The 274,461-nt window shown below is 41.1% G+C and overlaps 1 protein-coding gene across 1 annotated transcript; it reads right to left on the reverse strand.

The window, feature by feature from the left end:
- Window positions 1-81,957: 81,957 nt before the first annotated feature.
- Window positions 81,958-199,272, reverse strand: trpc6a (transient receptor potential cation channel, subfamily C, member 6a). Its single transcript, XM_052026117.1, has 13 exons — window positions 199,171-199,272; window positions 139,128-139,893; window positions 127,128-127,313; window positions 125,077-125,241; window positions 123,787-124,003; window positions 113,521-113,751; window positions 106,024-106,288; window positions 101,175-101,370; window positions 94,304-94,507; window positions 92,591-92,602; window positions 91,428-91,511; window positions 85,049-85,124; window positions 81,958-82,252 (listed from the first exon to the last, which is right to left on the reverse strand). The coding sequence occupies exons 1-13, from the start codon at window positions 199,221-199,223 to the stop codon at window positions 82,128-82,130; spliced, it is 2,580 nt and encodes an 859-aa protein (XP_051882077.1). The 5' UTR covers window positions 199,224-199,272; the 3' UTR covers window positions 81,958-82,127.
- Between the last annotated feature and the right edge of the window lie 75,189 nt (window positions 199,273-274,461).

Raw genomic sequence — 274,461 nt, forward strand, 5'->3', positions numbered from 1 at the left:
TCTGCCCTTCAGAATAGCAAAAGAGAATTCAAGACAAGAGATTGTGATGGGAAATATTGATATTTTTGGTATAAGCTGTGGTTAAATGTATTGACCACAGGAAAATGCAACCTCTTTGGAAAGACAGATATCCTTAGGAAAATCATCTTTAGCAGACAAAGCCAACTAAGGTCCCAGAATAATAATGCCTCAAAAGAAAATGCTGGTGAATGGTTGGCATGGGAACAAGAAACAACAATAGCTTGGATGCTTAATAATTTAGAATTGTTTCTTAGAGCTACTGAAGCATTGAAACAGGCCACTGTATCCATGAGGGCCATCAAGCAGTCATCTACATTCATCCCATTTTTCTGTTCACATCCACATGAATTTCCATTGATCCTCCTGCCACCCACACAAATCAGGGGTAACTTAGACTGGCCAATTAACCTATCAACCAGAACATCTTTGGGATATGGGAGGAAACCAGAGCATCTGGGGGCAGGAAACTCATAAGGTCACAGGGAGAACATGCAAACTCCACACATATAGCATCAGAGTTCAGGACTGAACCCAGGTTGTAAAACTATGAGGCATCTGCACCAGCTGTTGTGCTGCCATGTCACCATCCATATCTTGGTCTTTACTGAAAGTGGGGTTGATTACAAGAGTTGACTTGTCATGTGGTAACAAGGAGAATATGCAAACTACATATGGACAGTAACCAAATCAGGACTGAACCTAGGTTGCTGGAGCTGTGAGGCAGCAGTGCTGACCACTGTGCCTCTGTGCTGCCCTTCTTGTACCTTGATAGTTTGCACAAGGTACAAGCTCTTTCCACTTTCAGATCACTTCTGTTCTAGGTTTTAACCACATGGCCACCATTGAAGCCATGGTCTTTAAAAAGCATCTCAATAAACTCTGATATGAGTTTCCAGTGATACACACTTTATTAAAATAATAGGCAAAGAACGGACTTGAAGCATTTGGAGAACCAGTATTTTTGCAGCAGGTGTTAGGCTCTGAGTAGCAGAGATTTTTTTTTACATCTACTGCAGTAACCTGGATATAAATATTTTTTCACACATACACATTGGATTTATCTCTGGTACAATGGTATGTGGAGCAGGAAAATGAGAACAGGAAAGTTTTGTGCCAAGTTCCTACCTTTTAAATACTGCAGGAAATTTGCTTATTCATTTCCTAGCAGAGATCATGACCACCACCCTTGCCCCATAGTTTCTGTATGATGGTACAACATCTGAAAGAAATTGGATGGGTTCCCTGCCTCAGTGCCACAGTACAACATATTACACAGAGAAACAGAAGAGGGGGACTATGTGAAGCAGTTGCAGGAAGCTTGCGCTGAGGGAGTCTGAGGGTTTACACTTGGCCTGTCATAAGAGCTTTGGCGTCTTCTAGCTACCAGCCACCAACTCCATTTATGCAGCTATGGAGCCCGCTTTGCATCTATATATCCTATGTGTATACGTCCTAGGAAAGGATGTACTTGCCATAGAAGAAAAGCAGTAACAATTCGTGAGACTGGTTCCAAGAACGATGGGTTTGCTGTTTGAGAAGAGAGTAGACTGAGGCAGTATTCTCTTGAGTTTAGGAGGATGAGAAGAGATTTCATTGAAACATACAACATTTGCAAAGGGCTTGACAAGCTAGATGCAGGGAGGATGCATCTTCTGGTTGACAAGTCTACAAACAAGGGTACAGTTTGTGAATAAGGGCTTAGGACTGAGATTAGGAAAATATTTTTCACTCAGAGGGTGGTGAACCTATGAAATTCTCTATCCCAGACAGCTGTGAAAGCCGTCACTTTATATTCATTTAAAAAGAGATCAATAGATTTTGGGGCATTAGGGAATCAAGGAATATGGGGATAAGGCTGGGAAATGGCATCAAGGGTACAAGATCAGCCTTGGTCTTGAAGAATGGCAGAGCGGGCTCAAAGGCTGAGTGGCCTACTCCAGTTCCTATTTCTTAGTTCTTGTGTTATAATAAGCCTGATCCTTGGAAAACATCTAGGATTAGTTTGGATGCAGTGGAGGACTGAAGTCTTGCCCAGGGTTATCTAATAGAGCAAACCATGTAAGGAAAAATCCATCTTGGATGGTGACATTCTTTATCTCACCATCTAAAGGAGCTGTCTGGCCAAAAGTCCTCCCTTCAAGAGCTCTGCTCTTATTTAATTATTTATAAACGATGGTAGATAATTCCAAAAAATATTGACTGAGGTCCCGTAGACTTAAGTAACCAAAATATATATTTGAACCCTTCATGCAACGTTCATGTTAGAATCAAAGAGGTTAACTCCTCACTTGAATAGTTGCAAACAACCATTTGTTCAGTGACAACTACATTCATATCTTTTGTCTACAGAGCTGTTGTTATCCTTCATAGAATTAAAAAAAAATTAAACTACACCTCAAACAATTTCTTTATGTTTTCTTTCAGCCCACTGACTGGGACATATATCCACAGACATGCAGAATTGAATTTATAAAACTACCTGTCCAATTCTTAACAGAACAAGCATGCTCTGGACTGTGTCAGCATAGAGAGAACATAAATCCATATTGCTGCATTTTGCTTGGAAAAGAAAACAGAAAATGCTGAAAATATTAATCAAGTCAGGCTGCAGCTGTGGAGAAAAAGAAAATTAATATTTCAGGTCAATGTCCTTTTATGAGAATCCACAGAAATTGTTGCTCCTCTTGAGATTTTTTAGGATAAAGACTAAGTTAACAAACTAAGTGAGAGGGAGCTGGACAGGTTGGGACAGTCCATACCATGCAAAAGGGAAGGAGATTTATAGTTAACACACATATGGTCAAAGTGATTTCCCGCCCTAGGAGGACTGAAGACAATTTACTCAGTCTTATTTTATCTTTGGACCAGAACTTTTCTGTGTTTTGGCACTCCCAGGTGATCACATGTCTGAGAAAAGGCAGGGGATCAGTGTTGTGTAGAGATGGTTATGAGGTGTCTTGACTTAGTCCCCAGTCATTTATAAATGTGGGATCAGCTTGGTGGATTAGCTGGTCTTTTTATATCTGTCATATTTGTAGGTTAGCATATAAATTGGAATGTCATTGAGGAATATGGTGAATATGGGGAAATGAGATCAGAAAGGGTGGTTTTGTTGGGTAATGGCTTTACATTTTGCCACAAATTATTATGTCATAAAGTTTTAACAAATCAGGTTTTAAAAACTGTGTAACCTGTAAACCAAAAAAAGTAATGTAAAATTTTATGTGATTAGTTTACAACTTTATTTTCAACCATAAATAATTATAACATAAAGACTCTCTTACCCTTTTTAATCTGTTGCTAAGTATTAAAACTGAATGCCCTAAATCTTGTCAGTGGAATTGTATCTCTGCAACATTTGCAAAATGGGCATATAAAAATTTATGGGTATGACAAGAACCCAAATGTTATAGTCTTAGACATGTAATTTATATTATGTAAATGAAGTTAGACCCCACGATATAAAAGGGCAGAGGGAGAAATCATTGCCAAAACTCTTCAGTATCATGCATCAGTGCTTCTTAGGATCTTAGATCTGATCCTGTTCACTTAAAACACAAAATAAAACACTTGTGATTAGGACAAAGGCATGAGAAAATGGAACTGATGCAAAATCTTATTCTCAAGAGCTGGAAGACATTTTCCAGCAACTTTTAAAAAACGTATCCATCATTAACTAATTAAAATTCGGATCAAGGATTTTATATCCTAAGGCATTTTAAACTTATATTGAGAAAAAGAGGATAACTAAGGAGAGGGTAGGTTTACTTAAGGATAAAGGAGGGAAGAGTAGGTATTAAATGAGTATTTTGTGTCGGTACTTACCAAGGAGAAGGATTTGGAGGACAGTGAATGCAGACTGGGGCATGCTAATGTGCTGGGACATTTTGAGATTAAGGAGGAGATAGTGCTCGGTCTTCTGAAAAGCATTAGGGTAGATAAGTCCTCAGGGCCTGATGGCATATATCCCAGAATATTGAAATAAACAACTGAGGAGATTGCTGGGGCTTTGACAAAGATCTTTGTGTCCTCACTAGCAACAAGGCCCAGAGGACTGGAGAGTAGCAAATGTTATGCCTTTGTTCAAGAAAGGAAATAGGGATAATCCAGGAAATTATAGGCAGGTGAGCCTCACATCAGTGGTTGGGAAGCTATTGGAGAGGATACTGATGGATAGGATTTATGCACATTTGGAAAGGCATGGCCTGCTGAGGGACAGTCAGCATGGCTTTGTGCGGGGCAGGTCATGTCTTACAAACCTGAATGAGTTTTTTTGAGGCGACAAAGGATCTTGATAAGCATAAGGCAGTGGATGTTATCTACATGGATTTTAGTAAGGCATTTAACAAGGTCCCTCATGGCAGGTTGATTCAGAAGATAAAGAGGCATGGGTGCCAGGGTAAATTGCAAGTTCGGATTCGGAACTGGCTTGCTCATAGAAGACAGAGAGTAGGGATAGAAGGCTGTTATTCTGGCTGGAGGTCTATGACCAGTGGTGTTCCACAAGGACCAGTGCTGGGACTTCTCTTGTTTGCGATATATATCAATGATTTGGATGAAAATGTAGATGGAGGGATTAACAAATTTACAGATCACACCAAGATTGGTGGAGTTGTGGACAGTGTAAAGGACTATCAAAGAATACAGCTGGATATAGATCAATTACAGATATGGGCAGAGAAGTGGCAGATGGAGTTTAATCTGGGCAAGAGTGAGGTGTTGCACTTTGGGAGGTCAAATGAAAGGAGAAAGTATACAGTTAATAGTAGGTCACTTAATAGCATTGAGGAATCTTGGGGTCCAAGTCCATCATTCACTGAAAATGGCTACACAAGTAGATAAGGTGGTAAAGAAGGTGCATGGCATGCTTGCCTTCATTGGTAGGGGTGTTGAGTATAAGAGTAAGGAAGTCATGCTGCAGCTATATAAAACTTTAGTCAGACCACACTTGGAGTATTGTGTGCAGTTCTGGTCACCTCATTATAGGAAGGATGTGGAGACCACAGAAAGGGTGCAGAAGAGATTTACCAGGATACTGCCTGGATTAGAGGGTATAACTTATAAGGAAACATTGAACAAACTTGGGTTGTTCTCTCTAGAGCGCAGGAGGCTGAGGGGAGACCTGATAGAGGTTTTTAAAATTATGAGAGGCATAGATAGAGTAGACAGTCAGAATCTTTTCCCCAGGGTAGGGATGTCAAACACCAGAGGACATGCTTTTAAGGTTTGGGGGGGGGGAGGAGTTTAAAGGCGTTGTGAGGGGCAAGTTTTTCTTTTACACAGAGAGCGGTAGGTGCCTGGAATAGGTCACCAGGGATAGTAGTGGAAGCAGGCAGTTTGGTGGAGTTTAAGAGTCTTTTAGATAGACGCATGGATATGAAAGGAATGGAGGAATATGGATGATACACAGAAGGAGGGCATTTAGTATAAATTGACCTCAAGATCAGTACAAGGTCATGGGCAGAATAGCCTGTCCAGTGCTGTACTGTTCTATGTTCTTTGATCTAAAACCTGACTTAAACTTGCACTGAATAAGTTATCTTAAGACACGTATTAAATAACAACAACAACTCAGGTGGAGTAGCCACAGAAAAAAAAAGAGGAAAAATGTGTAGTTACAAAATGGAGCTTGAAAGAACAAAGAGAGATTGCAGAAAATCCTTTGTTAAAAGCTAGTACCAAGTAATGTGACAGAATGACTGGTGTAGTTAGTCTTATGTACTATGATTACAAGATTTTGTGGTCAGAGGCAAAATGATGTCACTTGATGCCTAAGGAATGACTGAAGAAAATCTACCCACCCCTAAATCTATTACCCATCCCAAAATATATCTGCCCAGCCCAAAATCATCTGCACACTCCAAAATTCCATCCACCCACTCCAAAATTCCATCCACCCACTCCAAAAACAATCTCTGCACCTCAACACCATTATAACCCCTTGCAATGATTGGTATCTTTACCTTGCACAATCAGAATGTCTTGTAATTGGTACACAGTCCCCATCCCCCCTCCATGCTTCATAAATGGAGTCTGACATGATCAGAGACCACCCCAAGCCCATTATCTGTCACCACTGCCCCATACCTACACCTGCTAATCCAGCTGAGCCTCAGTCCTCTCCTCCCTCTTTCACCATTCTGTTAGATTGTGCTGATCTCATTTAACCACCTTTGTCCCACATCTCTTGACATCTCTACCTAATGAGAATCTACCAATCCCTACTTGAAAACTAGTTGTGTCGATATCAATGGCCTACCTTGTAGGGGAAAGTTTCAAAATTCCTCCACATTTTGCATGAGAAGATTATTTTGGAGGTTCCACTTCTGGAAGGAATATCAAGTTGTTGAGAGTGGTTGAGGCCTATCAGTGGCAACTTAAGTGGTGGGACTTAAAGACAACAAAAAAAATAATTCAAGTGTAAAATCTTAAGATAGTATTTTGAATTATTTTTTTAAGTGTCAGTCTACATTTGGGGAGTAATAATTCCTGGTTATGGATATGAAAAGTTGTTGGATGAAGAATGTCACATAGATTTTTTGAGTAATTTAAAGGAACCTGCTGAATAGCTGTGCAAGAACAGGTCCTAGAAACTGGATTGAATAGTGCCTTTCCTTTCTGAAGGACAGGTCCCCATTTGTGTCCAATTTTGGTTCTGAATTGCAATCATAACATTATGACTTGCCTTGTGCTTTTTGCCACAGTAAATTGCAGGGTTCTGTCACACAGCCACCAGATTTAGACAGAGTACATAACAGTGACCTCAATCCCTGTATGATGCTGATTTGACACCTCCCAAACAGAGCTGCTGTTGCATACCTCAAGTGCAGGGTAGGTCTCAAATAGGAAACCAGGACTACCAAAGGTTAGGACCTTACTGTGGACTCTTTTTTTCAGGTACTGATTGCCAGTAGACCTCATTGCACTCAATGAGACTGCAGACCACTGATTTTGTGAGCACAATGTCAGGATAGGTAATTATTGATGACATTAAGGGAGTTTTAGTAGTGGTTTCACTGGGCATCCAGCACAGCAGAGGAGGCCAGAGGGTGAAAGGGAAAGTGCCTCTGGCCAAGAGGGTTTACCACAAGGAAGTGGCATAACTATCTCCACATGTCTGAGGGAAGATGCATCAGTACGTCAAGGTTTCTTCCGCCAGTTTAACCTTCCATCCGCTTCAGCCACTCTCTGTGCTTAGATCCCTCAGTCTGTGTTAGTGGCCCTGACCTGTCTAATTTCCAGTTGAAAAGCCTGCAGCAACTGGTGTGTACCACAGTAGGGAGCGCACCATTGCGTTGGTAACATGATGTCATGAAGAATCATGAAGTGACATGAAGTATTAGCGGACATATTTAACCTCTCCCTGCTTCAATCTCAGGTTCCCACCTGTTTTAAGAAGACGACCATCATCCCAGTACTGAAGAAGAGCAAGGTAACGTGCCTCAATGACTACCGACCAGTGGCTCTGACATCCACCACCATGAAGTACTTTGAGAGGTTGGTCATGGCACGCATCAACTTTAGCCTACCAGACAACCTGGACCCATTGCAATTCACCTATTGCTGAAATAGGTCTACAGCGGATGCCATCTCCCTGGCCCTACACTCAGCTATGGAGCATCTGGACAGTAAAGACACCTACGTGAGTCTATTGTTTATTGACTACAGCTCTGCCTTGAATACAATAATCCCAAGTAAGCTTGTCGCCAAACTCCAAGACCTAGGACTCAACACCTCCTTCTGTAACTGGATCCTTGGCTTCCTAACAAACAGACCACAATCAGTGAGGATAGGCAGCAATACCTCCGGCACAATTATTCTCAACACTGGTATCCCACAAGGCTGTGTCCTCAGCCCTCTACTCTACTCCCTATACACTTATGACTGTGTGGCCAGATTCTGCTCTAACTCCATCTACAAGTTTGCAGATGATACCACCGTTGTAGGCCGTATCTCAAATAGTGATGAGTCGGAGTACAGGAAGGAGATAGAGAGCTTAGTGGAATGGTGTCATGATAACAACCTTTCTCTCAATGTCAACAAAACAAAAGAGCTGGTCATTGACTTCAGGAAAGGGGGCAGTGTACATGCACCTGTCTACATTAATGGTGCTGAGGTCGAGAGGGTTGAGAGCTTCAAGTTCCTGGGAGTGAACATCAGCAACAGGCTGTCCTGGTCAAATCACGTAGAAGCCACGGCCAAGAAAGCTCACCAGCACCTCTACTTCCTCAGGAGGCTAAAGAAATTTGGTTTGTCCCCTTTGACTCTCACCAACTTTTACCGATGCACCATAGAAAGCATCCTATCTGGATGTATCATGGCTTGGTACAGCAACTGCTTTGCCCAGGACCGCAAGAAACTGCAGAGTTGTGGACACAGCCCAGCGCATTACGGACACCAGCCTCCCCTCCTTGGACTCCGTCTTTACCACTCGTTGGCTTGGTGAAGCAGCCAGCATAATCAAAAACCCCACCCACCCGGGACATCCTCTCTTCTCTCCTCTTCCATTGGGTAGAAGATACAGATGCCTGAGGGCACTGTTGTGAGAAAGGTTCTTTTGGTATCTTAAAGATAAAGGTCTGGACACACAGTCTTTGTAATTTAAAAATGGTTTATTAACAAAGACAAACGCAGGACAGAATGAATGGGAACAGATGCACACTCTCAAGCATGAGATTATGAATGTGGAGGGAAATCGCGACAGAGGGTGAGGTTCACACACACACACACACACACACACAAAATAACTGGGTACAAATGATCAAGGAATAAACTATACAATGTTTGGACACCCTGATTCTGGACAAACATTGGCTCTTTGGTCTCGGGAGTCCTTAACTAACTGTCCTGAAGTAGTGCACAGCTTACCTCAACATCCTCGGACACAGAAAAAGAGAAAGAAAAACCAAACATGCCGCACTTTTATGCTGCTGGGGGGCTGGGTAGCCCAGCAAGGACAGAGGTGTTTTAAACAGGCCAATAGTAGATGTGTCCAGGAACAAAGGTGCTCGCACAGACCAATCTGAGTGGTCCAGCAAGACAAAGGTGTTTACCTAATGGGGCGGAGCCGGACCCCTAATTGACAGTGGTATAGCTTTCGACCTGATAGGCAATGCTATCATCCGACCATGGGGGTCAGTAGTGTTGTCACTGTCATCTGACCCCTGGCCTTTCATACTACAGGCACGTACCACCAGACTTAAGGACAGCTTCTACCCCACTGTGATAAGACTATTGAACGGTTCCCTTATACAATGAGATGGACTATGACCTCACGATCTACCTTGTTGTGACGTTGCACCTTATTGCACTGCACTTTCTCTGTAGCTGTGACACTTTATTCTGTACTGTTATTGTTCTTACCTGTACTACATCAATGCACTCTGTACTGACTCAATGTAACTGCACTGTGTAATGAATTGGCCTGTACGATCGGTTTGTTAGACAAGCTTTTCACTGTACCTCGGTACAAGTGACAGTAATAAACCAATACCAATACCAATGGAAGCACTCTATTCAAGGAGAGCGAATTTGCCTCATTTTTCAGGAGCCAGCTGCATCTGTGAGGGAACATGGATTGATCTGCATGGTAGACTGCCTGAGCATTCAGGACCCAATAGATTGCACTCAGGTGCAGGTTCAGTCTTCACAGAGGAAAGCCCAATTTGTTTTAACACAAAAAGGACTATCGCTCCAAGAACGTGCGGCCAATGTTCCGAAAGACCCTTACCATAATTCCTGCATTATGAGAATGCCTGGCTTAGGGTGTGAACTGGTAGAGAGGAAGAAGAACTATTTGTTGTGTTCTTGGACTGGCATGATTGAAGATAGCGAAACTTAATCCAACCTGCTTTCAAGCATGTTATAATGGTGACCTATTAAATGATATACTCATCCAACAATTGCTCCAGTTCAGCAACCATCCTACCTGGGGTTGGTTATTTGGCCAACACATTACTTTCTTCCAGTCCATTCTTTCACTCTTGTCTTTTATATTTTATATCCTTACATCCTAACTGTTGACAAAGGCTGCTTGTAGAGTGAACTAACTTTTCAGGCTCTTTCTAAGTTTTTGCTTCTTATACCACAGCATTTTCCCTTTAATTTGACTAATCCCATTAAATTTCACTTCATTCCCACCACTAATATGGTCTACAGATGCATCCAAGCCAGATGTGGTGACCTGGATAATCATGTTAAAAAGTTTAACCTAGAAGATCATTCCTTGTAAAGTGCCACTGACCATCTAGAATTCGCTTCCACCAGGATCTTATTAAATAGTGGAGCAGGCAGAAGGGGCCAAATGGCCTAATCCTGTTTCTATTTCTTATGTTCTAATTTCAGCTTTCTGCCCTAAATTAGTATCAAATCTCAACTCCTCTTAACTTACTTGTCAAGATGACCGCAAAACCAGTTGTTTCCATCAACAAAGATTTAATTTATGGGTAAAGAGAAATGGCTGTGTCATTTTATTCCCATCCAGTTATCTGCTGAAATAGAACTAGTACAAACTTTCTCTTAGTGAGCAACTCAGAAAGTATCAATTATTAAGTGACAGCCATAGCCTTTAAAAATGCAAGGCTATAGATTCTTTTCATGCAAATTACTTGCTTGAAGCTTGAAGCTGTCATTTGGTAAACCAGGCAGCAAAACCAGCATTAGTACTTGGAGATGACAAAAATGCACGCTTAACAAAACCTCAGATAACAACTATAAGGACTAGATTTTCACCTGTCAATGTGATTGTTGGGTATGAGTGCTGAAGAATGCGTCAGTACTGAATTTTCCAATTGCAGGTGCATTTTATCCATAACAGTCAAATGGCTGTTAATTAAAATGTACTTGTGGCTGCAGTTACGAGCCAGTAATAATCAAACTGATTAATAAACTCAATCTAATTTTAAGATACATATTCAATTTAATTTTGCCTTCATTTTGTTGTGATATCATATTTCTGTACTGGTGTCTGACATGATAGACACACAAGGAACAGAAAATGGTACAGTGGCAGAAATAATGTTCATGCCATTGCTGTAACTTCTTGTTGTTGGTGCTTGGGATAAGGGGGTATTAAAAATCCAATCTACTGTTTAAAAGAAAATCAACCATATGGTCAAAAATTCTTGTTAAATGGCCTCTTTTAAATAGAAGAGTTAATATATGAAATGTTTTAGATACTTGTAAGGTAACATCATTGACATAAATGTAGTACTTTGGTAAGAGGAAAATGGTAGTTACTGGGTCTTACAACTTTCTCAAAAGATCACAAGCAGGCTCAGTACAGAGTGGAGCAGCACAACCTTACAAAGGGTGTAGATGTGTTAACAAGGCTAACTTTGCCAAGCATGTGAGAAGAGGAGCAGTGCAGCAAGGTCAGGGAGATCGAGGTCTGAGCATATTTAATTATTAAGTCAGGTGCATGTGTAATGCGAGCAACAAAGCTACCTGTGTCAGAGCATTTACCTCCCAAGGAATCCAGAGATGAAGCAATAAATACTAAAGACTTGGGAGGCATATTGTGGTCTCAGATGTTATGCTTCACTATGCTGAGTACATTAAATTCAACACTGAATGTGATGGAAAAAAGAAAGGTTCTGGTTCCATTGTTTTCAACTCCGAGTGAGTCCCATCTCCAAAGAGGGTTAATAACAATAGAATCAAATCTTCTACAAGTACTTCTTCCAACTAAATTACCAATCAAATCCATTTAAACGCCTGTTACCAATCTCTTGTTCATCAATGGAAAACAAGATTATTGTCGTCCAGATGGTGTCATCTGTACAGGATTCTACCAATAAGTAGCGCATAGGGCACCCTTTATATTAACAGGATCATGGATTACACTTTCATTGAAGTCATTGGAAGAAGGGACTTACATTATCAGATTTCTATTTAAAGTGAAAAAAGATTCCTCTTTAATCTACTCACTTGCAGCTTCTCTGTGTTTATATAAGAGTCTGCCTTTAGATTCTTCTTACTGAAATGTCTAATGTCACATTTTCCCCACACTAAACTCCATTTGTCACAGTTCTGCCCACACACTAAATTCTTTAAACTACACTCAGACTACTGAATTAGGAGATTATCACTGACCAGGCAGAATGGTTATATAGAAGTTCTGTCACTGTAGTTCCACCATACAGCAGCACCACACCTTGTGTTCCTGTGGTGACCATATTGCACAATACAGAACACAATGCATTCCCTTGTGTTCTGTACAATACTGCCTCCAGAGCTCTCTACTTCACTATGGATAAATGATGTGCTAATAGAAGGTGGAGGTTTGCAGGACTCCCAACAGCCTATTGATGGTTCCTTTGCCCATCAAAGGTCAGGTTTTGCAGACCTAGCTCAAATACTTTGTGTTGATGGCTGAGACTGAGTCCTTGATATGTTACCAGCTTGACAGGGAAATCAGCCATTTTTTTTAAATACATAAGCTGGCAAAGGAGCTTATTGTTTCTCTGTTTATACAGAAAGATCTGGAAATTGATGAAAGATCAAAGTGATCCAGCTTGTAGATGGGGGTGGGGAGGAAATGGCTAAATGATGATGTGGGATCTGGTGGAGTTTGACATGTGATGGTGGGGCTCTGGTGGGGTCCGAGATATGATGGTAGGACTTTGGCGGAGTCTGAGAGATGATGGTGGGGCTCTAGTTAAGTTGGACTGATGATGGTGAGTATGCTGGTGAAGTCAGAAAGTCATACAACACAGAAACAAGCCCTGCAGCCCAACCAGTCCATGCCGACCAAGATCCCCATCTAAACTAGTCCCATTTGCCCGCATTTGGTCGATATCCCTCTAAAAATTTCCTGTCCATGTACCTGTCCAAGTGCCTTTTAAATGTTGTTAGTGTACCTCCTTCTCTGGCAGCTTGTTTTCTATATACCACTGGGTGAAAAAGTAAACAGAGGGGAGGACAGATGATGGCGATAAACTGGTGGTCTTGGACTAGAAGATGGCAGGGGATGGAGAGGACCGAGTAGGTCAGACACATCACAATAACAGTCATTGGTCAACCTTCAAAAAGGAGACACCCAATCTGAAACAGTAGTTCAGTTATGATGCTGCAATAATGTTGACAATTAATTGTTGATAATTGTACTTGATTATACTGAAAGAATGAATTAGAGTTGTTGTTGGACATCAGATGATCCTGTTATATAATCGATATCCAGAATGACCCAAGAGTTAAATGTGCCTAATCTCAGTGAGTAGCTGGATTGATATTAATGAACGGCATTTAGGGCTCATATCAGGTATTGAAGTAAACACTGAAACAAATATAAATTACACTTTGTTAATCCTATTTCAACCTTTCTTTTCCACCTTAAGACAATTAATAGAGGTATTCTTAATCAAGGATCAAGGGGATAGCATTCTGCCTGGGAGGTGGTGGGATTAGGGTTGCTCTGGGGTGATCAGGGGCTTTTCAGGGAGGGTCAAAGCCAGTGGCTCAAGGATGAAGGAAATTGTTTACTTAACTAGCAGAGCCCCTATCCTGTGCCATGCTGGGAAGACCATGTTGTCAAGGAAGTGCCCAAAGATGGACAATCCTGGGGCAATGAGGTCCAAGTTCCCCCACAATGCACATGGGGAATAATAGCATTATGCATAATTCCATCCCCTCCCCCCCCCCACCCCACCACACCCCACTGCCTCATTGAATTTTTGAATTGACAGAAAATATCCAGGACTAGAGATTATTGTGCTTCAACTGGTGACAAAAATCAACGTTCAGTTGTATACCACTGAGGGAAAAAAAAGAGTATGCAAATGCATTTCCACACAGTTAGTGATAAATCTTCTAAATTTGTTCAGTTTTTAAGAAGTTATATCTGACGGTAAAACTCTTCTCACATCATTATATTACAAATTTGTTGTAAGGAGTAATTCAATTCACAGAATAATTTAATGGACAGCTCATCTTCCCTTCCAATGTGGCTGCAGCTACTTCACATTCTTTATTTACTTGATACTTAATTCCAGAAATTGTCTACTGCAATTAAGGTTGGTTTATTCCTGTCTAAGTGTAACAAATACTTTTTTTCTTTTCTAAAATAGAAGCTTTTTTTGAATAACATATTGTGTTAGTCACTGCAATTATCTGGTAAAATACATTACTATAAAAATGTTGCAGTGACTCATTTTCAGACATAACAAATACAACTTTCAAAAGTAGTCATTCTCACATCTTTAAAGTTTTTTTATACATCTTTTTCATCATTGCAGAGTGCTTACAAAATAAAGGCATATGTTGTCTTAATAGCATAAAGTGTACAGGATAGTATATAGAACATTTAATAGACTGAGGTATTGAATGAGTGTAATTAAATGATTTAGATCCTGAATGACCCTGGAGACTAATGCCGGGGACTGGCTCTGTCATTAATTTCCACTGATGTGATTGCCCATTATATCAGTACCTGATTGGTTTTGGTTGATTGAGAGTTAACTGTCTGGGTAGAGTACAGTGGTTTCATGCTATTAGTGCAGAGACTTTGTCGGGGCTTTAATGACATATTGGACAGCCTTAGGTTTATAAACAGAGTTCAAATTTCATAGAATCTCTCATGGTTCAAGATTAGGAACCATCATTTTCTCACATTGGGCTTTATTTCCTGCATTTACAACGAATTGTTGGACACAAAAGGTCCTTCTGTAATCTCATGGCGAAATGCAGCAATTGGTTACGTGAAGACGTGAAGAAGGGAAGTCAAGAACTTGTCCAACTTGGACTGGGAATGGGCAAGCTGGCACTGGAGTGAGATCCAGAAAGCAATAGGGCAGTTGTGTCTTGAATTTTTATTTGAACATCACTTATCTGCTCTCACAAGCAATGTGTGATGTTACACCTTTGGGAATGATTCAAAAGTATAAAAGAGTGTGCTTCTCATCAGTATCTCCAGTGTTTTGCTGTGACTCCAGAATTCCACTTGCTGTGGCTTTAGAGTTATTCTTAATTTATTTTTGTTGTAATTTATTACAGGTTGAGAATTCCAAGTTGTTTTTGCTGTTATTTTATTGCATGGTGCATACTATTTAAAGTTCCATTCTGTCTGGTGTTGTTTGAAAGATGGTGTTTCCTGGGGTGTTATCCTTTGCATTTATCCCAAATAGGCAGCGTGACTTGGTGCAGGCTTGTACTGAGGTTGGAGGAGGAGCTGTTAGACCTGCTGCCTCAGTTTTCTCTGAGTTCCAGGGTATCCATTTACATATGTGGAACAAAAAGCTAATGGCAGACCTTGGATCTGGAACCCTCCCACCCAAGTGAGTGGAGCTAAAGCAAATTAAACACAAGTAAATGTGTTAACTTGTATTGTGTGACGTATTGGGCTTATTGCCTGGAGGGCTTCTCTTCACTAAGACCTGTCACTATGTTCCTAAATATGCCTCACATCTCAACCATAGGTTCCATACAAAAGGAAAATACTGCAGCTGGTGGAAATCTGAAAGAAAAGCAGAAAATGCCGGACATTTCCATTGTTGGGCCAATCACATTAACAGCCTAGCACATTGCTTTCAAGTGCATGATGACCTGGGCAGTTGTACTGGACTTCTGGAGTGCTGTGTCTGAGCTGCACACGGACTGGTGCTGCAGACTGAAAGAGGTCTAGGACCATTCAGCCTTGGGGACTCAATATTCAAATCAACACTTTTAGGTACTGTAACTCACTTTTTCTGTTTCTATAAGATCTGACTGGTTCCACTATAAGGGTACTCCATCTGCAATATCAACTAATTTAGTCTCTCTCCATAGACACTCCTGGGTATTTCCAGCATTCTCCTTCGGTTCTGCATCAGCTCTAACCTGTATTTTACATTCTCTCTCCCTCTCCCTCATTAATCTGTTAATCAGATGGTACATTGGTTTACTGAGGTACAGTGAAAAACTTGGTTTGCATACTGTCCATGCAGATCAATTTGTTACAACAGTGCATTGAGGTAGTACGAAGTAAAACAATCACAGAATGCAGAATAAAGTGTAACAGCTACAGAGGAAGTGCAGTGCAGGTAGACAATAAGATGACAAGTCATAACGAGATGAATTGTGAGATCAGGAATCCATCTTATCATACTAGGGAACCATTCAATAGTCTTGTAACAGCTGGATAGAAGCTGTCCTTGAGCCTGGTGGTAAGTGCTTTCAGGCTTTTGCATCTTTTGCCCAATGGGAGGAAGGAGAGGGGAGAAGAGAGAATATCCAGGGTGGGTGGGATCTTTGATTATGCTGGCTGCTTTACCGAGGTAGTGAGAAGTATAGACGGAGTCCACGGAGGGGAGGCTGGTTTCCATGATGTGCTGAGCTGTGTCCACAACTCTCTGCAGTTTCTTGTGGTCATGGGCAGAGCAGATGGCTCCATAGACGTGAGATTTATGGGGTGACTTCACCCCATCCCTGCCATCTTTTCTGCAACATAAATTAAATGTTTTCTCTCCTTCCCAATCTTGACGAAAGGTCTTCGACCTGAAACACTAACTCAGTTTTTCCTTCCCCAGGTGCTGCTTGACCTGTTGAGTGCTTCAACATTTTCTGTTTTTAATCTCAGATTTCTAGTATCTGCAATTTTATTGATTGCCACTTTATTCAGACCTTACTGCATTTTGAGTTAAACACTTCTTAAAGAAAAACGTCTCGCTTCCTCAGTAAATAATACATAATGTGGCATGGTGATCCATCAAATGGAGCCAGCACTTCCAGGTCTAAACTCTAGAGGCAATATATTATGATTTCTCAATTAAGGCAGCCATATAGGGTACTGGCTTCAGGTTTACTAAACTAGGCAGAGAAGAATTTACAGTGTAAATATGTATATCAGATGAGATTATGATCAAAATCAACTGCAATCTCCTCCATAGTCTGCCAACACTGCAACCTCCTGCTCCAAAATAATGAACGGATATTTGGCAGAAACGCTGAAAGATTGACAAATGCTGAAAGATTGACAACAGCTTCAGAACCAGATCCTAACAGAACCCACCATCCACAAGAAGAGGGCGCTTAGTGTATGACATGAGAAAAAAGTCAAATTTTAGATTAACCTTCTGCACCCCCCAAAGGAAATAAAGTTTCTGTTGACAGGTGCAATTGCACAGTAAAAACATCAAGGTTTGCCACAGACTACTAATACAGTCTGAATTGCCTAAAACACGTGGCCATGTGCATGTGGTTTTATTGTATAAGGGTCATAGATTGTGTTTGAAACCAAGGGCCATCAGTGTAAATGTATTAACAGGAGACAAAATGAAATTGACTGTCAGTTACACAGATTGGGCAGCAGTGTTTAGCAATGAGATGGAACATGAAACAAAATATTTTCTAGTTTTCCTTGGTGCAACTCAATTAAGTTCCCCCTTAGTGCTTTTTGTACTGTTTCCTTCTCATCTTTATTCTCTGCCCCTTTCCTTTTCCTCCTCTGCCTCATCTTCCTTCTACGTTCCCTGCATCAAGCTCAGTTAAAACTGTTGGTGCTCCAAGACTCTTAATAGCTTAGATCCAGGCTTCCACAAGGCCTGTCCCTAGAAGGCCAATGGTCTTTTAGTGTTTGCTTTGTCACTTTCTGTTAGCCGGGATACTTAAATATTTCTAATTCTATGCTCATATTGGGATATTTTCCTATGTGGGATACAGTTAGTTTCAAATGCCTAGTCTGCCATAATTGTGGTAAAGCATTTCTGAGAACTTGAAAGAATTTGCACTGAAAGCATTGACAGGGGAGTATCTAGAGACAGAAAGTATAATGCAACCAGTTAATGTGATTCTACCAGTTTCATTCACTTCTAAATAGTCTGACAAATTTCTTCAAAGGGGTAATGGAAAGGGGAAATAAGGGAATCATTGCATGTTATACAATTGGATTTTCAAAAGGCTCTTTGATAAGGTGTCCCTCAGTAGGCTCAAGACAAAATTTAGGGCCTGAGAAGTCAGGTGCCAATAACAGAAAGAAGTGGATAACACATGGAAAGACCAAAGGGAAATTGTTCGTATTTGAAGAAGATAGAAAGCTATGTTGCTGGGACTACTGACCCGAAACGTTGACAATTCCTTTCTGCTCTTCAACCCACTGAGTTCCTCCAGAAGATTGTTTATTGCTACTGATATTCATTATTTACACTCTTGATCTGGATTTGGAACTAAGTAATTTAATATGAAAGTTGGCAGGTAACCCCATCTGGAGGGGATAGCTAATACTGAGGAAGAATGCAACATGGTTCAAAAAGAGATAAGCACATTTGTAGACTGGGCAGATAAGTGGAAAATGACCAAGGATAGTTGTAGTGTGTCTAACTTTAGAAGGAGAAACAGAAACATGACCTATATTATAGTAATAAAAAAATGAGGAAGGAAAGCTAAAGCATCTAGAAACATAGCTGAACATATCTTTGAAAATACAGGTCAACAAAGCAATATAACAATGCTAAGAAATCCTTGGGATTTATTTCTAGGGATATAGTTTGACATGTTAAACTTGAATTGGATCCAGTGTAGATCATTACTATGAATAGTTCAATCTGTAATATAAAAAAAGACAGAAGCACAGGGGAAAGTGTGAAATGGGTGTCACAGGGACTGATGCTGGGACTCTTTTTTGCAATTTATGTAAATGACTCATGACTTTTATGAAGGCTCTAAAGCTCTTTTGTTAAGTTTGCTGAGGACCCAACAAAGGTAGGAAAATAAGCTGTGAAGAAAACATAAGGAAGCTACAAAGAGAGGTCGGTATATTAAGTAGGTGGGTGATGATCTGGTAAATGGAGGGAGATATATAGTTGTTCATCTTGATGGAAAAAAAGAATTATACTACCTAAATTGTGTAATGTTGCAGAACTCTGAGGTGTAGAAGGGATTTGGGTGTCCGAGTGCATCATGTGCAGAAGGCCCATTAGCAGGCTCAGCAAATAATTAGGAATGCTAACAGAATTTTTTCCTTTATTGCCAGGATAATTAATTACAAAAATAGGGAAGTTATGCTTCAGTTATAAGTATAAGACCATAAGATATAGGAGCAAAATTAGACCATTCAGCCCATTGAGTCTGTTCAGCCATTCAATCATGGCTGATTGTTTTTAAACCCCATTCTCCCACCTTCTCCCTGTAACCCTTAACCCCCTTACCAATCAGGAACCTATCAATCTCTGCCTTAAATATACCCAATGATTTGGCCTCCACAGCCCTCTGTGGCAAGAAATTCCACAGATTCACCACCTCCTGGATGAAGAAATTCCTCCTCATCTCAGTTCTAAAGGGATGTCCCTTTATTCTGTGCCTTTGGATCCTAGACTGTCCCACTAATGGAACCATCCTCTCCACATCTACTCTATCCAGGCCTTTCAGTATCTGGTAGGTTTCAATGAGAACCCCCTCACCCTTCTGAACTCCATTGAGTACAGGCCCAGAGACATCAAACGTTCTTCATATGTTAAGCCTTTCATTCCTGGGATCATTCTTGTGAACCTTCAGGTCCAGCGCATCTTTCCTTTGATATGAGGCCCAAAATTGCTCCCAGTATTCCAAATGTGGTCTGACCAATGCCCTATGAAGCCTCAGCAGTACATCTTTGCTTTTATATTCTAGTCCTCACGAAATGAATGCTAACATTGGATTTACCTTCTTTATTACCAACTTAACCTGCAACCTTTTGGATATTTGTGACCACATCAGGAGCAGTATTGGTCTCCTGATTTAGAGAAGAATATAAATGACTGGAAGCATGAATGAAGGTTTACTGGACTGATTGTTGCATTACGAGGAATGGTTGGACAGACTGGGCTTGTGTCCACTGGAGTTTAGAAGAGTGAGTCACAACTTGAATGAAACATAAGATCCTGAGGGTTCTTGACAGGGTGGATGTAGAGAGGATATCTCCTCTCATGGGAGAAACTAGAATATTGGGCCATTGTTTAAAAATAAAGGATTGCATAATCAAAATAGAGACTCCTGACCTTATGAGAAACAAAACCATTTCACCTCTTTTCTGTCTTAAATAGGGAGCACTTATCTTGAGATACTGGCCCCCAGTTCTAGATTTCCCACAATGGTATATATGCACCCTGTCAGGACTCTTCAGGTATTCTATATTTTATTTGGTGGGGATCTTACTTATTTATGTTTTTTATTGCCATAAGATTTAATTGCTAACAAAATATTTTATTATTTCAGATACTTGTGTTGATGTATTTTTAAGTGTTTAGATTAGTGTTAAGTGGAATTCTTGAGCTGTGGAATGCAATCAGAATTTTTACATTGAAGTTAATAGGAACTGAATTTTCAATTTATTAATTTTTACTTCACAAAATGTTTTCCTGAGACTTAATCCCTTTGGAACACAAGAAATCTAACTTCTTTCTGAGCTGCAACATTTGAGGAGCCCTTGAATGTAGAGGATGCATCTTGTTCTGAGCTCCTTGCATCTCATGCATTCATCGACACACTCTGCAAAGGGACTTCTCTGGATATTTGAACTCCTCGGTGAGTAAACATGTCCCACACTAGCAATGAGGACAGGATGGAAAAGAATCATAGCCATCGTAGGTGAAAAAGTATTCTGTGTTAGTAGCGTGATTCAAGAACATTCATGATCAACTGCACCAAGCTGAGATGTAGATGTGAGCAAAAGAAAAAAAAAGTAGTACACAAATAATTTATTGCAATTAAAACACTAACTTCATAACTGATGGACTAGTAGAGAGTACAAAATGACAAGTCAGGACTGGAATCTTGAAGGCTCCATCAATATATGTGTTGAAAGGGTGGATATGTTCTTCCTGTTAAATAACATTATCAAGGTCTAAGACAAGGGGCGAAGATGCCTGTAACAAGGCTATCCATGAATAGAAGAAAGTTATATTATCAGCAGGAATAGGATCAGACACTAATGCAATGCAGGCAAATCTACCCGCTCCCCTTAAGACAATCAATATCCCATTAACAAAATAGGAGAAAAGTCACAAAACCACTTCAACCCATACCTCAACGATCATGGAAAGTTATAAGCTCTGGACCTGCAATCAGATGTCAGGGCAGATGACAGGTAAACTCAACTGTTCTGGAATAACTGTTGCAGCATTGTAACTTTGGCTCACTTTTGTACTGCATATTGAGAAATTGGTTTGTCTATGTACTTCTAAACAAACACATCTGATCCAAGTTACTAAACAAGCAAGATCTAACATTTGAATGGATATACAGGATAGCCACATCTCTGGACACGACTTTTAGTGATACAATGGAGTTTCAGACAGGGCAGCATGTTAATGTAAGTGCAGTGTATGGATCAACAGCAGGAAAATTGGCAGGAGCTCCAGACTGAGCATGTGGCATATAAAATAGCTTTGGCAGGAAATCCTACTCTTGTTGCAATGAGAACCACTCTGCTGAAGGCTGTTGGTTTAGAGCTACAAAATTCTTTAATTGTCATAAAATAAGGGCACATAACATCTGAATGCAAAGCCAGACAGAATGTAGTGAATCAGATTAGTGGCAGTGAAGCAGAGTCCCAGTGGAGGGGAAATAAATACATAAGAAAACCATGGAAAGTGTATTGAGATAACTGAGCAATGCAATTTGAATACAATATACACACGAGCAGTGAAAATTAAACAACAGTGAATTTAGGATTAAAGTAAGGATCAATAATCAAGACATCAAAAGGAATATTGACAGAGCCACAGCCACAGTCTAGAAGAGTCACCTATTAACCAGAAGCATTTTAAAATTAAAAACATACTCTGATGAGACTTTGAGAATAATAGGATAAATTGAATGTGTGCTCCACTATAATGGGAAGAAGACAGTGCTACTAACAATATTAATTAACTATATTAACAGAATTATCTTGCTAGGAAGAGATTGGATAAAGGAGTCGATCATGGATTTATAAAGAATATTTCATGCAAATACCTCACACAATCAGGTTTCAGCAAGCTTTAAGGATCCTTACACAGGCACTGAGGTGCATAAATTTCATCGATATACATAAAACAGATACCAAGTACTAACGAGTGTCATGTGCATTACAAGTAACAGTAGAAGAGTGAAGCATAATTGAGTGGCATGCGGTAATGTTGAAAGTGGCACAAAGTGAATAGGCAATATCCATTGTAGTGGATGCCAGGATGAACAAAGCTGTAGCAATGACAAAGTGACCCCAATTAGAGCAGTGGAGATGAGCAAAACCTTGTGTATACATCCCAACCTTTGCAGGGAGGGTTGGCATACAGAAAGTTATTTGATAAAACTTGACCTCTCGCATTCATATGCCAAGCTTGACGTGGATGATGAAAACAAGCATTCCTTGACAATAAACACCCACAAATTTATCAAACAACTGTTGGACTAAAATTAGCGCCAAGTATATTCTAAGAACCCATGGATAAAATGCAATGGATTCAATGTTGTCTGTGCAGTCAGGATGAGAATCTAATTACAGCAATAAGAGGTAGAGAACCTCCAAATATTCGAGGAAGAGTTTGCAAGACTGCATCAGCATAAAAGAGTCATAGAGTTGTACGCAAAGAACTGGGCCCTTCATACCACCACGTCTATGCCAACCTTTTTGCACACCTACAATGATCCCATTTTCCCACATTCGGTCCATTTCCTTCTGTCTTGCCTGCTTTGAGACAGTGGACTGGTCCATATTCAAAGACTCAGCTGCCAGCCTTGATGAGTATGCCACCACCATCACAGACTTTATCAGCAAGTGTGTGGAAGACTGTGTACCAAAGAAAACAATACAGGTGTTCCCAAACAGGAAACCATGGATGAACCGGGAGATCCACTCCCTACTGAAGGAGAGGACTGCTGCACACAGATCTGGTGATCCTGATCTGTACAGGAGATCGAGGTATGACCTTCGAAAAGCTATCAAGGATGCCAAGAGACAATACCAACTCAAAATAGAGTCCCTGACCAGCCGCCAGTTATGGCAGGGCTTACATGCCATAATAGGCTACAAGACAAAGTCGGGCTGCATAGCTAACAACAGTGCGTCCATTCCTGATGAACTTAATGCATTCTATGTGCGTTTTGAACAAAATGGAAGTGGATTGTCACCATCCACCCTGACAGCCACCAACCCAGCTGAACCTGTGATCACAGTGGAGGACATAAGATCAGTCTTCTGGAGAGTGAACACGAGGAAAGCACCTGGCCCAGATGGTGTTCCGGGCCACGTGCTCAGATCTTGTGCTGATCAGCTGGCAGAAGTATTTGCGGACATATGCAACCTCTCCCTGCTTCGGTCTCAGGTTCCCTGCTGTTTTAAGAAGACCAATATCATACCAGTACCAAAGAAAAGCAAAGTAACATGCCTCAATGACTACCGACCAGTGGCTCTGACATCCACCATCATGAAGTGCTTTGAGAGGCTGGTCTTGGCTCACATCAACTCCAGCCTACCAGACAACCTGGACCCATTGCAATTCACCTATCGCCGAAACAGGTCTACAGCGGATGCCATCTCCCTGGCCCTACACTCAGCTATGGAGCATCTGGACAGTAAAGACACCTACATGAGACTATTGTTTATTGACTACAGCTCTGCCTTCAATACAATAATCCCAAGTAAGCTTGTCACCAAACTCCAAGACCTAGGACTCAACACCTCCCTCTGTAACTGGATCCTTGACTTTCTAACAAACAGACCGCAATCAGTGGGGATAGGCAGCAATACCTCCAGCACAATTATTCTCAACACTGGTGCCCCACAAGGCTGCATCCTCAGCCCTCTACTCTATTCCCTATACACTCATGACTGTGTGGCCAGATTCTGCTCTAACTCCATCTACAAGTTTGCAGATGATACCACCGTTGTAGGCCGTATCTCAAACAGCGATGAGTCGGAGTACAGGAAGGAGGTAGAGAGCTTAGTGGAATGGTGTCATGATAACAACCTTTCTCTCAATGTCAACAAAACAAAAGAGCTGGTCATTGACTTCAGGAAAGGGTGCGATGTACATGCACCTGTCTACATTAATGGTGCTGAGGTCGAGAGGGTTGAGAGCTTCAAGTTCCTGGGAGTGAACATCACCAACAGGGTGTCCTGGTCAAATCACGTAGATGCCACGGCCAAGAAAGCTCACCAGCGCCTCTACTTCCTCAGGAGGTTAAAGAAATTTGGTTTGTCCCCTTTGACTCTCACCAACTTTTACCGATGCACCATAGAAAGCATCCTATCTGGATGTATCATGGCTTGGTACAGCAACTGCTTTTCCCAGGACCACAAGAAACTGCAGAGAGCTGTGGACACAGCCCAGCGCATTACGGACATCAGCCTCCCCTCCTTGGACTCTGTCTTTACCTCTCGTTGTCTTGGTGAAGCAGCCAGCATAATCAAAGACCCCACTCACCCGGGACATTCTCTCTTCTCTCCTCTTCCATCGGGTAGAAGATACAGGTGCTGAGGGCACGTACCACCAAACTTAAGGACAGCTTCTACCCCACTGTGATAAGACTATTGAACGGTTCCTTTATACAATGAGATGGACTATGACCTCACGATCTACCTTGTTGTGACCTTGCACCTTATTGCACTGCACTTTCTCTGTAGCTGTGACTCTTTATTCTGTACTGTTACTGTTTTTACCTGTATTACATCAATGCACTTTGGACTAACTCAATGTAACTGCACTATGTAATGAATTGACCTGTACGATCGGTTTGTAAGACAAGCTTTTCACTGTACCTCGGTACACGTGACAATAATAAACCAATACCAATACCTTAAGTGCCTGTCTAAGGGTCTCTTAAACGTAGTTTTTGTATCTGATTCCACCACCTCCTCTGGCAGCGAGCTCCAGATATCAGGCACTCTCTGCATAAAAAAAAACTTTCCCTCCAAATCCCCTTTAAAATGCCTTCCTCTCTCTGTAAACCTATGCCCTCTTGATTTGATACCCCTGCAGTGGGAAAAAGAACCTATCTACCCTATCTATGCCTCTCATAATTTGATATACCTCTATCAGGTCACCCCTCAGCCTCCTTCACTCCATGAAAACAAACCCAGCTTCACCATTTTCTCCCCATAACTAAAGTTCTCCAATCCAGGCTATAATCTGGTGAGTCTCCTCTTCACTTGCTCCAGTGCAACCACATTCTTCCTATAGTGTAGTAATCAGAACTGCTCACAATCCACCAATATGGTCTAACCAGTATTTTGTAAAGTTGCAACATAATATCCCAACTTTTATATTCTGTGTCCTGACCTATGAAGGCAAGCATGCTATACGCCTTCCTCAGCACCCTATTGACCTGTCAAGCTTAAACAGAGTAAATGTGCCTTCATCCAAAATGAGTTAATTTATTGAATTCTGTGAGAAGATGAAAATGGGCTGGCAATCAGTAAAAGAGGAAACTAACATCTCGTCAAAGGCAGGAAACCCAAAAATATTGAGACACAAGAGATTGCAGATGCTGGAATCTGGAGCAAAAATCAAGATGCTGAAGGAACTCAGTGGGTCAGGCATCATCTATGGAGGGAAATGGACAGTCAATGTTTCAGGTTGAGACACTTCAATGGACTCAAAGATAGAGGGGAGATTGCATAAAGAGGTGAGGAGAAGGAGTGGAGCAGGAACTAGCAAGCGATAGGTGGATCCAGGTGAGGAGGGTTGATAGGCAGATGGAGGAGGGGAGAATGGAAATAGTGCCAAAAGATGGGAGGTGATAGGAAGAAGCAACAAAGGGCTAAAGATGAAGGAATCCGATAGGAACCAAGTGAGGGAGGTGGGGAGGGCAGCTGGAACAGTGGGGGAGGGGAACCAGTGGGAGGAGCGTGTGGGTAGATGGGCAGATGGAGTGGGTCAAGGAGGGGAAAGAAACAGGGCGATGGGGGCTGGGGTGAGTGTAGGAAGAACTGAGTAGATCTCAAAAAATAATAATGAGCTCAGTTTGTTTCTAACTATGATTCAGTACCACTCCAGGTTCCTACCTGGGCTTGCCACATTGTTGACACCACTTCAGTAACCACTAAAGAAAGACAAATCATGGTTCTGGAGCCAGGGTCAGTAAAAATGCTGTACAAAAGGAACCCCAACAGTATATTGTTTTCAGTTCACTAAATGTGTCTTCAATCTAGCTTGTAATACTTCTAGCCACAAGGTTGGAGCAGGGTTTCGTCACATCACAGAAGGTGGAAATGAGAGGCCTATTGCATACACACCCGGCACAATAACCAAAAATGCAAAGGATTCTGTGCAAGCAGATAAGGAGGCATTGGTGATTAAATTCAGAGTGACAAGGTTTCACCAATTCTTGCTGGGAAAACCATTTAAGTTTGTTACTGATCACAAACCTGGGAAATCCACTATTCTCACAATGGCTGGATCCCAGATCCAGAGGTGGGCCACACTAATCTCTCAGTGTGACCCCAACATAAAATACAGACCATCAGATCAAAATGCAATGGTGGATGCCTTGTTGAGACTAGCTTTTGAAGAAACCAGGGAAAACATTGGGAACAAAATTTTTACTCTCTATGAGGTGTTCGATGATTTCCCTGTCTTTTCTCCATTTTCCTACCTTTGGTCTACCACTATTGGCACCTGTGAAGAGGTTCTTGACTTCACTCATTGGCCATACCGGGACTGATCTGACAAGGATGACCAGGAGACACAGGAGTTAATTAACCACAGACACAGTCTGTTCTTGGAAATGGAAACTCCACTTTGGCTTAAGGGAAAGAAATTGCTCTTCCAGAATCTGAAGGCGAAGGTCTAACAGAAGACCTAAAGATGATGGGTGGAAAGAGCACAGAAACCCAGAAACCCACCAATAACATTAACATGCATGAATCTTCATTGTTGTCAAGACTGTCTATGATCCATATGGACAGGAACAGTTCAGTTTATCAAAGACAGAGAGAAACTCACAGCCACTGGAAGGAGGACATCAAAAGAACTCTCCAAACCAAAAGAGGCTGCAGAGGGTTATAGACTCAGCCAGCTCTGTCACAGGCACAACCATCTTTGCCATAGAGGACATGTTCAAGAGGCGGTGCCTCCAGAAGGCAGCATCTATCATTAAGGACCCTCACCTTCCAGGACACGCCCTCTTCTCATTACTACCATCAGGGAGGAAGTGCAGGAGCCTGAAGACCCACACTCAATGTTTCAGGAACAGCTTTTTCCCTCTGACATCAGATTTCTGAACGGTCCATGAACCCATGAACTCTACCTTGTTATTCTTCTTTTGCACTATTCATCCTTTTTGTAACTCATGGTAAGTTTTATGTCTTGCACGGTACTGCTGCCGCAAAACAACAAATTTCATGTCAGTGATTATAAACCTGATTCTGATTCTGAACTTGACATTGTCCTTGAAATGCGTCTTTGACTCCATCCTACAGCAAACTGTACAGTCTTGCTACCACTTCAGACTAACAAGAGACAAAGAGGCCTAATGTCAGCTGAAAATCAACAAGGTTTTGAGAGGTGTCATTATTCCTGCTGAGGTTCGAAGGCTTGGCAGAGAGGGACTTCAGTCCCATTCACAGCCTCACCTCCCATATCTGCGACATGCAGGTGACTTCAGAGATGCCATAATCATGACTATCTTCAAGAAAGGAGTCAAATCCGATCGCAGTAAGTAGGGAGAGGTCTCCCTGTTATTCTGCCACGAGGAATGTTATTGCTGGGCTCCCCTTCAACTGTCTGTTGCAGAAGAGTTGATTCCAAAATGACAGTGTGAATTTCATTTATCAGGAGGCCCAGTGGACATGATCTTCATCATGCAACAACTCAGGATGCAACAACTCAGTCACTACACACAGTCTTTTTTTGACTTTACCAACAGCTTTGACTACTAGTTGAGAGGGACTGTGGACTATCCTAAAATTTGGTTGCCCTCACTATATTATCTCCATCTTATGTCTGCTGCATAATGGTATGCAAGCCCTGATCTTAATCATCAGCCCACAATGGAACCAGTCACAGTGCAGATCATTGTCAAGCAAGCCTGTGCTATCACCACAAGCCATTTTGTTTATTCCTTCTCACCTGACCTCCAATAAGCTTCCTGCTGGAGAGGAGCTAAACTGCAGCACAACTGGGAAACTGTTCAACCTATGTCACCTCCACTCCATAACCAAGGTCACTCTGTCCTCAGTTCCTGAGATGTAATAAACAGATGGCAATTGTGTTTGTGCACATTTGCAGGCCAAGCTCTGAGTCATTGTGATCTTCCTCATTGAAGCAGGCAAGAGAATGGACTTTACACTAAACATCTGTAAAACAAAGGTCCTCTACCAACCTACCGCTGCTGCATGACACCATCCCCTGCCAATAAAGGTCTATGCTGAGACTGGAGAAAACAAAAGGTATTTTCCATAACTCAAGAGCCACCTGTCTACAAAATCAGATACAAATGATAACATTTGCCACCGTCTTCAGTGCACCAGGACAGCACGTTGGCTGTCTGAGAAAAAGGATGTTCAAAGATTAAGATCTCAAATCCTGCTTATGATCAGCCAAGCAGCAGTGAAGCTTGCCCTTGTGTATACTGGGGAGGTGTGGACTATCTACAGCAGGTACCTTAAGGCTCAGGAGAAGTGCCACCATCACTGCCTCCACAATGTGTTCCAAGTCCACTGGCAGGATAAGTTAACCAACATCAGCACTCTCTCCCAGGCTAACATCTCCAGCATCGAAGTTCAAATTATACTCAGCCAGCTCTAAAGGATAGGCCACGTTGTTTGCATGCCAAACACCAGACTCCCAAAAGTGCCACTATTTCCAGCTCCGTCACAGCTAAACATTACCAGTGGACAGAAAAAGCAATTCAAAGATGTTCTCAAAACCTCTTTGAAAAAGTGTAACATCCCCACAGACATGTGGGAATCCCCGGCCCATGGCTGCTCAAAGTGGAGAAGTATTCAGGATGACACTGAGTGCCTCGAGTTCCTTTGCCAGGAGCACATAAAAGCCCAGCGTAAATGGCAGAAGGGATGCACCACTTCCCAAACTGCCCACCTCCCTTGTCAGCCACTTCAGAACTCATAAAAGCAAGTGACCCATGGAAGCAAGTCATCCTCAACCACAAGGGACTGCTTACAAGATGAAGAAGAAGAAGAAGAAGCCAAAGGGTCTTTTAGTAGAGATGGATGACAAAATCCTGTCCATACTTTGCCCCTTCTCTGATTTACACTTAGGTTGATTGAAGCGTTGTCTTTGGCCCTATCACAAATTACAGACCCTCTATCACAAAGACTAAATACTTGCACCTCTAGCATTAACCTCTGGCTGATCTTGTGGTCTGGTTTTACATGATTTTAGTCAGAGCTTGCACAGTAGCACATAAGCATGTGATGGAAAGCTCTTGAGTAGCAATGGCAATTAAGACATTAGTTCTTAGATGCTGCACCATGGGCTACATCTACAATTGTGCTGATGAAGTTGCATAATCCTTCTATGCTGGGAAGGATGGGCTCCAAGCTCAGCAAAAAAACCCTGTGTTAAATTAATGCTGAACTTCTGTGTGCTGCTTATTCATAAACACTGGGCTTTTGCCAGGTTTCTCAAAGTGTAGGCCATCCTCCTATTAACATTCCCATTCATTCCTTGTAACTGAATCCATGTTGAAATTTGCCCTCTGATAAGTTGGCAGCTGAGTTATCCCTGACACTTCCCTATTCTGCCCCTTTAGCCTGTGCTTCCATGGATTGGTCCCTGACCTATTCTTACGTCAGAGTCTCCTCAGCGGAGCCGATATATTCTTCATTTTTTCTGGCACAGACATAACCAGCCAAATGGCCACCTTCTGTGCTGTAAACTTTCTCTAATTCAATGCTGTCTGAAGTGTAGATGAAATGTCCCTAATTTGCCAAAAGGACCATGAACTCAGAAGTTACAGTCCATGTTTCTGCTTTCCCTAGAGACAGATTGTAAGAGCCTGCATATTCCCATGAATAGCCATCTTTTCAGGTTCATGCACTTGAATCTGCATCCTGTGCCTCCGAAGTGACTGGTAGGTTCCAACCTGTGTTCACTGGGAAGGTAATCGACTCTCATCACTCCTTACTTGATTGGCTCTCCAGCATTCTGTGAATCACTCCATGCCACTGCACTCCTTGTTTCCCTAAGTGAGATTATTTGCACTAGCGCACAAAGCAAAAAATGAGTCATGCAAAAGGTGTGATCAAGGCATTGTGGGAAAGGAACACAGCCCTCAACATTAGTGCAGGGAATAATAACTTCACATCATGTTCATTCTCTGCTCTTTATTATTGTCCTTATCTTCTCCTCGCTCAAATATATTCCTTCTCTTTTCTTCATCATGATTATTTTTATCTATTGTCCCTTCCCTCCTATTCCTTTGGTCAATTTACCAGAACAACAAGCACAAGGCAGGAGTGGGGTTCATAGCTCTTTTGGGACTGAAACGACAGAAGTTGCGGGTTGGTGACCCTTTCCTCCATCTCTAAAACTATAATTCCTGAACTGGAAACAAACCCTGGACTGTCCTGCTTTGTGAACCTTGGTCATGTTTACCCCACCAGCATGAAACAAGCCCATCCAGATTAACATGTTCAAAGATTATTTTGAACAAATCCAAATGTGGTGGATACATGTTTGTTACTTATGTGTTATAAACCTTATTGACAGCTAGACCACAGTGATTCAGTGAAGAAAGTAGTCAGTTAAATTAAAACATATGTCAATAAATGGCCTAATCACTCTATTTCCTTCCTTGAGTTAGTGTAAAGCAGACTTTCTTTTTGATTTCTGTGGTGATCATTCATTAGCATTTTGTTCAGTTCATAGTCTATTTTAAAATTTCATTTAAAAGTTCCATTGGTTCTTCACAGGATTATGGGATATAAACCTTGGTCAATTATTATGTCAAAAGCTACCCTTATAATACAGACATCTGACCCTTTGTTTTTTTTAAATTAAATGTGTTCCTCCTGCAGGTCTGGCTACAAAGCCTGTGGATACTGCTATTCTTTTTCAGATTTCTTCCCATACGTATTCAGCCATCTGATGTGCCTTGTTCTCAGTCTCCCTGAAGTTCCTTTGGGTCAATCTCACCAAAAGTGTGCACTCTTCCTCCTTTTTTCTTTGTAATGCCATTGTCTCTTACCTCTATGACTGTGCCAGATTCTCTACTGCAGAGCAACTTTTAATTTGGCAAATAACATACAACAGAATCATACACTGCAGCTGCTGACAGTGAATTTAGTAAGCCAAATATTTTCCTACGTTCCTATATAGATTTGGCTATATAAAGGCACAAACAAACTGCCAAGCACTCTGAGCTCATTCTTCTTGTTTTACATGGGAACTGCAGTGAAGATTTGCCAATCAGTATGAAAGTTAGTTGACTTCTTGACAAATTCAGGTCTGCAGAGCATTATTGGGCATATTAACACATGCCTGGCACTATTCTACAAAAAGATTCTCAGCACCAGTAAGTTGGCACTAGAAAGAGCCAAGTAAACCAAGTTTGACCCTCTAATATTTATATCTTCTCCCAGATTATGTAAAGAGGAGCATGGCTATTTCTTGTGCGACTAACCTTTGTTTTGGAAGAGTTTTGGGCAGCATGACACAGATTTCATTAGCAATGTAACAAAATTAAAGAAACCTCAACTCCCCAGCAGTCGTACTGATCAGCTTTCTAGCACCAACTTTGGATGTGGTTACTCTGATTATAAGTTTTTATGTATCACTATAATATTTATATATTGGAGTATCTCCCATTGCAGCTATTGCAAACAGTACTCCATAGTTAGATTTTTATTTAATAGTAATAGATTTTAGCTTTTTGAAAACATTTATTCAGCAAGCAAACAGCTGGTATTGGATGGTTTTTGGTAAGTTTAGCTACTATCTCTGGCTCTTGTTGACAACCTTCTGTCTTCCATAAAGTGTGCAATTGGGAATGGAGGATTGAATACTTTTCACTGGCTCTGATGCCAATACTTTTGCAGACAAATTAACTAATTAATTTTATTGTTGGATAAGACTCAGTTCATCCATACAATGACTTTAGGTCCTCGAACACAACATTGACTAATTGCTTTGCTCTCAGAAGACAGTGGAACTTAATAACAAAGCCTTTTTAATCTCTTCTAATCAAGAAAACATCTTTGTCTTCCATTGGCGTGAGTTGCCGTGTCTGTTCAATTGTCGACATACTCACAGGCAGGAAGGATGCACTGGAGTATAAGGATTTGTGGTGCAATGGTAGCAACACTTGCAGAGCAATAAAAACAATTCAACTGCTACTTTCTGTTCAGCAGGGCTGATTTTTTTTCTTACTATCACCCTGCTTTTACAAATGAGACAGCATTGTGCAGCAAAATAAAAATATTGCTGATTTACCCAGTGCTGTGAAGACAGACTTTGTGGCAACACATAAGGGTCTCTGTTTATGTAACACCACAGTGACAGCTACAATGTAATTTTGGTGTTAGGGCATGACGAATATTGAATGTATGTCAGGAGGTGCCACTTGTAACACATTAGAAGAACAATGAGGTTACATTGGAAGGGCTGCTGTTCTTGGAGCCTGAAAGGATGACAGGAGATTTGATAGAGATGTACAGTGTCATGATGGGTTTATGTTAGGTAAATCGGGCAATTACTGGATTATTTGATTGTTTGATGAACAGAAGACACAAGGCGATGTGAGGATAAACTTCTTTATACAGAATGTGGTTATGATCTGGAATTCACTCCCCATATGAATGGTGGATTTAGGTCTTAATAGGGATTTTTATTTGTTCACTCACAAGAAGTAGGCAATACTGACCTTCATTGCCCATTTTTAATTGCCTCAGAGCTGAGGAAGCAGTTCAGAGTCAGCACATTGATGGATCTGGAATGATGATCTTTATCATTTGAACATCTACTCTGAACATCTGGCATGCTTTATTAATCCTACCCTGTAATTTTATACTTATAACATGCAGATCATTCCAATAACAAATATTATGTACTGACAGCATCAATACAGTGACATAATACAATGATAGATTCAGGATCAGTAGTTGTGTTGCAGTATGCAGATGACACCTGCGTTTCCATACATACAGAGACCAAATTCCAAGCCACTGTTGATGATTTCACTGAAGCATTTGAGAAGATTTGCCTCACACTCAACATCAACAAGACAAAGATCTAGCAACCTGCCTCTGTTGCACCAAACTTCAAGGTGAGAAACATGGACTATTTCCCATATCTCCAAGGTTACCTCTTGGCAAAGGCAGATATTGATGATGAAATTCACAGCTGCCTTCAATGCACAACCTTTGGACAACTGAGGAAATGGGTATCTGAAAATCAAGACCTCAGACCTGGCACATAATTCATGGTCTACTGGGCAGCAGTGATCTTTACCTTCCTATATGCTACTTACAGTAACATCTTAAGAAACTGAAAATATTTCACCAATGCTGTCTCCACAAAATCCCCCAAATTCACTGTAATGATCAGCAAACCAATGTCATTGCTCTTTCCCAAACCAGCGCCTCCATTATTGAATCCCTAGTTACACTCAGTCAGCTACATTGGGCAGGTCAGACTCCCAAATCAGACGTTCGATTCCAACCTCTATCATGGAAGAGAATCACAGGTGGAGAGTGGAAAAGTCTCCTTAAAAAATGCAACGTTCCCACTGACATTCTGGGAATCTCTGACCTATGACTGCTCAAAGTGGAGAAGGAGAATTCAGGATGGTATTGAGAAACCTCACGCATCTGGAACACATAGAGGCCCTACATAAGCAACAGAAAGAATGGACCAGCTCACAGACTGCACACCCACTGGCCCCATCAGTCACCTCCTGCACCATCTTTGGAAGAGCCTCCTGCTCCCACTTTGGCCTCATTAGCCATGTTAAATCCCACAAAACCACACTGGAAGTAAGTTGTCCTCAACCTCAAGGGACTACCTATTGTACATTAATTTAAAGATCCTCACAAGTTATGGTAAATATAAATAAACAATGGTGGGACAGTGCTACACTTCAAAGAATGTTATGTTTTTTAAACAGCCCTCAGTTGTTGTCCAGATGCCTGAGGTTTCTCAATACCATCCTGAATTCTCCTTCTCCACTTTGAGCAGTCATAGGTCAGAGATTCCCAGAATGTCAGTGGGAACGTTGCATTTTTTAAGGAGACTTTTCCACTCTCCACCTGTGATTCTCTTCCATGATAGAGGTTGGAATCGAACGTCTGATTTGGGAGTCTGACCTGCCCAATGTAGCTGACTGAGTGTAACTAGGGATTCAATAATGGAGGCGCTGGTTTGGGAAAGAGCAATGACATTGGTTTGCTGATCATTACAGTGAATTTGGGGGATTTTGTGGAGACAGCATTGGTGGAATATTTTCAGTTAAGTTAAGTTGTGAATTTAACAGTTCACAACTTAACATTTCAAAAAGAAATTCATTCCCAGTCTCTAGTGCTAAATGTGTAGCAAGGTAGTGATTGTGTGTTGAACCGTGTTTGCGAACGTTGGTTCAAATGACTTCAAATCAAGTTTCAGACTGGAATACAAGGCATGATGATTTAACACTTGTGACCAAGAATGAATTTATAATCCTCGGTCTTTTACAATAAAGAGAATACAGTTCAAAAAGACCATCAAACTCAGGCAAAAGGTCCAGTTCTTTCAACAAATGATTTACAATGCTCTTTATTATGAACTCTGGTCATTCTCCTGTCTCCCAGGCAGCAATAAACTTGAGGTTAAATCATCAAAAATGTGAATCTGTGAATCTCTTACCAGCTCCTCTCCTGAATCCTTTTCCATGTGAAACCACAGAACATTAATCTGTACCCACAGTTCAGCACAAAGACTAATCTGTGAGGAATCTGATTTCTGTCCTTATAAAATTAAATGATTGATCACCACAACATTCATTATTTTGGCTACATATCTATTGCTGGGAGGAGGGAGGGGGTGGAATTCCCCTTTCTTAGTCTTAGTTGTGGTTGATAATCCATAGCACTAATTTGTTCTTGCAGACAAGGTCTGACTTCCTTGTGTTTCCCTTTTTTGGACATTACTGGCCAGGAATGGTAGATGTATAATTGTGAAGATGTTTCTCAAAATACTTAGCCCCAGACTACTTGCAATGATAGCTCTTTGTACTGTTAGTATGTGGAAGGAATTGCTGCACATAATAAAATAGTCTTTGAATGTCACACATGGTCTTCAACATTTCATCAAAATTGATAACCTTTCTGCCAGGAAGTAATTGTAAGTCTCCATAATTAAACAAAATATTGTTCTGCTTCTTTAAATTTACATACCTGTCCTTCAAATAGAAAATGAGCTGGATTCTTGGAAAGAGATGCTTTGAGTATAAGCTTGCCTGGTTAGATTCAATGTTACACCTGAATTTCTTTGTAAAATACAGCTAGGTATAATGTTAGTTAATTTCTGCTTGAAAGAAACCACAATTACATTGGAACCCAGGAAATGAACATAAATCCACATCTAATGCCACTTTAGGGTGAAGTAGTGAGTTTATTCATTAATGTTTTGGATATATTTTGATGCACAGAAAATAACCTTATTACAGCTTTATAATTAAATTTAACTTAATTAAATTAATGAAGCATTCTTACAAATATTACGTGTATCCAATACTACTTTGAAATACTACCCATGAAGGTCAATGCTACATATAGTTTACCTAATTGCTTATTCCCAATGCTATTGTGTTACGTTTCATGCAGCTTTGACCTCACACATAACCTTGTAACACTAATTGACGCATGTACTGATATTATAACAGAGTGCAGTTGTGGAACAAACTGCTCCTTCAAATAACGTTGCTTTTGTTACTCCTTTGGATTGCACGTTTCAAAGTTGTATACACCCTCACAATCTTGCCCATGAGGATATTACATTGCAAGTACCAAATCTTTCCAAAACCTCACATATATTACAAGATGATCATTTGCAACATTTCACATGCAAGTTCTGTTTTCAACAAGTAGTTCAAACAGACAAAGAAATTTAAATGCTGTGGTTTTCCACTTTATAACCTCAAATAAAAACTATTCAAAGTGCTGCATTCAAGTGTTGGCTCCCTATTAAAGGGAAATAAGAACTTGCATAGATATACCAAATCTAATCATTTCAGAACATCTATTTCACAGTGCAGTATGTTAGAAAAATGGTCACCATTTAAAAAATAAAACTATCACTCAGTTTATGCACAGAAAGTTTGCATACCTAATGATCAGATAACTGCCTTAGCTGTCCAGGTTAGAAAATAAACTTTGGCCTTAACATCAGAACTCTGCTGTTTTCTTTTTATGAATAATGTCAGAAAATCTCTTGCATACAACGAAGAAGATAGTGAGGCTTTCAGCTCACATCACTTCTGGAAGATTGCACTTTCAACATGCAGCATTGAAATATTGGTCTAAATTATATTCTCATTGTTCAGGAGTAAAGTATAAAACTACAGTTGTCTAGCATAGAGTAAGCCACTGGTTAGATCCATAAACTTAAGTTTGGGACCAGAGGAGCAGGAGAAGCACAGGAGTAAGTCATTTGGCCATTCAATGCCATTATATAACTTACTACCTTTCTTTCACCTCCAATTTCCACAATACCCTTTGCCAGCCAAATTGTTTTCAATCAGATATTTCAAGCAGAGATCTATTCCATTTTGAGGAAGAAATTTTCATATTTCTACCACTTTTAGCATGAAGAAGTATTCACTTACTTCTCTCCTAAATGTCCTGGCTCTCATTTAAACATTTCTTCCTCCTGAATGTCTTGCATTTATGGAAAGTTTATGACCCCTTTTTCCAGAATCTCCCACCAATAGGAAAAGGTTTTATCTATCAATCCAATCAACTCCTTGAAGGATCTTAAGGACCTCAATCAAATCCTTCTATATTTCAAGGAATACAAGACTAATTTATGTAAACTCAGCTCCATTCTAACCCTAGGATCTAGTGAACCTAAAATGCACGCCTTCTGAGACCACCATCTTGTTCCTGAATTTTAGGATCCAATGTGGCTTAACCTGGCTTTACCTGGTAGCAGCAAAACCTGTTTCTCTTTGTATTCTAGTGCACTAGATAAAGTGTTAACATTCCAATAGCCTTTTTGATATTTTTACCTGACCTTAATATTTAAGTACACAAGGACTCTTAAACATCTTTGGCCCTTCATTCTTCCTAGCATTTCAGTACATAAAAAGGTTGCTTGTTTCCATCTCTCTTTCATCTATTTACCTCATACTTAACCCTGTTGAAATCCATTTGCCACAGGTTTGAATTTCACTTTTCCATTCAGATCTATCAGTGGTTGTATCTGCACTAAGAATTATGCCAATATTCTTCATATTATTGGCAAACTTAGATTTTTGACTGTTTGTTGTGTTATCCATATATTATTAATAATTATAGTACATATTTGACATCCCAGCACATTGATGACTCTTTTTTTTCTACCATTAATGGCATGTTGACGTTGCTAGCCTGATTAGCAATTATTGTCCATCCTAAGATGCTCTTTAGTGGTTTGTGGGGAGTGATTTTCTTGAACCATTGTAGTCCTTCTGGTGAAGTTTCTCCTTCAATGTTGATAGACAGGAGTTCCATGATGTCAGCCCAGTAACAATGAAGAGACAGCAATATATCATCAAAAAGGATGGTTTGTGACTTGAATTCACCTCCTTCCAATTTGAGTGCATATCCTTAGCCCTCCTCAGTATAGCCTAAGTAATCCCTCAAAAAGGTCGATAATTTGCCACTTGCCTTCAAGTGAATGAACTTTTACTTTAGTTATAAGTCTCAACTTTGGAATTTAATAAACTATATCCATTGGCATTTCCTTTCCTCTCTACTACCAGAATTCTTAAAAAGAAGTTAAGTTATATTCATTAGAGGTAAGCAGTCTCAAATCAATGTTGACAACATGTAATCTGCTTCCATTTCTCTGATGCCAGTCACTCTGAAGTTAACAGTCCCTGTTCCAAACTTTCTCTGGGTCCACTCTATAACTCTTCCTCTGTTGCATTGATGACTGCACTGGAGCTGCTTCTTGCACCTGTGCAGAACTCATCAATTTTATCACCTCCACCACTAACTTCCATCCTGCTCTCTAATTCAAGTGAACCATTTCTGACACTTCCCTCCTTTTTCTAGATCTCACTGTCTCCATCTCAGGAGACAAACTATTCACTGATATTTTCTATAAACCCACTGACTCCCACATCTACTTAGACTACACCTCTTCCCACCCTGTCTCTTGTAAGGATGCCATTCCTTTCTCCCAGTTTCTCTGTCTCCAACAGATCTTCTCTCAAGATGAGGCTTTCTGTTCCAGGACCTCTGAAATGTCCTCCTTTTTCAGGAAGCGTGGCTTCCCTTCTGCTGTGGTCGATGAAGTCCGATCTCACATCTCCTCTGTTTCTTGTACTTCTGCTCTCACCCACCTCCTCCCAGACAGAACAAAGAGAGAGTTCCCCTGGTCCTTACCTCTCACCCTATGAGCCTCCGCATCCAGCATATCATCCTTCGTCATTTCCACCAGCTGCAACATTACCCCACCACCAGCCAAATCTTCGTCTCCCCACCCCTTTCTGCCTTCCGCAGGGACAACTCCCTCCATGACACCCTGGTCCGTTCATCCCTCCACACCCATCCGTCCCTTACCCATCGCACTTTCCCCTGCCCTTGCAGTAGATGTAACACTTGTCCTTACAGCTCCTCCCTCACTACCACCCAGGGACCTAAAGCGTCCTTCCAGGTGATGCAAAGGTTTATGTGTACCTCCTCCAACCTTGTCTGCTGCATTCAGTGCTCTCAATGTGGTCACTTCTCCATCGGTGAGGCCAAGTGCGGACTCGGTGGCTGTTGCGCAGAACACCCACACTCAGTCCGCAATGGCCATCCTGAGCTCCCAGCTGCAGACCATTTCAACTCCCCTTCACATTCCCACACTAACCTGTCCATCGTTGGCCTTCTCTACTACCAGAGTGAAGCCCAATGCAAACCTTGTATTCGCCTGGGTACTCTGCAACACAATGGCATGAATATTGAGTTTTTCTATTTTAGATAACCACCCCTTTTCCCTACCCACTTCCCTCTCCTTCAGATCGTCTGGTCCTCCCATTTTTGTCCATCTTCCCATCCTCCCCCCAGCTCCCCTTCACCCATCTTCATTCCCTTCCCCCTCCTGGTTCCATCCACCCACTTCACACACAGGTTCCCCCCCTCCCCACCTCCCATCCCGTTCCAACTGTCGTTCAATTCTCCCCTAATGGTTCCCATTCTCACCTCCTTTACTTATCCGAATCCAGCTCCGGGAGCGCTTTGTGTTCCTGCTTCTCTCCCTCCAGCAGCCATCTCTCATCCTCACACTCCCCTCCCCCCACCTTCCTCCTCCTGTTGTTTGTCCTCTCTCTCTTTGTCTGCCTCCATCTATCATTCATCTGCCACAGTCTTCCAACTCCACCGCCGCTCACCTCTCCTACCTGGCACTACCTGCCTGTCACCTCACACCACTCCTCAGTCCACCAATCACCTCGGACTCATTTCTTGCCATTCCCCTTCTCCTCTCTACACCGGCCAACTCACCTCTCCACTCTCAGTCCTGATGCAGGGTTTTGACCCGAAACGCCGACAATTTCTTTCCTCCCACCGATGCTGCTCGACCCGCTGAGTTTCTCCAGCACATTGTTTGTTGCTCTGAACTTAATTATGGATTCCATTATCTTTCTACACAATAGATGTTAAAAGTTGTCTGCTTCAGTGCTTCATCTTTCTGTAAGATGGAGTTGCATTGCAATTTTCCACTCTACTGAGACAATAGATTGAATCAAGAGAGCTTTGGAAGGCGAAGTCTAAATCATTTCATGGGAGGCATTTTATATAGGGGTGTGGGGGTGGAATCTTGATGTGGAGAGTCTGACAGAAGTACTCTTACTTCGTTTGGTCCACAAGTAGATTTTTAAAGGCATTTATTTATTGAAAATCGAAAAACTCTTTGCCTTACCTCAGCTTTCAAGTTTTCTGAGGCCTCAGAAACCTGGCTCTCCAGTGTAAAATCTGCGAAGCAGGTTCAATCAGGAATGCCAATTCATTGACACACTTAAATTGGCAATCACGTCCTGGGAACACTTTTAAATGTTTCTCATTTAACCCTAATCCATTACTAAAACTTTCACATCAATAATTGTTACATTTCTCTTTTAGACTTAAACCATTGAAAATAGTCACATTATTATCACTCTTCAATATATAGAGTCAGAGTTACAGAGCACAGAAACAGTGCCTTTGGCCTACCAAGTTCATTATCAAGCACCCATCCACACTAATCCTTTACTAATTCCATTTTTTTTTCTCCTCCATATCGCTTTCAACAACCCCCAGATTCTACCAATCACCTACACACTAGGGGCAGTTTACAGAGGCCAATTAATCTACCAACTCGCACATCTTTGGAATGTATGAGGAAACTCAAGAACTGGGAGGAAATGAATGCAGTCACAGAGAATGTGTATACTCCACACAGCAGCAATGGAGTTCAGGACTGAACCCAGGTCGCTGGAGCTGGCAGGCAGCAACTCCACGAGCTTCGCCGCAATGCCATCACACCATGTTCCATTAATTTTAGATCATACCAAGTAATCCTGCCTTCTGATTGGTTCTAGAATAAAACACTTCTGGAAACTACCCTGAATGCTCTCAAGATATTTACTGACTTGAGCTACTTTGCTTTTCCCAAATTATAAGGAAATTAAAATTTTCCATTTAACCAGCTCTGCTTTTATCACAAACCTTTCCAAACTGTGAATTAATGCAAGATGTGAATTATGGTGACTTAATGCTTAATAAAGAGGCACTTGAGCAAGTTATCTCATATTCCTCTATTCTAATCACACGAACACTGTTGGTCAGTTTCCTTTCCGATGTTCTACCTTACCAATGTTGATATAGGTTGGATTACGCTTGACCCTGTGTGACATCCCTACCTCCCGTGTGATCCCTGCAGCCACACTAACTTCCTTCAGCTTCCTTTCCGCAGCCCATCCGTGAGGCAGAGTCTGCAGTGAATGGTGACCTGTCAAAAGCATGTTGCTCTATTTTTAAGGTTCTCTGATATTCAAAGGCATTCAAAACAATTAAATGGATTTATGTAATTAAAAAATTGCAAAATAAACTTTAAAACTTTAAAAAATAACTTTAAAATAGTGGTATAATGGATTCAGTTAAAGAATATTGTAATATCATTAAAAACATAAATATAAAGGGAAATCGTGAAAAGTAAACAGAAAACACAACTTTTATTTACCATTTTAATGAAGGTCGATTGGCCAATTCAAATGAATAAGGTTGTTGCTTGTATGGCAGTCATTAACTGACGTAAGGCTTAAGGCCAGATGCAAAGTGCATTCAATCTCACAGTTTGGTACAACCCAGCATTGATTGATATTGGTGAATCTTGTGGCAGAGAAAGTCAGATGTGGCTGCTTCTGACCTCCGGGCTATTTCTGGCTTCCACATCAGAGTGCCCTGAAGCCAAAAATATTCTGAACATTGTGGGGCAGATGGGTGGCAGTTCCCCATGGAAGCATCTGCCACTTCAGTGCTTGATCTGGCCCATGAGCTTCATGATCAGTAGGCCAGCCTCTCAGTTATCCTATGAGTTTCCTACTTAGAGACGACATGAGAGACAGGCAGAGGTTTCAATTCAGAGCTAGGAACGTAGTGCAAAAGATAATAAATTATAGCAATGGGGAGGGACGTGTTATTCAGATACTACACAATGATCACTGTAGCACAGGAGGCAATCTCATGTGAATAAAAAAATCTATTTTCCTTTGTTGAAATTTCAGTAGCAAGGATCATGAAGCAAAACTGAGAAATGGAACAGAGTTTAGGAATAATTTTTGTTCATGGAGTGTGATTGAAACAGAGAAACATTTACCAGAGGCAGTGGTTGAAATTACTCCACAATTTAAGGGAATAGTCAGGAGGTAATGATGCACAGTGACACCTCTACACTGACTACATTTCACTTCTCTGTGGGGAAGTTGTGGTGGGCAATTGACAGTTAAATGTTTCCTTGGTTTTTCTTGTCCAGAGTTTGGTAGTGAATATTCAGACTTCCAGAGCAGGCCCATCAACTGTACTGCCTCGTCTGAGGTAAGCTTCTCCTTGGATAGGATAAGTTTAATATGGTACTTATAGATTGTTGGGTAAGGAAAGGTTCCCATCAAGGAAGATGTTAAAAGCACCCAGGATCTTTGTAGCTTTGTGTTAATACTATAGAGGAGGACTCAGCCAGGGGCAACTATGAATAGAGAGCTACCAGACAAGATCAACAGTGTTAGCCATGGAGAATACAGGGAAACATGCGAATCTTGAACTGAGATTTTCAATGTCCAAGCTAACGTTTTCTCATAACATTTGTATCCTCATAATTCTACAAACTAACTCAGTTCAGAAAATTGAGATCCAGCTGCAGCAGCTGATAAATTTCTGGCATAAATGTGGAGGTTTGGCTGAAGCACTAAATTGTGTTTGAATTAATAATTATGCAAGGTATTGTGAATCCTGCTGTGTCTTTCTGATGTTAGTGATCCAAAATGTAAGCTATGATGATGTTCAAGACAACTTAAATTGGTTTCAGCCTTCCTTCAGTTATACCACCACAAATAATGGGCAAGGGCAGTAATGTCATTGGAATCACATTTTGGATGTGGAATATGCATGTTGCTATATCACATATTTAGCACAGATGACTGAGTGCAAGTTTTTGGACTTGCTGTGAAAGCCTCAGAGATGTTCTTCTGCCTGCCAATTTCCAGCTGCATGCTTCCAAATAATTTCTGGCCTGCCCCTTGAGGCTACACCCAATTTAAGAAGCACCATTTTCCACTTCCCAAACGTAAGGTTCAAATAGAGAGTGAAAATAGCAACAGGAGCCTGTTCTGAATGTCTGACTCAGCCTGACCCAAGATTTTGTGTGTGTGTGTGTGTGTGTGTGTGTGTGTGTGTGTGTGTGTGTGTGTGTGTGTGTGTGTGTGTGTGCGCGCGCGTGCGTGTTGGGGGAGGGGGTTGAGGGAGGGGAGGAGTCTGAGCAGAATCAGATAATTCAATAGAAGTATAGTCCAATTTACATACCCACTATATGGACCATTATATTGGTTACCTGATTCAGGAACTAGGCAGAGTGAACAGACTGAAAAAAACAATGGTTACTAGGCAAAAAATAGCAGTGTTAGTACCAATCCTTGTTAATGTTAGTGGAAGGGACACCACTGGCCACAAGTAAAGGGACCGTCTCCACACCAACAATAGCTTGTTTCTTTAAGTACCCCTAGATCTGTCACAGAAGAGAAGCTGGCAGCAAACTAAAGTGGGTAATAATTAATTGATATGGCTATTAATTTTTTTGAAGACAAGTATTAAAGTGAATGATAGGCAAAAAGGAGGACCACTAAATTGAACACCTACTTTCAATTCCACAAATGAGATCGTTAAGTTAACTTAGACCTCAATGTGGGGTAAAAGAAGGTAAGACTAATGGGTGGACTTGCTTTCGATGGAGATTTGAATTAGCAGGTGTACATATTAGGAGGATTTATTTTGTCCAGTTGTCAATCACTTTAACTTATGCCCAATGCAAAAGCTTCACTCTGAAGCAAGTGATGAATCCCCATAAATTAAAACATTGTTTTGGAGTGAAGTAACAGATATAATCAAGGAACCCTTTCAGCAATGAAGAATTCACTGGAAGTAGTACAGAGAGTAATTAATTTCTCTGACTAACAGTAAAAGGTGCATAAATCAAGTTTATTAATAAGCAATATCAAAAAGAATAAAATCAGCAGCTTCATTACACAGAACATTATCATATTTCACTTACAGTTTCAGTTTTAAACTATTTAAAATTGTTAGACTTAAATTTTGCTTCATGGTAGTGTGTGCTTCAGGACTGCACCATTGAATGGTGTGATCCTGCTCTGATCCCCGAGCTGCTTCCTTGGGTCAGATTGAGTTCAGAGATGGAAACAGGCTTTTTGGGTCTGCACCGACCACCGAACACCCATTACCCTGACCCTACACTAATCCCATTTTATTCTCCATGCATTCCCCTCAACTGGCCCCGGCCCCCATTCATTCACACACTAGGACAATTTAGCATAGCCAATTGACCCACTAAACCAACCACCTATGGGAGAGGCAGGATCCCACACAGTCACAGAATGAATATACAGACTCCACACAAACAGCATCCAAGGTCAAGATTGAACCCATGTTGCTGGATCTGTGAGGCAACAGCTCTACTAGCTGTGCCACTTCAAAGCAAGCTCCTGTTGCTGTTTTCACTTGCATTTGGTAAGAGGAAAATGGATATTTGATGCTTTTTACAGAGAGTGCAACAAACTTTAGGGAGACCAGCAATCATTTGGAAGCATGGATTTGGAAAATAGCAGGTGAAAGAGCATCTCTTGAGGCTTTCACAAGTCCAAGCTGGAGTAAAAATTTGCCCCCAGTCATTTGCACTAAACATAGAGTCATAGTGTCAGAGTCATACAGCACAGAAATAGGCCCTTTGGCCCAACTGGTCCATGCTGACCAAGATTCCCATTTAATCTAAACCCATTGGCCGGAAACATGCAGTAGAGGAACATGAGTGTGTTGTACTCTAGCTCCAAAATTTGATTTCAATGATTTCTATTGATGTTAATGGACTAGTTGGGTACAACACAAAGCCACCCCCATAGTGTGCATTTAGCACAGGATCAAGGACAAACCTTCTCCTCTCCAACTCCGCTGTAAAGATTTTATTGGTCCAAATAAGTAAAAAGGGGAAACAAATAATTGGGATGAAGGGAAAACAGCCAAAGATGAGGTGCAGGATCAGTGTAAAATAGCATTTTCAATGAGTACTCCTCCAGCAACCCTCACTTAGCTGCACCAGGACAAAGCTTAAATCACCAATTTCAACGCAACACCTTTTGCATATCCACATTGCTACCCATATTACTTTTCATATATTGAACACCATTTACCCATTATCCGAAATGTCAGTGAGGCAGCATGTGCCATTTCACATGTACTTCTGTCTCCTCAAATTTTTATTCACTGAAGCCTAAAGGGAAGCAGCTTAAGAGTTTACATCCTATACCTACTAACTGCATCTTCTATCAGCTGAATTTGAAAATGTTGCTCAACACAGTTGCATTTCACTTGATATCTTCACATACTTTCATAAATTCATAAAGTTGATAGAGTTCCACAGCAAAGGACAGAAATATGCCACAAATAAATGAGCCCCACATTCCTGCTCTTCATTTTATGTGGCAAAAAAATTCTGGAACTCAAGATAGCTACAAGGGAAAAAAAATCAGTGAAATCTAGGCGTGTAAAATTGGATGTACCAGATTTGGACAGTGATGAGAAATAATTTATACTTTCTCTTTACTTTGAATAACACAGAGAAAGTTTGTCAGAATAAAAGATTGTAGGTTACTTGATGCACAGCAACAACAAGATATAAAGGACCATTGAGAGACTTCTCTCAGCTTCAGGGCAGTGTTCAGCGACTAGTTTGCAAAAGAGTTTGAATCAAAAAGAAGAGTGAGTAATGGATCTCCAGGCATTTATGGACTTAACACTCACCTTCACAGCTGAAAGAGAGAAGGACAGTAAAATATATTTTCTGGAATGTCTTTCTATTTATTATGGACCAAGCTTTATTACAGAAGCAGCATAGTTGTTAGGTGAAGCAGAAGAAGGTGAACTAAACAGGAATGCAAGTCTAAGACATTACTCAGGTATGAGGTGTAACACCTCTCTAAATGCTGCACTTCTAGCCCTGAATTAAATCAAACATTTATGTCAAGCCTGCTTTGCTCATCGCTCATTATCCAAAAGGGAAGTGCACAATGAAATAGTGAAATAAATTACATTGTAATATCAAGGAATGTCATCTTGATGCACCGTGTCACTATAAACCATTGTGCAGTGAGTCAGCTTAGATAATGATAACATCATGAAATTGAGTAATAGCATGCAAGGAAATCAAGAAAATTCTCTCATGAGGTTATGGGTGTCCTTATTTGGAACCAAGAGATAGTAAATAGGAATTTCTATAAATGACCAGGTACTGTAGCTAGCTTGTTACTAGTAATGAATGTTTTATTATAATCTGTCCTTTATTAACTTTCACTTTCATTAGGGAAAACCTGGGTATCTTGAAGTTTCCTATTGCAGTATATCTTCCTTTACATGTTTGAGCTGCAGAGTCATTATGATTGATAGACAAAGCAGCAACACTTAAATTTTGAAAATGGTCAGGTGGATCTACTAAAGATTTTTGGCTACATTCCAGTCCACAAGTGTAAGCTTTAAAACCCTTTCTTCCAGCACAGCTTTCCATCACTTTTTATGTGCTACAGCTTGAAGCTCGTCTCCACGCACTTTGCAGGAGAGCAATATGGATTAGCAAAGTATTTCTCCACCAAGTTTCATCTTGCAGTAATTTTAGTGGAGGCACAGGATTTTATTCCTAAATACAATATTAGGCATTGGGTAATTCTGAATGCCTTTATGTTGGAACTTCATTTTAGTTGGTACAAGTTGTATTTTAGTAATAGTCCACTGTTATTTGCATTATGTTGTAAGCTGAACCAAACTGGTAGTACCACCAATGCAAGTTGGCTGACATCTGTTAAGCCACTCATGGTATTAGATCTTAAATTATTCATTTCATCTTAAGTGCACTAAATTCCACATACTAAACTAAGTTTGAACATGGTGGTAATCAATCTGCCTCTACAGAGTACAAAGCCCAAATGATGCTGATTCCCAAATGAGATCATTGGGATTGATGTGGACCCCTACAGGTAGAAGGGGAATATCAGCATTAGGTACAGCCAGTCACTCACAGTTATGGTACCAAGCTTTTTAGAAGTATATTAAGGGCAAGAGGGTAACCAGAAAAAGAGCAAGAGCCCATTAGGGACCAAAATGGCAATCTGTGCATAGAGCCAGAGGTCATTAATGAATACTTTTTAGCTAAGTAAAAAATATTCACTGAGTTCAGTGAATATTTTTTACTAAGCTAAAAAGTATTCACTGAGTAATTCACTAAGTAAAAAATATTGCACTTGGAGACTTCTGGGAGGGTGGCAGTGAAATTCTAGAACATTTTATCATTTAAAAGGAGGAGGTATTAGATGCCTCAGCATGCTTGAAGGTGGATGAACCCCCAGGGCCTGAAACGACGTATCCCTAGCTGCTATGGGAGGCAAGGGAGAATATTGATCGGGGCCTGACACAGATTTTTAAATCATCATCATTGGCCACAGATGAGGAACCAGGTGACTGGAGGACAGCAATTGTGACACCCCCATTCAAAAAGAACATCAGGGTTAGCGTTAGAGTTAGCCAGGTAATTACAGGCCAGTGGGTCTAACGTCAATGGTAGGGAAATGAATGGGAAAAAATTCTGTGGGACAGGATTAATCAGCACATGGAAAGGCAGGGATTAGTCAAAGATTGTCAGCATGCATTACCAATTTGATTGAATTTTTCAAAGAGGTAACAAAATGTATTGATGAGGGGAGTATGGTTGATGTCTTTTTTCAAGGTCCCACATGGGAGATTTGTTCAAAGGTTAGAGCCCGTGGGATTAATAATATCTTGGATCCAAAATTGGCTCGGTAATAGGATGGTGATGGTGGAGGGTTGCCTTTATGACCGGAAGCCTATGATCAGTGGTGTGCATCAGGAAACAGGGCAAGGACCTTACTGTTTTGTTATAGACATTAATGATTTGGATATAAATGATTAGTAAGTTTGCAGATAACGCAAACATTGGTGGTGATGTTAAGAGTGAGGAGGATAGTTGAAGGCTACAGGATGATATTGGTCAGTTGGTAAAATGTACAGAGCAATGGCGTAAGGAATTTAATCCTGATGAGTGCAAGGTGATAAAATTTACAATGACTAATAAGGGAAGGATATACGCAATGGGCACTGGGAATAGAGGGACCTTGGTGTATAAATCCAAGGATCTTTAAGTGTGTCAGCAGAAGTTGATAAGGTGGTGAAGAAGGCATACTGAATACTTGCCTTCATTAATGCAGGCATACAATATAAGAGTAGGGAGATACGAGTACAGTTTAAATAAAAACATTGGTTAGGCCACAGCTGGAGTACTGTGTACATTTCCGGTCACCACACTGTACTAAGGATCTGATTACATTGGAGAGGATGCAAAGCAGATTGACCAGACTCTTGTCTGGGATGACGGGTCTCGGTTATGAGGAGAGGCTGGACAGGCTGATTTGTTTTCCTTGGTGTGGAGTAGATTGAGGTATACAAAATTATGCGGGGTGTGGAAAGGGTAGATGGTTCAAAACTTATCCCCATAGCAGAGATTTCTAAAACTAGAGGGCATAGGTCTAGGGTAAGGAGCAAAAGGTTTCACCCAGAGGATATTGGAATCTGGAACACACTGCCCTAAGAGATGGTGGAGGCAGGTACTTTCACAATATTTAAGAAACATCTAGATGAGGACATGAATACAAATGTTTAGAAAGCTACTGACCAAGAAACAGTAAATGAGATTAGTTTAGAAAGGTACTCAGTAGTTGGCATGGACAAGATGAGCTGAAGGTCCTGTTTCTTTAGTGTATAATTCAATGACTCTATTACTCTAAGTATGGAGGTATGATGGTATTGGAGTGATCAGGGTCAATGTTAGTGAGGAGTTGAATATCATGCTCAAGGAAGAATATCCTGCTCCAGCTGGATTACAAAGGTCCCACATGAAAGTAATCTCATCTAGCGATCCAATGTCCCTCCTATCTACTCCCTGCTACAATTAATGATTCAGACCTCCAGAACATGCAAGTTAAAATTGCATGCTCTAATGATGTTGTGGACCAATGACTTGCGAATGTAAAGAAGCCAGTCATAAATGACCTGTCTTTTCAAGTTAACTATAATGGTTGGAATGTGTTGGGAATATAATGCAAGTCCTTTCAGCAGCTTTAATCAACTTTTTGTACTCTCGCTGGGTTCATGAGGGGTGATTAAAAATTACTCCAAGTTCCTTTCCACTTTTTAACACCACAGATGAATATTTCCAGTATTAGGTCAATTGTAATACAGAGCCAACATTAATGTACTTGGAAATTTAAAGATGTACTTTATTAGTGGTATCTGATAAAACACATGGATGGTAATGTGAACTGTCCTGATGCCCTGTACTGACATGGTACTGAGACATTACACCACAGCTGATGAAACAATTATAATTCATTTGTACAGCAATAAAAAAATAAGCTTGTCGTGGTTAATTATGTTCCTCATAGCACAATCTTGTCCATGACTTTTAGCATTTTTATTTTCATTGTAAGTGCATTCAGAGACCCTGGTTGTTACCTAGAGTCACACAAATGGTAGTCCTAGTAGTTTTCCCCTCTTCTCAAATACACTTACTAATCCAGTCCTGATAAAACCATAGAATCATACAGCACAGAAACAGGCTGTTCAGCCCACCTATTGACTATCGAGCAAATACGTGTCAAATCTATTTCTCTCCACATCAATGCTGTCTAATCTGGTGAGGATCACCAATGTTTTCTGCTTTTGATTTCAAATTAATAGCCTCCCTGTTGCTTTATTTTTGCTTTCTTATTAGTTCAATTGCCTCATTCATCACAATTGTATTGATTTGCTAAACATCTTGTAAAAAGAAATGTTCAATAAGACAGCAAACAATTCCCTTACATATTTCATGTGAGGGAACAATAAAAGAATACATTATATCAAGACATTTCAATTGTATTTTTGCAAACCATTTTATTACCTTCCCGTCAAAGTTCAGCTATACCTGATGATCACCTAAACTGGTTCAAGTCCCTGCTATTAGAAATATGGAAGTAGATCTCCTCTACTTCCATTAATTGTGCCATAAATGTCTGAGCTTAACTGGTAGAAAGCAGTGTTACACCCAAGGGATATATTAAGTCAAGAGTCTGTAAGGTAAAAGATAGTTGGCAGTGAGTTACGAGGCTATCATTCCATCATAGGATTCTGATAACAGTGTTATAAACCACAAAAGTGAAGCTCTTACAATTTATAAATGTCAAAAGAAACCCTACAATGAAATGATAGCTATAAGATCACTTATTGTCTATGACATGTAATGAATGCTTTAGCTGTTTTAAAGTTTGTTTTCCAATTATGTTTTTGGATAGCAGATGCCTTGGGAGTAGCTCTGTCCTACAGATAGTACGCTGTATATAACAGAGTAGTTACTTGTTGGTTTTAAAGGGATAAGGCTCACATGAACATAACACCAGAGTACAGACATCAGTTGCAAAGAACCAGTGAGTACATTTTTTCAGCATACATTATTTAGAATGTAGTAGGTGGCTGGAGATATGTTGGTGGGATAGAATGGTCTGCCTGGTCTCAGAGACAGTAAAAACATCGTCAAAATGCTTTTTGAATCTTTCTCTGATCCCAGGATCAAGTTACTATCTTGCAAAATCATATATTTAAGAAAAAAATATTCTGCTATTCTATCCCATCTGTAAAATTTTCTGTTCAAGCTCTGCCATCGGAATCCAGTAGCACCAGCTGTCATAACTGTCACTGATGTTTTAACTGTGCTTCACTTCACAAAACAGAAAGGGACACAGAAGATTCAGGCACTAGATTAGACTATAATGAATACATCTTGGATTTTTCGACTAAATTGCTGCCTATTTCGAGGTGAATTTGTCAACAAACTGAAAGAAATTTGTCACCAGCTCAAACCTATTGCCACAAAACTGTACCTTAATTATTTTCTAAAAAGTGACACACCATCAGAAGGAAACATGAGAACCTCTGACTCATTTCTCCTAAATTATTTTGCAAATTATTACTGACACTCCACAGATAGTGCTAGGTGCCAGATTTAGGAGGCCAGTTTGTGTATTGTTAATGAAAGATGATGTTATTTTGCTGGTGAATTGAAGTCTTTGAGAACTTCGCTCAGGATAATCCCTGCTACCTTTACTCAGCTCTGCCCTGTTTTACAATTGTATCTACCAACTGGAAACTCTCTATTGTGAAAAGAAGGGAAATGAGGACAACAAAGAGGCTAAGATGGAGACTATTACATTAGTATGTTTTTCATTCAAGCTTTACCATTGGAATACAGATGCACCAGATTCTTCTTATCGTAGTTGCCATTATTGTCATCCGATATTTTAACTATGCATCACAGGAAAGGACTTGGAAGATGCAGACACTAGCTTAAATCACAATGAATAGATCATGGACTTTTGCACTGAATAGACAATGGGGCGGAGTTTCTGTTATGAGTCAACTGCTGATTCTAGCAGAAACTGCACCAAAAATTGCAATCATTATGAACAGAGTTTTCATGCATTTGCACATTGCTAAGCCCAAGATCTAAATCAGAACTATTACAATTGGATACTACTTTAAAAAATTAACAGGTTTTATATTATTGTATTCTGTACATTTAAAGGCAGTAATGTGAAATTTACTACAAAACCAGAAAATAGGCTTGTCATAAGGAAGTAGGGATGTTTAATCATTATCAATCCACTATTGTGGAATAATCTGATTTTAAATTACTGAAATTCGTTTTCTTATATGACTCATTTTTCTAGTGCTATTGGACTATATAAGTAGACTTCTTTAAAGCCTTTTAGTCACACCCAAAACAATCAGTTTAATTTTATATCCTCCTTGAAAGCCAGTAAATGAACATAATTACTAAAAATTTCCACGAACAATTATTTAACCCTTGGTCAGGCAGAAACTATCTATGGCCTCCTGCACTGTTCTAAGGAGGAACAGCACCTCATCTTCCACCTGAGAAAGTTGCAGCCTTATATACTCAACACTGAATTCAACAATTCCAGTTAACTCACTCTCACTCTTTGTATCGAAAGTGGCCAGTTCTGCTGTAGATTATCCATCTTCAATATTACTTCTGCTTTCCTTTCTCACGAACACTGCCTGGCCTGCTGAGCATTTCTTACAGCTTTTACCTGCATTTCACTGCTTTTTACGTGTTACTTCGATTGTTTTCTTTTTCCCTAACCTATGAACCATAGCTTCATCAAAAGCTTATCACTATGGCAATCCTGGCTTCACTGTATCAGATATATTCCATTTGCATCATCCATTCCTCCACCACCCTCTGTGTAACTTAAAACTGACCAGTTTTCTCTCTTTCAACAGTTCCAGTGAAGGGTCTTCAACTTGAAACATTAACTCTGTTTTCTCTCTGCAGATGCTGCCTATTCTGTAGTATTTCCACCATTTTCTGTTTTGATGATTATCCTGAGCCCCTATGTGATTGTTTACAAACTCTTGAAAATTATCTTTATCTTTGGGAATTACACTCTAGTATACAGAACTATATGCCAAACAACACAGAAGAAAAAAACAAACATTGTTTTGCTTCCATTTTTTATAAACATGTTTTTAGCTATTTCGTTATAAAAATATTGGAAGCAAAAGCCTGTCCAACCGGGTGAGGCATTTGGAGGTGCCTGGCGCTAAAACATCCAGGAATAAAGCCAAATCAGGATGACAACCCTGTATGACAGCAATAGGAGCAAGAAAACTGACTTTGAATTTAGAAATGTGTGAACGTCTGCAAAGTTCTCCATTTGCAGAGTTCCTCAGATACCAAAATTAAAGGCAGTAGTTGATTATTGGATCCATGAATAGCAAAGAATTTTGTTTTGAAGTGAGATGCTGCTTTATATTGGCTTCCCACATGGCTTCAGCAAGAAGTGAGCCATTGTTAGTATACTTATTAAAACAATAGTTCAATGAATGATGGTTTGACCAGCATTTCTTCCACTCAGTAGGGTTAATTTTAACAACACCCAGTACAGATGGACTTTGCCTGCTGCCCATCAGTTGCTACCATTGTGAGGGCAAGGCCATTTTAAGGCTCAAGCCTCACTTGTATGCAGCTGATGAACTGTTCACATGTTGTTGTGGGGCAGGAATTCTGCTGTTTTCAGACAGTTCTAGCTAATGGCCAGTGTCAGGATGGAGAAGGGGACATTCACTGTGCTGGTACTTGGAGGATAATTTCTTGCTTCTAGATTCAAACAAAGAAAATTTCACCACTCGAAGGCTGCTTTTCAAACTGTCTCCCATGCTCCTTCAAAGGGCAATTTGGCTGATCAACTTGCATAAGATTTGAACCTTAAGCTTGTTAAGGCATGTTGTAGAGGTATAATGGTAATACTTAACATCAAAGGGGTAGACTGTATGGCACACTGTGGGAGCCAAATAATGTCTATTAAAGAGACTGCAAGTAATCCACTAAGAAAACTTTACAGTCAACCTTGATCAGGGACATGAGCAGCAAGTTAATTGCTGGTCTTTAGAGGAGTAGTCACATTATGTAATGAACATGAATATGCCCATCTCTAACTTCAAGTTGTGCATTTTGTTAAATGAATATTGGGGGTCCCTGTGTTCCTTCCTATCTGCCCCCTTGCAAACTCTATGGCCCTTTGAATTTGTTATCTCAGGCAAATCACTGAGTTTTCAATAAACAGAGCTATCTGGAAACAACCAACAAAATCTATGCTTCTATGTTTCTCCTAGTTCTCTGCAAAGTCCTCCGTTTGTAGAGTTCCCCATATATTGAAATTAAAAAACACTAAATCCCCAGCAAAACAATGAAAATCTACCTAACTTATTCAGGAAAACTGGACCAGTCTGATGTCCATGCAGATTTTAAGATATGGCATGGACAAAATTTTTGGACCAAGACGAAAAATGTGCTGAAAACTGTGAAGTGTACTAGTTTAAATAAACACAACACAAAATGCTGGAGGAACTCAGCAGGTCAGGCGGGATCTATGGAGGGAAATGAACAGTCGACATTTCGGGCCGAGATCTTTCATCAGGACTGGAAAGGAAGAGGGCAGAAGCCAGAATAAAAGGGTGGGGGGAGGGGGTAGGAGTACGGGCTGGCAGGTGATAGGTGAGTGAACCAGGTGAGAGGGGGAAGGTAGGTAGGTGGGGGAGGAGGAGAGAGTGGGAATGATGTGAGAAGCTGGGAGGTGATAGGTGCAAGAGACAAAGGGCTGAAAAAGATGGAATCTGATAGGAGAGGACAGTGGACCATGGAATAAAGGGAAGGAGGTGGCGAACCAAAGGTGTGGGTGATGTGCAGGTCGTGAGGGTAGGGGAGGGGAAAGAGAAGGGATAAATGTTTAATTCCTGACCATGAAAGCAGTTTTTTTCTTATCATTGACTCTGATTGCATTGAAGGTTCCACCCAGAGAGGTGACAGCTGAGAAAGGGATCTTATTCCCTCAGTCTGCAGTTCATCTGCAACCGTTGGTAGAAGATATTATGAATCAAGGATGGTCATGTGTCGGTTGTTCCCACTCTCTTTAGCCACCTAATCACATCAAAGGGTAGCTTCTCAGAAACAATTACTCTCCATTCTACCCCTCTGGGTTCAAACCCATTTGCAGCTCCCAAGCCAATGGAGGACAGAAATATATTGACAGTCTTGATTTCATCTACACCATGACTGAGCAGGTAACTGCAGTCCCTAAGTAGCAGCAGGAAAAAAAGAAGCAGGTATCATTGGGAACCTCTTCCTGGCTATGGTGGTGGGACAGACTGATGACAGTATGTGTCAGTGAATGGCAACAGGAGAAAATGATGCAATCCAGGTCCACATGTGGCAATATCTGGATAACACTGAAAACAAGACTAGTAAGAGGGAAATAACATTCTCTCAACACAGGTGCTAGGCAATGCCCATCTCCCATAGAAAAGAGTGTAACCATCCTTCCTTGTCATTCAGCAGCATCACCCATGGCTGAATCAGCCACCAACAACATCTGGCAGTGACCATTTACCAGAAATTTAATAGAGCAAGCCAAGAAATTACTGTCACTGAAGTCACCTCAACTCTTTACTTTCCTAACTTCAAGGCACTTGTCAGGACAGTACGCTCAAAATTGGCCAACAACATCCAGATGATAGTTACCTTATCCATCATCCTGAGATTTGATTCCCTTCATCCTAGAGTACAACAGCTGCAGTGTTTACCATCTTCGAAATCCACCACTACAACGTGCCACGGCTTATTCATTAACATTCAAAAGAAAAGCAGTTTTTGCCGCCCCAACAAACAAGGAGGCATTCACATAGGACCACTATATATCTTTTTGTAGTCACTAGATCAAAATCCAACAGCATAGTGGGAGTATCTTTAGCATAAGGACAGTGGTCAGTTAAGAAAAATTTCCCATGATCTCCTCATTGGCCATCTTAAAATCCTACATGACAACAGCATGGCATTCCATACAGTCATGGGAAGCCATGTCATTTGGAACATTTTGCCCTGCCACTTGGAACACTTCCCATCTTTCATGCCTCTGCAGATAATGTCAGCATCTACCTGACCACAAACCACAAACACAGATCCCAGCCAAACTGATGTTCTGTTCCATGCTTATACATCAAATCAAGAGTAAAACTGTACAAACCAGAATGAATCACTTCTGGGCATGAAGTGCCCAGGTAGAAGAGACAAAGGGGAATGACCAAGGTGGCAGGCTGTGATGAGACTGTGATGGATCAGGGAGTGTTTACAACTCTCTGCAGGTTTCGTTGGTCCAGAGAAGAGCAGCTGCCAATCCAGGCTGAGATGCAACTGTCAGGATACACTCTATAGCGCATCTGTAGAAGTTTGAGAGAATCTTCATGGACAAGCCGAATCTTCTCAGATGCCTAAGAAAGTTTATATGCTGATGTGCTTTCTTGATCACAGCATCAGTCTGGACTAACCAGGTGAGGTTGCTAGTGATATGGATGCCAAGGAACTTGAAGCTGTCGACTATTTCCACAGCAGCTCCGTTGATGTGTTTATATGACAGATGTTAGAGCCGCCTCTGCAACTCCCAGATATTGGGTGGATTCTTTCTCTGCTGCAATAGAAGCAGAGAAATCTCCCATCAAGACGCTTGGATTCGAAGGATTTAAACGAAGCTGGAAAACATTTTATGCTGAAAAGATTGGGCTGCAGTGGAGAGATGCCGCCAAAGTCTCATGCAAGTAAGGAGCTGAACTCCATTGCCACCCATTCATTGAAGTTATTGTTTAAGCCCCTTGCAACAGAAGACAATGTAAGTTCACCCTTTGGGAGCTAGAACACAAGCTGCTTTAACTCCAGCTGTAGCTGCAGTCCACTTATGTTTGATGATATGTCATCAACAGATTTTCTTTTCTTTTTTTTCTTTTACAATATTTTTATTAATTCCACAAAAAAATAGAGTACTTGCATCAAAAAGAGAGTAAAAATACTACTGAATACATTGTGTTAAATCATACTTGAAATCACAATACTCTAAATTAATAATCACTTGTGATAGTTAGTTAATAAAGAAAAAATTGGAATAATTTTATTATATTAAAAAAATCTACACCCACTACCAAAAATCAGAGCTGTTTGGTTCAAAAAAGACAAGGAAAAACCATGTATTTTAGTCACTAAGTCAAAGGTTTTGAAAATAATTCAAAAAAAGTCCCCACAGGGTTTGAAAGTCTAAGTTAGATTCAAGAGTTGAGCAACGGATCTTCTCTAGATTCAGGTATGACATAACATATCGTAACCATTGAGCGTGAGTAGGCAGAGTAACTTCCTTCCATTTAAGCAACACAGCCCTCCTGGCTATAAGAGAAATAAAGGCCAAAATGTGTAGATCAGAAGCCTCCAAAGTTATATCTTTTTCTCTGACAATCCCAAGTAATGCAGTCAAAGGATTAAGTTTAAAATTTATTTTAAAAAGCACAGAAGAAGTTTGAAACACCTCTGTCCAATATTTTTTGAGACTCTGACACACACAAAACATGTGAATTAAAGAAGCCTCTCCGTTATTGCATTTATCACAGTAAGGAGATATCCAAATAAAAACGGGATAGTTTGTCTTTAGACAAGTGAGCTCTATGGACCACTTTAAATTGAAGGAGAGAAAGACGGGCGCATAATGATGAAGTATTAACCAATTTAAAAATTTCATTCCAAGTTTCCTCAGAAATTGACATCCCCAAATCTTGTTCCCAGGCATTTTTAATTTTATCTAGTAGAGCCTTACTCATTCCTAATAACCTGTCATAAATATTGGATATTGAGCCATCATGAAAAGGTTTCAAATTAAAAATTGCATCTAGTAAATTTTTATCAGGACTCATAGGAAAAGAATGTATTTGAAATCAAAGAAAATCTCTAATTTGTAAATATCGGAAAAAATGAGTTTTGGGTAAACTATATTTGGTTGCAATTGTTCAAACGAAGAAAGATTTCCTCCAACAAACAGATCCTGAAAACAAGTGAAACCAGATTTGTCCCACTCCTTAAAGTCATAGAAGGTTTAAAAAAGTGATTAGAGAAAATGGGACTGGACAAAGAAAATCTTGATAAGCCAAAGTATTTTCTAAATTGTAACCAAATCCTCCAAGCATGTTTAACTACCAAATTATCAGTTAGTTTATTTAATGATAAAGGAAGTGAAGAACCAAGCAGAGAAATAATAGAAATTTTTTTAACAGCGTTAGCTTCCAAAGAAACCCATACTGGACAAGCCTCTTGATTAATGTAATGTAACCAAAATGTAAGATTTCGTGTATACTGACTGCCCAGTAATATAACCTAAAATTAGGTAAGGCTAAACCTCCATTCTTTTTAACCTTCTGAAGGTGAGCTTTATTTAGTCTAGGATGTTTGTTTTTCCATATGTAGGAAGACATAATTGAATCAAGAGAGTCAAAAAAGGACTTAGGAATAAAAACAGGTAGAGCCTGAAATAGATATATGAATTTAGGTAAAATATTCATTTGAATAGAATTAATTCGACCAATCAATGATATAGAGAGGGGTGACCAACTTGATAAAACCCTTTTCACATAATGCAGTAAGGTAAGAAAATTTTATTTAAATAAACATTTACAGTTTATAGTAATTGATACGCCCAGATAGGTAAAATGATTTCTTACAATTTTAAAAGGAAGGTTAATATCGAGTGGTACCAGGTTATTCAAAGGAAAAAGTTCGCTCTTGTGTAAATTCAGTTTGTATCCTGAAAACTGACTAAAACAAGAAAGTAGAGAAACCATAGGAGGTAATAAAGTTTCAACATTAGATATAAAGAGTAATAAATCATCAGCGTATAACGAAACTTTATGGTTAATACCTCTTCTGGAGATACCAATGATATCTCTAGGTTCTCAGAAAGAAATAGCCAAAGGTTCTAAAGCCAAATCAAAGAGCAAAGGGCTCAAAGGACAACCCTGTCTGGTTCCACGTTGAAGTCTAAAAGGTTTAGAGTTTTGAAAGTTAGTAAGAACTCGAGCAGAAGGGGATAAATAAAGTAATTTAATCCATTGGATAAAATCGGGCCCAAAGTTAAATTTCTCTGAAGTTTTAAATAAGTAATTCCATTCAATCCGATCAAAGGCCTTCTCAGCATCTAAAGGTATCACACATTCCAATATTTCCTTAGAGGGAGAATAGATAATATTCAATAAACGACGAATATTAAAATGAGAATATCGGTTTTTAATAAAACCAGTCTGATCATCGGATATAATTGAAGGTAAAATGTTTTCCAATCTGCGAACCAGAACTTTGGAAAAAATTTTAACATCCACATTAAGTAACGAAATTGGTCTGTATGAAGCACATTCCGTTGGGTTCTTATTTTTCTTAAGAATGAGTGAAATAGAAGCTTCAGAAAAAGATTGTGGTAACCTACCCAATTTAAAAGAGTCCAAAAAAACAGAACATAAATGAGGTGTAAGCAAAGAGGAAAAGGCCTTATAAAATTCTCCAGGAAATCCATCAGGACCCGGAGTCTTTCCAGAGTGTAAAGATCATACAACCTCGGCGATTTCCTCATATGTAATAGATTGATCCAACTGTTTTTGGTTATCAGTAGAAAGTGTAGGAATGTTTAATTAGTCAAAGAAATTATTCATTACAGTGTCATCTTTAGGAAAATTAGAACTATAAAGTTTAGAATAAAGTTCTCTAAAAGTATCATTTATTTCTAAAAGATCAGTTGTCCTCTCACCATTGGCTTTACAAATTTCTTTAATTTTCTGTCTAGCTTTAGAGATTTTTGATTGGTTAGCCAGTAATTTACCTGTCTTATCTCCATGAATATAAAATTGACTTTTATCTTTTAAAAGTTGACGATAAATTGGGTATGTTAAAAGAAGATCATATTTAGTTCTAATTTCAACTCGCCTTTTACACAAAGCTGGATCTGGATCCAAAGCATATTTTTGATCTAATAGTTTCAACCGATTAACTAGATCGACTCTCCCTCTGTTAGCTTTTTTCCTAATGCTTGCTGTATAAGAAATAATTTGTCCTATAATAAAGGCTTTGAAAGCGTCCCATACAATAAGACTAGAAATCTCTTCCGATGTATTCTCTTTAAAGAAAAGAGTAATCTGTTTCTCCAGAAATTTAAAAAAGTCTTTATCATATAGCAAAGTTAGGTTAAAATGTCAAAATCTGTTTGTCTGAGGGAGACCAGGAAGACTTAAAGATATAAGCATGGGACCATGATCTGAAAGAGCAACTTCTTTATGATCACAGGATTGAACTGATGGAATAATTTGATTATCAATAAAAAATAGTCAATTCTGGAATATGTATGGTGAACATGAGAAAAAAATGAATATTCCCTCCCTTCTGGATGTAAAAAGCGCCAGGCATCAGTGACACCAGATTTCATTAAAAACGATTGAAGAAATAAAGCTGATTTATTAGGAGCAGCTGATTTAGCTAGTTTTGAATCTAACCAACAATTAAAGTCTCCTCCTAACACCAAAGAATAAAAATTCAAATCTGGATTTGAATTCAGATTTTAACATCCACATTAAGTAACAAAATTGGTCTGTACGAAGCACATTCGGTTGGGTTCTTATTTTTCTTAAGAAAATAAGAAAAATAAGAAGTGCAAAAAATCATTCAAAAAATCCTGGGTCTTCTGTATTTGGAGCATAAATATTAGCTAATACCATCAGTCTATTATTTATTTTCCCTGATACTATAACAAAATGACCATTATTGTCAGTTATTACTTTATGTTGATCAAATGAAACTGTCTTATCTATAAAAATTGAGACCCCCTCCTAGATTTAGCTTGAAAAGAGGAATGAAATTGAAACCCACTCCATCAATTAAAAAAACATGAAATATCACAGTTACGAATATGAGTTTCTTGTAAAAAGATAATAGAGGCTTTGAGTTTTTTAATATAGGCAAAAATCTTATTTTGCTTCACAGGGTGATTTAACCCTTTCACATTGAAACTAAGTAAATTAATAACTTGATCCATTATAATATTGTTTAAATTTAAGTAAAAAGAGAATAATGAACAAGCCATAGTGGAATGTACAATCAAAGCAAACTGTGGAGTTCCAGATAAGGTAACTAAGCAACAGCTTTGGCTGATAGCCCAAAACAGCTCCCCAGGAAGAAACCCACCCCCACTTCCACCACCCAAAAACAGCAAGCCAGCAAAGAGACAGCTGGCAACCACCTAAAGACAGATTAACCCAAATATCTCTGCTCAATAATTTTCAAGGTTAGTAAATTCCAACCCAGTCATACCAATGAGTGAAAAAAAACCACGGCAACAAATGTAAAAAACAAGTGTCCTTATTTCAAAATATATTTGAAAAAACGATTAAAAAAATCAAAAAAAATCAAAAAACATAGGCATCCAAAGTATTAGTAAGGGGTTACCAAAAATAAAAACCGAAAATGTTCATGGAGAGGAATACAAAATCATTCAATCGTCAACCTCCAGGAAAAGCTGGGCCTCTTCGGGGGACCGAAACCACTTTGTAACCTTTCTGATAAAGATCCAACATGACCTTTTCAAATTTAACCTGTTCCTTCATAATCTTGGGTGAGTAATCTTCAACAATTCTTATCTTACAACCTTGATAATCAATCATTCCTCTTCGATGTGCTTCACAAATTAGAAGCTCCTTAGTTTGAAAATCATGGAGAGAGATGATGATTGATCTGGGTTCGACTTGCGTAGAAAGTTTAAACAGGGGTGATCTGTGTGCTCGATCAATCTTAGGCAAAGATTCTAAAATATCAGGAAATAATTGAATCAAAAGCTTTGCAAAGAATTCCGTAGGTTGATTACCTTCAGACTTTTCTGTTAAACCCAGAATTCGGAGATTGCTTCTTCTGCTTCTGTTTTCTAAGTCAGTAACCTTCTGCTTTAATTTTTCATTAGCTTTGGCTTGCTTTTTACAAAGGTTCTGTAAGTCATCAATTTTCTTATCCAAAACCAAAAGAGAGATTTCATTCACTTGAATTCGTTCGTCATGATCATCCAGGATTTTTTGAATAGAGTCAAACTTGGAATTGAGCTGTTGAAGCTGCTCAAAAATAGATTCCAGAGTTACAGGAGGATCATCTTCCTTAGTGGTTTTCGTAGCTTTAGCACTCCTTGTATTCATAATGAGATAAAACTATGTTTAAATTTATTACTGAGGATGAAAGAGAAGGATTTCAAATTGGGGTGAAGAAGTTAAATATAGTGGGAGCAGCAGCAAATAGCTGTTACTCCATTAACGGCCAGCAGAAACTCCCGTCATCAACATATTTTGCGTCCAATCTTTTCAGGTGGCTGCGAGTATTAGATGAAGTGATGGTGTGTCTTCTTTTATGTTCTCTTGTAGCCAAGTAGCCATTGCCTGGCCAAAAGGAGTTCTTTGCATCTGAAACGTAGAGGAAGTAAATGATAAGTGATTGTACCATCTACACCTTACAAAAAAAGAGAGGTTGTTGGATGTAGGGAATGTTGAATGTAAGAGGGTACCTCTCTGAGACACCTCTAGTCTCAGATCCTGTGATAGACTCTCCAATAGCCATTCTCTCCTCTAGATCATTGAGCTGCAAACGTAGTAATGCCAATCTGTTGGTTCTTCAATTTTCTGTATGACATTCATCTGTTCCATGCATGCTAGTTTGTTTAAATTTACCTCTAAGTTGAAACGGAACTTTCCTGTGTGCATGGACAACAGGAGCCACTGCCTCATCTATGTGAATTTTGTGTACACTGGGTAAGCATCCGAGCCACTCAAAGACATCTGCATACTCTTCCATGAGTGTTGTGTGGTCATCTTAGACGGCACGGTAGCATAGTGGTTAGCACAATGCTTTACAGAGACAGCGACCCGGGTTCAAAGCCGGCCACTGTCTGTAAGGAGTTTGTACGTTCTCCCGGTGTCTGTGTGGGTTTCCTCCGGGTGCTCCGGTTTCCTCCCACATTCCAAAGACGTACAGGTTAGGAAGTTATGGGCATGCTATGTTGGCGCCAGAAGCGTGGCGACACTTGTGGGCTGCCCCCCAAAATCACTATGCAAAAGATGTATTTCACTGTGTGTTTCGATGTGACTAATAAAGATCTTATCTTTGGTATGTGAAACTACTATGAAAACTCTTTTCACTGGGTTGAGCTTTTCACATGCACTCAGACCTAATATTGGCTGTACTCTCTTTTCTACAATCAGTAGCTGTGATTTTAAATGCTGCCCCCTTGTGCTTAAAGGTCACCATACAGCCCCATTTTACTGGAACTTTCTCTCCAGTGTAGCCTGTCACTTTTAACTTCACAGGGTAAATCTTACTCTTTATTGTGAGAGTCTTATAATCATCCATGGATAACAGATTCACCTGAGCTCCAATGTCAAGCTTGAATGGAATTACTGTCTTATTCACAGTTACTGGAACAATCCACTCTGTTTTACCAGCAGCCACAGTCTGTACAGAATCCACAAAGAATTCCTCCATTTCCTCATCAACTGTGTGCACCTTTCTCTTGTTAGCCCCAGCTTTGCAGCACTGTGCAAAGTGATTCTTCTTCCCACAGCTATTGCTGGACTTCCCATAAGCAGGACACATCTTTGGAATGTGTCTACCTCTACATCTGCTGCATTTGCTGTTTGAGCCTTCCTCTTTGTTTTGCTGTTACTGTCAGAAACACTTTTGTGTGCTGCTTCTCTGTTTTCACAGCATACACTATTGTGTCTGCCCTGTGCAGCTCCTTAGCTTGTGCTCGTGTGGTTTCTGCTAACCTACACATAATCACCGCCTTTTCCAGGGTCAAATCTTTTTCAAGTAACAGTCTTTCTCTGAATCCATTATCTGGAATTCCACAAACTATTCTGTCTTTAACTAGTGAGATTCTCAAATCTCCAAATTCACAAGATTTACTCAGTGTGTGAAGCTCAGCTAAGTATTGGTCGAAGCTAACACCTTGTTTCTGGTCACAGGAAAAAAATTTATATCTCTCGAATGTGATGTTTTTACTTGAGATAAAATACTCCTCAAATTTTTTCATCAAAGTGCCCAACTCAAAAGCTGTCTCATCAATTTGAAAGCTGTTATAGATGTCCAAAGCATCTTCGCCAATCACGTGCAGAAAAATAGACGCTTTCAATTTTTCATCGTTCCCTCCCGCTCCACCAGCATCTAAATATATGTTGAATCGCTGTTCGAAGTGCTTCCAATTATCAGTTAGATTGCCAGTAAACTGCATAGGTGTGGGAGGACTTAGCTTATCCATAACGGGAACTCTTGGCCTCTCACCTGAATCTCTCTTGGCAAATCCAGTGACTGCTGAACTTCAGGAACAATGTGCTCCCTCGCCACGCCAGCCAGCTTTTTCTCCGTCTTATTACAGCTTTTCTTTCGTACTCACTGAGTCTCTTTCTCAATTGCACACAGTATTCATCTACTCTCCCTGTTCAGACCTCACACCAACTTCTGACATCATGTTATGTTTGTTCTTCATCAAGAGACAAACTTCACGTGGGTTTAACACCTGAGCATTTTATTAACCACAACAGACTGGCTTGCTTTCCCTCTCTTTTTACCACTACTTCCTGTTCCCCCATGTGACCCCTTGCATTGCCTACTGGAACTGTAGTTCTTTATTATAACTACATAATAACACATAATAACACACCTGCCCTAACCCATTTATTCTCCACACATTCCCGTCAATATCCTCCACAGCTGGACAATGACCAAACAACCTTGCTACAGGCATCCACAGCCCCTGCTGAGGAAATGCCATTTCACTTATTGCTTTGTCAAGAGCTTTGTTTAACACTCCTTCTTCAAAATACATTTCCTGTTTCCTTTTTTACAATTTCTTTTGCTTTTCATTTTGCTTTTATTTCCTCTATTTTGTCCCTTTGCTTTTACAATCTCACAAGTTATACCACCAAAAAGCAAAATATATGCATAATGAAGCAAACAAAAGTTGGTGAAGAAACTAACTCTGCTCAAGAAAGCAGTATTTTATTGGATGATGGTTTTAATTTTGCCCTGTAACTTTTGACAGTTGGCTTGACAACAATGATTTATATAAGTCTAAGAATCATAAAACAATAGGAATGAATTATCATTCCTATTCTAAAACTAATGATAACCCATTAAAGCACAGCAAGGTCATTAATGACTGTCAGTTATTTGCACAATCAAATCACACAAACATGTAGATGTATATACAGCCTGTATGCACATTTATAAAATAAGTTGCAAAATGAGTTAAACTGAGCAGGTTATTTTTTCATTATTGACTGCTGGCAGTTGCCAAGTCAGTCTGAGAACTGAAGGAGATAGAATTTGAAAGAGATTGAAAGTTGGCTACCTGCTACTCTAATATGTTATGCTTTTTTTGATTAATTACTGAAGGTTGACCTAAATATTTATATCATATAAGATGTATCACACTAACATGCCACAGCCTTGCACATTAGGTATGTGTGTATGTATGTCTGTATTTATATATATATCTGTGTGTGTGTGTGTGTGTGTGTGTGTGTGTGTGTGTATATTATATATATATATATATATAATATATATATATATATATATATATATATATATATATATATAAGCATTTCATGAGGAGTCAATTAAACAGTAATGAATTTGCTAAATTTCTGTTGCTTACTAATTTGGTGGCACTTGGCCCAGCAGTTAGCACTGCTGCTTCACCTTCAAATTCACTTGGACCCATTCCCATTCCCCATTTCTCATTTCTATTTCCCTTTCCTTGGAGCAGACTCGATGGGCCGAATGGCCTGCTTCTGCACCCTTGTCTTGTGATCTTGTGATCTTGTGACCATGTCTGACATCAGTGTCCCTTTTCTGGATCTCTCTGTCTCCACCTCAGGAGACAACTTATCTACTGACATTTACTATAAACTCTCTGACTCCCACAGCTACCTAGACTACACCTCCTTCCATCCAGTATCCTGTAAGGACACCATCCCTTTCTCTCAGTTTCTCCTTCTCTACCGCATCTGTTCTCAAGATGAGGCTTCCCATTCCAGGACATCTGAACTGTCCTCCTTTTTAATAAAAAGTGGCTTGCTCTCCACTGTGGTTGATGGACCCCTCACCTGAAACTCCTCCACTTACTGGACGTCTGCTCTCACCACACCTCCTCCAGGCAAAACAGGAACAAATTTCCCCAGGTCCACACCTTTCCCCATACCAGCCACTGCCTTCAGCACATCATTCTTCATTATTTCCACCAGCTGCAACAGGGCCCCACCACTGGTCACATCTTCCCCTCCCCACCCCTTTCTGCTTTCCACAAGAGCCACTTTCTCTGTGACTCCCTAGTCCACCCATTCCTCCCCACCCAACCCTGAGTCCCCTGAGACTATCCCCTGCAACCACAGGAGGTGCAAAACTTCTCCCTACACCTCCTCCCTCACCACCACCCAGGGACCTAAACAGCCCTTCCAGGTCAGGCAAAGATTTACATGCACCTGCTCCAATCTCGTCTCCTGCATTTGGTGCTTTTGATGCCTCCTCTACATTGTCAAGACCAAGCTAGACCTGTGACAGCATCACAGAGCACCTACGTTTGGTCTGCAATGGCCATCCTGAGCTCCTGGTTTCATACCAATTCAACTGCCCTACCGATTCTTATGCTGGCCTGTCTGTCCTCAGCCTTCTGCACTGCCAGGGTGAAGGCAAACACAAAACCTCATATTCTGCCTGGGTAGTCTACAACCCAATGGTAAGAACGTTGCTTTTCCAACTTCAGGAAACCCTCGCTCCCTCTGCTCCTTTCTCTCTCCTTCTGAACCGCCCAGGTTCTCTCACCCCCCCCCCCTTTTCCCAACCCCCTCTGCCCCCTCCCATTACCCAGTTTCGTTCTTCTCCCCCACATGGTTCCATCTGCCAGTCACCCACACACTTTACCTACCAGGTATCCTTTTCCGCTCCCCCAACTGATTTCACCTGCCCGTCGTCCCTACGTTATCTGGCTCCACATCACCTGACGTATCAGCTTCCAGCACCTGCAGCCTTCTGTGTCTCCATTGAAGCTGGACAGTGATATCTCCACCCTCCCCTCCCCCTACCTCGCTCCATCCACCCCATTTTTTCTCTCCTTATCTGTTTCTACCAATCACCCATCAATCGCTGTTCCTCCACCCCCCCCCCCCACCCCTTTCCCAGCTGGTTCCATCTGCCCACCATCCCTCTTCTCACTTGGTTCCACCTATTGCCTGTCAGCTTCAGCCTCACCCCACCCTCTCTCCTCTTCCTACTGGCTATTTCCCCTCTACACTCTCACTCCTTATGCAGGGTCTCCACTCGAAACACCAACTGTCCCTCTGCCTCCACTGATGCTGCCTGACCCACCGAGGTCCTCCAGCGGTTTGTTTTTTCGCTTGTACGTCTTCTTCATAACCAACACTGCCACGCAGCTTTATAATGTGAGCAAACTCAGATCTGTTACACTTGATCCCCTTATCAAAGTTATTGATATTGGTTGTGAATTGCTGGACCTTTCAAGCTGATCTCTACAGCACGCCACAGTCTACAGCCTCATAACCTGAAAATGACCTAATTATTCCTTTTTTCTATTTTTTGTCTCTTAAAAAAATGTCAATCCATGCCAGCATATTAAGGAATATAACATCAATTTAAAACAATTTAAACACAAATAAATCATTAAAACCATTAAAATAAAATAATATATGTAACATAGGGAACTTTACCTGTTCCCTTCTGACCTCCAGGTCATTTAAATGAGTGGGGATCCCAATCCCTTGCCAGGGCTGACTTAGAGTTGGGACGTGGGAGTAAAACTTAGTCTGAGGTAAGAAACAAAGATAATAGAACTGGTCATGGAATAAGTACAGTCATAAAACTGAAAAATAACAGGACAAATAAAAGTAATAAGGAACAACCATTAAAGATGAAAAGCTCCCTGTCCATTGATGTAAATAGAATGCATAGTGAAATGAAATGGTGGAACTGGAGAGAAAAGAAAACAGATGAAGTGGTAACAACTGAAATGTGACTCATAAGCAATGAAATACTTCAAGCTATGGCATCATCAGAAATGGAAGGGACGGAAGAAGATGAGTGAGCTGCATAATTAGAAGTAAGATAAATGACAGTAGAAAAAGAAACATTGATTACAAAGATTAGGAAAAGAATCATACAGATGGAAATGAAAAGGTAAAAGACGTTGCTCATGGCATAGAGTGCCTATGAAAAGAAAGGAAGTGGAGAGACAAATATATAAACAAAAATGTGAAATGAATAAAGGGCATTGAGTATTAATCATGGAAGACTTCAATTAATCCCCCAAAAATGACAAAAAGAGGCACCAAAAGGATACATGGAATGCAGTTTTTACAAAGTCTTCTTACACAAGACACAAAAAGCCCAACAAAACAGGCAGCACAGCCAGATGTACTGATGGGAAGTGAATCAGAATGAAAAAGTTCCAGAGAACATTTAGGTAATAGTACTTGATGGTATTGAGTATCATTGTCAATAGGTGGATACTCGATGGTTGGCATAGACATGGTGAGCCCAAAGGCATGTTTCTGTGCTGTCTGACTCGATGACTCGATGACTCGATGACTTTAATGGTGCTCACTATTTAATAAAGATTAAGGGAAAGGATAAAGTAAGACAACAAACAAAAACCAAAGAAAAAAAATTGGAAGTAAGGCTGAGTTTAAGATGAAGAGAATAGAACCAGGGGAAAAAGTTATGAATCTGGAAACATTTACTGACAAAGAAAGATTCGGAACAGCAGAGGAAATTGTTTACTGAAGTCAATATTAGTATCCAAGAAAATAACAACTAGAATAAACTAAACAATAGTACATCATAAATGAATAAAGAAGAAAGGGCAAAAGTGAAATTAAAGAAAGAGGCATACTTGATGTACTGTATATGTCCAGCATGAGCAAGGGTGATAAAAAGGATTGGGAAAAATACAAGAAAACAGTGAGCTAAAGATAAACAAATGCTTGGAAATTCTATTGCAAAATGCTACTTTTTCAGTGTTTTGCAATCAAAAATCAATGTCTTTCCATGAGTGAAGAATGACAACAATCATATCCATTTTACTTCAATAGGAAATTTCAGCTGGGCACTTCCCTATTGAACCCAACACAATTTCCTTGCTCTGGGATGATGTCATTTTCCCATTCATTGCCCTTTTCGTGTCATTGCAAGTGACCTTAAAACATGTCTCAACAACAACTGTATTGGGCACCTCAGGGACAACATTGTCTCATGCCTGCAGTGATACCCTTGAAGGCCCACAGAGAAAATAAATTACTTACTGCTCCCCCACTGCCATCCTCCCCCAGCCCACTTCACCAACCTCCATCCCCGCCTACTCACCAACCTGACCCTGAACCTACAATCTACAGCCCACTTCTCCCCCAATATATAACTGGCTTTCCCCACCCCCACCCACCTACCTCCCAAAAGCACTACCGTATCTTTGCCCACCCTTCATAATGTACTGCACTACATATATCCCAACTGCTGGAATGCCAATCTCAATGTAGTCTCCTCTCAAATCCCAAGAGCAGACTGATGGCCGGGTACCAAAATGTATCCATGCCCCTTTTCACTTGCACTGAATATAGAATGCCGACATCCACCACTAATCCCCATCACTCATGCACAGCTTCCCACAGGGTTCACCACCCAAATTCCATCCGTTCCTCCCACTACTCACACCATACAGTGTTTTTGCTATGAGTGCAGGTGGGTGACTGATCCAAGCACCACCCTTCACCTGCCCCCACTATATCCCCATCCCCAACTTCACTTCATTGTCTTGTCCTCCTCAGCAGAGCAACAAAAATGGTCTTTGTCCCACCACAACTTCACCATCCTATTTAACCACTGAAATTTCTCAACATGTGACTTATTTGTCAAGGATAATTAAAAAAATAGTAAAATACTCTGCAGATAAATAGCAAAAGAAAAGTCACTAAAGAGGTAAAGTCACGAAGGGAATCAAGTGATAAGCTGTAGCAACCAGCAGAGATGATAAATAATTAGTATGCCAGGGAAACTAATATGGTGAATATGACATCAGAAAAGGAGATCAAAAACAGAGATTGAGACAGTTAAGATGGAAGAAATGATTGTTAAATAATCAAACAAAAAGGATAAACAATTGGTCAGGATAGATTGTATCTGTTTATGTAATGATAATTAAAGAGATATCAGAGGCACCATTACTTGTGTTAAAAGTTACTTTGTGATTTTATGAATGAAAATGGAGATAGAACAACCTCAGGCATCTCCGGACCAATTAATTTAAATAGTCAGTGATAGATATGATGTAGTAGAAAAACATCTGGAAACTCAAAATAAAATTGAAAGGGAAGATAATGCTAAAGTGAACAGCAAAGGTCAATGGTCACACACAAAAGCATTCACTTCTGTCTGTAGTATGTGACCTATTTTGTCATTAGGTGCACAATAGAAATATCAGCCACACTAGGGTGAAGCACACAGGACGTGTCTGGGCAACTATCCTGGAATGCTAAAAATATGCACAAATTGATCTAATTTCTAGGCTTAAATGTTTCTCCAACATTAGTCACTAACCAAAGGTCATAAAATAAATTTATTATCAAATTAATAAATTAATTATCAATAGCACAAGAGGCCAAATAAGGAGTAACGTTCAAAGAGAATGAGAAAATTTGCACATGACATCATATGAACATGATTTTCACATGGATACTTGTAGCAATGTATTTGATATGTAGGCATTGTATTACTAAGGGAAATGCTACAGACATTGTATGCATCACAAACTCTCACTGACAGTACTTTTTCTTTGGTAACATTTAGGGACTAATAGATGTTGGCCAGGACTCGGCGATAGAACCCCTGATCTTCTTCAACATAGCTCAGTTAGATCTTTTACATCTATCTAAGTGAGCTGATATGGTCTTGATTGAACTTCCCATCCATTTGATAGCACTGACTCCTTCAGTAATACCCTGGAGTAGTCCCCTAGGTCTTCATAGTCAAGCCTCTGGTCATGAATCAATGGTCCGCTAATTCAGAAACAACTGTGTTCCCAACTGAACTTGTCAGGCAGTTGTTAATATGTAGGATTCACTTTCTGATAGGGTGTTTGAATAGCATAGGCTATTCAAAAGGCTATTAGATATTCACACAGATGACTTATCGACAGAGTTCTAAGAAGATGCTGGGTGTGGAACTAAATTGGACTATTCTTTATTAGAACTGATACAACCACAGCAGACTATAGGGTTTCCTTTTAAACTGGAAGAATTGTGGATTTGTGTTATATGATTCAACCTGATATGTGAAATAGGGAGTGAAATTGTATGATAGTATCAATAAAACTAGCACAATTTCACATAGTCTAGAGAATCAAACAGAGGAAATATCCAAACACAACATTTATATTCTATGCATAGCCATTACAATGACATTTGGAATCAAGATGACTTGATAGAAAACTACTAGTTATACAGCTCATTGTTTCTGATGGATGGTATAATTTGAGCTGCCATTTGTTTAAATCTCGGTTTTGTTTATTGCACTTACAAATAATGGAAGGCAATGCATTAAATCTGAAATTCTACTGGTGAATTTATGAGCAGATTTTGCCTCTTTGTGGCAGATTGAAGTTATTGCATTTTATATAAAGACTACCTGGAATAAATAAATAGGAGAGAAATGTGTAGACATTAAACGTGGTAATTTATAAGTGTTTCTTTCTGTTTTGTTTTTTCATCCTCAATCATGCATAGTTTTCCATAAGCCTACAATTGTAGGGGTTGTAAATTTGCTTTCAGAAAAGAGCTGAATGGTACATCATAGATAGATCCAATTAGGGAAGGTAATTTTAACCAGAAATGCAAATGGACTTGGGTGAAGTGGGAAGTTAACTTCCGCTTCAAGCCAGCCCATTTTTGGGTTTAACGATACCAAATGATCAACCTGCTCCAAAAATGTGGGTTAGTCATCAAACCCTTCTGAGGAGGGTATACACGTCAATCTTTATAAGGATTCTACTTCCAACTTCTGCTGGTTAGGCTTCCAAAATTTTGGAAAAGCTACCAGGTTAGAGGAGATCAAACGGGCCAGATCCTCTTGGTATCTTACCTGCACTGCTCTGGGTCAAGACGAGAAGAAGGGCTTGGACTTGGTTTGAGAAACTACCCTGTAAACATACAATCACTTTCAGGATTCCTGTGCTCCCAGCAAACACAGATCCCTTCCTGAAATCACCAACCTTTCCAACCTCCATGCAGTCATCACCTCCATCGCCACTCTCTCCTATCTGGCATCTCCCCAAGCAGCAGATACTTTCTCCGCAGCTCAGGATCACTGACTCTTCACTACCACCACTGTTCATTGCCCGTCTTCTTCCTCTGCTGACTTTATTGCTCACATGTCCCCTGATTTCTGATGCCGTTCAAGGTATAATTTGAATATGTAAAGAGAAAAGAGAGTTCTTCCATGCCAGGGTCTCAGACAGACCCCACCCCCACCCCCACCCCCTCCTCCCTGCTCCCCCCCCCCCACCCCGATCTGATATGAATAGATGCAGGGTTCAAAAACAAATTAACAACTTCACATGCAGGTTCAAGTTCAGCATATCAGCAAATTCAATTCACTAGCAACCTACAGTCAGGCACTTCTCCTATGTGCACGTATCTGACAATAGTTTCTCATGTAACACCTTTCACATAGTGCAAACAGGAGGGTGATCAGGAAAAGCCGTAACTCCAGGTTTTCTGTCCACAACACCTGCCAGCCACTTCTCCTCCCCCTCTCTGGCATCTGAAAAAAAATTTGACTAAACACCAGGTCATTTTTATCACAACAGAATTTATCCTGCTCATTCTTCTTAAACAAGAACTGGAATATGTTTCTATGTAGCAGCAAACTTCATCGTTATTCACTATGTCACATTCAATGAAATCCTGAGTATTAAACATTTTCTTCTGCTAATGATTACTAAAATGAGTTCTTACAGACTATCCAGATTCCTTGAAGTGTTTTGCAGCCCAGGATGAGCACAGAATAATTTGTCTGTGTGCCACAAATCACTCAGAAGCCATTTGGTTGAGGTAGTTACTCTTGGCACTGGCACAGTTGAGACCCATTAAACAATGCTGCCTCACTCACATCAGTTGGGTTATAATAATTTGCAGAAATGGGATCTGTAATTCATGCACACACATCCTTAAAATCACACTGTGAGACCCCAGATTGAAAACTTAATCGTATTGGAAAATGTGCATTAGAATCGGCAAGTTTGTGAAATCTTTTGTCAGTTTCACTCGGTGTAGCTCACGTGAGAAGTTCATGCACCTACCTATTAACGTGCTTGCAGCCAGCACCCATTATAAAGCATGATAATGGAGTGCAATTTCAGGCAACAATTGAACCTAAATGGTACTTACTGAAGTTAGAATTTGAAAGGGGATTGCTCAGTACCTTCACCCACAACTGGGAATTACTGTACCACTTTGGAAATCTTGGATGGGAGCCACAGCAGCCCATGCATGGGAATAAGTGCTCAAATTTCTAGTGATGATCCAGGTGTTATTGAAGATACAAAGAGAAAAAGAATATGTTGCCCCATACACAGGTCCGAGGAAAACCTCCTGATTTGCTAACAAGGACCAATAGGAAGATTTGTCCAAGGAAATGGATGAAGTGTTCTAAAAAGTTGTAATGACTTTATGTGCACGGTGAAGCTCAGTAAACACTTTTATCTGGTAACAAACCGTAGTAAAGCACTGCTCCAGCACAACAGTCTCTATCACAAAGGCTTCATATCATGCATCATCATATTCTTAGCACAGTTCAGGCACTTTTCACAACTTACAAAAACTCCCGGGTTTTCATCCACATCACCATTGCAACATGCTCATTATTTTAAGACATCTTTATTAGTCACATTTACATCGAAACACAGAGTGAAATGTATCATTTGCCTAGAGTGTTCTGGGGCCAGCCCGCAAGTGTCACCACGCAAGTGTCACCACGCTTCCGGAGCCAACATAGCATGCCCACAACTTCCTAACCTGTGCATCTTTGGTATGTGGGAGGAAACTGGAGGACCCGGAGGAAACCCACGCAGACACGGGGAGAGCATACAAACTCCTTACAGACAGCAATGGGAATTGAACCCAGGACACCGGCGCTGTAATAGTATTATGTTAACCGTTACACTATCGTGCCTGCCCTTCTGTCTCACTTGCAAGAGAAGGTACTGCACAGCCGTCGCTGGTAACAACAGTCATTCTATTCATTGGTTCTGTTATCTGGAGCCAAGGGCATTGGTCATCAATGTAGTAATTCCCACAGAGTCCTATAGCCAGCAGTGACACAGAGACAATTAAACATGATGTTATGCTCATCTGCACTACTCCTTCTCATATCCACTTGCCCTTCCCTCCACAATTTTATCTGATTTTCAAGCTGCATATGGGTAAAATTGCACCTCTAATCTATTCCTATTTCTCCTCATGACCTTTTTTTATTTCAGATACCCAGTCTCCCAGCTGTTCACTCTTCATCTGCTGAGCAATCAGCCTTTGAAGAAGAGTCCAGCTCCATCACTCAATCAGACAGTCATGGCCATGAGTTCACATACTGGAGGTTTGATGAGGGGTTTAAAGGGTAGGAGGCCAATTGAAGCTGGTGGGCCTGCATATTGAGATACTTAGGCATTGTCAGGCACATGCAAGAGCCCAGATGAAATGTCAAGGGGTATGTTAGAGATTAACAATAATTTACACAAGGTTTGCATGGAGCTTGGAAACCATTTTTTCCAGGATGGACATTAGTGGCCAGCTCGATGTTAATGCTTACAGAGCAGACCATCGTGGCAATACATGGTAAAAGTCCATTAAACAGAGCTGACATGTAGAGCTCTGCCTTCTGTCTTGCAAGCTCAGCCTGCTGCTGTACAACTTCTGAATGCTTCCGGCAAGATTCTGGGTTCCAGGGTTTTGACAGGGTCATCGCACTCTAGCAATTTGATATCCAGCACAACTGCTACAAATGCTGAGGACCTACCTGAAGGGAGAAGGCATGGTCCCACACAAAGCAGCTCTTAGAATGATGTGATCGCCAGACCAGTTTCATTTGCTACATCTTAGGTCATTTTCCAGCTTCATGCGTAATAGACATAGAGACATAGAGTTATAGAGCAATACAGCATGGATACAGGCCCTTTGGCCCAACGAGTCCATGCCAACCACCTTGTCCATCTAGCTAGTCCCAATTTCCTGCGTTTGGCCCAAATCCCTCCAGGCCCCTCGCCTCCATCTATCTATCCAAGTGCTTCTTAACTGATATTATTGGAATGTACCTGCTTCAACCACTTCCTCAGGCAGCTCATTCCATATACTCTGCGTGAAAAAGTTGCCCCTTGGTTCCCTTTTAAATCTTTCCCCTCTCACCCTAAATTTATGCCCCCTAGTTTTGGATTCTTCTACTTTGGGGAAAAGACTGTCACCATCCACCTAATCTATCCCTCTCATAATTTTAAACACTTGTGTTAGGTTGCCCCTCATTCTCCTACTTTCCAAGGAATAAGGACCTAGCCTGGCCAACCTCTCCCTATAACTCAGGCCCTTTAGTCCTGGCAACATCCTTGTAAATCTTTTCTCCACTCTTTCCAGTTTAACCACAGCTTTCCTATAAAAGGGTGACCAAAACTGTACGCAGTACTCCAACTGCAGCCTCACCAATGACTTGTACAACTGCAACATAATGTTTGAACTCCTACATTCAATGCCTTGACTGATGAAGGCCAGCATGCTAAACGTCTTTTTCACCACCCTGTCTACCTGTGATGCTGCTTTCAACAAACTGTGCATTTGTAGTCCTAGTTCCCTCTGTCCCATTACACTCACCAGTGCCCTACCATTCACAGTACAAGTCCTACGCTGGTTTGACTTTCCAAAGTCCATCACCTCACACTTATCTGTATTGAAATCCATTTACCACTCCCCGGCCCACTTCCCTAACTGATCATTATCCTCCTGTAATCTACGATAACTTTCTTTACTATCAACAACAACTCCTAATTTCGTGTCATCTGCAAACTTGCTGATCAAGCCTTGTGCATTTGCGTCCAAATTATTTATATAAATAGTGAATAACAAGGGTCCCAAAACCAACCCCTGCAGCACACCACTGGTCACTGGTCTCCATTCCATGAAACAACCTTCAACCTGCACCCTCTGCTTCCTACCTCCAAGCCAATTTTGAATCCACCTAACTAGCGCTCCCTGGATTCCATAGGATCTAACCTTCCACACCAGCCTACCATGCAGGACCTGTTGAAGGCCTTGCTAAAGTTCAAATAGACAACATCCACTACCCTACGCTCATCTACCCTTTTGGTTACCTCTTCAAAGAACTCTAAAAGATTTGTCAAACACGAGTTCCCACACACAAAGCCATGATGACTCCTCCTAATCAGATTCTGTCTATCCAAATGCTCGCAGATCCCATCCCTCTGAATTCCCTCCAATATCTTCCTAACCAAATTTTGTCCTTGCTACCCTTCTTAAACAATGGAACGACATTAGCCACCTTCCAGTCTTCAGGAAATTCGCTCGGTCAGGCCCTGGGGATTTATCCACCTTAAGACATTTGGTTGAGGTGGATAATGGGCTAATGCTGCAAAGATCAATGTTTTGAATACAGCCAATGACAAATGATGAAGCCATACTTTCCATTAAAATAGTAATAATTAGGTGAGCTTGGCTGGGGCTAAATTAACTTTTTTTGAATATCATTAATAATTTACACTTAGAATCATAAGATGAAAGATTCACTCCTGCATTAACTTCATAAGAGTTAATGTCTAGATCTGTGTGATTATATCATATTCCCAGATTGTACATAACATTGAATAGATGTAAAGTAAATCTCTCTTTACTCTGCCCTCAGAATCAGAATCAGGTTTATTATCACTGACATATGTCATGAAATTTGTTGTTTTGTGGCAGCAGCCTCCATACTTGCCTCTGCAACTGTATCCTCGACTTCGTTATCAGGAAACCACAGTCAGTAAGAATCGGTAGTAACCTCAAGACATAAAAATTATTTTAAGTTACAAAAATAAATAAATAATGCAAAAGAGGGTTAATGAGGTAGTGTTCATGGATCGTTCAGAAATCTGATGGAGGAGGAGACTTCAGGCTCTTGTACCTCCTCCCCAATGGTAGTAACGTGAAGAGGACATGTCCCAGGTGGTGATGGTCCTTAATAATGGATACTACCTTCTTGAGACACTGCCTCTTGAAGATGTCCTCAATGGCAGGGAGGGTTGTGCCTGTGATGGAGCTGGCTGAGTCTACAACCCTTTGCAGCCTCTTTTGCTCCTGCACATTGGAGCCACCATACCGGGTGGTGATGCAACCAGTCAGAATGCTCTCCACCATACATCTGTAGAAATTTACAAGAGTCTTTGGTGACATACCAAATCTCCTCAAACTCCTAATGAAATAGAGCCACTGGCATGCCATCTTCATCAACGTATTGGGCCCAAGATAGATCCTCTGAGATGCTGACGCCCAGGAACTTGAAGCTGTTCACCCTTTCCACCGCTGACCCCTCAGTGAAGGCTGGTGTGTGTTCTCCTGACCTCCCCTTCCTGAATTCCACAATCAACTCCTTGGTCTTGCTGATGTTGAGTGCGAGGTTGTTGTTGCGACACCACTCTCTCATCTATCTATCTCTCATCTATCTCACTCATCTATCTCAATCCTGTATGCCTCCTGGTTGCCATCTGAGATTCTGCCAACAACAGTGGTGTCATCGGCAAATTTATAGGTAGCGTTTGAGCTGTGCCTAGCCACACAGTCATGAGTGTAGATAGAGTAGAGCAGTGGGCATCCTTGTGTGCACCAGTGTGCACCTGTGTTGATTGTCAGCGAGGAGGAGAAGTTACTACTGATCTGCACTGAAGAAAAAGAACAATGCTGTTTGGAGGGTGGGTAAGGTGGGAGTAGGGTGAGGGAAGCTAAGTTTTTATACAGCAGAAAGGAGAGCAGTTTCTAAGAAAGTAGTGGAAGGCTGATACAATAGCATTTTTCAGCAAGGAATTTAATACATGTTTGAAAAGAAGAACATTACAATTGTATGAGGAAAGAGAAGGGAGTGAATCTCTTTCAAAGATCAGATTTAGGTACAATGGCATCCTCCAATGGTTCTGTATGATTAGATGATTTTATGGTTAAAAGTCACTAACATAAATTTCCCTTCTGTGATAAACTTAGGTTTGGTAACACAGAGGAAGAATAAACCATGAATTTAATTTTAAAAGGAAATTGAAAAAAGGAATCATGAAGTTATTAGTGACCATGAGGAAAACCTACCAGATAATGTAAAGAGGAATAGTAATAAAAAATTAGAAATAAAGTAAAAACATTAAATAAATTAAATAGATTAATGGCATAAAAGGCAATGATCCTGTGGAGAATACTACAATCAGACTCTGCCAATGTTTTCCATTGAAGATTGTGGCAGTGGTGATGAAAGAGTACAAGGAGAATATCAGATGAGGACACAATTCTGAAAATCCCAGTCCACTTACCTGCAAAGTTCTTACAGATTTCCTGGAAGGGTGCTCTAGTTTGGAGAGTTGTCTCTCAGAGAAGTCAAGCAATAGCCATGCATAATAATTCAGATTATATTTATATTTATCAATTAATGTCCTGAACATCTCCTGATTTAGGAATACATGAGAATTTGAACACAATTTCCAGAATACAGATGGTGGAATAGATTATGGAAGTTTAACACTGCTACTCAAAATTGAATGGAGTAATAAATCAAGTAATTGTACATCATTCAGCCTATCATTTGTGCTCCAGAGATTATAAAACAGAATAAAATTAATATTGTCCTAGAAAGACATCAATTAATTAAAGAGGCAGAATATTAAAATGCAAATAAATTCTGACAAACTTAATTGAGTTCATTGACAAAATAATAAAGTGTATTGATAGAGGAAGTGCAGCAAACGTCATCGGTATTGATTTTGAACAGGCATTTTGTAAAGTGGTTTGCAGGGCTTTTGTCAATAAAAGTTAATGTGCATGTTATTAAATGGAAGGTGCAACAATGAAAAGTAGAGGAAACAGGGATTAACTGTTTATAGTTATCTTTCCAGACAGCAGCAATAGTGGTATCACTTATCTGGTCATGGGTACGTAAGCAAATGACACAAACCCAGGGAGAATGGCCAATGGTGAAAAACATAGTGACCCACTACAGAAGCACATAGAATGTTAAGGAAGAAAAACTTGCATTAAGTACTTTAAGTCCTAAAGTTTTATAACAAGTGCATGGAACAATTCCTGCACCTGAAAGTGGAGGCCCAAGCAGAGTCCTGGCATTCTCTGCTAGATTTCAGATTTCCAGCTTCTGCAATACTTTGGATTTAAATTAGAAGGGCCACTCATGTTTAATATATTTAATTAAGAGTCATAATGGTTTCTCATACCTTGGCAGGTTTTATAAAATCATTGCATATTTTGATACATTGTGCAAGTAACAGTCAAATTGAAAAAAGGGTTCTTATTCTCTGGGCCATTCTTCTTTGAGACAGATGGTAATCAGTGCCAATTAAAGTGTCTGGACAGGTGTCATGGAGTCTCATGACATGTAGCTCATGTTTGAATGCTGATTCCAGGAAATTCAATTGGACTTCAGATCAAACCTTTATGATGAATATGAGCCCAGCTTTGTTGTTACTTAAAAGAAAACTGACTGAGAGGTTTCAGATCATGGACTCCAGAATGGGAGATTGGCTGTCCTCTAAATTAAAACTCACCTCTTCACTGCAGCTTTCCCTTAAACTCCCTGGCACCATTCCCTGACTATCACAACCCTAAACCCACACACCTCTCCATCACTACACCTCAACCTGAAGCCCCACCACCTGCACCATAAACTAAGATCAACTAATTCAGTTCCAGTTACAATTTACTGCCTGTGTCATAAACCTTGCTATAACCCAGATGGATGAAGTCCAGTGATTGTTTCATTTTGAATGTGAGAATGAAACACCTATTACTTAGTGCTGAACACTAAGCAGGTGCAATATAAAGCATTACATTAATCAAAGTGATTAAATTCTCAACAGCATTTAAGAGGTGTCTAGATGAACACTTAAATCACTTAGGTACAGAGGATTATGGACCAAGTGCTGGACGATGAGTTTAATACAGAAGGGTGCCTGCTGTTCAGTGTGGATGAGTTGGGTCGAATGGCCTGTTTCCATGCTGTACAATTCTATAATTCAAAGGGGTACTTGTCACTGCTCAAATATGATGGTCTTCCATTCCTCATTTGTATCTTCATACCTTCTGATAATGAAGTTGGCCAACAATGTACAATTAAACTGCATTTCTAGATGTTTTGTGCCACAGGACCTTAATTTACTAATCCCCAGCTCATTGCTTTGGATGACCAACTGCTACAGTAAAAGTGACATCATCAACTCATCTCTCTAATTACTTGCTTCCTTAAAAACATGGCTATTTTCAAAAGGAAAGAACTTTATCCTCTTTCTTTTCTGGAAAATGTGGAAGTATTCTGTGAGAACATTTTTCAAATTTCTGCTCTTTTCTCAAATCCATTACTCAGCAATCAGTGCTGCTTCCTTATCGGCTTTTGTTGGCATCATTTCAAAAGCATCGTACCACCCTCGAGGGAATGATTCTATAAAATGAGATGGAGCTCTGAAACTACTTCTGAGACATTTGAACTCCATTATTTTGAAGCAGATGAAAAGCATTAACAAAGAGAGGTGTATAGCACTCCATCCATTTTCTGGCAGTGGATAATCAACACATCCCTAATTTTCTGACTGTAAATTACCTTCCACTTAATGTCAGGATTGCTCTCTCATCCAACTGCTGGGTGTCAGGAAGTTTTATTCTCTCTGTGGTTATATGATCGTCTCTAATCCATACTTCAAAAAGGCTCCACTTTAGCCCATTCTTAATGGATTAAAGCTGCATTGTAGACTGTGCTTACACTAGAAAGGAAATTTAAGGTTTTTTTAAAATTCATTTGCAGTCAGTTCACAGAATCCAAAGCCCAATTTGTCAAAATTAAGCAAATTAAAGGCTCAAATTTTGAGCTAGAGTGGGTGCAAAGATAAATACAGAGAAACTGAGGATAGATAATCCTGTTTCCTTTTTTCATCCATTCATGCTCTGGATACATCACAATTAAGCCATAAAATAGGTCTGGATTGAGCTTAACTTGACATTTAATGTTAATATCTGCTCTTAAAGACTATTCTTTGGAGCTTTCTATCATGGTTGTAAAAACATAAAGCTCTTACTTGTGGAAGATTCAGAAGTGATTTCTTGATGTTAACTCTTAAGGTAGTTGCAGAGGTGGACACACAAGCTCAAGATCTACCACAAGCAGCAGTGCACTCTTTCAACTTCCTATCTTAATGATCATAAAATAACAACCAAACTAAAGGTGGATTTTGAAAATCCATAGAACACTCTATCAAGTTATTATATCACAGGGCAGAATTTATAAGCTGGCAGATCCACCCAAAGTTGGGGGTAAACTTTGAACTCCAGGTCACAGGCTGCACTTCAGCCTCCTGCTCCAGTTCAGTATGGGCCCTGGGATATATGCACTGTGCTGATGGAATCCATAAGGAGTCCTACAAGGCAGCGCAAACTTCCTCAGAGGTCTCAGCTCCAAAGTTAAAAGGAAGAAACAGTTATGCCAGAGGGTGAGGGGATGGTAATTTTCTTTGTATTTTTAACATTCAGTCAATTATTTTAATGCATTTCATAAATATATGTGCTAGTCTTCTTTCATGTTTAATTATTTTAAAATTTTGTACATAATTTACTTTTTTTAGCATTAATTGTGTGTGATTTTAAAAGTCTTGACAGCCAATGAGCTTGGAGTCATGGCCTCACTGGCTGTCAAAGCCATTCTGGGAGTGCAGCAAGCCATTTATGGAGATGAATCCTTGTGCAATGCAATGGCTTTCTAGTCAGCTGTAAACTAGTCTCCCTATGGAATATTGTGCATTGGAAAATGCGAGAAGAAACTAAGGGATCCAAGGGTAGGCAAATGGTGAGCTCGTGTGCAGGCCAGGACAAATACAGGAAGATATAATTTGAATTGTAAAAATTGCCCTTGCATTGGTTTTTCCAACATTCTGACCCCCTCTCGAAATGTCGGCCAGGGAGTTGGCACCCAGATGACATCACGATTTATACCTGCTGCTCTGTGATATTGATGACAACATTGGTTCCAAACTACTTGCTGTGCCAGAGAGCTCCTCCATTTAATGTGTGGGAATACCTTCATATAATTTTCTCTTCAAAGCCTAAATTAGCATAGAGGAGATGCAAAGTCTTCCAGCTGCAGGTGTTAGAAGAGCTTTATTGTAAAGAAAACATATTTAGACACATTTTCATTGACTTATAAAATTTTAATACAGTATATTCCTCAGTCAGGTAATATTTTCCAATAATATGATAAAAACTTCCAATATTGTACAAATTATTGCATAATTACTGCTTTGACTATGCATTTAATTCCTCTTGAAATGTCTAACTCTAAATTACATTTGGTACTATTATAATTAATATGCAAAATCTATCATTGTAGTTAGTGATTTGGTGAAGAGTTGTTCAAGATATAATGTTACCAGGTAACTGCTTTGTCAATGGACTAGGTTCCCAATTTTTCTCCAAGCCGTCTGATCAAATCAGCAAGATCACCTGTGTTTTGTGATTTTTCTTCAAGCAGTTCATATCGGAGACTTGAAATATCTTGTTTGATATCCTTGAGTTCACCTTGAAAATAACAAGCAAACAAACCACACAGATAAAGAGAAGTTGTATGACAGAATTATCTTGGATTAAAGCTGGGAATTACAATAACAAGAAGGCAAGAAACTACTCTATTGAAGAAAAATAACTTTTGTTTAGGACTAAAGTTCACAAACATGCAATTCGGTTCAACAAACCATAGATTGATAACAATTGTTCAAAAAACTAGCTGTACCCTGGTAGCATAAAATAAAAAGCACTGTAATAATACTCAATCTGCTCAACTATCCACTTTAGACTAACCTATTAATTATTTTACTCATTTGTTCTTTTGGTACTGCAGATAGCATAAAATCCAAAGTCTAGCACCCATAAATTTCCCTCCTCTCTAAATAGATATCGACTTAAAGAATGGTATGTACATTTTTTGCTATTCCTTTAACACATTTCCTGAAGGAGCTTTCTCTTCTCAAGATGCTTGATGCATTAATTTACTCTGTTTAAAAGTTTGGATGAATTTTGTGCTCATTGGGATGAAATGTAAGTGCTGGGAAACAGGATATTTTTTATTGGCTTTAAATATACCCAGGGCAGCTACAGAATTATTAGATACTGGCAAAAGCTTAATCTCCTGGGTGAAACCAGCTGCAAAAGCATTTAAGAAGCTCAACAAAATTAGCAACAAAGCACCTTGTCAGACTGGCACCACATCAACTATTCTAAGCATTTGCTGTCTTCACCACCCAGGGTGGTGTGTGTACCATTTGCAAAATGTACTGCAGCTATGAGCTAAGGCTTTTCGACAGGACCTCCAAAACATGTGGCCATTACCACGATGAATGGCTTTGGTAGAAATACATGAGAATAGCACCACTTGCAAATTTGCCTCCAATTCGCACAGTTGGAAAACATAGCGCCATTCTTTGCCACTGGATCTAAATCTTGGAGCATCCAATTCTGGAGGAACATATTAACCAGAGGGAATGCACTACATTAACAAGGGCAATTTAGGATAGGTAATAAATGCTTGCCTTGCCAATGACCCCTCCACCCCATATTAATAATAAACAAAATCCCAAACTCAGAATAACCTCAGGGTAGAAGATCAGTCAATTTTTCTGCTTATCACTCCAGCCATCCTTTTGACTTCTCTGACAGCAATTTGCAAGTTTTTTTTGCTGTGGGAATTTCAGCCTCTACTTCAAAAGACAAAAGGGCAAGTTCACCCTACTCAGCTCTTTAAATAAAGATTGGCATGCAGCAGGGGTGCTCGCATCTGGCTGAAGTCACCACCTTTTCAGTGGCAGTTTTCCTGCTCGGAAGCCAATGCCTAGACGTAGAGCCCCACTGCATGCACCCTTGGAGATTGGTGACTGAATCAGAGCAGAACTAAGAGAGAAAACACAGTGATGCTGGAGGAACTCAGCAAGCCTGCTGAGTTCCTCCAGCATCATTGTGCTTTTTATCTAGATTCCAGCATCTGCAGTCCTTTGTTTCTCCAGAACTAAGAGAAATTCTATGTTGTGGATCTGCTCCCACTCGCACAAGATTGCACAGAATAATTTTGTATATGACCTGTGGAATTATCAGGGAGGGAAAACTTTCAGTTCCTCAAACCAGGCTTTATATTAGAGAAGAAAAGGGATACTCTGCTGCTCCATTACACCACCTATTTATCTGGGAACAATCTTCGTTGAAACAGAAGGAAGGTTGCATTTCAAGGAGGTGGGTTATTCAGAACTGACACTGAAGCGTGATAAATACAAGTTTTGTGGTTGTAGAGTGAAGTAAGATTTCTACCTGTGAAATACCTGACCTGGCAGTGACTGTGGTAGTGATAGGAGATTTTCATATACAATTCCCAAATTCAACCTCAATTTTGTTTCAACAAAGATTGTTCATGAATGGGTGGTGAAATGGAGCAGTGGATTGTCTCTTTTCTTCTCTTAAATAAAGCCCAGTCTGATTAAGTGAAAGTTCTCCCTCCCTAATAATTCAACAGGTCAAATACAAAATGATTTTGTGCAATTTCCTGCTAGTGGGAGCAGATCCACAGCATAGAATTTCTCTTAATTTCACTCTGACTCAGCAGCGGCCTTCATCACACAGGTAATTGATTTGGGAAATATAAATGTCACACTGATGAAGTAATTCTCTTGAGTACATGGTTTATACACCTTGTTGCAACTGAACAGAGAGATAGAGATTGCTTCACTCTGCATCTGCTCATCCTGCTCTTTACCTGAGACTACTCAGCAGTGCCGTTGTCTATCAAGAGAGTAGAAACCTGGCCTTTTCTTTCATGCAGGCATATGCAAGTACTCTAAAATAGATCTAAAGAATATTTCAAGAAGTTATTTTAGAATTAAATGACTGTGTAATTAACCCACACAAATTACCATTATACTATCCACACTCCAACGTTACTTTATTTTGGATAAATTTAGTCTGTTCTATTTTGCCAGATGAGAAGTTTATGTTCCAGCAACATTCAGCGACTTAACTTGAACAAGGTTTCCAGGCAAAATGGGCAAAATGGAGCATGTTACTCAGAATAACAAATTGTAAAACTCATTTTTAAAAAAAAACTAATAGAACAAAGGCTAATTTGCAACCTCTGGGGCACCTGGTATTTGTCATTTTGAATTGCTTAGTTCAATAGTATGAAGAAATATTGCACTTTTGGTGAAAGCTGAAATATGGGCTGCAGTTTTCCAGACTGAGAGGATTTTATTGCCAAGGTGAGCAGTATTTGTAATGTATACATAAAAATATGAATTTATCAACCATTTCCATTACATGGCTGTGCCTTTGACTTACCTTCATTGACATCATCTTTCTCCCTATCCATTTGTGCTTTCAGTACATATCTCTTTATGAGACGTTTCATTATTTTCTGCAGGTAAGAATTAAGGAGACTGTTACTGAAGCCACAACCACTGGCATGTATTGCATAGAGCAATCTCACAGCATAGCACCAAAAGCTAGCAGGTCATTGGAGTAGTTAGCTGATTAGCATCCATAACCAGATTCTAGACATTGCCAATGTAAGTTGGAAATGACACCTCAAAGATTTTCTTCAACAAATGCATACCCAATATTTATATTTCCGAGCTGTTCAATACCAGCTGTAGATCCTGTACACATTTATCCAGTTACACCTTTTAAAAAATCAGCCAAATAACACAAAAATTAGACTCATGGTATGGTTTAGATTGACAGCAATGCCCTGAATAAGTGCAATCTGTGCATAGCATCTGGAGTGGTAGCTAAAGGCTGAAAAAGTCCAACCCCCATTAAACCTCTAATGGGTGGGTAGGGCCATTAGAGGAGCATTTCCTGCATTCATCACTTTAAAATTGATAGCGTAGATAGAAGAAAAACTGGAAGAGTGATAACATAAACTCCTCTCCCAGTTGAGCAGAGGTGGCAAGCATGGTCCGCATGGACAAAGGGATCTTTTGGTAGAGGGACACTTCTCATGAGAAGCCTGCAAAATATAATCCCAAAAGCATACATGTAACTCTCTTCACACTCCACTAGTTACCTGCTGCACAGTACACCAATGATCAGGTGGGGAGCCCAGATTAAGTGTAATAACCCTTCCTTAATTATTTTGTAGGTCCATCTGCACTGATTATAAGACATTAATGAATTCATGATCCACCTATTGAAATGGCTCACTGCAACTGTTGTCAGTGCACTGTAAAGCCCCTTGATATTTTTTGTGATGACATGGAACTTGTTTGTACATTGTTCCGGTGAGTGGGCATTCTCAGACCTAGAGGAGGCAACTGTAGTAACTACCTGCCAGTTTTTTCTTGTGTTTGCCCTGTTGGGTTTCTTGGATCCCCTGGCTAACAAGAACTTGCTCTTAGCATTATGTCACGAAAGGGAATGCTGGGGTCCCTTTTATTAAATGTAGAGGCCCTCCCCTCTGCAAAGCAGCCTCTCTCTGCTCCATGGCAGCTATAGCTTGTGTTGCTACCATAGTGAGTGTCTCTTTAAGAATTTACACCCTTCGCAAATCGGTGCACAGTACATTGTCAGAAGCTGTGTTCAACAAGTATGGTTCCATTAGGAAGTGTGCAGGTCCTGATGTAATGTGTGTAACTCAGTGTAAACCACCTTTGTGATGTTTAGCCAATTTCATGACTTTTGGCACGGGACCTGAATGTGCCTTAGCACAAAATGCAACATTGGTTTATCACACTGAAAGTAACTGAAACCCAAGTGTGGACAAGAGTTTTAAAGAGAACGAAACAGGAAAGCTCTGGGAAAACTTTCTCAAAAATGTGATCTAACTACCAGTACTGTTGGTTTAAAAAGACTTTTAAATTAATTATATTATAGTATTGCACAGTCAAAAGGTGTTCTCAAATCACTAAATTGTGAAAGGTCTGCTGTCTTTTTCATTTATTTTTCAATTCACACTTTGAAGTAAACCCTCATTCCATCTGGTTACACAATTATGTCACAGATCATGCTAACCTAGCATGCTCATTTTGCATCAAGGTTAGACAGACTTCTCACAGGATGTCTTCTAATAGAAGTAGCTATGCAATCTCCAGGCCTGTGGGGCTCTGGAACTCATGCTATTTACTCTGCAGAAGATATTTAACAATAGCAGGGAAAAACCTATCTGGATGCATCACGGCTTGGGATGGCAACACCTCTGCCTGGGACCACAAGAAACAGCAGAGAATTGTGAACACAACTCAGCACATCATGGAAACCATCCTCCCATCTATGGACTCTATACTTCTCACTGTCTTTGTAAAGCAGCCAGCATAATCAAAGATCCCACCCTCCCCGAACATTCTCTCTTCTCCCCTTTCCCACGGGGCAGGAGATACGAAAGCCTGAAAGCACGTGCCACCAGGCTCAAGGACAGCTTCTATCTCACTGTTTTAAGACAATTGAATGGTTCCTAGTACGATTCTTGATCCAACAATAATAAATACATTTCTAAAACTTTATTTACAGCACGGTAACAGGGTCTTCCAGCCCAACGAGTCCGCGCTGACCATTTAAAGCCACGTTAACCCACCTGTACATCTTTGGAATGTGCGAGGAAACCGGAGCACCCAGAGGAAACCCACGCAGACACACGGGGAGAACATACAAACTCCTTACAGACAGCGACAGGAATTGAACCCAGGTCACTGGCACTGTAATAGCGCCACGTTAACTGCTATGCTACTGTGCCGCGTTATCTATCTTGCTATGACCTTGCACCTTATTGTCTACCTGCACTGCACTTTCTCTGTAGCTGTGACACTCTGCATTCTGTATTATTTTACTTTATATTACCTCAATGTACTGTGCAATGAATTGATCTGTATGAATGGTATGCAAGACAAGTTTTTCACTATACCTCATCACAAGTGACAATAATAAACCAATTCCAATAATCTTGATTTATATCGTTGACTGCAGAACTTACTCTGACCTTAGGAAAATGTGTAGCAGTCAGTACATAGCACACTGCACTGCTAGTCTAAGTAGACAGCAGAGCACTTACCATAGTTCTGACTACTAGCAGCTAAAGGCAGCAGACTGATTATGCTTATATTCACCAAATGCACGGCTCTTAGGCAGCCTGGGAAAGCCACTATATAAAACCCCACTTTCTTTATATTACAGTCCTGGCCAATATTAAGGAGATGCTACAAACAATGTGCTGGAAGAAATCAGCAAGTCGAGCAGCATCTGAGATGCTAGATGAGCTCCTGCCTCAAGTATCCATGTAACAAATGTGCTTCCACTCCTTTGGGACTGAATTACAGGTGGGATGATGAATGTCATAGTTCACAATGAGATAAAAGAAGGGAGGAATAATAACGGAGAATTGGAAGTATGTTTTATTTTGAAGAATCCTGCGACTTTTCTAAACACAGGACACTCCTGGTTTTCAGGTTGCCTGCAAGTTTGGTTGACAGCTTGGTGTGAAAGACTACAGCAAGGAAAGCAGCTGGGGGCAGATAGTCTTAGTGGTTGGGGTGGTGGGAATAGATCCTAGTGGGAGATAGATCACAGGATGGATGGCATGTGGTCAAAATAATAAGGTCATGGTTGAAGGAAGGCAGGATTGTACAGAATTGGTGGGGAAATTGGGGGATGTCAGGGACCAAGGGATGGATAGGTATTTTAAACCATGATTGTTAGGCTGGTGGGAAACACTCCTGCTCCTCCTGATCCATAAGCAGCAATATAAAGATACTTATTAATTTAGCCCTTCTTCTGGACAAAGATCATATGTTTTGATGCACATGTGACAGATAAAGATAACTTATCTTATATTATCTTAATTTTTACTGGGAAACCCAGATGATATAAGTTAGCACAAGAAACCAGGAGCTCCTCAGGCTTCTTAGAAGTTTTCAGTGATTAACCTACTTTCTGGGAGCTGAATAATTACTTAATCTGCAAATGACCATACCTCACTGGTGTTAAAACTGGAAGCTGGGTGTGAGGCATGTTGACTACAATGAAATGAACACACCTATTTTTAGGACTAAAGTTACATCCAGAACAACAGTTTCAACTGGGAGAAGAGTTGAAGCTGTTGGTTCACCTAACCTATCTAACCCTGGTATTTTTTGGCATATTTTTAACAATCTTGAATCCATGAATAGAGAAAATCTTCTCTGGTTATTTCTTGGGAGCCATTCAGATTTCCTGTGCTACTGTCCTTGGTGTTAATTCAATTCAATTTCAATTCATAGCTAATAATGTGGTCTTTGTAGCTGATCTAATAAACAACCAAAGCCATGCAAAAGACCTGACAATGGCAAACATTTCTTTAAATCTACCTCTTAATTTGAGGCTCTTTCAGCTTTCTCAGATAGCTGAGGAAAAAGCCGGGCATCACAAGATACCTTAGCCAACATTTATTATCCAAGCAGCACTATTTTTAAATATCTGCAAATCCAGTAACCAGATGGACAGTTTCTCCTGACTGGCTACATTGCAAAATTAAAAGCTTGTATCAGTTCAAGCAGTACCTTTTTTTTAAAATTTTATTTACAGCGTGGTAACAGGCCCTTCCGGCCCAACGAGTCCGCGCCGCCCATTTTAAACCCCAAATGAACCTACCTGTACATCTTTAGAATGTGGGAGGAAACTGGAGCACCCAGTGGAAACCCACACAGACACGGGAGAACGTACAAACCCCTTACAGACAGCGACGGGAATCGAACCCTGATCACTGGCGCTGTAATAGCGTCACGCTAACCGCTATGCTACCGTGCTGCCCCTCTTGTAAAATGATTGCCTCAATCTCCGTCTTCATGTTTATATGGTCATTTCTTTGCTACTTGGGAGATCTTGCTGTGCACCAATTAGCTATTACATTACATACACAAGGATATAAGAATGTACAGCTTGAAAGAATGGTGAAAGAGTGATGAAAGAGGACTTCATAAATACCCAAAGGATAAACATTTTCAAGAGGAAGAATAGAGGAGGGGATTAATTAGGCAGTTTTTCAAAGAGCCAGTATAAGGTCAATGGGCTGATTGATATTCCCTTACTGCAACAATGACTAAGCCCCAATAAAAATTAATTGGTTGTAAAGGACTTTGAAAGAACCTAAACTCTTGAAAGGTATTACACAAATGTATATCCTTCTCTTTTGATTGACAGAGATAATTGTTGAGGATAGGGTGGGACTATCTTACTCAGAAAATTCGTATTTTTAATTTGTACATATAAAAATAAATAAATGAAGTTTAATTAAGGTAAGACTTAAGAATGCTATGTCTCATATGTACACATAACAATTCATTGTAAATGCTACTGTTATGTGAGTAGCTTCAATTAATATGGATTTTTGGTATTGTCAGTCAGAAATTCACATTATCTACAGCAAGTGATTAAAGAATTACCAAAGAGATGTAAATGACTTTCAATATGTCAAGAATCAATATAGCACAAGAATAGGTTAAACAAGGGGAGGGATTTCTCATGCAGAAAAGGCACTAATTTGAATAGGAGAGGTATGTATTTCAAGGATTAGCTAATTTGGATAATCTATAAGAGGTGTTGCTGGTATGATCTATGTTTTTTTTATTTGTGTTCAGGAAAAGCTGTCCCTCTGGAGAGAGAAAGTTCCTGTTACTATTGAGTGTTATGCTATGGTTAAAGTGAAACTTCTTGGGAAGGATCACTCACCTTCCCTCCTGCGACTCACCCACACAACTTTTGACCTGACTTCCAGAAATATATATTACCTCATTTAATCAAGATCTACCATTATAAATGTAATGCTGAAGAGTTGCTGCATGTTGTTAATAGATTAGCTGTTCAGAATCAGTGCTTGGTGCAGAAATTTATATGAAAAGGTTGAGTGGAATGTTGATTCATTGCAAGGTATCACCATCACTGAAGTGCGAAAGCAATATAGCTAATATGTAAATTGAAAAAAATCTTTCATTAATAATATAGAAAGAGTAGACATATGTATTCACTTGAATAGGCTAGATACCAGTTTACTAAGGATAATATTTTATATTACCATTACATTGGATTATGTGCTCTCTGCATGCTCTGTATGAGGGCAGGTCTCAAGGTTGGATTTCAATGATTTTGCTGTCACTTGGCTATTCAGTTTGAGTTTTCCTGAGCTTGCCTGGTCATTAATGACAAGTTCCTCATCACTCCCACTTTAGGCATGATAAACTTTGATGAGACAAATAATGAAGTAAATAGCAAAGTAAACTGTTTCTTACTGCATTTTCAACTTCAACAGGGGCTGGTAGGTAGATGCTTCTTCCATTGGTTCCTTCCACCGCCAGATGGAAAGATTGTCAGATACAACACCTCCTCCCCAGCGGCAGTGCACAAAGTATGCCTAACTGTTCTATTAGGGTTATGAAGCCATATTCAAACTGCAATCAAAACTCAAGCAACTGATCACCATGTGAATGTGGGGCTACCCTAGCAACGGAGCAGAAGCAGAGAGAGCTGGATCCAATACCATCTTCTACAAAGCTGGCTTGCTACGTCCCCCTTCCCCAAAGAGCAGTTAGGCACAATTCCTAAATCCACAAGTATGTGGCGGGTCTTCCCTTAAAATGCTGATACGGTTGGGTATCTGCCTTAATATGTAAGTAACTTTCATACCCAGAACTTGAGGCCACCAAAATTCTTGGATCTTAATATATTTGCAGGTTATTGCAAGGTTCTTAATGCTCACCTGGTACTGTGTTGGTGGATTTCTGATGCTATGTAAACTGTTATTTTCAGAACTTCGAACACTTGACTGTTTGCTGTGTTTGAGCTAAGGAGAAAAATGAACAAGGTTGAACATAGAGCAATGTTTGCTGAATATATTAACTGGAGATTCCAGCACCTGGGATCTAGGTCCAGCACTTGCTAGCTCAAAATGCGACGGAGCTATTATAACCATCTTTTTGAAAATAAATTGTAAAAATCCCAAAAAATGTGGAATGCTGCCATCCAATATCAAGATAAAAGGATTTTTCCCCTTGTCTTATTTCACCCAGGGGTGTGAGTGACACCAACAGGACTGTGTTTATCCTCCATTGCTAGTACTGTAGCCCTTGTAGTGATGGTGCTCCAGCAACAGTGTTTGGTAGGAAATGCCAAGCCATTTTTCCTGTGACGACAAAGCAACACTGATATATGTTCTAAACCTACACCACATGTTCCTTGTAGAAGTTTTTTATAATCATGCCTGACATGCTTCATTACAATTTTAATTTATTCTTCCTAGTCCTATACTCTCCAATCAGAGGCAAAAGATTCTCCATATTTTTATTTATGCAGCACGGTAACAGGCCCTTCTGGTCCAATGAGTCCGCGCCGCCCAATTCCACCCATGTTAACCTACTAACCCGTACGTCCTTGGAATGTGGGAGGAAACCAGAGCACCCGGAGGAAACCCATGCAGTCATGGGGAGAACGTACAAACTCCTTACAGACAGTGGCGGAATTGAACCCTGATCGCTGGCGCAGTAATAGTGTTATGCTAACTGCAACTCTACTGTGCTGCCCTATCCTATCCAATTAGTACCACTTAAGACCTTGAAAACTTTGATCAAATAACTGCCTGCATTCCTGGGAATTCGGCTCTAGTTTGTGTAATTATTCCATGTCTTTTAACTCCAGATATCATTCCAGTAAATCTATATTACCCTCCATGACCAATGGATCCTCCCTAAAGTTTTATGCCAGATTGCAGAGTTCCAGGTGTAGTCTAATTGGGGAATTATATTTCTGCACATAATTTCTGTCCCCTTGGACTCCAGCCCTCTAGCTGTAAAGACCAATACACTATTGAGTAATTCCAGAACTTTCTGGTTTTATTTCTGATCTCCAGCATCTGCACTGTTTCACCTTCATATTGAGCTGGATACCTTGAGGCAGGATGGTGTTGTTGTAGGGAGGTGATTCCAAGAAGGTAAAGCTATGACGCTAGCTCAGGTTTGGATGTACAGATACTCCCTGACATACAAATGAGTTATGTTCCTGAAACCCATCAGAAGTGTGGGAGGGAATTCATATATTGGGCATTTGTATGTCAGGGAATGTCTGTGCTGATGACAGCTTAAAGCACTGTGGCCAGGTTGTGGCACAAGTGGTTGGGTAACTATGATGTTTGAGATGCATGTGCTGGAAACCATTCCGAGAGTTCAGAGGTGATCACTTTCTAACTTCAAAAGGGTCAGCAGAGTAAAGGTAAAGTACAGAGTCTGCTGGAGCTGCAGTGAGAGTTGTGATATGAGAAAAGAGTGTGCAGTAAGGTAAGATGGTGGGAAATATTTAGAAAGAATAAGATCAAAATTGTTATTGGGATTGTAATATCTAGAATATTTTGTCGACAATGTATAGTTGTGATTAATGTATGAGTATTGCTTTCCCTTAGGTTTTGGAGGTTACATCTAATATTGAAAAATGCATGGGAATAAAATTCATTCATGGTTATGTACAAATAAAATAACTTTTCAGTATATGAGACTTGTTATTTGTTAAACTTACTGGAGAAGTCATTTATTGGTTTCATCAGGATCCAGGCTACATAATACTGAATTGTGAAGTCTATCATATTATAGTGGTACAATTGAGAGGATTAGAAAAGTAGATTTATGTTTAGTTATATATAGTTGTTGACAATGCGTATGTATGGTTTGTAAATAATTAATTATTTGTATAATTTCATGCATGTAAATAGGATGGCACAAATTGCTGACTACTAGGAGAGATTGCTGAGGTTTGATAGTTTCTGTCGGAGGTGTAAAAAGAGAGACAGAGGAGAAAAACAATTAAAAAATAGAGGTCAGCTGCCATCAACAAGCCTCTTTCAGTCTACACCAAGCTATGTCATGCATCTTCTTTTGGACTCCATGGACATTCCCTTTGTTCTCTCCATCTTCTCTGCAAGTTTAAACATGCATAATTTCTAAATTTTCTCAATTCTAAAGAAAGGTCATTGGCCTGAAATGTTAACTCTGTCTCTCCCTCCACAAATGCTGCCTGACCGGCTGAGTATTTCCAACATTCACTGCTGCTAATTGGGTATTGTTCACCATCAACAAACATCAACCTTGTTACCTGCCCCACCAAGTAGTAATGTAGAAGAACCTGTGAATCCTACAAATGCTTTCTCCAATTTAATGTGTTCCTGCTCTGGTTAAGTGGTACTATCCTTTGGACTTGCAACATCATTTGCTTTTTCTCTAAATAGTAATACATTGCAATTATTACGGTTATTTCATATGCCAACTTTTTCCTTTTTTTGTAGACTGAGTTGTTTAGGTTGCTTATAACAACGTTTTCCTAACATGACTGTATAAACATGTTTTTTTTTGTTTTAAATATCCCATTAAGTTTCTTTAAAATTTTCTTTTGTTGTAGCTCTTGCTTTCTATTTGTCACCTTTTGTTGGCTCAATTTGTGTTCCAATTTAATACTGCATATTTATTTTCTTTTATTAGATTATGTGCATACAATAGATGATAGTTTCTTTGCCTCACTTTTAGTAAGCATATATTATTGAAGAATTTTTTCACAAAAAATATCCAGTAACTGCTTTAATTACCAAACTTATACCTTTGCCATCTCTGCATTTTCCTGGCACTGTCCTCTGCCACATCTCCGAAGTTTAGGTAGAAACTTCTTAATTCTCAATAGAAGATAGAAGAAGGACTTCGGACTTGGCACCAAGTTAAAAGGCACTGCAAGTGTGCGCCCTTCTTCAAAATAGGATATCCATAGCTTGGCTCTGGCAAACTTCCATTCCACATCAGCATCATTCTACAAAATCAAGAAAATCTGATGTTTATCATATAGAAAAATACAAGCATTCATCTGTGCCACAAGTAAAAAGCATGAAACATAGGCAATTCTAGTGTGGACCCCTGACACCAAGTAGCTTTCACTGAGCAATTAATATCTCTTGCCCATACACATGGACATTATTATTGCTATATGGTCATTTCCCATTAAATTTCACAATGAGCAATAATGATTTCAATCCCCTGCAGCATCCAAGGATATCATGACTGAAGTCTCAAAGTGTATACAAATTATATCAGAAGCAAAATTTGTTTGTAATCGTAATAGACAGATTTGCAGTAAAACAAACTTTCTTTATGGTTATTTGTAGTTTGTCTTCCAGTCCTCCCATTTTGTGTATGTTTGATGTTTTCGCTCTAACCTTTGAGCTCACTTCTCTGACCCATTCTTCCATTTCTGCTTTTGCGTAAGTTGATCTCTTGTGATCCCACAACACCTCCACCTGCCCTGAACATTTTGTCACCTGGTGTGCTCTCATTCTTCCACCAATATTATTTGTAAGGCGCTGCAGTGATTTGCATTGTCAAACTGGGCAGATGGCATTAATATCTCCTATTGAATGTTGGGATGGAAATGGTTATAGTGACATTCACAGCAAAGAGCTCCAGATTCAGCTGGCAGCAGATCCTGTTCCAGGAAACTGCAGAGATCAACTACAGCTGCTCTAGGCAAAAATAGCTCCACAAGTAAGTTCAGATAGATCAGTGACTTGGCTTGCCTGCTGGGTATGGATACCTCCATCTAGGCCCCCTCTTCAGCTGCCTTCTGATAGGCCCAGCTGCTGTTGGGACAGTCTGCTACAGCCATCACTGCTGCTCCCCATCCAAAGGAAAGTTGCAAGAGCAGAGAGCAGACTGTGGGTGATGCTAATAAAACATGAAAGAAGGAATCTGAGTGCTGAAAAGTTTTCAATTGCCTCAGATTTATCCACACTGGAACCAGGACAGCTGGCCAGGAATATACAGAGTTAGTGATGTCAAGAAGTAATTAAAGCACGCACAAGGGTTTCAGTGGGAGATGAACTGAGGCCAAGCTGGGATCAGGCAATGTTACACAAGAGGAACCAGGTGATCTTAGTTATGTAATGGATGTGTAATTGGTAGCTTATCTCAGGGTCAGATTGACTCTCAGGCTGAAAGCAGCTGATATGGTTTCAACACTTAGGATTTAACATTGAATTTAACAATTTCAGGTAACCAGCCTTTCCCAAATGTATTAGAACTGAGCAGTTTAAAAAGTCCTCAATCTAAAATGTTAGCTCTATTTCTCTCTCCACTAATGCACTGAGTTTTTCCCAATATTCTCTCTTTTTATCCAGATCACCAGCATAAACAGGATTTTACTTCTCCAGTGTATATCTCCCAGCCACAAAATTCTTTGGAGACACAGGAGACTGCAGATGCTGGGATCCGGAGCAAAACTGAGCTGCTGGAGGAACTCAGCGGATCAGATGAATGGTAGCACATAGATAAGAAGAAAGCTGAGATTGGGGAACGGTGCAAGAGTGTGAAGGGAGCCATGTTAGGTGACCCATTGGCTATGACTGGCCAATTGAGAAGGGAATGAGGTGAATGTGGTCCCTCCCAGATGGACAATGCGATATATGCTTTGAAGGAATTGGGTATGTAAAGGTGAAATGAATGAGAAGGCAAAATTACCCTTTGTCACATTCACATAGTGTACCAACAATACTATTTGGCGCTGTGGCAGGGAAGAAACCTGATTTGATGATTCAGGTGTGAAATCATCCTAAATGTTTGTTGCAAGTTGTGAATAGCTGTGGGACCACTACTGACTCCCTTGACTACTCTGCCAAGCTGAAAATGAACTAGTTTCTTCTATCCATGCTAATATGCATCCAACCATCACACTCTAGCAACCACCCTCCTTGAGGAATTTGGCAGGCCCACTTAAGGCCAGTGCTGCCTACTATAAGTCATGGGGAAGTCAGCACAGTGGTACAACTCATAGAGCTGCTGCCTCACAGCACCAGAGACCCAGGTTCAATCCTGACCTTAGGTCCTGTCCGTGTGGAACTTGCTTGCTTTCCCTGTGGCCACAAGGGTTTCCTCCTAGTACTCTGGTTTCTTCCCACACCCCAAACCATGCAGATTGTATGTTAGGTTAATTGGGCCAGGTTGGTTAATTGGCCAGCGTAAGTTGACTGTAGATGAGTGGTAAAAGTTGATGGGAAAGTTGATGGGAATGCAGGGAAAATAAAAATAATGGGATTAATGTAGGATTCGTGTGAATGTGCAGTTGATGGTCAATACGGACTCAATGGGATGAAGGGCCAGTTTCAATGCTGTATCCCACTATGACTCTTTATTTGAGATTTATCAATGTCTGAACTATACCTGAGGCAGAATGGAAGGGATAGGGGTCAATGGACAGGGTTAATTGCCCTTTCATTAACATTATAAAGCAGAAACATTTTATAAAAATAGAATATGTAATGGATATATAATGGAAATGAAGAACAGATAGAGAGATAGAGAAGAGGTCTGTGGTAATTGGGGTACAATGCGAAGGTTTGGGCATTTCATCCTGAGACAGACTTCGGTGATAGATGATTCAGTGGGAAGAATGGAAAATCTGAGATGCGATCAAGGAAGTGTAAACTGGAGTTCTATTTCCTGAAGAGGAAACAGTTAAGGTGTAAACTGATCAATGTATTTCATAAATAATGCATGGAACTGACAAAGCAGATGACACATTTGAGCCTACACTGAGGAAATGCAGAATCAAGTTAAAATTAGAAATAAAATAGTTGTAAAATAAAACTCAGGAAAATATTGTTCCTACAGGCTTGCACTGAACCAAGATGGTTAAAAGATTCATACCAATTTGAGAAGGAATGATGTTGAGGAATCATAAAGAATTGTCCCAGTAAACAACAGTGATGGAGCCAGATGGCCAGTGATTGTTCCAGCTCAGAGCTGGCCTTATATCCAACATGCCTATAGCTGCCACATTGTCTGCTCAGGTCAATACACCACCTCATTGTTAACAAGCTCAATTGATGATTTTTTGTTTAAAGACAGCTCCTGACATTGAAAACAGATGTTGGAAAATGTCAACCTCTGCCCTCAGTGAGTGAACAAAACAACCCATGCAGCACAACAATTTCTGCATGTCTTTGTCAACTTTCTTGTCAGATGTAGTTTAGATGTCCAAAAGTTCTAAGTAAAATGTGTCTGAGGAGGTTTCAGCCTGGTCTCCAGCTGATAAATCTGTGTGAGAACAACTTCATAGCAGCAACGAACAAACAGTAGGTCATGTAGTACCTTGTGGATGGATACAGAGCAGAGGCAATTAATATATGCAAGAAACACTGCTCCTCTGTGTGCACAACAAGATCCAATGAACACTGTGAACTAATAATCTGCTTCAGTGGTGTTAGTTTAAAGATAAATACTGGCTAGGATCCTTGTTATTCTTCAAAATGGTATGTAGGGATATTTTAAATTGCCTTGAAATATAATGGAGACTGTTCAACATCTCATTTGGAATGTGACACTTCTGACAATGTAACATTCTCTCAGTACTGCACCAAATATCAGGCTAGATTTCTGTGATCAAGTACTTAACACAACAAAATCTTGACCTTATAAATTGACTGAGCCTCAACAGCCTTTTGGGGGAGATAATTCCAGACATCCACAGTTCTTTTATGGAAATCTTTCCTGATGTTACCCCCAAAACATCCATCTCCAGTTTTTAAGGTTAGGCCACCTGGCTCTGGACTCATTAACGGCTTATCAAAAGCAATTATTATTTTTCAGATGTTTTAGAAATGAGACAAATCTATCGTTCTGTCACTCTTCCCTCCACCAATGAGTCAAACCTTATGATTGCCCACTGGTGATGACTCCAGTAAGGGTTGGTACCTGTGGGCTGTTCATATTAGAACAAAAATAAATGGGCTTAGGAACCAGAGTCCAATCTCCTGGTCAGGCCCTTGTCAATCCAGCATGAACCTACGCTGCATTGATCTTGCAGTGGACTCTCCCAGTTCCTGTACCGGTGCATGTGCCAGACACTGGCAATTCACAAAGTGACAACATGAACCAGCTCACAGGGACCACTGAGTGTCAGGAGCCTCTGCTTTGAGTGACTCCCAGGCCATGTGTCCGACCCACTGCTCACAGTATCTCTCAGGCCATGTGTCTCAATCAGTGCTCACTTCCTCTTCGGGGCAGTGTGTCTGACCCACTGCTCTCAGTCTCTCCTGGACGAACTGCCCGACTCAGTGATCACAGCCTCTCCTGGATCACGTGTCTGAGTCTGAGGAAGGAGAAGGGAAAGGAGTTGGGAGAATGAGCCAGAGTGCTCAGCGTCCATGGCCTCCTGTTACCTGGCTGTGAAGCCTAGCTCCATATTCTATGAACTGCATTTATGGTATCCATGGCTTTTGTTACCTTGTTGCCTGTGCCCTTGTCTCTCCAGATAACAAGGAATAAATGTAGACAACTGTTATCCCCACCCACATCCTTCACCCTCAAACCCACCAGGCTTCCAGTCGCAGGAAAAACCAATACATTTTTAAAGAAATAGTTCACATGAACTCCTGCTGCTTTGACCACAGAAAAGCATCACGAGGTAGGAACATTTCCAAAATGTATCAAGTAGAAATAATATATCAAGGGGAGTATATAAAGTATGGCAAGAGTGCAGCCTGTATGATGTGAACCAGCCTAGACTCACATACCATGCACTGTGAAATACACGTGTATGAAGCGTGTGAAGGTTGTCCTCATTGAGCAGAAAAGTGAACAAAATAAACTAATTGAGTGGAGGGAAAAAAGAATCCACACCATAAATAAAAATGTCGGTAGTAAGAGGGCAATGGGACATATGGACAAGGTAGGGGCAGTTATCCACAATGAACTCTTTACATAATGTCTATACTGTAAGAAATACAAAGTGCGATAGAAATACAAATTTACCTTAAAAGTATAGGAAACAACGACAATTTGAGTACAAACAGAAATTAAAAATTCCAAAAAGGAAGGCTGTATTTATATTTATGACATCCCAAAGCACTTTGGTTACTTTTGTAACATAGGAAATGGATCAGCTGTAGTCATATAGCAAGCTCCCATAAACAACAAAGTAATGATGGCCAGAAATTATTTTTCTTGTACCATTAATAGAGGGATAAATATTGATCAGTACACCATGTATAACACCTCTTCTTCAAATAGTGCCACGGGATCTCTTCAATCCACCAGAGAGAATAGAAGGAATCTCATTTGTCAGATAACATCTTCATCCATGTAGCATCACCCTCTTTCACTGAATTATTTTGCCTTATAGTCACAGGTGTTGGACTGGAATTGGAAGCCCAACCTTTTGACTATTAGGCTATCAGATGAACCACAGATAACAGCATCAGTTAAGCATCTGCTCATTTGGTTGTAAAATACTTTGAGACATGCTGAAGTTGCAAAAAATGGTATATAAACACAAGTATTTCTAATATTCAAGGCTGTTGGTCTTCAGAAAGGACAGGAATTTTCTGAAAGAAGATATCAATCTTAATAATGTACAACTGCTACAGTAGAAAAGAGTTTAGAAAAGTTAATCAGGCATGGAAACTGTATGGATAACTAAGAAGCAGCTAAGACCTAATAATGGTGAAGTAGTGGAAAAGGTTAAAAGGCCAAAGTTCAGCAAAGCCTGCAAAAAACTGGATGACAATAACAGGAAATTTTAATATTCATTTAGATTAGTACAAGCAAAACAGCTCAAGTTTTAGAGCAAATTCCCGTAACATATTTGGAACAGTTTTTCAGAGCGATCCCTCTCTGAACCAACAAGCCACACTAAATTTAATGGTGATCAACAGACCAGAATTAATTAACAATTTAACAGCAAGAAATCATTTCACAAACTGCGACAATAATATGATGGAACTTGCTATTAGGCTATAATGAGTGAAGATATAGTCATAGAACAAGGAAATTAAATTCAGATAAACTTCAAAACATTATCTCAAAGCCATTAGAATAGCAATTCAAGCTTGGCTGAATTGAAGTCAGTGGAAACAAATTTTGAAAGTGGAGTGCCATGCCCACACACTACACAAAGTGCTCATTATCTGCTGACTTATCATCACCTGTGGATGAGTGTACTCATGAGGTCAGGGTTGAGAACACTTAGGGCCAGGACTGTGGGAAGGTTTGCTGGTGGAGCCAGGATCTAGAGTGTGAGACCAGTACACAGCTGGAGCCAGAGCCGGCACTGGGGTCAGGATTGAGAACACTGAGGGTCAGGAATGTGGGTGAGTTGATATACCAGCTGAAATGGAAACTTACAAGCTGAAATTTACAAACAAGGTGTATGTTCTTGTAAGTGTTGGGCATGTGTATCATTGCAGCCTCAGTGTAATTGCCAGTGGCCTTAGTGGTATCCGTGATTTTTTGTTATCCATGGAAGTCCGTGCCCCTATCCCTCATAAATAATGTGGACTTTATGTACTTCTTCACATATTCATTAGAGGTGACAGAGGACAAATCTGTATGTCATTATATTTTAACTTTTCAGCACAGCAACCAACAATGGCCTATTTTTTTACCACTCACAACATTAAACACAGTGCAATTAAAAATTGAGTACTTACCTCAATTTCCTGAAAGGAACTGTTAATCATCGCAATCAGCATATTTAGAAGCACAATGACCATTGTCACGTGGTATACACCATACAAAACATAGCCAATGTTCTCAATAAATTTGTGATCATAATTGATGACCACTGACTTGACTTCTGATAATCCAAATATAGCCCAAAACAAAGTTTTAAAGCTTTCTTCAACACTGTAAGAGAAATAATAAATACTATTGGATCCATTCTGCATATCAGTTCAAAATACACATTTCTTTTCATTTCTCATTAAATTTAATATATGCTACGGTGCAGATACAAGATTATTTAGGTTAAAAAACTTTCTTTATTACCTGCTATTAATACATAGCTTCAATGTGCCCATGTGCATAGAGATACTACAAGCACTACACTTACATTTTCCAAGCACCTGCTATTCTCTCAGTGCCAGGGGTTAGGGGTTTTGGAAATGCCGTGCAAGTAGCATTAGCAAGTTGCTGCTGTATGTCTTTAGAAGGGACACACTTCTACCATGAAGCATCTTTAATGAAGTGAATGAATGTTCAGAGTATTGGATGATGATGCTAATCAAGCTACTTTGTTCTGGATGGTGTCAAGATTTTTGGGTGTGACTAGGCAAGTAGAGAATGTTCCGATTTAGGGTAGTGGAACGGCTTGTGGTATCAGGAGGTTAGATTATTAACAATAAGGGCAGTGAGATGGGATGAAAGCAAAGAGAGAAAAGAGAACATGAGGTTTCAAAAAATGTAAACACAAAGGGACAATCAGAAAGCTTATTAGTTTCTGAAGAATTGTATTTAAAGTTGGGAATATACAAAAATTGGTTGATTGTCTCAAAAGCTCATCTCAGATAGGCTGTGAACAGGTTGATTTTCAGACTGGAGGCCAGCAGTATGCCACAAGGATTGGTTCTGGGTCCCCTATTCTTCGTCCTCTATATTAATGATTTGGACGAGAATGTAGGTGGCGTGATTAGTAAGTTTGCGGATGGCACTAAAATTGGTGGTGTAAGGACAGTGAAAAAGGTTGTCTCGGGTTACAACAGGATTTAGATCAACTGGGAAAGTGGGCAAAGGAATGGTAGATGGAATTCAACTCAGACAGTGCAAAGTGATGCATTTTGGGAAGTTAAACCAGGGAAGGACATATTCAGTGAACGACAAGACCCTGGGGAATGTGGTAGAACAGAGAGACCTAGGGACACAAGTACATAGTTCCCTAAAAGTGGCTACACAGGTAGACAAGGTGGTGAAGAAGGCATATGGTACGTTGGTCTATACTGGGCAGGGCATTGAGTACAAGAGTTGGGACGTCAAGTTACAGCTGTACAAGACCTTTGTGAGACCGCATTTGGAATAGTGCATGCAATTCTGGTTGCCAAACTACAGGAAGGATGTGATTAAGTTCAAGAGGGTGCAGAAAAGATTCACAAGGATGTTACTGGGACTGGAAAGCCTAGAGAGACTGGATAGGCTGACATTGTTTTCCCCGAAGTGAAGGAGACTGAGGAGTGAGCTGGCAGGGGTTTATAAAATCATGAGGGGCATAGCTGAGATAGATTGTCACAGTTTTTTCCCCAGGGTAAGGGTGTCTAAAACTAGAGGACATAGGTTTAAAGTGAGAGGGGAACAATTCAAAAGGGACACAAGAGGCAGGTTTTTCACACAGAGGGTGGTGGGTATTTAGAAAGAGCTGCAAGAGAAAGTGGTAGAGGTGGGTACAATTACAGTTACAAAGACATTTGGATAGGTTCATGGTCAGGAAAAGTTTAAAGGATACAGATGCAGGCAAATTAAACTAGCTCAGGAAAGCACCTTGGTTGGCATGGATGAGTTGGGCCAAAGGGAACGTTTCCATGCTGTCTAACTCTATGACTCTATAGATCATGTCATCTATTGGAAAATCAGAAATAGTTGTGCAAAATGAATAGCTGAATGAAATAATATTTTAGGAACCATTATTTTCACATTTACAGCTGAAAAACTCCTAAAGCTGAACCCAAAAGTAGCCTGTAATGTGGTCACAAGGTTGTGAGTTGAAATGTCCAGGAGAAGTTCACTAACCAACAATTTCACCAGCAAGCAGGATGCAGAAAGGCATCAAATCGTGTATACTAACCAAATATGGATGCTAAACTTTCAGGAAAAATAAAGTTAATGTTGTAGCGGTTGCTACCGCGGAATAAAACAAGACTCTACTCGGAGGATTGCCAAACAGAACTGGTTTATTTTCCCGCCTTGTGCGGGCCCTTTAAGGGAGAAAAACTCCCGCCCAAAAAAAACCGGCAATGACGTAAGTCCTACGTCATCAGGACTTTCCCGCGCGCGGGTTCTCCCCGTCGCTCGGAAAGACAAGGCCCGCCGCCATCTTGGGCCTCGTCGCTCCGACGCCGCGCGACCCGACTGCCGAGCCGGTTCGCCCGACTAGACGGTGAGTCGCCACAATGTCATGGTTACAGACAATGAGATGAGGAAGGTACATCTCCTCAGTTCTGCAATTGTGTATTTATTGCTCTATGTGATGTACTACTAAATTATTTCCATCAAGGTGTGATCTGACTGTAGCTCAAGCTGATATAACTGAAATAATGATTGGTCTTTAACGTGGGAAAATCAGTATGTTACACAGTGAACAAAACAGCTTTAATCTGTTTCTCACAATTTTATCACTGGACAAATTAAATTGTAATATGGTCCAGTGCTCATCAATCATGAATTCACCCTTTCACCAATCTAAAAATGGCAGAAAAGATTGAGGATGAATGGAGTTTCTCTGCTTTAATCAACAAGCCTTTGTTTAAAGATGACAAGAAATTAATGAGTCTGCATAAAGGCACAAAAGGGGAGCAGGAGACAATTAAATGTTGGCTGCTTGATGTTGAACACAGATGTTTTACTACGTCTGGGTACAACATGTACCGTACCAGGATTTCCTCCATCACAGTTAAGGTAATGGATATTTTGGTCCAAATGTTGACATAGATAAATCAGGTTGTCTCTTACCAACATTCTGCACCTCTGTATGTTGTGTGCACATCTGTAATGCCATAAGTCCATCTAGATACACATTTATCTTGGCCACTATCTAACACATAGTTGTAACAACAATTATACAAATAACTGGAATGCCTTTCCGAAGTAACATCAATAAAAGGCGCCTGTTTAAAAATGTGGGTCAAATTCACTCATCTTCCTGCCTCTGAGCCATTTAAAGTTGTAAGTTTAAAGGAGTAAATTGCTTCCCTTTCATCTTTATGTGAAAGTATTAATTCCCATTTCATCTTTTCCCAGAAATTACCCACAGGCAGGTGAATAATTAATAAAAGCAGAAAAAAAATCTTTTCTGGTCAAATCTATTGACCCTTGAGAAGGCAGTGTGGGTTAGAACCTGCTCACTTCTCCCAGGTCACCTTGCCTCTGACTTCCACAACTGTGCATTGAAGCACATGAACCAGAGACAAGAGGTCAGATCCCAGCACATCCAACCTAATGCTGAACTTGCCTCTGAACCCAGGTGTGCTGAACAAGGTGGTGGATGGAGTGGCAAGAAACTGGACTGTCTTATGAATGATTCCCACCATTTGCTCTGGCCATAAGTACAACTTTCCCATTAGAGGTACAAGTCTTCTTTAGTTTTTGCAACATTTCATTACTAACCGGCTGGAATTTTGGCTGCATGTGGTGACATTGTGATGTCTTGACATGTCACCATGTGTGGCACTATCTGGGCTTCAGGTTTTATCCGTTAGCTGCTTGAGAATGCTTGATGGCCATAACTGATACCATCCCAGGAGCAAACGCCACACGCTGTGCCAGACCATGCTGCTGGAAGGTCCGTCCACAAAATCACAACGTGCCTACCAGTGGCACTTTGAACAATTATGTGATCCAAGAATCATTGCCTTATGTTTTCTGCACATTCTCTCCAAGTATTTTGATGCCAACAAAGGCAGCATGTTTGAGTTGGAGCTCAAAGCTTCTACAGCAAGTGTGCTTATCCTACTGTGCTATGGCCTGAAGGACTGAGTGCTTCAGTGCAGATGTCACTGATCGTGTCATGCACTCATGGCGACTGCAGTGCCCACTACCACTCATCCATGACTGATCTGATCCTGGAACTGAATGCCTTCATACTCTTCCCAAGATCTTGCTTTGCACAGGTCTTCAGTCGCAAAGATAAGTGCAACCAATAGCTGATACTTTCACATGTCTTCAACCCAAGTGCTAGAACCTGTCTACCCTGATTCTCCCCAGTCTATAGAACCATGCAGTAGAAATTTACCTTCTATCACCTGTATAAGTGTCAATATGCGATTGGCCATACATTATAGCCTACTTCCAAAATTCAGATCCTACTGACTTCGACAAATTTCAGAAGGGTGTAGAACACCCAGCCGCCACTACATTGTGTGCTTAGCACAAGTGACCAAGGACAAATTCATCTGTTTCCATTTAGCTATCTCTTCAAGTTATCATAGTAACGTGAGCTAGAGCTTGTTCTTTAAAAAAGTGGCTAAGGAGGAAAACTATTAAAATTTATGACTTCAGTAGTCTACAACAGTCACTTCCAAAGTTTATTTGGATAAAACTTCTCTATTTTCTTTAGGTTCAATCACGCTAGTTCTTCTTTATTATCAGCTTTGAACTAAACTTGCTTTACGAATATAATTACACCTAAACAGAAAATAAGCAAACAGAAATACCAATCCAAGTCAATGAATCTGAGAGCTAACTGTCCAAATTTTTGAGGAGTTTTAATGAATTTAAAAGGTATATGGTAGTCTTGTCCAAGATATCAAAATGCAAGCAATTCATTAAAAGCACTAAAGTGTGAGCAGTACTTACGTTGTAAAAGCATTATTCTTCTTCGCTCCAAGGTAGTGAGAATAAAGATTAAACATTCCAATCATGAAGGCCACAAAAACCATGATGAATATGACCATGAATTTGAAGATGTCTTTCACGGTTCTTCCAAGCGATATTTGCAAAGGCCCAAAGCTTTCATTAGCTGGAAGAATGTATGCAATTCTGGAGAAGCTCATCACAACTGCTATTGCATAGAGGCCTTCCGAGATGAGTTGAGGATCAGATGGAAGCCATTTCATTCGTGCTGAACAAAATATTTAAAAGACAGAGTATTAGTTCTGCTGCAGGTCACTTTGATGTAATACATAACAGAATAAATCTTAAAACCTTATGCTGCCTACCATATTCAAAACACATTTTTTTTGGGGGGGGGGGGTAAGTTACTAGCCTGCTTTATTTTGAAACTGCTGCATAGCACACCAAAAAAGAGAGTAAAAGCAAATTTGTTCTGGCTAGCTGCTGGAGGCACATTCAGTTATTGGCAAATAAAACGGACATATGTCTGTCAATAGTTTGGCATCATTGGTTCAGTTGTGAAAAGCCACTCAAGAGAGCCATGGGTTAGAAGTGATGCCCACAACACTGTCACACAGTGTTCTTGCTGAGTATGACTCCAAGCACAAAATCAATGAGCTTTGAGCTTACACATGTTTTATAAGTTTACATCTGTAGACTATGCTTCCTTTGTCAGAATAGTATAAAATGTAAGAAAAGGGAACAACTCCCATTTGGAGAATAGCCCAAAACTTGCAATTTATCGGTCACCTTTGAGGAAGCTCTACCAGAGACCAGAGTTCTCCCACGAGGTCATAAAATCATAAAACTGTACAGGCATGATAGGCAATTCTTTGATGGAAGTATCCAATTAAATCAGTCCTTTGTTCCTTTACCACAGCTTTGCTGTCTTTCCCCTTTAGTCTTTCTCTTTTGAAAATTATTATTGTATTCAATACCTTCACCCTTTCAGGCAGTGCTTTTAGATCATTACCATTTAATGGATAAAAAGATTATCCTCATCTCCCCTCTGGTACTTTTATCAATCATTTTCAAATGTCCTCTGGTCACCTAAATTCCTTGAAATGCGAGATCGAGGAGTGACTATACCTTGTCTTATCATTGTCTCACTCCCAAAGACATAGGCACAATACTGTCAACAAGAACTTCACACACAATGTACCACAATGCAAAGTATGTTTGAAGGTCTCCAAACAAGCCAAAATTGTTATGTGTTATTGTGCACCCTGGGGAAACAGGCCATCACATAACCAGGATCAAAGGCAGTTGGCAGGTGGAAACACAACAATTACTGTAACCAACCTTAAACACACATCAACAAAATTGCTACTTAATCTCAATGGATGGCAATAACATGCCTGAGGAACTATCACCAAAGGAGTCTCGATCAAGTGGTCAGGGTAAGTAGGTGTCTGAGGGAAACCAGAAAGCGGACCTTCTGTTTGTTGGAAATTCTTATCATGAAGAGATAGTGAACAATGCCAGGGTACCTTTGCCGATATTCAATGGAAAAAGAAGCTGAAAATGTTTCCCCAGCTCAAGACCCTCACATTTAATTATCCATGGGCAGCAAATTAGATGTTGCCTTTGTTAGACTTAATGGATATGGAGACCATTGGCACAGTAGTCCATAGGTTCATTAAAGTCAATAAAGGGTAATATTGGGCAGGCTGTATTATAAGTGGCCAATCTGCTATCACCCATTTTGCACTCTCATCTACGTGAATTTTATCCTCCTTGAAACTTTGGCCATTGGGCCAATTGTTTCTGAGAATAGTTTTCGTCTGTGTGTTGTTGGTAATAACATTGTAAACCGGCTCATAAAAAAACAGCTTAACACGGTATGACATGTTATGGAAAGAATCTTCCCTCCCTCTTTGTCTGGTCTTGATTAACCAGATACTGTTGTACTTTGATGTAGTTTCAAGACATTGAACTCCAGATGACTTTCACTTGTACTGCTTTCAACAATCATTTACAATTTAAAAAACACTGGTGAGAAAATGGAGTTTTGGCTCCTCCCAATACTGGGAGTTAGTGGATGAAAGAAAAAGTCTGGAAAGAGGGAGAGAAATATTAATGCTTGGAGCTCTGCTAGGAAATTGTCTGGGGCCTTGTTATGATTGTCTTCCTACTGTACCTACCCCACTAATTTTTTGGAAATGTAAAATTTATGAATTCAGTATTCCAAGAAGGAATTATCATAATATCATAGATAATACAACTCTCTAATCACTCTAAAACATTTCCATCTAGCTTACATTTTATAGCATTTTTGCTTCTTTTGGTCTTTTCCATCATGTACCCAAACTTGGTCAGGACTATACATGAATACAAAGAATTGAGGAAGTCATTTGGATTTTTAAAGGAAGGCAGTGCTGTCCAGGTGGGTGTCATTTGCCTTGCATAGTATTCTGCTTTACAGCACAGAGTGTGCACTCTATAGTAGAGCAACAGTGCTTGATGAGGAGCTTGAGGAAAGCTACCAAGATCCAGCAACTTCTGCAGTGGGGACTGCTGCTTCTCTGAAATCTGTTGCTGTCAGGCATCACATCAGTGGCACCAGCAGATGCAATGTCATCAAGCTGGCTGAACAGCCAATCACATTGAAGAATTCTCACAGACAGTAAACCAGGAAGGAATGTTTAATTAACTTTTTACAGACTACTAAGTAAAGACTGTACCACACACACACATGATCTGAAATGTCAAATATAACCTTAAAAATCTGTTTATAGGTCTTAAAATCCCACATTTTAAAATATTTATATAAATAAATTACAATACATTCACAAAAAAATTACTATCAAATAGTTTGCTAAGTAATAAATATTTACTGATCATGTAACAAGCAAAATATTTTCTGGGACAACTTTGTAAAAAAATAAGCTGAAGTTTGAAGGATTCTTCTTGATTTCATTAGAGATGGCGACAAACACTGCAGCTGTGGAGTCCCACACAATCATTGACAGAAACTTAGAGATTTACAGTATGTTCTAAGCCGCACAAAGAAAACCCAAGTCACTGTCAATTCCACAGAGTAACAGTAAGAAACAGTGATGGTTTGCTGTTTTAATTACTGCAAGATTCAGGCCATTCTAATATCTTAAGTGATCCACAACATTACAATGAGGAGAAGACTAGCAGTGAATGCCCTGAAGGATACCCTGTTTCTGAAATAACACAGGTGTTACAGAGGACCTGGCACATGAAGAGCAGGAATCAGATCCCAGAAAAAGAGGTGGAAAATAGCTGAGCAAGACTCACTTTGCACATGTATGCAAAAGAAGTTCTTTGGATGTCTCAGTCCATTTATGATCTATATCTTTTCAACACTCTGTATTCTAATAAAACTTCTTGCCCCTCAAGGCATGTCACCAAACATCTGCACATCTTTGGCTCTTCTACCAGCAAAAACCCTTTTACATTTCTTTTTTATTAAGTTATCTGTTCCATCATTGATCTGAAAATACTCTTTTACTGACCTTATGAGAATAATAATTCTATAGCCATTGTAAACTGATGTCTGCTGAGGGAACTTGAGCAGCTAGGAACTAAAAAGCAGAATCAAAAAGGTAATAATTTCTGGATTGCTACCTGAGTCATGTGCAAGTTTGCACAGGGTCAATAAGATCAGAAAGTTAAACGCGTGGCTCAATATTGGTGTGGGAGAAGTGGGTTTGAATTCATGGGACATTGTTGGCACCAGTATTGGGGAAGGAGGGAGCTGTTCCAATGGGACGAGCCCCACCTGAACCACGCTGGGACCAGGGTCCTGGTGAATTGCATAACTAGGACTGTAGATAGGGCTTTAAACTAAATAGTAGGGAGGTGGGTTCAACAGATTAGAAAAGTATGGATAAAGTAAAAGGGAAGGAGAGTGCAGGAGAGGTTACAGAAATCTCCAGAAATAAAGAATAAGACAGAAAGCTTAGAAAGGGATCAGAATTTAACTTCAGGCAACATGAGACAAATTTGAGAAGAAGGGTGGTGAATACAGGACTGAAGGTGTTATATTTGAATGCACGCAGTATACGAAACACGGTAGATGAGCTTGTAGAGCAGTTAGAAATTGGCAGATACAACATTGTGGGGATCAGAGCCGTGGCTAAAGGAAGATCACAGCTGGGAGCTAAACATCCAAGGATACACATCCTAGTGAAAAGACAGGCATGTGGACAGAGGGGATGGGTGGCTCTGTTGGTAAAAAATGAAATCAAATCCTTAACAAGAAGTGTCACAGGATCAGGAGATATAGAATCCTTGTGGGTAGAGTTAAGAAACTGCAAAGGTAAAAAGACCCTGTGGGGAGTCACATACAGGCCTCTGAATAGTGGCCAGGATGTGGGGTACAAATTACAATAGGAGATAGAAAAGGCATGTAAAAAGGGCAATGTTACAGTGGCCATGGGGCATTTTAATATGCAGGCAGATTGGGAAAATCAGGTTGGTAATGGATCCCAAGAGAAGGAATTTGTAGAATGCCTATGAGAGGGCTTTTTAGAGCAGCTTGTGGTCAAGCCCACTAGGGAAAAGGCAGTTCTGGATATGGTGTTGTGCAATGAACCAGATTTGATTAGGGAACATAAGGTGAAGGAACCCTTAGGAGGCAGTGATCATAATATGATAGAATTCACCCTGCAGTTTGAGAAGGAGAAGCTAAAACCAGATGTATTGATGTTAAATGGGTAGAGGTAACTACAGAGGCATGAGAGAGGAGCTGGCCAAAGTTGATTGGAAGGGGACCCCAGCAGGGATGACAGTAGAGCAGCAATGGCAGGAGTTTCTGGGAGTAATTTGGAAGATGCAGGAGAGGGCTTACAATGTTGCAAAAATTAGTGGGAAGCTAGAGGATTGGGAAGCCTTTAAAAACCAACAGAAGGCAACTAAAAAAGCAATAAGGGGAGAAAAGATGAAATATGAAGGTAAGCTAGCCAATGATATAAAAGAGGATTTTCAGATATATAAAGAGTAAAAGAGAGGCAAGAGTGAACACCCCAGGGTTCTGAAAGAGGTAGCTGAAGAGATTGTGGAGACATTAGTAGTGATCTTTCAAGAATCACTAGATTCAGGAATGGTTCTGGAGGACTGGAAAATCGCAAATGTCACTCCACTCTTTAAGAAGGGAGGGAGGCAAAAGACAGGAAATTATAGGCCAGTTAGCCTGACTTCAGTGTTTGGTAAGATGTTAGAGTCCATTATTAAGGAGGTTTCGGGGTACCTGGAAGCTCATGATAAAATAGGCGAAAGTCAGCATGGTTTCCTTAAGGGGAAATCTTGCCTGACAGATCTGTTGGAATTCTTTGAGGAAGTAACAGGCAGGATAGACAAAGGAGAGTCAGTGGATGTTGTTTACTTGGATTTTCTTAAGGCCTTTGACAAGGTGCCGCACATGAGGCTGCTAAACAAGATAGGAGCCCATGGTATTACAGGAAAGGTACTAGCATGGATAGAAAATTGGCTGACTGGCAGGAGGCAAAGAGTGGGAATAAAGGAGGCCTTTTCTGGTTAGCTGCCACTGACTAGTGGTGTTGGGTCTGCTACTTTACACATTATATATTAATGTTCTGGATGATGGAATTGAGGGCTCTGTGGCCAAGTTTGCGGATGGTACAAAGATAGGAGGAGGGACAGGTAGTGTTGAGGAAGTAGCAAATCTGCAGATGGACTTGGACAGGTTAAGAGAATAGGCAAAGAAGTGGCAGATGGAATACAGCACCGGGAACTGTATGGTCATGCACTTTGGTAGAAGGGATAAGGACATAGACTATTTTCTAAATGGGGAGCAAATTCAGAAATTGGAGGTGCAAAGGGACTTGGGAGTCCTAGTGCAGGATTCCCTGAAGGTTAACCTGCAGGTTGAGTCGGTAGTAAGGAAGGCAAATGCAATGTTAGCATTCATTTCAAGAGTACTAGAATATAAAAGCAAGAATGTAATGCTGAGGCCTTGGTCAGACCACATCTGGAGTATTGTAAGCAGTTTTGGGCCCCATATCTAAGGAAGGATGTGCTGGCATTGGAGACGGTCCAGAGGAGGTTTACAAGAATGATCTCAGAAATGAAAGGGTTAATGTATGAGGAGTGTTTGATGGTTCTGGGCCTATACTCGCTGGAGTTTAGAAGGATGAGTGGGGATCTCATTGAAACCTACTAAATATTGAAAGGCCTGGATAGAGTGGATGTGGAGAGGATGTTTCCAGTAGTGGGAGAGTCCAGGACCAGAGGGCACAGCCTCAGAATAGAAGGATGTCCCTTTCGAACAGAGATGAGGAGGGATTTCTTTAGCCAGAGGGTGGTGAATCTGTGGAATTCCTTGCCACGGACAGCTGTGGAGGCCAAGTCATTGGGTATATTTAAAGAGGAGGTTGATAGGTTCTTGATTAGTAAGGGTGTCAAAGGTTACGGGGATAAGGCAGGAAATCAGGGTTGAGAGGGAAAAATTAAACAGTATGATCGAATGGCAGAGCAGACTTGACGGGCTGAATGGCGTAATTCTGCTCCTATGTCTTATGGTCTAAACTTTGCAAAATCTCATTCACAGCCACAGTCCTCTCCTTCCATGCAGCCAGTGCTCCTGTCTGCCATGCTCTCTTCTCTAGTGCTACAACTATTTCACCCTTCCTTTCTCTGAACTGGGCCAGCAGCCCTATCTCATCTCTTTCTTAGTTCCATGTTTGATGTCTTTTTTCCCAAGCAGCAGCCTTGTAGACCCTCCTCCTGCTCAGCTCAGTAATTTGGATTCTTATGAAGATGGAAATTACACCCTTTCTCCATCACCCAGCTTCCTGTTGTCATAACTCCCATACTTGTCACACTAGCATTATTTAAGTGGGCTGAACGGAGGTTTTCTGACAAGATCAAGCTCTTTTGTCTTCACTGAGCATTGGGGCCACTCTACTGCATTTACAATGGGAACCCAGGAATTCTCATGCTTAAGTATCAATATGTTCCCAGCCCTGGATTAATTTCACACAATCTGTATCTGCATACAAGTCATTTATAACTTCACAGAAGTGGCAAATGTTCACATTAAGATTTCACATGACCATATCAGAGTATTTATTAAATATTCTTAAGAATTGCTTTTCTAAGCTAATTTAGTACTCAAATAACAGAATTAATTTGCTGCAATACGACATTTGTATGTCCAGAATTTGCTGATAAATGATTCACAACTAACATCGCATGTTTAGGTTTGTCACAGTAAATATTTTTAATATTGAATTTGTGAACTGGCCTCGTTCTGCCACCTGAAATCATAACATTGGGTTTTAGCAAATTAGTATATCCATATATCTGGCAATTTGAATGAGTAATACAGAGTTCTATTCCTAAAGCAATTTCAGTGTTCAATTTAAAACATACAGTTAAACAATAAAGGACCTAACTCTTTGGTTTTTATAGATGGTGAGCAAATTAATCAGCATAACAAGGACTGACAGGAAAAGAAATCAAACTGACCAAAGGTGTAGTACTCTATTTCTGTTGGAAGAGTCACACTCACTGAATCCATTTTGAATGTTTCATCCACAAAACTCTGTGCCTTGGAAGCATGCCAAAATGCCATAAATCGCGCTATGAAGGATGCTGCAAAGATGGCTAACATTCCAAAGTCTAATAAATTCCATAGTTCCAGTAAATATTCTCCTGGGCCTTGAGACCACATTGTTTTACATTCTGACCAGATCATCCCTGTGGGCAGAAAAAAGCAAAAAGTTAACTCTGCTCATTTAAACATTACAAAATGTGTACTTGCAATATATGATGGATATACAGAATAATGGATCAGAGTTGGAGACTCATGGGCTTCCTGGATACAACAGCTGACATGTGAATGCAGGCTAACCAGTCATGAATATCATTTTGAGTCATATTCTTGAAATTCAATTAATTCTGATAATTGTCCACCTGCATTTAAACTGCTGAAGTTCCTAAGTCAGATTATGTGGAGTCACTGAACCAGACCAATGACACAAGGTGATTTGGCAGAATATCAATGACACTTTCTATCACACATCCAACATCCCTAACTGAACAGACTCTCAATAACACTCCTCGGTGGTGTCAGCATGCTTTACTTTAAGCCACAATTAATTTCCTTACCTTGTTGTGAAAATAAAACAAAGAATGGGCAACCAAACTTTGCATGCACAACACCCTCCAACTCCAGCAACAAACAACTGCTGGAGGAACTCAACGGGTCGAGCAACATCTGTGGGAGGAATGGAAGTTCTCCACTGTGAAGGCTCTTCAAGGCATGCCTACTTTGAAGAAGCTTTCCTCCAATTCCTCTCCCCCCCTTAGATGCTGCTCAACCCGCTGAGTTCCTCCTGCAGATTGTTTGCTGCTCCAGATTCCAGCACCTGTAATGTCTTGTGTCTGCACCCTCCAACTCTAAATGGGCTGGTTTTAAGAGAACACATGTTATAAAAGATAGGTGAAGGGAATATCACAAGGCTTTAGTCTTTCCATTTCCTAAATAACTAAAAAATACTTTGGGCACGCAAAGGAATACCACCTTTTCATTTGTCAACATTGCTGAGGCTCCAGAATGAAATCTAAACAGGGCTTCAAGGAATCTGTTGCAGCCGACAAAGAACAAAGATTAGTTCATATCAAACCCTGGACAAGCCACAACTTTGTTAAGCTGAATGTGATTCTCTGTGAAATCTCCAGGCCCCTGGCCTCTATTTCATGAACACACCTGGTGCTGAGTCAGGCAGTCCAGAATTACTGGCAGTGATTTTGTTTGCAAGTAAGACCTTCCCTTGCTCACCTCTTCACAATCTAAGATATTCAAACAAAATGTTGGCTTGACTATGATTAGCATAACACGCCACCTTGGCAAAAGAGTTGAAGAATGCACGAATAGCTGCTGCCCAGAGATTTACTGGAAGTCTGATTGAGAATTAGCTTGCCTGCATTATAGATGACATGTCATGGTGATGTATAATACATGATTTGATGGCCTCCCCTGACAGCAACCAGCTGAATAGAAGTAAAGAAGTCACTGCTGAGGATTTCCAATGCCACCTTTTACTATTTACCAGTAGTTTGAAGAGGATGTTTGAATAACTTTGGAAGATCTTCTACATTTTTTTGCATTTTGGCTTGCTATGCGCTGAAATTCTGCAGACAAATCCTAAATAATGTCTTTACCTTCATCACAAGCTTTGACTTATCCAGCTTACTTTTCCCTAGTTTCTCTCCAACAACCTTTCACAAGCCCAGACTCATTCAAAATCCCAACCACATCCTCACACCCTCTATTGTGCAATCCTCTGTGCTGGTGTCCTGTCGAATTCAGAATGCTCACTATAAGGGAATCAACTTATGGTGGCCCAAAAGCAGCCCTGCTGAATGATGAGGAAGGAATAAGCTCATTAAGGAACTGCAGCTCTACCTCACCAGAGAAATCCACCTGCTTCGCTTTTAGTTTAGTTCCAATTTTGCTTTTCAATAGTGTTCACTGCTGAATCTAGTGTATTAGATTTAGGAATTCTTTATCTGGAACATCGTTATAAACCCAAGAGGCAAATCTCCAATGGAACTGAAACTTAAAAACTGTTTGGCTATACCAGATGGAAACAAAGAATTCTAGGTGTGACATTTAAATGTTCAAGTTTCCCTGAGATGTGACAATGTAACCTAAATACAAGCACTGGTACAGGATAGGTGTTCACCCAGCAGCAGAGGATCTAGAAAGAATGGAACTAAATAGAAGCTCAGAGGATAAAGGATCATTACACCGACATCCAACACTATCCTTCCTGCAGCTAGTTTAAAAGTTTGATTTCACACAGTTTTGGTCCTAATTGCTCTTTGCCATCAATAAATCATGGCTGGAAGTGCTAAACCTGGCATCTGCATCCAAACCCAAATGCAGCACAATTTCTGTGGAACAGTACAGCTTCACGCACCCATTTCTACTAAAGGTATTTAGTGTGCCGGGCAGTTACAAATGGGAGGTTAAACGGACTAGATAAGATAAATTCTGCAGACATTATTACCTGCAAGCATTAGCTGTGATACCTTAATATATTTAATTAAATTGTCATCTAATAGCCAGATTACAGATTTTATTTGAGATTCCCAGCATCAGCACTATTTTGCTTTCCAATTATTTTATATTATTAATGTTATCAAAACAATCTCATCTTTAATTACTCTTAGCAGCTCATAACAATCACAGATACTGACCAGAACTGTATTGTCAGCAACCAATCAATGCTGAATTAATGTGGCACAACTGAATAAGCTTTCTAATCGGTTATTTATTTAACCAATTATTTGTCTGCTAATTATTGACATACTTGACATTTAAATGCCCCTTATGATGTGTCTAAGATGAATAAACAATTATTATTCTTGGTTTTATTGTCCAATTAATCTCAATAATTGGTAAAAGATTAATTTGCTCAATAACACATGAATCACAATGAGAGGATGATTGTATAAAAACTAATATAATTTGGTTGGGTTATGTAAAATAGTTCAGCAAGACAAACTTTGCATCAGTCACTAGTTGATTCATTCCAGACTGAATCTTGGGGAGATACAGTGCAAGAGCTTAAGGAGAGATTGGATGTCCTCAATGATTGTTCCCTTTAATTTTTGCCTTGAAACACGTCTAACATGTGAGGGGAGCAACATGAAATGTATGATGGATTCACAACATTGTGATGAAGGGTTTTCAATCTGACATGTCAACACCGTTTCTCTTTCCACAGCTGCTGAGCTTTTCCAGCATTTAATGTGTTTTATATAAATGAATAATCTTCTGAAATTAATATCACTTATTTGACCATTATTTTACACAAAATTCTTATTGCTTTTCATTGAAGATTACTGCTGAATTTTGAAAAATAGAGGGATGATTTCATATTTCTGAGAAATGCAAGTGAGTGGAAAGGTTAGGCAGAGGTATGAAGAAGGCTGGCAACAAGCATGTGTCAAGGCTCATGGCTCTGAACATCAATAAAGGCAAAGGCAATAAGGATAAGGGAAAGCAGAAAGTTGTGGTTGGGTGACACCAGGCTTGGATTTTAAAGTATTGCAGATGACAGAAAGTTGTTCCAAGATTATAAAAAAGACTAAAATTGCTATCATTACAGAGTAAAGTTCATGGAACAAAAAGATCTTGGTATTTCTCAATTTTTATTCAGCTGTCTTGGCATTTGTTTTCTTTCCACTGCAAATTTTCACAAGTAATCACAGCTCAATTGCTTACCACTTTTACAAACTGAACTTCAGCTTAATCAGTTACCAGACATAAGTGGCCTGCGGCCATGACAGAGGAAGAGGTGCAGTGGGTGGGATGGGGAAGGGTTGCACGTGGGGTAAGAAGAGAACAGGGATCAGATCCGTGGAATGTGAGGTCTCTTCCATTAGGCTCAGATGAGGACCCAATAAGCAGCCTACAGATGAAAGTTGATAAGTGTACACAATGTAATGATCAGTATCGACAGACCTGCTTAAAGTGGGTCAAGGGTCCTTCGGATAGCCTAGAACCTGTCCTTCCTTGAATTAAAGAATTGTCCAATACCATTTCAGTACCTGTGGACCTAGCCATTATATTAACTGTGATGACCAATGCCTCAGTTTTCATTGCAGAACACGTTGAAACCACTATGTTGTGATGACTAGGGGAACAGTGTAAGGCTGTAGAAAGGAGAGGCAAAGGCAGGCACTGACTATTTGTACAAGTGTGTTTCAATGATTATTTGGGTTTTTAATCTTAATTAAATGGTAATTTGGTTTGATCATGTATTCATCAGCTGTGATCACACAGATAGCTGATTGGCAATAGGGGAGGTGGGAACTATGGTGGAATAAGGATTTTTTTTCCTTAATTTTTATCCACACATTGACAGAAGATCGGTGTTTAATGATAATCCCTAATTATCTTTGAGAAAATGACAGGCAATCACCTCCTCTAACTGCCTTAGTCCCCTTGGTGAAGCTGCCTTCACTGGTGTCAGAAGCCAGTTCTGGAGAGTAAAGTGCTTGTCCCAACCAAACATCTGTCGGTTTTGCATGGTGGCTGAAAGCCAGCATCACCAGTGAATGACTGTGAGGTAGAAGAGTTCAGGGCAATGGGAAGCCTGGGTTGGGAGAAAATGTGTGCAAAGTGCACTTCTCAGTTTGATCCAGGCTTTCCATGCATAAAACACATTGTGTATATCTGGTGTGTGTGCACAGTGCATACATCACCACACCATCCTAATCTGCCAAGTAGCATACTTGTGCCCAAAATATCCACTCAAGAATTACAAAGAAAACAGGAAGCAAGTGGTTTCCTTAGCACCAAGGACCCACCTCTGTACAACCCAAATTCACAGCTATTGTAGTTATTGTTAAATCTTGGTTCCAAGTGAGTATCAGTGACCTTTGCTGTTGCATGTGACTTAAATACCTGAGTAAGACTTGAAGATATAATAACCTGCACAATACATGAGCCACTGAGATGCCAACTAAGGAGTGGGTATGACATAGTGGGCTGAACTCAGTTGGTTTTGGGAAACAGTTCCAAAGGGAAATGCCAGTGGTCAGCCCTTCATGCGCGAGTACTTGACTAGGTACTGTTGACCTGAAGATTAGGTAACAAAGCCCGATTAATTATTTTTCATTTATTTTAATGTTTGTAATTACTTATCATCATTTAACATAAAATAACATGTTTCATTCATTTTCTAAAAATAACATTCTATTTAAAAGTAATATTATTTGTTTGATTATTTGAGCCAGTTTTAGTAATTTTTAAACTGGATTGAGTGGTCCAGGGTGACTGAACCCACACATCAGTGTCAGATTAGTACAGGCATGGAGAGGCGGGGGATGGTGGGCAAGCCTACACATCAGGCCAATTTCAAGATAACTTAGTGATATAAGATGATGCTTGTGAAAGTTGTGGTATGGTAAGTGTAGTTTTCACCAACAAGAAGAGGCATCCCACCAATTCCTACATCATGGACTACAACTCACGTCCTTTGGCCTAATGGTGCATTTATCATGTGACTTTTCTGGTCAGTTGAGAAGTTGCCTTATGAGGAACTGTAGTGGGGCATCTGGCTTCATGAGGTTGCTGCCTTCCCCAGGGTGTAGACAGCAATAAGTGGAACCCACTTTACTTTGTGGTCTCTCACCCCAGCCCTCAACTTCCTCAACAGTAATTGCTGCTTTGTACTGTTCGAAATTAAATGTGGCAATATGCACAGAATCTGACTCCTCAAAATTAGGTTCAATACAAAATGTCGCAATGAATTGCTCCTTCAAGGAGCAGGTTGCACAAGATGCATCTTTGCAACTTGGTCTCACAGAGTGCCAGCAGTTTTTCCCTTTACTGAATTCCCTCAGCTGTACTGTCTGTCTTTTCAACGTCCTGCTGATTTTATGGCACTATTACATATTCCAATTAACTTCTTCTAAAATGAGGCATAAAAATTACACTTAAGACATTCAGTGAAGCTGCCAGTCAAAGATTCATATACTTACCTGCTGTCTCCAGTCTTGTGATGCAATCCTCAGACAGTACGGCCCTTTAAATGTTGCTTCTTAATGTTTGGCACATTAGTACACTGTTGCCAATTTCCATTAGATAGACACCAAGAGGTATTTAAATTAATTAGCTCTTAATTATGGCAGGTCAACCCTGTAAATGGTCGGCAGCAGGAAGGCCAGAACACTTATGAACAAATCTAACACAATCTGCTGTTAATCTGAAAACTGTTAACTAACAAACAATGGCTAAGAAGGCACCTTCGACTGGTAATAGACATTAACCAAATGTACATTTGTGACAAAACTCTGGGGTACTTTTACTTCAGAATTCTCTGGGACCTCTCATTTTCAGAACAACTGAGTTTAACTTTTTTGCAAATTTAAGTCAATTCCTAGCAATTCATTATATCTCACAAATTAAGTGTAATGTGATCTTTATAAACAGCTAACATGTCATTAAATTGCTGGTGGGATTATTGCTGAGAACATTGATCTCTAGTAGCACAGCACTGCCACTAACAGGATTCTAGCAGAAGAACAGCCTGGAGTGTGTTACAATTTGATGCATTTTTTTTGTATGCCCTATGTCTTATCAGGACCAAAAATCTCAGCTGTTTAGTCTTATTTAGCCTTACTGGCTATTAAATGGTAAAGTAGTTTTTGTTGAGGAAGAACTTGACAATTTTATCTATTTCTCTGTGCTCTGTTCACAGTCTGCATTTTCTTCCTTGAAGATGCGGAAAATCATTGTTTGTTACTTGTGCTAAACATACACTAAAATGTCGGCCATCATACTCTGAATACTTCTCCCATAACAGTACTGAATATTGAGAGGGAGCTAAAGCAAGTGGCTGATACTGCAGTATCTACTTAGCAGGCACCTGGCTCGGTGAAAAAGATGGTGGCCCCTGCTTCCATTCAATCTCCAAATCACATTATTTATATGTGAGATATTGCAGCAAGTGATAGCAGCTACACAAATTCCCTGACATTGTGGATCAGGTAACACCTAAGGTCCCTGCACAGGCATTTCCAGTTTTAGTGATGTGGCTGGGAAAACAGATGGATTTTCTCCTCCCTAGCCCAGTGACATTGAAGCCAACTGCATCACTCTTACCGCTAAACCAAAACAAATCAATGATTGCAGATGCCAAACTACAAACCAAAGCTGAGCTATGTTGCATATATACTTGCTGGATAAAGTCCACCCAAGGTTATAATCCAGGTAACATCAGTCAATCAAACTCCCTCAAGGAGAAAGTTTTACATTTATGAATTGCCTTTCATATCCCTTCCAGAACATTCCAAAGTATTATACAGTTTATGATGAGATTTGGAATGAGATCACTGTTGTGATGAAGGAAATGTCGCAGATTATTTGCAAACAGCAAGCTCCCTCAAGCAGTAAAATGATAATGAGATGATAATCTGAAATTAGAAATGTTGCTTGAAGGACAAGTGTTGGCCAAGATATTAGGACAACTCCATTGCTTTTCCACGAAATACTACACTGGTATTGGTTTTAAATACCCAAGAGAAATGGGACTTCAGCTTAAAAGGCAGCATCTTTAATGTGGTGCACTCCCTCAATCATGTAGCCTAAGTTCTCTCTGAAAAAAAGGAGCATCTCTTGAACCTTCCAATTTCTGACTCAGACAAATCCCACAAGCTGCCACTAGTCACGGTGTGGCAAATCTTGCCTTTAAATATTCTTTAATTGGGTGAAATTGTTACTGCACAATCCTAATCCCCTCAACAGTCCCATTATTCCCAGCATAATTAAATCTAGTGATTGATAAATTTAAAACTGGATCAAAAGAGATCCACTCCATAAAGAGATGTTTGGAATAATTTATTAACTAGAAGATATAAAATGGAATATCAGAGACCATCAAAGTTTATCTGGAAAGATGGATCAAATATGATACATAGAGCAGGCACTTTTACAGTGAATGGACTGGATATTGATCCCGGTACCAATCACCAATCAACCAGCTGGCATTGTATGGAGGAGAGCTTCATGTTTGACATGGCTACAGTCAACAGGTGAATAATGAATATTTCATTGCACTACTCCTTAAGCCCTGTAGATGGCAAAGCCACTAGCACACTCGTCCATGTCTGCTGATATGTTTGATCTAATTAAGGTTCACATCAATGGTAACCTTCTCCCAATAACCACCGTCTCCCCACCACCCCCTACCCACTCGTCCCACAAGATGTGAAATACTTGACAGTGATGGAGGTTGTGGCAGGCACTGGAATATTTTAGCTTAATATGTGGTTATCTTATCAGATAAGATAAGATCTTTATTAGTCATATGTACATCAAAACACACAGTGAAATGTATCTTTTGTGTAGCATTCTGGGGGGCAGCCCGCAAGTATCGCCACTCTTCTGGCGCCAACATAGCATGCTCACAACTTCCTAACTTGTACGTCTTTGGAATGTGGGAGGAAACCGGAGCACCCGGAGAAAACCCACGCAGACACAGGAAAAACGTACAAACTCCTTACAGACAGCGGCGGGAACTGAACCCAGGTCGCTGGTGATGTAAAGCGTTACGCTAACCGCTACACTACCGTGCCTGCCCTATCTATTATTATCCAGGGCAACCAGACTTTGCTGAGTCTCATATCTCACATTTCCTTAAGATATAGGCCATTCAGCCCATCAGGTCTATGCCAGTTTTAAGAGCAATCCCATCAATCAATTCCCCCATTTATTTGCCTGTAGCCTATTCTCTCCCACTTGCCCATTAACACCACAACCCTCCAGCCCTCAATACTGTTCTCCTCCTCTCACCTTCCCACCCACATCCACACACACACACACACACACACACACACACACACACACACACACACACACACACACACACACACCATAAAATGGGTAATTTGGTTAATTCACCTAACAACCAGAATATCTGTGGAATGTGGGAGGAAACCAATGTGGTCTCGCTGGAGGTCAGAACTGAACCCATGTCAATAAAGCTGCACTACCTGCAGTGCCACTGTGCCACCCCTGGTGAATTGGCTGGATGGAGGCCTCCATGTTGGTGGAATCTCAGGAGAAGGATCATCTACCGGACAATTTTGCTGAAGAGAATTTTCAAACCTCATTTCCCTTCCATCGCAAACTGAAAGAGCTTTGTAAGATTATAGATAGGGAATATGCCATGATTTATCGATTTACCTACCTCCTAATAGAAGCCAGGGATGGAATTGATTCAGTCTTGGGGATTTTTTGCTCATTATTGCCACTTTTTTGTTACTGTTTTTTGTTTACACTAAATATGTGTCCCTCTCCTTTAATCAATATTAGTTTTCTTTGGACGTCTGATATACTATCCTCTTTCTCTACAGTAAATATTGCTGCAAAGTAGTTATTTAACGTGTCTGTCTTTCCTGATGTTCATTAATAATATGACAATTATTAGTTTTATAAAAGCCCATATTGGTCCTGGCTATCCTCTTTTTCTTTCAATATAGTTATAAAAAATATTTTCTTACCACTTAATATCCTTGCATACACCTTTGTTTAAGTAACTCTGTAACGTACAGTATCTCTCCTATAACCTGGAACTGTGCAAGTTTTTGCATTTTGAACACTGTTTAATTTTATACTTCTTCAATCATCCATGGTTGTTTCTTTTCTCATTCTTTATGGATGTAAGCTAGTTGTGTATAACATTAAATTCTATCCTGAACTCTTCCCACAGATCTTTCAACGTTTTCTTCCTAAATTAACTTGGCTTTTAACTCATTGTGGAAAGTCAAACTTGCTTACATCAAGAATTATAGTTGTTTTTGTTTCTCCTTTTCTAACATTACATTAAACTTGATCATGTTAGGACTGCTATTAGTTAAGCATTCAAACACTTGTTTATTCATATTTTAGGATCTGGGCACAATTGGAAAGGCCAGTCATCATTGAATAGTTGCCCTTAAGCTGAATAGTTTGCAGTGGGCCAGGAGTCACATTAGTGAACCTTAGATGTGTTTTTTTATGACAAGTTGGCAACTTTGTGGTCATCCTCAGTACAAAATAGAGTTTAGATTATTAACTGAATTTAAATTCCACAAATTATACCTTGACTTTTAATCAAGCCTGGCTCTGCACCAAATCTATCGTGGCCTGAGCATGCTCTAGGTTTTAAAACTGGTGTTATAGAAATTCAATGGGAAGTTCTTATGTGATAAAAACAAAAATGAAATCCCTACCTATTACCCAGGAAACAATCAGAAGTTCCATCCACTTGAAGCCAGTTGTTTTCATTCTGAAGAGCTGCCCTGGGTGATCTGTAGTTGACTGATTTGGCAGGAGTTTGGTGCCTTCAAACCTGTCAGCTGCATTCATAATCAGCAGGCCGAGGAAAATAGTGAAAGAAACTCCATGGGCAACAAATTTCATAAATGGTGCTCGCAAGATCTTCCCCAGCTACAACGCAACAAAGAGATTTAAAGCTTATACCATTCTTCACCTTACTCGTAAAAAATAAGAAACATAAAAGGAAACCCAGAAGGTTTCAATGAAATAGATCTTAAGATTCCAAGAAAAATGATAAGGACTTTGGGATACTCCCTCCCAAGAATACAGTGGAGTCACAGATGAGACAAATGCAAAAGACATCAGCAAACAAACACTGTTGTACAGGGAATGATATATCATGGCTTGCAATAACTGGAAGCTGTTGTAAATATTCGCCACTGGATATTAATTTTACTCACTAAACCATGCAAAGCATTTCACTTTTATGAGCAATCCTCTCTGTTGTTTGAACCTTTCAGTTTGTACCATACTCAAATCTCCTTCACTGACCACCTTGGGATTCCTTGCACAGAGATATGTTATCGTCTGACTTTTGCCCACTGATCCACTTTAATGCATCATTAATTTACAACTATAATTGAATGTTGGCAGTTCAATAGACCTGTGATATTCCCTCCCTAGTGGAAATTGGACTGGAGGAAAAGGTATTAGCATAAGACATCAGGAAACAAATATTACTGTACAAGGAATGATACATCACAGCTTGCAATAACTGGAAGTCACACTACAGCCAACACATGCCTGAGCTGATGTCTTTGTACAACAAAAGCAAAGCACTGTCAGCAGCAATGCATGTTTTTTTCAGTATTCCAAGTGCTGATGATAGAAGGCTAAAACATGTATGTTCGGCAGTTAGGAACGAGTGGGTAAAATTAGTAACTGAGTGTTGCAGTACTTAGCTCTCGGTCAGTGTGTCCAATCAAATATAATGGAGTTACCTTTACTGAAGTGCAGTGGCAGATACTATTAAACAATGGTAAATGAGAAATGTTATACACTGGATTCCAGCTGGAACTGTTGGCAACCAATCATGAAGGTGATGAGGGAGTAGGGTCAATTGATATATATCCAGGGTGCACCATTCTCTATTGGAAATAAATCCAGGATTTTTCCCTCAGTCGGGTGGGTTTGCTCCCCCCATCACTGATGTGAGAGAGCTTTAGAAGTTGAAGATGACTAACCTTGCTGCAGGGCGCAATCCAATAGCACAAGGCCAGGAATGGCAGCCCAAAGGCTACAGCTAGCACTACCAGAAACTTGATTGCTATTGGCTGTTGACGTAATCCTGAGAGATTTTCATACCAGATAGAGAGAAGCTGCTGTTGACAGTTTGGATGAGCTACAAACTTAAAAAAGAAACACAACAATATGATGTTAGAAATCAAAGTGAAGGTAATTAATGAAACTAAAATAATGTTTAATCTTTTAAATATGATGCACTTCTATTGTAATATTCTTACTTTTACACAAAACAATGAAGTTGAGAAATGTGTTAATGATGTAGGCATACAAAACCATAAAAGTGTTAGAATATATAATTACGATAAAACATTTTACTTCAGAAAACTTAGATTTTTCATTGATGAGAATATTTAAAGTTTACAACCTCTTTAAGTGATTATTCTGTAACTCTTATAAAGAAAATCAATTTTTAAAAATCTATTAAACTGCTGGCAGTTTCCGTGAATTATAAACTGCATTTACAGGCAATACTCCGCAGCACATCCCTGCTGCTACACCTTGGCCTCAGATCCTGAATCTCAGCCAAATATCAAAGAATCCCAAAATACCAAGTGATAAATGACCAATATGAAGGCAGTTTTCACAAGGGAGATGGGACTGAAGGGATGGAAGGTTCGAAGAAATAATAACTGAACCTTTAAAGTTAATACTATCTTCAGCCGATAATAGTGGGATACTAAGTATACATGAAATGAAGAGTATATTACAATAAGAGATATTCACAAACAATGCAAAACTATTGAGATTATTAATCTTTCTTATTTAATGCATGCAGACATGGAGCTGGTGTCCCCAAAGGTATGTCATTTTCAAGGACCTGGTCCTTCCATGTCAAGGAAACCTACAGCAAGACATTTTGGGCTCCCAATGCAGTTTCCTGATCCAATGCAGATTCCACCACTATTTGAGAACTGAAAGTATAGGCCACAAAGTCAAGTCCTAGTTTATCATCCCATGGAAGGTTTTCCTCTTCAAATCATAGGGTATGATATGCTGCCCAGTTCCGAGATGGGCCAGTGTAGGGGAGCTGAAAATTGGAGGCTATTACTGCTTCTGATCCTTAATAATATGATTTTGGACAGATGAAAAAAAACAATAGAGAGTTTATCGAAAATTGTAAATTGACTGATTTAAGATCCAGATGTGATTTTGTGAGTGTTAGTAAACGAAAAGCCTGCAAACCCACCTGAAAACATCTGGCCCTTTCACTGGTACCACCAAATGAAAAATGAGACTACAACAATAACAGGCTATTAACTGTGTACATCCTGTAATACCCCTTTCCCATTAACAGTGTGCCCCTTACAATACCGATAGCCTACTATTGGCCCAATGCAGGATCCACTGCTGAATATGTGCCACTGCAACATCCATTGACCATTCACTGTGTGGCAATGCAACACCATTACCCGAAGTGGATCAGTTACAACACTGGCTGTCCATGGCATGTCCCATACAACACCCATTGACCATTATATGTGCACCATTGTTACACCAACTATCCATGGAATGTGTGTTCACTGCAACAACTACTGGCCACCAAGTATCCACTTTAACACAAATTGCCCATTAACTGTGCCCTAGATGATTACTGGATGCATAGAATATTGCATTGGAAAATGGTCCACTGATGCCTTCAAAACAATTCCTCTAATGTATCAATAATTGTCAATAGCCTTGTTTATCATTCAGCTTTCTAATTCAATTTTCAGTTACTATTTCATGCAAGTCTTTGTTGGAACTGATAAGTCATAGTTTCTGTTTCTAGAATGAACATGCTTAAACATCAGAAGCATTAAACAATGATCAGTCAACTTTTAAAATATCATCTCACTGATTCTTATTAATCATATATTTTGTAAGGATTTTAGACGTAACTATGATACAATATTACAGTGACTCTACATTATGTAATAGTTACAAACCCATGGTTAAGTGAGAATTTACAATATAGAAACATATCACGTTCAATGCCTACAATGCTTCTTACCTTTTTGACCTCAAATTTAATGGCCAATTTTAGCCGACTAAGGCTAGGTCGAAATTCTCCGTTACTGTTGGGATTTGTCTCCACAGCCCCATTCAAAATGGCTTCTACTTCTTCAGTAATCCGGCACAAGTCAAGAAGTCCAACAACAAAATCTTTGCATTGCATTGATAATTTTTTGTAATCATTCTGGAAAAACACAAATTTAAAGCAATTAAACTGTTGGGAGTCTTGACTTTAATGCTCAAGTTCATGTAAACTTTTACAGATGCAATTTCAGATTTGTAGCTTCTGGAACTCCACAGCACCCAGTCCTTGAGGTTAGACTGCAGTCTCTATTTGTCAGGACCCACCAGCCCTGGCGTGTGCATGGCTAGTGGGAGGGCACATAGTTGCACTCAAACACTACTACATACATCTCCAGCATACACTTGCCTCAGTTAAGCAACTATCATAGGTTCTGTATTAAGTTTATGGCTGGTATTTCAGAAATTACATTTTTGTCCTCTTGTATAGATTATTCCTTTTATGAAGAATATTGATGGTTTAAATGTTTAGGCCAGGTTAATAGGAAGGCAAATGCAATCATAATTTTTGGTGAGGAAGTTTAAACAAGTCTCTCTCATATCCACCCCCTCACATTGGTCTTTCCCACTTACCCCTGTGGATTTTAGGAGGAATGTGATAGGGTGAGTGCAAGCAACAGTGAGCAGGACAAGTTATCAAAAGAACATAAGAAGTGAAATCAATGCCTGCTCCACCATTCAAAGAGACCATGCTAATCTCTTATTTCATCACCATTTTCCTGCACTAACCCCATCCTTTGATTCCCTTAATATCCAAACATCTATCCATCACTGTCTTGAATATTCCAGCACTGGGCTTTTAAATCCCTGGTTTCATCTTCCACTGGTCCATCAGCTGCCCACCCAGACCATGCAAGAAGCTACTAGTGGTAGTGATAAACAGGCAGCCAAGGACCAGCGACCAGCACCATTCAAGTCCCATTGTAAAGCAGGTAGGATGAGCAAGAGATTTTTGGCAGAATTTCACAAGAGGATGTGGGATGGGTGGGGGGTAAGAAAAACACTCAGCGGAGGAGCCTGTGGCATTCCTTATGTGGTGTGAAAGGTAAGGTTTCAACGTCCCTTGTAGGATTTCTTTGCCCTGGGCTGCTTCACCCATCAGGAATTGTTCTGCAGCTCCCTATTCTCCCTCCATTGACCCAAGCACCGGGTCATTATATGATTGAGAGAGGGATGCCACTGGGAATGAGGCAGGAAAGGCAAAAACTCCATCTTATTGCAGGTTATCTTTTTTGCCAACCACAGACACATACGGCAAATTGGAATACCGATGTGGAGAATTGCATGACTGATCAGCAAAGAGTATCAACTGGCAGCCTCACAAGGCACATCATGGCTGCTATCTTCATAACACATACTGTATATGGCAAATTTACCCTCTGTACAGTTGTTGATTAAACAACAAGAGGAAAATTAGATTCTTTTCTTTGTTCACTTACAAGTCCTGAGCTTTTCTGACAAGGCTAGAAGTTACTACCCTCTCTGGCTGCCTTTAAGAAGGCAGTGGTAATGAACTACTGCCGTCCTACAGATTAGATGAGCAGGGAATTCCAAGACTTAGACCCAGACACAATGACGAAGGCACAGTATGTTTCTAAGTTAAGGCAGTTTATAACTTGGAGCCTGCAGGTGGTGGTGTTTCCATGCAAATATTATTTGATTGGTGTGTTTTATTCATATGTTTACTGTGTCAATCAGTCCACACAACTTACATTTACCTGTATTATGTAAACATATCTAAAGAATTTTTAAATTATTGTACTCAGCCAAGGTATTGCTAACTTAGTCATAACCATAGTTATTCAATGTTTTCAAATGAACAACACTATTTAATGTTACTGCCAGCCAATTCCCATCACTTCGGCTCAGTTAAACTTCCCCCACCATATAATTTACTTTAGAAAAGTATTTCATTCCTTCGCTAGAAACTATGCAGAAGCTAATTTAATAGAAACAAGCCAACCATTTAATATGCCTAGGGTTATGATACTTCAGAACTTAAACAAAGAGACAATTAATTTAAAGCACACACAAACACAAAATTAATTTTACAATTGCCATTAAAAAAGATTAACAATCAGAGAATCCAATACATGGAGGAAACGTACTAGTATGAATTTTACTGCCTGACTGGAAAATTCAAGATTTTCAATGAACACCTTTAATTGTTTAAGTTAAACATTTCCATACAATGTAACATTAGACAGGACCAGTTCTTTGTGAAAACAATTAAATGACTGAAAAGGTCAGACATTTCCAGACCATTACTGAAAAAAAAATTAGCCAGTGTGTGTACAATGGGAAGTCAATTAATTAGCTATGATTTGATTTCTCATCAGAATTAGAAGTTTCATCTGTGAAATATGTTAACTGTTTGCAAAATATGTGAATAAACCCCAAAATTGGAATTGATGCAAACATTTAATAATATATTAAGTATATTAATTTTGTGGGGGTCCCACTAAGCAGCTATTGTAATTCCAGGGGGCAACTGACAAAATTCTCAAGGAATTTTATTTCCCCACCAGCTCTGATGCATGACACTCCATGGCATTCAATGTTTGGATCACAGCCTTGATCTGAATCTTTAAACATGAGCAAATGATACAGCAGGTCAGCTAATCTGTATAAATATATCATTCTCATGTTGCTTTGTGACAAAGAAGGGGCCATTCAGCCCATGGAGTCTACATCAGCTCTTAGAGCAATTACAACAATCCCATTCCATAACTTATTTCTCTGTAACCCATTCTCTGTCACAAGCCCATCAACTATCTTCTGATTCTCCTACCACCCACCTACACCAGGGGTAATTTACAAAAGACATATACCTAACAACCAGTACACTTTTAATACATGGAAGGAAATTAGAGCATGCAGAGAAAACTCACAGGTCACAGGTCACAGGGACAAGTGCAAAATCTACACAGAGAGTAGCTAATCTAAAGAGTTGCTGGAGACGTGAAACAGCAGCACTACCTACTGTACCACAGTGTCACCCATGTGCAGACATCTAAAACAAATAAAATGACCCATATTGCTTAATCACATAATCTGACATTGCAAAACAATTAACAACAAACGATTCTGCACATGCACATTTTCTGATATTACACAGGCCAAGATTTTGTCGCCTTAGGCAAACAGAAGTCATTCATTGTTTATTACACATGGCAGATGCCCACACATTTGAAGAGCTGTATCAGTATGGTGCATTGTACATTAATTGTCACTTTTCAACTCATATCTGAATGTTGTCCAGATCTTACAGGAAGCAGGCATGGCTGCTTCAATTGCTGAAGAATTGTAACTGGAATGGAACATTGCGCATTCATCAATGAACAACTCCACAACTGACCTCGTGATTGAGGGAAGGTCATTGATGAAGTAGCTATAGATGGACAATCTGACAACACTGTCCTGAATAAGTTAGTTAGATATATTCATTTGAAATAAACATTTTTTAAAAAACAGAAAAGTAATCTGAACAGATTTAAAAGTTGAGCAAAGATAAATTAAGACATATACAGCAATGAACTATTTAAGAGAAAAATAGAGAAAATAATGATAAAAGAGAAGGGTGTCGAACTTTTGGCAGTGAAGACCACTGCGCACAGCTAAATGAGCAGCTTCTGGGGAACAAGGTTTGGAGGGCACCGGTGAAAGTCACCCAGCTGTGAGAGTGGAGGTGACATATGCTTCACATTATTCCAGGCATGGTCGCAATTTAACATGACCTATTGTGCAGGTATATTTAAGAAGGTTATAATTAAAGTTTTTATTCAATAACCTTACCATTCTTGACACAGTTTATGACAAGGAACTTGTTTATGGGTTGGGTTATCCATTTTCACTCTAATGTACACTGATTATAAAACTCAGCTACTATTGGAGACATGCCTCAGCAAGTGCTTTGAAAGATACTGGGGGTAAAATTAGCTCAGACTAATAAGCAAGCACAGGATTCATAATGGGCAATTAGTCCACAGCTGGATATTCTGGTGAATGTCACAAAGGAAGTTCATGCTTGTGGGTCATTTCATATGAGCATGATTGTAATAATTACCTAATGCTTATTGTACTATTGCTGGCCTTAGCATCGATACATTCTGTTGGTGTCTGAAGTACGAGGTGCCAGTTAAGGCAATCAACAATTACAACCCTTAAAGGGAAGGTGAGTAATGTCACATCTCTGAGAATACTGCAGCAGGAGATGACAACCACTGTAAGGTGTAAGCCCCACTTCCCGATTCCCAGATGCTGCTCTGGAGACACTATTGGGTCACTTAGATAAGGAAGGAATTTTTATGGGTAGTTGACAAATCCCACTTCTGCAGCATCCATTAAACATGGCATCTCCTTTACTGCCATGGGTTTTGCTGAATCTGGCATCAGACCATTCCTGGGGATCAGGTGATCCAGGTAGGAGAGTTCATTCACTTTGAACCTCAACTTTTGCTTATTCTCCCTGCATCTGCTTATCAGACTCTCCACTTTCAGTCATGGTTTATCCTTCTCCAGAGATCAATATGTCATTTAACACAGTCTTTACCCCAGTGAGACCCCAGAGTGCTGCAGAAGGTCTTTGCTGAATTTCTGGTGCTGTGTAGCTTTCATTTCCAACAGTATTTACAAAGTGGCATGTTGAAACCGGCTACATACAACCTCCCCTCATTGAACCAGAACTCACTCATCGCATACAGCACACTAAACATTTGGTAGGCAAATTCTCAGCTTGCTACTTGATCTCTCAATGTAGCCAACCTGGACACTCAACTGAGGTCACTCAGTTGGATATCAGCTGAGGTCACTATCTCTGCCTTAGCCAGTCTCTCCAACTTGACTTTAAATTTCTCATTGAAATCAACTGGAACACCCCTTGGCCATGTATTACTAGGTGTTTCATCTCATCTAGGACATTTACTTTCTAAGAGTCCCTGTTCCATGCATATTCTTCTGTCAGATGTGTAGCTGAAATGATTTTCTGCATTGAAGCAATTTCTGTGATCCTGACATTGTGTATGTGTGTGCCAAGTATGGATTTGATATCTTTCTAGTGTATTGTAATGAAATCCATTTCCTTTCTCTCTTGGTTCTTTGGGTTCAACACCTCTGAGTAAATCTTCCAGCAGACTTCAGTAGAGTCTTGTGGTACATTGACAGCACAGAACTTGTTGGTCTTCTTGAGATTGATGGTCTGCCTTAGAAGGACATTACATGGTCCTCCAATGTCAGATTGAAATGTCACTTTGCCCTTGCACTAACGTCTTGACGTAGATACATCTAGTTGGCTGTTCTTTCCACAGAATTAACCTCATTCAGCATCCAGGTACATTGTTTTCTACTGGTACTCTGAATACAACCCTGGCTCAGAATCTGCAGCTTCATCTCACCTACTAACTTTTGATGTCTTCTTCAATGTGCTGGGTTTGTAGAACTGACTTTCTCATCCACATCAGGCACACTTTTCCCATTCACTTCTGAATCTCTTTTACATGTGTCATCCACCTTACAAATCTGCGATTATGAGTTTAGATTCATGTTTCTGATTTGTTGGGAGACATTCTTTACCCTGGGTGGCATGGTGCAGAAAACAGATTGAGAGTGCAACAGACTGCATGAGTCACACCTGCTCCCTGGGTTCTCTGCACTGACATCGTCAGTCTCTGATTGCAGCTCCAGGTCAATTGGAAAATACAGTCACTGGAGATATCTGGATCTGATCTGATGACCACAGCAATCATGCCTGGAGATTTTTGCTCCCTGCCACTTGGAGGAACTTGTATCCTTGCATAGCTTGTTCGCTCTCCCTTCAAAATTTTCCCCATTGAACAGCTTCTCTGTGATCTATTCAATGGAGATTGGGAGATCTCACACATCAGAAAACATAGCCAAAGAAATTAAAGGGCACTGTGCAACTGGTAGGGTGGATGTGACTGTAGTTTCAGCTGTGGCAGATCTCCTCCTTATTGAAGAGAAGTCTCCTGAGCCACTGCTCCTCAGTTAAGTGCACATATGTGAACTGCTAACAGAATGCCCTCTTCTTCCCTTCCTCCTCCTGTTCCTTCTTGTAGCACTTATACTTGTCATGACACAATGTTAATAATTCTGCATAATTCCAACTCAATACTCAACAAGCCTACAAGTAATTGATGATCGCTCTAAATAGCACAGGCAGTGAAGGGGTGATTTGGAATGATAGGGAATAGATAGTGCTTGCTTCCTGTTGCTGAATTTCACCTGTCTAATTAACATTATGGGCCAGGTTCCTTGATACAATCCAAATTGGCATAGATTGCAAAACTAGTCTCAAGTCAGTACTGCAAACATATAGAAGTCAACAACTGCCTATTCTACATACCTCTGGCATGCATGTGCAACAAACCCACTACCAATATATCTAAATTACTGGATGTTACATTTTGCTCTAAAAATATACAACAATCTACACTGTAATTTGGATTTCACCACTTTCAGTCCAGAGAGAAACTGAAATAAGCAGCCCAATTTCTCAACCCTTGTCTCTGTTCCCAAGGTAAATTGCAATTAGAAGCACTATATTTATATGCACTATGCAATAGAATTTTATTGGAAAGCCAATTGCTAAAAGTAATTGGGTACTTAATGCATGACTTTTGAACAATACCAAATTGTTTCTAGGTCCACCATGCATGTGGCATACTCCTGCAAATTGATGGAACACGAAGTGTGGTGCCAAATTGCACAGAGCTCACACTTAGATGCAACTTCAACAAAATTTAGGTGCACATGTGTCACCGAAAAATGGTGTAGCTCTCTCATGTACTGTGCATTGTTCTGTAAGTCCAGGAGTCTGATAGCTTTGGTGCTGCTCTTGAAGGGTTGTAATTATAAGTTATTTGTACTGGTAATGTCTTTCGATGAAGTAGTAGAAATTCTTATTGTGGACAATGCTATGGAACAATTACACAAGTAGTTCTTATTTAAACTTTTCTTATATCCTGTAAGCTCTCAATATTGTTCATTCTTTGATTTTTTCATTTTATTATTCAACTCACACAAAACAAAAAGTGAAGTGTTTTGATCAAGGTTAAGTGATCTAGTGGCCTACAGTTGAGCTAAATGCAGTAACATGTGATCTACTGTCACAAAACTCCAGCCACACATCAAGCCAGCATTGGCAGTCCTAATGTCCCAATTACAAATCAAAATAAAAGTTGCAATAATATTTCTGTTTCCTTCTCTTTATTCTCTTATGTTATTTCTTCTCTGTTTATCAATTTCTTGATCATTCTTTGATGAATTCCAAAAGCTTCCCAATCTTCAGGTTTACTACTATCTTTGAAAACATTATAAGCTTCTTCCTTTTAAAATACAGGACTTGACTAGAAAGTGGAACTATTTTTTATTTGCAAAATAAATATGATTTTCTGCAGGTTAAATCATGTTAGTGGTCATTTTTAGGTCCATTAGAACACTTGCCCTGAAACTTCTCAGTCTGATTCACTTAGCGCAGATTTCATTTTCCCAACATCAGTCACACACCCAGTGACATCACCGTACGCACTACATGCACTTCTGTGATTACCACAGAAAACTGGTGCTTAAGGGTGCTTAAGTTACCTTTGCTTATCAATCACAAAAACCTTGCAGCATATTGGCAAAGATTCCTAAATGAGGTCTTCAATGTAATATCTGCCTTTGCCAGATCATTTCTCATTGATCACTGTTTATGCAAAAGCATCATGTGTTCCCTTGATGATCATAGCCTTTCCAAGTTACACACCACAGTGCAAGCTGCCACAATGTCTTCCAGACTGACAATATATTGCAGTGATGTTGGGCCACCCACACCACATGACATAATTGGTGCATGGTCTCACATGGCGGGGTGGCCACTCACTGGAGGTTACTGCTCTGTGTTTTCCTCTCACCTCCAAGGCAGCTGTTTTGGCAGCTGGTCTGTGGCAATGAAAGTTGGGAGAGTAAGTTTTAATGCAAGAATCTGTGTGAAAACAAGACAATCATTGTTTTACTGTGGCTGTCCGATGTTGTGGTTTTCTTTGGCTCATCTAATAAAGTGTTAGTTTTGAATGCAGTGTGTGTTTAGTGAATCATACAAGGGTAAGATACAAATTTTCGACAACTATCTATAACTTGTCTGGTTAGCCATAGTTGGATCACCTTCCTTTTGTAACTTAAATCCTTAATAGAATATATATTCATTTTAAATAGCAAGTATTTTTTTAATGTTTGAAATTACTAATCTACCATCAAATTTTTCAAACTGGTTTTCCAATCTACTATTGGCAACTTGCCCCTCATAACAAATAGTTTACTTTTTCCAGGTTTGGGGCCCTAATTTTCTCTTAACTATCTCAAGTTCAGTTTAAAATTCTGTCCTGTTATGATTCTCTTCCTCAAGAGCTCATTTACAATGTTATTACTTAACCCATTGTGAAGTACTTCTTCAATAGCCTGATTGTGTTCTTGACATCCCAATCTTAAAAAGCTAGTTTGAATGCATTCCATGGAATATTACTGTGGACCTGGCTTGCCCCATCTGTATGATGATTGAAATCTCAAATGATGACTCTATTACCCTTGCTACTTTGAACTCTCATTTCCTGATTTATGCAATGCTCCACATGACACTACTACTACTACTACTACTACTACTACTGGGGGGACTGTATAATTCCAGCTGATTCTGTGGCTTGATTTTCTCAGCCAAGACCTTTCTCCACACTCTGCCTTCATCTGTCCTTTACTGTCAAGTTTCCATCTTAACACCTGCTACCTGCCTCCTGCCTCACCTCTTCCACTTTGCCCTCTTCTCCTTAAAATATCTTGGAATATTTATTTCCCAAGCTTGTTCAGTCTACTGCTGAGTATCTACAATGACTATTGGATTTAAACGTATCTGTATTATTAATTCATTTATTTCATTATGGTTTCATTCATTTATAGTGCCCTTAGCTTTAACATTTTTTCTAAATTTTTCTGTTTTCACTTCAGAAACTAATGTCCCAGTGTGTTGTGAAGCAATCTTCCTGACCAATCATGCATTTTTTACTCAAATCATTACTCTGATATGCATCTATGACATTTTTCTACTGTCTTTGGGTTTACCCTTTTCGAAACCTTCTCATCCTGTCCCAATTTAAATAGCAAGATATGCCATAAACCATTCTGGCATCCTACTTTGATCTTCGTGTGTCTCTTCTCATATTTCTCCTTAGCAGCTTAGCAACCTCATCAATTTTCTAAGGTGCCAAAAACAAAAACAAAGGGCAAGAAGCACTCAATATATCAGTACCTGAGGAGCAAAGGAACACGTGAATGTTTCAGCTATGATCTCTTCATGAACACCACACAAAACTGGTGACTAAGGATCGATGTTCAAAGTGTTAACCTGTCTGTTCTCTTCACAGCTGAATGTTTCGTGCAATTCACTTTTCATTTCTGATTTCTAGCAGTTGCCCTCTTTATGCTTTATGCCAATGACTGTACATCTGCCATCTGTCAGGACAACTGTAGAGCAAGTGAGTTAATGAAAGTAGAGAGAGAGTGGGTACAATAGAGACAGAGTGAAACAGTTGAAGAAAGGAAAAGCTTTGGTTTTGTGTAGAATGGATCCTAATGTACATAAATTCTGAAGAGCAGGGATACGACAAAGGGTGATAGGAATTTGTAACAGAGCATACAGAATGAAGGAACTATGTTAGGACTTGTAGGGGAAGTAAAAATAGTTCCATTAGACAAGTACTGCAGGGATACCAACTGTTAGTCTGTTGGATGTAAAGCTGTCTAGTGAAAAGAAACAGCCTGGATTTTGCAAACACTTATTTTAGCACCAATACCAGTTATTCCTCTGTAGGACCACAGCTGAAAATTCCTCTCACTGTGGCTGATACCAAACATTTGAGTTCGGAGAATCAGTGACAAGCAATACCTTAACATTCAGCACCTGACTGCACTATAACATCAATGTGCTAAACTTCTGAATCACCTCCTCAAATTAGGTAGAAATATTTCACTATTTTTATCATTAGTTATTTTAATGTATATAACCCAAGAGAAATATTGTTAACACTAGCTTACATAAATAAGCTCTCTTTTTGCTACACTTTACAAGGTTACAATGCTTAAGTGTGATAATGGAATTTTGTTTATAGCTGTAGCTTTATTTAATATTCAATGTTGCTATTTGAATGTAATGTGGTGAAGCAGATCACTGAAAGCACCCAGTCACCACCACCCTGTCCAATCCTTGCTATCACTACCTTCTCCGATCCCTGCTATCTCAGAGGCAGCAAATAAAGGAAGCTTGAGACAAAAGAGGGAACATAAACGAATTGGCCTGACATCAATTACCAGAAAAATGTTGGAATCCATCAGTAAGGCTACAGTAACAGTGCACTTAGAAGACTATATTAGAAAGAATCAGCTTAGTGTTTTGAAGGGAAAATCAGGTTTGACAAATGTCACAGAATCTTTTGATAATATACAGTAACTAATAGCAGGTAACTGGGACATTCAGCTGTTGACAACTTACATAAAAGACAGATTAAAAGGCAGAAATGTAACATATCCAAATTTGTTCATGACGCAAACCTAGGTGGGAAAATGAGCTGTGAGGAAGTCACAAAGGTCTAAAAGTTCTTCTGCTCTTATTCAGGAGTGTTAGAACATTAAAACAGCAATGTGACATGCTCATGCTATTTTCAAAAGTTCCAGCATGATTGTTTTGTCAGGTTTTCCTGTGAAATGGCAGTGTTTCCCTGGTTCACTGCACACTACTGGAATTCCTGAAAGCAAAGTCACTTACCTGTGCAGCTGTCCCCATGGGAGTCAGCCCTTATAGGGATATATCTATCACAGGCACCACTGCTGCAACCTGCAAAGTGTGCTGCTATGTGGAGAATCGGAGTGGAGGACGGGAAGAGTGTGCACACCCACACTCACTGACAGGGACCTTGGGTTCTTAGGGGAGAACACACACAGAAGAGAAGTCCACAAGAGGACACTGAGACTGCCCAAGGAAACAGCCATATTTCCCTGGCAGGAGGTTGCTTGAGAGGACTGGGCCAAGACTGAAACTTCCCACCTCTGTCCAGGTTGCAAGTGCCTCTACTTTCAGGAGGTCTGCAAGACTGGAAAATCTTTGTGTTCAGTCAACCTCTTCCTCCAGACTGTAGAAAAAGGAGCCCAAGTCCTTTCTTCTTGAGTATGATGTTTGGGTGACCTCCCTAATTCGGTGATGAGCGGCAAATGGTGAGAGATGTGGTAGAGATCAATGGCTATAGACTGGAATGTCCTGAGGCCCGGCACATGTGCAAGGCTGCATTTGAGGTCACTGGAGATGACAGATAACAGTGCACTCTGCCTCAGTGAAGCTTAGCCTCATGGACAAGGCTCCTCCCAGAGATTTAGACATGTGCATGTAAGGCCTGGTGACTAAGATTTTTGGTGCTGAGCCCTTCCATACTTGCTGCCACATGGTTCTCTGAGTGCCACTGTGCAATCCAACAAGAGGAGACCAGACAACTGAGCTGTGACTCCCTCACAGCTCATTTTCCCACCTAGATTTGCATCATGAACAAAACTGGATATGTTACATTTGAATGTAAGTTTTGAATGAAAAAAATGTAGCTGAAGGTGCCAGGAAGGCTCAGTCTTATGAGTAATAAACAGAGAGGCTGCAGGCAAAGAATGTATTTTGAGTGCGATTTTCCCATTAAATGTGAAAACAGTGAGAGGAAAAGTTAATTGATCAATGAGGAAACAAAGGCAGTCACATTCTAGGCCAGTAGAGAATCCAGAAAATACGATTGCAAGTTGCAGAATATATGGTTAAGAATGATTAAAATGTCTCCCAACCACTGTTAAGTTAATGACAATGGTAGAAGATTACTCTTTTTAAACTTTCACTCACCTTAAATTCCTTCTCAATATTGGCCAGTATACTGAGCTCATTACTGAGCTCCAGAGCTGTAAGCACAGGGTCCTCACTGGAGAGGGACAAGTAGGCAGGACTTGCTAAGCCTCTGTAGGCATTTATTCGAGATCTTGAGTGGCTGAAGGAGTCATTCAGTTGATTCTCAGTACACACTCTGCACTTGCAAAAATAATCATGTGGCCGGTTAATACGGGCTCCTCGCCTCAATAGTATGTGAACTATTTCATAATCTTGGCAGTGCGCTGCCAAGATAATAGGAGTGACATCATGAGAAAACCTGGTACCATCTTCATCATAGGCATACAAATCATAGTATTCTGGTTGATATTGCTCTGGGCTCAAAGCCAGTGATTGTTTAGTAGCAAATAAGTTGTGATTCAAGATGACCTCGACTATTCGCACATATCCCTTACTGATGGCCAATAATAAACCATCCCCAACACGAGAGAGATTGTCAACTTTCATCAAGAGTTCTATGATCTCCAAATGTTCATTTGCTACAGCCAACTGCAACGCATTCTGACCCATGTAATCAACGCAATTTACATTGAGTGTCTCGGATTCCTCCAGCATCCTTCTGACCACAGGAACGTTGCCATATTCAGCTGCATCTAGAAATCTTTCTTCTTCTGGCGTTAGGCTTGTGGACCTGTCATTAAACATGTAGGCTGGCCCGCGGGAAGCCTGTCTTCTTCCTTTCTGCAACGTCGGATGTCGTGCCCGCTCCGCAATGAAATGACTGCTAAATACAAATGGAAAACATTAGTTGCAGCAGAAGGATATTTCTTTCCTTGTTCACTGAATATTGCCAAATAATAAGTGCCAAATTCCACAATAACCATAGAACCATAGAACCATACAGCACAAAACAGGCCCTTCGGCCCACCATGTTGTGCCGTCCATCAAACCACCCTCACACTACCTAACCCCTTCCTCCCGCATATCCCTCCATCTCACATTCCTCCATATGCCTATCCAACAAGCTCTTGAACCTGTCCAATGTATCTGCCTCCACCACCACCCCAGGCAGTGCATTCCATGCACCAACCACTCTCTGGGTGAAAAACCTCCCCCTGACATCTCCCCTGAAACTCCCACCCATAACCTTAAAGCCATGCCCTCTCATCTTGAGCATTGGTGCCCTGGGAAGGAGGTGCTGGCTGTCTACTCTATCTATTCCTCTCAATATTTTATATACCTCTATCGTGTCTCCTCTCATCCTCCTCCTTTCCGGTGAATAAAGCCCTAGCACCTTAAGCCTCTCCTCATATTCAATACATTTCTCATTGAAATGCCATTAATACAAAAGAGATATCAAAATTGTCATCTTTTTATCATTGCCCAGTATACTAGTTACGAATTATTGCCAGCTTCGTAAATTTTATTTATTTTTTTACAACCTTGGTCACTCTTTATATACAAACAGTGACTCTTCCACAGCCTGTCCCAGTACCTTTGATTCAAAATCTAACAAATTGGCAGTTTCTCCTGGAAGTCATGCTAGTTAAAGAGTCAATCACACTCAAACTGCAACCCACTCCATTGCAATCTGTGGTCTCACTGCTCACTCTACACACTGTTCATGCCTAAGACCTCCTAACACCGTCAATGACTTTTCTGTAATCAAACAGCAAAAAACTGAAAATCCGAAAGAAGAACAGCAAATCAATCCTTCTGAGAGGTCATCAACCTGAAACATTAGTTCTATTTTTCTCTCTCCATAAATACTGCCCGACCCGCTGAGTAGCTTTGGCATTTTCTGTTATCAGAAACGATTTCCAATTGGTATTTTTCGCCACCTAACCTCTTTCTTGTTGGATGGCATGGAAATGGATTTTATGTATCGGAGACATAACAGTCAGCCAAGGGGACAATTTGGGAGGAGGCACAGAAGGACTGAAAATTCCAGGACCCTATCCACCCTGAGTTACAGGACAACATACTTCAAATAGACTTCTATGTGGAGCAATGTGTACACAGGCAGTAACCGAACAAGACCCATTCACTGAGATCCATAACCTCCTCTTAGTAAAAATACAACCTTACACACATGCTTAAACTGTACTCACAGTCAAGGTCAGCATCATTCTCGGCTTCCTGGGATCAGGATTGTTGCAGGATACTGCCACTAACCAGTGCCACATCTCACTAATGCGGTAAAGAGATTGCTCAAGCTCCAAACCCAAGGTAAAAAGTACTTATCTACATTTCCTTCAACCCACAGGCACTGGCAGAACAGGAACAAGGATTTTCTACCATTGCAGCTTCTCCAAAGTGCAAGCATTTATAGTTAATGAAAATCAATAAATGGCAGATGCTGGAAATCTAAAATAAAAGCAGAATATGCTGGAAACACCCAGCAGGTTAGGCAGCATCTGTGGAAAGAGAAGTAGTTGATGTTTCAGCTCTGAGGCCCTCATCAGATCTGCCAGCAGTTGTGTACTCTTGTAATTTATCAAAGGAATAGCCAAGTAATCAGGTACAGTTTTGTGATTCTCATAGAGTAAGATTGTGACCTTTATGACATTTTTAAAAACAGCATTAGCTCACCACTTTTTAACACAGGTAAAAAGTAGGAAAACTTTTTCCAGGCTAACACTGTAAAAGTAACTGGAAATGTAAGGGTTAATAATGTACAGCTGTTATTGCTTCAACCATGGCGTGATTATAGTTGTGACTGCAAGATGTGTAGGTGCTTGGGTGAAACAAAGAAGTGCTTAAGGCATATCTTCTTTTGCTAAAGTTTGCTGTAAGCAATTGCCCAAGTATATGCAACTCTGCACGTAGGCATCTCTAGATTAAGTACAAAAGAAGGGACACAAACATGTAAATCTTTGAGTAAGGATCAGTACAGAGCACGGGTTACACTGTTTGCTCTTTCTCTGCATCCCTCACTCCCGCTAGCGTTAAATAATAAAGCACTAATTGCATGCTCCTTGGTTCTGCTGTTATCTACTTTATTACAGCGCGGACTGACTTCCACAACACGTCTCCACACCTTTCACAGCAGCAGCAGCACATTGCACTACATTCTGTTTGTCATCAATGGAACTGAGTTTCAGAAGTGCAGTCCAGTGTACCCCCATGTTGTGGCAGTTCAAGTTACTGAAATTTCCCCTTACAGAATTCACCAATCACTCCCAAAAAGATTGAGATATGGAATAAAAATACCCTCTTACAGAATTTATATGATAAAATAAATAAGTAAACATGAAATATATACAGAGAACAGAACTAGTTTACCAAGGCCAATGATCACAAGCTGCTGGCTCACAGCAGGAAGCCACTGAAAGATTTACTTTGGAAACTGACAAAGCAATCTTTTCTATTGATACTTGTACAATGATACTTTATCAAACAATATAACATCCATTTGTAGTTAATTAAAACAACAACCTTTTTCTTCTGCATACAATACAATCGGAATTCCCTTGACTATAGACTGTGAACCTACAGGGGCATAACTGTTGAGAGAAAAGCTTCCCAGAGGAACACATCTCCATCTTATAACATGGGATTCAATGGGGAAAAAGTGGTCACATTATGGAAATCATGATTTGGGCAGTTTTCTAATAACACAACCCCTCCATAATGCACGGTACACTGCATAATGCACTGCCACTACTGTACGGTTTATTGAGCACTACCAACTCAGAATCAGTCATTGAAGGCTATCATCAGGAAGTAATTTGTAATCCAGTGAACCAAATGAAATGAATTAAAGTTCTGCAACTTTCACACATTCATTTCAGATTCTTTTCCATTCTGTGTGTGTAAATTTCCCATTATTATGCTAATCTACACTTTAGCTCTCAAGGCAAGAAACATTAGAAATCAAAGACGGGATTGGTTACCTTAATAAAATCAGCAAATGCCGGTCATTTTTCATGTTAAATAATTATCCATGCTTCGTACTTGCTACACCAATATCACCAAATAAGAACATCTAGTCATTATCATATTGTTGTTATAAGATTTGCTTTGTGATAATTGATTGCTTTTGTATGCTATCAGTCTGTGACTCCAGTGTGAGACCAAGGAGCATGAGGACATGTCCAAATATGTCTTGTATACAAATTGAAAGTTAGAATTGAGGAGAGTGAAGGCTTCACCCAAATTCAGTGATACTTCTCTGCAACTTCTATTTGGTGCAATCAGAACAAGGAAGAAGGTCTTCTGTGCCATTAAGGGGAAAAATAACCTCCATCCCAACAAAATAAACAACAGGAATGTGATCACAATGCATCAGACCCAGTACAGAAAGCATTTTAATGAACAGGTAAGGAAAGGTGAGCAAAATTAAAGGTATATCTATACTCCAGCTAGATTAAGCTATGTTGGCAGGGGGATAGGAACCAGAGTGTTAGGTCAGATGATGGAGCAGTTGGTGTAAAGGTAGATCCAATGTGCAGACAGACTGTGAGGAAGGATAGGCAGTGGACAGGGCATAAATGCAGACATTTCGATGGGTTGAAATGTGTTTAATGCGTGAAGTATTAAAAATAAGGGTATTGAACCTAGAACATGGATCAGTACATTAAATTATAATGTTGTGGCCATAACAGAGACTTGGCTGTCGTAAGGGCAGGATTGGCTGCTTGATGTCCCATGGTTTAGATATTTCAAAAGGGATGGGGGGAGGGGTAGGTAAAAAGGTGGGGGGGAAGTGGCATTGCTAATCATAGCATTATAGTATCATAGCTGCAGAAAGGGAAGACGTCATGGAGGGATCATCTGCAGAGTCAGTGTGGGTGGAAGTCAGAAACAGGAAGGGAGCAATCACTCTATTGGGAGTATTCTATAGGCCCTCCAATAGCAACTGGGACACTGAGGAGCAGATAAGTAGGCAGATTTTGGAAAGCTGCAAAAATAACAGGGTTGTTGCCATGGGTGACTTCAACTTCCCTAATGCTGATTGGCATGACCTTAGTACAAAAGGTTTAGATGGGGCAGAATTTGTTAGGTGTGTCCAAGAAGGATTCCTGACACAGTATGTGGACAGGCTGATAAAAGGAGAGACCATACTGGATCTAGTACTAGGCAATGAACTGGTCAAGTGACTGACCTCTCAGTGTGAGAGCATTTTGAAGATGGTAACCACAAGTCCCTGACCTTTAGCATAGCCATGGACAAGGATAGGAGCAGACGATATGGGAAAGTACTTAATTGAGGGAGGGCTAATGATGATGGTATTAGGCAGGAATTTGGGAGCATAAATTAGGAACAGATGTTCTCAGGGCAAAGATGTGGAGGTTGTTCTGGATAGGTTTGTCCCACTGAGACAGGGAAAGGATGATATGGTGAAGGAACCATGGCTGACCAGAGATATTGAACATTTAGTCAAGAGGAAGAAGGAAACATACTTAACAGTTAGGAAGCAAAAGTCAGACAGGGCTCTTGAAAGTTATAGGGTAGACAGGAAGGAGCTTAAGAAAGGATTTAGGAGAACTAGAAGGGGACATGAGAAGGCCTTGGTAGGTTGGATTAAGGAAAACCCCAAGGCATTCTACACGTACATGAAGGACAGAAGGATGACTAGGGTGAGGGTAGGACCACTCAGGGATAAAGGAGAAAACGTGTGCCTGGAAGCGGAGGAGGTAACGGAGGTCCTTAATGAATACTTTGCTTCAATGTTCACTAGGGAGAGGGACTTAGACAAATGTAATGCCAGTATAGAACAGGTTAATGACAGGATATTCAGGATTAGACAGGATATACCCCAGGTTACTGTGGGAAGCAAGGGAAGAGATTGCTGGAGCATTGATGATGATCTGTGTGTCCTCCCTGGCCACAGGAGTGGTACCAGAGAAATGGAATATAGCAGATGTTCAAGAAAGGTAATAGGGATAATCCTGGGAATTATAGTCCAGTGAGTCTTAAGTCAGGGTGGGCAAACTATTAGAGAGGGTTCTTAGGGATAGGATTTATGAGCATTTGGAGAAGCAGAGTCTTATTAGGGATAGTCAGCATGGCTTTGTGAGGGGCAGGTCATGCCTCACAAGCATAACTGAGTTTTTCAAAGAGGTGACAAAACAAATTGATGAAGGTGGATGTGGTGCATATAGATTTTAGTAAGGCATTTGACAAGGTTCCCCATGGTAGGCTTATCCAGAAAGTCATGAGGCAAGGGATCCATGGAAACTTGACTGTGTGGATTCGGAATTGGCTTGCCCACAGAAGGCAGAGGATGGTAGTAGATGGATCATATTCTGCCTGGAGATCAGTTCCGCAGGGAACTGTTCTGGGACCCCGGCTCTTTGTGATTTTTATAAATGACTTGGATGAGGAAGTAGGAGGGTGGATTAGTAAATTTGCAGATGACACAAAGGTTGGTGGTGTTGTGGTTAGTGTAGAAGGTTGCTAAAGGTCACAACAGGACATTGATAGGAATGCAGAGCTGGGCAGAGAAGTGGCAGATGGAGTTCAGTCCGGAAAAGTGTGAAGTGATTCACTTTGGAAGATTGAACTTGAAGGCAGATTACAAGGTTAATGGCAGGATTCTTAGCATTGAGGAGGAACAGAGGATCTTGGGGTCCAAGTCCATAGATCAAGGTTGCCACACAAGTTGATAGGGTGGTTAAGAAGGGTATGATATGGTGGCCTTCATTAGTCGGGGGATTGAGTTCAAGAACTGCAAGGTAAGGTTGCAGCTCTATAAAACTCTGATTAGACCACACTGAGAGTATTTGTTTAGTTCTGGTCACCTCATTATAGGAACAATTGTGGAAGATTTAGACAGGGTGCAGAAGAGATTACCAGGATGCTGCCCTGAATTAGAGAACATGCTTATGAGGAAAGGTTGAGTGAGTTAGTGCTTTTCTCTTTGGAATGCAGGACGATGAGAGGTGACCTGATGGAGGTCTATAAGATTATGAGAGGCATAGAGAGAAGTGGAAAGCCAACACCTTTTTCCCAGGGCAGTAAATGGCCAATACCAGAGGACATCTGTTTAGGGGGAGATTATCAGAGGTAGATTTTTTTTTACACGGGAGTGTTGGGTGCCTGGAATGCACTGCCAGGGGTGGTGGTAGAGGCTGATACAATAGGGACTTTAAAAGACTCTGAGATAGGCACATGAATGTTAGAAAAATGGAGGGTTATGGGCTGCCGTAGGAGAGAAGGTTAGATTGATTGTGGAGTAGGATTATATAAGTCGGCACAACATCGTGGGCCAAAGGCCCTTACTGGGTGTACTGTTCTATGTTCTACTGTGTATCCTCCCCTCTCTGCCTTTTGTCAACTCAATTCATATTCTTCACGCTCACTTTAAATTTAGCAGCACCTTTTGGTCTCCTTCTGTGCACGTTGCTCCACCCACCACCACACACGACCTCATTCACCACTAATTTTTAAAGGACACTGCCTCTGTTAACACCTCAGCCAGCATCACCCTACCCCTCAGCACATCTTCACATCGGCGCCACTGGTGACCTATCCAACTATCAATCAATGCACTCCGTCCAAGGGGTGCACTGCCACACAGAAGTGCCTTGCAGTGGAAGAGGGTACTTAGTATAGGGGAGAATGCAATACTGGACCCGCAAAGCATGGCTTTGTGTGGGGCAGGTCATGCCTCACAAACTTGATTGAGTTTTTTGAGGAGGTGACAAAGGTGCTTGATAAGGGTAAGGCAGTGGATGTTATCTACATGGATGTTAGTACGGCATTTGATAAGGACCCTCATGGTAGGTTGATTCAGAATATAAAGATGCATGGGATCCAAGGTGCATTGCAAGTTTGGATTTGGAACTGGCTTGCCCATAGAAGACAGAGAGCAAGGGTAGAAGCCTGTTATTCTGGCTGGAGGTCCGTGACCAGTGGTGTTCCACAAGGATCAGTGCTGGGACCTCTGTTTGTGATATATATATCAATGATCTGGATGAAAATGTAGATGGGCGGATCAGCAAGTTTGCAGATGACACCAAGATTGGTGGAGGTGTGGACAGTGTAAAGGACTATCAAAGAATACAGTGGGATATAGGTCAGTTACAGATATGGGCAGAGAACTGGCAAATGGAGTTAAATCCAGACAAGTGTGAGGTATTGCTCCTTTGGAGGTCAAATGAAAGGAGAAGGTATGCAGTTAATGGTAGGCCCCTTAATAGCATTGAGGTACAGAGGGATCTTGGGGTCCATGTACACAGTTCACTGAAAGTGGCTATGCAAGTGGATAAGGTGGTAAAGAAGGCGTATGGCATGCTTGCTTTCATTGGTAGGTGTGTTGAGTGTAAGAGTAAGGAGGTAGTGCTGCAGCTATATAAAACTTCAGTCAGACTGCACTTGGAGTATTGTGTGCAGTTCTGGTCACCTCATTATAGGAAGGAATGTGGAGACTGTGGAGAGGGTGCAGAAGTGGTTTACCAGGATACTGCCCGGATTAGAGGGTATGAGCCATAAGGAAAGGTTGAACAAACATGTTGTTATTCTTGGAGCGTCGGAGACTGAGGGGAGACCTGATAGAGGTTTTTAAAATTATGAGAGGCACAGATAGGGCTGACAGTCAGAAACATTTCCCCAGCGTAGAAATGTCAAATACCAGAGGACATGCATTTAAGGTTAGAGGGAGGAATTTAAAGGTGATGTGAGGGGCAAGTATTTTACCAAAGAGTGGAAGGTGCCTGGAGTGGGTTATCAGGGGTAGTAGTGGAAGCAGGCAGTTTGGTGGAGTTTAAGAGGCTTTTAAATACTGTAGATACATGAATATGAAGGGAATGGAGGGATGTGGATGATACAAAGGAGGACGACATTTAGTATAAATTGGCATCAAGATTGGGACAACGTAATGGGCTGAATGGCCTGCTCAGTGTTGTACTGTTCTATGTTGTAGGGACCCAACCGATCCTGAGCTAAAAATACTCTTCTGACATGTAGCATACCAACATTCGCAACCAACAGTAATTGCGAGACAAGGGCTTCATACATGCAGGACCCTAGAATTAAACATCATCAGCCTATAGTTCCTGCATGGCAAAGTCAACTTGATTTCAGAACTAAGTGAAATATGATCACTTTAATCATTCAGTGTTGTAAGACTTCTATATGCCCTTGACTACTTCACCATTATACTCCTGCAGGGTCATCAAAGGGAGATCCGCTGCCTCCGCAGAGAGATAATGTGATTCCTCTGGGCAACTCATTCCTTCCTATGGTACATCCTCACAACACTCAAAATAACCTGGAAGTGGCACAATTATAAGCACACTGGTGGGTCCTGCTACGTGTTAGGTGGGATCTCACCTGGTGACCTGCAGTTCACAAGCAAGAGTAAGCAGGGTGAAATGAAAGGAAAAAACTGATAAGAATCTGTGTCAGAGGACACAGCCCTGCTCAGGTGGATTATCAATAAAAATGGAGAATGATAGAGGGCTAGCAGTACATTGCGGAGCACTGTCAGTCATGCAATATTCAGTAGGGAGAATAGAGAAGTCCAACTCAAGCATTTGTTCATTGATGGTACAGGGCTTTCCTTGAGAGGATTAAATCTGTGGTAGACTGATTTTCTTTGGGGAACACCTATCGCAGGAGTCTATTCATTCCCTGCAGGATCTGACTACGAAAGACAAACCGCAGATGTCAACATGTCAGTTCTACATCAGTTACTGCTTTATAATAATTCAAGTTATTCTGCTCACAGTGAGGAAAGAGTTTAATGTGTTGCTGGACCAAGGGAAGGATAAGGGTCAAAGGGAACACGGGGATCTCCACTTAACGCATTCCCACTTCTCACCCAACTGATCACTCCTGCCCTCACTACTTTAAAGTAGTGCGCAATAAAAGGACATGATAAGTCCATGGAGTCAACAAATTGAGCCGGGCTAAGACAAAGTCAGTGTCAAATTCAGAGTACCCATTAAAAAAATGCATCTGTTGCCAAACAAGGACAATTCTGTTGAAGAACCATGATCTAGGTGTATCAGGATACTGTTACAAGGTCAACAGAGACACTTCAACTTGACTCAGTGAGCAATGTGCAATGTTCTCTTGAAGCTAGCCGTTGATCTCGAGATAGTACCATTAAAATAAGTGAATCATGTGTTACTGATACATGACTACACAGAATTCTACACTGAAGGAGGTGAACCCAAAGAACCAAGAGAAAGATTATGTCAAGTATATCTTGGGGACCAGAAATATGTCACACCTATGTTGGAAGTAGTAGAGTACAGCAGATAGGACTGGTTTAGGTACATCATGACAGGATCATCAAAATTGTTTCATTGACCAATGGTTTCAGTTGCACAACTTACATGTGAAGCAGTGACCAACAGAAGTCAGACCCACTACTACAGAAGAGGTGTCAAAGATCTCCCATTACTAAGCATTGCAGACACTGAGGATGAAGCCCACATCAGACCTAAACCAGGTGTAGCAGAAGGCAGCGGTGATTGGGCACACATCAGAGGAACAGGACTTATATAAGGAAGACCACCAAAAAGACTTGCTTGGGAGAAGCATATGTGGAAATAAAGGAGGGTGCAGCACTATCCTTGCAAAGCCAGAACTTCACGGCTCAGCAACAGGCCCCAAGAGAACCAAAACCAATCAAGACCAGATCAAAACTGACAGGCAATTGATCCAAGTATCTGGAAGACATTGTGTGAAAGTAAAGCACATAGAAACTGGATAATATGTTTGTTTTTACCTTCCTTTTTCATTATTAAAGAGGAAATGTACCACAAGCAATTTATGTAATATCAGGTATATACCCTTTAAGAACTTTAGCATCTGATCTATTGCTCCTTGCATTCCATTAATACAAATATTTCAGTGTAAAGGTTTGAAGCTATCTGACTCTGCAAAGCAAGCCAGAGTAAAAAATGTTGCTTTGAACAATGTAAGTTCTTTGATAGATAAAATAACTTTGTTTTATTGCTTTGTTAGCAGTTTTCCAACATTTATGGGGCGGCACGGTAGTGTAGCGGTTAGCGCGACACTATTACAGCACCAGCAATCGGGGTTCAATTCCCTTCGCTGTCTGTAAGGAGTTTGTACGTTCTCCCGTGTCTGTGTGGGTTTCCTCCGGGTGCTCCGGTTTCCTCCCACATTCCAAAGACATACGGGTAGGTTAATTTGGGTTTAAAAAATGGGCAGCGCAGACTCATTGGGCCAGAAGGCCCTGTTACCACACTGTAAATAAAATTTTAAAAAAAAAATTCCTGATAGAGGAAGAGAGATACTGAGACAATTTTGGTCAAGTAAGTGACTGACTGAACCTTCAAGCTACAAAAGAATCCATGGCACCCAAAGCAGCAATGTGAGTGGCAGATCTGGGATTGGGTGCCTTCTCTGCATCCTTCACTGCTCCATTGAAATCCTCATCAGTTAAGGAGTGATGAGGGGTTCATCCACCACCAGACCTCACTGCAGTGGAATATTGTACACAATGCCATGCAGGATTGCTTTGCAAAGCCTTGCTGCTGTGTAAAAGAGGAAGTCCCCAGAGCTGTGCTGGCAGCTGAAGTGCATCTCGGCTTGCCCAATCACTCATGTGACTGGCAGATTGTCTGCATTGTGTTGCTTTTGGTATTCATTGGTAGGGATGTTCAGGATTTGAAAGGGGTATACTTTCCACTTAAAGCTTACTTCCAGGTTTGAATAGGTCAGGATGTACTACAGTCACAGTATAAAAGCAGCATGGCTGTTCCCAGGGAATCCAATGCATGAGGGAAAGAATCTTGTAGTTCCATACCAGCTCAAGATTACCTGAAGGGATGAAATTGCTTGTGGTTGACAATGCTCCAGGTTGATCTGCTTGTGCTTGCAATGGCATCAAGGCCACCGTCTACCCATGAGAACTAGCTATAGATTTGTAATCCAAGTGCTAGTCTATTCTAGCTATCATTATAACAATGGAAGTTCTCATACTTTCCAGCCAAGCAAATAATCCATCCATCACTTTCCTTGTGGATTTATGTGCTGGACATTTGAGAGACTTTCTGTGTCTCAATTCCTGGTTTGGAAGGAGCCAGAGGAAAACAATGTTGTATGCAACGTTGACAGTCATGGAGGTCGGTAATATGTAGCCACCAGGGCCAGCCCAGAACAGACAGCAGAGACTGCAGATATCTGATATGCAATTCTGAGATTCATGGAAGTACTGCTCCAGCCCTCTTGAATATTCTGGGCATTTTAATATTAGAGTTATCTTCACTCAATATCACATCAATGTTATTATTTTGTTAATGGATTCAGTAATTGACTCCTTGCAATTTATGAACTATTTGGTATTGGTATTAGTTTATTATTGTCACTTGTACCGAGGTACAGTGAAAAGCTTGTCTTACAAACCAGTCGTACAGGTCAATTCATTACACAGTGCAGTTACACTAAGTTAGTACAGAGTGCATTGAAGTAGTACAGGTAAAAACAACAACAGTACAGAGTAAAGTGTCACAGCTACAGGGAAAGTGCAGTGCAATAAGGTGCAAGGTCACAACAAGATAGATCGTGAGGTCATAGTCCATCTCATTGTATAAGGGAACCATTCAATAGTCTTATCACAGTGGGGTAGAAGCTGTCCTTAATTTATGAAAGAGGTCTCATCACTTAGATTTTCACACTGTTTCCTGTGATTTTTAAGGAATGAAAAACATTAAATAATTCATTTCTGAATGTTGGTTTTGGTATTGGTTTATTATTGTCACTTGTACCGAGGTACAGTGAAAAACTTGTCTTGCATACCGATCATACAGGTCAATTCATTACACAGTAGTTACATTGAGTTATTACAGAGTGTATTGATGTAGTACAGGTAAAAACAATAACAGTACAGAGTAAAGTGTCACAGCTACAGAGGACGTGCAGTGCAATAGGGTGCAAGGTAACAAAAAGGTAGATCATGAGGTCAGAGTCCATCTCATCGTATAAGAGAACCGTTCAATAGTCTTACCACAGTGGGGTAGAAGCTGTCCTTAAGCCTGGTGGAACGTACCCTCAGGCTCCTGTATCTTCTACCTGATGGAAGAGGAGAGAATAGAGAATGACTCAGGTGGGTGGGGTCTTTGATTATGCTGCCTGCTTCGCCAAGGCAGCGAGAAGTAAAGACAGAGTCCAAGGAGGGAGGCTGGTTTCCGTGACGCGCTGGGCTGTGTCCACAAGTCTCTTCAGTTTCTTGCGGTCCTGGGCAGAGCAGTTGCTGTACCAAGCCATGATGCATCCAGATAGGATGCTTTCTATGGTGCATTGATAAAAGTTGGTGAGTGTCAAAGGGGATATACCGAATTTCTTTAGCCTCCTGAGGAAGTAGAGATGCTGGTGAGATTTCTTGGCCATGGCATCTACGTGATTTGACCAGGGCAGGCTATTGGTGATGTCCACTCCCAGGAACTTGAAGTTCTCAACCCTCTCAACCTCACACTGTTGATGTAGACAGGTGCATGTACACCATCCTCTTTCCTGAAGTCAATGACCAGCTCTTTTGTTGCCATTGAGGGAAAGGTTGTTGTCATGACACCATGCTACCAAGTGCTCTATCTCCTTCCTGTACTCATTGCTGTTTGAGATACGGCCTACAACGGTGGTATCATCTGCAAACTTGTAGGTGGAGTTAGAGTAGAATCTGGCCGCACAGTCATGAGTATATAGGGAGTAAAGTAGTAAGTATATATAATTTCCCCAAGCTTACTGCTGGATTCCCTAAGAATATAATCAAAGTAAGTTGTCATGCAGGGTTGAACAAAACGTGAGCAAAATAACTTAAAAATGAGATTCCAATCTAGTGACTGTTGAGTGAAGGAAGCTGCAAACTATAAGCAGGGTATGTTTTGTAACCTATCAACCAACAGATCAGATCAAAGTTCTTGCAATCCTGCAATATTTAATTGGAAATGGCTTTGGACAATTAAACAGATAACAAAAAAAAGGCTCCATGATTGTCCCTATGATCACAATGGTAATGTTCAGCATCTGAGCACAAGTGCTGAGAGGATGATTTGCTTCAACCTCCCCCTTCCTCACTGTTACAGGAGCCAAATTTCAGCCACTTTGATTTATGTCACAAATGAAGAAGCAGATGGAACAAAGGCTATGGACACCAGCAATGTCCCAGTTGTAGCACTGACAACTTGTGCTCCAGAACTTGTGCTCCGGATGCTGTTGAGCTGAAAGATCCGGCCAAGAACTTTCAGCTGAACAGCATCACTGGAATCCATCTGACATTTTGGAAATTTGCTCAGCCCAAGCTCTATCACCTGTCCACAAAAGGCAAGACAAATCTAATCTAGCCAGTTGCTGCCCCATTGCTGTAATCTTAATCATCAGGAAAGTGAAGGACAGTGTCATTGACAACGTCATCATCAATGACCCACTCTCTGATGCTATGTTGGCTTTCACCAGGACCACTCAGCTCCAAATCTCCTGGTCCAAACATGGATAAAAATGCTGGAATCCACAGGTGAAAACACCGTTAGATCAAGACAGAGTTCGATTGAGTGTGGCATCCATTCCCAGCACAAAGGAAAATGATTATGGTTGTTGGCGTGCCAAGATCTCATTTGTAGTAGTGTCCTATAACCATCCTCAGCTGCTTCATCATAAGCTCAGTAATGCTTGTACGGTATTTAGTTGCAGCTCTTCTAGTAACAAACCAGTCCATGTCTAAACACAATATGACCTGAATAGTATCTAGATTTGGGCTGAAAAGTGCCAAGTAGTATCCATACCGTACATGCATGGCAATGAGTACATCTAAACTGAAAGAGCTGGTCAGAAGGTGGGTCTCTGGTGGCTCACATCCTTACTCCCAAAGGCCTCACCACCATCTTCAAGCCTTCTCTCCGATACCCAGATGAGTGTTATTCTGGCAACATTCAAGTCCAACATCATCCAGTGCAAAATACTAAGTGTTCACTCCCTGCTTCACTACTGCACTGTGATGCACTGTAGCAACTCAAAGCTTCAACAGAGCTCTGCCACCTTAAAACACAAGTGAGGAAGGCATATGGGAACATCATTATCTGTAGATTCCCCCCCTACTCACACACAATTCTAACTTGGACATATAACTAAAAGCCTGCATCATCAAATGTCATTATTGTGCATATCCCTGAAAAAAAGCAGAGGTATAAAGGGAGGACAGCCAATTCCACTCTTTGGTTTATCCTTTTATAGGAGAGTAACACAGGAAACCGTGCAAACTGTGAATTAGAACAATACTCTAAGGAATTAAGTTGTTCCCATGTACTGTTGCAGTAATCAAGATAAACATTCTGTAACATGCAACAAAAAAATTAATAATTGATTTGCGTTGTTTTAAAGAAATCCAGAAAGGAATTTGTGTGGGATTACTAAAGGGCAGACTGCCAAGACTATGTGATTATTAATCACTGTGATAGTTTGTCAGAACTACCTTCCCTGTATTTTTGGTGAATGTGATGATGGCTCTAGAGCACATGGCCAAGCATTCAGTATAGTATAATCACCTCAAGCATTTAATCCATTCATATGGTGCTGATTAACAATTGTTCAATTCAGTCAGCTCCTCAAAATTATTTCAACACAATGAATATTTCTTCTGATTAGAGTTCACTGATGAGAGGTAAGTTTGGCTTCATGTGATATTATAAAATAGGTTAGAGAACTAGCAGCCAGTTTTACATCTCACCCATTTCCTATTTCTTTTGATGTCAGTGCTGATTCTCCTCAACCTTGGTTCACGTAAAATCCAAATTACCCCCATTTTCTCCAGCATTTGTCCAATCTTGAAAGCTTTTCATGGCTACTTCACATAAAGCATTCTCATTGCTAAAAGAAATGAGACTTGGACACAGAACTAAGCTTTTCAGTAACATGCCTCAAATGATGCTGGATTCTCACAATTAAACCTTGCTTGAAATGAGCTGATTCTTCTCAGTCCTCATTTACAATCAGGCATTCTTTTTGTGTGTGCTAATTCAGATGAGGGAGCTTCAAGCTTCAACTTCAGGAATGAAGGTGGATATTGAACATTCACACATTAAAGACATGTGAGTGGATTCAGAGCAAGGCTGTTTTACTCTGGCCTCCTCCTTATCTCTAAACAACAGCTTAGCTTGGTGCAATTGTTTTTAATTTGTTTCACTTTCCATCCTGTGATTATGCTTCATGCTCAGGACAAAGTCAAGTAGGAATTGCAATATAGGCTGTCCAAACCTAATTTCACTTATCACTGTTATAACCAACACTTATGACATGACTCTGGTTGACTTTGCTGAGATTATCTCATAAAGCAAACTGACCCTACACGTACGATTCATTAGTCATAATGAAAGTGAAAAACATCATGAGTCTGAATAGAATAAGCTAAACCACAAAATCCAAAAATTAAGATGTGAAATTTTCTTCATATTCTATGCCATTCTGCATTAAACAATTGATACAGGGATAGAGATAATCCATTGACCCTTTATGTTGGAAAATGTAATATTTCCTAAGATATCATAAAGTATCCAGAAGTTCTAGTTTCTTCAAGTGCATCTGCTCCCAAACTTTAGGGATTTAAGAATATATTTTCCTCCCTTGTCGAAAAGAAGATACTAACACTATTTTTGATTAGATGGTACAATGCACGCTAATTCAAATAGTATCATTACTAGTTTTACTTCAGAGGCTTTGATCCAAAATGAAATTGAAAATGGGATGACAGTAAAACAGTTCACCACAATAAACCTGGTAAAATAGCAATTTCATACTTGACTATCATCGTTATTGATATGTAATTGATATAAACAGAAAATCTTCTGGTCTTTGTACACAGAGTATATGAAGTTGTCAATATAATGTAAATAGGGATTTGCAATTTACAAAGCTATATGGATATGTTACATCACTGTATTGAAATGCCCAATTTCCCCATCTGATGTCAATGTTCAGCACTGCCTGACCAACGAATGAACTAGTTGAGAGTAAACTGAAAGATATCTTGGATGCTCAGTAGAATAAATGATTAAAGTGATCAAACAAAGCAGAGCAACAAATAATAAATCCAAAGAACGACCGGAGGACTGTGAGGTCATGCCCTTGAGGAGATGCAACAAGGCAAACGAATACACAATAAAGGAAGGATATTGAGGTGTGGGAAAAGAGAGGGTCCTTGAAGTTCATGTCGACAGATCTTTAAAGGTAATAGAATAAAGTGGTTAAAAAGGCATATGGGGTATTTTCTTTTACTAGCCAAGGCAGAGAATATTAAAGCAGGAAAGTTATGCTGGAATTCTATACAACACTAGTTGGATCACAGCCTGAATAATGTATACAATTTTGGAAAGATGTTATTGCACTGGGGAGGGTGCAGATGAGATTTAAGAAGATTTTACCAGCACTGGAAAATATTAGCTGTGGAAAAATTGCATAGGCTGGGTTATGTTCATTGGAACAGAGGAAGCTGAAGGGAAAGTTAAACAAAGTGCACAAAATAATGAGGGGCCAAGATGGAGTAAATATGACAAAACCTATCTCCTTTACCAGAGTGGTCAAAAACCAGGGGATATGGATTTAAAGTAATTATAAGAAGTAATAAAAGGGGAAATGATGAGACGAAAGAAATCATTCGGAGGATGATAAAGATCTGGAACTTGACCTGGGAGGGCAGTAAATGCAGAAACCGCCATAGACTAGATACACATATAGGAACAGAATGAAAAGAGGAAGCAGCTCTGATAAAAGGATGAGTGCCTAGAACTGAAAACAGAAAATGTTGGAAACACTCAACAAGTCAGGCAGCATCTGTGGAAGAGGAAACAGAGTTAAGATGAAGACCCTTCTTAAGAACTGGGAAGGTGAAGAAAGAAATAGTTTTAAATTGTGGGGGAGGGATGAACAGAACCAAGGGAATATTTCTAATGGGGTGAGGCCAAGGTTAATGAGGTGATTTCAATATCTATGAAGCTGTCGGGTTAACAGATTAATGAGAGCAATTAGGGAGAGGGAAAAGAAAGAAGCATGTAAAAGCTGTGAATTGCAGGTCAGCACTGCTGCTAAAGCCAAAACCTAAAGGAGAATGCTGGAAATGTCCATTCATTAATCACAGGATGGATGGTGTAACAAATCAAAGACCAAATGGAGCTCTTGTTCAGAAGTAGGAGAAAGAATATTGCCAGAGAAAAGTAGTTTTGCTCTGATTTGACTCGTGTGTACATTGCCTGTGGATATTCAATGCCACCTTCATGGAAAGCATTCCATTCCCGGACATTACAACTGATACAAACAGAAAAAGTGGGTTACCCTGCTGAACTCAATATTAAAACCAGAAGATGACAACATGCCCACACAGAGCAAGAGTACCCAGATACCCTGCTGGGACTTGCTCAGAGAGGCTTCCTTTAAATTGCACAAATGCCTGACATACTTTGGATCTACGTGATCTAATTTCTCTCTGCAATGTTCTAAATGTTACACACATTTCAAACTAGTAATTGAGAATGTACAATTTGTGACAAGAAATGCCCGGTCAAATTTGTGTAAAGAGTGATTCTTTCCAGAAAGCAGCTTTGTTATGTTCCACTCCAGAAACCTTAGATTTCTATCCACATCATAATGAAAAAGGCATCTTTGCTTGACCTACTCTCAGGATAATGGTGTGCCTTGAGACTGTGCTTTGTTCTCATAATTCAACCCTAGAAAACAGTCAATGTGAGACATAGGTTCCAACTATGACAGAAAATTCTTCATATGAAAGGATGAAGCTTAATTTTCTGTGAATGTGAGCCATCAAACTATTTCATAATTCATATACAGGAAATCCCGAATTACAAACGAGTTCTGTTTTGAGTCTGTTCATAAGGTGAATTTGTATGTAAGTCAGAACAGTTATGTACAGTTCACATCTAGCGTCAATTAGTCCTAAATCACTACAAGCTTCAGTTATTTATTGCTATATATTAAGATCCAAATGGAATTTTGATTCCAGTTTCATTATAATTCCACACATAATGTGAAACAATCTAAAATACAGCATAACTTGTTATCGCCGGGACATGTGAAGACTGTCATCAGTCTTATGTGCGTTTGGTGTCATTCATTACAGTACAGTACTGTGGAGGTACAGTTACCACATCGAGTGAATTCTGTGTATTTTCCAACTGACGGACCAAAATCAACTTAAGGACATCTGTAGAAACGGACCTTGGTCAGTACCTGGGGCAACCTGTCAGGGGAGGAGAGCGAGTGCTGGATAGATAGATAGATAGATAGATAGATAGATAGATAGATAGATAGTATGATAGATAGTATAGATAGATAGATAGATGATAGATAGATAGATAGATAGATAGATAGATAGATAGATAGATAGATAGAAAGATAGATAGATAGATACGATAGATAGATAGATAGATAGATAGATAGATAGATAGACAGATAGATAGAGAGGGAGACAGAGATAGAGAGAGATAGAGAGAGAGAGAGAGATAGATAGAGAGATAGATATGGTGGGTGGGGGCAGCGGGAGAGGGGGCTGGTGACCATTCATGGCATACCCTCATCATTCGGAACTCCTCGAACATCCCTGCCCCGAAATAGCAGTACAGACTGTAACACATGAAATCCACGACCCAACCATTCAGCCAACTCCATCACCTGGAAAAAGTCAAACACTGACAGGCAAACTGGGCGCACCTTCTTCCCGCCATTCGTAAGTAAGGGCATTCATAAATTGGGCATTCATAACCCAGGGACTTCCTGTAGTTTTTATTTTTGTTGAAGCCAATTTGCTGCTTAGATTTTAAAGGCTTGTGGCCACTAAAAGGAACAAGGCCAACAAAGCCTTGTTTAGGCAAACTTTTATTCTTCTTGCATTAAGAATATCTGGAGGAATGTAAAAAGGCTGAGAACTCCTTGATCAGCTGGAAATCAATAACTTTGATGCTCCACAATGGAAGGGCAAGGAAAGTTATTGTGGTTGAAAGACACAGGCCCCAGTGGAGAGGAACACAGCAGCAATGGCAGGAACTGTCAAGGAAAGTGAGTGCCAGTGTGGATGTATGACAGATCAGTCCTTCAAAGAGTTCAAAGCCATTCACAGAGAAGGCAAGGTTAGAGAATCCAACATACAAATATTGCCCAGAATTTCATAACCAATGTGTTATACAGCAGCAACAACACACTATATTGTGCCTCCAAAATTGATTCCTTGAATACATAATCCAATACCAGCAATACCTGAGGAGACGAAACCATTAACAATGACATATATTTCCCGGCAGCAGCTCATTACTTCCTGACGTGCTGAGTCAATATTTAATGAGAACGGACTATCCAGCAGCATCTTGGTCTATAAAGTCCATCAACTGTTTGGGACTCACACATTTTTGCACATTTATGTGACAACCTCAAACTTGTTGCATTTCTCAGGGAAATCCTAGAAGTTGGGAAATTTGAGTCCAAGCCAATGATAGCTAGATTTCTGAAGATGAATCTGGGTGGTCAGCGCATCAGTGAAAAGGGTCAATGGAAAGTGAGGTAGATCTTACTAGCAGGACAACCTGAGACAGAATGTGAGGAAGTTTAAAATCAGTGTCACAGAAAGATGGGCAGGGAAGAGGCAGATCCAGGGAGAAACAAAGATACACAGGGAAGGGGAGAAACAGGACAGAGATATATTGTAACTGGGAGCCATGATGATAGATACAAAAAGCAGAAATGTAGATGGATAGAGAAACACAGCTACACACATAAATTAACTTTAATTATTCATGGTTGTGGGTCACTTAAATTATTGATGGCATGGATAATCTTGTCAACTGACTGCAGCCATGCCTCACAAATTCTTACAAAATGTTAAACCAAGATTACTTTGCAGCTAAGTTTCAAGATTTTATTCTAATAAAGTATGAGTGAGCCACCTTTGAGAAAATTCCCTCAAATTTTCTCAGAAAACATGGTAGCTGTTGCCATATATTCACATTCATTCCTTAGGATGTAATGGGAAGCAGTGAAGGGATATTTTTATAATCTTTTTTACAGGCCCTTCGGTCCACCATGTTGTGCCGATCTTCAAACCACTTCTAAGACTATCTAACCCCTTCCTCCCACATATCCCTCTATCTTAAATTCCTCCATATGCTTATCTAACAATCTCTTGAACTTGACCAACATATCAGCCTCCACCACCACCCCAGGCAGCGCATTCCATGCACCAACCACTCTCTGAGTGAAAAACCTCCCTCTGACATCTTCCGTGAACTTCCCCCCAATTACCTTAAAGCCATGCCCTCCTGTATTGAACATTGGTGCCCTGGAAAAGAGGCGCTGGCTGTCACTCTATCTATTCCTCGTAATTTTTGTATACCTCTATCATGTCTCCCCTCATCTCCTCCTCTCCTAATGAGTAAAGCCCTAGCTCCTTTGGTCTCTCCTCATAATCCATACTCTCTAATCAGGTAGCATCCGGTAAATCTCCTCTGCACCCTTTCCAATGCCTCCACATCCTTCCTATAATGAGGCAACCAAACTGGACACAGTACTTTAAGTGTGGTCTAACCAGAGTTTTGTAAAGCTGCTCATTACTTCGCGGCTCTTAAACTTGATCCCAAGACTTATGAAAGCTAACATCCCATAAGCTTTCTTAACTACCCTATCCACCTGGTGTGGCAATTTCAGTGATCTGTGGATATGAACCCCCAGAGTCCCTCTGCTCCTCTACACTGCCCAGAATCCTGCCATTTACCTTGTATTCTGCCTTGGAGTTTGTCCTTCCAAGTGTACCACCTCACACTTCTCCAGACTGAACTCCATCTGCCACTTGTCAGCCCAACTCTGCATCCTATCAATATCCCTCTGTCAGCTTCGACAGCCCTCCCCACTATCCACAACACCACCAATCTTTGTGTCATCTGCAAACTTGCTAACGCACCCTTCCACTCCCTCATCTAAGTCATTAATAAATATCACAAAAGTAGAGGGCCCAGAACCAATCCCTGTGGGACACCACTAGTCCACAGCCCTCCAATCCGAATGCATTGCCTCCACCACAACCCTCTGTTTTCTACAGAAACCAATTCTGAATCCACACGGCCAAGCTTCCCTGGATCCCTTGGCCTCTGACCTTCTGAAGAAGCCTACCATGCGGAACCTTGTCAAATGCCTTACTACAATCCATGTAGACCACATCTACTGCACTACCCTCATCAATCTTCCTGGTCACCTCCTCAAAGAACCCTATCAGGCTTGTGAGGCAAGATCTTCCCTTCACAAATCCATGCTGGCTGTCCCTAATCAGCCCATGATTCTCTAAATGATCATAGATCCTATCTCTTAGAATCCTTTCTAGCAGCTTACCCACCACAGACGTAAGGCCCACTGGTCTGTAATTCCCTGGACTGTCCCTACTACCATTTTTGAATAAGGGGGACAACATTTGCCACTCTCCAATCCTCCGGTACCATCCTTGTTGACAACGAGGACTCAAAGATCCTAGCCAACGGTTCAGCAATCTCCTCCCTCGCCTCACGAAGCAGCCTGGGGAATATCCAGTCAGGCCCCGGCGACTTAACTGTCCAATACATCCTCTCTCTTGATATCTACATACTCTAGAACACTACCCTTACCAACACTGTCCTCAGCGTCATCAAGACCTCTCTCCTTGGTGAATACTGAAGAGGAGTATTCATTGAGAACCTCACCCACTTCCACAGCTTCCAGGCACAGCTTCCCACCTCTGTCTTTAATCAAACCTACCTTTACTCTAGCCATCCTTCTGCTCTTCATGTACGAGTAAAAAGCTTGAGATTCTCCTTAACCCTACTCACCAAAGCCTTTTCCTATCCCTTCTCGCTCTCCTCAGACCTTTCTTAAGTTCCCTCCTTGCTACTCTATATTCCTCACGAGTCCTGTCTGAGCCTTGCTGCTTACACCTTATGTATGCTGCCTTCTTCTTCCTAACTAGTTTTTCCACCTCTCTTGTCACCCATGGTTCCTTCACCCTGCCATTGCTTCTCTGCCTCACTGGGACAAATTTATCCCTAACATCCTGCAAGAGATCCCTGAACATCGACCACATCTCTATAGTACATTTCTCTTCAAAATGTCATCCCAGTTTACACTTGCAAGTTCTCGCCTTATAGCCTCATAATTCGCCTTTCCCCAATTAAATATCTTTCCCATACCTCTTTGCTCCTATCCCTGTCCATGACAATTCTAAAGGTTATGGAGCAGTGGTCCGCTGCCCCCCAAATGCTCACCCACCGATAGATCTGTCACCTGACCCGGTTCATTACCTAAAACTAGATCTAATATGGGCATTTCCTCTTAGTCGGGCCTATCAACATACTGTGACAGGAATCCATCTTGGTCACACTTAACAAACTCCTCCCCATCTAAACCTTTAGCACTAAGCAGATGCCAATCAATCTTTGGGAAGTCGAAGTCTCCCACTATGGTAACACTGTTATTTTTGCATCTTTCCAAAATCTGCCTCCCAATCTGCTCCTCAATGCCCCTACTGCTACCGGGGGGCCTATAGAATACTCCCAGTAGAGTAACTGCTCCTTTCTTGTTCCTAACTTGCACCCATATTGACTCTAGAGAGGATCCTTCTACATTATCCACCCTTGTCTGCAGCTGTAATAGTGTCCACTGACCAGTATTGCCACCCCTCCTCCTCCTCTCCCTCCCCCATCCCTTTTAAAACACTGAAAAGCAGGAATATTCAATACCCATTCCTGCCCTGATGTCAGCCATGTCTCTGTGATAGCCACAATATCGTAGTCCTATGTACTTATCCAAGCTCTCAGTTCATCTCCCTTTTTCCTGATGCTTCTTGCATTTAAGTAAATGCACTTTAGCCCATCCGCCTTACTACTTTTATTGTCTGTACTCTGCTTCTCCTTCCCCAAAGCCTCTCCACCTGTTAGATCTGACTTTTCCCCATCCCCTTCTTCCTCTAACCTACTCCTCCGGTTCCCATCCCCCTCGCAAGCTAGTTTAAACTCTCCCAAACCACCCTGGCAAACCTGGCTGCAAGGATATTGGCCCCTCTCAGGTTTGGGTGTAACCCGTCCTCTCTGTACAGGTCCCAATGATCCCAGAAGGGATCCCAATGATCCAAAAATCTAAAACCTTCCCTCCTGCACCAACTTCTCAGCCACACATTTATTTGCCATCTCCTCCTATTCCTACCTTCACTATCGCGTGGCACAGGCGGCAATCCCGAGATTGCTACCCTTGAGGTCCTGTTCTTCAGCTTTCTGCCTAGCTCCCTAAACTCACTTTTCAGGACCTCATCCCTCTTCCTACCTACGTCGTTGGTACCAACATGAACCATGACTTCTGGCTGTTCTCCCTCCCACTCAAGAATCCTGTGGACCCGATCAGAGACATCCTGGACCCTGGCACCTGGGAGGCAACATACCATCCGGGATTCATGCTCACTGCCACAGTGAGCTACATATGTAAGCTGATGTACAGTCCAATAGGTCACGATGCAAGCACAGCCTCGGGCATAATGACTTATAAACCAGTCAATAAGCTGATTTGTTTTGGTGAAACAAATTTATTATGTTCCGTGGCTCAATTTTCTTTCAACATAAGAGGGAGAAAGAGCATCCATTCCTAAAAGCACATACCCTACCAAACACCAACCCAGAAATCAGAGACAACATTCATCTCTATTTGGCAGGATGCTTGGAGCAGGTTCAAACCCTGCATTACCTGACAAAGAGACAGGCATAGTAACACTTAGCAAAAGAAGCACTCTGAGCACATATGATAAGGAGAAATAAATGAGAAGAAGCAACACCTATATAAAACTATATTATAGAAAAGTGATATAATAATGTTTGTCACATTCTCTGTCAACTCAAAGGCAAGTAAAGGTAACAGCTGTGAATATCAGTTTGTACTACAGAATTAGTTTAAGTACTAAGTGGTTCCATGTGGCCTGGGATTCTAGGTATGTCATTCCATTTACACTCCTGCACCCACAAACCCACCAAAGCAACAACTATGATTTCAAAAGGTTTGTTAATAAAACATCACAATTTGTAATTCAAACAGAAAAGGGATACAAGAGGGAGGAAAAGTTGATCCTTGGTCACATGCACTAAACGCCCAACACAGCTGCATATGCTTGTTGCAGTCTATTTCTGAAGTTCAGTTCCATTGACCTCAATGTTGGAAAAAGTGCTAAACCCCTGAATGCTACCATAATGTGTGACCATAATGTTCTAACTGAACCATGGCAAGGAGGTCTGATGAGTTTGGCCGTTTGAGTTTTACAAAAACATGAGCAGCTATTCATCCAATTCACTAACATCCACATTAAATGGAAGAGATCTTCAAATCTGTAGAATCTGCTATGTGATAGAAGTTATCAATAGCTTTTTGCTGGAACTGGACAACTCTGAGGAAACACACCAAAATATAACACTTCATCGTCATGAAGCAAAGCCCTCAATGTCCTGGGGCAAAGTCTTATATCCAACCATCTTCAGTTGTTCCATCATTGACATTTCCTCCACCAAATGATCAGAAGGAGGAGGAATACTTGCTGATGGTTGCACAATTCTACCCATTCGTCAGAAAAAGCAGTCCAGGCTTAGCATGTAGCAAGACCTAGACAATATTTAAGTGCGGGCAAGTAATTAGCACTTAATGTTCATGCCAGACAAATACCATAGAATGACCATCTCCAACAAGAGACATAGTCTAGTCATCAACATGTCACATTCCATCAGCATTACCATTGCCCAGGCCCCCACCACTAACATTCTAGGAATCACCACTGGCCAGAACCTGAACTGTGTACCAGTCACAAAAGTAAGCCAGAAATTATATCTCACTATGACCTCATACACTGAGCTGAGAAATTCCTCCGTGCCATCTTTCCAGCATTAAAATGGCAGCAGATCTCCTGAACACTGTTTCTAAAAGTTTTTACAAAATTCAATAATGGTAGTTCCAAACCTGCATTGGTGGCTTCCTCAACATATCACAGCTCTGGTTCAGAAAAAGCAAATGTTAGGATCAATTTCCTACATTAGTAGTACCTTCCTTCACTGCCCTGATTTCAAGAAGTAGCCTTTAAAGGATCATGCCACAATATAACTAGCACTTTTTCGGCCACTGAGAAGTATTGGCAAGGAATTAGTGCGTGCTACTCGGATGGGAGTAATAATGGGAGTACTCTGAAACAGGCAGAATAGTGCACACAGGAGACAGTGCACATGGCAGGAGGTTCTCAGGAAGTGTCTGGTGGTGCATGAGTGCTCTAGGTCAGCACTTCTGAGAGCCCTGCAATGTAACCAGATCCCCCTTCTAGGTGTGAATAAAAAGTGTATTTATCAAAAATGGAAAGTTTGTCGATGGGATTTTTCTTCTGCAATGCACAGTGAACTGCAAAGTGTCGGATGCAGCATATCTTAATAGAGGCTCTCTGCAAGGATCCTGAGGTATGATTTCTGAGAGTGAGAGTGGCCCTGACTCCTGAGCAGTGCAGGCATTTGTGTTAGTTTGCTGGCAAACCTCCTTTCCATGACTTCTTTCATCAGTTTTCTATTCCTTTCTGATCTGATGAACATGGAAACACATCTCTTATTGTAGGTTTTCCCCTGACATTTGTGGTCACTAAATTTTGAGAGAGAACCTGCTAAGGGTGCAGTGACTGGTCTACCAGTTTGGGTTGGTCTACTGGTTTGGCAGAGAGTTGTGTAGCACTTTGTCCATGACTGCAGGTGTAACTGGCCCCTTAAATAACATGCAGTTTAAGCCTTCAGCTTTATTAAAAGATGGTTCTTCTGTCAGTGAACAACATCAAAGTGGTGGGAAATCTCACAAGAAACAGGTTTTGGGCCTCCCACAACTATTAACATCACTTGGACAAGGTGGACACTGGAAACTCAAAATTCCCATTCCACACAGTTGATACCTTAGGAACAACTTGTACCATGTACTAAATACACTGCAGTTAATCACCAAGGCTACTCTGACAGACACCATCTCCTAACTCCATGATCCCTATCACCAAAAAGGACAGGGTTAAAAGCCCACTGGGAACACCACCACCTGCAGTGCCCATCCAAGCCATACACCATCTCAATTTGGAAATATATTATCATTCCTTCATTGTCATGGAGGATAAATCCTGGAACTGCACACACAAAAGCTCTGTAGGAATACCTTCATCAGCAGGACTGCAGCAGCTCATGAAGGCAGTACACCATCATGTCCTCAGGCTAATTATTGCTGGACAATGTATGCTGCCCTGGACAACAACAGCCACTTCCTATAATTGAACACAATCAGTAATGTCAGTTTAATGTGAAACATGAAACACTCACTGAATTCAAAAGCTTTGATGAAATCTAGCAGATTGAAGCCAGGGGCGTGGTTTGTATTTTCTCTTGATTGTCCAGCCTCCACCTCATCCCTGTTCTGACCTCCACTTATTTTCCTGTGCACAGACTATTGATGTATGGAGACAGGAACCCCATCAGAAAAATTTCATTACTGTAGCCCTTGAAAAGCAAGTGGCAGATTAAAAGGAGCACAAGGTCAGAGTGCTGTATGATTAGGTCTTGGACCAGGTTGAGACTTAACAAAGGTTAATGGAATGTGGCCTAATGGGGGAGTAAGGTGTACAGTGCAGGGTTGCTCCCTCCTAAATAAGCCTTGGGTTTCTACAGCTGCTCCAAGAATTCTTGTCACTCACCCTTGGTGACTTTGTAGGCAACAGTGAAACAGATGGAAATGGAATGATGTGAGGCAACTTCCCTTTACTGCCACTGCCTAGAGCTTCTATTCTTCAAATGTAGAGGGTAGTGAAGTGAAAGTGAGCATGAATCCCAGATGGTATGTTGCCTCCCAGGTGCCAGGGTCCAGGATGTCTCTGAACGGGTCCACAGGATTCTTGAGCGGGAGGAAGAACAGCCAGAAGTCATGGTTCATGTTGGTACCCACGACGTAGGTAGGAAGAGGGATGAGGTCCTGAAAAGTGAGTTTAGGGAGCTAGGCAGAAGGCTGAAGAACAGGACCTCAAGGGTAGCAATCTCGGGATTGCCGCCTGTGCCACGCGATATGTAGAAGAACTGTTAGACAGTTTCACTGATCTGATAATTGCAGAGCAAAATATCTTTCTTAGTATCTAAGTAACTTTCACTTAACAGCAGTTATTTACATTTTAACAAGATCCTTAGCTAATCAGAAATTCAAGAAAAAAAGATTGCTAACTAAAGTTTAAAAGACAGAATATTAAAAAATATTGATTATTTTGCATAAATTTAAGTTTATAAGGTTTAAAATTTTAAGATCATACAGACAGGGCTTTCCTTTATAATAATTTTATTGCCTGAGCCATAAGGGGGATGTCAGGGGTAAGTTTTTTTTTTACACAGAGAGTGGTGGGTGCGTGGAACACACTGCCTGCAGAGGTTGTGGGGGCAGATACATTAGGGACATTTAAGAGAATCTTAGATAGAAACATGATAGAGAAATGGGGGGCTATGTGGGAGGGAAGGTTTAGGTAGATCTTAGAGCAGGATGAAATGTTGGCACAACATTGTGGGCCGAAGGGCCTGTACTGTGCTGTAATGTTCTATGTTCTATTAAGTGTAGGCCTATTTTGAGACTGAAACATTGACAACTCTTCAGTTACTGAAGCTGTATCATTTTAAATAAAGTAAATATAAATTCATGATTCTGTTAGGTATAATAATTTACTACAATTTATCTATTACAATATTTCTTTAATAATTTGCTGGCTGCAAATATCTAACAAATTGCTATGCACCAAAAGCAATGTTAAACTTTATCCAAACATCCTGCTAGTTCGGCCTGTTTATGTCTGCAATCCTGGAGTTGTCCTGTCAATTGCTATCATCGTAACAAATAGTTACACTGACTTAGCCATCGTGTCTTCAATCAGTTTTCCTATTGGGCCTTCAAAACCATGCCAGCTGTTAATTATGTGCAAGGACCTAAGAAACAAGACTGAGTGATAAGGAGAACAAGACCAGATTCTATGGTGCCCTTTTATGGAGCCTGGTTTCACTTCTCTTCTGTTTCTTGCTAAAATGTTGGTTCTTGGCTAGCATAATGCATGATAACATGAAAGAGCAGCTATTAGAAAAACAAATGACCCAAGGCAAGACTAGTACTGGACTTTAAAGAACCCATGATCCTTAAAGATTAGAATCAATATTGAGCACCATTTTTAAATATAAGAATTTTCAGGGATTAATGATTATTACCTGCAGGTATTGTGGCTTAATCACATCTTGCATTTAAACACTATTTGAACATAAGATGTTATATTCTAGATTGTTTTAAAGCATAGCTAATTATACCCAATCAGTAAATATGGAAACATAATGGTTTACATGGATTGGAAGCATTGGCTTGAGGTACACCATGCAAGGGTATTAAATTAAAATCATGATGCAGACACATATTAAAGATGAGGCTTACTTTTCTTCAGACTGAATGACCTTACATTGAACAATTGCTAAATAGCAATTACACTGAAGGACTAAGTCTGCATTCATGTTGTGAAACTGATTTGGCTGAAGTGGCACAGCAATGTGCTGATGTTTTGCCATCTCCTCTGCTTATGCTACAGCATTTGTAATGGCACCATGGTGTGACAATGGAATGAGGCCTCCATCCAGAATCAATAGCAATAACAGCCCTTGCATCCACAAATTTGGGTTTAGGAAAGAATCGAAGGAAACTGACAGCACATCAGGAAGTCCTCCGTCAGCAGTTTCCACTGTTAAATGTTATATCTTCTTGGCTTAATTATCACAACACAGAAGAAGGACATGTGGCCCACTGGATCCATGACAGCTCCCAGCAGAGCAATACCATCCGTCATATCCGTGTCCTCTGATTTCCCTGTAATCCTATAGCCTATTCTCTCTCATACACCCATCAAAATCCCTTTTCTAGCAATTTACCTTAAAGTCAGGAGTGATTTGCAATCATCAATTAACATATCAATGCTCATTAGGGATGCGGAGGACTTGGAGAAAACGTTAACAGTCAGAGAGAGAATGTGCAAACTCCACACAGACATACTGAGGTAGGGATCACACCCCGGGTCACTGGAACTGTGAAACAACAGCATGACCTGCAGTACCACAGTGTCTCTCTCACATGGTTGGTGTAATACAAAGAAGCCGCAGTGAAGTTCTCCCACTTTCTTGGTCATGAGTTATCACAAAATGAACAGCATAAAACAAAATGTGTTTGTTTGCAAGATTGCTCTTTTCATAGAATTAGAAAGTCACAGATTCATACAGCAAAGAAATAGGCCTTCATCCCACCATATCCATGCTGACCATCAACTACCTATCTATACTAATCCCATTTACCAACATTTGGTCCATTGGCTTCTATGCCTTGATAATTCAAAAGCTCATCTATATACTTTTTAACTGTTGTGAGAGAGTACATTCTCTCCATCACCCACTCAAGCAAATTCCAACCACCCTCTGATGAAAAAGCTCTTCCATACACTCCCTTTAAACCTATGTCCTCTTGTTTTAGGTACCACTGCTATGGGGAAAAGTTTTCTACCATCTACCCTATCCATGCCCCCACCGTTTTGTGTGCCTCTGTCAGGTCCCGCTCATCCTTTTATGCTCCAAGGAAAACAAATCTAGCCGATGCAGTCTCTTCTCATGACCAAAGTGCTCCTTCCAAGGCAATATCCTGGTGAATTTCCTCTGCGCACTCTTCAGTGCAATCACATCCTTCCAAAAGTGTGACAACCTGAATTATATACAGTACTCCACCTGTTGCCCTAGCAACCTTTTATAAAGTTGTATCATAACCTCCCTGCTCTGTGTAATGAATTGATCTGTACAAACGGTATGCAAGACAAGTTTCTCACTGTACCTCAGTACAAGTGACAATAATAAACCAATACCATGCCTCAGCTAATGATGGCTGGCATCCCAATTGCCTTCTCCATCACTTTACCTACTGGGCTGCTACCTTCAGGATCCTTGGAGTTGTATATGGTGGTCCTTTGGTTCCTCAGCACTCCCTAGAGCCCTAACATTCATTGTGTATGTCCGACCCTTATTAGTCCTTCCAAATCTTATGGCTTTGTATTTATGAGGATTAAGTTCCTTCTTCTATTGCTCTGCCCATCTTGGCAACTGACCAATATCATCCTGTAGCCTTCAACTATCTTCCTCACTCTTAATGACACTACTGATTTTTGTATCATCTGCAGATTTATAATCATTCGCATGCAAATCATAACGTCCATAACAAACAGAAAGGTCCCAGCCCAATTCCCTGAGGCACAGCACTGATTACATACCTCCAGTCACAAAAACACCCCTCTACCATCATTCCTTGATATCCCTTGACATTCAGGCTTCCTTGAGTTTGCTGTCATTTTCCTTCATCCTTTACTCTCATTATTTTACTTGCCAGAAGTTGTGGTCCATGTTGGCACCAACGACATAGGTAGGAAGGGACATGAGGTCCTGAAGAATGAGTTCAGGGAGCTGGGCAGAAAATTGAGGAACAGGACCTCAAGGGTAGCAATCTCGGGATTGCTGCCAGTGCCACGCGATAGTGAAGGCAGGAATAGGAGGAGATGGCAGATAAATGCATAGCTGAGAAGCTGGTGCAGGAGGGAGGGTTTTAGATTTCTGGATCATTGGGATCTCTTCTCGGGAAGGTGGGACCTGTACAGAGAGGACGGGTTACACCCGAACCAGAAGGGGGCCAATATCCTTGCGGCGAGATTTGCTAGGGTGGTTCGGGAGGGTTTAAACTAGTTCGTGAGGGGGAAGGGAACTGGAGGAGTAGGTCAGAGGAAGAAGGGGATGGGAAAAAGTTAGATCAAACAGGTAGAGCGGCTTTGGGGAAGGAGAAGCAGAATACAGGCTATAAAAGTAGTAAGGTAGATGGACTGAAGTGTGTTTACTTAAATGCAAGAAGTGTCAGGAATAAGGGGGATGAACTGAGGGCTTGGATAAGTATGGGGGACTATGATATCGTGGCCATTACTGAGACGTGGCTGACGTCAGGAGAGGAGTGGATATTGAATATTCCTGGTTTTCGGTGTTTTAAGAGGGATAAGGAAGGGGGGAGAAGAGGAGGAGGGGTGGCGATACTGGTCAGGGGCACTGTTACGGCTGTGGAAAAGATGAATGTTGTAGAAGGATCATCTCTAGAGCCCATATGGGTGGAATTAAGGAACAAGAAAGGAGCAGTTACTCTACTAGGAGTATTCTATAGGCCCCCCGGTAGCAGTAGAGATATAGAGGAGCAGATTGGCAGGCAGTGTTTGGAGAGAAGCAAAAATAACAGTGTTGTTATAATGGGAGACTTCAACTTCCCAAATATAGACTGGAACCTGCTTAGTGCCAAAGATTTAGATGGGACGTCATTTGTTAAATGTGTCCAGGAGGGATTCCTGATGCCGAATGTTGACAGGCCGACGAGAGGGAATGCCATGTTAGATCTAGTTTTAGGAAATGAACCGGGACAGGTGAAGGATCTATTGGTGGGTGAGCATTTGGGGGACAGTGACCATTGCTCCATGACCTTTAAAATTGTCATGGACAGGGAAAGGTGCAGAGAGGACAAGAGGATTTTTAATTGGGGAAGGGCGAACTATGATGCTATAAGGAGAGAACTTGGGAGTGTAAATTGGGATGTACCTTTTGAAGGAAAATGTACCATGCAGATGTGGTCGATGTTCAGGGATCTTATACAGGATGTTAGGGATAAATATGTCCCGGTGAGGCAGAGAAGGAATGGCAGGGTGAAGGAACCGTTGGTGACAAGAGAGGTGGAACGACTTGTTAGGGAGAAGAAGGTAGCGTACATGAGGTATAAGCAGCAAGGTTCAGACAGGGCCCGTGAGGAATATAGGGTAGCGAGGAAGGAACTTCAGAAAGGTCTGAGGAGAGCTAGAAGGGGACATGAAAAGGCGTTGGCTAGTAGGGTTAAGGAAATCCAAGGCCTTTTTCAAGTACGTGAAGGGTAGGAGGATGGCTAGGGTAAAGGTAGGTCCGATTAAGGACAAAGGTAGGAGAATTTGCCTGGAGGCGGCGGAAGTGGGAGAAGTTCTCAATGAGTACTTCTCTTCGGTATTCACCAGGGAGAGGGGTCTTGATGATGCGGAAGGGAGTGCTGGTAGGGGTAATGTTCTCGAGTTGTAGATATCAAGAGAGAGGATTTTTTGAAGTTGTTAAATAATATTAAGACAGATAAATCTCCGGGGCCTGACGGGATTTTCCCCAGGCTGCTTCGAGAGGCTAGGGAGGAGATTGTTGAACCGCTGGTAAGGATCTTTGAGTCCTCGTTGTCCACGGGGATGGTGCCAAAGGATTGGAGGGTTGCGAATGTTATCCCCTTGTTCAAAAAAGGTAATAGAGAGAGTCCAGGAAATTATAGACCGGTAAGTATCACGTCTGTGGTGGGTAAGCAGTTAGAAAGGATTCTAAGGGATAGGATTTATGAACACCGAGAGAATCAGGGACTGATTAAGGACAGCCAGCATGGCTTTGTGAAGGGAATATCTTGCCTCACAAGCCTGATAGAGTTCTTTGAGGAGGTGACCAGGAAGATTGATGAGGGCAGTGCGGTGGATGTGGTTTACATGGATTTTAGTAAGGCGTTTGATAAGGTTCATCATGGTAGGCTTCTTCAGAAGTTCAGAGGCCAAGGCATCCAAGAAAGCTTGGCTGTGTGGATCAGGAATTGGCTTGCATGTAGAAAGCAGAGGGTTGTTGGTGGAAGGAGTGTCCCTCGGATTGGAAGGAGCAGTGACTATTGGTGTCCCGCAGGGATCTGTTCTGGGACCTCTACTTCTTGTGATATTTATAGCTGACTTAGTTGAGGGGGTGGAGGGCTGGGTTCGTAAGTTTGCGGAAGACACTAAGATCGACGTTGTTGTGGATAGTGTGGAGGGCTGTAGGAGCTCACAGAGGGATATTGATAGGATGCAGAGCTGGGCTGACAAGTGGCAGATGGAGTTCAATCCGGAGAATTGTGAGGTGGTACACTTTGGAAGGACAAACTCCAGGGAAGAGTACTGGGTAAATGGCAAGGTACTTGGCAGTGCAGAGGAGCAGAGGGATCTGGGGCTTCATATTCACGGTTCATTGAAAGTTGCCTCACAGGTGGAAAGAGCAGTTAAGAAGGACAATGGGATGTTCGCTTTCATAAGTCGCTGGATTGAGTTTAAGAGCCGCGAGGTGATGATGCAGCTTTACAAAACTCTATTTGGGCCACACTTAGAGCACTGTGTTCAATTCTGGTCGCCTCATTATAGGAAGGATGTGGAGGCGTTGGAGAGGGTGCAGAGGAGATTTACCAGGATGCTGCCTGGATTAGAGTGTATGGATTATGAGGAGAGGCTTAAGGTGCTAGGGCTTTATTCACTGGAAAGGAGGAGGATGAGAGTAGACATGATAGAGGTATATAAAATACTGAGAGGAATAGATAGAGTAGACAGTCAGCTCCTCTTTTCCACGGCACCAATGCTCAAGACGAGAGGGCATGGCTTTAAGTTTACGGGTAAGAGGTTCGGGGAGATGTCAGAGGGAGGTTTTTCACCCAGAGAGTGGTTGGTGCATGGAATGCGCTGCATGGGGTGGTGGTGGAGGCAGATACATTGAACAGGTTCAAGAGCTTGTTGGATAGGCATATGGAGGAGTGTGGTATGGGGGGATATGCAGGAGGAAGGGGTTAGGTAGGGTGAGGGTGGTTTCATGGACGGCACAACACGGTGGCCCGAAGGGCCTGTTTAGTGCTGTATGGTTCTATGGTTCTATGGTTTAGTTGTAGATCTACCTGCAAGAAGCTGCACCTTGTCTAATTTGATGGGTCCTTTCTTATGATATTGAAATCAATGTTTCCCCAATTCAGGACCTTAATTTCCAGACCATTCTTCTCCCCTTCCGTAACCACCTTGAAATTTACAAAGTTATAGCCACTATCTCCAAAATACTCTCCCAATGGCACTTCAACCATTTGCCCAACTACATTCCATAAGATTAGCTTCAGTATTGCCCCATCTGTAGGAGGACTGTTATGTACTGGCACAAAAACCTCTCTCATTAACGTGACAGATTGACTGATGCATTTCCATATCTTGCAACAGTGACTATAGGTCAAAGTGTTTCATTGTTCTGAAGCTTGGTATTTATTTCTTTATGGTGCATCTACTGAAGAAAATCTCCATCGGAGTTATTTCTTTGTACACAAGGTATCAGCACTGCATTGCTTATATTAAAGTGTTAGTAGTGGAGAAAGGTCAACATTCATGGGCCATGTGACAACAAAACTGCAGCATAAGCAGTTCATGAAATGACTTTATTTATAAAGCAATGTTCAAGAGCTGCAAGTTAATTTATTTTCCATCATAGTTGTCTCCTGTCGAGAAAAGGCTAATAAATTATTCATCATGTGTTGGACTGAATTGCAGCAACTTTTAAAAATGTTGATTGGCAAAGTTTTACATCTTGCCTCTGATTCAAAGATCATGAGTTCAAACCCAATCCTAACTGACATTCCAGAGCAATACCATACTGTCTGAGATATTGTTGTCAGATGATCTGGTCTACTGAGACCTTTTTTATTCCCTGAGGTGAACAGTAAAAATCCTGAAGCAGGTATTAAAAACAAACACAGAAGAGATCTGCCATCATACTCGTCTATTGTAAAAGTGACCACACGTCAAAAGAACTTAATTTGCTGTAATGTCCTTCAAGAGGGTGAACACTTGCAAAGCATCAGGCCATGACAGTGAACCTGGCCGGGTACTGAAAACCTGTGCTGACCAACGAGCTGTAGTGTTCAAGGATACCTTCAACCTCACACTGCTGCAGTCTGAGGTACCCACATGCTTTAAAAGGCCAGCAATCATACTGGTGCCCAAGAAGAGCAGGGTGAGCTGGCTCAATGACTATCACCCAGTAGCACTCAGATGTACTGTAAATATATTCTTTGAGAGGTTGGGTATGGCTAGAATTAACTTCTGCCTGAGCAATGACCTGGACCTGCTGCAATTCGCTTACCGCCACAACAGGTCTACAGCGGATGCAATCTCACTGGCTCTCCAGTCTGCTTTCAAGCACTTAGATAACAGCAAAACATACATCAGGCTGCTGTTTATTGATTACAGGTCGGCGTTCAACACAACACCAATATCCTCTCAGTACTAACAACCAAGCTTCAAAACCTGGGCCTCTGTACCTCCCTCTGCAACTAGATCCTCAATTCCTTCGTCGGGAGACCACAGTCAGTGCGGATCAGCAATAACATCTCCTCCTTGTTGACAATCAACACAGGCGCACCTCAAGGATGCGCGCTTAGCCCCCAGCTCTGCTCTCTCTACACTCATGACTGTGTGGGTAAGCACCATCTATAAATTTGCCAATGTCACCACAATTGTTGGTAGAATCTCAGATGGTGACAAGGAGGCATGCAGGAGTGAGACAGATTGACTGATTGAGTGGTGTCACACAACAGCCTCATACTCAATGTCAGCAAGACCAAGGAATTGATTGTGGACTTTAGGAAGGGGAGGTCAGGAGAACACACACCAGTCCTCATTGAGGGGTCATCAGTGGAAGGGGTGAACAGCTTCAAGTTCCTGGGCATCAAGATTTCAGAGGGTCTATCCTGGGCCCAACACATTGATGCAATCACAAAGAAGGCATGCCAGTGGCTCTACTTCATTAGGAGTTTAAGGAGATTCAGTATGTCACAAAGACGCTTACAGATTTCTGTAGGTGTATGGTGGAGAGCATTCTGACTGGCTGAATCACAGCCTGGTATGGAGGCTCCAATGCACAGGATTGCAAGAGGTTGCAAAGGGTTGTAGCCTCAGCCAGCTCCATCACGGGCACAACCCTCGACATCTTCAAGAGCCGGTGCCTCAAGAAGGCAGCATCCATCACTAAGGACCCTCACCATACAGGACTTCCCTCTTCTCATTACTACCATTAGGGAGGAGCCTGAAGACCTACACTCAATGATTCAGAAGCAGCTTTTTCCCCTCCACCATCAGATTTCTGGACAGTCCATGAACCCAGTAACACTACTTCATTATTCCTTTATTTTGTACTATTTATTTATTTATGTAATTTATAGTAATTCTATACCTTTGCACTTGTAATCCTGCTGCAAAACAACACATTTCACATCATAAAAGTCAGTGATAATAAGTCTGATTCTAATTCTGTTCTTAAGGATGTCATGAAGTCACAAATGGAAATGTTTTTGCCCACTGAAAGGTGAAAGGTGCTGTCTGATTAGGCCACTGGATGTCTTTGTCTATGTATTAAAAGTCACAACATATTAGTGTAATTGATTAAAACAATCACTCCAATATTTGCAGAGTCATGGATAGGACCCTGCTTTATTTGGCAATAATGGGCAAATACATTATTCGAGGATATGTGGAGCAGTCACCCCATTTGAGAGGACAGGAGGCATAGAGCAAGTATCTAAACCCTTGTAGCCGTATGCGGCGCATGGCAGAAAAGAGAACACAGAAACGTGGAAGCTGGACTGGGTCACACTTTACTGACTCAAACAAAGTGCGCATGCTCGCTAAAGTAACCGAGAGCCTCTCCAGTGGACGTGACGTGCGGTCCCCGCCGGAAGGCCCGCCCCGCGGTTAGTCTGCGTCGCTCTCCCGCACATGCACCCGCGGCCGCCGATGGCGGTTCGAGTTCTGCAGGTCCGAGCCACTACACCACCCCCGCCAGAATCGCCCATTGGGGGGGTGGGATCACCAGTCTGTGTGTCCCTCTTGGGTGGCCTGCCCCGCCGGCACGGTGAGGGCACCTTCACAGGCTGTCCAATGTCCAAATGCGCCGGTTTGAGGCGGTCCACTGTGAAGGTCTCCTCGCGGCCCCCCACCTCCACGACACACGTAGATCCGTTGTGCCGGATCACCTTGAAGTGTCCTTCGTACGGCCTCTGCAGAGGGGACTTGTGCATGCCCCTGCGAATGAAAACGTACTCACAGTCCCTGAGATCCCTAGGAACAAAAGACAGTGTAGTGTCATGTCTGGAGGTTGGAACCGGTGCCAGGCTCCCCACCTTGTCCCACAGCTTCGTCAGCACTTCCGCCGGCGTCCCTGCTGGACCTTGGGCATCCGGCACAAACTCGCCCGGGATCATCAGGGGGGCACCATAAACCAACTCCGCCAAGGAGGTGCCCAGGTCCTCCTTGGGGGCCGTGCGGATGCCCAGTGGAACCCAGGGAAGTTTATCTGCCCAGTTGGGCCCTCTGAGGTGCGCCATCAGGGCTGACTTGAGGTGCCTGTGGAAACGTTCGACCAAACCGTTGGCCTGTGGGTGGTACGCCGTGGTATGGTGTAACCGGGTGCCTAGGAGCTGTGCCAGTGCTGTCCACAACCCTGACGTGAACTATGCCCCTCTGTCGGAGGTGATGTCCGCTGGAAGTCCGAACCTGGCGATCCAGTTTGCGATGAGCGTCCTGGCGCAGGACTCTGTGGATGTGTCCGCTAGCGGCACGGCCTCAGGCCATCTGGTGAACCTGTCGACCATGGTGAAGATATATTTGGCGCCCCGGGAGACGGGCAGGGGGCCGACGATGTCCATGTGGATGTGCTGAAACCTGCCAAGCGTCGGCTGGAACTGTTGGGAGGGGAGCCTTCACGTGCTGCTGGACTTTGGCAGTCTGGCAGTGTACACAGGTCCTGGCCCAGTGTCTGACCTGCTTGCGCAGACCGTGCCAGATGAATTTGTCTGAGACCAATTTGATGGACGCCCGGATGGATGGGTGGGCCAGGCCGTGTAGCGTGTCAAACACCCACCGCCTCCATGCTGTTGGTACCAAGGGCCGAGGTCTGCCAGTCGACGTGTCGCACAGAAGCCGAACCGCTGTAGGGCTGACGGGGACGTCCTCCAGCCGGAGTCCCGAAACGGCAGTGCGATAGGCCAGGATCTCCGTGTCCGCTTGTTGTGCCTGCGCCAGGGCTGTGTGGTCGACCCCTGGGGCTGAGGTGGTCACTGAGTGGATGTGGGGACGAGACAGCGTGTCGGCGACCATGTTTTCTTCCCCGCGATGTGGCGGATGTCAGTGGTAAACTCCACGATAAACGAGAGGTGCCTCTGCTGCTAAGCCAACCATGGTCCGATACCTTTAGCAAGGGCGAAGGTGAGGGGTTTGTGGTCCGTATACGCGGTGAAATCCCTTCCTTCAAGGAAATACTGGAAGCGCCGGATGGCTAGGTAGAGCGCTAGCAACTCCCTGCCGAAGGCGCTGTACTTCACCTCCGGCGGTCCGCAGGTGTCAGCTGAAAAAGGCGAGCGGTCGCCACTGGCCCTCGACGAGCTGCTCCAGGACTCCGCCGACTGCCGTGTCGGAAGTGTCGACTGTGAGCGCCATGGGTACATCGACTCCCAGGTGTACTAGCAGGGCCGCATTCGCCAACGCCTCTTTGGCCTGCTCAAAGGCTTCCGTGGACTCCACGTCCCACTCCACCTCCTTGGCCTTGCCGGCCATCAGACCGAACAGGGGTTTCATGATGCGCACCACCGCCGGCACAAACCAGTGGTAGAAATTCACCATCCCCATGAACTCTTGCAGGCCCTAGACCGTGCTGGGTTTGGGAAACTGGCGGATGCCCTGAACCTTGTCTGGCAGAGGGGCGGCTCCATGCTGGTTGACCCTGTGGCCCAAGAAGTCGATTTCCGGCAGCCCGAACTGGCACTTCGCCGGGTTGATTGCCAGTCCGTGGTCGTTCAGGGCGCTGGCAGAGCTGGCGCAAATGTGCCACGTGCTCCTTGCGTGACTTGCTGGCCACCAGAATGTCCGTTCTAGGTAGGATGAAGACAAAATCAGGCCTCGCCCAACCGAGTCCATTACCTCTGGAAAGGTCTGGAGTGGTGTTCCTGAGACCGAAGGGCATCTTTAGAATTCAAACAGCCTGAAAGGGGTGATGAGGGCTGTCTTGGGCACATCGTCGGGGTGCACGGGGATCTGATGATAACCTCGGACCAGGTCGATTTTTGAAAAGATGGTCGCCCCGTGGAGGTTGGCCGTGAAGTCCTGGATGTGGGGCACCGGATATCTGTCGGCGGTTGTGGCATCGTTAAGTCTCCTGTAGTCCCCGCAGGGCCTCCAACCTCCTACGGACTTGGGCACCATGTGCAGCGGCGATGCCCAAGGACTGTCCGAGCGGCGGATGATCCCCATCTCCTCCATTTTCCGGAACTCCTCCTTGGCAAGGCGGAGCTTGTCGGGCAGCAGCCTACAGGCCCGGGCATGCAGCGGTGGTCCTGTGTGGGAATGTGGTGCTGTACTCCATGCTTGGGACCGGTAGTGGAGAACTGTGGGGTGATGATGGAGGGGAAATCCGCCAGCACCCTGGCAACTCATGTCCCGAGAGCGTGACGGAGGTCCAGGTGAAGGGCCAGGAACTGAGCTTCCCTGAGCTGGAAGGTTGGAAAGTCTCGGCGTGGACCAAAACGCCAGCCTTTCAGGGTCGACCAGAAGATGGTTGGCCCGTAGGAAATCCGCCCCTAGTAATGGCCGCGACACTGCTGCTACCGTGAAGGTCCAGGTAAAACAGCTGGGGCCAAAACACAGCAATATGGTACGCAAGCCGTACGTCCAGATGGTGGTGCCATTCGCGACGGTGAGGTCGGGGCCTGGGGCTGCGGTACGGGTGTCCATGTTTGAGGGGGGAAGGACGCTGATCTCAGCCCCAGTGTCCGCCAGGAAACGTCGCCCGGAGTGTCGGTCCCAGAGGAACAGGAGGCTGTCGCGATGGCCAGCCATCCAAGCCACTAGCGACGGCCGGCCCCGGCATTTCCCGGGAAGGCACACGGTGGACGGCATCGGTGCTCATTTGACCCCCACCTCTGATGGTAAAAACACCACTGGTCCGAACCCTCGTCTTTGTCCCCCATGGGTCTCGGCGGTTTCGATTGTGGGGTCTTGGCGTTAGGCTGCGCGGTCGTGGTTAGGCAAATGGAAGCCGCTCCCCGCTGCTTACTCTGCAAGAAAATGTCTGCCCTGGCTGCGAGGCTGCGCAGGTCGCTGAAATCTTCACCTGCGAGGAGGAGGTGAATGTCCTCTGGCAGTTGCTCGAGGAACAGCTGCTCGAAAAGGAGGCAGGGTTTATGGCCATCCATCAGCGCCAGCATGTCGTCCATCAGCCCGGATGGCTTGCGGTCGCCCAGGCCGTCCATGCGCAGGAGCCGCGTGGCTCGTTCACGGCGGGAGGGTCCGAAAGTGTGGAGGAGGAGTGCCTTGATCTTAATGTTCCTGTCCTCCGTAAGTAGATGGTGCAGAAAGTCGATGATCCACGCTGCCATGTCCTGGTCGAGCGTGCTGACCACGTAGTGGTACCGCATGGTGTCGGCTGTAATGTCTCTGATGCTGAACTTGGCCTCAGCCTGCTGGAACCAAACATGGGGCTGAGCGGCCCAGAAAGTCGGGAGCTTGAGCGAGACTGTGTTGTGCGAGTTGCTGGGATTCATGTCGTGGGTTCCAGATGCCGCCTGGGAGCGTCAGGGTCACCAAATGTAGCCGTACTCAGCACATGGCAGAAAGGAAAACGCAGAAACGTGGAAGCTGGACTGAGGCACACTTTACTGACTCAAACAAAGCGTGCGCGCTCACTAAAGTAACTGAGAGCCTCTCCGGCGGACGTGACGTGTGGTCCCCACCAGAAGGCCCACCCCGCCGTTAGTCTGTGTCACGCTCCCGCACATGCGCCCGCGGCCGCCGATGACGGTTCAAGTCCTGCGGGTCCAGGCCGCTACACCCTAATGAAATGAGGGAATGACTTCCAACTCCCACAACCTCCATAAACAAGACATGCACCATTTTAAATACATTTTAAAAACTTGCTGGCACCATATTCCATTCAACAGGTTGGGAATAGAGGAATTTCAGAACATAAAGGCCAAAAAGAGATATGCATCTTATAAGAATGAGTAGGAATTCCTATGCAAGACAGAATAGACAGAATCTGTCCTGTCCAACACACGAATTAAACTCAAATTCTTCAGGAAGAAGTGATGGAATGATAACAGGATTACTCTAGGCAGGTCACAACAATATATCTGTGTAAACAAAATGAGGTTGACTTACCATTACCAAGAGCAGATGCTAGTGATTTATTTGTTTGCTCTTTAAATTTGAAAATAACCATGACACCCTCAGCTGGTTTGTAATTTGTGGGCAAGTTAGTTGCTGATCAAACCAATTTATGCTTTGAATCCTCTGTGGCATATTGTACAAAAGATGTTGGTTTGGATTGAGAAATTAACAGTGGTCATGCAGTTGTTGTGGGTTTAAATCTGCTTGGGCTTCCCCTCTGGCTCAGCTTTTCTCTGGTTAGAGGATCCAGTAACAATATGCATGAGGCTTGACAAGCTGATAACGGCCATGAGAAAGATCCACCCAAGATCCCAGGTCAATATTGAAATGCTTCCAGGATTGCATGGGGAAGTCCTTGGAATGCTTGTTCTGGCATCCCTAAAAGCACTCTCATTCCTTATCTGATTGTAGATTCCCGTGGGCAGTTGCTTCTATGGCATCCTGGTGATATGGCCTGATCTCATCAGCAGAGTGTGGATGCTTGGAATTCCTGCCTAATTGGGACATTTTTTCATTGGTTTCCTCAGAGAGCCTATGTAAAGTAGTTCAGCCTTATAGAATCACAGCTCATTAAAAGTGTAGTTTCCGTTAATAAATTTGTATGCCTACGGACTTTGTACCAGTTTGGTCAGCTTCTTAATGCTCTCTGCTTACCTGAATGAGTATTTTTGGAATTGCCTTGTAGAGGCTGGTTGGGGTTTCAGGAGGTGAGGTGTCTCTAACCTTCTCTTATAGCCACAATATGTATGTAGCTGGGTGTCAGTATGTTATCTGCGTTTTGCTGCATGCCGACATTGACTGCCTAATTTGTTGGATTGAAAATGGAATTGATTATTCTGCGATCATCAAAGAATATCCCCACTTCTGACTTTATCATGAAAGGAAGGTCATTGATGAAGCAACCAAAGATGATTGGCCTAGGATACTGCTGTTCGGAACTCCTGCAGTGATGCACTGGCCTGGGACAATTGACCTCCAACAACCAAACATCTCCATCTTCACAAGGTACGAGTCCAAACATTAGAATGTCTTCCCCTTGATGCCCAATGACTCAAGTTTTCCCAGGGCTCCTAATGCCACACTTGTTATCAGGAGCAGACCCTTCTAGAATCCGGCTCATTGGTCCACCTGTGGACCAAGAATGTGATCAACCTGGAGTTGAGCGGTCCAGCCAAAACCCAAACTAGGCACCAGTGAGCAAGTGTTCCTTGATAATACTGTCAAAGACCCCTTCCATCACTCTGCTGCTGGTTAAGAGTAGACTGAATGGGCAGTAATTAGTCAGATTGGATCTCTTATGCTTATTGTGAACAGGACACATTTGGGTCAATTTCCCACATGGTTGGGTGGATGTCAATTTTGTACCTACCCTGAAATAACTTGATTAAAGGTGTGGCCACTTGTAGAATTCAAGTCGTCAGTACTTACTATAGCCAGGATGATTTCTGGTTCCATAATCCTTGCTCTTTCCAGTGCTCTGAGCTCCTCCTTGATATAAAATGGAGTTAATCAAATTGGCTGGGAACCAGAAATAGTCCATCCACTCAGCACTTCCAACTTAATATGGTTATGAATGTTTCAGCCTTATATTTAGCACTTTCAAACTGAGCCCCATCATAATTGAAGATGGGGAGATTAATGAAGCCCCCCTCTTCCCCCTTTAGCCGTTTAATCGTCTGCCACCATTTACAACTAAATGTGACAAGACTGCAGAACTTCAGTCTGATGCATTGGTTGTGGAATCATTCTGATCTGTCTACTTCATGATGGTTTCACATACATGGGCCTGTAGTGCAACTTCACCAGGTTAGCATCTCAACTTTAGATATGCCTGGTACTGTTGCCAGCATGCCCTTCAGGTCTCCTCATTAGACCAGAACTGATCTCCTGGCCCAACTGTAATAGCAGAGTGAGGACCCAGCAGGACCATAAGGTTATGGGTCATGTTGGTGTACTTTTCCGCTAATGTTGAAGATCCTCAGCACTTCATAGGTGCTCAACTTTGAGCTACCAGATCTGTTTTGAGTCCTTCCCTGTTAGCATGACCATAATGTCGCATCCAATGATGGAGGGTATCCCTGGAATGAAGATGGGATTTTGTCTCCACAAGGATTTTGAAGTGATCACTTCTACCAATGCTGCCAAGGAGGGATGCATCTGCATCAGATTGATTGATCAGAACAAGGTCATGTAGATTATCCTTATGTTTGTTCAATCACTCTCTACCACAGATCTACTGCTCAACTGATGATATTTCCAAGAAGGGGATGAAATCCTCCTCCAGTGTACATCCAGTGCCTTTACTACTTTTTCAGTGCTTCTTCTACGTGTTGTTCAAATGGAGAGGTGTTGATGCATCAGCCGAAGGAGGATTACTGGTGGAGGTTTTGACACCCATGTCTGATCTTGTGCCATGAGCCTGAATGGAGTCTGAAGCCAAGGCTGAGAACCCCCATCTATATACCACTGTGCCACAACCTCTGATGGACGTGAGCTGTCATTGGTACAAGATGTACCCAGGGATTCTGATGGAGGAGTCTGGCACATTGTCTCTAAGGTATAATTTGTTACGTGCAACTGTTACTTGACTAGTCTGTAGTAGGACAGCTTTCCCCATTTAGACAATAAAGTGTCCAAAATTGATACCTAGGTCAACAGCAGTTGGCATCCCAATCACTGACCTCCATCATATTCTAGCCTCTTTGCTGAATCTAACTTCCCCAGCTGCTATGGTGAAATTTGAATGTATATTTTTGGATTGTTCATCCAGGCCTCTGGATTTCTAATGTGGTGACTTAACACCACAATCAGTCTACCACATTGCCTCCTTCAACTACAATCTCAATGCAACATGCAACACATGATAATAACAGGACAGACTTAGTCTGAAATCCATTGTATGGAGAACACACTGCTTTAATAGCCCAATAATATATTCAGTTAGCTCAGTCCAAGTAGGCAAATCTCATCAGAGATTCAAGTCTTCTATACAGATGTACAATTCTGATTTAATGGCATGAATGGGGCCTGCAGGTGAGAGCAACAAGGTAAATGAGCCAAAAGAAAAATGAAATTGAATGACATTGACTTGCATTTGCAGACCACTCTCAAAATAGAAAAACATATCAAGGTGCTTCACAAAGAAAAAAAATGCATGCTAATTGTTCTGTTACTTTTGTTCCCACACTTGAACAACTTGGTTAAAGGCATGGCTAGTTCTTCAGTACTAAAGCCAGGATGTTTTCTGGTTCTGTAACCTTTTCTCTATCCAGTGCTCTGAGCTGTTTCTTGCTATCACATAGACTGAATCAAATTGGCCTCCACCATCACAGAAGCCCTGCGAGGAGAGCACTCTCAGAACAGAAAAACATTCTAAAATGCTTCACAAACATAAAATGCATGTTAACCATATTGAATTTCTATCTTATTTCATAGAACTACAATCTTATTTGTTCCTTGCAAGCAATGATCTCGATTGAAAGCATAGGGTAGATGTGTGATTTCAAAACCTACTCTCTGTTAAATCAGCATGTGTCCGCCTTTGACATAAACTGTAGCCCCGTGAAATAAGCCACTCCTGAATTAACTGCAATACACTTACACATCAGACAGCCAATTAGTACAAATGGTAAATAAACACATCATTGAATGACTAGTTTCTCAACGTGTATATGGAGATAGGTATGCTTGTTCAATATTGGTACAGAGCAAATGATCATGAGGCATTCTGGGATTTGCCCAAATGTGTGGGGAACATAGCAGGCCACATCCAGACAGAAGTAGGAATCTAATCACACCTTGAGAGGCCCTTTGAAATTCCAAGCCATAACATACAGATGAGATCAGGATAAGGGGAAACAAAAGACCTAGGTAATATAGAGAGGCGAAGAATGCACCAGCTGAAAGAGAGTAGCAGACTATATATAAAGGAACCAGGTATTAGGGCCGCTATATATTTTAGAAGTAAGGTATTTGGCACCTTTGAATCATAGACAACAAGAAGTGCCCTCTGTTAGAAGCTTATGTACAGGGCAAAGAGAAGTCCTCAGATAGCTAACTAGCCTCATCAAAAACGGTCATGTACATACCTGCAGGGCTGTCAATCACTTGCCATATAATATCATTGTTTTTAAAGGTATAAAGCTCAATGTATTTTGATTCTTGAAGAGACTCTTCCACCTGATCTCCGCTGCATATATGCTCGTACCCTCCATATTTGATCCTTCATGCACAACTGGAATCTCAATCCACCACATGAAGTCCAAGGTGGCTGCAGTGCAGACGAGATGGTCATCTATATCTTTGTGGACTGGTGTTTGCTCTGTGGATTGAGATTCCAGCTGTGCTTGAAGGACTGTTCCACATAGCCAACAAAAAGACAGGCATAGCTCGGGCACAGTGAGTGCCCATGGCTACACCTTTGAAAGTGAGGGGAATCAAAAGACAAGTTGTTGAGGGTGAGAAGAAGTTTGGCCAATTGGATGAGAGTGTTAGTGGAGGGGAACTGGTTGGGTCTTTGTTCAAGAAAGAAACAGAAGGCCCTAATGGGGATGGAGGTGTATTAGACTAAACGTCCATGATAAAAATGAGCCAGTTGGGACCAGGGAGTTGGAAGTTATCAAAAATGGTGGCAGGCATGCAAGGTGTCCTGGGTGTAAGTGGACAAGGATGGAGTCCAGGTATGAAGAAATGAATTCAGTGGGGCAAGAGCAGGCAGAAAACAATGGGCATGCCAGGACAGTCCTTTTATAAACCAGGGAACAACTGAGTGAGGCAGGTAGGGGAATCCAAGTGGTAGTGCTGGAGGAGCCTCAAGCCCTCGAGTTTGTCCAACAGATTCTTGCTCCCTGTGCGAATGAGAGTGGGGGCTGTAGGAAGGATGAGCAACCAAACCATGGCACTGTGGTTCAGGGAGCCATTCAAGAGGGGGAAGAGAAGAGACATGTAGTTTTGATTGGGGATAGTATAGTCAGGGGAATAGACAACAATTCTCTGTCACAAGGATAGAGATTCCTAAACACTGCATTGCCTGTCTGGTGCCCGGGTTCGGGACATCTCATCTGACCTGCAGAGGAATTTGGAATGGAGAGGGAAAGATCCAGTTGCTGTGCTCCGTGTGGGTACCAATAATGTAGATAGAACAAAGAAGGAGGTTCTGCTGAGGGAATTTGAGCAGCTAGGGACTAACTTAAAAAGCAGAACCAAGCAGGTAATAATCTCTGGATTGCTACCTGAGCCACATGCAAATTGACACAGTGTCAATAAGATCAGAGAGTTAAATGCATAGCTCAAAGATTGGTGTGGGAGAAGTGGGTTTGAATACATGGGACATTGTTGGCACCAGTATTGGGGAAGGAAGGAGCTGTTCCAATGGGACGGGCCCCACCTGAGCCACGCTGGGACGAGGGTCCTGGCAATTCGCACAACTAGGGCTGTAGATAGGGCTTTAAACCAAATAGTAGGGGGTGGGTTCAACAGATTGGAAAAGTAAGGAGAGTGCAGGAGAGGTTACTGAAGTCTCCAGAATAAAGAATAAGACAGAAATTTTAGAAAGGGATCAGAATTTAACTTCAGGCAACATGGAGACAAATTTGAGAAGAAGGGTGGTGAATACAGGACTGAAGGTGTTATATTTGAATGCACGCAGTATACGAAACAAGGTAAATGAGCTCATAGCACAGTTAGAAATTGGCAGATATGATGTTGTGGGCATCACAGAGTCGTGGCTGAAACAAGATCACAGCTGGGAGCTAAATGTCCAAGGATACACATCCTAGCGAAAAAACAGGCAGGTGGGCAGAGGGGGTGGGGTGGTTCTGTTGGTAAAATATGAAATCAAATCCTTAGCAAGAAGTGACATAGGATCAGAAGATGTAGAATCCTTGTGGGTAGAGTTAAGAAACTGCAAGGGTAAAAAGACCCTAATGGGAGTTATGTACAGGCCTCCAAATAGTAGCCAGGATGTGGGGTACAAATTACAACAGGAGATAGAAAAGGCATGTAGAAAGGGCAATGTTATGGTGGTCATGGGGGATTTCAATATGCAGATAGATTGGGAAAATCAGGTTGGTAATGGATCCCAAGAGAAGGAATTTGTAGAATGCCTACGAGAGGGCTTTTTAGAGCAGCTTGTGGTTGAGCCCACTAGGGAAAAAGGCAATTCTGAATTTGGTGTTGTGCAATGAACTAGATTTGATTAGGGAACTTAAGGTAAAGGAACTCTTAGGAGGCAGTGATCATAATATGATAGAATTCACCCTGAAGGTTGAGAGGGAGAGCTGAAATCAGATGTATCAGTATTACAGTTGAGTAAAGGTAACTACAGAGGCATGAGAGAGGAGCTGGCCAAAGTTGATTGGAAGGGGACCCCAGCAGGGATGACAGTAGAGCTGCAATGGCAGGAGTTTCTGGGAGTAATTCGGAAGGTGCAGGATCAGTTCATCCCAAAGAAGAAGAATCATTCTAAAGGGAGGATGAGGCAACTGTAGCTGACAAGGAAGTCAAAGACAGCCTAAGAGCAAAAGAGAGATTGCAAAAATTGGTGGAAAGCTAGAGGATTGGGAAGCTTTTAAAAACCAACAGAAGGCAACTAAAAAAGCAATAAGGGGAGAAAAGATGAAATATGAGGTAAGCTAGCCAATGATATAAAAGAGGATACTAACGTTCTTTTTCATAAATACAAAGAGTAAAAGAGAGACAAGAGTGGACACTGGATTACTGGAAAATGGTGCTAGGGATAGTAATGGGGAACAAAGAAATGGCAGACAAACTTGCATCAGTCTTCACTGTGGAAAACATCAGCAACATGCCAGAATTGCGAGAGATTCAGGGAGCAGAAGTGTGTGTAGTCACCGTTACTAAGGAGAAGGTGCTTGGGAAGCTGTAAGGTCTGAAGATGGATAAGTCACCTGGTCCAGATGGACTGCACTCCAGCATTCTGAAAGAAGTAGCTGAAGAGATGGTGGAGACATTAGTAGTGATCTTTCAAGAATCACTAGATTCAGGAATGGTTCTGGAGAACTGGAAAATCGCAAATGTCACTCCACTCTTTAAGAAGGGAGGGAGGCAAAAGGCAGGAAATTATAGGCCAGTTAACCTGACTTCAGTGGTTGGTAAGATGTTAGAGTCCATTATTAAGGATGAGGTTTCAGGCTACTTGGAAGTTCATGATCAAATAGGCCGAAGTCTGCATGGTTTCTGTAAGGGGAGATCTTGTCTGACTGTTGGAATTCTTTGAGGAGGTAACAGGCAGGATAGACAAAGGAGAGTCAGTGGATGTTGTTTACTTAGAATTTCAGAAGGCCTTTGACAAGGTGCCACACATGAGGCTGCTAAACAAGATAGGAACCCATGGTATTACAGGAAAGGTACCAGCATGGATGTAAGATTGGCTGACTGGCAGAAGGCAAAGACTGGGAATAAAGGGGACCTTTTCTGGCTGGCTGCCAGTGACTAGTGGTGTTCTGCAGGGGTCGGTGTTAGGTCTGCTACTTTTCACGTTATAGGTTAATGATCTGGATGATGGAATTGATGGCTTTTTGGCCAAGTTTGCAGATGATACAAAGATAGATGGAGGGGCAGGTAGTGTTAAGGAAGCAGCGAGTCTGCTGATGGACTTGGACGGGTTGGGAGAATGGGCAAAGAAAAGTGGAAGATGGAATACAGCGTGAGGAAGTGTACGGTCATTCACTTTGGTAGAAAGAGTAAAGGTGTAGACTATTTTCTAAATGGGGAGCGAATTCAGAAATCAGAGGTACAAAGGGACTTGGGAGTCCTGGAGCAGGATTCCCTAAAGGTTAACTTGTAGGTTGAGTCGGTAGTAAAGAAGGCAATGCAATGTTAACGTTCATTCCAGAGGATGGGAATATAAAAGCAAGGATGTAATGCTGAAAGTTTTATAAGGTGTTGGTCAGACCACATTTGGAGTATTGTGAAAAGTTTGGGGCCCCATATCAAAGGAAGGATGTGCTGGCATTGGAGAGGGTCCAGAGGAGGTTTACAAGAATGACCCCGGGAATGAAAGAGTTAATGCACGAGGAGCATTTGATGGTTCTGGGCCTGTACTCGAGTTTAGAAGGATGAGGGGGGATCTCATTGAAACCTACCGAATAAACCTACCGAGGGGTGGCGCAGTAGCACAGCGGTTAGTGTAACGCTATTACAGTGCCAGCGACCTGTGTTCAATTCCCACTGCTGCCTGTAGGAAGTTTGTACATTCTCCCCGTGTCTGCATGGGTTTCCTCTGGGTGCTCTGGTTTCCTCCCACATTCCAAAGACATACAGGTTAGGAGCTGTGGGCACGCTATGTTGATGCCGGAAGAGAGGCGACACTTGCGGGCTGCCCCCAGCACACTTAGTAACACAAAAAGACACATTTCATTGTGTGTTTCGATGTACATGTGACTAATAAATAAATATTGTATATTGTATTGAAAGGCCTGTATAGAGTAGACATGGAGATGATGTTTCCAGTAGTGGGAGAGTCTAGGACCAGAGGGCACAGCTTCAGATTAGAAGGGCGTCCCTTTACAACAGAGATGAGGAGGAATTTCTTCAGCCAGAGAGTGATGAATCTGTGGAATTCATTGCCACAGACGGCTGTGGAGGCCAAGTCATTGGGTATACTTAAAGCAGACGTTGATAAGTTCTTGATTAGTAAGGGCATAAAAGGTTACAGGGAGAAGGCAAGAGAATGGGCTTGAGAGGGAAAAATAAACCAGCCATGATCGAATGGTGGGGCAGACTCAAAGGGCCAAATGGCCTAATTCTCCTCCTATGTCTTGTGGTCTTATGGTCTAAAATCATTGATTTCAGAAAGGAGGCCAAAGAGAATGAGGTACAATGTTCATAGCTCCATATATCACTGACCACCTGCCCCTGAGTCCAGCAGGTGGCACGATCTTCTGTGCCCAGCAGAAGATCGTGCACCCTGCTGGACTCAGGCCTGGATAAAGTGGACATGAAGAGGATGTTTCCATTCGTGGAGAGTCTAGGATTTGAGGGTACAACCTCAGAATAAAGGGACATCCCTTTAGAACAGAGATGAGAAGGAATTTCTTCAGCCAGAGGGTGGTGAATCTGTGGAATTCATTGCCATAGAGGGCAGTGGAGGTCAAGTCATTGGGGGTATTTAAGGCAGAGATTAATAGGTTCTCAACTGGGGTTAAGGGTTACAGCAAGAAGGCGGAAGAATGGGGTTGAAAAGAAACTGCCATGATTGAATGGCAGGGCAGATTCAATGGACCAAATGGACCTGCTCCTATATCTTATGGTCTAATGGACTCCAAATGAGTCTGCCAGGCCAGCACAGGACCAGCCAGCAACTCAGCTGATGGTGGAAGATGCCATGGCTTATTTAGACAGATGCCAAGGTTAGAATTTCCATGGGAATATCCAGGTGATTCCCAGCATGGGGGCAGAAGCTTAGACCCAATGAGAAAAGATAGCTGTGCAATTAGGAAACGTGAACCTGTTTACTCCAGATGGAAACATTTTAAGTGGAAGCAAGTGAAGGGGAAGGAAGAACAAACAGAAAGTCATCAAACCTTCCTGGTTCGCTTTCTTGGAAGAGTGGGAGATTCCAGTGGATCTAATCCCAACAAACAACTGATCTGATCTATATTTGTTTTGGCAGTGAAATACTGGAAGAAAATGCATGGGACGTTCTTTACTTTTTTTTCATTCCATTGCATGAGATTAAATCCTGGGAAAAAAATAGAGATATGGACATTTTGATAAGCAATTTACAATGACATTTATAATTATCACAAGTAGATTTGATCTTGAGATTCTTTTTTTCTTTTTACAAGATACAAAGTTAACAACAAGCTTATTTTATAGCTTCTTTCCTGGCTTTTTTAAAACTGTTAGCAGAAATTAACAGTGTTTCTATCTTAACTAGAGATTACCAAACCCACTGGCGTATACTAAAACAGAAAATGCTATAAATTCTCAACAGGTCAGGCAGCACATGCAGAGAAAAAGAACAGAGTTCAGATTTCAACTTGATAACTCTTCGTCAGAACTGGGAAAAGTCAGAAACATAGCAAGGTTGGAGATATTGTGGAAAGGAAGAGAGGATAAAGAGATCTGTGATAGGGTAGGGATTGTGTGACACAATTAGTGGTGCTGGCTGAAGGAGGGTGGAAAAGGTTAATGTCCGGGGAAGCATAAACAAGAGATGGGCAAATTCTGAAATCCCACAAGAGGACGGAGAAAAGTAGAAGGTGAATGGCGGACGAGTGAGATTATAGAACAGGAATGGCTGATTACCTGAAATTACTGAGTTCACTGTTGAGTCCCGAGGCTGCAATGTGCCAAGTTGGAAAAAGGATTTCTGTTCCCTGACTTTATGTTAAACTTCACTGGAATGGTGTAACAGACCAAACCAGAGAGACCAGAGTGGGAATGGGATAGAGAATTAAAGTGATGGGCAACTGGAAGCTCAGACTTACCCTTGCAGATTGAATGGAGATGTCTTACTAAGTGATCACTCAATATGTGTCTGGTTTCCCTAATTTAGAGAAGATCCTAACTTGAGTAACAAATACAGTATATACCAAATTCCAGGAAATACAAGTAAATCATTTGTTCATCTGGAAAAAGTGTATGGTTCTCTGGAAGAGAGGATGTAAAAGGGCAGGTATGGCATGGGAAGGTATCTTGAGAAGGGGAGTACATATTTGGAAATGAAAGAATGGCCTGGGAAGTTGTGGAGGACAATTCTGAAAATGAAAAAGAGGGGAAGGTGTTTTTGTTGGTGGCAGCACATTGGAGATATTGGAAAATACAGGGGCCAGTTGGGTGGCAGGTGAGGGTGAGGCTGAGGGGAACCTTTCCTTCATCTGGGTGGGAGGAGAAGTGGTGAGAGGAGAAGTGCAGAAGATGGAACTATTGCGATTGGGATCCCTGACAACTTTGGTGGAAAGAAAACTACAGTCCTTGCAGGAAGGAGGGTAGGAGGAAGCATAATCAAGATAGCTAAGGGCGTGTAGCAAATGCTGTTTCCTAATCTATATGTTGGAATGAAGATTGCAAAGTCCAGAAAGGGAAGGGAAGGGAAGAGTCAGAGATGGACCAGGAGAAAATGAAATCAGATGAAAACTGGCAAGAAAGGTGCCGAGTTCTGCATGACAAGACATGATATCTTTATTAGTCACATGTACATCGAAACACACAGTGAAATGCATCTTTTGCGGAGTGTTCTGGGGGCAGCCCACAAGTGTTGCCACCCTTCTGGCACCAACATAGCATGCCCACAACTTCCTAACCCGTATGTCTTTGGAATGTGGGAGGAAACTGGATCACACAGAGGAAAGCCACACAGTCATGGGGAGAACATACAAACTCCTTACAGACAGTGGCCAGAATTGAATCCAGGCCTCTGGCGCTGTAATAGCGTTACACTAACCGCTACACTACCATGCCTTCCCTTAGGAATAGTAAAGGGAAAAAAAAAATAACTGTTGGGAGTCATCTATAGGCCACCAAATAATAACATTACAGTGGCACAGGCAATAAAACAAGAAATAGATGTAGCAGAGGATGCGGAGAGTCTACAGAGAGATATAGATAGGTTAAGTGAGTGGGCAAGGGCCTGGCAGATGGAGTACAATGTTGGTAAATGCGAGGTCATCCACTTTGGAAGGGAAAATAGAAAATCAGATTATTATTTAAGTGGCGAAAGATTGCAGCATGTTGTTGTGCAGAGGGACTCGGGAGCGCTTGTGCATGAATCACAAAAGGTTGGTTTGCTGCAACTGTACAGGGTATTGGTGAGGTCGCACCTGGAGTACTGTGTGCAGTTCTAGTCTCCTTACTTGAGGAAAGGTATACTGGCTTTGGAGGTGGTGCAGAGGAGGTTCACCAAGTTAATTCTGGAGATGAGGGGGTTAGCCTATGAGGAGAGATTGAGTCACCTGGGACAAAACCCACTGGAATTCAGAAGAATGAGAGGGGATCCAATAGAACATATAAAATTATTAAAGGGATAGATAAGGTGATAGGTAGAGGCAGGATGGTTGTTTCCACTGGTAGGTGAGACAGGAACTAGGGGACATAGCCTCAAGATTCGGGGAATAGATTTAGGAATGAGATGAGGAGAAACCCAGAGAATAGTGAATCTGTGGAATTCTCTGCCCAGGGAAGCAGTAGAGGCTACTTCATTAAATATATTTAAGACACAGTTAGATAGATTTTTGCATAGTAGGGGAATTAAGGGTTATGGGGAAAAGGCAGGTAGGTGGATCTGAGTCCATAGCCACCCGGGTCATTCTCTTTTCTCCCCTCCCCCTCAGGCAGAAGATGCAGGAGCCTGAGGGCACATACTACCAGCAGGAAGTGGCATCAATAAAGCCATTAATGTACCAGAAAGGGGATGAGATAGGGTGCAGGCAAATAAGGGATGTTCAACATATTACACAGAGGCAGATACAGATTGGACAATATTGATTTCCATAGGTATAGCATTGATCTGGAGGAAATGAGTGAAGTTAAAGGAGAAGTTGTTCAATGTGAGAATAACTTCAGCCAGGGTGGTGGTAGAATGGGAACAGCGGGGCCTTTGTTCGAGAAGGAAATGGAGGGCCCTCAGTCACTTTTGCATGGACTGGAGACGTAAAGGGACTGAACATCCATGGGGAAAATGAGCCATCTGGAACCAGGAAACTGTGAAAGTGACGGACGGCATCAGAAGTGTTGTGGGTATAGTGGGGAGAGTCTGGTTGAGGGGGAGAGAAAGGCATAACAGCAGTAGTAGTGAATCCTGGAATAAACAATGGTCTACCAGGAGAGCCTATTTGTGACCTATGAGGAGTCAGTAGAAAAGGACTGAGCATGGATTGGGAGACCACGTGGTTGGAGCTTGCACAAAGAATGTCTCCAGAGGAAGTGGCATCAGTGACTGTACGGAAGACAATTATGGGGATATGGTCTACAGAGAGGAATGAGCAGGTGTCAGAGTGATGGCATTCAGCCTCCATAAGGTGGAGGTTAGTTTGCCAAACACCAATAGCACCATCCTTGTCAGCAGAATTGATGACAATGTTGGGATTAGGCCAACACCATTTGCAACAGCAGTCTCTCCTGGTCAACAGCCTATTGTAGACATTCCCTTTTGTTTTCTCCTGTCGTTTCCCTCCAACATTAAACCATGTTTCCCAGTTATAATGAAGAATCATCGGCCTAAAACACTGTTGTTTCTTTCTCACTGATGCTGCCTGACCTTTTGAGTTTTTCTGGCATTTCTGTTTATAATTCAGATTTCAAGCATCTGCAACACTTTGCTTTTGAATTGTAGGAATACTTGTTTGTCAATCAGTTTACCCATTACTGCATATTCATGTGCAGTGAAGTCTGACAAAACAGCCCTCATTATTGAGATCTTATCTGACATGACAGGTACTCTGACTGCATTATGTGACAATCTTCATTGTTCAACAAGCTGTTTCTCTTCAACAGTATTTGAGTCTAGAGTAATGAAAAGGAGAAAGTGGATCAAAAAGAACATTTTTAAGCACAGAATAATAAGATACCATAAGTGTCTTCCAGGGTAAAATCAATATACAAGGGCCTGGGAGTGGAATAATTAGAATAAATAATGGATATAGGGGATTTTACAGATACAAGGAACATGAAGATTATGTTTGGCTTGAAAGATATAATCCTTTTACCTAAGGTCTGTTTAAAGCCTGAAAACTCTTTCAAATTTATTAAGTTGGAAGTAACATATCATGAGGAACAGTCTATAGTAGTAGTAAACAGAGTAACTATTGTTTCACATAGTGCTTGATTAGCTCTGACTTTGCCGATTTATCTATAACTTTGAGTATAGCTTCATTCCCAACCGAGTGTTTATTCAGATGGACGTATGCTATACAAGACATAATTTTTAATTCATTGTTAAATGGACAAACTATGCAAGTTAAAGGAAGATCCTAATGCCTTAGATTAATATTAGTATAACAAATACAGAAAACAGTTTTGTTCTTCCTATATATCAACTTTAATACATTGGCTAACAATGTTATGCACTCCATGGAATGTTCCCAAGTGTACCATTTCAGAAGTGTTTGAGAGATATTTTTCTCAAGTATGGCCTGGATTTTGCAGCTTTCATAACAGTGAAACTGTCAGCATTCACTGTAAAAATGACAGCATGTTCAGGAGTTTGTGTATGCATAGTAAAATGCGAAAATATAGAAGCAAGCTGTTAATGACATTTTGCTCCTAAATAGAGTGTTGTCAAAGTCCTTTTCAAAAGCACTGAATTAGTAATGACTTCAACATTTTGCAGATTGTTGTAAAATTATGTTACAATTTAAGCCTCATTGAATGAGTTGTAACTGACTTTTTTTTAAAAAAATAACATCCTAAACAATGTACACTGATAAATCCATTAGGTAGTAAAAATCTAATTTTACATGTGGGATCTAATTCCCTCAGAATAGTTCTTTCAAGGTCATTTTTAATAATTAATGTAAGATTTTAAGATATTTCAACTTTGACCTTAATTTCTAGATCATGGCCCAAACTTTATTTTGTCCTCCGTTAAAAAGATTTATAAAGTTAGCTAAAATTTAGAACTTCTCCTTTTCTGGTTTGCACTTTAATAATTATTCAATGTGATCGGTTGCTCAGTCTGTCTTGATGGTATTGCTGTTGCTCGATGTCAGAGATCTCCTGTTTGACACCAGAATGAAATTAACATTGGCAAATGTACACTTCAGTGATTGCAGGACCTTTGTGACCAGTTTTCCTTGATGCCAGCAGCAAGCACCATCACTTTACTGCTAACTGAAAAGCATAGTCTGATGTCTCCCCTTGAGTACAATCATTTCTACTGGAGATAAGCATCAGTGGTTTGAAACTAGGGGAGACCCAATAATTTGCTCAGCTTACAATAGGAGGACAGAGGGCTAGAAAATTAATGCAACTTTTCTACAGAAAACTTGGAAAACAAATCTCAAAATTACAGCTTCAACCATTTTTCCAAGAACATATGTCACATCCATTCAGAATTAGATAATAAATAAGATTTCATATTTAAACATTTGATAATTTTTCACAGATCTGTATACAATAAACTTTATTTAAGAACATACAAAGATTCAGTCACAATGTGCCATAATTTGCTGTAGCACATTATCTACTTTTGTTGTTATTAGATTTATGTTTCCATAACTGGATTCTCCATGTTTAGCAGAGAGGGCTGTTGAGGGTGCAAACTGAAAATGTCACATCTAGAGGATCAGGGCTCTTGGGAGCAAGGATAAACAGAGAAAGCTGCCATCCATCTCCTTAACCAATTAGATTGCAGTGTTGTGATAGCTATCAATCTAATTGGATAAGGGCAAAAGGACTTAGAAGGAAGTGTAAATTAGAAAAGATGCATTCAAATGTAAATCAGTCACATAATTAAATAAATGAAAGGAAGAAGAATTGTAATTAAGAGAAAGCAAAAGATAGAAAGGATAAGTAAAATATGAAAACAAAATGCTGGAGAGAAAGAGAGTTAGCATTTCAAGTTGACGACCTTTCATCAAAACTAGGAAAGTCGACCTGAACTATTAACTCTGTCACCCCACAGGGACTGCATAACCTGCGGGCTATCTCTAACATTTTCTGTATTTATTTCAGATTTCCAGCATCTGCTTTTTATTCCTGTTTGAGTAAAAAAAAACAAATGATACATTTTTAAAAAATTTCTCATAACTAAAACCTAACGGAATGAGACTCCACTCTTTTAATGGTTGATTTTCAGTGGTCTTGAATTGTACATAATAGTTATAATCACGTAATTAGAACTAATCTTCTAGCACAAATTTACCTCATATCTAGCATTTGTGGAGAGCAAGATGTCAACTTTAAGAAGCCAGAGGGGAGCTGTGCAACTTCAATAGCAACTATTGGACTACTGGAATTAATGGCCAAGTTTCACATTCAGCAATGAAAAAGGTAGGCAAGGTGGGTAAGAAAGTATACAGAATATTTTCCTCCATTGACTGAGGCAACGAATACAATAGCAAGAAGTTCATCCCAGAATGATTTAACCCACAGCTGGCTCACTGGATTCAGTTCTGGCCACCACAGAGCAGGAAGGATGTACAGCAGTCAAGAGAATTCACAGGACATTATTGAGGATGTTGCCAAGGAATGGAAAAGTTTAGCTATGGGGAAAGATTGTCCATGTTGGGGTAACTTTCTTTGGACAAAAGAAGGCTGATTGGAGATTTAACTGACGTGAATAAAATTATAGGATGAACAAGAAGGATTAATTTCCCTTAGCAGAGAGGTAAATAACTTGAGGACATGGATTTAAATGGAAGGATTAGAGGGGAGTCAAGTAGAACAAAATTCACCCAAAGAGTGCTTTTTGGAGGGAGTTGAGAAGAGGTCTGGAACTCACTACCTGACGAAAGTAGAGACCTACCAAGAGCACTTGGCCTCCAATTAAATCCACGCCCGTGCGCTGAGAGTTATAGTTTGGGAACAGTCTGAAAAGTCCCCTTGAACCAGCACGGACAAACATCACGAAAGAAATTGCCTTCTTCTGTGTCACAAATTTGTGAGATTTCCATGAATTTTCTTCTTGTTTAACTGCCAAATATTATTTTTCTAAAAGACCTTATTGTCAAATTAATTCGACACTGCCAGAGAGATTCTTTATCAGGAATTATAGTGTAGTGTAATACACGGGTTAAAAATTCAGTTGCACCTTATTTAAAAAACGTTGAAATATCATAACTACACATTAAAAGGGGTATTTAAAAACAATTAGGATCCATTATATCTTGAAATATTTATCTGAGGGAATTACAATTGATATATCAAATTAGCGAATTACAGCCACAAATGTTTCAAGGTGTTAGTTCCGGTTTATCGAGCCATCCAAAGCTCGCCCTCACTTCATTTAGGGGAAGTAAAACATACAGGTTTATTTTACAGCAAGAATAGAGGCAGGGTCGCATCGGATCACGGACTCTGAAGATTATGCAGGAGGAGTATAGCAGACAACGTGCTATTTAGAGGCGCAAAGAAGCACCGAAAGGAACTACTGGACTTCCGCGTTTAACTGCACACTTGCATACTCCTGAAGTTGCCACTGCTAAATTAGTGCAAGTTTCTGACTGATTAGTTTAAATTCGCAACTTAGTGGCGATTTGTGTAAAATCTGCACTAGGGAGAGCCACCCAAGTGCAGTTTATGGAGAAGCTGAATATCGCTGATAGCAACCTCGGGGTTTCTACGCTTAACCATGCGCCTCCAGGCTCCAGGAATCGCTGTCAGTTTCAGTCTAAGAGACGGCGCTGACGGGGGCTCGTCGTTCTCACCACAGCAGTCAGGACCGACAACCTTTCCGCTGCATTATTAGTTCATCAGTAACAGCCAGGAAGAATTAGCCTCACAGTGACTATGACAAGCAAATCTGAACCAACGATTATAAATCGGTTGTTTCTAAGTTTATTACGGAAGTTTCAGAGGTAACGATGTTGTTCGCAGCTAGTTACTGGAAACGAGATTACACAAAGTAATTATTTAAACTTCGATTTAACACAAACATGCCTATCAAAGTATGTGGAGGTGAGTACCTCACCCCAGGAAACCTGGGAGATAAAGCTGTTATTGCCCCCAAGCCTTTCAAATGATCGATTCGGTGACAGAAGGTCTAAAATGTGCCTTGAGATCGATTAAGATCTCTCCCTCAAAGTGGTTGCGGTGCATGGCTGGGATAATGCAGCGAATCTACCAAAGTAAGACAGGACTAAATATCCGGCAATGTTAGAGTTAGTAAATGAAAATAACATCTGTGAGACATTCACAAAACCAGAATGTCCACAACAATGGTTTAACAATTTCTCCATGTCTTTTCGAGTCTTTTTAAACCTGTACATTTTAACGGATAACCTTAGTTTAGTCTTGGAAATTGGTGAAGTTGACGTTCCATTAAATCTAATGCGTGCCGAAATTCGCACGTGTTTGGATACTTACGGGGAACAGTATCCATACTGCGTGTAGTATCCCCAACGGGGATCTGTTTTCATTTGACGATCATCTTCCCTGTCACAGGCTGGGTTTGCAAAGGTCGCTGAATTATTCGCAGCGACCCACGACGTCCTCTCACCCATCTCCTCGGACTTTCAAGGCTGGTTACTTCTTGGATTTGAACTGTTTACGCCAGGCAGTTATATCCCAGGCAGGCTCCGATTTGGTGCCGTCCTTGAATGACGCTCCGGCTGCGTCAGGTTTTACATTTACTTGGGTATCGGACACTTTGTTGTCCGAAACGTCTCCCAGTATGTTGGAGGTTGGTCCGGACCCCGTGGACTGTGGGCGGGGGCTGACCACACACGTGAAGCGGCAGACAACGCGGAGATCATGTCAGAGCAGAATCTTCGGACGACGTTCAATGAAAAACGGGAGGCTGAACAGTGAGCACATAAATTAGTCTAATGCCAGGGAGTTAGAAGTTAATTAACCATTTCATTTGACAAAAGCATCTGTTTCAATCGCTATTTTCCGTGGAGGTTAAATTAATATAACTGGAATGATACATTAAGGTCTTAATATATTCATACATCCCAGCGGTCTTGTCATTAATACTAAGTGCTTGTTTACCATCACATGATGAATTATGATCAATCACATAAAGACTTGTGCAAATATAACCTGGCTGAGTGATGCAGGGTTCGTGGGTATTGAGTATTGCAAAACGAATCTCATAGTCGATGAGTCCAAAGCTCCCCAGCCCTGCCACTTCCCTACTGTTGAAGTGGGAGGATGCGGCTGTATGAACATCCATATCCCCAATGGTGGTCAGCTTGTGAGTGAAGAAGATCATTTTCAATAAGAGTTCCCTATAGTCTGATCCACTGCGGCCTCCCCCAGGTCTTCACTGTCACAATTTACAGTTCTGGCAACTTGTTTCACTCCACTGATAACACTGAACACCTCAAAGTGACAAGCATTGGGATCAAGGGGGAAAATATTACACTGGCTGCAATTATATCAAGCTTAGAGAAAGATGGGTTTGGTCGTTTGAAGGATATCACTACCCGAGTCCCTCCCTCAGTTCTCTTCAGTTACATCATCAAACGTCACCATCATGACATTATAAATGGGGCTGTTTACTGATGATTGTATTAATTGCTCAGATTCTGCACCTGCACACAGTAAGCAAAAAGTTAAACATGCAAACAACAATAATTTGTTAATTTAATAATTAGCCTGCCATTACCTACTTAACAAAGTAATAATAAAATTGTAACTAGAAAACGAAGTTAATCCATTGATGATAACTTTAAGATAATACATCAAGAGAAAAATTGGATAGTTTGAGAACTTGAGAAAATAGGTGCAGGGATCATGACATATAATTAGCCCATGACCATTTGACCAGATACTGGCAGCATGGAGACTCTGTGCTGCCTGTACACCGATAATTAGCACTAACTGTGCTGTTAAATTGATTTGTTTGAACTTCAGATGGAGCCAGTTTCAGGAATCAGGAGCTCTGCCTACACCAGTTAAAACAGCTCTTGAAAGGAGGCACGTTGGGGTTTAAGTATTGGTGACACTGAGTGCACCAGTAAATGTGACTTGCATAAGCAGAGAGAGTGGGCTCAACAACTTTCCAGTGTTGCATTAGAAAAGGAGTGCCAGTTAAGGAAATGGAAAGGAGGAGTGAAATCCTCATCCTACAGAATGCCAACAGTCCCTCCCAACACAACCTCAAAGGCAGCAGGAGAAGACGGCTCAACAGGTGAATGTTTAGTAACAAGTGGCACAAAATGTTGAAGAACATCAGCTCTGTAATCAAGTTCAGTAAATATATCTTCAAAACACATTACTTATAAACTGCACCAACAGCCTCATCCACTCCTCAAGGTGTCACACACTCATCATTTACCAGTCACCAGGATTCATACCTCTAATATGCATATGCTATTCTGCACCCTTGTACTGCTGCAAGGCATACAACTACATTTCATGGACAGAACTGTTCAAAAATAGCAGCCACATCACACATATTCTCTTGCAGCTTTAGATGGAATTTAATTGCTGGTAGCTTTGAGGAACAAAAGGGATTCTGCCAATCCTGCATTATCTACTACCCGGTGGAAATTAATTTGAGTACTGTTGACCCAGGCCACATCCAGAAATCTCAGCTTCCACTGCAGCACAAGCAGAAGCTACAGTGGAAGATCAGACAGCCACCACATTGGTTCTGGATACATACTCAGAGGGGCATGTAGGATGTCAAGGCAGTCCAGTGAACTGCTAAAATAATATTCAATAAATGGTGAGGGACTATCCCTGGAGAAGTAACAATAACTTCAGGGTTTGCTGTGTAGTTGCCTGGGTTTAGCATGCTTATTTTATGATGGCTTTATCTTTGCATTGTGGTCATATGATGGTCAGTGACAGAGGGAGAGTACCATGGGGTTTGGTGGGAAGTGCTCTCTGTGTGTTTATCAGAATCCCAAAAGGATCAGTTGGTCACGGACTGCATCCAGCAAAACAGCTGCCACTGAGGTCCTCTCTCTTTCTTCTTCTCCATCTCCTCCTCTTCCTACTCTTTCTTCTCCTCCATATCCCACTGTTCGGCTATTCACTGATGACAGTGAGGGCTGAACCTCATTACAGCAAGGCCGGTTACCACACTGCAGACCACAGTGAATCTGAAGAATACTGTAGTGCATTTCCAGATTGGTCCATTTAATTTACAGAGTAGCTGAACCTTTCTTGTTGGCATTCTGCCCAGATGTGTGCAGGTTGCCTCTTGGAGCTGTGCCTCAAGTGGTTGCCCCTTTGCCTCTAAATTAGGACATTGTCGATCAAATCCCATTCCCACCCTGAAGGTCATAGTCATAGAGTAATACAGCATGGATACAGGCCCTTCAGCCCAACCAGTCCATGACAACCACAGTGCCCACCCAGCTAGTCCCAATTTCCTGCAGTCGGCCCATATTCCTCTAAGCCCCACCCCTCCATGTACTTATCCGAGTGCTTTTGAAATGATACCATTGCACCTGCCTCAACCACTTCTTCTGGCAGCTCATTCCATATACTTACCACCCTCTGCGTTTAAGAAGTCCCTCAAATCCCTTTTAAATCTTTCTCCTCTCACCCTAAATCTATGACCCCAAGTTTAAGTCTCCCCTGCCCTTGTACTCCTATAGCTAGAAATGCTGCCTTTCAGATGAAACATTAAACTCAGACCCCACCTACTGTCTCAGGTGCCCTGCCTGAGGTGGCATAGTGGCTGCTTCACAGTGCCAGAGACACAAGTTCAATCCTGACCTCGGATGCTGTCTGCGCAGAGTTTTCACATTCTCCCTGTGACCTGCATGGGTTTCCTCCCACATCTCAAAGACGTGAAGACTGGTCAGTTTTTTGGCCATTGTAAATTGTGCATTGTATGTAGGTGAATGGTAGAGTCTCGGGGCAGTTGATGAGAATGTGGAGAGAATAAAATATGGGATTAGTATAAATGGGTAGTTGATGGTCAGCATGGACTTGGTGGGCCAAAGGGCCTGTTTTCATGCTGTATCTCTCTACAACTCTGAAGGGGAAGAAAGAAGTTATCCCTAATGCCCTGCCCAATGTTGTTCTCTCAATCACCATTACTAAAACAGAGCTAATATATTTTTGATAGCTGTTTAAGGGAGCTTGCTGCAGCTTTTCTACAAAATAACAATGAGGACAATAAAAGGTCATCGACTTGAATCCTTAATGCTTTTTCTCACATGAGACACTGCCTGTTTTGCTGAGTATTTCCAGCATTTTCTGTTTATTATTTTTTGGTGTAACAAGAATGTTCTGGATAATAAAATCGTTATGGGTATTTGAAAAGGAAGCACCCACTGGAACGTGTTTTGAAGGAGTAAAAAATTATTATAAGAAACATTAAAGTTGATATTGAAAATGAGAGCTATCTGACTGGAAGGCATATGAAGATAATATTTTATTGGTGTTATTCCAGGGATATATTTAGATCAATCTGTTATAATTTTCCAGTAATTTATGTTTTATATTTGGATATTTGAAACCATCTCAGCAATTACATAGGTTCAAATCTTCATTGCTATTTACTGATCAAATTGAATAAAATATTTACTTTACTTTGTTAATTGGAAATAAAGTGACTAATCAAAGAAGTGGCATACTGGTCTGAAGGGTGAATGAGAATTATATATGCCAAATTAGTTACAGCATCAGTAATTCCGCAAAAGGCTACTTATATTCTTGGTTAATTCTCCAACATGAGAGAGGTTGCCAAGAGATCTTTGTACATAACTAATCTCTTGGCAACCTCAAATACCAATTGAATATTTGATGGACTTTTATATTTTACAGCTATATAGCTTTACCGATGAAAAAAAATAATTTAGGAAGTGAATAGCTTCAGCTGACAATTATGAATGATGTTCATTATTGTGCTGGATTGTAAAAGCTGTTAATAAACTCCATTTTAGGAACTGACAAATGGGTCTCTAGGTCATGTGCTTTGAAGTGTTAGACAAACTAAGTGCAATCCATCTGCACATAATGCAGATTAACAAGAATCACTTGCTGAAATATAGTAAAAGTCACCTGTGTCATGGTTTTGACATTCAGTTGAAGTGTTGAAGGAAAAATTAAAGCAGATATTTGTATGCTAATTTTGGTCACAATTACTGGGACAAAGATACGTCTTCTAAAATAAGAAATTCATTTCAAGAACTGAACCAAATAAACATGGCAAAAAGGTTAAGATGTTGTGAATTAAGAATATTTTTGCAGTATTTCATGAAGTTAATAAACTAGGTTTAAGACTTAAAAACTTGAACAATGTTGACAAGCTTTACTTCGCTTATTTCCAGGCAAAATTATAAAGAATGATCTCAGAGAATCAAGAAAAACTGGAAATGGACCATATATGCTGTCTTTGCCAACGATGTCCATTCTGCAAGAATTAATTTTAAAGGTACTATGTAAATAACTTTCCTAGCTGTAAAGAAACTTTGGTGGGTAATCCTTGTACCTATCACAGATTGGGAAGGGAATGCCAGGCTTTTCTGAGGGTAGGTTTTGTGCAACATCTAAAACGATGTAGTCCTTTCCATTTGAACTGTGCTTCTGCTGCTGGAGACTTTTGAGAATTGTACAGGTCAAGTCATTGGGTCCACAAAACATTACTTTCATGCTCAGGTTTATATTCTTTTGAATGCTTTTCCCCAGAGAATTTAAGTAGTGTCTACTTTTGGCACCAAGCGATGCAATCCCAGCAGAGAATTGTGAATATATGCAGTAACAATTGTTCAAATGTTTCCAAAATTCAGTCACATAATTGAAACAACTCACTATGAAAGGCCTGGAACTGAGTTATGGAAACATAGAAACATAGAAAACTTTCAGCACAATTCAGGCCCTTCGGCCCACAAAGCTGTGCCGAACATGTCCCGACCTTAGAAATTACTAGGCATGCCCATAGCCCTCTATTTTTCCCAGCTCCATGTACCTATTCAAAAGTCTCTTAAAAGACCCCATCATGTCCACCTCCACCACTTTGCCAGCAGCCCATTCCACGCACTCACCACTCTCTGAGTAAAAAACTTACCCCTGACATATAGAAGGCATTGGCAGGAGTATACTCAACTGTCAGGAATTGGAAGCTACTGGACTATATAATAAGATACCATGCTGGGTTGTTGGAAATTGACAACCCAGAATAGAGCAACAACGAACACACTTCTGGGTATCTTGGCACCATTTGGGAAATCCATCACCCCATTTGCTAGTGATGTTTTTGTAGGGATGGTCAAAGTTGTCAGTCGGGACAAAAGATGCACTTTGACTGTTAGCCCTTTAAGTAATATGTCTTTACAAGAAATGGAGTGAGTAAAATTTGATTCTGCTGTAAGTATGAACCGTTATTTTACAAACCAGTGAGGTTGAAAAATTGTCATTTTCAGCACAGTGAGCACTATTGATATGTTGCAACTTCTCACGATTGTCAGCATTTAGTCCAGCAGGTGTTATTTTTGCAGCCAGCTCTTGAAAGGACATTCCAAAATACAAACAACACTTCCAACTGAGTGTTGTTACTGAATGAATAAATGATGAAGTGATCGGAGTGGGAATGGGACAGTCCCCCCAAGAGGCAGGAGGTCAGAGAGAACTGGTCTGGCTGGTGAACAAGAATGCCTGCAGAAATCATGCTCTCAAAAGCTTCTGGTCTTCATGCAATGATCTCATGCAACTAGTGCCAGAGTGCTCCTGCCAGCTTTAATTGGCTTTAGGCCAATGGACCGGTGTTGCACCAGTTGAACTCTCAAGTTAGGTTGGAACAAGAGAAGCTGGTATTTGAGCAGCGCTCAGAAGGAAGATTGCTTTCCTTGCTACAAAAGACTTGCTTAGAAAGGTGCTGTCGTGATGGGTGCAACTGGAGAAGATTGATCCACTTAAGTCTGAGAGCCGCTCTCCTTGTAATACTCATTGCTTTGCAGTGGAGTGTAGGAACAGTGACTCTTGGATCCCTTACTGCAGTATTACAGTTTTGAAATTTTCCAATTTCAAGAAATTTATGAAGAAGATGAATGAACATCAAAAAACTCCAGATGCTGGAATTCTGAAATTTTTTTAAAAAGCAGAAAATGCTAGGAACACTCAATAGTGCAGGCAGCATCTGTGGAAAGAGAAACAGAGTTACAATTTCAGATCAAAGATCCTTCATCAGGACTGGGAAAGAAAGAAAGCAAGTTCATTTCAAGTTGCAGAAAGTCTGGGAGAGGAACGGATAGGAGAAAGAGACATCACAAGGTGACATCAGAGTTGCCATGGAGATAAACTGAGTTGAAGTCATCCAGTTGATAGACAATGAGGGCAGTTCGAGATGGACAACATGAACAAAGGAACATAGAAGCTGCAAAATGCAGGGCTGTGGGACAGGCCAGCTGGTCAGGCAGCACTAATGGAGAGAAGAAAGAAGATGGATCCTGTTTTAGAATTTGTCAATAATGTCTGCAACCTGCATTTTTACCTCAAGCAGCTACACCTGGGGCTAGAAATTGAATCTAATGCTTTTGGTCAATCTCTCACTTGACTGCTAGAAGACAGATACATCTACTGGGTCCTCAGAGGTCATTCTAGTATTGATCTATTCTGACGGAGACCTAGGATTACCAAATACCCCTCTCTCCTGCATTCTTGCCTCTGCTATTTTAGCCAATAATAGCAACAGTATATTCCAATCTGCCAAACAAGTTTACAGGCAATAGCCAGGGATTTATATAAGCTATACCTTATCTCTCTGCTTTTATACAGTGTAATCCCTATAGAAACCTACAATCTTACATGCTTTCTTTAGGAGCTTTAACAGTTGTTTTTCTTTTAAGTGCTGGAAAACCTAAAACTGAGGAACTCAATGCACTTATAAAGTTTTACTGTTTGTGTATGTTTCATGTCCTTCCACTCGGAGTATGAGGCTGCCTTCATAAGGTTCCTAAACATCAAAATGTAAAAACAGACATTACTGCACTGGTGTGACTTTTCCATTTCCATATTACTCAGTAGGTCAGGCAGCAAATTCAGAGAGAGAAAATGGATTTGGTACTGGGGGGTGGAAATAAACTTGCATCAGAACTGCTCCTATTCATTTTACTGTATACTTAACTCAAAACTGAAGAAAAATCCAGCAAAATTGCATTCAGTTCAATAGAAAACATAGATTCAAGGAATTAAACTAATAAAAGTTTAACACATAAAATTGCTGGACCAAGAAACATTAAACTTTTTATGGAATAATTTCATAGTTTGCAATGTTTTGGTAGTCTACAATCCACTGGGGAGAATGTGGTTTAGGTTAAGTTACTGGCGACGCTTAGTATATACTAGAAGCTAGAAAGGCAACATCTGTCTCAGCCAGAGTCTCAGATCATATTACCACAATTCTGGCAAGCTGTGAATGTCATCAGACATCGACTGTGATACTGATCAACCAGGACTGTTTGAAATAATTTGATATCACCAGCCCACCTCGGATAGGTCCTGAGAGGGGGCAGGTGACAAATGTTCCTGGCTCCATATTCAGAGATAATTCAAACAAATAACTTACTTATTTGCTAATGGTCTGTATTGCTGCAAGCATGACCAGATTTCACAGGTAGCAGCTGGCTTATGAGAAAAGGTCACACTTACCTGATGTGTCCCAAGTGGGAGAATGCTGCAAAAACTGGGTTTGAAGGGTCACAATGAAGCCAAAGGACTTCTGCAATTATGTGCTATCATATAGTTTGCAGGGGTAGTTTCCAGGTAGTGAGGGCCATGACTTGGATGAGAAGCGGGACTCTCAGCGCGAGAAGCGGGAGCCATATAAAGAGGTGAGTGTTGGGACCCAGTTCATTTCCAGGTATTTCCAGACAATATAAGAGGTACAACTGCAAATTGTTAGGTGATAATTGAATGGGAAGTTAACCAATTGGCAACAACCAATAAAAAGTAGGTAGGGTCAAGTAGAGCAGCCATTGTTGGAGTGGACGAGTGGGGAGGCAAGGCTTTGGCGAGAAGAGGCTAAGGTAAGTTTCTCTTTTTCTTTCTTTCCTTGTCTATTAGTGCCTAGCTAAAGTAGTGACAATGGATCCGGGATCAGTGGTGTGTTCTTCCTGCCAGATGTGGGAAATCTCAAGTCTCCCTGATAGCTACATCCAGCTGCAGCTCCTTACAGACCGTGTTAAGGAACTGGAGCTGCAGCTGATGACCTTTGGCTCCTAAGGGAGAATGAGGAGGTGATGGATAAAAGCTACAGGGAGGTAGCCACATATAAGTTACAGGAGGCAGGTAGCTGGGTGACTGTCAGGAAAGAGAATAGGCAGGTAGTGCAGAGTAGCCCTGTAGCTGTTCCCCTCAATAACAGGTATACCGTTTTGGATACTGTTGGGGGGGACAACCTGCCAGGGGAAAGCCGCAGAAATCAGGTCGCCGCCACTGAGTCTGGCTCTGTGGTGCAGAAGGGAAGGGGGGAGAAGAGGAGAGCAATAGTGATAGGGGATTCCATAGTTAGGGGAGCAGACAGGAGATTCTGTGGAAAGAGACTCCGGGATGGTATGTTCCCTCTCAGGTGCCAGGATCAGGGATGTCTCAGATCGGGTCCAGGGCATACTAGAGGGGAGGGTGAGCGGCCAGAAGTCGTGGTACCAATGATGTAGGTAGGAAAAGGGATGAGGTCCTGAAAAGTGAAATATGGGGAATGAGGTAGGAAGCTGAAAAGCAGGACTTCCAGGGTAATAATCTCTGGATTGCTGCCTGTGCCACGTGCCAGTGACGCTAAGAATAGGTTGATTTGGCAAATGAATGTATGGCTGAGAAATTGGTGCAGGGGGCAGGGTTTCAGATTTGTGGATCATTGAGATCTCTTCTGGGGAAGGTATGACCTGTACAAAAGGGACTGGTTACACCTGAACTGGAAGGAGACCGATATCCTTGAGGGCAGGTTTGCTAGAACCGTTGGGGAGGGTTTAAACTGGTTTGGCAGAGGGTGGGAACCCGAGTGATAGGTCAGAGGATGGGGCAGTTGGTCTACAGGTTGATTCAGCATGTAGAGAGATGGTGAGGAAGGATAGGCAGTTGATGGGACAAAATTGCAGTCAGTTGGATGGGTTGAAGTGTGTCTATTTTAATGCAAGAAGTATCAGGAACAAGGGTGATGAATTTAGAGCATGGGTCAGTACATGGAACTACCATCTTGTGGCCATTAGAGACTTGGCTGTCACAAGGGCAGGAATGGTTGTTGGATGTTCTGGGGTTTAGATGTTTCAAAAGAGACAGAGGTAGAAGAGGAGGAAGAGCGGCATTGCTAATCAGGGATAGTATCACAGCTGCAGAAAGGGAAGATGTCCTTAAGGGATCATATACTGAGTCAGTATGGGTGGAGGTCAGAAACAGGAAGGAAGCAATCACTCTATTGGGAGTATTCTACAGAACTCCCCCTCCCACCCCCGCCAGTAGCAACAAAGATGCTGAGGAATTGATCGGGAGGCAGATTTTGGAATGGTGCAAAATTAACAGGGTTGTTGTCATGGGTGATTCCAATTTCCCTTGTATTGATTGGCACCTCCTTAGTACAAAAGGTTTGGATGGGGTGGAATTTGTTAGGTGTGTCCAGGAAGGATTCCTGACACAAAATGTAAACAGGCCAACTGGAGAGGCCATTCTGGATCTGGTACTAGACAAAGAACCTGGTCAGGTGTCAGATCTCTTGGTGGGTGAGCATTTCGGAGATAGTGACCACAACTCCCTGATCTTTACCCTTCTCTTGGAAAGGGATAGGAGCAGGCAGTATGGGAAAGTGTTTAATTGGGGGAGGGAGAATTATGATGCTATTAGGCAGGAACTTGGGGGTGTAAATTGGGAGCAGATGTACTCTGGGATATGCACAATGGAAATGTGGAAGTTGTTTAGCGATCACTTGCATGGGGTTCTGGATAGGTTTGTCCCATTGAGGCAGGAAAAGGATGGTAGGGTGAAGGAACCATGGTTGACAAGATATGTGGAATATCTAGTGAAGAGGAAGAAAGATGCTTACTGAGGGTTTAGGAAGCAAGGCTCAGACAGGGCTCCAGAGAATTACAAGGTAGCCAGGAAGGAGCTTAAGAATGGACTTAGGAAAGCTAGAAGGGGGCATGAGAAGGCCTTGGCAAGCAGAATTAAGGAAAACCCCAAAGCATTCTACTTGTATGTGAAGAACAAGAGGATGACTAGAGTGAAGGTAGGACCAATTAGGGATAGAGGAGGAAACATGTGTCTGGAGTCAGAGGAGGTAGGGGAGGTCCTTAATGAATACTTTGCTTCAGTATTCACCTGTGAGAGGGACCATGACATTTGTGAGGACAGCATAAAACAGGCTGATAAGCTAGAACATCTTGATGTTAAGAAGGAGGATGTGCTGGAATTTTTGAAAAACATTAGGATAGATAAGTCCCTGGGGCCAGGCAGAATATATCCCAGGATACTACAGGAAGAGATTTCTGAGCCCTTGGCGATGATCTTTGCATCCTCACTGGCCACAGGAGTAGTACCAGATTATTGGAGGGTGGCAAATGTTATTCCTTTGTTCAAGAAAGGAAGTAGGGATAACCCTCGGAATTATAGACCAGTCAGTCTTACTTCCGTGGTGGGAAAATTATTGGAAATAATTTTTAGAGGCAGGATTTATGAGCATTTGGAGAAACATAGTCTTATTAGGGACAGTCAGCATAGCTTTGTGAGGGGCAGGTCATGCCTCATGAGCCTGATTGATTTCTTTGAGAATGTGATAAAAAACTGAGGGTAGAGCGGTGGATGTGATGTATATGGACTTTAGTAAGGTGTTTGATAAGGTTCCCCATGATAGGCTCATTCAGAAGATTGGGAGGCATGAGATCCAGGGAAAATTGGCTGTATGGATTCAGAATTGGGTTGCCCATAGATGACAGAGGATGGTTGTAGATGGAGCATATTCTGCCTGGAGGTCAGTGACCAGTGGTGTTTTGCAGGGATCTGTTCTGGGACCCCTGCTCTGATTTTTATAAATGATTTGGATGAGGAAAGTGGAAGGGTGTGTTAGTAAGTTTGCAGATGACACAAAGGTTGGTAGTGTTGTGGATAGTGTAGAAAGTTGTCAAGGGTTAAAACAGGACATTGATAGGGTGCAAAGCTGGGCTGAAGTGGCAGATGGAGTTCAGCCTGGAAAAGTGTGAAGTGATTCACTTTGGAAGGTTGAATGTGAATGCAGAATACAAGGTTAATGGCAGTATTCTTAGTAGTGTGGAGGAACAGAAGGATCTTGGGGTCCAAGTCCTTAAATCCCCTCAAAGTTGCCGCACAAATTGATAGGATTGTTAAGAAGGCTTATGACGTGTTGGCCTTCGTTAGTCAGGGGATTGAGTTCAAGAGCGATGAGGTCGTGTTGTAGCTCCATAAAACGCTGGCTAGACCACACTTAGAATATTGCGTTCTGTTCTGGTCGTATCATTGTAGGAAGGATGTTGGAAGCTTTACAGAGGGTGCAGAGGAGATTTACCAGTATGCTACCTGGACTGGAGATCATGTCTTATGAGGATAGGTTGAGTGAGCTATGGCTTTTCACTTTGGAGAGAAGGAGGATGAGAGGTGACTTGATAGAGGTGTACAAGATAAGAGGCATAGATTGAGTGGACAGCCAGTTTCTTTTTCCCAGGGCAGAAATGGATAACACAAGAAGGCATAATTTTAAGGTGATTGGAGGAAAGTTCAGGGGGGATGTTAGAGGTAGTTTTTTTACACAGTGTGGTGGGTGTGTGAAACGTGCTGCCAGGGTTACTGGTAGAGGCAGATACATTGGGGACATTTAAGAGACTCTTGGGTAGGCACATAGATGATAGAAAAATGGAGGGGTACTTGGAAGGGAATGGTTAGATTGATCTTAGTGTAGGTTAAAAGGTCGGCACAACACTGTGGGCCAAAGGGTCTGTGCTGTAATGTTCTATGTTCTAAGACCTGCTCACAAACAACCAAATCTCTGGCAGGGGGCTAAGTCAAGATAAGGCCAACTATGCTGTCAAAAACTGTAAATGTTTCTGATTTAAACGAAATTAAATAAGCTCAAAACAATTTAAAATGTCTTCAGATACTGATGGTTAACTTAATCCTTCACAGTTGTTCTCCATTGAGGGTGCTTAAGTGGTTCCCCGCAATGAATTGTTGGGACAGCCTCAACTCAGTGTACACTTGCCAGATTGCACAAAGGAGAATCAATGAAGAATGTCAGTGACAAATGCCATGAACAGCTCACTGTGGATAATTCTTCACAAACTCTGAGAGAATAAGAGAGTGCAAGATGCCTGGCCTGTTCAGTACTGCCAACATTTGGAGCAGAGTTGTGAATAAATCATTAGCCTTCTCATTTATTCACATAGGGAGCCAACCACTTCTTTAAAGCAACCATCGGGCATATCTAAATACCACCCATCCCATTATATGAAGTTGTGGCATCAGTGAGGTAGGTAACAAGTTAAGGCTACTATTTTGAGCAGAAATATTTCCAATAAATTTAAAACACCTACCATATAATAAAAGTTCCAGGATACAAGAACTGAGACACAAAAGATTCTGCAGATGCTGGAATCTGGAGCAACACACATAAAATGCTGGACGAACTCAACAGGTCAGACAGCATCTATGGAGGGAAATAAACAGTTGATGTTTGGGGTCAAGACCCTTCATCAGAACTGGAAAGGAAGACGGCAGAAGCCAGAATAAAAAGATCAGGGGAGGGGGAGGAGCACAAACTGGCAGGTGATAGGTGAGTTTAGGTTAGAGGGGGAAAGTAGGTGGGTGGAGGAGGGGGGGATGCTAGGAAGTGATGTAAGAAGCTTCTCCCTTCTCCCTCTCTCCTATCACCTGCCAGCTTGTGCTCCTCCCCTTGACCTTTTCATTCTGGCTTCTGTTTATTTCCCTCCATAGATACTGCCTGACCTGTTGAGTTCCTCCAGCATTTTGTGTGGCGATGCAAGAACCGTTCTGGAGATCAGAAGTACAATTTGACATGAATGATGCAAGTCAAAGATTCATGGAAAGAATAACGTGTTTAAAAAGTGCTTGAAAATGTGTTAAATGAACAGAGGTAGGAAACAAATCTCTGGACAGTCAATGGACAATCTGGCAGACCATATTACGTGACAGAGCAGCAGAGATTTGAGGGAATATTTATAAAAAGAAATGCTGAACTGTAAACTCAAATCTTGAGACAGGATTAACCAGTGGCAGATCCTAAAAGAATTTAAGCTTGGTGTTTAATTTATTATTGAATAGTAAGTTATATCATATGTAAACACACTCTAATTTTGTAGTGGGGAGTGTGGTTGAGAAGAGCAGTCAAGTAGACACTTGTAGTAATAGGGTTTTTGATTGGAGACATGGAGAAATAGAGCCATAGAAAAATACAGCATGGAAATAGGCCTTTCATCCACCGAGTCCATGCTGACAATCAACCACCCATTTACACTAATCCTACATTAATCCCACATTCTCATCAACTCCCCCCAGATTCTACCACTCATATGAACTAGGAGCAATTTACAGTGGCCATTTAACCCTCCAACCTGCATGTCTTTGGGATGTAGGAGGAAACCCAAGTGGTCACAGGGAGAACATGCAAACTCCACACAGACAAAGCTCTAGATCGGGATTGATCCCAGGTCTCTGGTGCTGTGAGGCAGTGGTTTAACCAGATACACCACTGTGCTGCTTTTAAAAGATAAACGTTTGTACATGCCATTTATAAAAATCAGAAAATGCTAAAAACATTAAGGACGCCAGGCAGCATCTGTGGAAAATGAAACAGATTAATGTTTCAGGGCCAAACTAGGAAACTATACTGTATCTTCAGCAGCTATGCCAGACACCATGATGTCTACCTGGTAACCAAAGGTTTTTGGAAAGAAACTCTGAAAGGAGTTGGGGGGGGGAGTAGGGGGAAGAGAGGAAGGAGGAGAGATGGTCTATTTTGAGACCACTGGCAGACAGATGAATGCAGTGGTCCAGCAAACTGAATACTAGAATTCCACAACACCATTCAGGGCCCTTCCAGGTAAGGCAGCACTTCACCTGTGAATCCATCGGTGTTATTTATTGCATCCAATGCTCCTGGTGTGGCCTCCTCTACATCAGTGAGACCTGACACAGACTGAGGGAATTGCTTCATCAAGCACCTTTGCTCTGTCCGCCAGAACAGCTAGGATCTCCCAGTGGCCAGCTATTTTAATTCCATTTCCCATTTCCAATTCCCACATTGACATGTCTGTCCACGGCCTCCTCTGCTGCCACTTTGAGGATAGACGCAGATTAGAGGAACAACACCTCGTATTCCGTCTTGGTAGTCTCCAACCTGACAGCATCAACATCAATTTCTCTAACTTCCGGTAACCACTCCCCCTGTTTCTCTTCTCCCTCTCAATCCCACCTCCCCCCCACCCACTTCAGTTTTCCCTTATCCCTCCTGTCCATTTACCCCTTCTCTTTCCCCTCCCCTGTCTTCACGACATGTGCATCACCCACACCTTCTTCCCTCTGGCTCCCCACCTCCTTGCCTTTATTCCATGGTCTACTGTCCTCTCCTATCAGATTCTTCAGCCCTTTGCCTCTTCCTCTTATCACCTTCCAGCTTCTCACATCACTCCCACTCCCTCCCCCTCCCCCCACCTACCTACCCTCCCCCCCCCCGTCACCTGGATTCACCTATCACCTGTCAGCTCGTACTCCTCCCCCTCCCCACACCCCTTTTATTCTGGCTTCTGCCTTTTTTCTTTCTAGTCCTGATTAAGGATTTTGGCTCAAAACATCGACTATTCATTTCCCTTCGTAGATGCTACCTGACCTGCTGAATTCCTTCAGCATTTAGATAAGATAAGATATCTTTATTAGTCACATGTACATTGAAACACAGTGAAATGCATCTTTTTGCGTTGAGTGTTCTGGGGGCGGCCTGCAAGTGTTGCCACGCTTCTGGCACCAACATAGCACGCCCACAACTTCCTAACCGTATGTCTTTGGAATGTGGGAGGACACTGGAGCACCCGGAGGAAACCCATGCAGATACGGGGAGAACATACAAACTCCTTACAGACAGTGGCGGGAAGTGAACCCGAGTCGCTGGCAGTGCAATAGCTTTACGCTAACCGCTACACTACCGTGCCTGCTACAAAACACACATTTTGTGTGTGCTGCACCAGAAGTTAGGAATCAAATTAAAAATGGTAAAGCTAGTGATGTCAGGGATAAGCAGATCAAGAAGGTGAACACAAATAGAAGTGAAGGAAGAAGGGGTTTCATTCCATGGGACACAGTCGGTAATCCAAGAAAATGAAGGAGCTGAACCATTGAGATTTGAAGGTCGTTGTACACGAATCACAGAGTTAATTTACAGATAAATTGGTAAATGATATCATTTATTGCATGGGGTTGGTATATACGGGCAAGAAAGTCTTGCTATAAATCTACGGGACTTTGGTTAGACCATGCCTGGAGGACTTCAGAGTTTTACCACCCTACCTAAAGATGAAAATTCACGCCTTAGAGAGAGGGGCAACAAGGGTTACATGATTGATTCTTGGAATGTTAGAAGGTCCAATGAAAAATCTGAGTGGAATGTTACTTCATTTACATATAGAAAGTACTGAGGTGGTTTGACTGTATAAATGGAGAAAGCTTGTTTCCCTGGCTAGATAGTTTGGAATTAAGCACCATAATTTCAAGATGAAGAATATTTTCTTCACTTAGAGCCCCTGATCCTTGGAGTTTTCTCCTCCAGAGGGTTGGAGCTTCTGAGTCAATAATTATTTTAAGGGGAATATTGACAGGTCATTGGGCCCAAAGGGAATTGAGGCAGAAAGAGGTAGGGTGAGAAAATACAGTTGGTGCATTAATTTAATTATGATCTTATTGATTTGTAGATAGGCTTGAGGAGCTGTATGGGCGATTCACCTTCCTATATCCCTATGTTAATATTATTCTCTATTGATTACAGAACAATATTTCTGTACATTTAGAAATGCAACAACGCAGCTGTCAATTTTCTGGGTTTCTGGAAGTTGCCAGTAGAGGGCAGGAGTGAAGGGGACAGTATAAAACTCAAGGAAAATACACAATAAACATTCAATAGCCATTGTTGTTTGTTATCTGCTTGTGGGAAAGGGTTTGCTCACTAATTTTGCTGAGATCTAACTTTCCACATTTTAGGGATTTGTTTCTAAATTACATTAGAAGTCATGGTACTTTGGCTAATAGTGGGAGTTTGGACAAGGGCCAATACAATCATCGTCTGGAGAAGCACCAGGATCAACATCAAGCTGCTGCTCAGAGAAATAGAGCAAAGACGGCATCAGCAGAGAGAGGAACCACAGAAAGAGGAGTGGGGAGTAGAAATGAGGGCAGCAGCATGGAGGGAGTGCAGCTTGCAGCAGGCATGCAGAGTCCAAGGTATAAACAGCTGTGTTTTCATCAGCTGGTGGAAGACACCTGCTGCCTCCTGGAAGATTTGTAAGTTTTGGAGGCAACATTGCCAATAGGTATCAATATCACCATCAATATCACTGGTGCCGGCAACAGTTTTTCTTCCAGGGCTCCGAAACAAATTCAGAATCTTCCAATCAGCAGCCTTCAAATGCATAAGGAGGATGACTGGTGGCTTATTTTGCAGGAGCACTAATTATATGAACAGTAAAGTGAGAGAGGGTTAAAGTCTCCAGCTCTCCCCATGATGTAAGTAGAAGCAGAACCAGCTAAAAATATGCAGTTGAGAGAGTGCTAGATTGAAGATCTAAAATAAGGGAATGTAGCCACTCTTTTGGTTCTATGTGTGGAGTGTTTTCTCCTCCTTCACAGGGAGAGATATTTCCAACCTACACTGTTCCAATCCACCTCAGACAACAGTGCCTTTTGGCATTAAGCATTACATAATCATGAGTTTAACAATTTCAGAAACAGATTCATTTTCTTCTGTTTACACCTCCTCCAGACCCTTGTTTGGTTTTGCTATTTGAAAATGATGGCTCCCAGGGTACGCTGTCTGTGTGCAGTTGATCAGCATGAGGAGAAGGCTGTGCCCTTTCTAGGGACTTTGTGATTCTGGATGCACCATCTGTTCTTGCTCACTCGTGAAATGTGAGTCACCAAGTGAAAGCTCAACCATCTGCCTTTGGTTCCCACGCAAGTGCTGGGACACGGTCTGCTCAAGTCCAGTGACAGTGCACCCACAGAACTCCTCCCCTTGGAGGAGGAGGCAGTGACTTACAGTGACCTCCGAGACAGACCAGAGGCCCTAGCAGAGATAACAGTTCTAAGTTGGCAAGGTAAAATTAAGTTGCAACTTATCATGCTGATGATGATCATATTTCACTTGCTGCTAAAATTAAATTATCAGAACTGAATGCTGCATTGCATTTGGTATTTTGCTTAATTTGGTCCCAAAAATTCTATTTGGGAGCTTCCCATCTCCAAAGCTTCATAACACAGGTGCAAAAACAAAACTCCTGAATCCCCAGCACCCACCTCCTTGTACTTGTCAACTGTGAGATATTTGAAGTAGATGTGGCATCTTCAAATCACTCCCTCTCCCACATGCACTTTGTAGTCTTCTCCTCTTCTAGGGGACTGATCAGACTGAGTGCATTGGCATGTGTTCACTCGATGAATGGTGAAGGTGCATAATGAGAGAGAGATATAAAATTGCATTAGATGACGGCAGGTGCCTATGGAGGTATAGAAGGGAGTGTGAGGAAGTGCTTGGAAGGAAAGGATAGCCAGATGTGCAAGAATAAGTAGATATGAGCAGCATTGTCATGGTGTTAGTTGAGAAGATAGATTAAGGGACTGAGGAAGCTCCCCTCCCCTCCCCTTCCCTCCTTTATAGGTAGGTGAACCTCACCTCCTCTCTTCTGTAGGTAGGTGACCCACACTGCCTCACCTTTCCTCTAAGTAATTCATCCTCCACTTCCCTCCTCTGTAGGAAGGTGACCTGAATTCAAACTGAGCCCACTGGGTGGGTAACATTCACTTAGGCTCACAAAGCAGTGCAGATCAATGTTCCTCTGTTAGTTCATACTTTATAATGCAAATTCTTGACAGCTTGGTTGATGCAGTCCCCACCCCATTACTGATTATACCACCTTTGTCTTAATCTTGTTTGTTACGTACTTGTGAAGTACTTCCTTCTCATTCTTGTGTCAGCAAATTAGTCCACTGCATTCTCAGGAGAACATCCTCCTTTTTGATGTTTTGATCATTATCGCACAAGGGTGTATGGATGGAAAATTTTGAAAGGCTGGTGAATGGAATTCACTCCAGTAATGATTTGTGTATTAATATTTTCGAAGGCTTTTGGAGATGAATCCAGATTTAGTGGAATCATTGTTATTTTCTTTGGAATTGGCACACAACAGGATTATAGAAAAACAAACATATCATCGTGTGGTGTGATTACACTATGTTTCATTAGGATAGTGTGAGGTTTATCCTTTGTCTCTGTATCAGTATTTCCTTCAGTTTATAATCTCTTACCCTGGCAGACCCATTGTTTCTGCCTGCTCTTGCTCCACTGAATTTATCACTTCATACCTTGTCTCTATCCTGTCTCCTCCTTGTCTAGTCCCTTCCCACTTACATCCAGGACATTTCTCATGCCCTCTACCATTTTGATAATTTTCAATTCCCCGATGCATATATCTCAGCCAGGGCTCCCGGAATTTCTTCTTCAGCTTTCCAGTGTTCGTGGATATACCTGATCAGGCCCTGGAGATTTATCTACCTTCGTACGTTTTAAGACATCCAGTACCTTCTCTGCTGCAGTGTGGACTATCCCCAAGACCTCCCTATTAACTATCTCAAGGCCTGAAGTCTTCATGTCTTTCTCCATGGTAAAAACAGGAGAAACACTCTAAGGACCTCGCCTGTCTCCTGTGACTTCACACAAAGGTGTCTTTGGTCTTTGAGCGGCCCTATTCTCCCTCTAGTTGCTCTTTTTCCCTTAATATAAATAAAATCTCTTTGGATTCTCCTTAATATTATCTGCCAAAGCTATCACATGCCCCCTTTTTGCCCTTCTGATTTCCTTCTTAAGTATACTCCTACATCCCTTGTAGTCCTCTAGAGATTCACTTGATCCCAGCTGGCTGGTCCTCCTTTTTCCTGATCAGGGCCTCAATATCTCTTGTCATACAGGGTTCCCTACTCCTACCAGCCTTGCCCTTCATTCGAACAAGAACATGCAGATCTTGAGCTCTTGAGATCTCACTTTTAAAAGCCTCCCACTTGCCAGAGGTTCTTTTGCCTGTAAACAACCTGCTCCAATCAACCTCTGCAAGTTCCTGTTGAATACTATCAAAATTTGCCTTGCCCCAATTTAGAACTTTATCTTGTGGATCTGATCTGTCCCTTTCCATAACTAATTTAAAACTAATAGAACTATGGTCACTGGTCCCAAAGTGCTCCCTCACTGACACCTCAGTCACTTGCCCCACCCTATTTCCCAAGAGTAGGTCAAGCTTTGCCCTCTCCCCAGTAGGGTCTTCTATGTACTGCCTGAGGAAACTTTCCTGAACACACTTAACAAATTCCACCCACCTAAGCCTTGGCACTATGGCAGTCCCAGTCTATATTAGGAAAGTTAAAATTCCCTACCATAACAACCTTATTATTCTTGCAGCTTTGTCCAATCTCCCTGCATATTTGTTCCTCTAATTCCCATTGACAATTAGGGGGCTTATAGTACAATACCAGCAAGGTGGTCATCCCCTACTTATTTCTCAGCTCCACCAATAAAGCCTCACTTGATCCTTCAGTAATTTCATCTCTGACAACTGCTGTGACATTGCCCTTGATCAGAAATGCAACTCCCTTCTTTCCTCCATCTCTGTCCCAACAATAGCACCTGTACCCTGGAATATTTAGCTGCCAGTCCTGTCCTTCCCTTAACTATGTTTCTGTGGTGGTTATAATAAACCAGTCCAATGTAGCTATCCATGCCCTGAGATCATGTGCCTTACCTATCAGGCTACTTGCATTCAAAGAACTGCAATTTAATCCAACATCTTTCCTTGTTCTCTGCCATGCTGCTGCCTGTCTTGTCTACTGAACTTACTGTCATTGAATTCAGTATCAAATTCCAGCCTCTCATCTGCCTCACTTCTGCTTTGGATCCCACCCCACTGCCAAGGTAGTTTAAACCCTCCCTAGTATCTCTGGCAAATCTGCCTGCCAGAATATTGGTTCCCCTCCATCTCAGGTGCAACCTGTCCCTCTTGTGCGGCTCACCTCTGTCCCAGAAGCGATCCCAATGGTCCAAAAATCTGAATCTCTGCCCCCTTCACCAACTCTTCAACCATGCATTCATCTGCCATATCGTCCTATTCTTACCCTCACTATCACATGGCATAAAGATGATTCTTGTACATACACTCCTGGCAGCAATGTAGATCATTATCCCTGCAAAGTTGTCCATCATTCTATAAGATGTCCAATCTGTGACCTAACTCTGTGTAGCTGTTTAATTATCTTGCATCATTCATGACAAAATAAGACAGGAATGCAGATGCTTGATCCTATCCATTGATGGTGGAGTTATTTCAGTCTATTTGCTTCCATTATTCAACACAAATGGAATCTTGCTGTAGCTTCACCAGATCAGCACCTAATAGGTTAATTAAACAGCTAACATGAGGTGCCAGTACTGTAAACCACCCTCAATTGTCACAGAGCTTAAATGTATATATAAAATACTGGGTTGAGAGGAGGGAGATAAATATTTGCAATAACATTCAGCCAAAGGTTAATCCTCTTTATCCTCCTGATTTCACCATCATTGCAACCAGTTTAGTCCAGGCTTTATAATATCAAGAGACTGTTGACCACACTAAATGGCAAATCCATGGCCTTTCACAGCAACTCAGTTGTAGTACTGAAGATATGTTCCAGATTATCTTTATCTATAGCCAAGCTGGTGTCCTTGCCAATTTTTATCTATTACTCCTGGGATAGTTTGCTGATGCAAATCCCCCTGTAGCAGGTTATGCGCTATTAAACTTTGGAAAGAGCCATAATTTCCAATTTTTTCCACTAGAGATCACATTTCAGTATATCTGAAAGGATACTCAGAAGGTTGTTCTATCTGTTGTACCTCGTGCTTTGCAAACCAGCACTCTTGTCCAGTAAGAAAGTAGGAGTTGAACCATATATAACAGTCTACAGATGGATCTTGTTAAGATTTTATTGTTATCAGCTGATCTGGAAAATCATGAACAATACAAGATTGACACTCACCAGTATTTTACAATAAATGGAGAAGGATTACAAGAAACATTGTGTTGATGCTTTTAAAGATTGCCTGGAAATGAACTGTGAGCAAACTAAAATGTAAGGTACTGTTGACTTACATCATCAACAGCTCAAACTCAGTGGAAAAGGCTTGCATAATTTTCCACTAAAGTGATTAACACATCAAATAACAAGTTTGTCACTTTTTAAGGTGCTAATTTGCCTTTCATATGTTTGGTAACATGTGAGCAAAATGCGCATGAAAAGACACTGCCATTTTCAGTGGTGATAATTTTGACACCAAGTGTTCTGATCGGTAACCTTTTTAAGTCAAGACATGGTCTTCAGATAAACATTATGTTTCATCCTCAGTGCCTTGCCTTGATTAGAAACAGGACAGAGGAAAGAACATGCATTTATATTATGCCCTTCATATCCCCACAAGAACCCAATGCATTGTCTTTACGTTCATTGAACATTCTTCAGAGAGCTGTTATTTTTGAAAGAAGCTATTGACAAGGTGTCACAAGGTAGGTTAGTTAAGAAAATAAATTCGTGTGTAATCCAAGGGAGAGAAGCAAATTGGATCCAGAATTGGTTCAGTGGCAGGAAGAAGAGATGCTGTCAGGTGTTTTTGTAACAGGAAGTCTGTTCTCAATGGAGTTTCACAAGGCTCAGTACTTAGTCACTTTCTCCTTGTTGAATATGTTTGTGCTTTACACTTGAATTTGGGAGTATTATAAAGAGATTTGCAAGTAAAACAGAAGTTGTTCATGTGGTTGAGAGTGAGGAGGAAAGCTTTAAACTGCAAGGTATGGGTAGGCTGGTCAGTTGGTTAAAATATTGGCAAATGGAATAATATCCAGAGAAATGTGAGCTAATACCTTTGGGGAGGTAGAACAAGGCAGGGGAATATTCAATAAATGGGAGAATACAGCAAAATGTGGAGAACATAGGGATCTTGGATTTTTACCCCACAGATCTTTGAAGATATTAGAGGGGGCTGTGAATAAGGTGGGTAAAACACATTGTGGGATGTTTTCCTTTAGTAATCAAGTCATAGAATCTAATTGCTGATTGGTTATGTATGAACGGTACACAACTCTGATCAGGCTACAACTTGAATACTATGTACTGTTCCAATCATCACACTACAGGAAATATGTGATTGTGCTGAAGAGGGTGTAAAAGAGATTTATCAAGGTGTTGGCAGGACTGGTAAATTTTACCTATGAGGATAGATAAGGCGCTCTTCAGCTTTTCAGTTGTTTTCTTTGGAACAGAGGAAACTGAGGGGAGACTTGACTGAGATGTATAAAATTATAACAGCTTAGATAGCTGAAGTAGACCCATTTCCTGTAGCTGTTGAGTCAATACTGGGGATGGGTGGGGGGTAGGTTTAAAGTAATTGGTAGAGGGATTAGAGAGGATATGAGGAAAAAGTGTTTCCATGCGGAGGATGGTAGGGATCTGGACCTCACAGGATTAAAGATCAGTAGAGGTAGAAGCCTTCACTAAATGTATCAATACTTCAATATGTAGATAAGTAGTTGAAGCACCATGACCTAGCAGGCTACAGATCAAGTGCTGAGAGTGGGATTTGGTTGGACACCTCATTTTTAACCAACCAAGTGGCCTCCTGTGATTTTACATTTGCTACAATCCTAACAATATTGGCAAACAACAATTTAGAACAGCAATGGGGAACATTCAAAATGGTGCTCAACAGATTGCATTTGTAATACTCTGTTAAATGTACAGTTAAGGACAAATTAAACACACGTGAGGTTCTATGGATAAATAAAGATATTAGGGAACATGGAATGGACTAACCAAAACATCTTGAGGAAAGAGGAAACTATGATAAGAGAGAATATGACAAGATTAGAAAATAAGTAAAAGCAAATAAAGAAAGCAAAGAAAAATTATCAAGGAACAAATAGGTAAAAGGTTTTTCAAGTACATCAATAAAAAGTGCAGTGGGATGCAAATAGAATCATTCAGGGCTAGACAGATATGGAGATGACTAATGATATAGTGATAACAGAAATATTAAATCATTATTTTATTTTGGTATTTTTCAGGGAGATTGATGGTAAATAATCAAATGACTAATGAAATGAGTGCTTTTATAGAAACTGTACTAAATAAATTAATCAAACTGAAAGAGATAGATTACAGCAATACATTTTTTTAAAAAATTAGGGAAGAGTTAGCAAGAGATTATGATTAGGAAAAGATGAAGTGCAAGAGAATTGTATGACATGTAACACAATACTGGTTTTAAAAAGGCAGATAGAACATGTTGAGGGAATTAAAACCGCTCAGTTTAATATCAGTAGTAGGAAAATAATAAGTAATAAAGTATAGGTAGTCAACCCAGACATCAAAAGGGAAAATCTTGCTTGACCAACCTTTTTGAATACTTTGAGCAGGTAACAGGGAGATCAGATAATGGTAATGTAATAGATGTAATCTATGCAGATTTTTTAAAGGCCTTTGATAAGGTCCCACGTTAGAGACATTTATAAGGTCAGAGAATGTGGAGTTAAGGACAAGTAGCAGAATAGAATGCTAACTGGCTTCAGGGCAGAAAGCAAAGAGTGGGGGTAAAGGGTAACTACGCAGAGTGGGGGAAGGTGGGTTACAGGCGACTCCCCCCCCACGTTGCGGCCATTCATGCTACAGAAATTTGTCCTTACAGAATTCACAAATCACTACCGAAAAATTTGAAATACTGAATAAAATTAACGCTCAAGGAATTTATGTGGGGTAAAGAAAGTAAATCATTTATTTTTTTAACTTGCATTTCGTACTACATGCACAGATGGCTTCACATTATAGAAAATCACAATGTTGTCTGTTTTCTAGGAACGCAACTCCCTGTAACATGAGGGTTATCTGAATGGTGTTCCACATATATCCGTGCTAGATTACTGCTGTTCAAAATTCTCATTCATGATCCACACTCCAACCAAAGCCACAATTTCCAAATTGCCATGTTGACTGGCCTAGATACAAAGGAGGGCTTGCCCTGCCATTTTAGAGGGCAGTTAAGAGTTAACCGCATTCTCAGGGACTGGATTCACTAAGAGCCAGACTGATTAAGGACTGTAGATTTTCTTCCCCATAGGACATTAATGAACCATTTGGACATTTATGGCAACCCAACATCTGAGCCAACCATCTGCCCATGTCCTGTTCACTTTGGACAAAACAAAATGAAGGATAAATGTATTGCAGCTCTTGGCATGATTGCTTTCCAATTCTCTCAACAACCATCATCATTCTTTTTAATAATAACAAATGAAATAACAAATTTGTGATATGTGATTAATTATGCTCTGCTAATGCAGAAACCATCATATTGAGATTCACCAAAGTAATTTCGTGTGTGATTTTCACATCAAACAGATTTTTGCTCCCACTTGCCTGGTCAGTTGGATCCAAACACAGATACTGTGGGCAAAGTGCTTTAATTCACGGCATCACGGGGTTCTGAGGGGTACAAATGGGTGGAATGGCAGGTCCTTAATGACCAGCTTTAATCGGTTTAACTTGCTCACTGGAGTCTTTCCCAACCTTCTGAGGAGATAATTGGCAGGATTCCAAAATGGAAGCCAGAAAACATTACACAGAACCAAATGTGTCTTTAATACATCCCATGATAAATGAAATATAGTGATATTTCCGAAAAATTGTGAAGCAGAATCTATTGAGGTTGAAACAGATGAGGCCTTACAGTCTAAAACTTTGTGACACTACCCAAACTGGTCCACAATAAAATATAGAACAAGTCTCATGAATGTTAAGTGAAAAAACAACTAAGTATGACAGCTTTTAGTAAATGAACCTTATTACTTTATTGTCAGTACTGCCAATGGTCATCCCATGTTCTCCTGTGAAGGCAGTGATATAATGGAGAAGGCTGCTAGACCCCTTCAAAATGTAATCACAACATTGCAGCCTTCAAGACTCCAGATACAATTCTACAACTTTAGGAAACTCGCTTTCTGTGTCGGTATCAGAAAGGGCCATTTGTGTTGTAAGTCATCCATCTGTGATTTTGGCTCAGTTCACCTCTCTCCATCAGTACACCCTGAGCTGCTGGGCTTGTCCCATTGCCCTGTTATTTTCAATACATAACACAGATTAAAAAAAAGCATAATCATTAACTGCCCCCATTAAACCATTTAACATGGCCTCACCTTATCATACATAGTCCCTTTGCCCCATCTATCCAATCCCCACTAACTTGTCTTCTCTCTTTCCCAGTTCTGATGGAGAGTCGTTGACCTGATATTTTAACACTGTTTGTCTTTTCACAGCTGCCTGAACTGCTGAGTGTTTTCAGCATTTTCTGGATTTGCTTCATCAAACTCATATGTATGGTTCTGTAGACACATGGAGGCCAAGTAGGAAAATGTTGGTAGGTTCCCTGCCCTATACAATGCTGGCAAACGAGGATGTTCTATGACAATCTGACAGTTGGGGCTATGGTAAAATTTGACAACAAACATAACATAAAGTGATTGTGTGTTAATGAAAGCTTGCACTTTTCTTATTACATAAACGGGATAATAAAACAATTCTTGTTCAGCAATTTTAGTTTATATTCTTGAAGTAAAATTGTAATATTTTAGTACGTTATCATTTGACTGGTGAGTATTGTTAAGCAAAATAAAAATACTGAATATGACATATCTTCCTGTAAATGAGCTGAGTTTAAAATGAGCCCATTTCACCCCCTTAGTTTACTATGCTCTGGGCTGTGAAATGATAATGGGAATGAGGACCTCTGACTCTGTCCAGATTATGGATCCCTTTCTGCTGAGAAATATGCCTGCTGCTTCCCATAAAATAAATTACATGAGAAATGTTTAAATCATGTCAAACTGCTGGTTTAAGTATTATTATTCCCCTTCTACCAGCAAATTTGTCTACTGAGACACTTTCAGTTGCTTTCATTAATTTATAATGAGGTTTGACATCTGAGAGAACTGTAGTAACAAATGCTAGTCTGTCGTTTCCTGATGTATGTATTTATTTATTTATTCTATAGCCCTATTCAGAAGACACAGCTTTCTCCTACTAATGTAGAAGCAGTTGCTTAATGTATGCTTGATAATATGATAAAACCCTTATATGCATAATCACATTCGCTAAGAGACGATAATGTTCCTAATTACAGTATGATTATGCCTCAATAGTTGATCCTCACAAGTCACTGAGATCATGTAGTACCTTTTGTTACTTCATAACGTTTCAACAAATATGAGGCTATTTTTGACCACTCCTGTTTTGCTCACTACTGGAATATGCCTATGGTCTGACAAATAGTTCTGTTGTATTGCATCTGCTTTTACTATTTGAACATGTAAGTGAATCACACAAGTAAGCAGTGTAAGCAGAAACAAAAAAGACTGATCTATGGCATTTGTGCTGAAGAAACTTTTGGTGAGGCTGCAAATTTCCCCATCCCTTCGTTTAAAGCACTTGCAGGTGAGGCAGAGATTCACATGCATCTCCTCTAACCTTGTTTATTGCATTTAGTGCTCTCAATGTGGCCTCCTCTACATCACTGACACCAAGCGCAGACTAGGCGACCGCTTCGCCGAGCACCTGGGCTCCATCTGCCATGTCCTTCTGGAGCTCCCGGTCGCCAGCCATTTTAGTTCCCCTCCCCATTCCCACACCAATATGCCTGTCCTTGGCCTCCTCCACTGCCAGGGTGAGGCTAAACGTAAATTAGAGGAACAGCACCTCATTTTCCATCTGGGGAATCTACAACCCAATGGCGTGAACATTAAATTCTCCAATTTCAGGGAACATGCTCCCCTCTGTCCATTTTCTCTCTCCTCCTGATCTACCCAGTTCCTTCTACACCCACTCCAGCCTCCTATCACCCTGTTTTATTCCCCTCCTCAACCTAATCCATCTGCCCATCACCCACACATTCCTCCCGCTGGGTTGCCTCCCCCACTGTTCCCATCTGCCCCCCCCCCACCTCCCTTATTTGGTTCAATGTTCCACCCACCTTTCCGAACAGATTACATCATCTGCAGCCCTTTGTTGCCTCCACCTATCACCTCCCAGCCTCTGTCATGATTTCTGCCCTTCCCTCCTCCATCTGCCTATCACCCCTCCTCACCTGGTTCCACCTATCACTTGCCAGCTCTTGCCCCACTCCTTCCCTTCATCTCTTTACACTGGCCATCTCCCTTCTATCTTTCAGTCCAGATGAAGAGCCTTAACCCAAAACGTTGACTGTCCATTTCCCTCCACAGATGCTGCTTGGCCCGCCGAGTTCTTCCAGCATGATATAGTCCTTGTTTGCCAGTTACCACTCTGATTTGTCCTAGTAGGTCAAATGAGGACAGTCTTGCCTAAGGCCAGATTTGTCTGGGAAGGTTCTGTTTCCTACCCATTAATTACAACTGCTATTGATGTATATGTAAAGCAGTGGAATCTGATTGCAGCTTCCCTCCCCAAATCTCATTTGAAAGCATTTTCATCATATATGTATGTAATATTTTGTCAAAGACCTTCTCCTGATCAAAGCTGACCAAGTGAGTGTCCAGTCCTGTGTTCTACCCATGGATAATCATATCCCTGAGCAAAAAAAGGCTGTCAGCAATCTTCCTGAGATGGCACAGGTCTGGTCCAGATGATTCGCCAGTCTGAGGGTCCTGGGCCTGAAAGTTATCTGGTTCTCTTTCCACAGATGCTGCCTGACCTGCTGAGTACTTCCAGCATTTTTTATTTTGTATTTCGATTTCCAGGATCTGCAGTGATCTTGACTTTCAGCCCCAGAGCAGACTTGACTCAATTGGCAATGACCACTTCAAGCAGCAAGATGGGTCACCAATCTTTGACCTCTTCTCTCTCCCTCTTTTGCTGCAAGGAACAGTGGTGATGTCCATCCTCGTAGCTTCTGACCACTGCCTTCTATAAGAATAGTGTTGCATACTTCTAGCAGGTTTGAACCCATCCAGTCCCACAGAACCAAGCACAACAAAACTAGCAAGTTGCCCCTTCCTGTCAAAGCAAGGAAAGTGTAATAATTGTAAGTGTGGGAAAATCAGCTGTGAGCATACATTTGCCTAGCATTAATCCGTTGATCCTTCTTAATCTTCTCCAAAGTTAACATTTGTACTGAACTCCCTTTAATGACATTCATGGAGCTTAACAAAGCAAATGATGAGAAAAATGGGAAATTGCACTGTATCTGCTATAGCAAAAGACAAGTAATAAGTGTCCCAATAACCATTCCCTGAATCCCCTTGCAATGACATTCAAATGAATTTCTGCTGGCAGCTGGATTTCTGAGCAGGCTTGGATGTCCATTAATGTACAACAAAATTGGCGTTTCTTTCTTCATGCTGCAAAGTTAGGAAGTAGCATTCTGTACAGAATGGCATTACACTCCACGAATTACTTATTAATGAAGCTTGCACTCTTTAGCAAGATAACTGCATACATTTTTATGGATGACGTTTAAGCACTACATATCTACATCAAATTTCAAACCTATTATTTCTCATACATTAAATCATGTAGGACATAGCAAAGATTAAACATTTTATTTCTTGTAATAATGATGCTGTGCTGAATTAAATTGAAACCATACATGAATATTAATGTTTAGTTTCCTATTCATCCAAAACTCCACATGTAGTCATATATTCTTAGGACTTAAAAAGATGCCATTTGGCCCATTGTGCCTATGCTGGCTCTCAGAACTGTCACAAAGGCCTTGGTAAAGGAGATGGAAAGGAGTGATATTTTCCACAGGGAGCAGAAGGATCTCCAGAGGCTAAGCACAAATGGAACCTGAATACCAAAATCTGGATCCAGTACAAGTAAAAGTTCAATAACCTCACATGAGCAGTCAAGACCAATGAATGTATCTTCACATGTCATCCTCCACCAACTGCACCATTGGCGTCAGGAACTGCTCCATTCACCACAGGCCATGCACCATCCATCCTCCTAACATTCATTTTCTTCGCCTCACTTTCGCATACTAGGACTGCTGCAAGCTCAACATTCACATCTCAGTGGCTATGCACACTACAAGTTACTCAACCATGAATGACGCTTCTCAGATTGTGTCACATTCACCAGCAAACAGTCCTCTTGTCTGCAGGAGAAAGTGGCACTCACCTAGAATATGCAATAATGACATAATGATCTGGCACAGTCACAGATGTATTAGGCACTGTTTTGATCCTTAAACAACAGCTCTAATTCCATTCCAACATCTTTTAAAATCTAGGTTTCATTCCATGCAGTCGTTACTCCTTGACTTTCTCTATAACACTTCCTGCTTACAATCAGACTTCAATGTAACCAACAATGTTCCCCATAATTACAGTTTTACGTAATTAATCTGAAATGGATTAGGAGACCAATAATAATAATAATAATAATACTATACAGCTTGTCAAAGTTTTTAAGTCCTTAATTACTTAAACATATCACACAAATATTCATTTTGTTCACCTGGTTAAAACTCTTCATATAAACTTCTCAGAAATGTGTATCAATCATTACCTGTGCTGGTTGGAAATGTAAATATTATGTTGAAATATATGTTATTTGAAAAATTTGAGATGAATTCACTCTACAGGTGCCTATGTCTGTAGAAAGCAATTAGTTAACCATATAGCTTGAAAAGCAAAATTCTTCTGGAAGTCTTAAATAAAGCAGAAAATATAAGAAATACTCAGGACGTCAGGCAGCATCTGTGAAGTAAGAAACCCTTAATATTTCTGGTCAAAAACCTTCCATCAGATTTTGATTGTATGGCCTAATTTACTGTGTTACTCTTAGTCCACTGGTTAACAAGATTATACAAACTCTTATTCTCCTTGACAAAGTGTCACCCCATTTAATTTAAACATCAGAATCTTTGAGAATGTGCCAGGTGGTGAATTGAAATCAGCTCACAGGAAATATTAAATCTACATCATCAGTCTCATTATCATGATTTACTTAATACTGTGGGCAAAAGGTGTCATCATAAATTCACAATCTGTCAATTTCCAGTATCTTTCAACTTCAGAATTATCATAACTTCAGTCACTGAGTTAGCTATATAGCAAGCCAGCACGTGTAAACCAATTCTTAGCACGGTAATACATGAGTGAAAAATGCTATCAGTATAAGTTGGATCTGAGACTTCCAAATGAGGAAAACTATCCACGTTTTCTTCAAATTCATAAATTAATAAATTTCATAATATTTCCATGAGATTTAAATCTTCATTGAAAGAAATGTGGGGAAAATCCCCTTTTTCATTCATAACTGTCGACAAAATCAGAGTTAAAATTCTTCTAATAGAACTTGCTATTCAACTCCAAAACTAATCTTTAATGCATGGAGCTGGATTGTATTACATTGCACTCCAAAAAATTAATATCACCCTATAAATTGGTTATTCATTCTAAATAGTTTAACTTCATAGGATGAGTCATAGAATTTGAGAGTTGCGTCATTATGTTCCAACTTTGCAAACCACTGGTTAGGCCACACTTGGAGTAACATGTGCAATTGTAGTTGCCACACTATAGGAATGATGTGATTGTGCTGAAGTGAGCGCAGGGGATTCACCAAGATGTTGCCAGGATTGGGAGACTTTAGAGATGGGGAGAGATTGGATAAGCTGGGCTTGTTTTCCCTGGAGCGAAGGACACAAAGGAGTGACCTGATAAGAATATGTAAGATTATGAGAGGCATAGATAGAATGAATAGTCAGTCATCTTTCCCGTGGTAGGGATATCAAAAACAAGGCGGCACAGGTTTAAGGTGAAAGGAAGGAGTTATAAGGAGATCTGAGGGGTAAGGTTTTTTTTACACAGAGAGTAATTGATATCTGGAATGGGCTGCCAGAGGAGGTAGTGGAATCAGATGTAATTATTACATTTACGAGGCATTTAGATGGACACTTAAATCGGCAAGACATGGAAGGATACAGTCCTAATGCTGGCAAATGGGATTAGTGTAGATGGTAAAAAGGATTGCACAGATTTGCCTGGGGTGAAGGGCCTGTTTCTGTGCTGTACAACTCTATGACCCCATGGCAACATCACAACATCCTGGTTCTTCTGTTTAAATTTCCTTTCTAAAATAATGACAGAAAAGTCAGGATAGCCTCAATAAAAAATAAAAATGCAGGAAATACTTGGTGGTTCAGACAGTAGCTCATCATAATACCTAATAATCTCATCTGTAAACTTTTGGACCTTGGCCTTGGGGCCCCCATTTGCAACTGGCTTCTAGACTTTCTGACCGACAGACCTCAGTCGTTTAGAACTGGTCATAACATTTCATCCACCCTGACCCTTAATACTTGTACTCCCCAGGGTTGGGTGCTCAGTCGCCTGCTCTACTGCCTGTATATCCATGACTGTGTGACCAAATACAACGCCAACTCGATCTTTAAGTTAGGAGCCAGGAGGTACTGTTGCAGCTATATAGGACCCTGGTCAGACCCCACTTGGAGTACTGTGCTCAGTTCTGGTCGCCTCACTACAGGAAGGATGTGGAAGCCATAGAAAGGGTGCAGAGGAGATTTACAAGGATGCTGCCTGGAATGCAGAGCATGCCTTATGAAAGCAGGTTGAGGGAACCTTGGAGCAAAGGAGGATGAGGGGGGACCTGATAGAGGTATATAAGATGATGAGAGGCATTGATTGGGTGGATAGTCAGAGGCTTTTCCCCAGGGCTGAAATGGTGGCCACAAGATGACATAGGTTTAAGGTGCTGGGGAGTAGGTATAGAGAAGATGTCAGGGATAAGGTTTTTACTCAGAGAGTGGTGAGTGCGTGGAATGGGCTGCCGGCAACAGTGGTGGAGGCGGATATAATAGGGTCTTTTAAGAGACTGTCGGATAGGTACATAGAGATGAGAAAAATAGAGGGTTATGGGTAAACCTAGTAATTTCTAGGGTAGGGACATGTTCGGCACAGCTTTATGGGCCGAAGGGCCTGAATTGTGCTGTAGGTTTTTTCGATGTTTCTATGTTTCTACCACTGATATAGGCCAGATCAACAACAGTGAAGAGATGGAGTACAGGAAAGAGATTGCGAACCTTGTGTCACTGTGTCAGAACAACAACCTAGCCCTTAATGTCAGCAAGATGAAAGAGCTGGTTGTTGACCTAAGGAAGTGGTTGGGGGGGTGGTGAACATAACTGTGTCCTCATCAATGGGGTTGCTGTAGAGATGGTCAACAGCTTCAAGTTCCTAGGCAACTACAACACCAGCAGCCCCACCTGGTTCCTCCATACTGATGCAGTGGTCAAGAAAGCATATCAGCATATGTACTTTCTTAGGCATCTGAGAAGAATCGGCTTGTCCACAAAGACTCTCTCAAACTGCTACAGGTGCGTTATAGGAAGTATTCTGATGGGTTGCATCTCAGCCTGGTATGGTAACTACTCAGCAGGTTTGGCAGCATCAGTGGAGGGAAATGGACAGTTGATGTTTCAGGTCAAGATCCTTTATCTGGACCGAAAGATGGAGGGGAGGTGGCCAGTATAAAAAGGTGGAAGGAAGGGCTGCAGCAAGAGTTGGCAGGGGATAGGTGGATCCAGGCGAGGGGGAGGGGGGAGCATGATAGGCAAAGGGGGACGGGAGAGTGGGAATAGCATCAGAAACTGGGAGGTGATAGGTGGAAGCGACAAAAGGCTGAAGATGATGGAATCTGATAGGAGAGGAAGGTGGAGCATTGAAGAAAGCGAGGGAGGTGGGGAAGAAGAAGGGAATAATGTGGGAGGGGAACCAGTGGGAGGGGTGTGTGGATGATGGGCAGATGGAGAAGGTGGGGGAGGGGAATGAGACCTGGTGATAGGGACCAGGTAGATCAGAAGGAGAGAGAAAAAAGAAAAGGGACAGAGGGGGAGCAGTTATCGTAAGTTGTTCATGCTGCCAGGTTGTAGGCGGAATATGAGGTGCTGTTCCATTTTGCTGGATTTATTGTTGTATTTATTATTACCATGTATACTGTTTACTCTGTGAACTTCACACAAGCATGGAATTTCACTGAACCCTGGTATATATGACAATAAACTAATCTGAATCTAACCTGAGTCTGAATCTGAACTGTGGAGAAAGAAATAGAGTTAGCATTTCAGGTCAGTAATCTTTCGTCCAACTGAGGGGATACATATGTTTTGAGATCCAGTGAAAAGAGGACAAAGGAATATGTGTGATAGGATGTTGGACAGAAGAAACTAGATGACCTCATGTAAATGCTGAAAATTCTTTCTCTATGGATGTTATCAGACCTATTAAGTACTCCCAGCATTTAATCCTTGTATTTCAAAATTTCCAGTATCCACAATATAATGATTTTGTAATGCAAGTAACTTAATTCCTTTGCTGAACAATGAGGAGGAAAATATCAGAAAAAGTAGTTGTGCACCAGTATCCAAATGTTACTTTTGAGAATTCAAGGAAAATTGTTAGAATTAATTTTTTAAATGTTATCGTGGGCAGATGTAACTATGGATTTCAAATTTCATATCAATCCACTTAGTCAGACGACAGACCCGTGAATAGAAAATTTGTTACCCTCCTGTAAAGTTTATGTTTCTTGCTTGACGTACTTTCTTTTGTGTCATCAATGGAAACTAATGCTTTACTAGGATGAGCAAAAACTTTATAAAAAAAAGTGAAAATAGCTGATATATGAAAAAAAAATTTAATGCCTGAAATAGGAAAGTTTGATAAACTTTACAAATTTCCGCCTCTGAATTTAAAATGTAAATCTGCTCGTGGGATTGTGGCATCATGAGGTGACTAAAGATATTCCAGCAATCCAAGTTCTTTTCTTGTCTTCAGCAGTCCTATGAACATTCCACACAGTCTGGTCTTAGAGGCATCTGTAACTTGGGACATCAATTTGCTACCCTCCTGAAGGCAGCTTGCTTGGTATGGGTAAGTAAATTGCGAGGAAACTAGCACACTTACTAAATTTGGCTTAACTCTGACAAGTTTATGGTTGAGCACAGAACACATTTTTTTGGCAGAATTATACCTAAGATAAAATAGTCAAAATTGAAAAATATGCTTCCAGGTGGAGCTTTTGAAAAAAATAATCATTTAATAAAATGAAGTTTAGTCATGCAATAAATAACTTTATAGTACATATCACTCATGTCTAAGCACAACTGAAAAGTTAATCTAATTTTCTTCCTGCAGTGGCTATGATCCTTTAGTAGATTGATGTGGAATTCATGATTAGTTTCCCCTTTCTATGTTTTTCTAAATGTGTTGTAACTTCCAGATTAATTAAAGGTTTCATCATAGTGACAGATGTATCTGGCTTGTTTACCACCAGGTGATGTTAGGCAAAAACTGTATCCCATGATACATTGCATACTCCTTACTCACTGGTGCTTTTTTTCTGGCAATTTGCAATTCCACTTGGCTACTTCTCCATTGCTTAGCCATAGCATGTAGTCAATGCACATCAAATCATTGTACCTCAAAGTGTCACATTTAGAAAACGTGACAGTGTTATAAATTGAAAGTATATATTGCACTTGCAGCACACAAATAGTAAACAAAATTATCATTCAAGCAGGAATGAAAACTATCGATTAGAACTGATCCATCAGTAAATAGCTAGTAATTATAAAACTAAACCTAAGTCTGCATAATTTCTTCATTATACAAAAAGCTTTGATTCTGAAAGACTGTTTCACATTCTTCAGAAAGTCAAATAATTGTATAACATTTAATGAATTCAGTGTGGATGATGTACACATATTAGTGGAAGTAGTGGAAAAGGTATTTTGGTCATACTTATTTACTATAACACTGAAGGAGGTCATTCAAACTGTTCAGGCCATAAAGTCTATACTAGCTCTCAGGGCAATTCCATCAACCCCCTCTCCTGCTTACTTTCCTGTAATCTATCATTTCTCATTTTTCCATTAATTTCCCCTAATTCTCCTTCCATTCACCTACACTGGGAATAATTTACAGTAGCCAGTTAACCCACTTGTAGATCTTTGGGATATGGGAGGAAACAGGACCATTTGGAGTAAACCTATGTGGTCACAGGGAGAATGTGCAACCTCCACAGACAGCATCTGAGATCAGGGTTGAATCTGGGTCACTGAAGCCATGAGGCAGCAGCTCTACCTGCAGCACCACTGTGCCATGTCATGGATTGGTGTCCACTAGCAGACAGCAGCAGACTATTCACCCTTTTCCTTCCATGTTCTTGTATCAAAGAACATGGTGGCTCAAGATTTTCAAATGCAGGTATCAGACGGAGAACATGTTATGATACAGGATCTCCGGGTACTGGTCCATAAAATCAGATCATACCAGACATGCAAAAAGCAAAGGTGACTGATTCTTCAGCTGCCAGTTAGTCATAGAGACATTGAGCCATACAGCATGGAAACAGGCCCTTCAGCCCAACTTGTCCATGCCGACCAAGTTGGCTACCTGAGCTAGTATCATTTGCCTGTGTGTGGCCGATATCCCTCTAGACCTTTCCTATCTATTTGCTGAGCATTCATTTCATCGACTGCCATTGTTAGCAGCTAACAACAGGCTATCAGCATTCAAAGGCTGGTGAGTGCACGGTGCCTTGCCTGGTGCATTGCACAATTTCCTGAAAGATGAAATATGGGGAAGGCACTTCAACCTTGCACAGACCTTCTGTAGATCCTGGGCCACCATGATCTCCTGATAGCCAACATCTCTGCTTCCAGTGTAGCACAAGCAGAAGCCACACAATATTGTGTCCTGCAGTGGAAGCTCTGCCATGCAAGCCCCAGTCATTGCCATGGTCTAGAATACCAGTGTTCAGAAAGCTTTTGATGGTGTCACAGTACACCAGCAATCTCTCCCCTGACAGGTTCAATAGACCCCAGAGGCACCACGCCAAGGAGTGATGGCTCAGTGGATGATAAATCTGCTTTCTTTCCTTTCCTCCCTCAGGATGCTGGCATTAATGTTCCCACCGCTCCACCAGCACTCTTATTGTTCCAGACCCAGACCTGCCTGAGGCTGTTCTCCAAGGCTGTTTACAGTCTCTCCACTGCAAGACAGAACTGTATAGGAGCACTAGATTAGGCAAAGGCATATAGATGATCAGCACTGAAGAATGAATAAAAGAAATTAGTTGATATTTGTATTTTCCATGTCATGTTTGCGTGTGTAAATGTGGTTTTTAATGATCATTTGCTTTGACATTTTATACATCTATTGAGGTCAAGCGGATGCGGAGATAGAGTCATAGAGTTGTACAGCACAGAAGCAGGACCTTTGGCTCAACTCATCCATGTCGACCAAGTTGCCTACCGGAGCCAGTTCCATTTGCCTGCATTTGGCACATATCCCTCTAAATCTTTTCTATCTATGCATCCATCCAATCATAAACATAAAAGTGAGGGTAAGCTTGGAATTGAGATCAGTCAGGTAAGAGGCTTTCATGCTTAAGTATGAGTGCTAAATTTTGCCTATCATTGATGGAGTGGAGAGATGATCTCTTTCTTTTTAATCTCTCATGAGATGTGATCAAGGGTTTCAAGTCGGCATGTAATGCTCATTGCTAATTGCCCTTGGGAACATGGTTGGGAGCCACATTGTGGAACTGCTGCAGTCTTTGTAGTGAAGGTACTTGCATAGTGCAGTTAAACTGGGAGTTCCAGGATTATACCTCAGTGTAAATGGAGGAGCAACCAAGCATTTCTGTCAGGGTATTGCATTACTCGGAGGAGAACTTGCAGATGGTGTCATTCCTGTGCCCTTGGTGCCCTTATCCTTCTAAGGTCGAAGTCACATCATTGGCAGCAATTGTTGAGAAGACTTGGCAACTTGCAGCAGTGTAATATATAGCTGGTGCACACTGCAGCCAAGGTGCATTGGCAGGAATGATCATGGAGGGGGATATGGTGTCAGGTTGCTTTGTCTTGGAATGATGTCAAGATCTTCACATCATTCCTCCAAATAACGCCATCATTGAAAGTGCAAAACCACAGTCTTTTTCTCATATCTAGTCACTTATCAGCAAAATTCTAAGTCAAAATACATTTCCAACAAGTTCTCTTTTATTCCTCACACATTAAATGCTTCTGTAGTTACTTAGATACACAACATATTTAGTGCAGTAAATATGCATGTTCATAGATTGGGTTTTTGATTAAGTTCTCTTATATAGCACGCAAAGAGGTTATGCCATGCAAGAGAATTAATAACTGATGCATTACAATCAAATTAGGTAATTAAAGAGGAGTAAAGTGACAGAAAGAAATACAAGTTTAATTGATAATGGATAATAAATAGATAATAACTTGAGCATCTACATCATGAAACTTATAGGATGTTAGTGGTAATCTGCTGTTTTCAAATGGCTCACAGTGGAGGGAAGCAAATTGTCCAAGAACTTGCGAGAATTCATAATTCATAGGATATTATTTTCCCCACATAAATTCCTAGATAATTTATAGATTCATAAGGCCACATGCATTAACCTTGTTGTTATTTTAGAAGAAAATTCTGGCCCACGAACAGCCAAAGCAAGTGCACAAGTAAGATGTCAATCGACATCATTATTGTGTGAAGTAGCAAAATGTCAAAACAGACAGATTTGAGGAATATCTTTAAGTAGACTGAAAACTTCTGAATTTCAAGACATCTGTCATATTACCCAATTCTGAAATGCATTTGTGAAGTACCTCAATAAAAAAAAGTGACTGTTTATCCTGCTAGGAATTTATACAACCAGACTTGTGCATAAACAACCATAAATAGCCTAGAATGTGCTAGGAACAAGAAGGAACTTGTTAGAAATGCACTTTGACTTAGGATTTGCCCAAAAAAATACTTAGATATTAGAAAAAAAGTTGTTTTTGCACTTTTACCAAGGGCATCAATGAATGTTCAGTAGGTCAGAAGTAGCTCTGTTGCTGGGTGTTACACTGAATCATAAAATCCAGGACAATTCCAGGCTCAGTTCTTCGTTTGCAGTAAGTTCGGAGATCTGAGCAAGGTTAGCAGCAAGGAAACTAATTAGCCTCACCATTCCTTGCTAAAGAAGGAAATAGTCCGTCTGCGTTTGCTCTTCTGATCATTATCTGGTGACCCTGATGGAAGGTGTCACGCGGACAGGATCAGACTCAACTGTGATCCTCATATGGTTGCGTATTCTCTACACCCACCTAAGAGGAGAAACTAATTTCCAAGATACTTGAGTGGTGTTATGGAATAACATATTTAAGAGTGGAGAGAGAAATGTTGCATTGGCTGCAGCGTCTGAATTTCCCTTTTGTGGCGGGATGCAAGGAGATTATCAATTCCTGCAAACATGCCTCTTACTATTTGGTATCCCTGCACATACAGGTTGTTCCTTACTTATGCTCAGAATTCCTCCACTCAGATTGGGAACCATAAGCAGGCCACCATCATGAATCAATTGCAATGCCAAAAGCCCTGTAAAAGATTAGGCCTTACAACAATGGCTTAAACAATCTATTCAGGAATATTCTCATTAGTTATGAATTGTTTGTTCATTTTCAGTCATTTTGAAGTTAACCAAAGTGTATTTTTTGTGCTCATCAAATAGATGAATTTCTTATCCAATATTATTTATATTTCAAAGACCTAGAAAGTTTCCAACAATTAGAAGAAAATTAATTCTCTAAATTATTGATGAAATTTCTGAAAAAGAATTTGAATTCATGAAGTGCATTATCAATTTTCCTCATTTTTGTTCCCAACCTGAAAGGCTATATTTTTCTGTTCAATACAAAACCTTTAAAACAAGCAAGACATACACTCACAAGAACTTTTACATTATATTGTATGCAAAGCCTTCTTTATAGCCATTTTTAATTAAAATTACCTTCTTAAATTATTTCATTAAAAACCTGTGGAGTATAATTAGTCATCTTTCTTATTAAGGTTCAGGTTTTGTGATTTTTTTTAATTGAACTTGACCAGAAGTTGGAGAGCAGTTTATTTATTTTTTAAAAAACTAATATAATACCTTGAGCAAAAAACAAATTGCTGGAGGAACTTAGGGGGGCAGGTAGCATCTTTGGAAGCAGAGGGATGGTCAACGTTTCAGGTCAAGACTGCATCAGGAGTGAGGGTGTAGAGGGAAAATAGCCAGTATAAAGAGGTGAGAGGGAGGGGTGAAACAGAGGTGGTAAGTGATAGGTGGAACCAGGTGAAGTGGGGGATGATAGGCAGATGGAACCAGGTTGTGGAGGGGAAAAGGAAGAGTAGGCCAAGGGAGAAGAAACCCAGGTAGGCAGGTATGTGGGTGATGGGCAGATGGAACCAAATGGGGGAGGTTAATCAATCTAGGTACCTGGGGGAGGGGGAGTGGAAAAGGTGAACAAAGGGAGAGAGAACTAGGTGGACTGGTAGAAGTGGGAAAGGAACACAGGGGGAGTGGTTTACCTGAAAATGGAAAATTCAATGTTCATACCATTGGGTTGTTCCACCCAAGTGGTATACGAGGTGCTGTTCTTCTAGTTTGCATTTGCCATTGGAGAAGGCCAAGGACAGACAGGTCGGTGTGGGAATGGGGAGGGGAGTTGAAGAGACATGCGACTGGAAGCTCAAGTTGGCCATTGCGGACAGAGCGCAGCTGCTCCGCGAAATGGTCACCTAGTCTTCACTTGGTCTCACCAATGTAGAGGAGGCCACATTGCAAGCACTAGGTGCAAGAGATGGGGTTGGAGGAGGTGCACATGAATCTGTGCCTCACCTGGAAGGGCTGTGGGGGAGGAGGTGCAGGGACAAGTGTTGGAGGGTTGCTGGGGAAAGTGCCTGGGGACAGGCAGGGATGGGTGGGGAAGGATGAGTAAACCAGGAAGTCCTAGATTGGTCCCGGTATAAAAATAGAAAGGGGGAGAGGGGAAGATCAGAATCAGAATTAGCTTTATTATCACTGACTTATATGACATGAAATTTGTTGTTTTGTGGCAGCAGTACAGTGCAAAGACATAAAAGTTATTATAAATTACAAAAATAAATAAAGATGTGACTGATAGTGGGATCTGATTGCAACTGGTGGAAAGGTGAAGGATGATGTGCTGGACGTGGAGGGTGATGGAGTGAAAGGTGATGACCAAGGTGTTGTGTGAAATCATTCTTTTAACTGTCTTAAGGATCAAGGACTCTGGAAATGAGCTTTGTAGACCAATACTAGTTTAATCGCAAAGGCAAACGCGGGACAGAATGGATGGGAACAGACACACACTCACTCACACACAGGATACTACAAACACGACAGGGGAAACGCAACTGGGGTAAAATACACTCACACACACACACTAATACACACAAGCACACAGTAACAATGTACGACTTCAGGATATAACACTTCAATGCCCGTCCCACACTAGCACTGGCCCTTAACGCTCCCTGAGTCTGAGTGAAATGCTCCCTGACCATGTGGTGATGCACTCTCACCAATGATCTCTGCAGCGTTGTCTCACTACTCCTGGGGTCATCAAAAGAGGAAGGGTTAGGGGAAGCAGCCCTTTTTATGGTGCTAGGAGGCTGGGTGGAGCCTCACTGTTGTGATTTAAACAAGCCAATGGTGTGGAAGTCAAAGACAAAGGTTCCTGCTGCAGCCAATGGTCAGGCAGGTTCAGAGACAAAGGATACTGGCCAGGCAGGTTCAGATGCAAAGGGTACTCTCACACCTGAGGGGTGGGTGGAGCCACACCTTGATTGACAGTAGTATCACTTCCAATCAGAGGAGCAATGCTGTCCTCCAGTCAGCGAGGGTCAGTGTCGTTACTGTCACGTGACAGCCATGTGGATTTCTCACAACACAAGGGAACTCTATCTCTGTTATGTCTGGGAAGAGGGGGTGAGTGAGAGCAGATGTCCTGGAAGTGGAGGACATGCAAGTGAGGGCTCCATCAACCACAGTAGAGAGGAAGCCACATTTCCCAAAAAAGGTGGACATTTCAGATGTTCTGAAATCAAAAGCATCATCTTAAGAACAGATGAGGCAGGGATGGAGAAACTGAGAGAAAGGAATGGCATCCTTTCAGGATACAGGGTGGGAAGAGGTGTCAAAGTAGCCATGGGAGTCAGTGGGATTATAGGAGATATCGGTGGGTCGATTGTCTCCAGAGATGGAGGCAGAGAGATCCAGAAAAGAAAGAGAAGTGTCAGAAATGGTCCAAGTGAATTTGAAGGCAGAGTGAAAGTTAGTGACAAAGGTGATGAAAATGGCAAATTTCACACAAGTGCTGGAGGTAGCACCAATGCAGTCATCAATATAGTGGAGAAAGGATTGGAGAGTGGTGCCAGAGTAGGTTTGGAACAAAGACTGTTCCACATAGCCAACAAATAGCAGGCGTAGCTAGGGCAATGCTAGAGCTATGGATACACCTTTGATTTGTAGAAAGTGGGAGGAAACAAAAGTGAAGTTGTTGAGAGTGAGAACAAATCCTGCCAGGCAGATGAAAGAGTTAATGGAAGGGAACTGGTTGGGACTTTGTTTTATTTTTCCTTATCTGTCTCCACCTATCACCCGCCGGCCTCCATCTCTAAGCTCCCTCCTCACACTGCCCCATCTGGCTCCATCAGTCCATGATCCCCCACCTCACCTGGTTTCACGTGTCACCTATCAGTCCAAATCACTGCTCCCTCTCACCTCTTTATACTGATCTTCCTTCTACACTCTCAATCTGTTGATGTTTCAGGGTCTCGACCTGAAACACCAACAATCCCTCTCCCCCAACAAATGCTGCTGTTTGTTTTTGGTCCAGATTCCAGCATCTGCAGTCTCATGTGTCTCTAATATTTACTCCTCCTTGTTAGGATTTGATTTTTTTCTGTCAGGAACAGACATTGGACGTGGCTGAGACACTTATTCCAACTTCTCTCCATGTTATCAATGTCTCAATCTGAATGTTTTATTTCCCCAAATCCTGTCTAACATCTTCCTGTCAAAAGATGAAAAATAATCTTATCAGTGGTCTACAAGGAGAATCTCAACATCTAAGACAGTTTCCATTACATCTTTTGTTAGGAAGGCTTTCTGAACACTCATAGCAAGAAATGTACAAATTATTGAACTTAGGGTGCCAATACTAAATGTGAAATACAAGCAGGCTTTCTGAGTGTGAGCAGGTGTGGCTACATCAGACTCTCTAAAATGACAGTTAACCATTCCTTGGAAATAGCACTACAAAGTAAGCACAAATGACATTATTAATGAAAGCAATGTATATAATGTATATATTTACAATCTCAACAATTGGTTTTTATTATCTGTTGCAAGCCTATAACATATGGTGGCCTTGAAAAGATTTAATAATTGCCAAGTTCACATCACATCACTAGACATCCTCCTGTGTCATAATCTTGTAATACACAACACACTAGTCGTTAAACAAAAAAATCCATTGTGAATCAAATATTCTCATAGCCAGTTCTAACTGAAAGAGCTCCAACCTGTTGTCCGCTAAATCCGTCTCTCTTTACCTGGATGCCACTTCATTGGCTGAGTGTTTCCAGCACTTTCTGTTTTTATTCCTATGGCCAGTGTGGTAATGGCTTGCAAAATAGGTCAGGTCAGGATACCCTGAACTTACCACTACTATTGCTGAGGTTGGAGATACAAAGAACTCACCTTGCCCCACACATATACATCAGTACAAAGCAAGATGGGGTTCCCAGTGCAGTGAGATCTTGTACCCCTGGCTTCTCAACCTAATAGTTGGATCATCAATGATTGTTATATCTGGTGTACTAAGCTGCTGAATGGTAGTGTTCAGTGTACCTATGTGAGACAAAAGAAAATCAGCCAAGCTTCCTGTACTTAACCAATTCTCAATGAACCAAAGTGGATAGGAGCAAATGAGGATGCACAGGACTGATGTCTAGCCTATGATGCTCATGGTAGAAAAGCTGTTAAAGGTTATGTGTGAGTACCACCCACTTGGAAAAGATCACCACACCTGTGTGACCCCTTTGGAATGATAATCAGTTATTGACAAAATACCTTTGGCTTAGATAGGAGAGAAAGCTGAGACCAAATGTGTGAAACTATGAAGTACTTAGCTGATTTGGAGAGCAGCATAAACCTGATAGTAGTGATTTTCTTTTCCATTAACTTCCATGAGCTTTTAATTTACCAGCACTAATTTTACAGCCTAATTATTACATTTGTAGATCACCAAAAGCTTCAGAATAAATTACAAGGAAAAATTCCTGTTTTATCACTGTGTGAGTGGATTTCAATTTAGTACACGCATTCAAGACCCAACCTTAGTGAAATATTCAACTTTTGAATAAGCTCGCAGACAGACTAGGCCAGGTGCAGGGATATACTAATGGATACAGCAGAATGTATGACCACCAAAGGGCTCCAGGGAAATCTTAAACAGTAAGTGTTCAGTCACTTAAGCTAAGTGGCTGAACATTGTTCTAAATCTGCAAACTGAAACTGCACTGCAATATCATTACCAGGTAAATGGACAAAAAATTCACAGCTCTTTCTAGTCTTATCATTCTTTCACATCTCCTAACACAGATAAATGTTTCCACAGAACAAATGTCTTCACAGAGTAGTTGACTATAAATCATAGCAACTGATTGAGATCTGAGATAGGCTGAAAACAATGCTATTCTGCATGTGCCATTGAATAGAGGAGAACAATCCTCTGTATAAAAAGAACTATCTGCCCTTCTGTCTGTGCTGACTCTTTGAAAGGGATATCCAGTTAGTTCCATGCCTCTGCTCCATTCTCAAAGCCAAGCAAATCTTTCCCCTTTGAGCTTTTCTCCACCATCCTGCAGAAATGGCCATTGGAAATAGTTTCCCTTTTTTCACTCTCGCAAAACACTTAATGGATTTCAAATACCTCTATTAAAGCTCCCTAATCTTTTCAAGGGAGAACATTCTGAGCTTTTCTAGTATCCCTACATGGAAAAAAAAGCCCAGAGACCAATCATTATTTATGCAGAAATTCATCCCTGATCAGCAGATCATTCTGGATGTGTACTGCATCACCCATTTATCGATGGCAAGCATTGCTTGGCAACCTCCTTTTGAAGCTATGTCTTGCAGCTAGTACTCAAACTCTTGTTCCATTTCCATCACTGTGGTCCAATAAAAGTGCAGGCAACATTTTACCTCATCTCATGAAAGTTTGTAAGCACCAGCACAGCTATACACAACCCAAGAGAGGGTGAAGTACCAACATTGAATCAAAAAATAATGAAGATCCATTGGCAGAGCCAGAGAAGGATCAGCACCTCTCTTCCTCTGTCAGTGCCACCACCCTTGGTAAACCCCTGTACTCTTTCAAATGCAGAAGCATTGTAAATTCACATTATTGCGGATAGCCATTTGGAAATAAAATGAATAGATGAGAAATTATGGTGGCATGCCCCAAGTTTCCCAATGTTTTCACTCAGTACTGGAAGCACTAATTTGGGTGGCACTAAAAACAAAGCTTATCCCAGAATGTGTACCAGCACTTTCGTACACATAATGCAATCTAATTGGAAATCATTGCTGGATGGTTAATTGAGACTGAACTAACTTTAGAGCAAATACTTGCTATTATACATGTGTTTTAATATTGCTCTAATATAATGTTTTTGAATGGTTCGTTTTCACTTTCTTGAATGTGCTGATGCGTTGAAGTATTCTCTTGTGTTTGTTCAATTCTTCAAGAAAAGCCTTGAGCAGTAGCAGAGGTTTGAAAAGCTCCGTTATAAATGTAAGTTCTTTTTTGAAATCAATGGTTAATGACAAGTATGATAAAATTATGGATAAAATGTCTGAGTATTTTATTGGTCTCAGGCCCACTTTCTCAAACACAACAGAGGAAAACACTTATCTGGGAGCTTGCTCCAATATTACAGCACACTTAAAACATCTGAGTTAAAGTATAGACTAAAGCAGACCTTTCCTTATACAGCTTCTTTTAATTTCTCCTCATTCTAAGTTTTCCTATTTAAGTAGTAACATCAGAATTTGTGTTATGTGCAACAATGCCAATATTTTCTTATCATCACAGTCTGGTTTGCACCACCATGACAGAAACAACTTTAAAAAAACAAAGTTTTGCTCTGATAATGAAACTCCATGACTTACTCGTATGATAAAAATATGCATTCAATTTTGGAAGGCTTTGATGCTTCACATTGAATTAGAGACGGCAAGGAACTTTACTGCCCTTAAATAACTGAATTAAACCATGTTGTGCAGGTAACTTATTTATTCTGGAGCCAGTTGTGATTTGCAATCCTAATGCAAATGAGTGTGCACAGGTTCAGTGCATTTCTTGCTGTTTTCCCTTTTTTAACATGGTAAGCTTTTGTTTGTAGACAAATAGCATGCAGCTATGAACCTTGTCTTGCACTAATTGACCTCTTAAAGGGCACTTCAACCAATAAAGCCTGCAACTTCTACAAGTCATTTCAGATCATTGTGTTGTACTTTGCAAGGGAGGTTTAACTGGGCAGGGAACAATCACCTAGGTTCACTGATTCCAATCTGAGTATCCTTGTAGATGGGGTGGAGAGGGGCAGGAAAGTCCAGCACATTAGTGGAACCAGGAAAACTTCCCAAACTGAACTGAACCAATGCTGGATGGAGGTCACCTGGGAAATCAACACCAGCACCAATCTGGAGACAATGGTGATTTCATCATCAATGACTGGACCCACTGGAGACAATGGTGATTTCATCACTAATCACTGGTCCACTGGAGACAATGGTGATTTCATCATCATTGGGGCCCACAGGAGACAATGGTGAATTTAGCACCAATGACTGCTTTTGCTGATAGGTGACTCCTGAGGAATGGAAATTGGCCCAAATTTTCCAGTGTCATAACATGGACATTTATTTTTGGGGCAGTGTCATGCAGGGGGGACAGGTTGCTGGAAGTTCTTTGTAAGGCCCATTTCCTCAAATGCTTCAGTGAACAATTCTACAGCGAGTTGGAGCTCAGCCCCTGAACTTGCAATGTCTGCATACTGGAGCTCAGTGCCTGAGGTTGGAGTGTCCTTGGTTCCAGAGTGGAGGAAACATAGAACATAGAACAGTACAGCACAGGAACAGGCCCTTCAGCCCTCGATGTTGTGTCAAACTAACTAAATTAGTAATCAAGTGCCCAACTAAACTAATCCCTTCTGCCTACACAATGTCCAAATCCCTCCATTTCCTGCACATTCATGTGCCTATCTAAGAGCCTCTTGAATGCCTCTATCATATTTGCCTCCACCACAACCCCTGTCAGCGTATTCCAGGCACCCACCACTCTCTGGGTAAAAAACTTGCCTGCGCATCTCTTTTGAACTTACCCCTCTCACCTTAAATGCACGCCCTCTGGTATTAGACAGTTCAACCCTGAGGAAAAAAGTACTGGCTGTCTATTCTATATATGCCTCTCATAATCTTATAAACCTCTATCAGACCTCCCCTCCACTGCTCCAAACCAGCCAAGTTTGTCCAACCTCTTCTTTTAGCACATACCCTCTAATCCAGGCAGCATCCTGGTAGACCTGTTCTGCACCCTCTCCAAAGCCTCCACATCCTTCCTGTAATGGGGCAACCAGAACTGAATGCAATAGTCCAGAAGTGGCCTAACTAGAGCCTTATAAAGCTGCAACATAAATTCCCAACTCTTGACTAATAACGGCAAGCATGCCGTATGCCTTCTTTACCACCCCATCAACCTGTGTAGCCACTTTCGGGGAGCTATGGACTTGGGCCCCTAGATCCTTCTGCACATCAACCCTGTTAAGGGTCTTGCCTTTAACAGTGTACTCTCCCTTTACATTTTATCTGCCAAAGTGCAACACATGACATTTGGCCAGGTTAAACTCCATCTGCCATTTCTCCACCCATATCTGCAACTGATCTCTATCTTGCTGTATCCTTTGGCAGTCTTCTTCACTATCCACAACACCACCAATCTTCCATTCATCTGCAAACTTACTAACCCACCCATTTACATAAAAACATTAGAAATAGGAGCAGGAGTAGGCCATCTGACCCATCGAGCCTGCTACGCCATTCAGTAAGGTCATAGCTTATCTGGCCGTAGACTCAGATCCACCTACCTGTCTTTTTCCCATCACCCTTAACTCCCCTACTATGGAAAAATCTATCTAACTGTGTCTTAAATATATTTAATGTGGTAGCCTCTACTGCTTCCCTGGGCAGAGAATTCCACAGATTCACTGTTCTCTGGGAAAAGCAGTTTCTCCTCATCTCCATCCTAAATCTATTCCCCCGAATCTTGAGGCTATGTCCCCTAGTTCTAGTCTCACCTACCAGTGGAAACAACCTTCCTGCCTCTATCTTATCTATCCCTTTCATAATTTTATATGTTTCTATAAGATCCCCTCTCATTCTTCTGAATTCCTGTGGGTATAGTCCCAGGTCACTCAATTTCTCCTCATAGGCTAACCCCCTCATCTCCGGAATCAAACTGGTGAACCTCCTCTGCACCACCTCCAAAGCTAGTATATTTTTCTTCAAGTAAGGAGACCAGAACTGCACACAGTAGTCCAGGTGTGGTCTCACCAGTACCCTGTACAGTTGCAGCATAACCTCCCTGCTATGAAATTCAATCCCTCCAGCATTGAGGGACAATATTCCATTTGCCTTCTTGATAACCTGTTGCACCTGCAAACCAACCTTGTGCAATTCATGCACAAGCGCTGTTAAGTCCCTCTGCACAACAGCATGCTGCAATCTTTCACCATTTAAATAATAATCTGATCTTCTATTTTTCCTTCCAAAGTGGATGACCTCACATTTACCAACATTGTACTCCACCTGCCAGACCCTTGCCCACTCACTTAACCTATCTATATCTCTCTGCAGACTCTCTGCATCGTCTGCACAATTTGTTTTTCCACTCAATTTAGTGTCATCAGCAAACTTACAAACCCCACACTTGGTCCCGTCTTCAAAATCATTAATGTATATTGTGAACAGTTACGGGTCCAGCACCAACCCCTGCGGCAAACCGCTCACCACTGATTGCCAACCAGTGAAACACCCATTTATCCCAACTCTCTGCCTTCTATTGGTTAACCAATCCTCTATCCATGCCAATACCTTACCCCCAACTCCATGCATCCTTATCTTATGGATAAGTCTTTTCTGCAGCACCTTAACAAACACCTTCTGGAAATCCAAGTATACAATATTCACCTCTATCCACTGCACTCATTATATCCTCAAAGAGCTCCAGTAAGTTTGTAAAACAGGACCTGCCCTTCCTGAATCCATGCTGTGTCTGCCTGATGGAACCACTTCTATCCAGATGGCTCGCTATTTCTTCCTTAATGATAGCTTCAAGCATTTGCCCGACTACAGACGTTAAGCTAACTGGCCTATAGTTACCTGCCTTTTGCCTACATCCTTTTTTAAACAGTGGCATGACATTCGCTGTCTTCAAATCCGTCAGGACCTACCCAGAGTCCAGAGAATTGTGGTAAATTATCAGAAACGCCTCTACTATAACATCTGCCATTTCTTTCAACATCCCATCAGGACCAGGGGACTTGTCTACCTTTAGGCCCACTAGTATGCTCATCAGTACCTCTTCAGTGACAGAAATTGTATCAAGGTCCTCAGCCCCCCATCACATCCATAACATCTCTCTTTGGCATGTTAGATGTGAACTCCACCATGAAGACCAACACAAAATAGTCATTCAAGACCATCTATGTTTTCATCCAGGTAATTTATATATATCACAAACAGCAGAGGCCCCAGTACGGATCCCTGTTGAACACCACTAGTCACAGTCCTCCAGCCAGAATAAGTCCCATCAACCACTAGCCTCTGTCTTCTATGGGCAAGCCAATTCTGAATCCAAACGGCCAATTCACCGTGGTTCCCAGGCATCTTAATCTTCTGCATGAATCTCCATGAGGGTCCCTGTCAAACGCCTTAATAAAATCCATGTAGACAACATCCACAGCTCTACCTTCATCACTCACCTTTGTCACCTCCTCAAAAACTCAATCAAGTTAGTAAGACATGACTTGTCCCGCACAAAGTCATGCTGACTGTCCCTAATTAAGCCATGGTTTTCTAAATGCTCATAAATCCTATTTCTAAGAATGCTCTCCAGTAACATCCCTACCGCTGACATGAGACTCACCAGTCTACAGTTTCCAGGATTATCCCTATTTCCCTTCTTGAATAATGGAACATTAGCTTCTCACCAGTCATCCAGGCTCTCACCTGTGGCTAGAGAGGACTTGAAGATAATGGTCAAGGCCCCAGCAATCTCATCTCTTGCCTCTCTCAATAACCTTGGGTATATCCCATCAGGTCCTGGGGTCTTATCCGCTTTAATGTTCTTTAGGAGACCCAATACTACCTCCTTCTTTATCTGAAAATGCCCTAGCATATTAGTACACTACAAACTGATCTCCTTGGTAGGTTGAATAACTTCCCATTTGTCCTATGGATTACCTCCACACCACAGGAGAGAATTTAGTAGTACAGTGAGAAAGATTGAGAAAACCATTGGAACAACAACACAACCTTACTTGACCCAAATCTACACAGTGACTGGGTCTGTGGTGGAACTCTTGGTTTGAATCACAAATGCATGCCATCATGTATCATACATAGAATAGAAATGAACTCTGAATACAGCCTAGTTTAAGAAGAATTCTTCACTGTCTCTCTTATTGGGAGTCAAAGGTGTCAGTAAGGTTCAACTCGGCTGTGCTTAGCAGTTGATCCTTCCCTGCATTTTTTCTTAGAGTGGGCATCAGTTTTGTTGTAACACATGACATAGTACTTTAGATTCTCTCAATCAAGTCATGGTTTGAATATGTGGAAAGGATGGAACACTTTGTGGTTGCAAGTGACGCTGCAGAGGGGAAAATTTCTGTTGTGTTCTCGGGTGTAGTTGCTAAGACACACATCGATGAAAATTTTCCTGACTCCAACCAAACCAGGCATGTGGAGAGTTGGTTAACTTAGTTGATTTGAATGAGTGCACTACTCCTAGTCCAATAGTAGTACACCCGTACAACAGTGTAGATTTATTAGCTGGAATCAGCATCTGGATAAAACTACTGCAGATTTTGCTACGGATTTGAGATGGATTGCCAAACTGAGAATCTTGGACAAGTTTGCAGGAGATGTTCCAAAATGAAATGGTTTGTAGAGTCTGTGAAATACTGAGAGGAAGCCATTCATTGAGAGGTAATTTCCAGCTGGCATTTGATAGTGCCCAGTTAATGGAGCCAACAGTCAAAGCAACCTCAGGATTTGTCACCCTGCCCAGCAAAGGCTCAGAATGTAAACAAGTTGGAGTCTCAATTCACAATATCTTCAGGAAAGGAGAAAGTATCATGTAGGGAAGGAGATAAGATTGTAGAGGTTAATGCATAGAGTATGCTATAATTGTGGTATCAGGGAACATCTGTCAGCAATTTGCTTGAAAGCAAATCAAGTCCATGGCAAAATTAAACAACAACACAATGCAAAGCCTACTGGAAAGAACAGTAAAGGGTGTTTTTACACATGAACTAGGCAAAGAAGGTGGTGACCTAGATGGTTTATATCTGTCAGAATTCTACATTGGTATACATTGAAGACAAGAGAGTTGTCTATGGAAATTGCCACTGTTGCTGAAGTGTGAATGATGTGTAAGCTGAAGTTTAAGTAAGTTTGGTCATATGTTACACTGCAGCCATCTTTTGTACTTGCACTGAAGAAAGGATCAAGCTGACAAGGATGTGTGAAGTAAGAATGAGGAGCAGTGAAAGTGAAGCAAAACTCTGTCTTCTGATAGTTCCAGATCAAGGATCTTATTTATTAGTCAAGAAGAGGCTTTCAAAGATGAAGGAGAGATGAAGATTATGAAGTACTGCCTGAATTAATTGTGCTGAACCAATACCCTGAAGTGTTTTATGATGAACTTGGAAGCATTCAAGTTATGGAAGCCGAGATTCAGCTGAAGGACAAGGTTACATCTCATTCATCAAAGAACAAGCTATGCTTTATAGTCTGAAAGAAAACTTAAGAAGAGCTGAAAAATAAAGGAAACAAACACATCCAGCATGGATGGGAAGGACATTGTGGAGCAGGCATCTTATTACCATACTACAGGAAAAAAAATAAGAGTGAAGAGTGAAATAAGGTTCCTTTGCACAAAGATAAGCATACACAGCATACAATAAGTCCACAATGACTGCCATTTTGTAACAAAACATTAATGTTCACTTTTCCCTTTGTTTTGAATAGTTAGGTTGTGAACAATCAGGGACTGTTGGAGAAAGCAGGAGGGAGTCACAAAGACTGATCAGCTTGAGAAACAGATGTTCCAGAAAACTGGTTGAGGATTAAAGTGAGCAAAATTCTTGCAGAATGAATTAGCTAATTTTCCCCATTTATTTGTTAGCACTGTATGGTCTGCCTATGAATATAGTTTATGTTTGCACTCCAACTTCCAGCATCTTTGTCACACCATTACCAAGCTCTTTGCATCTATCATTGGCACTTGGCCTTTCCACCTTCTATCAGTGTTGAGGAAGACAAACCACGAAGAGAAGGAGGAGGGGGAGAAGGACACTGCATTGTTGCACGATGCCAACAAGTAGCCACTCAGTTCCTGGCACCAAAGGATTGTAGAGGCTGGGTTAGAGGGAAGTGTTACGCATGGTGAGGCAGCTGCCACTAATTGGCTGCAGTTAGGACAAAAGGTTAGGGAAGCCAATCTATCAATTTCCTGGAGAGTGAGGACACACATTCGTTCTGTTTAAGACTATCTGCTGTGTTACTGGGACCATTGGTTACCTAAGTCAAGAGCCAAGGGGTTATTTCCCTTTAAGCAGTCTTAATGTTGCACTCCTAGACCACATACAAACCCAGTGAAGCACTAGAGTTTAGAGGTCAGTTTTTCACACATATGTCATTGAGCATTAAGGGTCTATAATGATAGTGTGCAATGCTAGAGGGACACCAAGTAACACAATCCATCACCATGGCTCCATCAATCAACAGATACTTGGACCTTGTCCATTTGCTATGATGATGAAGACACATTTGGCATAATCTAGAGGAACAGAGACCCACTGTGTAGCAGCAGCGGTTCTGACATTTCCTTTTACCATCTGCACAGGAGTAACATGGTTTGCCTGATTGCAGGCTCAGGGATGATGCAGTGATGACTTGTTACATGGGCTGAGCAATCACCATCCATTACTGATGTAAGGAAACACCATTTTGAAATGGTTCTGGTATAAAAGGATTGAGGGAGATAAACTGCTGTTGGGTTTGATATGGCTAGTACTGTATGTGTGTTTATTCCTTAGAGTCAAACTGATAGATTCTTTTACAACTACTGATTGTGAGAAGAGGAGACAAGAGTTTAAATGTTGACTTCTGTTAGCCAGTGAATCTTCTATTGATGCTGATGTTACTTCCTAAAAAACAAGCTTTTATTTTCCACAGTAATTTTAATGCAACACCTTTTCAAATGCCTTATGGAAATCTAGGATACCATTTCCACTGGGTTCCCTTTTATCCGCAGTACATTTTATTTCTTCAAAGAACTCCAGTACATTAGTCAAACATGATCTTCTTTTCACAAAACCATATTGAGTATTGAGTACCTTGCTACAGCTCTTTTAATATTTATTTCTAACATTTTTCTATGAAAGATGTTAAAGTAACTGGCTTTCAGTTTCCTGTTTTCTATCTTCTCCAATTTTTGAATAAAGGAGTTACATTTGTTATTTTCCAATACAGTGGAACCTTCCCCTAATCTAAAGAATCTTGGAAAATTTAAAGCAATGCATCAATTACATCAATATTCAAGTTACGCAAAGGAAATTAGAGCAAAAGTTCCGTGCTTAGTCCAGACTTTCAAACAGCTGGTAACACACCAGCATCTACTTACACCCACTGAGTAAAATAACCTGTTCCAGATTTCCTTGCAGATGAGCCAGTGAATGTTGTCCACCTGGAAAGCAATTGATATTGTCTCAAATGGCATTCCTATGGGATAGACAGGCTATATTGATGGGCTGACAGCTAAGGAAGGGTGTGCACCTGGGGTTAGCATTGAAACCAGTTCCCTGAAAGTGGCGACCCAAGTAAACAGGGTGATGAAGAAGGTGTATGGCACGCTTGCCTTCATCAGTCAGGGCACTGAGTACAAGAGTTGGGAATATCATGTTACAGCTGCACAAGATGTTGGTGAGACTGTACCTGGAATATTAGAGTTATAGAGTCATAGAGCAATACAGCATGGATACAGGCCCTTCAGCCCAACCACTCCATGCTGACCACGGTGCCCACACAGCTAGTCCCAATTTCCTGTGTTCAGCTCATATCCCTCTAAGCCCCGCCCCTCCATGTACCTACCCAAGTGCTCTTTAAATGATACAATTGTGCCTGCTTCAACCACTTCCTCTGGAAGCTCATTCCATATACTCACCACCCTCTGTGTGAAAAAGTTGTCTGCACTTCTGGTTGTTATATTATAAGCTAGAGAGGGTGCAGAAAAGACTGACAAGAATGTTGCTTAAATTGGAGGGCTTGAGTTATAAGGAGAGAGTGGATAGGCTGGGGCTGTTTTCCTGAGGGTGAAGGAGGCTGTGGGGTGACCTTATAGATGTTTATAGATTGTTTACAAATTATGAGTATAGATAAGGTAAACAGTCACTGCCTTCTTCCCAGGGTAGGGGAGTCTAAAACCAGATGGCATAGGTTTGAGGTGAGAGGGGAAAGATTTAAAGGGTTCTTGAAAGGCATAAGTGACTAGTTCAGGAAGACAACTTGTTTGGCATGGATGAGTTGGGCTGAAAGGCCTGTTTCTGTGCTGCATAACTCTAAAATGTACTTTGCTGCAAGTCATTCAAAGCATGTGAGAAAAAGTCAATTGTAATGAATTATAGTGTTGATGGGTAAAGAAAACTGGAAACAGAAAATTGTAGCATACAGTATTTTGTCAGTGCTCATGTCTCTATTTTTCTCCTCTTTACTGGTTTCGTGCTGATTATATCATTTGTGTCGCTGGGAGTTGAACAACTTTCTGTCAAGCCTTTTTCTTCCATTAGGGTACAAGCAATAGTTATCTGCTGATGACTCCACCTATGAAATGTTTTCCTCCCAACTGCAGATCCTAACTGTAAAGGTCAGGAACTCTGTATCCAATTAACTTCCAAATATTTTACTGAATTTACCCATACTTAACAAAAGATTTTATAACTCAATGCAATTGGACACTTTTATTCTATTTTAAAATGGAAAATACAAATGATTAATTAAACACCTTTAATTTTAGCATGTGTATGTTTTCAGTAAATAAATTTTGCTTCTTGATTAATGATTTATAGTGAATGATAAAGTAGACCTCTGCAAAAACTTGATTTACATTACTGCAGAATAAATTACTTTGGTTAATGGCAAGCATGTTTTGAGGGATAGTGCAAGTCAAAAAGAATATCAAGAACACAGTCATGGGAAAATGGTCTATTTTAAATGAATCTACCAGCTGAAAATGAGTTATTTGTGTGCCTCCAGATAATAAATCTTAAACTTCACTTGAAAACGTAACAAAACTGAAAAAATCTCTTTTCCCAATGGATCTCCAAAAATTTACAAACCTTTCAGAAACATTTTACAGACCTACGAAATGTGTGGATTCCATTCACATAATGGCTTTGGTTGTATCATTTCTTAGTTGATGCTTTTAAAAATAAACATACTTTTAGAATTGTCTGTTTTACAGGGGAAATAAAAGTGTACATTCATCTGGAACAACTCTAGTGCTGTTTAATGCATTCTGAATAAGCAAATATGTGGGCCAAATTACTTATAAACAGCTGAAATTCCTATGACTTACCTCTTTATTCTTTCCAATAATTAAAGTTAGAAGGAAGAAAAGCTTGTTATGAAGTTGTTGTCCAACCTTGGGTTACATTGGTGTCATTGGGAGACAAAGTTTTAAATTGGATAATCTCACAAATGTTGGCAGGATCCAAAGTATGTGATTAAGTTGTGCTTCTTTACTGATTGGTAAATTCATGCGGCTTACTGTTTAACTTGACTAGTGTGTCAGTGTTCCCCGTGCAGCTCTTTGGTTGCAGGCATCCGCTGGAGGTCTGATACTGTAGTAACTAAAGACCCCCTGCATCTCAAGGCTGCAAGAATCTATGCTATAAAATAGCAAAGAATATCTGAACAAACAAGCGTACAATTGCAGCAGCAATCTGAAAATAGGGAGAATTTATCAAGTAAACTAATCCTTGGTGCACCTTTATTCTTAGAGTAATGCAGCATGGAAACAGGCCCTTCAGCCCAACTCGTCCATGCTGAATATGTTAAAACCAAGGTCAGCTCTGCAAGTTCAAGATATTGGCTAAAGTGCGGAGTTGCAAATTGCCAGTGGTGGCCTCAAATCAGCATTCATTCTATTACGAACCAGCAACAAAAGAAACACACTGAGTCATAATTCAGTGTTAAAAACTATTTTATTAATCACTACTTATAATAATACGAAAAATAAAAGTAAAAATGTTAGTATGTTAGAAATTCAAAAATGTTAAACCTTGAACATTAACCCCAAAACTAAACTCTTCATGTGTGTGTGGCAAAGTCCCAAACTCCAAGTCCAGGAATAGTTCTTAAAGTTCAGTTCCGTAAGCCATAAGGTGAAACATGAGCAAAGGCTTCTTCAACAACCACCGTTGTCTGAAGATAAAACGTAGATGTAGAGAACATAGAGAGAGTAATTACGAAATCCAAATGTTCCATGATGGAACCCAAATGACACCTCAGTGTTTACTCGGTAGTGACTTCCTCACCCCGAAAAGCATCCGAATCGTGGTCGTCCACACAAATACCTGTTTCCTTCTACAGGTCAACAACAAGGTGAACTCCACTGGATTACTTCCAATTTCCATATGTGGATTGCAGTAACAGACACAGTTATTGTTTCTCATCCATCGATAGAGAAACTAGCAGGCTGGTGTCTCTCTCCCTTTTCTCTCTCTCTCTCTCTCTCTCTCTGACTTCTTCAACAACGTCATTACGTCCTTTATCTTCTATTGACGTAAGCACGCCACACACACACACACACACACACACACACACACACACACACACACACACACACACACACACACACACACACACACACACACACACACACACACACTCTCTCTATCTTAAAGGGACTTTCACCGAGTCTGTAACAATTCTCATCATCTTGCTGCTCTACCTGCTATTGATAGTTATTAAGCACAAGGGCACAAACTCCTTTATTGGGATCATGTTTTACAGAAGTCCTTTTTGACTGTTAACAAGCATAAGAGTTTCAAAATACATTCTGTTCTCAGAAGGGTTAATCTGTGCAATCACCTCTCAGATCTCACTTTCAAATATTAATTGTCTTAAAAGCAGATAACAGAAAACTTAATAGTGTGATAAAAGATGAGCAGAATATTAATTGACTGCAAGCCATACATAGACTGGCTGAACAGATAGGCAAATGGCAGATGAAATTTAATGCAGGGAAGTGATACGCTTTGACAGAAGGAAAACAGAGAGACAATATAGTGTAAATGTTACAGTTCTATCTGAAATGTAGGAACAAAGAAGACAAATGTACAGGTGCATAAATCCTTGAAAGTAAAAGTGCATATTGACAAAAGTATATGGGATCCTGGGACACATAAATGGAAGAATAGAGTATAAAAGCAGGGAAGTTATGTTGAATCTGTACAAAGCACCAGTTAGTGTTCAATTCTGACTACTGCACTATGGAAAGAATGTGAAGATCCTGGAAGTGATGTAGAAATGATTTATCAGTATGGTTCTAGAGATGAGGGATTTCAGCTATAAATTTGGATTGGAGAAGCTGGCATTGTTCTCCTTGCACCAAAGAAGGGTGAGAGGAGATTTAGTAGAGGCATAAAAGGTCATGAATAGTTTAGACAGGGGAAATAAGAGTCATAGAGTTATACAGCGTAGAAGCAGGCCCTTCGGCCCACCTCATCTATGCTGACCATTATGCCTATCTGTACTAATCCCAATTACCCACATTAATTCCATGTCCCTCTATACCTCGCTCATTCCAGTATCTGGCCATATGACTCTTAAATGTTACTGTTCCTGCCTCCACCATCTCTGCTAGGAGTTCATTCCAGATAACAACTACTATTGCAGTGAAACATTTACCCCTCATATCCCTTTAAACCTCCTCCTTCTCACCTTAAACCCATGCCATCTAGTTTTAGACACCCTGCGATGGAAAATAAACACTGGCAATCTACCCTATCAATGCCTCTCATAATCTTACATATCTCAATCATGTCACCTCTCAGCCTCCTTCACACCAGGGAAAACAGACCCAGCCTATCCAGTCTCTCCTGATAACTCAAGCCTTCCTATCCAGGCAACATCCTCTTGAACCTTTCCTGCACCCTCTCTATCATAATCACATCATTCCTATAGTGTGGTGACCAGAACTGCACACAATACTTCAAGCACAGCTTAACCAACGCTTTGTACAACTGTATCATGATGTCCCAACACTTATACTCAGTGCCTGAGCCGACGAAGGCAAGTATGCCATACATCTTCCTCACCACCCTACCTGTGTTCCCATTTTTGGGGAACTACATACTTGTCCCCTGAGGTTCCTCTGTTCAACAACACTCCCCAAGTCCCCAGTCATTCACCTGTTATGTCTTTCCTGGTTTAGCTTCCCAAAATGCATCATTTTGCACATGTCTGAGTTAAATTCCATTGGACCAAATCACTTGGATTAGGATATGACCTAGAAAATAACTACAGAAATAATCTGGCTAGTAATTTTATAAATGCAGAAGCCATTTTTTGCAGTCTTAGGCTATTAACAAATTTACTCATAAAATCAAACAAATGTCCCCAAACAACAACATTTATGAAAGTTTCAACCAAGTCAGTAAAGGAATAGTGGTTGAAGTGTGTGTAATGTACCGGGCAATAAAAATGAAAGACATATTGAAGTGTTCATTAATTCATTGCATGTGGGTGTCACTAGCATGATGTGGCCAGCAATTATTATCCATCCCAAATTGTCAGATAAAAGTTAATCACATTGTTCCGTACATGGACAAAAGGTCAAAAAGTGGACAATATGAAGAGATTCAGAGAGAAGTGAAAATATAAATAGGAAGGCAAAGAGTAGTTATGAAACCATACTATGATCAAATAACTGAAAACAGTATGGCAAAATATTCCACATATTCTTGAGTTAGAAAGGGATTGTTGAATTGGGTTGAGTGGCAATAAAATGTGGATGTAGAAAATCACACACAGATAACTAAATAGCTGAAATTTCAGATAATATTCTACCTTTGGTATTTACTGGGATGATGGATCAGATTGACTTGTCACTGGAAGATGAAATTAGAGATCTTATGATCATATTTATTCATTAATCCAGCTCACTGTGGATAAAATTCTTGAATCAAATGAATTGCATCAATAAATTGTTCTGAACTGTTCTGACAAAGGATCTTCAATCTGAAGCATTACCTCTGCTGCTCTTTCCACAGATCCTATCTGACCTGTTGAGTATTCCAGCATTTTCTGTTTTTATTTCGGATTACCACCATCTGCAGCTCTTTGGTTTTCATTTATTTAAAACTTCTGGTTACTGAGTTATACCACAGAAGAACGTTTGCTTGGATTTTGTGCTCTCTTTGCAACTATACCATTTCTGAATGGAGCTCTTTGCATAGCAGCTACATAACCACAGAAACAATAAGTTTTTTAAAAAAAAGCATCTGGAGCAAGTTACAATCCCAAGGGGGAATCCTGCTTCACAAAATTCAGATTGAAGATTTGGCAGCACTAATTTCTAAAGTCAGATCTCTGTGCTGCCTACATATGAGGTTTGGTGCCAGTGGCAGTCTTGGAAAATCTTCATTATCCTCTGTACTGCAGAAAGTACAGTGTACACAAGGCTGAGAGGCTGTGGGGTGTAGCATCTCTGTCTATGGTTATTTGCATCAATAGCTTCTTTCTCATGTTCTTTTAAAACATGGTTTGTTCCCAGGACCTCAGCACCATCATTTGACCTTAGGTTTCTGATCTAATTCTTCACACAACATGGCATTCCACTCAGTACTTATGTGGTAAGGAGTCTCTCGACAAGATATAATGGGAATCACAAGTATGCTGAACAGCCTCAATAGACCAGCTAGTCTTTGGTTTTCTAACGTCTTGAGGTGAACATGTTGCTAGCAGTAGGTTATTTGTCCACCAGTGAATAGAGCAAACAAAATCTCCCTAGAGCACTACTGAATCACCAAGGGCCTGAAGATTCACTTCCTATTTACCTTAACTTACCCTTCACCACTAGGTGAAATCACAAAGATAATAGCCATAAAATTACTTCAAGCACACTGTTAATTGTGCAGCTAAAACTCTTCTGCACAATTTTCTTAATCAATACTGGTTGAACATTAATTTTGTTATCAATTGAAATCTAAAGGCAATCTTGCCAAATCCAGTCAAACTCAGATATGAGATGTTTGTATTTGGAACATGTAATGTATTGGGTTTTTCTTTCACAAACAGTTGGGAATAACATGAACTCATTTATGCCAGGAGCATCAAGGGAAGCTCATCTGTTTATTGTGGCGGTCAACTCTCAACTGAACGGAATTGTGGTACATGCTACATTACAATAGTTATACACATGTGATCCTTATGGTAGTAGTGATCCCACTGACCTCAAACTAACAGTTGTGTTTTACAGCCAATATACATCACAGATCACTTTGTACTAGGCACTAGAGTTGGCCGACATCTGTGCTGGCAGATTCACTGGCAAATAAACCCAAGCCACCTAACTTATGCAGAAAAATTTGCAGCTAAACTACTGAATCATGCAGCGCAATAACAAGTATTAACAGTCTGTTCATGTACTCTCCTGTTTAATAGCTGTTGTGACAGCGAATTGCTCTGATCTCTACTCAGGTTAGAATGTTCCACAGTCGTACCCTTCTTTTAGCTGTAACAACCATGAAATATCTGCCAGGACAAGATGGATGTGGCAAAACATCCAGCAGAATCCAGCTGCAGAGGTCTGAGAACATTGTTTCTAGTTGATAGTGTATTCATGGGACATGGTTGATGTATGGAACACACTGCCAAAAGAGATGGTGGAATCAGATACAATTACTACACTTAAGAGAAATTCAGATAGACACAGATAGGTAAAGCATGCTGACCTAATGTAGGCAAATGGGATTAGTGTAGATGAGCAAAAAGGTGGGCATGGCCGTGATGGGCCGAAGGGTCTCTTTCTGTGCCGTAAACCTCTATGACTCTATGACTCGTAACATTGGTACAATATCAGGCCATTCAGCTCCTCTTTTGTCAATAAATGAGATCACTGCTGTTTTATTGACTTCATTCACCTGTCTGGGCTCTCCTAATAGTATGACCTAAAATAACATCAATCTCTGAACTAAAATCATTAATTATACAATTATACAATTGCACTTTCTGGAAGTTCCACACATTTTCTGTGACAAGTTTCTCCAAGCATTTCTCCTGAATAGCCTGACTCTGATTTTATGATAACATTACCTTTTCTCACCCCTCCCTCTCACCTCTTTATACTGGCGATCTTCCCTCTGCACTCTCAGTCCTGATGCAGGGTCACGATCCAAAATATCGACCATCGCTTTGCCTCCACAAATGTTTCTTGACCTGTTGAATTCCTCCAGCAGTTTATCTTTTGATCCAGATTTCAGCATCTGCAGTCTCTTGTGTCACCTTGTCCTAAACTCTCTAACCAGTGAAAAATATGTCTTTCACTGCCCCATTAATTACATTTTCCAATATTTTTCCTATAAAAGATACAAAGTTAATACATCTCTAACTTTCTTTTTTCCCCCTCACACTTTTTAAACTATAAAGTTGCATTTGTAGTTTGAAAGAACAATGCTTGAATGAAGAGAGCTTTGAAGATTATGGAATCTTGAAGTAAGTCTGCAGGTGGTGTTGTAGATATTGTAGAAGGTTACCAACAATTACAGGGGGATTTTGATCAGCCAGTTACGTGGGCTGAGGATTGGCAAATGGCTTTCAATCCAGATAAATGTGAAGTATTCCATTTTGGGAGATCAAACCAGGGTGGGACTTATACAGTGAATGGTAGGGCCCTGGGGAGAGTTATGGATCAGAGGGATCGAGGAGTGTAAGTGCATAGTTCACTGAAAGTGGCATCACAGGTAGATAGGGTGGTGAAGAAAGCATCTGGCACACTGCCCTTCATCAGTCAGGGCACTGAGTATAGGAGTTGGGAAGTTATGATGCTGTTGATGAGACATTGATGAGGCTGCACTTGAAGTATTGTGTACAGTTTTGGTCACCCTGTTATAGGAAAGATGTTATTAAACTAGAAAGAGCGCAGAAAAGATTTACCAGGATGTTGTCTGGACTTGGGGGCCTGAGTTACAAGAAGAGGTTGTGTAGACTAGCACTTTATTCCCTGGAATGTAGGAGATTGGGGGGGGGGGGGTGACTTGATAGAGTTATATAAGATCATGAGGGGCATAGACAGGGTGAAAGCACATAGCCTTTTTCCCAGGGATGGGGTACTGAAAGCAAGAGGGCATATTAACACACAATCTGCTGGAAGAACTCAGCGGGTCGAGCAGCATCTGTGGGAGGAAAGAAATTGTAGACGTTTCAGGTCGAAAGCCTGCATCAGGACTGAGAGTGGAGAGGGGAGATGGCCGGCAGAGAGAGGAGAAGGGGAGTGGCAAGAAAGGATTCCAAGGCAATTGGGGGACGGGGGAGGTGCAAAATGACAGGCAGGAAGTGCCAGATAAGCGGGAACCCAAAGTGCTACCAGAGCTGCTTCTCTCCCTCCAGCAGCCGTCTCCCATCCTCACACTCCCCTCCCCCCACCTTCCTCCTCATGTTGTTTTTCCTCTCTCCTTTTGTCTGCCTCCATCTACCATTCACCTGCCACAGTCTTCCAACTCCACCCCACTCACCTCCCTACCTGGCACTACCTGCCTGTCAGGGTTTTGACCTGAAATGTCGATAATTTCTTTCCTCCCACAGATGCTGCTCGACCCACTGAGTCCCTCCAGGAGATTGTGTTGTTGCTCCAGATTCCAGCATCTGCAGTCTCTTGTGTCTCCACAAAAGGGCATAGGTTTAAGATCCAAGGTGAGAGATTTAAAAGGGACATTAGGGGGACTGCTTCTTGCTGCAGCTTCTTGACTCAGAGGGTGGTGCGTATTTGGAATGAGCTGCCAGAAATCTAGATAAGTACATGGATAGGAGAGGTTTAGAGGGCTATAGGCCAAAGGCAGGCAGATGGCAACACAGTCGGCATGGACAAGTTGGGCCAAAGGGCCTTTTCCATGCTGTATGACTCTGACTCCATGACTCTATGAATCCGCAATTTCTTAACCTACTTCCTTTAAAACAATGGAATGAAAATTATTACTTCAGGGTATTTGCCACTTTTCAGTGTCAGTATCTCTCTAATACTGTTTTCTTACTTACATCTTTAAAAAGTGCCAAGTCTTGGGTATATGCCAAGTACATTCTTCCATTTCATTCCCATGAAAACTAAAACAAAATAATTTTTCAACATGTTTGCCATTTCTTCATTTTTATTTGCAGTCCTGTCCACATTGGTATTCAATAAGCTAACATGACCTTTTATCTCTGTTAATGAGAGCCTTTTCTCTTCTTTATGATTGTCTGTAAATTGAAGTTACCAGGTTTTGGTGCATGAAACTTATGCTCCATACAGCAATAACATCTACCCCAATCTCCCCCCAAAAACTGCCAAATGGAGGAAAAGTATATTAAGACCAGCACTATAGCATTCTCACGCTAAGAGGGAACCTGTGTGATTTCTATCAGGCAATGATACAGAGATTGCAGCTGGCATAAAACTGCTAATCTGACTACTGGAAGGAAGTTGGCACTTAAAAAAACACTCCCCATTGCAACCACGGTACAACAGCAAAACTGACTTCAGTGAAGGTGAGGGAAAATGTGGGGGAGGAGGGACATGGTGCTCTCCAGTGTGTGTCTGTGCCATACCCCTACCTCCAAGTAATCGGTTCCCATCCCCCAAACTGCTATGAACTGTTAGCTGATCAATGGGCCAGTTATTATAATAGGCAGCTCAGAGGAGTTTTGAAAACAACAGGCTACAATCAATGAAGAGAGCTCCAGTGAATTATTTAACGTTACTCTGGCCAGTGAAAATTGAGTCTGGGAGATGTGTACAAGACATTGATGTAACAATACAGCTACTGCAGTCCCAAATCCTGCAACCTGTGAAATATGTTCCTATTTCTTTTGTAAGTGAACAGTAAAAATCATGGGCTTCCCCCTAAAGCTCCAGTTCCACAAGCAATGGACAAAACATGCACCTTGCAACCTAATTCAGGGCATATGGCAGCAGCGCTGTAGGGAGTGACACACAAAAGTATCCAGGCCAATTACCCAGTGGTCACAAACCCACCTGGAAATGATTGCTGGTGCCATCTAACATGCAAAGAGCCACTTCTACAGCTGATTTCTGCACAAATGGGTCCAAATTCTAGGCATATAACTTTAATACAAAAAAATTAGTATTAATTTTAATGTCCCCCAGAAGTGTTGTTCTGTATTCCTTTTTTTCAGCTCTTACTACTACTTGTGGTTTTCTTTCCTATTTGTTAGCTCATTTCTGGTCCCCCTAGTCAATGAAAAGACATGGTGTGGACTTGGGCTGAAGGGCCCGTTTCTGTGCTGTATGACTCTATCAGTCTCTGTACATTGCTAATCATATTACAATCTCAGCACAAGTTTACACAAAATGATGAATGGGCCAATCAGTTACAAATTACTAACATTTATTGCATGGGAGAATGGGGTGAAATATCATAATGTGTCATTACCAGTGAGGAGTACAGAATTTTTAATTTCATTCTCAGGAAGGAGCTGTCACTGGTAAAGCTGCTACATATTGCCTATCCTATGATCTTCTCTGGAAGGTGGTGAAGTTTTATACAATGGATGGGCATGTTAAGGATCTTAAGGGACATTTAAGGGGCAGCAATATTATGATACTGAAAGCATAGGTTAGCATTAAGGTTCTTCCCCAAAGGATATAAGTAAATTAGTTGGATGTTTATGATGATTCAAAAATTTCATGACTCTCTTACAACCACCACATTTTTATTTCTAGGAGATTTTAAGCAACATTCAAATGGTCAGTCTGATGTTAGTTAAACTCTTGAGGGAAGAAATTCACCCTTGATATCACACATCAAATGCAAGTTGCATTCACCTCTGCACATTCCATTACAGAATAGTCAGTGTCTTTTTTTTTCTGACAGTTATTAACAGCTTCACATGAAACTATAGGCATTTCCCTCCATAAATGTCAGGAAGCGCAAGACTCCCACGAATGTGTGTGCAATTGAAGAGCTTTGGAACTTTCTGTCATGATCATTAGAGGTTTCCAAACTGCAGTCTGGTGCTGAATTCCTTGTGGAATGCAGGGTGGCATATCAATGCTAGCAGTTACACTGGGAAATCTGCCCACTGAATCTGCCGCAGGCGAGAGCTAGTGCAGTTTCAGCAGCTCCATTCACTTCAATGGAGAGAAATGACTGTGAGTGAGAGAAATGAGTTTCAGTAATTTGCTTTATTTTAATTAATTGAGCATTTAAAAAATATATTTAATTTTTTTATTTGCTTTTGTTAATTTTACATCATGCTTTAAAGTCTATGAAGGCATGATTAATGGTTTTGATTGTGATTGAGCTCCATTCCCAGGAAGCACCAGGCCAATTGAACCAGTTCCACAGAAAGTCAGTATAACCATCAGCAATACATCTGCATGTGCTTTGCACAAGAAACCAAAGAAAAATTTGTTACCTTTGCATTAATAGTGCAAGCCTCTGGATAGCTGATTTAGTTATATAATCAATGCATCTCCGTGACCAGTAATTGTACAGAACTAAAAAGGACAACAAACAAGGAGAAACAAGCATCACATTACATATCCAAAAGCTGTGTTGCTCGATAAGACAGTAGGTACCTTGAAAAACATAAGCATTAACAAAAGAGGAATATAGAAACAAAATGGTTCGGTCTTTGTTCTATAAGCTCGTGCTAACAATGGGCTAATCATATTACACAATCTTCAAATAAACACTTTTTATGCACAGTAGATAGGCTACCAGATAAGCAGAATACTTACTGACAATACTGCATTGGTCAATGAGTTTCATAAGCAACAATCTGTTGTGAAGCAAAGAGAACTTACTTACAAAACAGTCTATTTTCAGTGCAAAGAAGCAGAAACAACAGCAATTTCTTCCAATTAGCGCAACATAATCCTAAAAATATGCAGGGTGTGGAAGATAGGTAGATACAAATTATGAGCATAAAATGCACATAAATACCTAGTCACTTAGAGCAGTGTAGCTCACCAAGTTTAATCGACAGAGGAATTACTCAATTATCCCCAGTCTGGCAAGCAATTGTATAATGACCACAAGAGGCTCCAAATAAATGAAAATTTAATATAGACTGCCTGTTAATGTCTAATTGTCTGGTAGCAAAACAAGCCAAATCTTGAAAAGAAACTCCCATTTGTCACTATGACTTATATCAGTGGTTTCCCACCAACATGAATGAAATCTCATGTTCATACTGAGTAAAGATTGCACTACCCACATAAATGCCTAAAAATGTCATAGATCACTCCTTTTCTGGGGTTGAGGCTAACATAGGGATAGTTAGAGATGACTAACAGCCCTATCACGAGGGCAACTACCATGCCAAGTATATGTTTAATTATTTTGTGAACTTTCTAAGTTACCTCAATATTATTAAAGGCTCACAGACCACCACCCTGCCCCTCATTTCTCTTGCCACCCACCCCCACCTTCACCAGGACAATGGGATAATGCACCCTAGGTTGAGAACCACTGAATCAAAATATTCATCTATTATTTTTGACAAGTAGAGTAAATATGGAGAACATTAGCTATAGTTCTGGGGAATTCCAAGAAAGGAATTACTACGACTACCAAGATGCCATCTTCTAATGAGGAGCATTTAGTAAATGAGAAACAGCAATGGAAGTAGTACCTGTACCCAAAAGCACTTCAGCATAAATATTCTTCATAAGTTAGAAGTCAAGAAAAGGGTTTGAAGAAGATGATCCAACTTTCAGAGGCAGTTCCCTCCACTGATTAATTTTCTCACTGACCTTCAGATGATTTTATGGCTTAAAAATGCATCAGTGTCAGATAAAATAACTTTTAAAAGCAAGAGGATGAGAATTTGGCCATGAACAAGGAGCTGGTATGCAATATCTCTTGGTTACCAGGGTTTATTTGTTCCCCTCGGTGGTAAAATTAGCCTATAGTGTCAAAATTGGATAAAGGTCTAAAAGTGAAGTAAAATTTAAGAAGGAATCTCTAAGGAACTTGATGAAATCTAAATACAAAGCTTTTTTAAACACTCAGCAGGTCTGGTAGTATTTGTCAAAAGAACAGTAGTTGATGTTCTGTCTATGGGACAGTAGGTCAAACTGAAAGATATAACAGTTAGAAACAATACTTAAAATTGAGGTGGATTTAAGTTCACTTTAGTCAAATAATAATTGTTCAGGTTTGTTCTCAAGGGCTCTCAGATATCTGTAAACATGGTAGAGAGTGCACCATCAAACTCATAATTAAATCCAACGACAAAATGCCTTATGGCTTGGAACTATAGGGAGAAATATAAAGTAACATTTTTTTCATAATGCAACCAATCAGATTAAACATAAAATGGTGGGAAAATTTTAAGCTAACCCCCTGACAGAAACTAAGTGTTAGGGTGCTTATCTTCACCCTGGTTATTTACCCAGTTTACAGATTCTGAAGCTGATTTAATCTGCTCAACATTTGCTCAAACCAGGTGACACCATTTTGTACATGTGCATTTCAGATTATAATGATCTTGCCAGATGCTGACTGCAGATTTAACTTGGCAGCCTGAGCAGCAAGCTGGAGAGGGAAAACGATCAAGAAGGGAAGAATATTATAAGGATCTCTTTTCCAACTCTCTTTGTGGGACCAGCAGTGTTCTCCTGGATCAAGTTCATGCCTACACTTCCCCCCATCGTCCATTTCAGAGCCTGGGAGAACGTCTCAGCAGCCAACCTACTCACATACATTATCTTCGGGAACAACAGCTGGACGACACGACTATTCTCTGCATCCCAATGACAGCTCAGAAGAAATCCAGGATATACAACATTAACTTTTAACTTATCCTCCAAAATCTGTTCCTCAATGAAAATTTTACCTTATTGGTTTTCAATGACTACAGAGTATACCAAAACAACAGGTATTATATGAGTCTGGCACTGCACCATGGTTCAAGGTTAAGCTGCGTTGCACCTTTTGCAACAAGTTGCATCTAAGTAATTGTCTGCACTTACAGCTGACAGTTACAATCAATTCTGCACCAGTGGATCAGACTTTTATTAAGTATGCAATCCAATTTTACTTTCCATTACATTCAAAAAAAGTCAGAACAGTCAGCAGATGGACTGTCTCAATTTCCTGCCACTGTGATTGATTAAAATCTTCTCTAATGTGTTGGATGTTTCCATCATTCACTGGGAACCTGCACAGCAGACACAAGCAAATGCTTAGATGAGAAGACAAAAGCTAGAGTTGAAAAGATGACTTTTCCAAAGTATTTGAGGAGTGGCAGTTAGATTCCTTTCTCTTCTTGACTTCTCTGTCTCCATTTTAAGGGACAGATAAGCAGCCATTATCCATTACAAGCCATTAGACTGCCACAGCTATCCAGACAATGCCCCTTCTTCCAGCATCCTGTAAGGACTCCATTGGCTTTTCCCAATCTCTCAGGTTCTGTCATATCTTTTTCTGATGATATGTTCTGCACTAGTATTTCAGAGGTGCCTTCCTTCCTCCTTGACCGCAGCTTCCTCCCCACCACAGTTGATAGGACTCTCAGTCACTTCTATTCCATTTCCCCTACTTCTGCTCTCACCCGTCTCCTTCCATCAGAGCAAGACAGAGCTACCCTTTGCCCACAACTTCCATCCCACCAACCTCCATACTCAAATTCTCATCACCTTCAATGAGATGCCACCAGCAGACACATCTTTCCCTCCCCTTCCATTTCAGCATTCCAGAGGGCTGTTCCTTCTACAATTCACTGGCTCCATCTTCACCAACACCCATTTCCCTTTTCACAGCGGCTTCACTTCTAGGAGGTGCACCATCTGTCCTTTTATTTCTTCCCTTGTAATCATCCAGGGACCCAAACACTTCTTCCAGGTGAAGCAGTGATTCACTTGCACTTCTTTCAATTTAGCGCACTGCATTCGGTGCTCACAATGCAGTCTCCTCTACACTGGAGAAGCCAAATGCATTTAGGATGACTGTTTTGCAGAGCATCTCCATTCAGTCCACATGGGTAACCCTGAGCTTCCAGTTACTAGTCCTTTTGATTTGCCACCCCTCTTCCCACTATGACCCCTTTTACACTGATCCAACAAAGCCCAATATAAGCTTCCATTTTGGTACAATTCAGCCTTCACAGCCCAACAATGAATTCAGCATGTCAGATGATCAGCCTTTCCAATTTGTGTCAGAACTGGCCAGTTCTGTGTAAGAGCAGGGAATGCTGGGGATTCTAGGCAAGTTGGAAACCAGCTGTGTGTGTTGGTGTTTTGGGCCAATGATTTTTCTTGGTGGGCGAGTCATTACCCTGGGGCGTAAACTTTGCTTCACTCTGTGATGCTGTCTGACCTACTGAATGTTTCCAGCATTTTGGTTGTGTTTCAAATTTCCAGAAAATACAGGGTTTTTTAGCTTCCGAGTCCTGACCAGTTCTGACAGAAATCATTTTCTCGTTCTCTGCAGATACAACCTGATATGTGGGGCTCCCAGCCTTCATCACGTCAAATCTCCAACAACTGCTGTATTCTATACCTCACAGTTCCAGTCAGGTTCTTTCCTCCACTCTGTCCTCCCTCTACTCACACCAATTCCAGGCAGATTAGCTGCCATTAAACAAGCTTCCCTTGATCAACACCAATTCATCATCCATTTTCTCTTTTTCTCCACCTTGTCACAGATATTCCCCTTGTTCTTTCCATTCATCCCTCTTCCTACAAGCTCAAACATGACAGGTTTCTAAATTTTCCAGCAATTCCTGTTTTTAAGGCAGCTAGATAAAATTGTTTTAAGTGTTACGGACTAGGTTACTATCGGTGAATGTCCCTTTAAGATAGGGCATAGTGTGATTGTGTGGCGTGCTTACGTCAACAGAAGATAAAGGACATAATGACGTTTTTGAAGAAGTCAGTCAGAGAAGAGAGAGAGAGAAGAGAGAGAGAGAGACACCAGCCTGCTAGTTTCTCTATCGATGGATGAGAAACAATAACTGTGTCTGTCACTACAATCCACGTATGGATTATTTGGAGCAATCCAGTGGAGTCCACTTTGTTGTTAACCTGTAGAAGGAAACAGGTATTTGTGTGGACGGCCACAATTCGGATGCTTTTCAGGGTGATGAAGTCACTACTGAGTAAAGACTGAGGTGTCCTTTGGGTTCCATCGTGGAACATTTGGATTTCGTAATTACTCTCTATCTCTACATCTACGTCTTACCTTCAGACAACGGTGGTTGTTGAAGGAGCCTTTGCTCATGTTTCACCTTATGGCTTGCTGAACTGAACTTTAAGAACCATTCCTGGACTTGGAGTTTGGGACTTTGCCACACACACACACACAACGAGTTTAGTCTTGGGGTTAATGTTCAAGGTGTAACATTTTTACTTCTAACATTCTAACATTTTTACTTTTATTTTTCTTATTATCATAAGTAGTTATTAATAGAGTAGTTTTTAACACTGAATCATGACTCGGTGTGTTTCTTTTGTTGCTGGTTCGTAACATAAGGGAGAATTCAAAAAGCCAGAGATGTAAGGCTTGAAATTATGCTTCTAGTACAATGAAGGATTTTTTTTGTTGTTGAGTGAAGTTGCAATTTTCATTAAGTTGCTTCACATTTTACAATCATAGAAAAATACTTTGAAGACAGGATGTTGAGGTTTGGTTTTTTTCCATTTTTACTCTGTTTTCATTTGATTTAAAATGAAAACTTAAGGTTAAAAAATTCTAAAATAATACAGAGCAACCATTAAATGATACAAGTGTGGATATAGTTTGAATTATATATAACAAAAAGCTGATTAATGGTGTATTTGATAGTGTTTATTTTTGCTCAGTGGAATGGAATCCCATTGCCAAGTCTTTCATGTATTTCATTACTATGTCTTCAACCCAGAGATGATTTTACTCCAAAAGGAAACAAGTTCCTCAAAATTATTTTCAGAATCATTTACAATTATAGTGTATTCATTGAATCAGACATAAGGTTAAAGTCACAGCACTGTCAGAACACAGACTATTTTCAAGTGGCAACAGATTGATTTAAATACAGAAAAACAATGATTGCCATTGTTTTTTTTAATCAGTACTAGTCATGATCAATCACTGCCAACTGCTTTTTCAGGAGGAGACATAGGTATGAAAACAGTTCAGGTGTACATGAAATAGCATAATCAGCAACGTAAGCCATTTGCTCTATTGTTTTCTCTTGTTTTTGTACTTTTCAAGTACCTACCCTATATACTGTCCAATGGCACAAATCCCAAAGGAGGAACTGACCCATTGTGCATAAGAATAAAGAAGTATCATATAATCATAAAAACGTACAGCACAGAAACAAGCCCTTTCAGTCCACCTCATCCATGCTGACTGTGATGCCAATCTACATTAATCCCATTTTTCTACTTCATGCCTGTATTCCTTTCTACCTTTGCTATCCAAGAACCTGTCCAAACACCTTTCAAACGCTGTAATTTTATCTGCCTCCATTACATTTTCTGGCAGTTCATTCCAAATAATCACAGAAAAACTCTGTGCAGAAAAACTTACCCCTCAGATCTCCTTCAAATTTCTCCCTTCTCACCTTGAACCTGTACCCTCTAGTTCTAGACTCTCCTGCCCTGGAAAAAGGCTCTGACCAACTAACCTATCTATGCCTCTCATAATTTTATAAATCTCTATAAGGTCAGCCCTCAGCCTCCTGTGTCGCAGTGAGAATAAATCCAGCCTATTCAATCTCTCCTTATAACTACAACCCTCCATTCCAGGCAACATCCTGGCGAACCTCTTTTGCACTTTCTCTTTGCTACCACATCCTTCCTATGGTGTGGCTACCAGGACTGTACACAATACTCTTAAGATAAGTCTAATCAATATTTTGTTCAACTGCAGTATGATGTCCCAAATCTTATAGTCAATGCCTCGGCCTATGAAAGTAAGCATACCAAATGCCTCTTTCAATAGCCTATCCATCTGTGTCACCACTTTCAGGGAGTTATGGACTTGCATCCCAAGGTCTCTCTGTACATCAATGCTTCTAAGGTCCCTGGCATTTATTCTATGTCCAACCAGAACTGATCTCCCAAAGTGCATTACCTCACACTTCTCTGAATTAAATTCCATCTATCACTACTCTGTCCAACCTTCTGAACCCTTAGACAACCTTCTTCACTATCTATGACTCCACCAATTTTCATATTGTCTGCAAACTTTCTAATCATGCCCACTATATTCTCATAAGTCATTTATATATATTACAAATAACAAAGATCCCAGCATCGATCCCTGTGGTACACAACTGGTTACAGACTTCCAGTCAGAAAAACACCCATCCACCACTACCCCTCTACCTCCTATCCCTATTAATTTTGGATCCAATTTCCCAAAGCACCTTGGATCCCTTATACCTTAACTTTCTGGACCAGCTATCATGTGGGACCTTGTCAAAAGCCTTACTAAAGTCTATGTAAACCACATGTACCACTTGCCTTCATCAATTACCTCCTCAAACAGCTCAGTCAGATCTATGAGACATGACCACCCTGCTCAAAGCTATCACAGAATGTAAAAATATTGGCTTACACATTCTAAAATTTACTGTTGCAAAATTGTCCATTGCAGTCATCTTGAGATAAACTCTATTATAAATCTGACAAGGGGTCATCATATAAACATATGGAAAAAGAAAGCAGGAAATGTTAGTTCATGCACATTGTACATTTGGATTAAAGCACAATATCACAAGATCACAAGACAAGGGAGCAGAAGCAGGCCATTCAGCCCATCGAGTCTGCTCCAAGGAAAGGGAAAAAAGAAATGAGAAATGGGGAATGAGGGAAAGAGAAAAAAAAACCTATTCTAATCCCAATTTCCGGCCTTATTCCCATATCCCTTGATATCCTGACTATTTAGATATCTATCTATCTCCTCCTTGAATGCCCCCACTGATCTGGCCTCCACTGCTGTACGTGGCAAGGAGTTCCACAAATTCACCACCCTCTGGCTAAAGAAATTTTTCCTCATCTCTGTTTTGAAACTGTACCCTCTAATTCTAAGATTATGCCCTCTGGTCCTGGACTCACCCACCAAGGAAAACAGCCTAGCCACATCTACTCTGTCCTTTCCTATCAACATTTTAAATGTCGCTATGAGGTCCCCTCTCATTCTTCTGTACTCCAGTGAGTACAGTCCAAAAGCCGACAAACGCTCCTCATACGTAAGCTCTTTCATTCCTGGAATCATCCTCGTAAATCTCCTCTGAACCCTCTCCAACGTCAGCACATCCTTCCTAAGCTGTGGGGCCCAAAACTGCGCACAATATTCCAAATGAGGCCTCACTAGTGCCCTGTAGAGCCTTATCAACACTTCCTTACTTTTATACACTATACCTCTCGAAATGAATGCCAACATAGCATTCGCTTTCTTTACCACCGATCCGACCTGGTGGTTAACCTTTAAGGTATCCTGCACGAGTCCCTTTGTACTTCCGTACTTTGAATTTTCTCTCCTCCTAGATAATAATTTGCCCGCTTATTTCTGCTTCCAAAGTGTACAACTGCACATTTCTCAACATTGAATCTCATCTGCCATTTCCTTGCCCATTCTCCTAAACTGTCTATGTCCCTCTGCAACCTTCCTATCTCTTCAATACTCCCTACTCCTCCACCTATCTTGGTGTCATCCGCAAACTTAGCCACGAAACCATTTATTCCATTATCCAAATCGTTAATGTACAAGGTAAAAAGGAGCAGTCCCAACACCGACCCTTGCGGCACACCACTAGTAACTAGTAACCAACCAGAACGAGATCCTTTTATTTCCACTCTTTGCTTCCTGCCAACCAGCCAATGCTCCACCCATTCTGTTATCCTACCCGTAATTCCATGACCTCTCATCTTATTAATAACTCTTGTGAGGCACCTTATCAAAGGCCTTTTGAAAGTCTAAATACACATCTACCACCTCTCCCTTATCCACCCTACCTGTGATTTCTTCAAAAACCTCCAATAGGTTGGTCAGGCAGGATCTTCCCTTCACAAAACCATGTTGGCTAGGACCTATCCTGCCTTGCGCCTCTAGGTATTCCGTAACCCCATCCTTGAGGATAGATTCCAATAATTTTCCCACCACTGACGTCAGACTAATAGGTCTGTAATTTCCTTTATGCTGCCTCCCACCTTTCTTATACAACGGAACTACATTTGCGACCATCCAGTCCTCCTGAACCATGCCGGAATCTATCGATTTCTGGAAAACTATCTCCAATGCCTCCGCTATCTCTAAAGCCACCTCCTTCAGAACCCAGGGATGCACCTCATCTGGTCCGGGAGACTTATCAGTCTTTAGCCCTTTTAGTTTTCCTAGCACCTTCTCCCTAGTAATCTTAACTGAACTCAGTTCCATTTCATGAGACTCCTGACTAACTGGCACATTGCTGATGTCCTCCACGGTGAAGACCGGTGCAAAATATTCATTCAATTCCTCTGCCATCTCTCTATCGTCCATTATAATACCTCCTGCACCGTTATCAATTGGTCCAATATCAACACGTGTCTCTCTTTTACTCCTTATGTATTTAAAAAAAACTCTTAGTATCCTTTCAAATGTTATCCGCCAACTTCCTTTCATAACTCATCTTTTCTTTCCTAATGACCTTCTTAGTTTCTCTCTGCAGGTTTTTAAAAGCTTCCCAGTCTTCTGTTTTCCCAGTGGGCACCTCTCTTTCTTCATAATCAGAAGTTCTTTGGTTCAAATTCCTGGAAATTGAGCATAAAACATTCGACTGACATTGCCATACTGAGGAAGTGCTACGCTGTTCATGATGTTGCCTTTTGGATGAAATGCAAGGCTAAGATTTCATCTATTTTCTCAGGTGGACTACAAAGATCCCACAAAACTTGTTTAATGAAGAGCAGGGAAGTTTTCCCTTGTCAATCCATGAATTAACATCTCTAAAAACAGATAATCTGGCTCTTATCACAGTGCTGTTTGTGAGAACTTACTGTAC

This window comes from Pristis pectinata, chromosome 11 (assembly GCF_009764475.1).
Source record: "Pristis pectinata isolate sPriPec2 chromosome 11, sPriPec2.1.pri, whole genome shotgun sequence".
In the NCBI taxonomy this organism is placed as follows: domain Eukaryota; kingdom Metazoa; phylum Chordata; class Chondrichthyes; order Rhinopristiformes; family Pristidae; genus Pristis; species Pristis pectinata.

Coding starts and splice junctions, on each gene's coding strand:
- trpc6a (XM_052026117.1), bottom strand. CDS start 199,223: ATGAAAACAGATCCCCGTTGGGGATACTACACGCAGTATGGATACTGT. Junction 127,314..139,127: donor ATATTGAGAAGGAATTTAAG/GTGAGTGAAAGT, acceptor GTGTTTTTCCAG/AATGATTACAAAAAATTATC. Junction 82,253..85,048: donor GAAAGATGATGTCAATGAAG/GTAAGTCAAAGG, acceptor GTTATTTTCAAG/GTGAACTCAAGGATATCAAA.